Source organism: Idiotropiscis lumnitzeri, chromosome 21 (genome assembly GCF_059441095.1).
Source record: "Idiotropiscis lumnitzeri isolate Australia: NSW breed Sydney's pygmy pipehorse chromosome 21, RoL_Ilum_1.0, whole genome shotgun sequence".
Classification (NCBI taxonomy): domain Eukaryota; kingdom Metazoa; phylum Chordata; class Actinopteri; order Syngnathiformes; family Syngnathidae; genus Idiotropiscis; species Idiotropiscis lumnitzeri.
The window spans coordinates 2,499,903-2,727,099 of NC_142411.1; the positions used below are offsets into that span (position 1 = coordinate 2,499,903).

The 227,197-nt window shown below is 44.7% G+C and overlaps 10 protein-coding genes, 2 long non-coding RNA genes and 1 other non-coding gene across 23 annotated transcripts; 9 read left to right on the forward strand and 4 right to left on the reverse strand.

Annotated features, from left to right (window-relative positions):
• Positions 1 to 4,635: 4,635 nt before the first annotated feature.
• On the forward strand, positions 4,636 to 69,719 carry LOC148316432 (glutamate receptor ionotropic, kainate 2-like). 3 transcript variants are annotated; one of them, XM_088285599.1, is made up of 16 exons: positions 4,636 to 4,695; positions 33,300 to 33,467; positions 33,819 to 34,082; positions 36,834 to 37,015; positions 38,271 to 38,324; positions 40,334 to 40,507; positions 52,299 to 52,442; positions 53,064 to 53,171; positions 53,657 to 53,770; positions 53,857 to 54,063; positions 54,485 to 54,708; positions 59,582 to 59,700; positions 60,461 to 60,678; positions 61,772 to 61,997; positions 66,119 to 66,369; positions 68,641 to 69,719. In XM_088285599.1, exons 1-16 carry the CDS (start codon positions 4,638 to 4,640, stop codon positions 68,803 to 68,805), a joined length of 2,676 nt encoding a protein of 891 aa, XP_088141725.1. In that variant the 5' UTR covers positions 4,636 to 4,637; the 3' UTR covers positions 68,806 to 69,719. The 3 variants fall into 3 exon arrangements, with proteins under 3 accessions (XP_088141725.1, XP_088141723.1, XP_088141724.1); XM_088285597.1 differs by lacking the exon at positions 4,636 to 4,695 and adding an exon at positions 14,174 to 14,826; XM_088285598.1 differs by lacking the exon at positions 4,636 to 4,695 and adding an exon at positions 14,174 to 14,826 and having other exon boundaries at positions 33,819 to 34,076.
• A 232-nt stretch (positions 69,720 to 69,951) lies between these two features.
• Positions 69,952 to 73,952, forward strand: LOC148316433 (uncharacterized). 2 transcript variants are annotated; one of them, XR_015840250.1, is made up of 4 exons: positions 69,952 to 70,816; positions 71,002 to 71,055; positions 73,624 to 73,680; positions 73,885 to 73,952. It is a non-coding gene; the product is annotated as an uncharacterized LOC148316433 (long non-coding RNA). The 2 variants fall into 2 exon arrangements; XR_015840249.1 differs by lacking the exon at positions 69,952 to 70,816 and having other exon boundaries at positions 70,831 to 71,055.
• lin28b (lin-28 homolog B (C. elegans)) lies at positions 72,865 to 90,622 on the reverse strand. Of its 2 annotated transcripts, none has more exons than XM_088286969.1 (4): positions 90,520 to 90,622; positions 85,022 to 85,188; positions 78,652 to 78,839; positions 72,865 to 77,100 (listed from the first exon to the last, which is right to left on the reverse strand). In XM_088286969.1, the coding sequence occupies exons 1-4, from the start codon at positions 90,611 to 90,613 to the stop codon at positions 76,794 to 76,796; spliced, it is 756 nt and encodes a 251-aa protein (XP_088143095.1). In that variant the 5' UTR covers positions 90,614 to 90,622; the 3' UTR covers positions 72,865 to 76,793. The 2 variants fall into 2 exon arrangements, with proteins under 2 accessions (XP_088143095.1, XP_088143096.1); XM_088286970.1 differs by lacking the exon at positions 90,520 to 90,622 and adding an exon at positions 85,618 to 85,858.
• Positions 75,142 to 77,242, forward strand: LOC148316435 (uncharacterized). Its single transcript, XR_015840251.1, has 2 exons — positions 75,142 to 75,188; positions 76,748 to 77,242. It is a non-coding gene; the product is annotated as an uncharacterized LOC148316435 (long non-coding RNA).
• Positions 90,623 to 91,908: 1,286 nt separating the features above from the next.
• On the reverse strand, positions 91,909 to 116,004 carry prep (prolyl endopeptidase). Of its 4 annotated transcripts, XM_088286964.1 has the most exons (16): positions 115,846 to 116,004; positions 103,849 to 103,990; positions 99,740 to 99,804; positions 97,106 to 97,180; positions 96,747 to 96,880; positions 96,510 to 96,640; positions 96,218 to 96,427; positions 95,877 to 95,998; positions 95,676 to 95,781; positions 95,239 to 95,430; positions 94,957 to 95,154; positions 94,523 to 94,626; positions 94,224 to 94,455; positions 94,020 to 94,151; positions 93,789 to 93,945; positions 91,909 to 92,609 (listed from the first exon to the last, which is right to left on the reverse strand). In XM_088286964.1, the coding sequence occupies exons 5-16, from the start codon at positions 96,800 to 96,802 to the stop codon at positions 92,315 to 92,317; spliced, it is 1,935 nt and encodes a 644-aa protein (XP_088143090.1). In that variant the 5' UTR covers positions 96,803 to 96,880; positions 97,106 to 97,180; positions 99,740 to 99,804; positions 103,849 to 103,990; positions 115,846 to 116,004; the 3' UTR covers positions 91,909 to 92,314. The 4 variants fall into 4 exon arrangements, with proteins under 4 accessions (XP_088143090.1, XP_088143091.1, XP_088143089.1 ...); XM_088286965.1 differs by lacking the exons at positions 99,740 to 99,804; positions 103,849 to 103,990; positions 115,846 to 116,004 and adding an exon at positions 98,103 to 98,309; XM_088286963.1 differs by lacking the exons at positions 99,740 to 99,804; positions 103,849 to 103,990; positions 115,846 to 116,004 and adding an exon at positions 97,407 to 97,673.
• prdm1c (PR domain containing 1c, with ZNF domain) lies at positions 103,831 to 113,563 on the forward strand. Of its 3 annotated transcripts, none has more exons than XM_088286962.1 (7): positions 103,831 to 103,902; positions 107,384 to 107,641; positions 108,929 to 109,048; positions 109,970 to 110,222; positions 111,419 to 112,386; positions 112,466 to 112,594; positions 112,665 to 113,563. In XM_088286962.1, the coding sequence occupies exons 2-7, from the start codon at positions 107,411 to 107,413 to the stop codon at positions 113,235 to 113,237; spliced, it is 2,274 nt and encodes a 757-aa protein (XP_088143088.1). In that variant the 5' UTR covers positions 103,831 to 103,902; positions 107,384 to 107,410; the 3' UTR covers positions 113,238 to 113,563. The 3 variants fall into 3 exon arrangements, with proteins under 3 accessions (XP_088143088.1, XP_088143087.1, XP_088143086.1); XM_088286961.1 differs by lacking the exon at positions 103,831 to 103,902 and adding an exon at positions 105,578 to 105,739; XM_088286960.1 differs by lacking the exon at positions 103,831 to 103,902 and adding an exon at positions 105,764 to 106,940.
• xkr5a (XK related 5a) lies at positions 114,260 to 119,981 on the forward strand. The gene is made up of 7 exons (XM_088286968.1): positions 114,260 to 114,886; positions 115,823 to 116,006; positions 116,333 to 116,517; positions 116,583 to 116,795; positions 117,073 to 117,242; positions 117,332 to 117,443; positions 117,715 to 119,981. The coding sequence occupies exons 1-7, from the start codon at positions 114,754 to 114,756 to the stop codon at positions 118,653 to 118,655; spliced, it is 1,938 nt and encodes a 645-aa protein (XP_088143094.1). The 5' UTR covers positions 114,260 to 114,753; the 3' UTR covers positions 118,656 to 119,981.
• Positions 119,982 to 120,480: 499 nt separating this feature from the next.
• trnai-aau (transfer RNA isoleucine (anticodon AAU)) lies at positions 120,481 to 120,554 on the forward strand. The gene has a single exon. It is a non-coding gene; the product is annotated as a tRNA-Ile (tRNA).
• Positions 120,555 to 121,382: 828 nt separating this feature from the next.
• On the forward strand, positions 121,383 to 125,539 carry tram2 (translocation associated membrane protein 2). Its single transcript, XM_088286667.1, has 11 exons — positions 121,383 to 121,621; positions 122,592 to 122,655; positions 122,760 to 122,869; positions 123,350 to 123,466; positions 123,543 to 123,601; positions 124,200 to 124,284; positions 124,393 to 124,463; positions 124,574 to 124,678; positions 124,750 to 124,893; positions 125,027 to 125,184; positions 125,300 to 125,539. Exons 1-11 carry the CDS (start codon positions 121,502 to 121,504, stop codon positions 125,374 to 125,376), a joined length of 1,110 nt encoding a protein of 369 aa, XP_088142793.1. The 5' UTR covers positions 121,383 to 121,501; the 3' UTR covers positions 125,377 to 125,539.
• Positions 125,540 to 125,722: 183 nt separating this feature from the next.
• Positions 125,723 to 130,727, reverse strand: efhc1 (EF-hand domain (C-terminal) containing 1). The gene is made up of 9 exons (XM_088286666.1): positions 130,301 to 130,727; positions 129,509 to 129,787; positions 129,028 to 129,315; positions 128,805 to 128,954; positions 128,307 to 128,499; positions 127,937 to 128,163; positions 127,011 to 127,386; positions 126,762 to 126,908; positions 125,723 to 126,684 (listed from the first exon to the last, which is right to left on the reverse strand). The coding sequence occupies exons 1-9, from the start codon at positions 130,364 to 130,366 to the stop codon at positions 126,671 to 126,673; spliced, it is 1,740 nt and encodes a 579-aa protein (XP_088142792.1). The 5' UTR covers positions 130,367 to 130,727; the 3' UTR covers positions 125,723 to 126,670.
• Positions 130,728 to 131,019: 292 nt separating this feature from the next.
• On the reverse strand, positions 131,020 to 166,645 carry eva1aa (eva-1 homolog A, regulator of programmed cell death a). Its single transcript, XM_088286918.1, has 8 exons — positions 166,281 to 166,645; positions 156,102 to 156,322; positions 155,204 to 155,327; positions 153,853 to 154,005; positions 150,349 to 150,492; positions 135,536 to 135,670; positions 133,476 to 133,649; positions 131,020 to 133,228 (listed from the first exon to the last, which is right to left on the reverse strand). The coding sequence occupies exons 1-8, from the start codon at positions 166,387 to 166,389 to the stop codon at positions 132,846 to 132,848; spliced, it is 1,443 nt and encodes a 480-aa protein (XP_088143044.1). The 5' UTR covers positions 166,390 to 166,645; the 3' UTR covers positions 131,020 to 132,845.
• Positions 166,646 to 167,251: 606 nt separating this feature from the next.
• On the forward strand, positions 167,252 to 169,005 carry mrpl19 (mitochondrial ribosomal protein L19). Its single transcript, XM_088286512.1, has 6 exons — positions 167,252 to 167,419; positions 167,591 to 167,714; positions 167,829 to 167,947; positions 168,022 to 168,156; positions 168,224 to 168,405; positions 168,581 to 169,005. Exons 1-6 carry the CDS (start codon positions 167,341 to 167,343, stop codon positions 168,812 to 168,814), a joined length of 873 nt encoding a protein of 290 aa, XP_088142638.1. The 5' UTR covers positions 167,252 to 167,340; the 3' UTR covers positions 168,815 to 169,005.
• A 45,549-nt stretch (positions 169,006 to 214,554) lies between these two features.
• mycn (MYCN proto-oncogene, bHLH transcription factor) lies at positions 214,555 to 221,074 on the forward strand. Of its 2 annotated transcripts, none has more exons than XM_088286758.1 (4): positions 214,555 to 214,681; positions 215,571 to 215,772; positions 216,081 to 216,786; positions 218,085 to 221,074. In XM_088286758.1, the coding sequence occupies exons 3-4, from the start codon at positions 216,102 to 216,104 to the stop codon at positions 218,777 to 218,779; spliced, it is 1,380 nt and encodes a 459-aa protein (XP_088142884.1). In that variant the 5' UTR covers positions 214,555 to 214,681; positions 215,571 to 215,772; positions 216,081 to 216,101; the 3' UTR covers positions 218,780 to 221,074. The 2 variants fall into 2 exon arrangements, with proteins under 2 accessions (XP_088142884.1, XP_088142883.1); XM_088286757.1 differs by having other exon boundaries at positions 214,557 to 214,681; positions 218,082 to 221,074.
• The last annotated feature ends 6,123 nt before the right edge of the window (positions 221,075 to 227,197 follow it).

Here is a 227,197-nt window from a genome sequence, read left to right on the forward strand (position 1 = left end):
AAAAGCGAGACAGAGAAAGACGCGTTGAAATGCCAAATCTGCCGCCTAAGTGCTCTTTGTCCCCCCCACCCGCCCCCCTCGTTCATTTCTTGTGATAATTAAGCTCTCGCTGCATTTTCATATACTTCTACTTTACATAATTAGCCTCGGGCCAAATTTCTGGCGTATACGGTCGGCACACAGCTGGAGCCTCAAGACAAAACGTGCTCTCCAAGGGAAGAAAATGGAGAAAATAGCGTTGGGCTAAAATCAAAAATCGGACTTTGCCGAAACATTATGGATTTAAAAGCATCGGATATAAAAATGTTTTACTCCAGTATAATGTTACCGATTACACATTTGTTTGTTTTGTTTTTTTAAAACACCAAATTAGCTATTGTTAACTGTTGATGACTTTTATTGGAATCTGCTCAAGGGAGAACAGAATAATCACAACAGCCCAATAATCATCGGAAATAAAATGTAATATCAGTAAGTGAGTGGGGAGCGACACTTTCTGCGAGTGATTCGCTAATGTTATTGCTTCCTTTACGACTCCCAATACGGGCCGCTCGCTTCATCGCCGAGCGGAGAGAGTATTGGAAGGTCACTCGTGTGTTCACTTTCAATGTGTTTGTTTGTTTTTTTTTTTGCGCTGCGCCGCGCGCCGTATTATCAACGTCCTTCCGTCTCAGAAATGTCAGACTCGCGTGATTTATTTTTATTTATTTATTTATTTTTTAAATGTTGCATTACCACAAGGTTGAGATTAATGTATTTGCATAAAGATTGCTGTGAATGTGCTATAAGGGTTATTATCGGTAATGAAAATTAAAACAAAAAAATGCTCTTATGAATAAATAAATAAATAAATAAATAGATAAATAAATTAATAAAAAAGTACAAGAATAAATAAATAAATAAATAGATAAATAAATTAATAAAAAAGTAAAAGAATAAATAAATAGATAAATAAATTAATAACTATTTAAAAGAATAAATAAAAATAAATAAATAAATAAAATAATAAATAAATAAATATATAAAATAAAAGAATAAATAAATAAATAAATAACCCGCGGCTTGCTTCCGACACCCTGTTCCGATGAACTGTAAACATTTCTTTGACTCTATTCGAAGCATTTAAGGATATGTTGAAGGTGAAGTAGGATAGACGTAAGACGGCTTTCTAAGTCGCTTTTTAAGTTAAGGAGAATGAGTCAAAGATAAGCGGAAGCCGTTTAATTTCCAGGCGTGATATAGGTGACAATAGAAAAAAGATAAGATGTACTTTGGTTCGACAGGGAAGCAGAAATTTATGGAAAGCAGGATAGATACTTAGCAATAATCGGACTTGATGGCCAATTAGGATGCGACCTGCTGCTTTTGTTGTCGTCGCAAATTAAAGAGTTGTGTTTCCATAACATGACTCAGAAATATTTCTAGATAATAAAGGTATGCTAACTGTTAGCCTAACTTCTATTTAGCCTTCTCTTTTTTTTTTTTTTATATATATATTTTATCTGGCAGTCTGTATGCCGTGTGGCTCTTTGCTGCCCTCACAGGTCAGTCTTGGTACTGCACCAGACATCTGTGCGTTGTGTTATGTTCTATAAGAGCAATAAGCACACACTTGCCGATTTTTTTACTCAATCAAAAATAAGAGGAGGAATATGATGTGCGGTCGCTTGCAAGGAACCTGAAAGCGCGTGTCAGTGTCTTGTCGACATGCGAGTCTGAGCATAGGTCAACAGAATGACAACCGTCAGCCCCTTCAACACGCCACAAGGGGACGGAGACAAGAAAGAAAAAAATCATGTTGCTCGCTGATGATAAATGAGTCTATACAGGTCTGTCACTTGTACTTTGGCGTCCAGTCAAAGGGACAATTTAGTGTAAAATATTACGCCAGCCGTTCCAGATGACAAAAGTTTAATGCTGATGTATGAAGAGACGAGAGGGAGCGAACAATTCTTATCCGAGGGCAATTAATTCATGTGCGATGTACTGTACGCTCGAGTACTGTACAGGGTAGACATTTTTAAAGTAACACTTGATGAGGAGGAAATTCCTGCATGTATATATATATATATATATATATATATATATATATATATTAGGAGTGTAAAAAATTAGAAAAAAAAATGTAGTTAAAAAAATGTAAGCACTTGACAGCACTAATATATATATATATATATATATGTATATAGTGTAAAAAAAAATCATATCCTCTCGAACCGAGTCATATCCAATCGTTCCACTTTCCGATCGAACCGCCTTTGAATCGGCTCTCGTAGCGAAAACTGCATTAAGTCATCCACGCGTTTACCTAATCCTACAAAACAACATCAACAAAAAAAAAAAATTCCATGTTCACATCAAAGGTATGAAAAAAAAAAAAACCCTGAGTTTGTTTTCATGCACTTTTGCCTGTCGATTGTTGCCTTCGCCATCGGACAGGAAAAACTTCCAGTGACTCACGATGACCTCCGCTTCAACCTCTCCCCCCCTCCTCCAACTCATCTACACGTTTCCCAGCAAGCGAGCGTTATCGAACGGAACACAAACGGCGCGGCGCCTCGCACGGAATAAAAGTGCGAGGAAAGAAAACTTTGTCTCCTCGCTGCTCAGGGAAGAGCTGGCGGGCTTGCACCGGGCGTCTCTGCCCTCGTCCGCTTTATGTCGGTGTCATCGCCTCGGTATGGAGGAGGCTGTTGCAAAGTCCATCTTTGGGGGGGATAGAACAGAACGATGGCGAATAAGTGAAGCGGCTTTATATGAATTCTTTTCCACTAAAGCAGCTTGAGTGCATTATGGCGTTCCACTCTCATCCATTAATCTCCCAATATTCCGCAGCCGTGACGGCCTATTTATAGGCCGGGGGGATGATTAAGTGGAGACGCACAAGTGCCACAAAGGGACCCGAGCTCATTTTCTTCGTCTTCTTTCTGTACCTTGCGTACATTTTGCCATTTTTTCTCGCTGCTATGCAAATGCTAATTGTTATCGACGTAAGTTTGAAGGGCACCTATTAGCGGACAAAGAAGAAGAAAATACGAGCCACGCTCCTACTTAAGGCTTGTCCTGCAAGTTGTCCTTGAGTGGATGTGGAGCAGTGCGGAGAAGAAAAAAAAAAAAGGGGGGGGGGGACTAAGCTCATTTCCATGCGTGCGCTGATGATTAATAGGAAAGGAGAGCAGTCCAATAAATGAAGCCTCAGATATTTCTGGGTTGTTTTAAAGGACGCTTCGGTGGCTCCATTTTCCTCGAGGACTTGGAATGCAGGATGCCGGGGAAACTAATTAAGAAGACAATAAATGTGCTTGGACGACCGGTTGTGTCGGAAAGTGTTTATGCGGCTGATTCTTTATCTCTAATGAAAGCAGGCAATAGTTTCTTCAGGTTCGAATAAGGTTTTTTTTTTTTTTTTGTGGAATCTGTTCTTTGGAGTATTCAGTAGTGCCGCGCTGATCAATCGGCAGCTTTCCGCAAAAAAACGACCAAGATCGTCATATGTCGATCAATGCCTTTCATTGGCGATCCCGGAAAAAAAAAAACCCAAAAAAAACCGATCATGTTCAGCTTGAACTTTGCAACCCAACCGCTGCTTGTGCGCGGTGTAGCGTCGATTCCCGCTCGCCTGCACGTTGCAGATTAAACCAACAAATGAATCGTAATGTATGTTTAAAATAATGTCTTTTTTTAATGTAATAAAAAGAAGGAATTTTAATTAGAATTAGGCAAATAATCCGATTCATCAATCGATCCTGAATAATGAACCGATTAATCGATTATTGAAATTTTGTGAGCAGCTGTAAAGTTGAAAAATGTGCAGCTAATATCCGTGAACAATGTTGCAATCGGCCCACGTCACTTATAATTATTGTAATCGGCAGCATAAAACATTAATCGTAATTTCGATATATTGCGGATTAATATAAATAAATAAAATGCAACATTTTCTTCGATTATGGTCGATGGGGCACTATTAACATAAGTCAATAAACAAAACTATCTTATGAATGTTCATGCCTACATTTTGTATAAATTAATGAAAAATTACCAAATTTTCTGCTAATTTCCATTCATCGTAATCATTATTATTCTGCTCTTCTTTTTTTTTTTTTTTTTATAATTTATTACCATTATTTTGCACGTCTAATCATTTCAAATAAATCGTAATGAATATTGCCTCCCCAACGTATCACATTGAAGCGTTTGATTGCTACTGAAGCGCGCGTACCTGCTCGCCCTCGCCGTCTGTTGCTCATCCCCGCTCGTATAAGTAAGGAAACGTACGGCGGAGGAGCTTAAAGAGCAGAACCCCCGAGATTTTTCCACCGAACCATTTAAAGCCAGTGAGAACAATGGAAGACTCTTTTTCACACTGATAAGTCATATTAGTCAGAGCGCCTTTCTTTCGGCGGGCCTCTCCTGCTGCCCGAAATATAATAACCGCCGTCGCAATAGCTGACCTCTTCCATGGGAACACGCCAGCTGTAATCTGTCCAACGAGAATGTCCGGATCCACCGCTGCGCTGGGCCCCCCCCACCTGCCCTGAAAAAACATTTTCGCAACAACGGTTCTTTGAGTTGCAGCAGTGAGGTGCAAGCTGAACACAAACCTTGAGTAACCCCTCTTTGCTCTATTTTTAGGAATGCTGGAACACGCGGGAAGCCATTGGGGATGGAAGACTGCGAATATCTCCAACACAGGTCAGACATTTTGTTTTTTACACCGAGGACGTCATGTTTTTCCGTCGCGTCAGGGAGGCTGTGAAATTTGTGGACTTTTATCGTGCGTTACCAGATTGATTAGAAACGTTTTGGCCTAAAAAAAATTAAAATAAATAAATATAAATAAATAAATATATAAATAAAACGAATCATGAATTAATATGAAAGCTGTTTATTTATTTATTTTTAATCTTCTTTAATTAGAGTTATTAACTTACTAAACACTTTGACTAACAGTCTCTTAATTAAAACTCATTCACTGCCATTGACGGATAAAGACGTCAAAAATGACATTAATTTGAGCTGGGTTGGCGGTTGAATGAGTTCATCGCAACAACTTGACGCAATTCTACCAATCAAGTATGGCGCGAAATCACATAAATCACGTTCCTACAAAGGTTTCAAACTCAAGGCCCGGGGGCCAGATCCGGCCTGCTACATCGTTTATATGTGGCCCGCGAAAGCGAATCATGTGTGTCAACTTCCAAGATCTTTGCGAAAATCTAAACCCAAACTTCAAATTGTCATGTGGGATAAACGATAACGTTGAGATGTTTCCAATTTTTTTTTTTTGTTACCCTTTCAGAGTAACTTGAACAATAATTGATCAAACGCATATCTTTTATTTCCGAGTTCCGAACTAATAATTTAATAATTTGCCGTGTATATGGAACATGGTAAAACATTTTCCGTACTGTTTATTTTCAACCACCGCGATCTGGAACGGAACATACGTCCCGGCGATAATTGCGAGTTCACTGAAAAACCCTCTGATGGTCAATTTAGTGATTGGGTTGCTTGCACGGACAGATCCATCCATCAGGGTCGCATCTGTTTGTAAATTCTGTTGTGCTCCTCGCAATCCTTTTAGCTCGAGTGTGATGGGCCCCCGTGTTTTGTTTTCGTCCCCCTGCCTCGCCCCCCCCCCGTCTCAATCAGCACTGTTGTCAATAATCGAGCGCTCACCAGGACTTTGGTCTGTCGACAGTCTCGGCCACGCTGTCACATTTTGCGTTTGCCTAACGGAAAAGGCAAATGTAGCAATTAAGTCCATCAGCACGTTAGCCGCCAAGCCGATGTTTACTGCCTGTTGTCCTGCTTCAAGGTGATTCTTATTTACTTTGGCCTTCACTCGGCGGCACACAAAACGAGCGGCGGGGAAAATACCTGGATTGCGGCCACCTCCTCCAGCTTGCAAACTCCCCAAAATTGCAAAAAAAAAATAAAAAATGGTCCTATCCATTGTGTACTTGGATGCAAAATTGCCAATTGTGTTTTACGTTGAAGTGAAGTCGCTCGTTTTTTAAGGACAGTTGATCGAGCGTGACGATCCACCGTGCCGCGAGCGTGCACGTCGTCGATATGTTTATAAACGCGTCCATCTGCGTCCACGCGGCGCATGTGCTTTTGGATTTATGCACATGGTTTGCGTTTTTTTGGATGCATTCATATTCAAAGCCATCTCTTTGGCATATCTTGATGCTTTCCCGTGCAGATGAACGTGTGATTCGTCTTGCAGAGAGTCGAGCAAGGTGCCTACTGATTACTTGATTTTAAAAGTAAGTTAGATTGAAATTTACGTCCAGTTGGAAATCACCGTTTTTGCCACGTTGGACAGTTAGTTATGCTAAAGATTTTTCTTTAAAAATAAAAAAAACTATTCACCCCTTTTGACTTAATGGATTTGTTTTTAAATAAAAAAAAAAAAACATTCTGGATTTCACAGAGCATAAATGGTCTACTTGTTTTTATATTATAAAGAGGACTTTCTCGACTTTATTTAATATTTTTAATATATTATAATACTTTAATGGTAAAACTTAACATATAAAATGTACATTGTTTTTAAATATAACCAAAAATAAATAAATACACGGACCTCCTGCATGAGCTTTTTATTAATTAATTAATTTTTTTTTCTATTTTGAAGCTAGATAACACTTTGTTGACAGTACGAAGTGTGGTTGAAAATGTAAAAAAACCAAAAAAAAAATCTAATTACTTTTTTGTTCTTTAATGTAATAGTGTGTTTTACCTCCTTCATTTCACTTTTTGAAAAAAAGTTTGGGATATTTCATTGTGCGTGTAAAAAAAATCTTTGTGGCCTCAATGCATCCCGACCTTTGACCTTAATGAGGACGGGCGCTCTTGAAAATTGATGTATGGTTAGTTAATACCTAATCAAGCCTTTGCTGTGTTTCAAGCGGCGCACTCCTTTTTTTTTTTTTTTTGCTCCAAGACACAATCGGCAGTCAATTAACATAATCCTCTCTGATAAATTGATCTCTTTAAGTTTCCATTTCAGGACCAAAATATATTAGCGACTGGATAAATGTGCCCGTATTCTTTACACTTTACGTCCGGCTCAATTTCAGACTTTCTCTGTCGCTATCGCCCTCGCTCTCTCCTTATACACACACACACACACACACACGTTTCCTCATTATTCACGCCGAGACTTGCCTTGTAAGGACATCCTTATCCTGCACACCAGGCTGTGCCGGCTGCTCTGCAAAAGCCCAACAGCGGCCATCCTCCACCGAATCAAGCTGTTTTTTTTTTTCTGCTGAGTGTCTGCGATTGCGTGTTTGTGTGCATGTTTACCCAAGATCAGAAAACGGCAAAGCTGAGAAAAGATGAGTTGACAAGAACACGAGCAAATATTAATATTCAGACTCCTTTGCACAAATTCAGCCATCAAATTGAATTGTGTTTTGTTCTGCAATATTTTCGGATACATTTTGCAACAATAATCCCGTCTGAATATTTGCCTCAATAGTGCCACAGTTATGAAGTCGTCATTTTAGAATTTTATTTTATTTATTTTTTTGATCGGTTGCTTTTTATGTTGCGCTGTCGGCTCCATTTCCGTTTATGAACGCGCGTTTGCTATCAATAAATGAAACGATATGAATATTATTGCTTTCGAAATGCCGAAGTAATTGCAAATATTGACCGGGATACTTCTCAGCGGGACAGACGCACCGACTTGCCGACGCCGGGCGGCGATAAAGATGCCTGTCAACGTGCCACGGATGCTCCACGCTTGTTAGGAATAAATGACTTGCATTTAACAGATGTCGAGATGCGTTCGAATAAAACAGGCCGTGGTTTGACCTGTATCGACGCCACATAACAGTCTGAATTGAGTGGTGGGCGGTCAAGGCCATCAAGGCCTTCTCTGCTGGCCTCACATAATCAAGAAATTAGGATCATATTCTTCACATTGATGTCATATTATATCGTGGTGTTGTATTTTTAGGTGAGAGTTTTTAATCCAATCAGAATTCAGCTAGCTCGTGTTGCTAGGCAGATTTCACAATTTTCATTTATTCAAGTAGGACGTGTGAAATTAATTCCGGCATATTTAACACATTCCAATAATTACTGGACTGTCCTATGCGACGATATATATTTTTTTAATATTAGTTGATTTTCACACTGCTCTCCCGCGCCCCGCTAAGCGCAGTGTGAAAAAGGATTACTTTCTCCATAATCCATTCGCCCGGACGTACGTACAATCTACAGAGTTGCAAGTGGCGGTCGCTTCCAAAAATGATGATGCGACTCTGTTTGCAAGTTTGCCTCACTGCTCCAGGGTGGTGTGGTGTTGTTGGGTTGCACTGAGCAGTGAAGAAGGGGGGGGGCGGTTGGGTCGCCTGATGTGTTCCAGGCATTTGTCAGCACTAAAAGGAAGTGACAGTTTGCGGAGAGGTCCTAATAACTGTCTCACTTGACTAATTGTGGTTTCTGAGGAACGCGTTCCCGCAGAGGTCCTTGAGATTTTCTCTTTCGCCGGCAACAGGAACTTTTCGAATCTTACAGTCAAAAGTGAAAGCGTTACAATTTGATTTAAGGAACACTCACTGCGATATTGCTGCGGGCTGACACATTCTTGATCCTTCACGCTGTGGTTGCTGGCTGGATGAAATATTAATATTGTTTATTAATATTATTATAATTAATATATATAAATACACATTATAATAATATATTATTATAATATATTATATTTTTATTTTTTAATTAAAAAAAAATGTTTTTTTAAAGAGCTGTACTGCGCACATTTATCGATAATTGGGCTGAATTCATTTTTTTTAAAGTTTATCCTGAATTATTATCCTGCGGTGTCTTCACTCTGCAGCTCGATTCCTGATTTCTTTGCCCATATGTGACATGTATCTTCTATTTTTTTTCATACAGCGTGAACAAAACATTTTTTTTAATTCAACTTTATTTTAAGAGCACTTAGAATCATAAATCATAAACTTGACCTTTGTGGTGATCGTGGTAACTCAGACTTGCCAACGTTGTACGAAGGATGACATTGCTAACTCCACTGTATAAAAACAAAACAAAACAAAAAAAACAGTGTGTATTCAACAGGCTAACGGCATCTTTGTGCCAAGCTCCCATTGCGCTTGTCAGCAAGCGAAAGCCGTCTTTAACCGCCGCCATGCCGACATAACAGGCGGGTGAGGAGGACGACTTGTTAGCGTTGGCGGACCTTGTCGCGTTCCAAAGCAATTGTGACGTCGTGAATAATGCAGCGGCCGTTAGCGCGCGGCAATTCAAGTGAACGAAAGTCCTCTCTGTCGGGGCTTACCATTCAAAGCGCATCAGCTTCTCGTTTCCATGGCACCCTCCTCTGTGTGTGTGTGTGTGTGCGCGCTGTTTCCACCAGCGTGCCTGGGCAAGCGAGCGAGGGAGGATGGAGGGATGACGAAAAAGGAGGGGGGGGTGTAAAGAGTGAGAGACGCTCACACGTAAGGCTTTTAGCGGCGGTTATCTCGCCTTTTGCATTCCGCAGCGTGACAATGCTTTTTAGAGACGCCAAGTCGTATAGGCGAGCGGCGGCGTATCCAACTCGTGTCGTGTGGATGAACGCCACTCATTTGCATTCTCCTTCAAAAGTGACGCGGTTTGATCAGGGATGCGAATGGGATCGAGACTCTCCAATGGCGCGGGGGGAGGTAGGGGGGGTTACACACGCGCTTCCCCGCCAGTCACGGAGAGCTCCAATCAATGGAACTAAGTCAATCAACATCCGCCCCCCCGCGTGAGCCGACGCGCTGTAAACAACTGGTAGCACATCAAGCCCTTTTTTTGGTTCCTCAGTTCGCGTTCGGCTTCCAACGGCGGCGTTATTAACACATTCACTGCCATTGACGGGTATAGACGTCAAAAAATACATTCATTTTACCTGTGTTGGCAGTGAAAACGTTAATAGTGCCACATACCAGCCGGAAATCATCATGCCGTTTCCAGTCCCGCGACTGACAAAGAAAAAAAAAAAAAAAATAGCAGCTGGTTGGGGAGCTCGCTGGCCTGAATTCAAACAAACATGCTGATTCAGCTGTTATGCTGCACGCCCATGGAATGGGATTCTTTCAAATTGTTTTCCTCGTATGTCATCCATTCCGTTGCCGCTAAATCTCGTCATCTCGGGCACAATCTGGTGTGTCGCACAAAGTATACATTGGTGATGATTTGAATTTCACCTTGACAGGCTAGAATGAGTAAAAAAAAAAAAAGAAAATGGCAAGATGGTTATTCTTTACGTTTGCTCGGCGACTTGTTGGAGCACACGAATTTGCGACAAATGAAATCATTCCGTCGGCAATTTCGATACACGTCTGAAAATGTTCTCTTCGGTTTTGAGTGCGGTTTAAAAAAAATAAATAAATAAAAGCGAGCGCCTTTGTGTTTTGCGCCTTTGTCGTCTGTCATGAAAAGTCGCGGGTCGTTTGATACGTCACCGCTTTTGATGCCTGCACGAAATGTAATCATGTTGAAATCGGTCCCCGTGGAGTTAATTAGCACAATTTGGCTCGAATTGTACGTCTACATTTGCATGGCTTCATATAGAAAAAAAATAATAAATTGATTCCGCCGTGCCGCTTAGACGGAGTGAGAGTTGTCCGATATAGCTGGCAAAGACTCCTCCGCTGAGCACCGCTCCAAACGTTGAGCGTCGCCACCCGAGCGCACGACACTTTGGCTCTCATGGCTCATCCTCACGCCGGCGCCAGCTGAGCCGAAAAGATGCGAGCCGCCGTTCCGGATGCGAGGCGCTTTATGTGAAATATGGCCGCAAAAGTTTCACGGCCACGCTGGCGTCGAGCTTCCCATTTGGGAGAAGTGGATCCAGAGCGGTGCCAGCCGACTCCGGGAGATGCAAAGCCGGTGGAATCTGCGTCTTCATAAAGCATCTCGGGTGCCATCTGTTTACGCGAAGCCTGGTGTTGAGATTCACGCGAGGATAATCAAGAATTTGGTCCGGCGCTGGTCGCAATATTAGGTACCCCTGGCACAATCTGATGAGATCCGGAGTTTTTGATTTAAACAAAAAAAAAAAAAATTTTTTTTTGGGGAAATTTCTTTTTAAATCACGGATGCAAGAATTTTTTTTTTTCTCTCTGATTCTCGGATTCTGGAGCTGCCCTTATTTTTTTTCCTCTTTATTTTTGCAACAGGTGGATTTTTTTTTTTTTTTTTTTTTCTGAAACATCATCGCTATAAATTACAAAATCGGTATTGTGCAAGCTTTTAGAGGTAAAAAAAAAAAATAATAATAAATATATATATATATATATATATTTTTTTTTTCGCTAGAAAAAATAAATTATAAACATTTTTTAAACTCGCACCAAAGGGAACCATAAAGCTCTCTCTGATTTAAAATTGATTCTTGACCGGTAATAATCACACTTTGAAAATGTTTTGAATGACAAAAATGTAATTATTCACAATTACATAATTAACTCTTTAAATTCAGCAATTTATAGGATTTTCAACGTGTCTCAACGAGCTTGACTGTGAAATTCCGGTTTGTAAACCACCGTAGCGACTCGCAGATCCCTGTAGATGGCAGCGTTGAATCGCTTCAGCACAGTTTTCGAGTAGAAGATAAAGATTAGGCGGCGAATTTTGACTTGCCACGTCCATTATGCCGAGGCTCCTCACACTTAAACAGATTGTTGAAAATTCGAAATTTTGTCCCGATCAGGAGAGGGATGCAAATTTTCGACACTTTTTGCACAGAAACCGGTGCTGTTCTACTGCTAGAAACATTTATTTATTTATTTATTTATTTTTTTAAATAGGTTTGGTTCGTAAATAGTCACAGAACACAACAAACAAAACAAAATTTCATGACTTGAGGCTGCTGTGGCTTTAAGAAGACAAATTCTTCTGCCATGAGCGTTCCTTTCATGCTTTGAGAGGCTCCGCCGGCTTGTGCCTAAATCCTCAACTTCTCCGTAATTATGCAAATGGCCCAGATGGCGACACGATGGCTTCCATTCTCTTTTGATTTTCCGACGCTGCAGATGGCCGCCGCGCAGACCCACGCAAAGTGACACTCGCTCAAAGTCAATGTTCACGGCGCATTTGTGATCCCGTTGCGAGGGAATCTCATTTCCGTATGCGCCACCAGCATTACTACGACTGCTAAAAATGCTTTATTTTATTTTTTTTTTTGCAGCTTTTCGAGGGAAAAATAGGAGTGGGCGTCAGCATGATGTACTTATTGACACTTTTAGTCATCTCAGTGTGCTCAGGATGAGAGATGAGCATTTTTTTCTCCTTTAAGTTAGCAAATTCTTACTGTAAAAAAAAAAAAGAATAAAAATCGCGCCCAGACACTCGGACGCAGACTCTCCATAGTTCCAGTCAATGGCAAACCCGCAAGCCCCGCCTCTTAAAGGCACATATTTGTTTATTTGTTATTTCAAATGTTGCGTCTCAAACTGGTTGCCCTTTGCGTTAATCACCACCCCGAAAAAGTTTCCAGCATCGGTCTCAAACCTGCGGCCCTGGGGGCAATTTGCGGCCTGCTTGTTGATATTTTGCGGCCCCCGACTTGACATTTCTTTTTATTTTTTATTTATGGGCGAGCATATTTAATTTTTTATATGTCTGTTTTATTTATTTAATTTCACATTTAATTTCTATTTAGTTAATATTGAATAAATTTAATTGATATATTTAATGTAATTATTTGTTATATTGCACTGGAGAGCTACAACGACAATAAAGGGAATTCTGATTCTGATTCTGATGACAGCTTTTGGAGAAAGGTAATTTTGCGTGTTTCCAATTGAGACCTAAAGGAGTTGCTTTTTCTTGGGTTGAAATGCAACCCCGCTCTTTTCTGCTGCATATATACTTGGTGGAGGTCCATCGACCCAGTGGGAGATGTTCGTTGGGGGCGGATGCTGATAAGGTGCGGCTAGTGTTCAATCAATAACATGTAGGCCCATGCTAGAAGTTCAGATCGGCATCTTGGTGCGACATATCCGCTCTTTGAAGTCGTTAATCAGAGCGATAAGCCGGCTCACCGCCTCAGTGAATGCCGCCATTGTTTCCTGCCACGTAAACAATCGGAATAAACTCAAGTCGCTTTCTGCAAGGCTTCCATTTGCATCGGTCAAATCGAATTTTCCCTAGAAATGCATATTTCTAACTTTGCAAAGTGTCCTGCAAAAAGAAAAGAATGTTTTAAGAAGGAATGACAAACGCTAAAAGCGACAAAAAGGCGTTTAAAGAAATCGTTACCCATAAAAGTTCCGAAATACCAGGAAAAAAATCTAAAACAGGAAAAAGTATTGAAAAAAAAACCCGCCGTCGATCGACTTTGTAGAACTCAACTGAAGTTTTAAGTTAATTGTAATGTCACCATTCACCACTAGAGGGCAGACATGTTTGTATTACACTTACGCTTACACTGGGTCCGATACTGCAACTCTTTATTTTTTTGTTGCATTTATGGAATGATTGGCAAGAAAAACATAGCACCTTGTTCATATTAAAGAATTCAGTCAGTTGATTTTTTTATTTTTTTATTTTTGTTAAGGTTGAAAAGGAGTTTCTTGTTAAGCAGTTTTGTGCCACCCTTGAATGTCATTTTAACACCGACATACCTAAAAAAAAAATATTAAAATAAAAGACGCTGTAGTTATTTTGTTCACTTCAATTAATTTTGGCACCAACACTGTAAAATAAATTAGCCAAAGGGAAATATTAAGAGCACATAATTTGCATGAATTCACATTCATTTTTAAATTTTTTTTTTCATCCGTTCGGTTGGCTGCACCAATAACACTGATGACAAATTGTGCCACCCCCCCCCCCAAAAAAAATTTAATTTGTCCGTTTTTGCACAGAAACCGTTGAAAGCGATTTTGCGTGACTTCAAAGTTAGCGAACTCCAAGTTGCATGTTTCGGGAAAGTTGAACATGCAAAGCCAAGCTGAGTGACGATTGGGAATCTGGCAACTTTGTAGCCGACAATCCACGTCGTCGTCATTAAAACGCTTGCTCGAGATGAACATTTTGAATTTCTCATCCATCTGCTGCTCTCATCTTCATCACCACGTGCTCTCTCGCTCTCTCGCTCTCTCGCTCGCTCTCTCTCCACTAACCTTGGCGCCACGTCACAGGCTGTGCAGCAGTGCAGTAGAACGAGAGTGCATGCGAGCCACAGTGCCTCACAGGAGGAGAGAGGGGGGGGGCTGCACATCGCTGCCGTGTCCTCTGCTTGGCGCTCGTCATCCCCGCTCCCGCATCCTCACCTCTCCGAGCCCATGCTCGGGCTCCTTCTCCCCCGCCGCCGGCGCTACTAACAGCAAACGCGCACCTCTCCTCGCCCCCACTCGGAGCCCCCCCGCACCACCACCCCCTTCGACATGGATGCCCCGTCGTCCCTCGAGCCCAAGGATTGCCGCGCGTTGGTGCAGTGAGCAAGACGAGGACCATGCCGGGACTGCTAATGGATTTTGGGAGAGCGCGAGTGACCATGCCGTGATCTTCACGCGGCCATCTAGAAAATAAAGAAAGAAGCAGCAGCGACGTGCATCGGGAAAGGGAAAGGGGGCTCGGACCCACGCGCCGGCGGGATTTAAAAACCCACGGTGCATTTGTTTTCTTTTTTTTTTTTTCTTTTTTTTTTTTCTTTTTTTTTTCTCCCCCCCCCAGCAAACAACATGAAGATTACCTCCCATCCGCTGATGATAAGCAGTGTCGTTTTCAGGTCCAAGCTCAGCCTCATTCCGCTTCTGCTGCTCTTTCTCGGTCACTCTCGCGGGATGCCGCACGTCCTTCGATTCGGTAAGATTGCACTTATTTACACTTGGCTTTTGTAAACAATGTGTGTGCGTGTGCGGTGGGCCACATTGAAATGACATTGAGGGGGGCGCAACGGATTTGTTGACTCTTATTCCCATCCCACCCAGAGTTGGCAAAGCCCTGTTGCTGCTGCTGCTTTACTTTCTAGTGCAATGCTACAATGTGTGCGTGTGTGTGTGTCTGTATGTACATATATATACACACGTGTGTGTGTGTGTGTATATATATATATATATATATATATATATATATATAAAAATATATATTAAAATATATTTAAAAATATATATTAAAATATATTTAAAAATATATATTAAAATATATTTAAAAAAAAATATATTAAAATATATTTAAAAATATATATTAAAATATATTTAAAAATATATACATATATATATATATATATATATATATATATATATATATATATATGTATATATATATATATATATATGTATATTTCCCCCTAGCAAACTTTTTTTAACGGACCCCATGGTTGGTGAGCAGTGCAAGGTGTACCCAAAGTCATCTGTAGAAAGCAGATGAATGGACTTCTTTACAAATGAAAGTCACTGGCCTGCTCTTTAAAATATTAAGTCAAAGCCAAACCGGAGCCAAGAATGACATCACGGTGAAATTTTGTCAAACTCTAATTGGACATTTTCTCACAATGAGATGCCAACGCATCCTCTGCAGTGAATGTTTGCGTGGGAACAAGGAGCCCAGGTGCGCATCTACGCAATCAATTGGCTTGGCACATGCTGAAACGAATCCCCCCCCCCCCCGAGCCCCTCCCAACTCTACTACTTAATGTTATTGGCATCGACATGCCTTTGGAGCTAATTGGCTTAATTGGAAGGTGTTGTAAAAGTGCCACACTCAAAAGTAATCACATGGTGCATCCCGTTCTATAATTAATGCCGACCAGCAGTTGTGTTGTTTGGTCTCACAGCATCTTCACTGCGTCTGCTTCTTGGTGGCACACGCCGTTGCGTGGACAGAGCGCTTTTCAAGAGTGACAGGGGGTGACAGTCGGTGTCGGCGAGTGTTGACAGCACGTCCTTGCAATCCCCCTTCACCCCGAGGGCCCTATTTGAAAGTCAGGCGGCGACGTCTGCACGAGCCGCCGCTATGACAACGAGCTGGCTTGGTCTCCCTGGCGCACCCTCGGCCTGATGAGTCGAGGTCGGGATGTCTCCTGAGCCCGAATTTCCTTCAGCTACGTGACAAAGTTTCCTTCAACTTTTGCACGTTTCCAAAAAAAAAGACGATTCGGTACACGTGATACGATACGATTCAGAGGCAGTTCGATTTTCAAGTGGAAGCATCTGGTTCGGTTCAAAGGGATTTCGAGTTGATTTTTCTCTTTACATATATGAACTCATCAGTACTCTCAATGCGGCATTTCCTTGAACACAATTTGCTCCACCTATTTTAAAGTGGAACACATCAATTAGCGGTGTCAAAATCGACTCGATTAATCGACAACTAATCGTCATTGAAATTAATCGACAATTATTTTAACAATCGAGTCATCTTTTAGAGATTTTTTACATTTTTTTTAACTTGGAATTATCCAAATTGTCTGATTTTAGCCTCGTCATGGTAAATATTTGAAAAGATTTCTCTATTGTGTTAATTAAAAGTGCCTTAAAATGATTGATGAGTACAACATCGATCGTTCTCGTGTCGTATTGCTTGATTGTTTCTGTTTTGTTTTGTTTTTAAATCACTAAAAAATACCAAATAAACAACAATAATTTCAAGAATGATATACTTTGACACAATCTGAAATTTTATCAGAATATTTGATCAATCGGCAAAATAATCACTCGATGAATCGATTAAATAAAAAATGTATTTGCTCATATTTATGTACATATGCACACTAAATTAATATAAACATGTCTACGGCATACAGGACGTGTGTATACAACATTTGAAGCATTAAATGTATCAAAATTGATCGTTCTCCGATAGTGTCAATCAAAACAGAGCCTCATTCAATTTTTTTTTTAGCCGTTCTCGCACTGATGTGGAATTATTGGAGCGTGCAGGTGTGCCTAATGTTGTGGCCCATGTGTGTAATTACAGTAGATAAGATCTCCTCTGGCTTTTGTTGCCCTGTGCATTTTGATTCGAAGCGTGTGGCCCGTGTGCAGGCTGCATCAGACAGGCATCAGAGTCAATATTCACGGCAGATAAGAGGTGATTCGTGTCACCGCCGACATTTTGCTGCAGGATAAATCTGATAATCGTTTTCCTCCTCGGCCCTCTTCTGGTGCCAGACCGTAAAAACCTGCTAAAAAATGTCAGGCTGACGCTTGTGAGACACTTTTTTTTTTTTTCAGAACCCTGGACAGAGACTTTGCTTTTTTGGCAGTAAGCTGCCGTAGAACGTTCGTATTTGCTGTCTTGCGCATCGCCATTCAAATGTTGCACTTTTCACTTTTCAATGTTTTCAGGGCACTTGTTGAAATTGTTTCAAATCGCAGGAGATTTATGTGACGCCTAAAATAAAACGCTACAGGCGGATTAGCGAATAGCATCTGAGTGTGAATGTGCTAACGTTTCAGCATGAGATATTTGAACACCAGCGGTGCAGCAGCAAATGTAGCGGGACAAAATAAGAATACTCAGGCATATATTCTTTATCCTCTGTGGTAAAAAAATTGTTAATATTGAAACGTGGCCTTTGTCGGGTATTTTAATGGCTTCATGTGAAGGTAATTTACGTTGCTGTCTCTAATTTGCCATTTTTAGTTTGTTTAATTGTCACCAAGTGTCAAACATGTTGGAAAACATGAAGTCAAAAATCTTTATCAACGAGCGACAAGAATCCTCCTGTAATTTTGTCCTTCTCGTTTGACATTCTTCTCAACGTCGAGGCTGCTTCTTATTTTTTTGGATGAAGTGTCACCAAAAAAAGTCTGAAGCAGATTTCGTGTCGATCCTCGTTGACGGATATGAAATTAGCTGAGACAGACTCCGGCTCGCTGCGACCTTGAACGGAATAAGCAGTTTAGAAAAGGAGTCATCAAGTCCTGATACGGATCTGAGGATATCCAATTACACGCATGTTCCCCTCGCTTACACTGCCGCGACTCATGTCTGAACAACATAGTGGATTTCAAAAAAATTGAAATTCAAGATGATAGTTTTCCCACAACCACTAATTAATTTTCCAAAGGGCTCACGTGAGCACCGATCACTTTTGTCAAGGGGCTCACCTTGCTGAACTTTATTGAAATTTCTCATCACTACATGAATAAATTCATAAAATATTTACTGTGAATATAAAATAAAGCTGTCCGATATGAATCGATTGCGTTCAACCGCATTAGTTTATTATTCATCCTTCAAATATTCACAGTCACATCAACTGCTTATTGTTTCTTGGTGTTTATTATACTGCCCCCTGGTGGCCACGACTCAACAACCCACAGAGGAGCAGCACAATGTTCATCGAATTGAACCAAAATACTCTTTAATTCTCTACATTTTAATTGCTTATTCCATTTCTCTCCCTTTTTTTCTGAAATAAAGGAAAAATATGCATTTTTCCACGTGATTTTCATTTCATAAGAACCGACATGGAGGCTGAACACAGCATGATGCTCTTTGCATACGGTACCGTCTTCCCTCCGGACAAAAATAGACGACAGCTATGGGGGGGGGGGGGGGGTCATCGCATACGGAAAACGCCTCTTGAGCCTCATTGGTCCTGTTCCAGTGCATGTCCTGTCCTGCGGGATGCGCTGAGTCAGCAGATAATCCCAGCTGCTCCTGCAGAAAGGCGTCCCAAACGAGGAGGTCAGCTCCCGTGGGCCTGTCTGTTTCCTTCCGGTGCCCGCTTGTGTTCTGCCAAGAATGGTATTGTTCTCCTGTCAGACGCGGGCGTGTTGCAACACGAAACAGAACAGTGGCCTTTTGTCTTGCTTCGTGTAGCGGCCGCCTCACCTTGTCGCGCCCCAAAAAAAAAAAAAAAAAATGTTTGACGGGCTTTTATAGTCATCAGCTGAAGATACATGCATTTTTATAGGAAGCGCTGCCGCTTTTTACACGGCGTAATAAAACACTCTTGCGCCTTTATATCCTGCTCACTCGTGCCTACGGAGGGCTCTAAACGGGATGGTGTCGTCATGGATACGGCAAAGGACGTCGCGCAGCCGCTCAAGTCAATATTTAGCCACTTCCTCTCCGCCCGAAGAGGAAGAAACTGGAAAACGTTCGGACATGGCTGAAATAATGGAAATTAGGAAGCGCCGTCGCAAGCGTTGGTTTATTTTTGGGGCCGGTAGGAGTGAAATGAGGCGGAATGCGGCAAGGGGGTGGCGTCACGCGATAGCTGACTGGTAGGCCCAAAAAAAAAACAAAAAAAGAGCTCATTTATTCATTCACATAAGCAAACGAGTCCCAGTGGAAGATGTGATCTCATTTCACTTTAGGGTCACGCCGACTTGTTAGTCATAAAATGCCTCGGGATGATGAGAAAAAGACGGAAAGTCAACACCGAGATGAGATGTTTCCGTTTATTCCGATGGCCAAAAGAGGTCGACTGATAGCATCATCCTCAAACAGCGTTCCAAGCGTCATTTCCTTGCTCATTCCGTGCCCATGTTTGTTTTCCGGCTGCCACCTTGTGTGGGAATTGCTGGATTAAAACCAAAAAAAATAAAAAAATGGGAAATGAAATCAAATGCGGCCTTTCTACTTTTCCTCTTTGAAATATTGTGAAATTTTCCCACATTTTTTTTTAATATCGTTTTACTCACACAGACTCTAAACCAAGTGTGGGCAAACTACAGCCCGGGGGCCACATGCGGCCCGTTAAACGTTTTGATCGGGCCCGCCGAACTTGAAAAAAATGTTTTATTTTCTCAATACTTTGGTTTTTCAAATAATTCTATATTATTGTAATGCTTTTGTTCACTTTTATTTCAAATGTAATATTTATTTTTCTCCGTTGAGATGAGGTTACCTAAACCTGCTCTGTCAAATTTTAGAACCCAATCCAAAGGTTTGCCCACCACATTTAAGCTTATCAAAATCCACTTTAGTGTGATGCACTAGCATCCGACGCTAGCTTAGCAACCAATAGAAGCTAATGTTAGCATCCGGGGAAACCAAACGTGAGGTCCGGAGGCCCAATGTGTGCTGCTCCAATTGTGTCACCGTTAACTAATGACATAATAGCGGCTGCTTGCACTCCGCCGGCGATTTTATACAATGTCCATTTTTATTTTTAGCTTCTTGATGATGATATGTGAGGTGCAGTGAGGTGCGGGATCTCGTCGCAAGCTAGCTTGTAGGCTTGCAATGTTCAATCTGGCAACTTTTGATGAAATGAGTCGGATAAAAAAAAAAACAATTCTATTCCTTTAGCTAAAAACACCTCTGTTAGCGTGTCGTATTCTTTTCATCCTTTCTTGCCGTGACAGTCGTGTTGAAAATGTTAAATATGCAAATGTGTGCCCCCCCCCCTCTATCGTCTAAATATGGTATTGTGATTAATATTGCAGTTGCGGAATTAAGCCGATTAATTCTCCCGTTTGGAACCACCCGAGGAGGCTGACATTTCACGCAGCAGCGCCCCCTGCTGGCGACTGAAATAGTCGTCAAAGTGCTCATTGGCTCACACGGCGAATGGCTCACCTGATTTTTTTTTTTAGTCACATGACGTTGGCCATGTAGGCCCTTTGATGTTTCATTTTATTCCACCAGAGCGGGAAAAACAAAAGATAAAAATAAAATCGCTCTGTTTTTATTTCTGTCAGTTCTTGCGTAAATGTTCTGACCCACGTGGCGGTATTGCGAGTCCTGTCGGGCTGAGTCGGTGCCGTGTCGTGGGAAAAAAAGGGGGGCTCTCGTGGCCTCTGCGTGAAATGGAGGGTGTTCCGAGGACACGCAAAGGGAAAAAGAAGCAAATGCGAGAGGAGTAGTTGGAGTTAATTAACTCAGCTTTTTTTTTTTTTTCCGTGCCAGGCTGAATTATCACCATGGCGGAGTTTAGTTTAGGATTGCAAGAATTAGAGATAACACCCGGCGCCCCGGCCCGGTCCCACTGCCAGCACATTCGGCGCAAATACATTTAAAGAGGCACAAAGCTGCTTAGAATATTCATGTGTCACTTGGCCCGGCGTATGAAACCATCTCCTCTCTGCTGGCAAATGATTTCCACGGTTTAAAAATATCAACTGTGGGTTTCAAGAACAAAGAGGAGATTGCGCTGACATTAGCATGCAGCGGCGCACATGGACCTGAAGCGGCGGATATTATCTGGATGGATTTCTAAAAATGTGTTTACCGTCTTTGAAGGTCTTGCCTCAAACGCCGCATTGATGACAGACATCACCAAGGACATTTTTAGACGCTCACCGTTGGCGTCGACGCTCACATTTAACGGTCTAATCCAATCAAACCGAACACCCCCCCCCCCGAAAGACGTTGGTTTTTCCTAACCTTTCACTCGAGGTGGTCGCGACTCAAGCGCTTCCCCCTCGAGGGGGGTGAGGGGTTATGTATGCGGTTGTTCTGAGGGAGCGCCCCTCGAGAGGCGCTTGCATTTCTTGCTTCAGCGCTGAGTGAAGGTCAAAGCTGAGATCACTCACATGGAGGGAAACGCCGGACACGTGGATCCGTCTGGCTCGGTCGGGGAAGATGAGCGCGAGGAGGGGAAATTTGATGTCACGCTGGGCTGAAAGAGAAAAAGGGAAGCCGGCGTGTTCTGTGGATGCAGAGAAAAAAAAAAAAAAAAAAGAAAGTGGGAGGGAAGGTTGGTTTGATGTGGTGCAGTGATGCAACCAAAATGCGTAATAAGGATCTGTCTTAAAAAAAATATATATTGTGAAAGAAAGCAAATTGTTTGCTGAACCCTCTCACAGGGTAGCTGCGAATTTTGAGCGGATCAGGTTACTTTGACCCAAAGTTGGGTTAATTATTTTGACTCAGCAGATTGGGGATGAATAACCAAACATTGGCTCAATCCATTTTGAACCCAGCGCTGGGTTAGCTATTTAACCCAATTTGGGTCGTTTTAACCCCTTGTTGGATCTCAACATGCTGGGTCAAATCTTCAACTCAATACACTTGGTAGAAATAACCAAAAATTGGCACGGTCCATTTTGGACCCAATGCTGGGTTAGCTATTTCACCGAATATGGGTTAGCAAATTCATCCAAATGAGTAGTTGTTACCGCTTGTTGGCTCGAAATCTTGCCCCGACGTGCCTTCTCAAATCCGCGGGTATAAATAACCAAGCATTGGCCCGGTCCATTTTGAACCCAGCGCTGGGTTAGCTGTTTCACCCAATATAAGTCGTTCATCAAGTTGGCTCAAATCCTCAACCCAATAAATAGCCAAACTTTGTCTCGGTTTATTTTGGCTTAGCTATTTCGGCCAATATGGGTTACTTTTAACCCAACGCCGTACATTGTTCTTCACCCAACATTTTTGACTGAACTCCCAATCGTCGCACTTTTGGGGTCTTCCACTTCCGAGGGTCCGCTGTAAGTAAAAGAAATAACCCTCTAAATCCCACATTTATATTTTATCATCCTCCCACATGCTTCTCTATATTGAATCATGGCACATTTGGCCGTCTCCACTTCCACTCGACTGTGAGACATTAGGAATCGGAAGAAGGGAAAAAAAAAAAAAATCAATGTTTGTATTGCTAAGAGGAATTAATGGGAAAAAAAAAAACTGGCAGCCGCGGCGAGTTAACGGCGCCAAATCCCGGATGGCGCCGCTTGTGCTCATCTATCACAGGTTACCATCTGTGAGAACGCGGTGAGGAAGGCGCAAGCGTAGGAGATTGGATTAAAAACGCAGCGCATGTTGTCGCTTGCCACCAGCAGCAGCAACTTTGGTTTTCGTTCTTCAGAAGACCCCCCCAAACACATTTAGAGTCGGTAATTTATTTTTGGTCTCCACCTAGATAAAGTAGCTGTAACGTACTTTAGCTAACTTAGCTCGCTCCATTTCTTTGCTGTCATCTAAATGTGCGCTAGCTTGTCGCTTAGCTCGCTACATTTTCCAAGTAGCTAGCTATCATAACGCCGTCAACGCTAACGCACAATTGTGCCACGTACATCATCGCAAGCCGCAAATCAATATTTAGTTCTTCACACGACAGAAATATAAACCTTGCGCCGATTATATTGACAAGGCAGCTCTGAAAAACTTTCATGATATATTGGAAGGCGCGCAGCCAAGAGAAACATGATGAAATGAAGAGAATAGACGGTTGGGCATAAATGAATCCGATTTCATGGAACAAATATTGGAATTTCCTCCGCAGAATTTTGTAAATGTAGGTCAGTGTTTCTGATAGCGTTTAAGCTAGCAGAAAAAAAACAAAAACGCCACCGCTTGACTGTGATTTACGGAGAGGACACAAGGGAGCCGTACTTTCTGCGAGGTGATTAAACTTAGACGATGCCCGCTTGAAGAACGGGAAACAAACACGGCTTGTCAATGGTTCATTGTGATCGGCGCCACTACCGATCGCTTGGCTTCGAGGTCGCCCCCCCCCCCCCCCCCCAAGTTTCACCTTCGTCTTTTGCCAGACAGAGTGAGACAGACGAGCCAACTTGACGGCGCTACCTGTTTGAATAGTGAACCAAGGACGCGGGAGCGAGCGAGCATTCAGGCACATTCGCTTACGTCATCTTCATTCAATCAATATCGTCGCCTTTTGTCCACCGTTCACGATCCAATGTCAAGTAGGATTTCCACTTTTACGGCCTGTTCCTTGACGGGACGTTTCAATGTGCCGAATACGGACTCCATTAACTCATTCCCTGCCATTGACGGATATATTCGCCAAAAAACACATTCGTTTGAGCTAGGCTGGCCGTGAAGTTTTAATTGGTAGGAATTTTGGCTTTTTGTGTGGCTTGTTGATTGGCGGTTGCCGAGGAACCGTTGAACGTGATGTTAGTGATGGGGGCTACGTAAATTCGCATTGTGGCAAATCCACTGGGCGCACTCGCGAAAACAGGAGTTCAGAACATTCAGGGGGGAGATTTTCGTAAGAAGGTGAAGTGAAGACCTGCAATGTAAAAAAAAAACTGGCAAAATAAATAAATAAATAAATTTAATAAATAATAATAATAAAATATATATATATATATTAAAATATATATTAAAAAATATATATATAAATATATTTTTTTCATTTTTTTTTAACTCAATATGCTAATTCGGTCGCCCCATCAGCGCGCATGCAGTCTTCTGTCAGACACGCTCTTGATTTGATTTACCCATCTTGCGTGATCTGTTTTGGAATTCCGAGAAAACATAAAGCGTTTAATCTGCCAAGCGGCTGCACCGTCTACTCGTTCCCCCCCCCCCCCCTTTTTTTTTTTTTTTTATATTTCATTTTAAGACAAAAAGCTGAACATTTCCCACTCAGCGGGGTGATAACCAATGTGAGACACATGAGCTTAGAAAATCTTTAATTTTCCAGCAGTTTCACAGTTTTCCTCTATCTTCCTTCTCCTTTGGGACGCGTTAGCCTCTGGCTCCCCCCCCCCCCATTAAATCGGTGCCTGTGACTCTTTCATTTGTGTTGGCCCTCGCTGCTGCGGATTGCCGCAATCGTCCTTTTGTTGTTTGCGAAGAATGAGAAATGGACACACCTTTGCAGCAAAGCGCCGCTTATCGACTTGCACCTGTAGTTGTGTTTGTCAGGTGCGTGCGTGCGTGCGTGCATGAGTGCGTGCGTGCGTGCGTGCGTGCGTGCGGCCCGCTTGGTGGCCTGATAACCGCAGCACGGAGGAACTCACAATTTCCTGCCCTCAGGCTGCAAGTTGTGTGTGAGCGCACGTGTGCTCGCCTCTAATGGGCCGTCCAAGCAGTCTTTTAATTGAGTGTCTTTTAATCTGCCTTCCTTGACCCCTTTGTGTCCATATTACTCTTTTTTTTTTTTTTTTTTTCCCATTTTTCTTCCTGCCCCCCAACCCCAACCCTCTCGTTCCAATGGACCGTTCGATATTTATTTTTTTGAAGGTAGTGGTGATTTCCTCTGACAGCTTTCTCCGTTTTTGGCCATCACCCGTTGACACGGTGTGAAGGCGAGCCTCTTCAGACGGCGTAAATGAATGCCTGAATCAAAACATTTTGGACAGCGCTGTTGAAAGTCTCGCAGTTATTTATTTATTTTTTTCGGGAGGAGATGTGATGTTGAATGTTGAAAAATTCTCCTTGAAGACAGCTGGACTCCAATTAGCGTACAGTATAAATTATAACATTGAACAGTTCATTCTCGAAATTCGCGGTTTGCGAGTTAAAACGTCCGGTTTTTGCCCCATCAAGAACATTGAATAGCAAAACTGAGAATCACATATTTTTTTCCCGATTGAACCACTGAGACGGTCCCAAAAAGCTTGACTTTGCTGGATTTATGTCTCCTATGTGGCAAGCGCTGTGGTAATTACGCTGCTCCAGCTAGCTAGCTAGCTAGCTAGCTACCAACGGCTACTTGTGCAGCCAGCTAAACACGTCACCGGAGTTTCTCTTAGGTGAGTGATCATCAGCGACACTTCTGAAATATATCGTCACGAAGGGATGACGAGGAAAGACGGAGGACTGATGCTAATTGCTAAGCTAACAGATGATTTTCACCGGCATGAAGTGCTTCAGGTTAAAAAAATTGCTCCTTAAAATTAAAAAAAAAAAAAAAAAAGTCATTAATTTGTAAAAGTGCTGCGGTTTTCTCCAAAGTCTCCAACTTCTTAGCCAATACCGTCGTGCCTTGAGATACAAGTACCTTGACGTAAGAGTTTTCCAGCTGCCTCTTGTTGCTGAGGTGTTTTTCTGCAGCGCCATTGTTTTTGTTGTTGTTTTTTTTTTTCGCAGTTGTCCTTCACGTCCTTTGTCAGTGTGCCGTCTTTGTCTCGCCCGCTTGGCTGGTCCCTCGCTTCTTTGTAGTCGCCGCCATTACCTTGTGTCCCAGCGTGTGTACTTGCTGCCACCGTATCATACGGCGAGCTGCTTCCAACACGTCGCTTTCCTTGTTTTGCTCCAATATGAACCCTGACCACGTCGTGCCAAACGCTCGATACTGCCAATCGGGGCTGTTCCTTGTAAAGTGGCGGCATAAGTATTTGCGTCTATATTTTCATAACAAGGTCATTTAAGCGCATGGACGAACACCCCCCCCCCCCGTAAAACCGACATTATTTCCCGCTTCTCTTTTGCCCAAACCAGCTGTGGGCATTAAAGAGCTTCCTACTGAATTAATTTGTGACCTCTTGGCTCTGCTGGTAGATAACATCTGCCTCTCGACAAGAAAGAAGGTGTAATTTTACAGCCATTTTGTAGTTTTTACAATGCAGTGGAGAGCGCAACATGGACGGTTTGATTAGCAGGGGAACACTGAGAATTAGAATAAAAGAAAAAGTGCAACGGATGATAAAGAGAGTCACTTAATTGCAACATGAATGGATTTTCAATTTTTTTTATTTTTTACCTCTCGGCTACATCGTCGACTGAGGTTAAAATGATATAGATGACGAACGTGAAATATTCAAATGTGTTAATTAAATGCAAAAATATGCGGTGTTTAAAATTCATATTAAATGATATTGATTATTTTCCTAAAATTGAAAAAAAAAAGATGTGGCTAAAATGGATTTCATTGAAATATTTCCATAAATATTCGTGATTAATTCATATATTTTTCTTTTTTTCCTTTGTGAACGAATAAAACATGAAGTCAAATGAGGAGCAGATGAATCCCAAAAAATAAATGAATGAAAATTGAACAGAATGGTCAAATGTAATGCAAATAAAATGAACAAAAACAAGTCAATGTCCATTATTAAAATGTTTTTATAATGAGATGAAAAAATATTTCTCTTTAAATCCAGTCCAAATTACGAAAACCGAATAACAATGTGTCAATTGAACTGGCCAATTACAATTCTTTCAAAAAATGTTGATCTTTGACCATTTGACGACAAAAACTCCCAAACTTTAATATGGGCGTAAACATCAAGATAAAAATAAATAAATAGATTTTTAAAAAAAGTCTGAAACTTTTCCCCGCTTAACAAAAGAATTTCATCCCCTTTCTGCATAACACGGCAAAATCCCGCCGCCTAAATTCCGGTTTGTTCTCAAACGTGGGTCTTAACCGCAAGTCAACCGCGCCATCTGTACGTGCGATGTTGATCCAGGCTTTGTTTACATCCCCGTAAATACTTCCTCGCGCCACTTTGGCGTCGTCAGTGACCGTAAAAACAACAACAACCAAAAAAACTAAATAAAAAACAACGTTGCCAAGGATGGACTGACTCGCCGCTCTCTCGGCATGCACTGCCTCATTAGCATATCGCTCTTGATTAAAAGCGAGTTTAACGCGAGGCGTGCTGCGAGGTCGCCATCTGTCACCTGCGGAGGCCGTCAGGAAACAGACTCTCGGCGGCGGCCATTTGAGAAGACGCTTAAGTGTGAACATTATGCTCACGAGACTTTCCATTCCGCTCCCGGCTGGCGTCTCCAGAGCCTGCAATTCGATATTTTGTCCATTTCCAACAAGATATATACTTGAACTTTCCAACCCGCCGGCTGCCGTATTGCCAATTCTCGTTTTTATACATCGAATGTTCCACTCCACAAAAGCCGCTCACCTCCCCCTGGTCCTTCTCCTTTCTCGTGCCGACTTTTCCAAAAAGATCCACTCGCCTGCTCCATATTCAATCCTCCCCACTCTTAATTTCTTCTCGCATGGGCGATGGTGTCCTGCCCGTGATTTGGGATTGATTTCAACTTGGTTTTCATATTCTGCGCTTGGACCGAGACAAAATTGGCTAAAAGGAATCTTGCAGGCTGTTCCGTTATTTTTCATTGGCATGAAAGCCACGAAATTAATGACGACCCGACGTGGAGGTAGTATTTGGTTTGGGTTCATGTTCCTATTTCGTCCAAATTGGGATCGCGATAATTGTGACGAGGGAATTGGGTCAAGCCACAACTTTTATAGTGTTTTCAGTTCATTTTGAAAGTCAGGACAGAAGACAGACTAAAATGGATACGCGCCGATACCGAGGACCGATACTTGATAATGCTGTTACTGGATCTTGTAATTTTGATGAAAAGCACGAACCTTTTTTAAATATGGCATATTTTACTTCAATGTCTTAAAATAATTGTGGCAAGTCATATTATGACAAAAAAAAAATTATAATAATAATTTGCTAAATTCAACTACATTCTTTGTGGAAAAAAAACCATTTAATTCTACCCCTGAAATGACCTGATGACTAAATCTATTCATTGTTGGTCTCATTTTCGCATCCAACTTTGTGTTCTTCAAAGCTGGCCTGAAGCGCAAAACATTTCAATTATGTGGTGTCTCGATCGGAACACTAGGGGGCGCTATGTAAAAAGCTCACAACTTTGCATTTCTTTCACTTAAAAAAAAACAGAAATAATGACTGCGACTGTGTGATCGCAAAAGCACGCGAATAGAAATGCCAACACCCCCCTTGCGATCCGTTTTACAATACTTCACTACACACCTTCCTTTGCAAAGTGTGCCTAAACGCTCCCCACTGAGCCGCCGAGTGACTGCCAATGCAAACACGAATGGCAGCCGCACTGAAGCGCCAGCCGGGGTCAAACGGGTGAAAAATAACAACGTCGAAACAAACAAAACGCAGTGAAACTGACAGCGAGGCACGGAGTTTACCTGCCACAACGCGGAGAAAAAAAAAAAAGTTTCTGTCTGCAAAATGTCAATTTAAAGGCCACGCAGATCACAGTCTGGCCTCGTAATAATTAACGAAAGCTGTGATGAAAATATCACACGGTAAAATACAAAACTTGAGCAGAATGTGAGCGCCTCATTATCTCATAGTTTGGACCAAAGTGCCGAGTCACGGCACTCACAAAACGTAACGCTTGCCGGACGAGTGAATGGAATATACTGAATGGAAACGAAAATGTTAACAAAATGAAAAAAAAAAAAAAATCACATTTATTTATATATATATATATATATATATATATATTTTTTTTTTTTTATCAGTTTTATTTTAAATGTTTTTTATTACACAATACTTAGTGACCTGTTTTTTTTTTTTTTTTTTTTATAATTTTGCACTCAACAAATACTCTAAATATTATTATTAAAAAAAAATAAAACTAAAACTAATACTAAGGCTGAAAAATATACTAGGACATTTTTACAAAAATGTTTTTTTAATAAACAAAAAAACTTCCATGACTTCTTCTCTGCAATTATTTGTCATGAAGGGGTATTGGGTGTTTTAGTATCGGAGCATTTTTAAGTACCAATACAGACATAAAATATCTGTGCTCGTGCGTTTTTTTTTTTTTCTGGCCTCAAGAGCAGGTGTGTGTGTATCCGTGTGCATGTGTGTGCGTCCTCTTCATCGTCGCTGTTTTATTATTCAGCGACATTCGCAATGTGAGTGCAGACAAGAGCTTGCACGCGGACACAAAAGTCATTTGAGAGTCTGGCACGCGGGGGCCCGTAGAAGTGTACTCACAATTTGGCACAATTAGCACCAAAAGGGCTCCCTCCTTGACAAATTAGCACACAAAATGTCAGCTGGTAGTTTAGCGCAGCCACAGCGAGGCCTTGCAAATTAGCACGTATTTAGCGGAGTTAGCTGGCACATTATCGAGAGTGGCGAGAACGCGCGCAAATGAGCACATCTGTTGCCGGCGCTCCCCGTGAATACATGTTATACGATCACTGGTGCCTCTTGTTGGAACCGGGTCAGCTTGGCAGCGCATTTCTAATTGAAGTGTGCACACAGTCCTAATAGGAAATTGATGAGATGGGCCGTTTGGCGAAAAAAAAAAAAAGAGTGAGAAGTCAGGCAGCCTTGCGTAAAAGTATGTGAAAGTGATATATAAAAACAATTTAAAAAAAAATAAATATATATATATGTGTATAAAAATATAAAAATCCAGATTTATTTTGCTTATTTTCTGAACTATAGAGCGCCCCTAGTGGTGAAAGAAATCCACAGAAAAGCCGCGACGTGGTATTAGCCGCATGGTTCAAAATCTAGGAAAAAAGTAGCGGCTTATAGTCCAGAAAATCCGGTACAGGAAAATTCTGTTAAAATTATCTTAAAAAAACAAAATCGTGAAGATTAAATGATAATTGCTCTGACTTTAAAACAGGGCCGCGTAGATTTATTTTTTTCCCCAGATATTTTATTTTATTTATTTTTTTTTGCCGTTGGTTTTGTCGCAGAGTTTATATTTCCCTCATGAACCTTCTCACCCGATCAGGAATATTCGTTAGCACCCCAGTGACGAATGTTTGCCAATCTATTTTCCATATCGGGGAATTGCACGTTGTTCGGCGCGCCACAGGTGTGGCCTTGCAACTTTTGTTCCCCTTTTCCCCAAGCCTGACTTGTTTTGTGGCTGACAGCTCGGTTTAGGCTCAACGGTGCCACTGCGTGATTGTGTGTGCTCGCCTGCGTCACTTCAAGTGTGTGAGTCAGCTGGAGGCTTAGCGGCCCCGAGTGTCAGGGGACAGTTGAGCTCGGTGTCAAAATGCTCGGGACTGACAGGAGGGATTGTGTGCTCGCTCTCGCTCTCGCTCTCTCTCAAAAGCGTTCTGCTCACTTCTCATAATGCGGGCCGGAACCGTGCTGGGGAGCTCCATTATTTGCGTACCACTATATTGTTGGTCAGGGATTTTATATATATTTTTTTTTTTTACAGCATATGGTGGCACCTTGACAAGTTGACTTCTTCCATATTTTAGTCAAATAGAGCTGTAATATCAAATATAAATGAAAAAAAAAAAAAAAAAAAGTCAGTCTTCTCCATCATCAATAATTGACGACTGTCGCGCAGAGGCCCCGCCTCTTAAAGGGACACTACACAAGCATATATTTCCATACGGTGTTTATTTCATCTTCACTGTCTTTGGCCAAAAATGGTCGCGACCTCAAACGCGTTTTGATTAATTGCACGATCTTCTGCCGTATTTTCTTCATAAAATCGAAAGCGGTTTCGAACTATTCCGCAAAATATGGCCGCCATGAGAGGAGACGCCAGCCGTTGCTGACGTCTTTTTGGACACGTGCGGAAAATTGCACCCCATTTTGTTCCATTTCCACAATTTCAGCAATTCGACAAAATTGAAACAGAATATTTTTTTAGGTCCAACACACAAGCAAAACTTTCTCTGTTAATTATTTTTTTTGGGGAAAATCCAAATCCAAACAAGTCAGAAATTCAGACCAGATTAAGATTGTTGCATTGAAATACATTTTTTTTTTTTTTTGCCCTACCCCCTGCATCCGCTCACCTGGGCCACTTATACCCTAACGACGCTTTTGCTCGCCGGTTGCCATGGCAGCGCGGGCCCCGCCGCCATCCTGCAGCTACACCGCCGGTCATTAGTCACACAGCCAGGCGGAGACAGGCCATCCGCACTATCTTAACGTCCTTCCTCTACCAATCAGCCGCTCGCGCTCGCAAAGCGCCGCTGCCTCTCAGCCGTGGCGTGGATGCGCCAGTCACCATGGCAACATATCTGACTCAATCTCCGTCAGCATCCTTGAGTAAAGAAAGCTAATTGTACTTTCATGCATTGTGGACCGGCTAACCTTCCCCTTCGCTGGCCACGCGTCAAGTCCACTTCCAGTTGGGAAGTAATGAATGCGACATGGTTTTTTTTCCCGATTGTGCGTTCACGATTATTATATTATTAACAGCCAATTTTGTCCGCCGCGCACCGAGGCGCTCGCTTTGCCGTGCGCATATTAAAGGGAGTAACGCACACATATGAAAACACCCTCCCACGCAGCACTTTCATTTGCACTCGCCTCTCACTCCTTTGCGCTTACACACACACACACACACACACACACACACACTTGCTCTGGAGAGCTCAGACACAAACATAGTGAGACACTGAAATCGGCAGGCCTATTTTCTCGCAAAGGGTGATTATCTCGCGTGTAACTTACGCCGAGCTTTCATTTGGAGCATAATTCACACTCGTAACTCACACGCACACACACGCACACACACACACATGCCACTCTCCGCTGTTATTCACACACCTGAAGGCCATAACAACGTTGTGAAATGGACAGAATGGGACAGAGGCATTTTTTTTTTTTTTGCTTCAATTATGTGCACTTGAGAGCAAAAAAAAAAATAAATAAAAAATACAGCTCCACTCGCATAAATGAAAAGAATTCTGCATCTGTTTGTTCGAAAGGTGCCACGCGACGTGTCGCAGTCCTTTCCCAATTGAATTAGCGCGTTATTATCTGATCATTTCACCAAGTAATTTAATTTTCGACTCTCGGGCATGCCTTAAATGAATTTTCCCCATGCTGGTGTAATCTTAAACGATTTTGCATTCGGCGGTTCCACGCTCAGGAGTGTCTTTTTCCTAAATAGCAGCGGTTCAATCTTCTAAACAAAATTGCTATGGCGAATTAGAGCCTTAATTATGTTGTTATGGACTCATTTGCTTGGTTTGTGTTTGTGCGACTGTGTTGCTGCCAGGTCTCCCTGTCCTTTCTTGTCGATGGTCGAGCTTGGAGTTTTCGATCAGAAAATAGTCGTGCCCGATGAATTCTGCCTAGCAACATGTACCGTGTTCAGGATTTATGACGAGACCAGAATTTTTTTTCCCCCTTAAATATTGTGATTGAATAGACACTTATTTTTTAAGGTCCTCTTTTTTTTTTTTTTTTTTCCTTTTTAATTTTTTAATTTTCTTTTATTTTTTTTTGCGAAAGCAAGCATTTCCTTCGTTTGTTTAAGATTGCCAACGACACTGAGGGGACTGTTTGGCGCTTTAATGGCTTTGCGTCAGCTCCAAATAATAAACATGTCCAAAGGGAGCTGTTTTAAAATTAACGACGCCTCCGTGGTGATAATTTAGTCGAAAACAGTGCGGATTGGTGGTTGTTTATTCTTGCCGGGCGGTTAAGGGGAGTTCGCCCACCGCTGAACTCAACCTTTCGTCCGCACGCCATTAATGATAGCGAAGATCGCCGCTGGTAACCAAATGCGCTTATGTTGCCCGTCAAAGTATCACTCGGCACCTTCACGCGCCGTTGGTGGTATCCGTCACAATTTGTCCGCGTAGGAAATAAAAATGCAAATTGAATTCCTCGGCTCCGAGGTCGCCACACCTTCGCTATAAAACTTTTCGTAATCGTGTTGGAACGTTTGAAGTAACGTGTTGACTTTTAATCGACACGTCGGAGAACGGTAAACCGAATAAACGCAATGAGCTAGGCTCCGCCTCTTAAAGGCACTCAGGAACAACCATACAGAATATTCTATGCGGTCAATGCTTGCATTTTTTTTTTTAATGTAATCCATACATCAATTATCTATGCAACATCAAAAGCAATTAAAAAAGAAAAATTCTCCATCTTTCAAAATTGTTTATCTGTCTGGTTTCTGCGTTTTTCTGCCCGTAGGGGGAATATTTGAATCCATCGAGAGCGGCCCCTCGGGAGCAGAAGAACTCGCCTTCAAATTTGCCTTGAACACAATCAACAGGAACCGCACGTTGCTCCCCAACACCACGCTGACGTACGACATCCAGAGAATAAACATCTTTGACAGCTTCGAGGCCTCCCGCAAAGGTGAGCGGCCAGCGCGGTTGAGACCTTGAGAATTTTCAAAGAGTTCTTAGCTTTGTTTTGAAATGCAATTTTTTTGGGGGGCGGGGGAAATGTTTCATTTTAGTTTAGTTTTATTAGTTTTAGTCTTAGTTTTTGTGTATTTCTTGTGTGCACGAGTTTAAAAAAATAAATAAAAAATCACAGTATGTTAGAAAATTCAACCAAAAAATAATTTTAATAATAACCATCCATAAATCAAATACTTTGAATTACAGCAAGCGTAGTATATAAAATGTCATTTCCATTTCAAACATTTTCTTTGAATGTGCTGGCGTTGAACGTGCCACTTTTATGCCTGTCGTCCTCCCCCAGCATGTGACCAGTTGTCCCTCGGAGTGGCCGCCATATTTGGGCCGTCGCACAGCTCGTCGGCCAACGCGGTCCAGTCCATCTGCAATGCTCTCGGGGTGCCCCACGTCCAGACAAAGTGGAAGCATCAAGTGTCGGACAACCGGGATTCCTACTACGTCAGCCTCTACCCGGACTTCTCGTCCCTCAGCCGAGCCATTCTGGACCTGGTCCACTTCTTCAAGTGGAGAACCGTCACCGTGGTCTACGACGACAGCACAGGTACAGGTAACAGCTGCTGCTCCGTTTCTTCCTCCCGCCCAAAAACCATTTCCGCAAAGTCACCGGCGGCGGCGGTTGTTGATGATGCTTAAAAGTCGTACTCTTTTCGCCGTTAGCCGCGTGCGGCGCCGGACGGAAACGACAAAAGAGACACTCAAGATTTGGGCGAGTGCTTTGCAACCTGTCAAGCTAATTCGAAAATCAATAGCTGACTGTTCTCGCTCGGGCCTCCAGGTGCGGCTCATGTCAGTCTTCCTGCAAAGACGGCAGCGGCTTCAAAAAAAAAAAAAAGGGACCACATTACCCAGAATGACCCAGTGTCTCTTCAGATGAATGCAACGGCGCACTGTGCTGTGTGCGCTCTGACAGCCGCCATTAATAACACACAGACACTTGATCTCTAAGGGGGGGGCTGGGGGGGGGGGGGGGGGCAATGAGCCATTTTGTCTCTCCGTACGCTTTGTGAAGGGCCTCATAATGTGCCTTTCAAGAGACCAGTAGTATTTTAGCGGCGTGATATCTTTATGAGCTAAAAGGTAATTGCCCCGCCGAACGTAACGACATTCAAATAGTGCACAATTTACGAGCTTTTGGGGGGAGATGGCAGCTTAATGCAAGGAAAATTCAATAAGTTATGAGGGGCTTTGAAATACTGACGAGTGACAATGCAAAAAAAAAAAAATGCTTCTCGGAGAATCAAGATTTTGGTTGAATTCATTTTATGAGCGCTTCCTCACTTCCGCCGTGGATGTTTTTGATGAACATTTCCCGCAAAAATATTCTAATTATATTTTTAATTTTCATCTTGATGGAGGCATTCAATTTTGTCAACTTGCCATTCCAGTTCCCTTCGCATATTTGTCACGGCGCTTCTTATTGGATTACACGCGATCACTCGTCGTGATTGTATGCGACCTCGCAGCGTGCGAACCCACCGCACGTTAACCTCAAATGATCTCCCCTCCGTCTATATCGTCCCCTTGACCTCCCCGCCCGTGATCTCAGCGCGTCGTCCAGCAAATCGCCGCCGTGCACAATCCCACTCGGAGACTCCGGCAGGGGCGGGCCTGCGTTGAACACACCTGCCGCCCTGAAAAGTGTGACAGCTGAGTTGCCTCACAATCCACGCCCCCCCCCCCCCCCCCCGCCTCCTCCACCCGTTGCTGCCACCAGCACCTCCACCTGGCCCCAGGCTCACAAATCACACAGCTTCATGCTCCAGGGCCCTTAGCTACTGATTTGGAGCCTATCTGACGGCTGGCGGGAAAGACTATCGGAGGGGATAAAATATTCACACACAGCCGTTAGAAGATCCAGGGGGAATGTCTGAAGGCATTAGCGAGAACCCACAAATATCTACACTGACAGTGTTTCGCAAACGTTCAGCTCCCTTGACAGACTTTTTTTTATTTATTTTTTTTTATTTAAAGCTCAACACCTCCCAGAGTGACAGTATGAACAATACAGCAGGCTTTTGGTTGTATAGATTCTCAACCATTCCGGTCAAGATAATCCACTAAAGTTGAATGCGAGGCAATTGGTCTGCATCTTGAGTGATGACAATTTAAAAAAAATATATATATATATATTTTTTTTTTTCACGTAGCGATGCATCTTGGGTGATGACAATTTATTTATTTATTTATTTCATAATTTTTTTTATGTCACGAGGCAATTAGTCTGCATCTTGAGTGATGACATTTTTTTTTTTAATGTAGCGATACAATTGGTCTGCATCTTGGGTAATTTAAAAATAAAACATTAATTAATTAATTATTATTATTATTTTTTTATGTATCTGGTGGGGAGTATCCCATGAGCCGAACAGTAGAACCTCCGAAATCTGTTTTCTCACGCCACTTGATTTCCAATTTTTTTTAATTTTTTTTTTGTCATATGAAGACATTTGCATTTCAGATCAAAAGACGTCAAAAGTTCAGCTTCCACCGAAAGGTGCTCTGTCCTGATTTCATGTTTCCTCCTTTTTACGTCTTCTGCAAAAATGGAGACTTACAGTAACATACGGGCATCTCTCAGAATTCCCCTCGGAAAGCTTTTGGGCGTTTCGCTATCCTTTCTCACCACGGTTTTATTTTTCACAACAAGACATCCATGTTCCTATTTCACACCCCATCCAGAGATCCAGTCTCACTCCCGGGGACCCCATTAAAGTGCTCACACAGCAGTTCATTTCAACATAAGAAATAGGCTCAGCAATCTTAAAGTGGTTCCATAAAAAAAGAAAAAAGAAAATCCTATCTCTCTCCACTTCTCAAAATACTCTCGGCCCTCCATCCATTTTTATAACCATGACAAGTAATCATCTCTCCCATCAATCCGACCGCTTTCATCACTGAACTCTGGAGTTCTTCTCACCGGGGGGAAACTCATTGTGATCTCATCTCGGAGAGCTTTCGACCCGAGCGTGTGGTCCAGACTGGGAAAGGTGACGACGACAAAGGTGCCAGATCCGACGAACAGAACCTGACTAATCCAATTGAACACTTTCTGTCGTTCTTCCGAATAGTTCTGCAGAATTCTGACTGCGTGGAATTGTTTGGATGGGTCCATATTGGTGTCTTTGCTCTCCAAGTATGAGTAGGCGGATCAATAGCGTGTGGATTAGGAAACGCGGAGAACCTCTCGGTTTTTACTGCATCTTCGCTTCCGCTTAAAAATGGCGGCCTATCAAAGAGCGCGCAGCACAATGCCGTCTTTTAAACGCCCCGGCGTTGTTGCGTCTCCTTTTGTCTCCAGGACTCATTCGACTGCAGGAGCTGATCAAGGCGCCGTCACGATACAACATCCGTTTGAAGATCCGACAGCTGCCCACGGAGACCAAGGACGCCAAGCCGCTTCTCAAAGAGATGAAGAAAGCGAAAGAATTCCACGTCATCTTCGATTGCGGACACGAGATGGCTGCCTGGATATTAAAACAGGTACGGGCGCTTCATTAAGATTCACCAGACATCGGGAAGAAGCCGCCATTTATTTATTTATTTTTTTTTCTCAAATGAATCCAATTTACATCATGTCTCCAAATAGAACGTGACTGTTTTCTTTCAACGTGAGTGTGGATGATTTTTAATGCTCTTTGGAGGGCTTCCAAAATTGTCGTTGACATTTTATGACATTATTGCAAATACAGAAGATAGCGACCGATATCGCCGATGACCAATCGGAAACAAATCGTAACCCGTTGGAAAAGGATGGTCGCCAAAAATAATTTTTGGAACGCGACACGAATTCCGCCACCATTTTTTGTGTTACCTATAAAAAGCGACGCGAATGATTCCCCCGCGCATCTGTAATCGCTTTCCAAAATACGAGATGTTCGCGGCGAACCCACCCGTCTTCATGGCACAACAGAGAGTTTTTAATTAGAAGACCTCACATGCGTGCTAAATGTATTTAATAGGGCCGCATTCTTTATGAGAACCGCGGGGCTTCTTCATGAATGGACGTCGTCCCGCCAGCATATTGTCGGCTGAATTGCCTTTACAGCTGCGTCTCGGCGGGAAACAACAAGAATGATTATTTATCGAAGAATTAAAGCAGCGGTTTAGAACGTTTTTGCTCCGGGGCTCGCCCAACAGTTGAGTATTCTAATATTTCCTCGGTAAACAACCCCCTTTGACGGGAGGAATCCTATTTCTGTGGACAAGTTGACAGAGGTTGAAGCCAATTAATGAAGTATTAGCCGACATTTTCTGATATTTTTTTTTTTATGACAAGTCACGAAAACGAAGGATTACAAAGCAGTTTTTTTTAACATAAAAATCGAAAATGTACGTTAAGATTTTTCCCTTGAGGGACTGAAATGCAACACGACAACCCGCCCCCATTCTTATTTCTGACATTGTCGCCAAAGAATTTAATTGATGAAATATGGAAAAAGTCAGACAATAATTTTGAGCTCGCTGAAAAATGTCAGTTTGAAAAATTATATTAATATTAAAGATCATTTGCATTCTCTCATTTGAATTTGTTTTTCATTCCGTCACTTTGAATGTCATTTATTTAGTGAGTAAACCCCCCCAAAAAAACATTTGGAGAAACAGAGGCAGCTGCGACGTGTTGTAAAAGTCGGATTGTAAAAGTTCAAGATGCATCGCGGTTGTTTTTTTTGGGTTGAGGTGTAATTGTGCTTGCACTGTCGGAATACGTTCATTATTTTTTTTTTCTGACCTGTAGGCTCTGGCCATGGGGATGATGACAGAGTACTATCACTATATTTTTACCACCCTGGTGAGTCAACTGCCTTTTTTATTTTTTTTTTAATATATCGCCGTGATTAAATGATGTTTTGTTGTTGTTATTTTTGCACTGCTCCATTAGTTGAATTGCTTGTCCAATTTCCATCTGTTTACCTGCTGTGCCTTTGGTCTCTGAGAATAACTCATCCGAGCGCCAGTTCAAAAACAACTCCCCATTATTTAAACGATCACCTGACTTTGTTGTGATTGACAAGGTTGAACTTTCCCCAACGCAGGCAGCTCACTATAAATACACCCCCTTTGAATTTTCAGCACCTTCAACTTCAATTGATTTTTCTCAATCCCTGGCCTCAACCTTTTGCACCCAAATTCGCCATCCGCAATCTCCAGAGGCGGAAACAAAAAAGCGCTTTGGAAATATTTTCGGGGCGCTTCTGACAGCGTTGTTGTTTGATCAATTGTCTCCAAAGACGAGCGGCGGATGAAACGAGGCACATCTCGGCTGAACTCGGGCGATGAGAAGAGGTCTTGGAGCCGGGCTAATAGCCCTGACGAGATGGTACTGTCGGCGATTAGGTCCTTTATGGCCCTAATAAACATGTGACACTCTGTTACCTGAGCGCTAAACGACTGAGGTTGAACAAGAGCGACCTGGAAATGACATGTGACGGAGCGCGACGGTCCTCGTGAGAAGCGGATTAGTGATTGGAACGCGACAATATATGGCCAAAAGTTTTGGAACGCGTTATTCAGTTAATTAATCCTTTACATCATTCAAAGTACTAAAAAAAAAAAATTTTTGGGGTTGGCCTCACTTCTTGTTCGCGGGCAATCTCATTTGTGTGAAGCATCACAGCGAATTGCTGCTTCACCTTGTTTGCTTCATTCACGCGAAACTGCCCCTTTTTTTTTTTTTTTTTTTTTTTTTTTATCCGGAAAAGTGAACACTTTTTGGTCATGTCACGTTATAGTGTTCACTTTATTTGATAATCTACTGGAATTGCCTTTGTAAAGCAAACAAATGTCTTGAGAGCAATCTTGGCTCGCTCCACTGCTGGATTTATCCAGAAGACAAAGAAGATGATGAAGCCATTGACAACAGATGCCGTTTATTTATAGCAACTGAGATAATTCCAATCCAGTCATACTTTGCACATCGCAAGAACACGACTTGCTTGTTCTGATGTGACATGACCAGAAAATCCTCACGGCCAAACAAACTGGCGTCTTGCCAGGAAGCGCTGCTCAAGCTTAGGCAAGTTTGGGGAGGGAAAAAAAAAAAAAAAAAGCTAGCCTGCACTGCAGTCCACAAAAGAAGATCCATTAAAGCGCTGCTTGTTTTTACTTCCATGGACCTTGCAACAGCGGAGAAATAATCGTTTTAATATGTTTGTTTTATTATCCCGAGATGATAATTTATTGCAAATTATTTTACGAGACTTCGAGCTATGACTCGTGGAACCCCAGAGGCCCGGCGACCTTATTTTGGGAACCGATGCATTAACGCATCCATGGCGTGGACCTCCGAAACGCAAATCTGGACGGACTCGCCAATCGTTTATAAATGGCTCAAGCGTCCCAATACTTTTGTAAGTTATGTGTACAGTACGCAGACTTGGACTGCATGCTGCTTGTCAGGCGACTTTATCGTCAACCGCGGCGTCAGACTGAAATTGGTCGGCCGCCAAAGTGCTGTAGCGCGCTGCTTTCAGGTTCAGGCAGCAAACTGTGACACTGGCGCTTCATTTCCGGACGCTCCGTCAACAGTGCTGTGTCGGCTCCGAGTGCCAGAATGCAGGACAATTGGCTTGTCCTTCTACGTGTGTGTGTGTGATAAATGGCAACGCACCAAACGCCTACCTGTAACCTTGAAAGTACGGTGGAGGGATGGGATGGGGGGGGGGTAAGCGACTGCCTCAGCGAGAGGGAACATAATAACGGAAAAAACCTTCAACTCAACTTTCATGCTCTTTACTTTTGCCGTTATCGTAGAAGTGCTCAAATTTGCACCAACTCATGATGAAAGTTTTGCCCTTCCAGGACCTTTTTGCCCTGGACATGGAGCCGTACCGTTTCAGCGGAGTGAACATGACCGGCTTTCGCATCCTCAACACTGAAAACTCTCAGGTGTCGTCCATTATCGAAAAGTGGTCCATGGAACGGCTGCAAGCTCCGCCCAAACCGGACTCGGGCCTCCTGGACGGATTCATGACGGTAAGCCGAAAACCATTCCGGTGCTTTTATTGCTGGCCTGCTGAGCTCGGACATTTCAGAATTTTCTGTGTGCCCGTAAAACAATTTTGCTGTGATTCTCAACTGAGCACCAGATTGTGTTGGCCGCTTTGCTGCCTTGAACTATTTTTTTTTTGCCCATCTTCATCAAGTTTGATGTTATGATGTGTGGTTTATGGTGTTTACGCCGCCTGATAATAGCGTGACGGTTCTCTGCAGGGAGCTTTGTGTCGGTGCTCACGGCTTTTAAATGCGCAGTAATGAGCTGGTGTGAACGGTAATAAGCATTTATTTGCCCTCCTGCTTCTCTCATCTCTCCTCTGGGAGCGTGGCCAAAATATGACAATCTGTCAACGTTCATGCGGGGACCGAGAGAGCGTTGGACGGGAAGGCTTTAGCGGCCTATTGGATGTCAATTACGGCTTTTTTTTGTGTTTGTTTTTTTTGGGGGGATGCTATCCAAGAGTGCGTGGGATAAGGTGGTTTGAAAGTGAAAAAGAGGATTGGGAGCTCATCGGGAACAATCAAGGTCCCTCGCTTGGTGTTTGTTGTTGCAAACGGTCGATTTCCTCCGCCGGCCTTCAAAGCGCGCGCATCTTTCAACGGGTCTGGCCTTCATCTTGGCATTTTTAAGATCCGCTATCACAGATAGTGGAAATTACATTGAAGACGGATCCAAAGGTCAAAGCGCTGATTTCACAACATTTGTCGCCCCTCAAAGGCCAACCGGAATTGAACTCATCTCGCCCTTCACGGGACCTGCGTTAATTGTGAAGACAATATTATTTCGATGATGGTCCAAGTGCAACCATAAAAAGTGCAGTTGTGGGACTAATGAAGGTTATAGAAATAATATAAACATTTTGTGTGTATAAATCAGGTGTGCTGGGCAAACTAGGGCCCGGGGGCCACATCCGGCCCGTTTAATGTTTTAATCTGGCCCGCCAAACTTGAATAAACCTTGTTCATATTTTATTTTCTAAATATATATATGTAAGACATATATTGTTGTAATGCTTTAGGAAAAAAATATATTTAATTTGAAATGAAAATGAACAAAAGCATTTACAACAAAATACATCCCGAGTATTTAGAAAATAAAATATTAACAAGGTTTATTCTGTCAATTTTTTTCAAGTTCGGCGGGCCGGATTAAAACATTTAACGGGCCGCGGGTTGCCCCCGGGCCGCAGTTTGCCTACAGTGCTTTAGACGCTCGCTCAACTAAAGTCTCGGCAGATTTCTGGCAATTTGAGTGCACGTTTTTCCTCGCACGTCCAAGCCCCAAAACAAAAAAAGATCGCAACGACAGCTCTGCGGTCATTTTATGTCACATTTGCGAGTACTTGATTGTTGCCGTGGCGACAAAGAGTTCAAGTTCCATCCCCGTGTTTCCGCGATTTCGTGGGAAGGAAAAATCACCCGTGACACACCCCCAACACCGCAAATTTTTGTATCGACTCGTGAAATAATGCTCCAACTCGTCCCGATTGTCGCTACGTGCGCTTTAGGCATCAATTTAATTTCTGGTGTCATTTCTAAATCGACTCCCACTCGCGCTTTTTTTTTTTCACAATGTTAATCAAGTGTTCATGCGAGTTTTGTGCAGCGGGATGCATATGCATGGACGGGAATCCGCCATGAATATTTCATAATTGGCCATGAAATAAATGACTCCACTATAAGTGGAGAATGTTGAAGCGATGAATTAGCATTTGCTTGAATGGTTTGTCAGCTTCTCTGCCACATATTGGCATATCACTGAAGACTGTGGGCTCAGCGGGACTCTTTTTAAATAATCACAGGTCCGGAGGCTCACGATAGACCATTTCATTGGCGCCGACTATTTATAAATCCTGCCGCTCATGTATTTTATTCTTTAGAGTGTTCCACCCTCGGTAATAAGTGACTACGGAGATAAGTGCGTGAATATAAAAAGCTACTTTTAATGGTGTGATAAACGCAGAGGCTGGCTGCCGTTGGGAGGCGGCGGCAGGGGCGACATGTAATAATCATGTTTTTTTAAATTTTCGGAGTTTAAGAAGATTTGTATAATTTATGACTTGTATCCTGTGGCGCTCTGAGCCAGCATGGAGGGTATTGTTCAATTAAAAGCCAGGAGATGCTGCGGCGGCCGCAGCGTCACCTTTCACCCTTGTCGCTCCTGGTCCCCCCCCCCGCGCCCCCCCCATGCAGCCTTTTATTTCCTCTCCCACATGCTTTGTTCTTATTCTCTGCTAGGTGGAGGGAGAAAGAGAGAAAAAAAAAAAAAAAAAGCCTCGCCAGGCTGTTGGAGCAGGCAACAGTTGTATAGCACTGGTTGCCCCGGCAACCAGTGTCCAGGTCACCTTGTGATTTTTCAAGGATTGATTGATTGAGAGGGGGGGCGGTTGTTAATGGGGGGCAACGGAGCTGCAAGCAATGAATGGCACGGGTGGTGTTTTTTTTTTTTCTCCTCTCCCACCACAAATGCAGAGAGGTGAATAATCTCGGTGACACTCTGCGCCTTGGGTGAGGCCGAGTGTTGTCTCGGGGAAGGGCGCATAATGAGAAGCCCTTCTTCGCCCCTGCGGCCATGAACGAGCTGCGATGCTGCAGCGAAACTGTTTGGACTTCAGATGCTGATTAGTCTGCTTCATTTGTGTGGTTTTTTTTTTCATTTATTTATTTATTTATTTATTTTTAAAGCCTATCCCGTGGGAGTAGCCAATCAAATGTGAATTAAACACCATTAAACTGCGGACGGACGTATGGATGCATCTATTCCGATAATTATTTTCTCGCCTGCCTATAATTGTTGCCTTTAGCAAATAAGATTGGTCTTCTTTTTGGTGCTTTGGATCCCGCTAAATCCCCGTTCACTGAGCTTAGAACGCACTTGGATTTAATTGAAGGAGAGCGGGAAAAAAAAGAAAAAAAAAGATTCCCAGATGTGCGCCTCGCCAAGGATTAAAGCCCAACCATTTTCTTCATCTGCATCATTGCACTTCTGTCGGTTCCATTGAGCGATAATTACCCATCGGGCTCAGTGTTCTCCGGTGTCATCGGCACAATAGGAAATTCTGGTGTAATAGCTCGTTATAATGACTGGCTCATTAATTGAGATCAGTTATTTGAATAATAAATATGACATGATGGGGCTTTCGCCGATGGGACGCTGTGAAACGAGAATGCCGGGAGACGGATCGCGCCGATGCTTAGCGCACTTGCGAAATTAATGAGGTAACGGCATAGAAAAAAATGTATGTGCCGCCTTTACAAAATCATAAGGGTCACTTTTGAGCAAATGATTTCAACAATGTTTTACATTATTGTAATTTGCCGTGGTTGCTGGTTGGAGTCGTTTCGCAGATATCGGTATCAAGCTGATACCGGCTAGATTTGAAGGTATCGTGTTGGATGCCGATACCAGCCACTGATACTTGGACTGATATCAAGTAAATCCTCCCCGGCAGTCGGTGGCGCTCTACTGCGGCACTTCAGTGCATCATCATCTGCATCAGAAAGAAATATTTTTGCGTGAAATAAAATGTTAGTGTGTCAGGACGGAGTGAACATGCCGACCGGATTTTCCAGATGATAAGGCGCTCATTTTTTCCTAGATTTTGAACCATGCGGCTAATACAACTGTGTGGCTGATATTTCTTTCACCACTAGGGGCGCTCTATAGTTCAGAAAATACGCTAAATAAATCACAATTATTTTTTTCTCTTGGGTCTGTTCTGTTTTAATGAGCAAAGATGTTGCTGTGCAATATTTATTTGTAATTTTTTTTAATTTATTTATTTTGGGGGGGGGGGGGGCTTCTGCGGCTTATCTGCGGGTGTGCTTTATAGTCCAGAAATCATGGTGATCTCATTTAATTTCAAGTTCATGTACAGTAGGAAGGAGCTCAAAGTGTCTCAAATAGCGACTGGACCTGCTCAACGTGGTTGTTTGAATTCTGCCTACAAGGACGTCACGCAGTTTACAGCCAAGAGGATTTCCACGAACACAATCCCATGTAGTCATGCATCTGCCTCCCTCGGCCGTTGCGCCTCCATAGGAAACAAATTGCTTCCTGCTTCCGAGGGATGCTCAGGAAATGATGCATGCACTCGCGATGTCCCATCGCAGCACATCTGCAACATACGTTCATTCCCCCGCCCGCTTCCCATTGGACGCTCACTCCTTTCATGCCTGAGATGCATGCAGATTGATGTGCAATTGGCGCGAGATGATTTTTTTTTTTGATTTTGTTTTATTTTCGGTCTGCTGGAATATGGAGCTTTTTTTTTGCGTAATGTGAGTGGACGCGGTTGACGTAATGACCATTCTCCACTCCCCAATCCTGATCATTTCGACTCCACCCTCCTGGTCCGACGACATATTCTGCAAATTTTCCTGAAATGAATCAATGCCCAAATAGGATTTCCTGGATATTAGATTCAGCACTTGGGTTGCGGATTTATTTTATTTGTTCAAAGCTTTGCAGCCTAAATGAAGTTTTACACAGCACTGGGTGCGTCCACACCTAATATAATTCCGCAGCCATTAAGGAGCACGGCTTGACTGACAGCTCAGCGCTGTTATCAGTCTGCGAAGAAGCTTATCAAATATTGCACCCTGGCAGCACACGTTGCATGGCCAGCCTTATTCTGCAAAAAAAAAAAAAACATCCCGGTGAATAATTATTTACCGTTCAGAATCCCGTTTATAAAGTGTCGTCAAGGCCAACTTTTTTTTTGCATTTTAAGCAATACAGCAGACTATGTTGCTTTCATTTGGTGAGGTTAAGGTCGGTTCAGAACTGAGTTCCCAGTGGGCCAAGGAGAGAGAGAGGCTTTTTAAAGACGACGACTGTGGAGAGCAGACACTCGGTGCCCTGTGCCGGCCACCACCAGCTGGGCTTGGCGCAGCATCAACATCATTAGCGCCAAAAGCTCCCTTGGCCAATAAAAGCCTTTTTGTGGGGGAGAAGAGGCAGGAAGGCGCCGTCGAAGGAAGATCGCCTTGTGTCCTGGTGTCTTGTATAATAGTCATCGGAATATGTGACAAAATCGGAATGAAGTGGACGCACGAGCTTGCGATGCGGTACGAGCTTGTCTGACTTTGCCATCGAACACTTAATGAACACGTTCATTTTAGTCAACATTCCCATTCTGTTGTATTACAAATACAAATATCCAATTTCACGTCATTGGTTGGAAAATAGTTTTCCTACCAAGAATTTATCTATGCTCGCGATGTATCGTGACAGACAGAACAATTAAATGCTCTTCCACCAGGTGGCAGTAACTCCAATTAAATTGCTCTACACCCACTTGTTGCTGGGCAATCCGTCCCAGGGGTGGAATGCTCCGACCCTCCGGCTTGATGGCTATTTAATTAAAAGAAGAAAAGAAAAAAAAAAACGGCTTGATTAACAAGAATAAGGCCGGAACGGTACAGAGATCGCGGCCAAAAAAAAGGTGCCCAGCTCTGCCATTCAGCTTACAAAGACTCGATTCTGTGCTGTCACGAACAAAGCAAATATGCTTTTTGTGTGGGGCGTCTCCGGAACGATTTTGTTTCCCTCTTAATCTGCTGAGAAAACTGTCAGGTTGACAATTCTGTGCTTTAAAACGGTTTAAAAATTGACGTTGGCCAACGACAATTCGGAAGCTCCACCCGACGCGTCTCCCAAGTCGTTCGCCGCCGGTTCACATGTTAAAATGTAGTCTTCATGCAGGCCACTTAAGCGGTAATGTTGCCCGACTATAATGGCCGTCGTTACGTTGGTGATGTTCTGCAGTGCTGCTGTGATATACGAGGACCGCCATCATGAGTGGGGGGGGGGGGGGTCACGGTCACACTAGCGCTCAGGAATATTGCCTGGCCTTGGGGGAGGAGAGGGAGGAGGGAGGTGGGGGTGGGGGGGGCGCAGTGGGACGGTGACAAGCCATCATCCACCGGCGGAGACGGCCCTCCCACCCACCGACTCCCAAAGACGAGCGCGCACGTCATGCTGTGCGGAATATGGAGCAATATCACGGAAAAAACATAAAAACACAACGCCGCACCAAGATAACGAGGGAAAGAAAAGAATTGCCGTGAGTCGCAATGCCTCAGACGTCGGACAAAAACCTCCGAGAGGTCCTTCTGTCTCACTACAGTCGAGAGGAATAAAATCTTTGCATCCTTCGCTGTTTTATGAACAGCAAATTTGAATCGTATTTTTGACGAAAATGTCACATCAAGAGTTCTTTGGTAAACATCGGACCCAAATCCCCAATTTGGCTCGTTTTCAAGGGTCGCCTCAAGCCTCGGTCGCCGACCGGCGAAGACGGCCCGGAGGCAAGCTGACAGAAAAAGGGTCCCGGTGTTAAAGCGTGTTTCGATAAGTCGTCGCAGGCGGTGGCATGCTGCTAATTGGCGAAAAGCGGCAAGCCAGCTGTCACTTGAAGGATCGGCTTGGATAACGCCACACCGCCGCCTCTAATGACAAAATCACATTCGAAAGTTGCCGGATGTTTTCGAAAACTTGCAGTTTAACTTTTTTTATTTTTTTTTATTTTGATTTTTTTTGGGGTGAGGGTGCACTTGCAGATTCCTTTTCTGAACATGTGTTTGTTTTCGCTGGCAGGCAAAGAGAAAAGCCACATAGGTTACAGAGAAGGCAAAACTATGTGAAATCAATTTCTTGTAAAAAAAAAAAAAAAATGTATGTAAAGTCCAAATGTCAGGAGAGGCAACTTGTGTATGTCCGTCTTGCTTGTCCTATTTTATTCACTCTCTCCCCACATGAGCCTCTCTGCCGACCAAGAACTCTTTCGACACTTTCAAGTGTGCTTACATCTCCAGTGCAACCGCGAATGTGCTCTCACATAAATTTGGAACCATCACTAGATCTATTACCCACGGCTCCTCCGTGGCAAAAGTTTTATTTTTCCTGTCACCAAAAAAAAAAACACCAACACGCATAAATGAATAAAAGGACGAATGTGCTGCTTTGAATGCAGAATCGCAACATGAAGAAAATGTCAGCGCTGATCATGGCAACGCCCCTCACTTTGATAATGTAATGAAAGCGCGAGCGAGAAGGATGGATGGCGAGAATGTTAACGGGGGGGAAAAATAAAAGAGGTTAAAAGAAGATATTGAAAGAAGAAGAAGAGAAGGCGAGACGGAAGCGCATGATGCGGCATTACTCACCCAAATCATCTGACAAGTGCCCGCTTAGAAACCTGAAAGCGCCACAATATGCTTTATAAATCACTTCTCTTTCTCACTTTTCATCTTTTTTCGTGGCATTCTCTCCCCGCTTTGCACGGCTTGCAATGCAGCAACTCACTTTTATGGGCAAATGGGAGTCACACGGTACGACGCGCAACGGCTGAATGGCTACATCGATAATGGAAGCGAGGCCAAAAAACGGCAAACAATGAAGACGGCGGTTGTTCGGAATCATGTTTAACACAACTGCAAACGGGGGAATGTTCTTTTCAATCGTAGCCTAGCTTAGCTTTTTAACATGACAGTCTATGGGGAGAAAAAAAAAAAGGATTCGTGCTGGGTGTTGGAAATAATATGAACACAACTCCTGCGTTAGCTTTGAACAGAACAGTTAATAAAAAAAAAAAAAAAATTTAGGTCATCAAAGCTGAGATTAGTTTTAGTCCGTTTTTTTTCATTTTCAAAATGGACAGGTCATTCTTAAATGATGGGAGGGGAAAAGGAAAGAAATAAAATTTCAAAAGTGTAAAATGAGAGCGCGTTCCTATTTTTTTACCTCCTTCACTACCAGCTGAGTAAAAAAGAAAAAAACGTCTTTATCCGTCAATGGCGGTAAACGAGTTAATTAAATTATTTCAAATGTATTTCATCGTCCTGGATAATCTATTTATATAATATATTAAATAATATAATGTACATTATGCATAAAATTTGTCAAATATTTTTTATTATTTAACATGAATTGCTAAGTTTAAAAAAAAAAACGATTTTCTCAAGTTGCAATTAGAATCCATGGCAATTAAAAGAAGTGCAGAACAATTATTATTGTAGTTTAAATTTGACAAAAAAAATAACCACATCAATAATAATGCAAGTAAAAATGTAAAACAGTTTGCGCATTTCAATCTCTTCTTAATTCATTTGTTCGATTTGTTAAGTAGCCGCTTTAGCACATGTGCAGGAGTCTGATTAGCTCCTCTGCAGGAATCGCTATTCTTGCCAAATTGTAATTGTGTGCAGACATCTCCCAGCATGTAAACAACACGTTCGCCAGTCCAACGCTTGCTGAACACTTTCTTGCATTAATCACTGCACTTTTTTTTTTTTTGCGCGCTGAGAAAAAAACAAAACAAAAACAAAACTCATCTTGACAAACGCCGCTTGTAAGTCATGCGTTTGAGAAAGCGACAGCGGCGTTTGTGAATTAAATGCCTGCATCCAGCGCTTAGTGGAGCGACGCACATGCATATGAACTTGGTAAGGAAATGAATAATTAGCCCACTCGTCTAGTAAATCATCAAGTCCCACGGGGGCCGTCTGTGGAGCGGCGCCGAGAAAAGAGCCAGCTTCCCTTCTCGGTGGCTGGCTGTGACGCTGATGCTTGCCGTGTGTGTGTGTGTTTCTGCACGTGTGTGTTGTTGCTATGTGCCTGGCAGCTGCAGAGCACTGATGCATGGTGAATAACAGGTCAGGCTTAATCTCGTTACGGCTAATCAGATGTATATGATATGTAGAAATCACCGCAGCTGCATTCGCCGTCCGTCATTGGGCCGCTGGTGCGGTTGTGTTTGTTTGTGTGTCCGTGGCGGTGAAATGAGAAGGAGGGATGCCATTTTTCGGAGTGGTACATTATCAGAGGAATTATGCACAGGTGGATGGATGGCGTGAATACTGATAGAGCAGGAAGGAATATATTTGTATAAATGTTCACGCTGTGGCGTTTTCGCCGCTCCTGTTCCAAATGAGGAAGCCGGATGCAACTTGGGTAAATGAGGCGTGTCTCCCGAGAGTTGTCGCTGAGTGGATGTGTGCCCATGTGGCATTCACACTTCGGACGGGGCGATGATTTGTTTTCTTTCTCACGTGTGTCCGCCACATACTTAACTCATTCACAACCAGCCCAGTAAAAAAAAAAAAAATGGATTTTGACGTATTTATCCGTCGATGGTATTGAATGAGTTTTAAGTACTGGAAAACTACAGTGCTATGTCTTACTGATGTGCTTGTTTGTAAAAAAAATAAATAAAATGCTTTAAATCGCCCGAACTCAATAAAATCATTGCGGATTCATAAAACTCGACAACTGGAATAAAATTTTAACCGTCTAGTCGATGCAGCGACGTAGATCAACGGAATTGAACACCATTGCTCACGTCACAGATTTTCCGGTCTGCTTGTTGCTAGGCAGAATTCCGTTTGTGCTGCCATAGTTTAAAAAAAACAAAAAAACATGCCCTTCATATCAGGGTTAGAATATTTTTTCTCATTTAGATAATTTTTTTTTCAGTAGCTTTTATTTCAATTTAGGGCTTAGAGTTTAATTTGTATTAGTTTTAGTATTTGTTTTTTTGGGGGGGTATACAGACACCCCTCAACTTTCCGTTTTGATACATTTCATGAAGTTTCTATTATGTAAGTAATATGCAGTATGTAGTATTTTTATATCAAATTAATATTCAAATTATTCGACAAAAGAAGAAACACAAAAATAGTTGAAATTTTTTGACGCGTGTTTGCCGATCGTCTGATTTCGTATGTCCTGCCATCTCGTTTGAAAGCGTTCCCCTGAGCGCCTGAGTGTCCCCTGTTGGTTGGAGATTGGTTTCACTTAAAGCACTTAAAACAGCCCTCAGCAGCCGCGCTTGGCGCCGAAACAAATATCCAGATCACACTCGGATTGTTTTGAAATGGAAGGCAATCTGCCGCAGATGTAAGGCATCATTTTTGCGTTTGCTTCCTTGATCTGGCCCTCTTTGACTTGATGCCACCGGCCTTCTTGTTTCCCCTCGCAAGCCAATCCATTGAGGAATTGCTCCTCTCGAAAGACCATGAAGTGTAGCGGGTGGCAAATAGAAGGACAAATGTATTCTCCTAAAATATGCCGAGATCCCGCAATCGGCACACAGCGGCGAGCGCGGAGGATTTAAATAATTAACAATGGAGTAAGAGACGCCGGGGAGCAGTAAGACTGATGAACACATTGCTGCCTTTTGTCCCTCTGAGGCATTTACTTTAATGAGCCACATCTTTCAGCACTTGTGTGGCTTAGGCGCCATGCCGTCAATCAAATCGGGCCTTTATAGAAACACGAGGTTGGACGGAAGACTTGTAAATGGGAAATTTGTACACACAACTTTTTTTACAGCTTTAAAAAAAATATATATATATTTAAAAAAATATATATTTTATATATATATTTTTTTATATATATAGTAAGAAATATATATTTTTATATATATAATTTTTTACATATTTATATATGTTAAAAAATATGTATTTTTTATATTTTTTAATATATATAATAAGGATTTTTGTATATATTAAAATATATATATATATTAATATATATATATATATATATATTAAAATGCTTTTAATTGACGATCATCGTATCTCTGTTATTCATTTTTTTCCCACTCTATATATCGTCTTTTTCATAGCGCTCTTGCATTGTGCCTGGCGTACTTAATCAAGTGTCCTGAAAGTGCTGCAATTACATCATTTGTACCATGCTACTTTGGAATAGATCGGCCGTCTCGTAATTGATGTGTTGAATCAATACGTGCAATTATATTGAGCGCCGAGTTAGAAGCCCTGTTGCACGCCTTTGTTAGGAAAGCCAATAACTGAATGGCTGGGCATGTGTGAAAGTATGTATTTATTGAAATATTAGGGGAGGGCAAAAGATTTCATTTTTTTGGATTTGTTTAGCTTTTTGTGGATCGCTACGGTCGTGCTTTTCAGTGTATCTTCCCTCTTTGTAATTTATGCTGCCGCAACATGGAGGCTGCCACCCCGAGTCCTCCCGTCTGGACCGGTTGCCTGCCTTGCATTGCCATCTCGCTGGGGGACGGGAACACCCATCAGGAGTCATTAGTTTCCACGGCGACAGGCCAGAGACTCTCCCTGCTGCAGCTTTCGAATGATCAGACACTGAGATGACTTTTCTTTTTTTTTTTTTAATAACAATTCCTTCACTGGCTTCTCTTGATCCTACAAAGTTGCACTGATGTTTTCACATCAGAATCCCATTTTTCTTTTTCAATAGCCAGGCACTAAACCAATATGTCTTTTATTATAAGTACACCAAAAAAAATTAACTTGATAATTGCTTTTGTTCTTTTTCCTGGTCGAATTTGTGGGACACGGTAATTTTTGCCCCAAAGCCGACTCGTTTTAAAATAAGCACACACCCCTCGGGTTAAAGGATCTTGCTGCCTCGCACAGCGGAGAAAGGACAGGTCCAGCCGGCAGCAACATAGTCATACCAACACAATAAAAAATGGGATGCATGTTTACATTTCTGCATCCTAGCTTGACATCACAATGCAGTAAAAAAAAAAAAAAAAAAAATGCTAATTTTTGGCTTCTATATCCGTCAATGGCAGTGAATGACTTAATGATCTTAATGCCAAAAAGGCCGAATCTAACAGATTTCTTTTGAAGTGGGTCAGGACTTCTTGACAAATGTGAACATTCGATTCTCTCAAACTTCACAAGCTATTTTGGCCACAGCGCCATCTGCTGGATGTGCCCCGCTGGGCGCCTTCTGATGATTCTCCCTCCATCTCGCCGGCAGACGGACGCGGCCCTGATGTACGACGCGGTGCACGTGGTGGCGGTGGCGGTCCAGCAGTCTCAGCAGATCACCGTCAGTTCCCTGCAGTGTAATCGCCACAAGCCGTGGCGCTTCGGGGGACGCTTCATCGGCCTCATCAAAGAGGTACCGCAGCGCCTCGTCCACCTTTGACCTGCTCGCCGCTGAGCCGTGTTACTTTGATGAGCGCGGGCCGCTGTGTGGAATCGCTGATTTTCGACCCTCATTTTCTGGCTAAAACAACCCGCGAATACATCTTTAACATCTCCATTATACCCGTTCTTTCTTTTGGCGCGTCCACGTCGATATCAAAGCGTCTTGATTCCGGTGCGGGTCAGCAGATTGCTTGCTTTGTTCTTGTCGCTCTTTGATTCTGGGGGACGTTATCATTGCAGGTAATTTTCATGATCATCATGTGCCGTTAGTAATCCCGCCAGGCAACCCCCCCCCCCCAATCCTCTCATCCTGCTCCTAAGGCTCTATTGCCTCAAAGCCGAAGTTCCAGCACGCACGCATGATGAACTCGTCACTGTTTTCTCCCCTTTTAGCAGCTCGGTCGTCTAGCGCTAAATTACTGCGGCAGACAGCGAGAGGAGCGCGCTCGGCGCAGTGCATGATTCGGAAATAAAATGAGGTGGTTAGAGGTTAGATTGATATTGTGGAGAAAGACGGCGGTTCAGCTTGATGGAGCGGCGGCGCTCCGAGAGCTGAGGAGTTTCATTCTCATTATCAACATTATGTTTATAGGCGCACTGGGATGGCCTGACCGGACGCGTTCTCTTCAACAAGACCAACGGACTGAGGACGGATTTCGACTTGGATGTCATCAGCTTGAAGGAGGAAGGCTTGGAAAAGGTGCGCGAAAGCCGTTTAACTGAATGCTGCGTCGATTTTGAACGGGCGGAAAATGATCAAAGTTGTCCAAAGGTATGTCAGAAAAGTTCCAGGACTGGTGTTACACAACATGCTACCTACATGCCTAACCAAAAACTACCGTTAAGTACCTGGTGGGAAGAGGTTCTAACTTCCAAGCACACCATATCCGGACCCATTTGGCAAATTTCAACCAATGGTGGTCACTCATTGGTCGACCGGATTCAATATTGCTGCCATATTGTCACTTTTTTAGAAATGAGGGTAATAGATGTGTAATAAATGTGTCATAACTCTGGTCATTTTTTTTATTGCTTATTTGTGGAATGTGTGTTTGTGGTGATGCTCAAGCAACATACTATTGTGCAAACATTTTTTTTTTTTTTTTTTTTACCATTTCCTACCGAATTCTTGTGAGAGGACAGTGAGCGGATGAGACAAAGTGTGATGCTGAGCTGTCTCCACAGATCGGCACGTGGGATCCTCCGAGCGGTCTGAATATGTCTGAGACTCACAAAAGCAAGACGTCCAACATCACCGACTCGCTGGCTAACAAATCTCTGCGCGTATCCACCATACTGGTAGCCAAAGTCGGCTATAAATAACAATGAGAGCCATACAAAATTTTCACAAGCTGACCTTTTGTTCACATTGCCGCCCTGCACAGGAGGAGCCATACGTCATGTTTAAAAAGTCGGACAAACCTCTGTACGGGAACGACCGCTTCGAGGGTTACTGCATCGACCTCCTGAGGGAGCTTTCCGGAATTTTGGGCTTCCAGTACGAAGTCCGGCTGGTTGAAGACGGCAAGTACGGCGCCCTGGATGAGAGCACGGGCCAGTGGAACGGCATGGTGCGCGAGCTCATGGACCATGTGAGTGTTTTTTTTTTAATTATTTAATTTTTTATTATTATATATTTTAAACTCACGCTAACTCCTCAATCAGGACTGTTTTATCTTTTTTTTTTTTTTTTTTAATAAATCCCTCTGCACCGAGGAAGAAGCTCTCCTTCCTGCCGGCTAAGTCTAATCCCGAAATGTTGCCTTTCTGACTCACCTGCGACACCATTTAGGAAAGTTCAAACATAAAGCGAAAGATGTCATTTCCATTAAAAATAAATCGAAGCGTCGCTAATCTCACTGAACTCAGGACCCTGATTATTTTCTCTCTTCCGCCCGTACATGTTGACCCCGGCGGCTGTCGACAGAAATCAAATGCTAATTTGATTTGTCTACTCTGCTGTTTTTTTTTTTTTCCGTCTCATCCACTTTGCTCTTTATGGTGTCGCCGCAGAAAGTCGACTTGGCGGTCGCTCCTCTGGCCATCACCTACGTGCGAGAGAAGGTCATCGACTTCTCCAAGCCCTTCATGACGCTGGGGATAAGTATCCTGTACCGCAAGCCCAACGGCACCAACCCGGGGGTCTTCTCCTTCCTAAACCCGCTCTCACCCGATATCTGGATGTATATTCTGCTGGCTTGCTTGGGTGTCAGTTGTGTGCTGTTTGTCATAGCCAGGTAACATGACACGTTTCCCTCCCTCTCGCCTCACTCCCCTTCCTCCATCCGGGATTGTTTTGGTTTTTTTCAGCAATCACATCAGTTCCTCAATCGAGGAAGAATTAATGGCAAAATAAATAACATTGATTTCAACACTAGGCCCAAAAGTTGACGAAATTTGAAACCGGCTAAAAGCAGGTCAAAGTTGCGGCGCAGGATTTAATTCAGGCAGACCGAGCTTTGCAGATGTGCGGTGCATATCGTCGTATTTCGTTTATAAACGTGATAGCAACGTGGGACATTCCCGGGAAGGAGGGGAGCCGCTTCAATTGGCCTGGAGTGGGCTGTGTTCTCGCCCACAACGGCGCAAACGCCCTCTTCTTGCCGCGCTTGTCAAGAAAGCGACACGCATGCGCACAGTTAGACTTGCGTCGGGTACGTTAATCGAGCCCCACCACTTAATTCTTCTGTGACGTTTACGTGCCACCAGATGGCGCCGTTATTGCTCTGGCCAAAAACAGCAACTAAGTGAGTTTCTGCAAATGAATGATCATTGCTCCCATTAAAAATCAGATGGCGTAGTCATCAATCATAAATTCAAAGAATCTGAAATTGTATCTGCTGCTGTTCCACTCCAGTCCAGCAGGTGGTGGTGATGTTCACTTTGGAACGAAACAACATTTTCTGGATGCTTCCTTCTTTCTACCAATCGAATGGCAGACGCAACAAATAAGTCCAAACACGTCAGAACTGGCGGCGTAAGCGCAATTTTAATGGCGAGCCGGCGACGCTTTGAAGGTGAAAATCAAGACGAATAACGGATGACTCTGATCCCGTTGCCGTAAAATGGGTGAAAATAAAGCAAAGTACCTCATCAGCGCTTGGAGAGGCGCAAAATAAATTGCTGACATTGACGAGAAAAACAAAGTTGCCCTTGCGAAATCCCTCCCGCCGCTCCCCACCCCCTAATGCATGACCTTTACCGAGAAATGCGGAGGGGGGGGGGGGTTTAAACGCACATTTTGCCAAATGTTACCGGCAAAATGATCACACGAGAGGAAAAGCAGCAACTGTCACCTAGGTTAGTTCAGAATATGCAAATGAGTGTTTGGCAAAGCGTGGCTGGCCGGGTAAGTGACGAGCATGCGATTCTGTTGCTTATTCATCTCCTGAGATTGCTTTGATCTAATTGTGTATGCATCGTGATTTTAATTGCAAAATTTGTTTGTTCACGAGTTGGAGTTTGAAAATGCTCGCAAAATGGAAGGTAAAGTCGTGTGTTTTTGTTTTTTTTTTTTTTTTTTTTATTTTATTTGTATCCCAACCCAAACAAAGAAAGACTCTTTTCTTTAATCCTTTGCCAGGCAAGAGCATCGGAGGTTTAGTGAGAAAAAAAAAATAAATAGCGATGCAACGAGAATAAAGGTGTGATTTGGGAGGAACAACAGAATGCTACGAGGGGGGGAAAAAAGTCTGAATTTTATTTAAAAAAAAAAAAAGACGTAACTACTTGGGGGGGAAATAACAAGAATAGAATGTTTAGAATATAAAAAGGTTTGAGGATGCGCTTTGACTTTTTTTTTCTCTAATAATGCAACTTTATATTCGTATCTTTACGAAGGCTTATTATTATTCTTGTCCTCAAGTTATGACTCTTTTTTTTTTCTTGCGCTATCAGGACTTTATTCTTGTAGCGTTGCACAATTTTCTTCAAATTCCGACTTTTCTTTATTCTTCCAACATGACAACCTTTTTCTTGCATCTCGTAACTTTCGGATCTTGAATCAGGTAACCTTGTGACAATTTTCTTTGTGATGTCGTTTTTCTTACAACGCCATTCTGGTCATTTTCTGATAATTATTTTTGTAATTTTCCAAATTTTATTCCAACAATTTCGTGTACCTGATGACTTCATTTTTTGGAACATTTTGACTTTACTGCTGCTCTACGTGATTTTTTTCATATCATTCCGGTAACCTAACAAAACATTTTCCTAGACTTTAATCGAGAGAACCTTTTTTTTTTTTCTTTGTAACCTTTCACCTTCATTCATTTCATCTTGAGACTTTGCGACTTTATTCTCCCAACATTGCCTTTTGCGCGCTGCCCCGGTCTTCCTTCGTTCTTTACAAATAAACAGTTTGGAGTTCACGGAATTGTGGTCTTGCACAATAAAACACAAAACACTTGAGTCTCCTGCTGGGGATTCACATCTTTGAAGCGCTTCCCACACACACACACACTTTTTTTTTTTCCCTCCCCCTTTCCTTGCCTGAATGCGTTATCCCATCTGAAGTGCGAGACAAACACACTTCTCCCAACGGATCCTTCCGAAGCTGCCTGTGCTTGAGCGTATTTCTCTCTTTATTAACGGCAACAAATGATATTTTCCTCACATCACGAGTCCCTTTCAAGGTAGAAAATGTCATCCCGCCCAGGAGAGCCGATGATTTAAATGGCATCTTTAGTTGCAACTAGTGCAGCTTTCAAGTCGACTGAGTGGCGATTTAACACCCTGAACATTAAGTCCTCGCTTGGCCCGAGCGCCAGTCAACAGATCTATAAAGCCGGGCCGAGTAATTGAATCCAGGGGACAGTCCAAAAGTAGTGCTTTTGCGCAATTGTGGAGGGGAATCCGTTTAGCATTCTGCTCGCAATTTTCGGTGCGTGGAGGTGACCTCATGTCGGCGTGTTACTCATGCGCTTCTTCCGAGCCAAACGGCGCGGCGCACGCAGCCGGCAGGAATACAGACTGGCTTCGGGGCAAAGGTCATCCAGAGGAACCCGACACTCGCCGGGATAAACATACCGACGCCGAGCGAGCGGGACAAACCCAATCCAATCAAGCGCGTGTTGCGCAGATTTACACCCGCCGTCTTGTAAACTGCTCAAAGCGCAGCCGCTCGCGTTCGCGTGGTCACCGACACAACGCCGCCGGCGGCAGATCTGCATTAGAATAACATCCATGTGCAGATGCAGGATATAAACACAAGAAAGGGTTGAGTTTGCATTTAATTTAGCTGATCCTAGCGGGAGGACGCAGGTGCAAAACGTACGCACACAACGGACGTTATATGACCACGAGGCCATTTTGCAGTTTCACTTAACTGCGCCTCCAAGGAGACAGAGCTCATTGACATTCGAGCAAATCAGCGGCTGTGATGGCGCTGACAGGAAGAATGATGGCGCGGTGCGGGTGGCCATTTCCGAAAAGATGGTTTTCAAGGGGAACGCCGAGAAAATTGTGGAACTGAAGAGTAATCTTGACAAGGCGGAACCATTCTGAAGATGGCCGACTGACTCGTCAGCCAATGATGCTTTTTTACTCCATTCCTGTAGGTGGCAGTAGTGAGTGACAACTGCCACATATATATATATATATATATATATATTAGGGCTCTGGAGATTATTCTAAATAAATTAACTCAGTTAAATATTTTAACTGAGTTAATGCAGTTTGATTTACTTAAAAAAAAATATTTTTCAGTTTTCAATTTTGCTAAATGCCCGTAAAGATGTCTGCATTTATATCATATTCAAGAATCAAAGAAAGCTATTAGAACAGTTTTTGAATTAACTGTAGTTCATGTTTTGTGATTTTTCATGAATTAAAAAAAAAGTCATTTTTCAGGTAAATATCTGATAGAAGCTTCACAAAAAAAATAATGGTTGAAAAATGTAATTAATCGCAATTAATTTTATGGGATTTATTACTTAAAAAATGTAATCACCTGCCAATACTAATATATATATATATATAAATAAATAAATAAATATAAATAAAAATAAATAAATATAAATATATATATACATTTTGCTATCTGAGTGGCGCGCTCCACTTTGTTTGCGCAACACCTGAAGGGCTCCTCAACCTTGCATAAGCCACGTGTCAAGCACTTGAGCACAAACTCTATCAGCTCCTTGATGATTAACCCTCACCCATTCACCTCACACTAACGCCACGCCACTTTCACTGAAGCTAATTAATAGGAGATGTCCACGGCTGACCCCAAGACACCGACACTCAGCCCAAGCCTGAGCTCAAATTTGCTGCGCTCGCTTGCGCGTGCGTGCGTGCGTGTGAGTAATCGCCGGCGGACGTGCTGTGGAGAAAACAGCTCCTGAGTCAGGGAATCCAAATGAGCTCGTAAGATCATCACGCACGGGGACATTATCACCAGTGACGGTGTTATTCCACATTATTGATCCGTTCACACAATAAAGTGAAGGCATTTGAGAATGCCAATAAGTTGATCTCGGTGAAAGCCCCAATGATTCGGTCTCGGCGCGAGTTTGGAGCCTCAGGCCGCAGCGCTGCCTGCGTCACACACACACACACACACACACAGGAGAAAAAGCGTCTGCGTCTTTTCTAACAGGGATTAATTTTTCGAAAGTCCTAACCTAATATTCGGGATGAAGATGTATTTTTACAAGAACAAGAAAAAAAAAATGTCTTCGTATTCTGAGAGTCGAGCGCAATTTTACAAGAAAAGTCTTAATGGCGCAAGAATGAAATATTTGTCCACATCAACGTGATCTGCGTTTTTGTTTTTTTTTTCCCAACTTCAAGGTGTCACTTAACTATATTCTTAACTATGTTTATCCGATGTCTTTCTTTTACGCGCTTGTAACGTCGACTTCTATTCTTTTCCCCTCATAAAGTCACACTGCCCTCGTTAAGTTTTGACTTTACTCTCATAACGTTTGGACTTTTTTTCTCATAAAAAAATGATGACTTAATCCTCATAAAATTCAGACCAAGTGAGACTTTACTCTCCTATTATTTTGATTTATTTCCTGTGATGACAATCTAGCTGTGAACCTGTTGTGCCTTTTTTTTTTTTTAACTCAACTGACACGCTTTTTCTGTCCTCTTCCCTTTTTGCAGGTTTAGCCCGTACGAGTGGTACAACCCGCACCCGTGCAACCCCGACTCGGATGTCGTGGAAAACAATTTTACGCTGCTCAATAGTTTCTGGTTTGGAGTCGGGGCTCTCATGCAGCAAGGTAGTTGCCTCAGCCTGTGGAGCTCTCGATATCCCACTGTCTCTCAGGGTTGGGCTTATTTGTATTTATTTCTTTATTTTTTTTGCATCCGAGCCGGCGGCGACAGAGAAATAGACATCTGGCGTTCTCTCCCTCTCCCCTTCCCCTTCTGAAAAAAAAAACAAAACAATTCCACGATCGCCGGTGTCGTCTCTCTGTCGCTGCTCGGCCCATCAGCACCTAGAGACCAGTGGGGTGTGGAGTCAGGACGTGAGGTTACCTTGGGTACATGACTCTCTGGCCCAAACAGCCCGTCACTTCTCCACACTCGGCTGCTGAACGCACTCGACGCATCAAAACAAGCTGTCTGCGGGACACCCCCCCACCTCACCTCTCCTCCTCCCTCTTTGCATTATTCAAAGTGCTCACTTGTGTCAGCTAGTGGGGGGGGGGGTAAAAGTGTATTTGAAATCCAACAATTATCTTTTCGGAGCGCTTTTTATTTGATTTATTTATTATTTTTTGGGGGGTGATTTCATCTCGAAGCGAGCGGCGCATCCGCTACGGCTGAATAGAAAGAAGGGAGCGAAAAAAAAAAAAAACTCAAGAGAGTTCTTGACTGTTTGACTGTTTTTTTTTGTTTTTTTTCCGAGCAAAGCGGCATTATCTTGTTGTGTGCTGTTACGTGGTGCAAATCGAGCAGGAAGAGTGAATGCCAGATGAGTGGCTGCGGGGATGCATATATTTGGCAGCTTAACTCCCGCCGCCTCCCTCACCTCAGGCTCCGAGCTCATGCCCAAGGCGCTGTCGACGCGAATCGTGGGAGGCATCTGGTGGTTCTTCACCCTCATCATCATTTCCTCCTACACGGCCAACCTGGCCGCCTTCCTCACCGTGGAGAGGATGGAGTCGCCCATTGACTCGGCCGATGACCTCGCCAAGCAAACCAAGATCCTCTACGGCGTGGTCGAGGATGGCGCCACCATGACCTTTTTCAAGGTAGGGCGGGAAAAAAAAAACAATCCTCTTCTGTTCCAGCTAACCATCAAAAATAACTCCTGCAACAATTTTCCCCAAGGTTATTATGGTTAACGGAAACCGAAATTAAAAGACGTAAAAGCAGGATTTCTTAAAAAAAAAAAAAAAGAAAAACTAAATTATTGTGAAAATGTCCTGACTAAACTAAAATTAATTAATTAAATTAAAAAAATTAAATAAACTAATTAAAAAATTTAACTAAAAAAAGCATTTATGAAGAAAAACAATTCCAAACTCCAACTAACTAAATTTAAAAAAAAAGAGAAAAAAAAAGAATTATTATAAAAAAATCCCGCTGGTGTGCACGAGAATTTCAATGGAACATTGTATACCCAGAGTTTTAAATTTTGTTTTTAAGACCTGGTAGATTTTTTTTTTTTCAAAGATTTATCCACCACAAAAAAAAAAAATATTTCGCATTGTTCATTTTTCAATTCAATTCAATTTTAGCGAACAAGCAGCAGTTTAGCAGAGAAAGAAAAAAAAACAAAAAAGAGGCTGCAATCTGCTTAATGTTACTTCCAGTTAAAGTTTACCATCAAAAACCAAAGACAATTGCACGTGTATTTTAAAAAAAAAAAAATCAAAAATTCACGCTTAATGCAAACACAGAATGGGGAATGTCACGGACAAACTAAAGAAGAGCTAAATGCTAAATTTGTTGTAACGCTTTAAAGAATTGCTATTTGAACAACACACACACGCATATATTATTTATACTCTTAAATTTTTTTTTAAAAAAGTAACTCTTGCGTGGGTTTTTTTTTTTTTTTAGAAAATAAATAATAATAATAAAAAAGAATTTAAAAAAAGTAACTCGAGTGTGTTTTTTTTTTTAACGTTATTTCCTTTAAATCCACTCCTGAGAAGAGGCACTCTGTCATGGCTCTCTTTCAAGCTAGACGAGGAAACCGAAATAATGTATGCAATTATGTCATAATCATTGATGACGTTGGAGTAAAAAAAAAAACAATAAAATAAATTCCTTAAAGTAACGGTAACAGCAGCATTTTCATTGACTCCCTCGTTCGCCCGTCCAATCCGTCCCACGCAGAAGACGAAGATCTCCACCTACGACAAGATGTGGGAGTTCATGAACAGCAGGAGGCAGTCGGTGATGGTGAAAAACGTGGAGGAGGGCATCCAGCGCGCCCTCACCTCCGAGTACGCCTTCCTCATGGAGTCCACCACCATCGAGTTTGTCACCCAGCGCAACTGCAACCTCACGCAGATCGGCGGCCTCATCGACTCCAAAGCCTACGGCGTGGGAACGCCGATGGGTAAGTGGCGTCCAGCGTCGGTGAAAACGCGGAATTGATTTGTGATTCCTCGCATTTGGCCAAATGACAAAATGGCTGCTATTGATTCCTCCCCCAAATTTCTGCTGTCGATAAAACATGATATTCGCAAACGGCTGCGATGACACGACTGCTCCAGGCAGCTTCATTTTGCTCAATACAACTCGGGCGGGAAATTTCCAAACAATCGGGGAGCAATTCGGCAACCATCGATTTCCTTCGGCGGCTTAAACTGGCAAATCCTGATTTGCCACTCCCCAGCCACTTGATCCTTTGGTCACCTCACCTCATCGGAGAAAAAAAAATTAATTTTTGTTCAGGTTCGGCGGACCGGATAAAAACTTTTAACGGGCCGCATGTGGCCCCCGGGCCGCAGTTTGCCCACAGGATTTTCTGACATTTTTAAGCATATTGCTCCTTGAAATGTTTTATCAAATAATTGTGGAAAATTTTAAATTCTGTCACCTTCTACAAAATGGTGAGTTAAAAAAAAATCCGACTTTTTGGAACGGCAGCCTTATGCAGACGCCGTTCCATATTTATCCTCGTAATGGTGTGAGTCATCTCATGTCACAAAAAGCGACGACTGTGAGGGGAAGAATTGTGGAAAGAGGCTCCAAAGTGAATTTACCGCAGACACCCCCCCCACCTCCGCGTCTTCGCTTGGCGCCGCGTAAATTGTAGCCGAGCGTTAAAGCGCCTCCACAAAACACTTTGGCGGCAAACAATCAGACGACAATCCGACCGCTCGCGCGTCCTGTTTTTTTAATCTACCTTTGCGCCTGTCAAAAAAGATGAGACACTCTCAAAGAATGCAACTTTTTTTTTTTTTTTTTTTAATGCGACGCTCATCATTCACGCTGGCGAGTGTCATGTTGCGTCGCGTTGCGCTCTATGCAAAGCAGCCGGCGGGTGGCTAAATGTATCCCGAGGGCGCCGGAGGGGAAAGCTGCTGATGATTTCTGTCCCGCTTGCCGTAAAGGTTAAAGTGGTCGCCACGAGGCCAACGGGAGCACTGCGACCGAAGCGTCACGGACGGCGTGGCGGGGGGGGGGGGGGCTAATGGCCGCATCCATCACGGGCGATATGAAGGCCATCAAAATACGGATGATTAATTCTGGCCATCCACATCTGGAGCCGCCTCGTGCTGATGAGCGCGACGCGGTTATAGATCTGCAGAGATGCGGCGATGGCCGCGGCGGCTGTAACAAAAGCCGAAGCGGCGTGCTGATGTATGGTCCCGCTGCGGCGCCGACTTTTACACCGACGTCCTTGAGATGGACATCAGACCTTCCCGGTTTGCTTTTCATCGTCGCCGAGCGAACTGGCTCTATTTCAAATCCTTCATTTCCCTGATAAGCGCTCCGCTGATAAATGCGTCAAAAGGACTGATTAGGACGTCTGCCGCTGCTGCAGGAGGAGTTATTACTTGCCTCTAATTCATTTGGCTCTCACGTTGACGGTGTTCATGACTCACTGTTTCACAATAAAGCTGATTAGCATCCCTCAGATGTTTCCTCTGTGATAGAAAATGTCTCTTTTAATCATTAAATGCAGCGCCTCTCCAAAAGAATAGGATTTTTATTTTTTTTTTTATCCCCTCCCGACTTTGGACGTCCTTGTCTGATCCAAGTCGTTTTTTTTTTAGTTTGTTCCTTCGGATGTGAATCGAGTTGATTCGACGCAACAAACGGATCTTTTTGCTTCCTTCTAATTGTGCCGTATGTTTATGTGTTAGCTTTATCGCTATGATGCTACGTTCAGAGCGGTCACGAAATCGTGCTTTTGGTCACCGTGCAACCCCATCCAGATCAGCAAAAAAAAAAAAAAAGACGGATTCTTTGAGCGTTTCCATTTTTTGGTCGCCCCCCCCCCCCGGACCTCCACTTCGCTCTGCACTTAGCCATTTACTTGTCGCGCCATCCAAAGCGACTGTCCTCTGTTTGTTGCTTCAAAACACAATTCATCAGCAACCTCCGGAGCCCAAAATTCTAAACAATTTGCCAATCGTTAACTCCGACCATTCCGAGGCGGAAAATGTTCTCCCAAAAGTGCGTACAGTATCAGCAATTTGTGTTGCGCCGTTTTATTCTTCCTGTTTACGTTCTTTTGATCAATAAGAGAGGTGAAACATCTCAGGCAGCGTACGGTGACGCATTGTGACTCACTTGTATTTTTTTTTTTTGTGTGAAAAGAAACCTAACCCTGAGGGGGAACAGACCAAGTGTGGGAAAAAAAAAAAACTATCAATGGATTGGGCCTGAAGAAAGTGACCAATAGGCGTGACAACGCTTTTAATCTTTAAGTGCTTGTCGACCCCCCCCCAAATCCCCTTTTCCCGAAAGCTGCGCTATCGACTCAACAGCGCAAGCATAGCAGCCGCTCGGCTGCGTGGGAGTGATGGATGCCGCCCGCTTTTCAACATCTGTAAGGTAGTTATGAATGCACGCGGCGTCAAGCGTCGCACTTTTCCATTTGCCGCCGCTGCGGCTCTCTATCCTTGTCTCGGAGGACTCATCCTATTAGCATTTATCCAAGGCCTCCTTTGTTAGGCCATCATTTATCATTTGAAATATGATGGAGGGCTTTGCGGCGGGGGCTTGGGGGGGGGGGGTGGGGGGGCAATCACGATCCTGTGATACTTGAACGATCTCCCACTTTCAAATGAAGCATCTGCTTGAACACGCGAGAATGCAAATGCGGGTCATCTCGGCACAGAGATGCACTTAAGCACGCCGGTGCTCACCGACGCTCAATCAATATTATGGAATGGGTTTTTTGGGGTTTTTTTGGGGGGGGGGGGTTCCGTGCTCCCCAAAAGATCATTTTCATGACGTGCAAAACAAAAGCAAACATGTGAAAAAGTCCATGAGTGTCCAACTAGTCGTGGACTCTGGTGTAGGCTTCTAAAAAAAAAAAAAATGTCTGCGTAATTGTGCGGCTCTGCCCTTTGTGTGTCCAAATAAATGGAGTCTGCGAGATGAAAGGATGATGGATGATAACAGAAGATGATGGATGACACTGAGAATAAACGGCAAAATAAAAAAAATAAAAAAAACCTGATCCTGCACTTGTGAGTCCACAACAGATGGGAGACGATTAAACACGACGACGATGCTTTGCAAAAGCGTCAAACTTTAATTTATGATATACATTAACGCCGCATGATTGATTTACTTTTTTAATTGTCGTTCAGGTACACCCCCCCACCCCCCCTCTTCTACGATCCACGCTCGTGATTTTTTTTAAAAATGCATCTAAATGGAAATGAGTTCAAAAGGCTGCCTTTTTTGTTGGATGCGTTTTCTAAACTGATTATATGAATTTCATTTTTTTTTTTTTAAATCAGAAATAGAAATGAGATGTAACGCGTTTTTCTCACGGTTTATAAATGAATGAAAGGAAATTAATCTCTCTCTGATGCGCGCGTGTGTGTGTGGCACCATTTCGTGGAAACGGCGGGAACGAGACCTCGCTCTGCTCCTCTGCGACGATAACTCCTCCTTTGATCACCCCCGTCGCTCCGACGGTGTGGCTAATACTGCCGACACGCGTGCGCCAATAATGAAAGCTCATTTCAAATGGACACGTCTAATCCCGCCGCCGTGTCATATCCACCCAGCTGGGCCGCTGTGTAGCGCGTGTGCAAACAGCGGCGCGTTGCATGCTTGTGTCGCCCGCTACTTTGTTTGCCAACTTCCTGCGCGTTAATGGAAATGAAGAGCGTGAATGGAGTCACTCTGTGAAGATCAGGATTAGCGGCGACGAAAAGGCGGACCCCTCGCGGGCGGCCATATGTGACGGTTAGGTTGTGGTCGGGACATAAATGGGCTCGCCGACCCGCAAAAAAATGTTTGAAAAATACCATCGTGTTTGCGTTCACGAAATGCATCTATTCGTGTCAGTTTAGCCTGGGTTGTTAGTGGAAAGCCCTGCAGAGTTTTTGTGTACATCAACTATTAAATAAGACTTTTATTTTTAAATGACATATTTGTTTTGTGATTTTTATATTTTCCAGTTTATTTTTTTTATTTATAATTTTTTTTTTTTTTTTTGACGTTAGCCAATTAGCTAGAATGAGAGTTTGCGCTCTCCCCCCGCAGGCTCTCCATACCGAGACAAGATCACCATCGCCATCCTGCAGCTGCAGGAGGAGGGCAAGCTGCACATGATGAAAGAGAAATGGTGGCGGGGCAACGGCTGTCCCGAGGAGGAGAGCAAAGAGGCCAGCGCTTTGGGCGTGCAGAACATCGGCGGAATCTTCATCGTGCTGGCTGCCGGACTGGTGCTGTCCGTCTTTGTGGCCGTCGGGGAGGTCCTCTACAAGTCCAAGCAGAACGCCCAACTGGAGAAGGTAGCACTCTCACGTCAAGCTCATTTGAAAACAAAATTGGGAGATATATTTGTTTGTATTTCGGTTAGTTCTTAAGAAGTGCCGTGAACAACTCGAGTTGAAGTCTTTCATATTAATTCTTGTTTTATGTTAGTGTCAGCCTCCCCTGTCGGACTAAAACATTTCTGTGTAATAAATCTGAATCCGATTTTGGTAAAAAAAATAATCTGGATTAAATCGCGATTGCAACATTGAGTGAAAAAACAAATATATATTTTTTTTAATCGTTCATCCCTTTTATATGTATATATATATTTATTTATTTTTTTTATACTGCCCCCTAGTGGCCCAAGCGTTTCCCATAGCCCAACATTAAAAGACATGGTACACAGTCCAGTCATTATCCAACGGGACAAATCGGCACTTTGCGTTTAACCTTGTTTATGCTGCGCCGAGTGCCGGCTGTTGTCGTTTACAAACGTAACATTTTAATTTGGCACTGCAGCGCTGACATTGGTGTGACTTTTCCCGTTCCAATGAGGTCACGCGTGTTTTCTCTGCATTGTGTCGACAACATGCAAAGCAGTGTTACTTCCACAACGGCCTGGATGCTTTTTGTTGTGTTTGGTTTTTGTTTTTTTTTCTCCCACCTGCCATCTCACTGCTGATTAGTTTGTGTTTTTGTTGCCGGCCTGCGTACGTTCTGAGCACATCTCAGCGATCATTAATCAAGATACTCGAATCATTTCAAATGCCACAACATCCACGCTGCAGAGGTGGTTGTTCATTTACTTGCCCCCCCCACATGCTCTATTCGCTCTACCTGTCACATGAAACCAATGGCTTTTGCCTCTTTTTTTTTTTTTCTTAATCCGCCTCCTCTTTCCTCTTAGCCTGCGCACACTTCCGCTTGCTTTTCTTCTTCTATAATCACCCTGTTCAGAGAAGGCACAAGATGTCATTCATGCAGCAGTCAAATTGTGTGTATAAGTGAAAGAAAATTACCTGTTGTCCAAGCCGCCTACATGTCACACTCCTACACTCAAATTGGATTCGGCTCGGCATCGTCTGAAAGTGATTTTCAAGGCATTTGGCAATGTTGGCCGAGCCGCCAGAATAGCGTTTATAGCGAGGATTTCACGTCATGTGCCTCGTTTGTTTTTAACGTATTGAAAGCTCACAGATGATTGTTTTGTGTGGCAGCAAAATCCTCCTGTTGCTCGACACAATTTCAAACGATTCAATTTTGACTCCTCATCGAAGCAAGAATGACTGGCAAATAGTAATAATAATAAGAATAATGACATCATTTTAGAAAGCAACTTCTAACAGCGAGTATCGATAGCAGGTATCGGTATCGGGCCAATACCTACCACTGATACTTAAGGCAAAAAAAAAAAAAACTTAGAGTAGTCCTCCTCGGCAGTAGTTGGCGCTATACTGCAGCAGTTTGACACATCTGCGAGTCATCATCAAGGTTACAAAGAAAGGTATGTTCACAGTTTTTTGTCTTTGTGTTAAATTAAATATTAAGTATTAGCGGTATTAGAACTCAGTATCATAAAATAGTCATATCAAACATTCCCCCGCCCCGTAATTTTCACAAATGATCAATTAAGCTTGCATATGTGTTCGGAACACTAATAATTTCTAACTCCTCATGCACTTCAAACGAACTGTCAACGGTTCAGTGTTGTCATGCAACTTAAATTGAAATTAATCTTTCGTTTCTATATTTCTATATTTACTTATCAACGACTCTACAATAAACATTTCATAAAATATGCCAGACTAGAAGCCTATTTTTCATCTGCAGTCCCTAAACAGATGGTAAATATCACCCTAAAAGTCTCAAATACTTCATACATTTACTAAAAGTGCAACATTAATATTCTAAAACTACATGATTACATAATGATGTTGACATAATAACAAGATGGCCGACAGCGTCCAGAAGGAAACTCGGCTGATTTGTTGGTTGGAGTTGGTCTTGGGCGATGTCTGCCATCTAGTGGCCAACACTGTTATGACAACGTAAAACTGCTCATCCACAGTTTTTAAAAATGAATCTAGAGCCACTTCAAGTGTAGATGTGATCTGAAAAAAATGTTTTAAGCTCATCGCTGTGCCGTCCACGATTCAGAGGCAAGTTTCTATCTTCTTTTAGTTTTAAATCTCATTTAGGGTCTCGGGTGCAGGTGTGCCTAATGTCGCGTCCCGCGAGTGTAATCATCAGCGTTGTGAGCAGTGCGGCATAAACGCTCCTGCGCTTCCCGTCTCCGCTCTGTGCAGAGATCCTTCTGCAGCGCCATGATGGACGAGCTGCGGGTGTCTCTGAAGTGCCAGCGTCGTCTCAAGCAGAAGCCGCAGCCGCCCGTCATCGTTAAGACGGAGGAAGTCATCAACATGCACACTTTCAACGACAGGAGACTCCCGGGAAAGGAAACCATGGCGTGAAAAGACACATAAAAAAAACAAATACTAAAAAATGAACTCCCCTCAGTTTGGGCGAACGCAATGGGTGGAGCTGGGTGACATCATGGCTGACTTCAGCTTTTTTTTTTTTTTCCGGGGACCCCGTTGATTTGTAGAGAGATGTTTCCTGTGGAAATCAAGCTAGCTGAGTGAGCAGTGTCACCTCAAGGTGATGGTCACTTGGTGAAGGCAGCTGGGCATGAAGAGGACTGAGAGTGGACTAACACACACACACACACATAGTGACACAGGATGTAGTTTTTCTGTTCAAGTCCGACCTCTGTGTGAACCCTCCTCCCCCCTTAGTTTCTTTAGGATTATATGGGGAATTTAAAAAAAAAAAAAAAAGAACAAATGACATCAAGAAGAAGATGATGAGTAGACATCACCAAACACTTTTCCTATGAACTGGTGTGTATATTTCGGAATCATCTTTGCCGACTCATCGTACCGTCTTTTTCCTCGTGCCAAAGCTTTTGGTTCAAAAGCCTCAATGTAAAACGCTTCTAATGGTTCTCTAAGTTGTTGGATTTCTACAAAAAAAAAAAATTGTTTTTGTACAAGATCAAGACATTTTATAGGACTTTGTATCATGGTAGCCCCTCCCGAGGACACAACATGTAGCGGACGCAAACGAGGCCCCCCCCTCACGCCCCGGGGAGCTTCCACACGCTGCTCTGTAGGATTCCATCCCGCTCACTTACGCCACATTTCCCGCTTTCAGTCTTTTCATTCTTTGTGCGTTTGCGTGTCTGGAGAAAATATGGCTATGTAATAAAGCTATGCTTGAAGTCACAAAGGAACTTGTTTTGAAAACAGACGCCGTACTGGGGATTATTTCGCGATATTGGATACTAGTGGAGGATGCCAATACTAGCAACTGATACTACTGCAAAAAAAAAAATATATATATATATATATATATATATGTATGTATATATATATATATACATATATATATACATATATATATATATATATATATATATATACATATACATATACATATACATATACATATATATATATATATATATATATATATATATATATATATATGACCTGAAGCTTACGGTTATCCGAGCCGCCGCTGCTGATGATGAATCTTTTATCTTGTGTCTTCTTTCTTTTACTTCTACTCTTCTTTGTAGTTTTTTTTTTTTTTTTGGTCAGTCTGGCTGCTATGCAGCACTATGTTGCCTCTCACAGGTCAGTCTTGGTACTGCATTTACATCTGTTTGAACTAAATAATGAAATAAATATAAGTGCATGTATAAATACAGCCATTTAAAAAAAAATACTTGCTGGAATTTAGTGCATCATTAAAATTAGTCACAGTTTCAATTGTGTGAACATTCAAGAAGTAACCAGAAAAGGGGAAAGCATAAAAGCGCTTCTTTTTTTTTTTTTTTTTGCTGATCCTTCTGCCCAACACTGTGCACTTAATCAGCTCCAAGAATGTGCAACACGCGTACACGCGCGCGCGCACGTCTTGGCTGTACATGAAGCGATTTGTGTACCCGTGTGCGGGGGTCGAACACAATGCTGAAAGGGTGTTTTCCCAGGGTTGCTTGTTATGTTCCATGCAGCTAATGGTGCAAGTTGACGTGATTGAACACGTGTTAAAGGGCTCACAACAAAAGTCTGGGCTGTAGAAAAAAGGGGAAAAAAAAGACTGCTTGCAGTCGGAAAGTCAATATTACAGTAAATGTTTGGATTAAAAACACTCAGTATATTTTTGAGACGCACTTCTGCATTCAAACTAGTGTCGTCATCCATCTTTGGAGGTTCATAGCCAGACAACGTCGCACCTCACTGGTCGTAGTTTTTCAAAAACAACTCATGTCGCTGCAGACTTGGCGAACCGGACCCATGTGCCACACATATGTAACGGAGAAAAATATATACGTTGTTAATTTATGGCGGAAGTGACGCAGCAGCACGCAGTGTTGCACCTGGTGGCGACAATTAGAGCTACGAGGAATGCAGAGCGGTGAGTCGCATCTCGTAGTCCGACAAATGCACATTATATTATGATTTTGTTCTTTTCTGCTGCTGTGGTGCGCTCAAGTAGTTCCGTTGATTGTCATGAGCCCACATCGTTTCCTGTACTGTTGTAAGAGTCATGTTTTGTCGACTTCTGTTAAATAGATTTGTAAATCCTCGTGTGTTGTGCAGACTATCACGAGCTGGTTGCGACTTCACTCTCGCTCTTGCCACATTGTCTTGCAGGTAATGTGATTCTCTTTTTTGTTTTATTGCATCTTGTTTTTAATGTCGTGTTTTTCCATTTATTTGAATGTACTTGCGCGAGTTCGCAGTTATGTGCTGCCGCCATGTGCGATATGACGTAGTCACGTTCCGCTACCTGTGATGCATTCAGGGGCACTCTGTGAATTTAAAGAAAGTTTAGTAAGGCGTTTAAAAAGTCAACATATAGTAAAGCGTTTAAAAAAAGACCACGTATCGTAAGGTGTTTTAAAAAAGAGTAAAAGTAAAGTAAGAGTTTAGTAAGGCGTTTAAAAAGTCAACATATAGTAAAGCTTTTAAAAAAGAGTAAAAGTAAAGTAAGAGTTTAGTAAGGCGTTTAAAAAAAGACCAACTATAGTAAGATGTTTTAAAAAAAGAGTAAAAGTAAAGTAAAAGTTTAGTAAGGGGTTTAAAAAGTCCCCCCCAAAAATCAATCCTATAGATTATGCTGCTATTTTGTTCTCGTAGACTACACACCACCTTGCGCTACATTTAATCAAAAAAATATATATTTCCTCTCCATTTACTATTCTAAAACGAACCATCGTTTCTTTTTCCTTTCCTCCTTTCTTGCACGCTGCTGAGTGACGTGCTTGCTGGCTGCTGTCAAACAGCACTCCCACTTTTCCTCCAGCAGATTCACCTCTGAGTCCTCCTGGTTGCCTGTCGCAGCTCCATCAGGCCTCTTTTTTTCCCCCTTCCCTTTCATCCGAGTCATTTTCTCCCTCCTTTTACTAGCCAGCCAAATGGACAAGAAGGGACGTCACGTTTGATGTGCTCATACAAGAACTCCCGAGATGCACCGCCATTAAATGGGGCTGTTTTTGTCTTACTCGGGAGCGCACTTGATCACAGCGAAATGACTCATAATGACCTCTGCGTTTTAGCCAGGGAAAGAATAGGCGCCCGCCGCCCCCCACACCGCAAAAAAAAAAAAACAACAACTTGCCTGCCTGTCATTACTCGTAGTCCATTTTAATGAGGGATGAATAATTCAGGTGCAACAGCGGATGGAATCGTCCTGCAAGCACGGTGGCGCTTTGATGGAAAGACTGCCATCTGCATGTTTACGAGTTCGTCGGTGCACCGCTGCGTGTCGCGCAAACGCACCTCGTCTAGGAGTTGCTTTGTGTTCCCTGACGCCTCCGCAGAGTAGGTGAAAGCATACAGCCTTCAGGCGGCACAACAAAGGTCAACGTGCAGTTTAGGAATGAAGAATAGGACAGGATGGGAAGCGGGAGATGAAGCAAGCACACACACACGTGATTGCGTCTAAGACTCCGTCTGACCTTGACAAATGTCTTACTTGGGGCGGGGGGGTTGCGATAGACAGGTAATAAAGGGAACTGTAAACACAAAAGATGGTTTACTTGGAGCCTTGAAGAAGGGAAAGTGATTATAAAAGCTTGCCGTAGGGAACGTGAGAGTAAAAAGCGAAAGTTGGCCACTTTTCATCCTTCACCAACGTGAGGGATGACGGAAAGTGGCTCAAGGCTGCTCTCTAGTGGCCGCGCTGAGGAAATGAACACTTGCCGAAAAGAACAGTCAAAATGAGTGAAAGGAAGTTACAAATTGATGTTTATGGAGCAAACTAAAGCCAACTTTAATTATAAACTTTGCCAATTGATATCACATGAGCTTTTGTTTTTATAATATTTCAATAAGTAGATTTTTATTGACCAGTCGTTACTGGTCCTAAGAAGGCTATTTTACTTTATCATAAATTAATGTGTTTTACTTCTAGAACAGCAAAAAAAAATTAACTCTTTGGTAGTAGGAAATTATACACACTTTAATGCCAAAATAAGTTTATTTTCCAATCAAGTAAAACATTTCAGACATTTAAAAATCCAATAAAAGATTTACAGAAATAATAATAAAAAAAAGGCAGTACACTTATAGATTAAGGGTTGAAATTATAAGTGATCTGCGCACTCCATCAGTGCTTAACGTCTTCCAAAGACAGAAGAGCGCACATGACTCTCACTGGCAACAATGTCACATTTAAAATTAAAAATGAAAAAAAAATAAAAAACAATGAGGTCATTTGTCTGTATCAGGTGTCCTGCCCAAGTTGGAATTTGTTAACGACAGCTTTCAGGATTATTTCATGTACAAGGCCATAACAATGAGAAATAAACTGCACACGGTAAAGCCAAAGTTGAGGTATGTGAAAGTAAATAAAACAGAAACAAGTCAATCAGGTTTGGTAATGTTAACTTAACACGAGCCTTGAAAATAAAAAAATAAAAAATGACAAACTCCACAAATCAGCCCATGTGCATTGGCATTAGAAAAAAAAATATTAACTTGGCATAGTATTTTTTTTTTCGGCAGTCGTGCTAAACTCAGTTAACCAATAACAGTTTTTTTTTTTTAATCTAGTTGTTGAGTTGTGATGTTCTGTTGCGCTCAACAAAGCAGTACATTCATGGAGTGATTCATTTCAACGCTGTTGGTCAAAGAGCTTCAAGATGAACATGATCAATCAGGAGTTACAGTGATTGGAAAAGCAACAAAAACAATACTTTTTGTTGTTTTTTTTGTCAGGGTACACTCACACCAGGTCATCTGTTCCGGCGAAAGTCTCGCTGATCAGCACATGGGGTGAGTTTTGTTTCTTTCGATATTTTCGTACTCTGGCGCAATTTGAAAATGGGCGTTTGCACCGTTGTGGGAGTGAACACAGCCGACCCAATTGAATGGAGCTGCTGCCTTCATTCCTTTGTCATGTTACGCAATTTTAATTATTCACTTGCGTTAAAAATAAATTGTATTTTTCTTTTTACAATGCAACTTTTCTCTCTTCAGTGTGGCCTGATGTTCAAGTTGTGACGTGCGCCTGAGCGGAGATGAGCAAGGCAGGACAGATGCCCCAGTGTGAGTGCACTTGCAACCAAAACCTTCACAAATTTAGTTTCATCACGTAGCTTTACTTGAGGGGGAGGGTCCACATTGGTATAAAAATGGAGCACCACAAAAAAGGGCGCAACATCTGATTATCCTCGGCTGTTAATTAAAAAAAAAAAAAAAAAGCGTACAGACGGCGGCGCAACTATTTGGTCAAAGACAAACGGAACAAAGACGGGCACTCCTAGTTGGGATAAAACTGCGTCATTGCGAAATGCGGCGAGACCAACACCTTTCGCGAAAGGCTTCAACACTGCGCCGAAGTTAGCGAGTGTTTTACAAACCAAAGGTGGAGGTAGACGTGGGAGGTCAGGAGTTGAATTTAAAAAAAAAAAGTTGAACATATGAGGTAGTTATCATGCTGTAAACTAATCCAGACAAAAGAAAAAAAAAAGAGAAAGGAAGACCTTGGAATCTGCGGCAGTAACCGGCAGGTCAGAAAAAAAAAAGTGGACAAAAGCAACAGAAAGACAAGAGGTAGATTGTGATTATCAGAACACGGACCGGTTCCATACGTCTCTCCGATTTTGTTGAGTGGATGATTCCCAAAAGAATACAATTTTCATCTTTTGGGTGAATTCCCTGAGAACATTTCATCATCCTGAGAGAGGAACACTGTGGTTAAAAAAAATAAAAAATAAAATACAAAAACTCAAATCAAGGTACATTGTACAAATAAAAGATATGGACTGCGGCCACGTGTGAGCACGGGCTGTTCTTCGCGTGGTTTGCTCATTCATTGGTACTCTGCATTGATGTCGGGAGATTTGTACATTCTAAAATAAAATCGGACATTCAAAAAAAGGTTAGGGAGCCCTTTGACAAATCCTAACTTCTTTGGGATCGAAATAGTGCGTTTCCTCAAATAGTGCCGTTTATGGTTAGATTGGAAAACACTCAGGAACATTTTGTTTTCATGTTGCTAGCCCAAAAAAAGTCTGGCGTGACATTATTATTATTTTTTTTTTTTTTTAATAGAGCTAACTGACTTTGCTCCTTTCCCAAGGTGCAAACATGAGCCTGGTCCCAAATTATTCTTGCAATATTATGACTTGTGGACACTAGGGGGCGTTGCTGCATGACATGTTTGAAGTCAGCTGGAGTCATCACAAACGCAAAATTCATTTTTTTTAAACAAAACTTCTGCTTTAATTAAAGGTTGGATGTCGCCCCAAGAGATGGAGAAAATGAAGCATCTATTTGAGGTAAGGCGTTCATTAATTGAGGGAAGCGTCGACGTGCCGCTATTTGAGGAAACACACGATACAAATTTTTTAAAAGTTCGGTTTGGATTTTCGTTTTTTAATTTAAAAAAAAAAAAAAAACAAGCACTATCTGGCAAATTATTTGATTTGTCCAAAGATGAGGATTGGCTCAGTTCACATTCAATATGGTCAGAGGAGAGCTGCGAGGTCACAAGCCAGGCGCGGCGAGACAAGGTGGACCGCTTGTGATCTTCGTTTTGGAAAGAGCAAAAAAGGGACCAAGCTGATACGGCAACAATCCAGTCCCTCGTCTTTAGTAAACACGCTGCGGAATTTTTTGTACATTTTTAAATTAAAAAAAAAAAAATGCAGCCGTCGCTCGATTAAAATAACCAAAATCGACTCGCTTGATTGGTCGAGCGATGACAAAGAATTGAAGAATTGTCACGTCTCACATAAACATCGCATCATATACAACACAAGCGCTAACACCTAACTTCGATCTAACTCCTTAAAAAATCTGCATCACTGAATAGAATCTCATTTATATATATAATCCGGATTTAACATATATATTAATGATTTTCAAGCCGCCTTAACGGAACGGGTCTCTACTGATTAATCACGTTTGGAGTCTAAGCTAGTTGAGTATTATGACGTCCAGTCGAAGGCCTCTCCAACTATGAGAATAATAATGAAGGGTTAATAGTGTTGATCTTTGCAAGCATGCAAATGTGATAGCCGACTATTTTTCCCCCCTTGCTTCGTTCACAACACACGATTAAGTACGTGTGCACGATCAAATGAATAAAGTCAGGCATGATAAATGTGAATTATTTGCGCATCTGCAGGGGTCAACTGCACTTTAAGGTTGTAATATCATCATTGGCCACTAGATGGTGTCTTGGTTGCGCTTACAACGGGGTCTTCTCCTGCCCTTTACTACCTCTTTTTTTTTGCACAATATGATTGTTTGTGGAATAGGAGTTAAGCAGCCCGTTTTTATCCATGTCAGCTGGCGGCCATGTTGTCACTTTCTGTCAACTGAAAATGAAATCACAGTTGCTCAGGTAACGACCAATCACGACTCGCGTATTCTGATGTTGAGCCACGATTGGTCCTGAACTAAGCAACTGTGCTGTCATTTTCAGTCGACGAACGTGACAAAATGGCTGCCCCTTGAGATGAATCAAAACGGGTGGATTTTGCTCAACTCATATTAATCAGAATGCAGAGTTGCAACTAGAAGGGCTGCATAAAACATGTTGAAGATGTGTTAAAAATTAATAATTGGGCATAATTACAAAGCTAAAAAAAAAAAACGGAATGAATAAGGAGGAAAAGCAAATCAAACCACGATCCAAGCATGTTTGCCTCCTGAGCTGTACTGATTGAACATAAGATCATCATCATCATCATCAGTGGCGCCGTCTCACATCTGCAAGTTGGGCCCCCGCGTCCGTAAGCTTTGGATGGTTGCCGTAGCTGCATGGTTGGACATGAACATAAAACACAGGTAAAAAAAAAAGTTCAAGAAATGACCTCCCATTTTGTCACAGGTGCGAGGTAGATGAAGCAAGGGGAGCGTCGAGGACGAGAGTCTTTCTAGGATTTTCTCCACCTCCGGGGACCGCGGTGAGTTGGAGGATCTTCGGGGGACGAGGACGAGCCCCCGCGGGGAGAGGCGCCGTAGCGCTCCTCATCCTCTGGGGGGCCGAGGTAGGCCGACGACCTCGGGCTGGAGGCCGAGGTAGACGCGTGTTGGTCCTGAGAGCCTGCGGGGGGCGCCGGCGCCTTGTGGGGGCATTGGGCCACCATGTGCGTGATGCTCTGGCAGTAGTGGCATTTCTTTGGCTGGGGGGGCAGGCTACACTCCTTAGCGTGGTGGTCCAAACCGCCACAGTTGTAACAGCTGCAGGGGCACAAAAGGCTGAAATGAATGCGTGTGAGAAAATGATTGTTTTCATTTTTTAATTTTTTTTTTACCCCATTACTGTTAGGCAGCAATATGTTTGTTTTGTGACTGTGTTTTGTAATAAAGATGATAAACTGGAGCTTCACATTTCTTGTTTGGTTAGTGTGCCTTGGCGCAAAAAACATCTGCAATAACTACAATTCACCACTAGATGGCAGCTTGACAACAGGATTGTGAAATACACCAACAAGCACTACGGATTATATACATGCGCGTGTGGAAGTATACATTCATAAACACGCATGCGTGTGTGCGTATGTATACACACACACACGCACGCACACATGCGTGTTTATGTACGTATGCAACTACTCTATCTGCATTGAACGATGAAACGACATGAGGAGGATTTCTTCATGACAAAGCAGGCCAAAGCTGCCTTAAATACAATTTCAGGCATCATTAACATTGGAGGGTGGAAGGAAAGGGAAGGCGACGCGATTCGATGCATTGCAGTGCAGCACAATCAATGACTTTCATCTCCATATGGATCTTTTTGACATTTCCTCTGGAGAGATTTTTTTTTTTTTTCCGTGTGGGTGTTCCTTTTGGTCCTGATGGAGACATGGTATGGAAACATATGTATCGAGAAAACATATCTGCACACCTTTGTAATGGGATTTTCACATGTACACCTTTTATAAAAACCTTTCCTAGGGGGGAAATTTAAAAACAAAAATAAATATGAGCTGTTCTAGCACGTTTTTCCTGACATTTCTCGGGCATTTAACATTTTGTGCCAACAAGAACGCCATTTGGAACTGTTCACAATCCCCCCCCCACTTTGGCTAAGGCCACGCCACTATTTTTTTTATTTAAACTTGTTCAACCTAAAACACAAATCATCTAGCATCTGTCGCCAATTAAATGATCGAATTCATGTGAATGAATAAAAAAACGCCAGCAGGAGGCCAAAACGCTGATCGACGACAAGGGCGAGGGCACCAAATTGTCCTCGGTCACTTGACCACTGCCACCGGATCAGTTATCTCCAAATGGGCTGAATTATTCAGCCGTGTAAAATGAACTTCCACTTCCTACCAGCTATTCGACAATGCTCGTGCACAGAGCGGCTGCGACGGACATTAATCATCCTCGTATTCAAGTGGATTTCTCACGCCGAGGACCAAAAGGAACCCAACTTGGTTCTCTGGAGGAAACCCGTATTGCGATTCAAGTCATTGATTGTGCTGTAGCGCGTTGCGATGCCTCCGTGCGCTCTCCAATGTTAATAACGCTGCAAAATTGATCTTAAAGAAACGTGCGCGCCAGGGAGGGCAACATGCTCCGTTCGTCACAATAACCATGGCAACAGTCATGTACTGCATATGGAGCCTATAGACTCTTGGTGCCGCACAACATCCATCCAACCTACACATGCACCGCGTTTACGGATAAAATGACAAAATCTTGCAGATGCGATCATGATTTCGATGTCGTGACCGCACCTCACATTCACACGTGCACACACTTGCGTTGATGACTGACCGGTCTCCCTTTGGTTTGCGCTTCTGGAGCGGGACCTTCCCTTTGGGCCTCCTCTCGCTACCGGCGCAGGGTCCCCCACCCGGCCCGGTCACCCGCAGGGACTCGAGGCCCTTGCAGGACTTTTTGTAGGTGAACTCCACCGGCACGCCCTCCTTTAAGCTTCGGAAGCCCTCCATCACCAGCTTGCTCTGAGAGACAAGACAAAAAAATAAAATAAAAGACGTCAGTGTGTGTGTTGGGGGGGGGGGAGAATTAAAAATATTTTGCACATTTCAAAGACAAGACAACTCAATGTGCTTCACACAAGCAAACATGCTGAAGACATTTAAGGGCAAAGCAACGAGAACAAAAGTAGCTTATTAAAATTGACGACATATCCAAACTAAAGCTCTAAAGTTAAAAGAAGAAACAAAAAGAAGCTTTCCTTATTTTGAGTAAGCCCCAATTTGTTTTTTGCTTTTGTGTTTGTTTTAGTCTGAACTCCAACAAAAATAAAGACGAGGCTACTTGATGATATACGTTTGGTATCAACTGTCACGGCCTTATCTGACACGAGCTGGCAGTATTATGTTTATCTGCTTTTTGCAGAGACACGACTTCCTATTCCGTCCCCCCCTTCGGGAGGAGGAGGAGGAAGCTGCAGCCATTTAATAAACGTTCTCCCGTGTGTTATACGCACCATCCATTCTATCCGCGCGACCGCCGCCGATTGATTTGAGTCGCCGCTGAACCTTCCGCACAATCATTCGAGTCTTCCTGATGGCACACAACAGGCAGCAGATAAAAGGGGGGGCGCCCGCCTCCGTGACCTTGGCGGCCGCGGCGCGGCGTCGTAGGTAAACGCTCGCCCACGCCGCCACGCCTCTCTGTAGGCGCCTGCTGCTGCCGCGCGTGTGTGTAGGAGACGCGCGGAAAGGCAGCAGGTCAAATGTAAAAAGAGAAAATATGCTCAGCAGTGTTCCTCCACTATGGCCGTTACCATGACAACCGTATGCTATACATGAAGTGAAGGGTGCTCTATAGATGCTTTGTGTAAATTCACCTGACAACAATCATTTATGTTCGAAGCTCGTTTAGCCGCTTTGACATATTTCGAGGATAATTATTTTAAAGTCATCTAATTTCTTTAGGCTCCTTTGCAAACATTTTTGGGGTAATCTAGTTGTCAATCCGTTGAAACATTTCTTAAACGCATCAGACCGAACGGAATTGATCAAACATGCGTACTGTTGAGTATTCGCTGAATTATAAATATAATGAATGATGATTTGGTCACAAAGCATTACTTTCGGAGGTCAAAGGTCAAAGCCACTCAGCCCAACCCATGCACAACGCCAGCAGCTTCTTGCAAATGAAAAAAACTTTTTTAAAAAAGACAGCCAACATTCGGTCGTTGTCCAATAAATGTACAGCTGTGCATTGGCGCGTGTGTGGGAAGGAGCGCGCGGCGATCGATACGGGCTGGAAATAGCTCTCCTTTTCACCAGCCGGGCCCTCGCCAATCAATACAGGAAGCGGGAAGGTGAGGGGAAGAGGAGACGACCGCCACGACCGCCACCGCCACTCCTCTCCTTCCACGGAGGACACCGCCGGCACCGGCACCGGCACCGGCTCTGCTAATTCCGGGATGCTCGGAATGGCCGCTAGCAGCGCTGCGAGGCTGACAGTGAGCGGCTTTCCGCAACACGCACGCACATTTGTAAAAGCCACCCACAAAGGCGCCCTTAAGAAGCCTCAGCATATTGTCATGAGTGTCCGTGACCTTTGAACCCGGGCCCACCTCCCCCCACGTCGGACACTTCAAAGCCTTCAATGTTCCACTGCTTCTAGTGAACGACATCCAGCAACGGCTGCGGAGGAGAGTTTTCATAGTCCATTAATCCGTCAATGATTTTGTCGATTCGTCGACAGATCCGATTTTATTTCGTTTGATATTCAAAAAGAGGGGGGTCAATTTGCCATTGACGGTGCAGGAAGTGCACAAACAAATTAATTCTGATTCAGTTCCTGGTGTGGTCTGCAACAGCAAAAATGTTGATCCTGGTTTCTCAAAGTGAAAGCAGATGCTCGAAGATGGAAAAAATACGAAATAAGCAGTCGGCTTTTGTGGAGTACAATAAAAAAAATTTGTTTTAAAAATCAGAGAACATTTATTGATGAGAGGTTCAAATTTGAAAGGTAAACCCGCAAATTCACTCTGCATTGAAATGCATGTTAAAAAATAGTTATTCATTTTCTCAAAAGATTATGGCACCGTTTACAGACATTATTTTTTTTATTACAATAAATAATAAATAGCAACAACAACAAACTTTGTTGATGTTTCGGCTTTTTTATTCATTTGACTATTTAAAGCACTGTTCATTTCAGACCTTTACATTTTAGATTTTTTTTAAAAATATCTTAAGGGATACTTTTTATTTACTGCACTGCTTAGCAAAAAAAAAAAAAAAACGGCCATATTTTTTTTTCCTTATCATCCATTTTCTGAATTGCATCTAAATTCAAAGAAATGTCAAATAGCATTCAAAGCACTTCACATATATTAATTTAAAATCACTTTGCAATATATGAATAATGATTCATTTAAATGTCTTAATATTTTCGTATATTACTCCATCTTTCGATGACTCGATTTCTGAAGATATTTAGTTATTCAGATGGCGAAACATTTTTTTTTCTTTTGCAACGCTGCAGATACGCTCGTGTTTCACTGCGGCTGATTCTGTCCAAAAGCTTCAAAACTGACAATTTCCCAGCAACACGAGCACGCATAAACCGCCCACAGAGCAACAAAAAAATAATATCCCCGCCTCAACGCTCACTACAGTTGCATGACAAAAATAAAAACGCGGTCTGTTTTCTACAAATTTTCATGCACCTAAAAACACATTTCTGTTTTCTTCAAATGGAAGTCACGTGACGGCGCCTCTCTTTCTTTTGGGGCCATTTTTTCCCGGTGCGAAGAGGGGACAGCGTGGGTTTGGGTGAGATAGCTGAGAGACAAAGCCTGATGCTGGTGATCTGGAGGCGGAAAGGGGGCGGGGCCTGCATGCCAAACGGTGACATGGACCAGAGGTTAATCTCACTAGGGGCCCCACTTTAACCTCACGGCACAAAACACAAGTCTCGGGCGCTCTCGGTGGCGTGCGCACACGCAAAAAAACACGAGACGGCTTCCAACACTTCCCGTGCGTCCTGGTTGCAAGCGCGCACACACACTCGCTGTAAATTGAACACACACTCTCTGGTCTTCATGACGAGCGGCCCGCACACTGTTCAACATTTCAAACTGATTACCGACAAAGGGCAAACAAAAGCTCCAAACCACATAGCCCTTCAGCCCAACCTACCCGCCTGCCTTTTTGTCTTTAAAGAAATTCCTTTTTGCCACCCCCTCCCCTAAAGAATTCCCAAGGAGAGCGCACACCCCTTCATGTCCCAGCGGGAGCTCAAACACACACACACACACACCTAAAAGGAAGTGATCAGATATAAGAGCCACTGATGAAGAGACCTCCCGCTCCCTGACACACACACACACACACACACACACACACCCCCCACACACACGCACCCCCACATACGTGCAAACACACTCATCTTTTCTTCCCCCCCCTCCTTCCTGCCTCGGCAGCTGTTTTTTTTTCCCCAAGACAATTACTAATCATCACATGTGTAGCTGCTGCGAACGTAGGAAAATTGTTCTAAATGAAAAAAAACACAGCTTCATGCATCACATTCCATCAAAAAGGCGCAATTCTCATCTTTAGCAAAGCTCGGGTTAAATGTACCTAATAAAGTGGCCGGCAAGTGTGCCACGGTGGTTTTAATCGGTAAATCTTTTGAGTTGGTTGCCGTTCGTATGGTGTCGGGGTTACGCAATCAATTCGATCGATGGGATCAATACCCAATTTGCTCGACTATGTGAAAGAGGAGGCGGGGTTAATGGGTGGTATTTTGGTGCAGACTGGATTTTTAGTGTGGGTTTGCTAAAGAAAATATGAAAAAAAAAAAAGATTTTATAAATAAACAAAACAACATTAGATAAATAAAAAAATAATAATACTTCTGTGTGCTATTGTAGTTTATGAAATGAACGCTACAAACGTCAAAAAAAAAAGAAAAAGATGCAGCTCTCATATTGAATTTTGTTAGACTGGAGTGAGAAATCTGCGGCCCGCGGGCCTTTTAGGGCCAACAACCAATTTGAATGAAAGCACCCACAAATGGCCATAAAACACAACAATTAGCACTTAATCTTTGCCCATAAATCAAGTCTGGCCCTTTGAGAACTTGGGAAAAACAAAAGTGATTGTGCAAGTGAACTTAATGTGGTCGAAATTTTTGTTTGTGTATTTACAATCCATAAAACGACAGCTTTTCCCGCTGACACCATGCAAACTGGAAAAAAAAAAAAAAAAGGATGCATTGATTGTGAATGCGTATAAATCACACTCAAGGGGTCTATGAAAATAACACGATGGAAACGGAAAGGAATTTTTCCAACACAAGCAAATCAGGCAGATAAGATATCCGAATGCAAATGACATGCTCCTCTCACTGGAGCCAACTTTCTATTTTTAGACACACAGTCCATTAGGAGGACCACGGCATGAAAAGTGATGCAGCGCCGCACGAATGTGAACGCACCAACTTTTACGCCGACGTGCAGGACAGTTGCTGCTCTTTACAAAGCGGCCATTACAAAAGTGCCGATGTGATTTGGCGCCCGATGAATGCAACCGATTTGACTCCAAGTGTCGTGGGACGATGATGTGATCTCGCGCCCATAAAACTGGCACAAAAACAAGTCGACCAAATTAAAACGAAATGGCCAAACTGCCTGGAAGCGTCCTTTTTGCCTCGCTTTTCTAATTTGCGCTTTCAAAACGAGGCCGTAAAAGGGGCAATTGAACAGAGGGAATAGGTTGTGACGAGATGTACGAGCAGAAGGACAAAACCGAGGCGAAAAGTGCGCACGGCGCGACATGTTGCCGACTCATCACGTTCGCACGCCTTTTGGAGAAATCGAGCGCTTTCAAAATCAAATATTTGCAGCAGTTTGCTACAACATAATTAGGGAAATTATAAATAATGATACCAGATTAACATTACAAAGTCACAAAACTGGGAGAACAAAAAAAGGAATGCTACAAGTGGGAATAAAAATAACGATTTGAGGTGCAACAATGACTATTTTTGATAGTCGATTAATCGTTTGGATACCTTTGTCATTTAAAAATGATCCCAATCTTCGGAATTCCAGCTATGAGTCATTAAATAATCGACAAAAATTAATTAAGTACAGGAAACATTCTCAGATTGTCAAGTGGATTGATTACTTTTTTTTTTTCAAAATATGACATTTGCCCTCTGGAAAACAATCATCAACATTTTGCACATTGTCTGACAGATTTAACAGATCAAACAGGTAAGCGAATTTTCATTTGTGCATTTTCTGTTTTTGAAAAAAGGGAGGGAAATTAATAGAATTTTTTCGTTGTTTTTATATGACTCATCAATAAATTGATTTGTTAATTGCAGCCCTTGATGATACTACAAGGAAACACTAACTGGCCGCTTTGTACTTTCTTTTCTCAGATCAAATTAATTTTTAACATCAACTTGCAAGCTTTTCCTAATCACGGATTTACTCCACCCAAAATTCCTTCATTAATACAAAAAAAAGTGTTCATGCGACTCATATGGTTCATGCACATTTTTCAAGCAGCTTCATTTTTCTTTTTAAACACCATAAAGCAACGTTATATGACATGTTTTCACCAATACTCAAAAGGATTTTTTTCAATCAAACGGCAGAAAATGGCAATGGATATATGCGACTAATTTATCTTTGTAAACAGCAAAGAGGAGAAGGAATTAAACTAAACGAAATTAATTTGATGGACAATTTTATACCCATATGTTGCATTCCATGAGTCCATCTTACATGCAAAGCGCTGCGTCTCGTGACTCATCAACTAAAAAAAACACTCATTTCAGTGGACGGGACTATTCTTTTCCAACCTTTAAAATTCCGGCATTGAAATTCAAGCATTTCCAAGAATTACAAGCACCCGTGGGAACCCTGCAGGGCCAAGTGGGAGACACTTCTCCTCCCTCTGCAGGCAGGAGGGAGGCGAAGGAGGAGGAAACTATACTTGCAGCATGTGGCCAGGAGAGGAAATAAGGCGTGTTTTGTCTCCTCTTTTTTTTCCCCTCTGCAGGCCTGTGGACAACGCGTGATCACATCACACGTTTTCCTGATGCAAACCATCTGAGCTTTTAGGAAATGCTTTTATGATCTCCACAACGCCAGTGTGTGTGATGAGTGTGTATGTGTGTGTGTGTGTGTGTTATCACTTACTTGGTGCACGAAAACATCCAGAGGGGGGTCGACGGGGGTTCCCTCACTGCTGGTCATGGAGATAAATCCAAAGCCCATGCGGACGTTGAACCATTTGCAGAAGCCCGATCCTGAGCGGACGTACGTTCGAGTCCGGTCCTCCTGCTCAGTGGACCTGGCGGGTCCTCCTGGAAACAAAAAGCAGAGAGAAAGTGAGTCATTTAAATTAACTGGAGGTGAGGAGGTCGAGTGAGGTTCACGGCCGGTCGTAATTCCCTAAACTCGAGCTTTTATCCTCCATAAAACAGCATGTGAAGTAACACTTTGGAGCAAACAGCCCTGTTAAAAGTTACTCGCTTGTTTTGCACGCGTTGTTAGGACTCCTTGCGGGGAGTTCCGGACGGTGCTGGTCCGAAAGGCAGGTGTATTTTACACATGGTGGACGTGCTTTAACCGGACCACCAACGCACACTTTCGCGCGCTCGTTCAAACGCGAACGCGCACGTACAAAAACAACACAAACGGGCGAGCGGGCACTTTGGCACATTTTTTACGTACTTCGTTGAAGTTAATCGTTTAAAAAAAAAAGAAAAGAAAAATAAGTGTAGTGGGGGAACCTTCGGCCATGTTTCGCCGCGGACCCTCAGCGGCCAAGTTGCGGTCGAGAAGGTTGTTAAGCCAGCGAGCGCAGCTGCGGCGGTCACCATGAAGCCGACGTCGTCATGCCCGCGACCGGGGCTCGCACGGTGTGGCCTGCGTGACTCGGACGGGTGTCGGTGTCATGTCGCCCCTCTGGCTTCCCTTCGAGCCCCCCACTTTCCTCCTTAGCAAGCTGCAGCACCTCCGCTCTGTGCTAGCGTCGCCCCCCCACATCCACATCCCACTCTCACTCGCTCGCCTTAGCTCTCTCCGTAAGCCCCGCCCCCTCCTCCGAGCTCCCGCGCTCTGATTGGCTGTCGACCTGGCTGTGGCTGTTGTCGTCGTAGGAACACGTGACCTTGCCAATTACTGTTTTTTGTTTGTTTTGTTTTTGTTTTGTTTTTCATCTGCACTGTACAACTCTTTCCTTTTGCCGCACGGTGCAGGAATCAAACTGGCAACCTTCTTTTAAGTTGATTTTTTTTTTGCAGGTTGCGTGTTTGTTTATTAGTGCTGGTGCACGTGACTGAATTTTAAATGATCCATGTGCTGGATTTAGCCACAATAAATGTTTACAAAAATACTATGAGATTTATTAACTCTTCATGGCTTCAGTATTTTTTTGACATCTTAAATATCTGCATGAAAATAAATTTTTAAAGCTGCCACGATAAATTGATTATTGGACAACTAATTGATTATCAAATTAATCGATAATTATTTTTGAAGACTCAAAAAGGTTGAACATCTTCACGCCATGAAAATGTCTAATCTGTTTAGCAACTGAAAAACTTGTCAGAATTAAGAGCAGCAATAAGTAGATGCATATTAAACGTGATTACTGAGGTCAAGCCATAATGAGTCCACATGCTTTTTAATGTGGCTTGAGTTAAGTGCTGAGTTGAAGGCAGCTAAGTGTTCCAACGATTCAACCATCAGCCTTTTTGCACTTGTACCGTTGTCTTCGCATAAACATCATTATCCAAAAGTAGAAAAAAAAATAAAGATTAATAAATGAAGCTATGGGCTCTTCACCTTGTCATTCACTGGCTAATTCCAAATAGAAAATGCTTTCAAATAGAAAAACTGAAATGAACTTACACGTTAGTCAAAGTAATTTGGAACGTGATGCGAATAGTTTTTTTGTGACGTTTGTAAAGGATTTTCTGATAATTAATTGCGTGAAATTTTTTTAAATTAATCTCCAGAGTTAACTTAATTTTGACAGCCCTAATATATAAATATAGAGATTGAGAGAGAGAGAGAGAGAGAGAAAACTAGAAGGATGTCATCCTGCTATATAGGCAAAGAGAATAATGAAAACTTTTGCTTATTTTTCTTTCAATTTCTTCCCTAAATATGTGGTCTGTTTTCCTGTGTTTGCCGTGTTGTTTTTGCACTCGCTCAGCACGCTCAAGTCACCTCCTTGTATCGTTTTTAGCGGGCACTGCAGCGGAGAGCTGAACTCACAACTCTGGAATGTGACTGGAAAACCCAGAAAAACAAAACGCGGTGAAAACTGTGACGTTCTTCGTCGCCTGTCATTTTCAAATCAATCCTGGGATGTGAGGGGGGGGGCGTTGTTTCGGTATTCACAAAGGCCAAACTGCCGCCACTTCACAATAACTGTTTACTGTATTGGGAGAATTGAATTAAGAGTTACGTCGAGCAACGAAAAGTATTGGCTGCCATCTAAAATCGAGTGTGTGTGTTCCCAAGATGTGCAAGGAGGAATGAGGAGGAGGAGGGGGGGCACGCTGCAAGGAATGGCGAGTGAAACAACAAGAAGCCCATCTCCACCCACCCTAGACCTCAAAGCCCACCCTCCGGAATTCACAAGTTCAACCCCCATCAGCCAACGACCCACCCACAAGCAGTCAGGCCCCAGACCCGGCCCGCCAAGGCCCAACCCGGGCCGCATCCCCCCCACCTCCCCACCCGCGCGCATGCACACGCACGACAGTTTTGGAGGATGCCAGACGATTACCGTGTGGGTCACTGGGCTGGATGCCAGTGTCACATGGGATCACGTCCTGGACGGCAAGGCATCATGATTGAGCGTCGCCTTGGGTGGGCCCGGTCAACAAACGCATAGCAGGGGGACGCCCAAACAAAGCGTGGCGGCAATCTTTAATTAGCAAAGTCATGTATGATGTGATGTTGCTGACACAACCGATCAACTTTAGGAGCGCTTTTCTCACTTTGTGTTCTATTGCTTTTCGTTTGTGCTTTTGTCACACTTCATGATACTATTATGCCAAATATAGTTGAACCAAATTGTACAGCTCTACTTCTAAAATACTGAGGCTTTTTTTTTTTTTTAATGTCATGTAATGTTCATCAAACGGAACAATATTGATGAGCTTTATTTTGGTGCTTGAACAAAATTGCTTTTTGACAGCAATGTAGAACGAGATGCTTCTCAAGTCAATCAGTTTTTTTTTAATGATGATGTCAGACTTAATTTGGATTTGGTTGCTCCATATTTTATTTTTTTTTATTTGATTTATTAAACTTACACTTCAATTAATTATAAAAATAAAAGGCTGAATGTCATTCATTTGTTTGCTTTTCCACAAACATTGTTAACAAAGCTCTTGCTCAGACTTATTGTCAGCCGAAACTGTCAATCATTTTTCTTTTAACTTAAATGCGTTCACATTGAGAGAAATACAGTTTTCTATTTCGTTTTTTTAAATTTCATGATTATGCAAGTTTAAAGCCATTAAAACGGCGGTATCTCAATATATCACGATAAGGATAAACTGTTTGAAAAAAGTAAACAACACAAACAAAAAATCAACGTGTTTTTTTTCAGTAATTTAGGTTGGAACAACTTTAAAATATAAATATTAACATGTATGGCAACAATACTAGTGAGCACACAAAAAAATAAGAAAGTAGCAAATTGCTTGAATATTTTTAAGATGTGGGACAACGCAAGGGAAAATTTATTCTGTAAACTCTTATTGCTTTGCAGAAAATGCGGGAAGGCCAATTTTGACATTAACAAAACAGAAATTATTGTTGTTGAATTGCCCAATTGTGTATTTCGCCAAATTCGTTGCCATGATTTTTTTTACAGAGGAAGAAATGTATAGGACAAATTTAATTCTATTCAATTAAAAGAATTCTTACATTATTGTTTTGTAACTACATATAAATAGTTACATTCAAAGGAGGATGAATTTGATTGATGTTAATTTATGGTAGTGAGAAAATCTATCCATCCTAACTCAGTTAACCATTATTATTACTTTATTATTACACTCCACCAAGTTATACAGCACCACAAGGGTCAAGCACGGGTCAACACTCAAAACGGTGCTCGCCACATAGTTTAATGTCTTAATTGCTCATTAAGTGCTTTTGGGGGGGGATTACTTGTAACATGATCCAGACATAAAACGAACCTGGTGGTCACAAATTAAGAATGATCCCCGAGACAAGCCACCTCCAGCAAGCTTAATTAGTTGTTCCTAATTCCTAGAAAATAAAAAGCCAACAACGTGATGTCACCTCATACAAAGTGCTCATATATGTTTTGTTTTAGTGAGAAAAATCGAGTGAGTATTTTGGGGGGGGGCACACGTGGAGATTCCTGAGCTGCTTGACTACTATTCCAACTTTGGACTCCCTCACCCCAGTTGACCCGACCCAACCCCCACATGCACGCAGGCGAGCCTGGGTAGGCTCCCAGAGGAAATGTGTCTTTTCGACCCTCACTTGCTGTCAATGCAGTTCAAAGGGGTTCATTGAGTTCGGCTCCCGCTTTTCATTTTTTAAGTGAGCAAGGCGGGGGGTGGGGGGGTGTTGTTGTCGCTTATTTCATGCATTCCAGCCACCAATCCCTTACCTTTCTTACATCCATAACATGAGATGTCTAAACAGTTCAGGGGGGAAAGCAGGTATCTCGCTCATGCAAATCTTTCTAATCTTACTTGACCCTTTTCCCAGGCAGAAATAAATTACGTTCTTAATTATTGAATTTTTTTTAACCATACAGCCTCAATAATTGTTTTATTTTTGATGAGCAGCAACTTTCGGTTTGACTTTTTTTTATTCTCACAAAGACTTTTATTGCAATTAGAAAGCATTTTCACAAGTCAGCTTGTCAGATTTCGTTGATGACAAATTTGAAGGAACGAAATATTTGCATACGTCTTTGAAAGCACGCATGCGCCTTGCTTGGATGCTTATTTGACCACGTGTTCATCTCTAAAACCTTGTTGCACAGTCACAAGTTTTCATATACTTTAAAAGGACCGATTAAAATCACATTTAATTTTTTTTCGCTGGGATTTTAATGATCTTTGTAAAACATAAAAACAGTCCACTCGGGGAGTTTTTTTTTTTTTTAACTTTTTACTTTTATTTATGTGGGCCAAGACCACCTCAAACATAAATAAAAGCTTTCTCAAAGTGTGAATTAGTAATGACAAAAAAATTAACAGGATTCCGAGGCGAACGCAATTTCGATGACGTCATAGGATGTCGAGGGGCGTTTTAGAACAAAGCGGCGAGAAGGAAAAAAAATGCTCACATTGGTACAGAAAATAACCACTTCCGGCAGACCAAATCCACTTTTCGTTTACATTTTGGACTTTCAAGGTTAGCACGTTGTCTTTTTTTTACCGTTTCATTCAAAACTCGAGACTTTCTTTCACTCCTCAAATAATTAAAAAAAATATTTGGAAGGAAAAGGAGCCCCTCAAATCTAAATGATCGATTATGGTCTTTCCGGTGTTGGATTGCATCCTACAAATCACCTTTAAAAACAAACACGTAAAGTTGAGCACTATCTTGACGAGTCTGCGGTGCTTTGCTGAAGCACATATTTGTGACGTTTGCGCATAATTGAGGATATAAAAGTGACTTACCTGCAGGAGAAGGCGCCGACATCATCTCTGCAGCTTTTTGCCAAGCGAATAAAAGTGCACAAATTCGCTTGGACGTCCCAACCGCGTTTTGCATTGTGCTGGTCGTCTGCAATTAAACACATTTTCCATGCATGAACATTTAATCGTCACATTGGAACGTAAGATGAGCAGCGGCTTGCCACAACAGCGTCATTTGTTCATATTTTATTTTTGAAAGGGCGGGTTTGTCTTGAGTAAAAACGTCTCAATTTTTTTTAATCGCACATCTTTAAATTTGACAAAGTGTACTAAGGGGTAGTACTTAAAAGGAGATAACAAGGTGTAAAATAACTCCATATTGTCCAAAAAGCCCCTCACAGCACGCTCCTTTGCGCCTCCCTTTGGTAACACGTTCAAGTAAATATATATTTATTCAAACAAATTGAACTCAGTATGTGTATTTCTGGCTAGGTTGTCATGCATTTTAATTCCCCAGCCAAACTTTTTTTTTTACACATTTTGTGCATTGAGGCGGAATTACAAACTCAATAGCGCCCCCATCGGTCGCATACGGCTTGGTCACTTTAAAGTTGCAGATGAGGCAAAATAAAACAGAATTTAGGAAAGCGTATTGCTGCCACCTCACGATGAAGTTATTACTGTACATGCAAGTTGTCAAGTTTTAACATGAGTTTGTGGAAACGTGATGAACATCATGGAAAACAACAGAACGTATCATGATTATAACGTGATACTAAACTTTGCTTAGGATTAGTCTCGTCAATAAATATGAAGATTCTATGCAGTTGCATGGAGACCAAGTAAATGACATGATTCAAGTCCACATATTGTCCTGTCAAGAAGCTTCAATCCATGAATTCGATTCTTTGCTCTCAGGCGCCATCTCAAGGCCAATTTATGAAATGCATTAATATTACGATCAGTTTTTTTTGCTTGTTGCCATTTGTGACAGCAAAGTAATGGAGTTTTTTTTTTGTTTTTGTTTTTCCAAGAGGCCAGTTCGCGTGACGCTCAGGCACAGAATTTGGATGGATGGAAGGAGAGGACGAGAAATTAAAGTAAAGCACAAGTAGCACACCATTTCCAGAACTTACCGTATGTAATTGCTCTACAATTAAGTATAAAATGCGTCAAACTGTCAACAAAATTTTCTGTAATTCATTCTTCTGTCTAAGCAGAGAAATATTTACTTACGGCAATTAGTACGACTCGCTTCAACAAAACATTCAATTAATTTTGCTTTAGTGTTTTTGTGAAATTAATGTTTTAAGTGCTTGTTTTTTTTAAACAGCCTGTTCACAGTGATTAATTTCTATCAATGCAAAGAACTTTTTTTTTTTTTTTTTTACATGTTAACCTTTGGAGAAGAACCACAACAGCAGATGCAACCCTGCTTAAAAAAAGATGTTTATTTTGTTTGGCTCCCTTTCAAATGGTAACAATCAGCCTATGTCAAGAGGTAGAAATTAGTGAATTGGTGGGAAATATCACAGACTCGCGCACACACACTCGCGCACACACACACACACACACCATCATCATGATCATTTGAACAGTGCAGCCTCGTGAGAAACGTGCAAGCTGAGATATCAGTAATAAATAATATGTAGGCGGAGCATCCGCCACGTGAAGGGTTATCACTTGAGCCTCATGACAGCAGCTGATTGGCCGATCACAGTAACCCCGCCCCCGCTTATGGCGTTTGCGCATTAGCTTGTGGTCTTTCGGGAAGTGCAGATGGGAGTTCTTGGAGGAGGGGGCACATGCGCACGTACACATCGACAGGAGATGCCCGTTATTTGACCCAAGAGATTTTGAGACAGCGAGCGATGAAGGCGTAGGTGTCGGCCACCTCCTGGATGACCTTGCTGGTGGGCTTGCCGGCGCCGTGGCCCGACTTTGTGTCCACGAGGATGAAGAGGGGGTTGGACTGCTTGCCGCTGCGGCCCACCGTGTGCTGCAGGGTGGCGATGTATTTGAGCGAGTGGAGAGGCACCACCCGGTCGTCGTGATCGCCCGTCAGCAGGAGGACGGCGGGGTACTGGACCCCGTTGTCCTCTGGGACTCGGATGTTGTGGAGAGGGGAGTATCTGGCGGGCGGGTGGGAGCGGGTAAGACACATATTCCAAGAGGTGTGGAAAAAGTGTGGGGGAAACACATCGTTAGTTGCCTCTTCTCTCTTCACGTACGTCAAGTAAGTAGGTAATATCGGTGGTGCATGAAAGGCAAACTGGAAAAGACGGTGAGCCAGGGGAGACGATCACAAAATAATCTCAGGTAAAACTCAACTCCTCCACTGTGATCTCACAGACCTTCAGCACATGTTCGTTTTAAGGAATTAATTGCAATTTGATCCCACAAAGTTCGGTCCAGCCCTTTGCAATCTGAACTTGTCAAATGTGGTTTGCAAGGAAAGATGAAACTCACAAAACTAAAATGAAAAATTTGATCTTAATCAGCACTAATGCAATAATACAGACAAATATATAAATTAGATAAATAAATAAGAGAGTGCAATGGAATTTAGTACTGAATGGGGTATATAAAAACACATCACGATGCTGTTCTGCAAGGTAAGGGTGTTCTCGTGTGTGTGTGAGAGTTCAGAATGGAGATGGCTCTCGGAAGAAACTGTTTCTCAGTCTATTGGTCCTCGATTTGATGCATCTGTAGCGCCTGCCAGAGGGCTTGCACTGGAGAGGGGAGCCCTCTAATCTCGTTGCACACTTGAGTACAATGACAATAAAGGAATTTCTAATTCTAATTCTATATTCAGTTATTTAAATATGTGTTCCCAACGGGTTGACGATGTCGCAGTAATAACATTTTTTCAAGAGGAAAACAATGATATGATATATGAAGGAATGTGATCATAAAAAAACAGAACAGTCTTCTGGGCTTGACTTGCTTGGGTCGGAAGACATATTTGAGTAACGGAAGGATGGTTGTTTGTCTTGGCTGGAGCTGGTGCAAGGTGCAAGGTGCACCAGCTCCAGCACGCCGCGCCCTCGTGAGGAGAAGCGGATCGGACAATGCATGGATGTCTCCAAGCAAAATTAAGTGCACTGCTCGGCTACAGCCAGCGTAAGCACTGTCGAATCACTCGACTAAATTTGCGTTGTGAACTAAAGCCACGAGCACCTCTGAAATGTGTGGTTAATATTTTAACACCATGTTGTCCATTAAGGAGAATACGTTCACGCTAAATGACGAAGTAACCATGGAAACTAAAGCTGAAAACCATGAAGGCCACAACGCATTTCACTCACTTGATGAGCCACTCAAACTGGTCTTTCTCCTCAGAGCAGCCAAAGTCGGTGGTCCAGGCGTGGCCGATGGTGAACTTGTGGAACTTGAGCATGTCCATGACGCCCACCTGAGCGACCGCGCAGCCGAACAACTCGGGCCGCTGGTTCACGCACGCCGCTGCATGGAAGGATTTAAAAAAATAAATCAATAAACAATCACGGAGGGACGCACCATGTCCGGGTGACGCGTACCTACGAGCAGGCCGCCGTTTGAGCCTCCGTTAATGGTGAGCTTGGACGGAGAGGTGTAGCCCTCTTTGACCAGGTACTCGGCCGCACATTGAAAGTCTGTGAAGCAGTTCTGCTTGTTGGCCAGCATGCCGGCTAAAACAGGGAGAAGCATCGCGCGTAAGTAGAAACACTCATTTCTGTGAATCGTAACATAACTCTCGTCACCTTTGTGCCAGGTCTCGCCGTACTCGCCTCCTCCCCGGATGTTGGCGACGGCCAGGACTCCGCCCAGGTGCCGCACAAAGATCAGCCGTGAGACGCTGTAGCTGGGCGTGATGGAGATGTTGAAGCCGCCGTAGCCGTAGAGGAAGCCCGGGTGGGAGCCGTCAAGCTTGATGCCCTTCTTGTGAACGATGAACATGGGGATTTGAGTGCCGTCCTTGGTAGTGTAGAAGATCTGGACGAGAAGCGGCGGACGGTGGTGAGATGGGAAAAGATGAAGCGACAGGTTTGATTCTTGTTACCTGGGTGGTCTGGTAGTCAGACGGGTCAAAGCCTTTGACTGTGACCTCTCTGAAGATGTGCGGCTGCAGAGGCTCCTTGGTCAAGTCGCAATGATAAATGATGGCTGGATAAAAAAAATAAATAAAGACAAAAAACTTTTTGTATTGGCAGCAAAAATTCTGCTACTGGACTAAATTCTAGGGAAAAAAAATCCCAGTTGCATTTTTTTTTAAAGGCTCTCCAAATGATCTAGGATCTTGATTTTTGTCAATCATTTGGAATTTGACAACTCTCATGTATGTTTTGCCATATTTATGTTCAGTTGATGATCTTTCAAAGGAATCGAGACATTTCACTACTCAGCAGTTACCAGAAGAGGGCACACAGCATTTCAGATGTAAACTAGCTGCAAATGTTCCCATTGAATCAAAGTCACACAATCACTGAATTTTACCTGGCGAGAGGAAGGAGGTAAAATAGTAAAAGATTTCCGAGTCGCGCTTCCTTCCTGTGAATCCAACCACAGAGCCGACATCCAGAGGAAAAGTCCTGAGCTCCTCCCCGGAACTGAGACGATACATTTTCAAGACATTCTTCACGTCGTGGAGGAAGCACACAAACAGGTAGCTGGAGTACGTGCAGGTGGCGAATACTGCCAACGGAAGACAGCACAATATGTCAAGTGGACAAAATAAACGGATCCTGAAGATAAAAGCGCACGGCGGCCGCTGCCCACCGATAACGTCCTTGTCATGTTGAGGGATGAGCTCCGCCCAGTCGCTCTTCGACGGCGAGGCGAAGTCGATGTTGATGAGGCGGTAACGCGGCGCATCCAGGTTAGTCTTGAACGTGAACACCGTGCCCTCGTTGGTGACGTACTCGTACTCGGCGTCAAAGTTGTCAATGAGCTTCACCCATGGCAAAAGTCCTGGATTTGCAGAGAGGAACGAAAGCAAACTTGAACACATTGCCTCATTATAATAGTCAAATTACAAAAGGCTAAGTGCATAGATAATGAATTCATTCACGACTAGGCGAGTGTAAAAAAAAAATTTGTGGATCTTTGACGTCTTTAATGGCAGTAACTGAGTTAAGAGGGTCCTCGCTTCTTCACAGCCCCGACATAACACATTTTACAAAAAAGCGCAAGCCAAAATCCAACGCCAAACATGCCTGTAATCCCCTGAGGTGTCTTCTTGAGGTCACAATACCACAACCTGTTGACAGGATCGCAGCCTTCCCTGATGGACAGCAGCACATAACGGCCATCATCTGAAACCTACACAGTGACAACATTTGTCACCGCTCAGTGAGGAGAAATAACAAAGCAAAAAGCACAGAATCGGCCTCATTTGGGGGCAGGCGAGAAATGACCTCGGCTCCACTCATCCACTTGGGATGATCGGGAAACTCGGCACACAGCACGTCCTCAGACTGCGGGGTGTCCAAAACGTGGAAGTATAGCTTCTGGTCCAAGTTAGTTGAGGTCTCAGTTCCTAGAAGAGAAGATATTTATTGTCAATAGTGTGAAAAAGTACAAAGTTGGTATGCGAAGGAGGCCTATTAAAAAGTATTGACGATTCATACATGTAAGTAAAATGTATTACCTAACATTTTGAAAGCATCTTGTAAAACTAGTCCATAATCGCACATTTACTTCCGTTGAATCCACAATAGAAGAAAAAAAGGAAAGATTGTTCTCATCTTGAGCTCACCGTCGCTCTTGCCCTCTTGCTCGGGGTACGAGTTGTAAAAAAGGCCTTTCCCGTCATGAGTCCACGACATGCAGCTAAACTTGACCCGCTCCAGACGGTCCTCCAGTTGCACGGCACCTTCCACCCGCAGGAAGTGCATCTCCACCCAGTCCGAGCCGCTGGCGCTTGTGCCGTACGCCAAGTACTCGCCATCTTCTGAGAATGCGTAGCCTTAAAGAGGAGGCAAATTGTTCATGTTTGGGAATTTTTCTCTTAAGAATTTAATGTCACGGAATCAGGTCTCGGTCATTACCTTGTAAGGCAACTGTCCCGTCGTCAGAAAATGTGTTGGGATCCAAGAAGACAACTGGTTCTGCATCCAGGCTCTCCTGCACATACATCACACTCTGGTTCTGGAGGCCAGTGTTGTAGAAATGAAAGTACCTGGACATGACGACGGATGGACATCAGAGCAAGATAACCATTGACTTATTTATCATAAACCAAGCAAGAATTAGCGATGATTGGCTTCAGTTGTTGCCAGCCTTACCGGTTTCCCCTTTTGAAGGGACAGCTATACTTGGGATAGTCGTACAGCTCAGTCATGCGCTCCTTGAACAGATCTCGCACCTCACAGCGCTCCAAAAATGGCAACGTGAGCTGATTCTGAGCACTGACAAACGCCTATAAAATCAAATAGGTTAAGCTTTTAATTTTTTTTTTTTAAACATTTCTAGTCAATTGGAAGAGTCAAGCAGGCGTAATAGTCTGACATTAGATCATTCCATCAATTTTTAAGCAACATTTGTGATTTTTTATAAACATTTGAAAGCGAGATAATGGTCAGCAGCGACAGGTTTGCTTTTGAAACAATCTTCAAGAGGTTCGGATTCAAAGATGCTTTAGTACCTGCGTCTTTTCACTGTCGGGGTCCTCCAGCCAGCTGTATGGATCTTGGATTTTGTAGCCATGATAATCATCCACCTATGACACATAAAACACCTCTTGTCAGACTTTACGTGATCCAAGCAAGGAACGGTCCGTGACTCGTCCAGAAATAAGGAGTGCGGCTAGGGAGTGGCTAACCCTGCTAAGCTAACTAGCATGCTAACAAAAGAAGCCGTTCTCTTCAACGAATTTAAGAGCACAATGGCGGCAAACCCGGTTCATTAGCACGCTAAGGCTAATCAGGCTAACACACTGTACTTACGACTGCATCGTCACGGAAAGCGGCGGGGTACTGAAAAGCCATTCTGGACGCCGGTTTTCGGGAATTGCGTAAGAAAAAAAATTGCCCCAGTGACCGAAGTGGATATTTACGTATGGCTTTCTGGAAGACTGAGAACATTTATTTCAGATAAACACGCAAAGGAAAACTTGGCACCGGAGAAGCCTTGCTAACACACGGCCGCCAACGAGCGCTGTCAAGAGGTGACGTTGCGTCTGCTTGGGCGTGAGCGCCCCCTGTCATCGGGAAAAAAGATTGCCACAGTAACAATGCAGTCGACAGAAATTCTGGAGCAATTTTCATGCGAATTTGGAACACGAGTTCACCACATTGTGAAGCCAACAACATGACTATATTTGGGATGCTCAATACCACTTTTTTTTTTTTTTTTTTAAACCAATACCAATGTGAGAATTCACTCTTGCAACTAATGGTATCGGATAACTAGTACTTACGATACATAAAATTTCAATGACCACAATAACAGATTATTCTGGAAAACAAAAGCGTTTCTGCCTGTCTGACACACATGATGATTCACCAAAGTCCGTAGAGTACGAAGAGTGCAGTTTTAAATGTTGACCTTTCCACCCCTAGCTAAAGACTATGTGCGTCCACCGGGAATCTCCATCATCAACTCTTATCTATGTGACAGAGAAGGAGAGACCCCAACCTTACCCTCCTCTTTCTTTCTTTCTGCTCGTCTCAGGCCCGCCTCCCCCAGCACTTCCGTCCCTTCCTTCCTCTTCCAACTTGATCAATCAATCTTGATTTGGCTCTAATTATCACTGGCGCCCATTCTTGCACAAGACCGATAGCATGCAGATAAGGCAAAATGAAGCCACACATAACTGGAGGCCTTGAGGAAACGGGTCGAGCCCTGGGCGCTAAAAGAAAAGTGAGTGATTCTTAGAAATGGGCTTTTAAGGCGGCGTGTCGTCGTCGGCCACATGAAAGCGGCGGTTACAACACTGCCGCTCGTTGGCTTTCTTCCCAGCTATGTCGATAGGACCCTGCAAACAGGTTTTAATGACGTGGCGCTCTCTCGGCAGTAAAAATGGAGCGCATTGTTTGGATACCACGGCTGATCAGACGGTCAGATGTCCTCTGGCACATTCCGCACAGTTCTTACTTTCAGATTTATCATCACACGCGTCATAATTCACAAGAAACGGTTCGTCCGCGTTGTCTGGAATTACACAAAGCGAAAGTGAGGCTGAGAGTAAGATGGGCGGGAGCGTAAGGAAGGTTTCTGTCCTGTTTTACGGGAGATGAAATGAAAACTTGGAGATGTAACGTTGACATATTCATGGAACAAAAGATGGTCCTGGCCTCCACCCAATTCTTTTCTTCTTCCCCTACTTCAAATCAGGAATACCCCACAATGCAAAGAGGATGTTTTCCTGTTCGCCTCTGTCGGATATGGGTCACGGAAAGTATTGTTCTCAAACCGGCGTGGGAGACAAACACTGACACTTTGAATGAATGCGTTTGCATTCAACAAAAACATGTGACCTCTTATTCTTATTCCGTGAGTAAGTGGGGGAGTATTTTGACATGAGCTGGGAGCGTATGAATTAAAGCTCCTCCTTCCTCGTTTTTTATCCGGCGTCCACCCCCATCACAGGAGGAAGCACCTGTCTCGGTGGTAGCGGATGAAGAAGGACGACCACCTGTTGTGTTTGTGTGTGAGGGTCATCACAAGGTTACGACTTAAGAGTTAGAATTTAGCGCATGCTCAAAACAGAAAGTAACAAACATTCAATTACGACTAAATTGTTCACACAACATATGGAAAGTCACACATTCCTCCCAGAGACTGTTTATGTGCCTCGGTAGGTGCTGCTGTTTTGGTTAGCAACACGGACTCAGCAGTTACACCCGCTGTCCTTATGATCGAACTCTAATTTTAATGACAAAAATGTACGACAGAAAAATAATTTGAGTGATCTAACAGATGCAACAACGAGGAACAAATAGATCAACTTGTCGTTCCCGTTTGCACGGCCACTTGTTGCTAGGCAGAATTTATAGAGCCAAGGAAGCGGACACAACAAAAACACACACTAGGAACAGGAAGCCGGAAAAAGAAATTGGTTTTCAAAGAAAACAGCACGATCTAGAGAATAAAATGAGATTGAATCAGTGCTCTGTATTAAATATAAAATGCAATTGGCCTACTGGAGAGCAGGCTGCTGGATCTTAATTTGTATTCATCTCAGCAGCGAAGGCGAGGCTTGCATAATTCACATTTTTTCGTTCCATAGCTAAATTGGGTAATTGTGAAAGCAAACAAGGAACCATCAGCAGCATACCTTCTCTTATGATTACGTCATCTCCAACTCATGTTGCACAAGCACTCCGATTGCAGGATGTTTTTCTACATGGGAAAAGAAAATACAATCAAAACATATTTGTCAATAACACCAGAAAACGTTATTGCAACGATGTAAACACAAATGACACGACCTCAGCTAAAAACCTATTTTAAGTTGCCCCTTCATCCTAATAATAACGGTTGTCCGAGGGGGGGGGGATGCCAAGGCGACACAACAATGCTCACGGATGCTTTTAAGTGCGCAGATCACAGAGGACGGCTTCCTGCCTGTTTGTCTCGTCGGGCTGTTATTAGCCACCGAGGGCCAGAGCGACAGTCTCCGCTCGGTCCTGTCCTGTCCTGTCTGTGCGTGGCGTGGTCGATGGTCAGGACGACCCGTCCCGTCAAGATGTCAACAGGAAGTGGGAAATTACAAATTGCACAAATTGGGCGTCTGGATGTATGACGAATGTGAAAAAATATTTCATCGTAAAAAAAGGTTAAGTCCGAGTGTGGATATGTGAGGTCCACCGGGATGGCACAACTGCATGGAGTCATCTCGGTTCGAATTATTTATTTATTTTTGCTACTCGTTGCTGTCTTTGACTTTGCTCTTAATTTGCTGCGTAGGGCAGCAAAGCCTCTAGGTGGCAGTTGCCAAGGAAACCGAATAAAAGCCAATTGTTAATTGAGGCTTTGGGGTAAAGCTTCACATTCTCGCTTTGCAAACTTGTGATGTGACCAGTAAGAATGGGCTCCTAACATGAGCAGTCACACCTAAATAATATGTGACCTGCAAATATTTGTAAATAAAATTAAAACAGATGTAAACACATTTCACAGACAATTATTGTCATACGGGGTGCACGAGATCATTGTTTTTAGAAATGATTTTAGTAAAAGGCCTTCCACTGTGTGTGTGTGTCGCTCATGAAAAGTGATGAAATCTCCTCGGCTGAGGTAACGCGACTGGATCACTTCAATCATACGTCAGACAAAAAAACATTACGAGAGCGACAAGAAGAACCTGCCAATTATTCAGAGTGGAAGGGAAGTTTGTCATTGTTTGCGCTGATCATGTTGAAAGGAAGTCCGAGACAGTCAAAGGCGGCCCGCTGAAAGATGTCAGGATAAAGGGACAGTTGGCACGAACAAAACGCTGTGACGTACAGGTGTGGGCCACATGCATGGTTGATATTTACACTTGCATTAAAAAGACGTCACGGTCGGAAAAGAAAAAAAAAAAAAAAAAAAGAAGCTTGGCAATCGCATTCTGAGTGATTTGTATCTCGTCCTCTGGCAGCGTGTTTTCCGACTCGTCAAACCAGACGGGCTGCTGCCCACGCAGGGCCGTCATTGCGGCCATTCGTCTGTCCTAATTTGTGTTGAAATGTACAGCGAGAGGTCAAAGGTGGCAGCCGTCACATTTAGTTTCTGATCACAACGTCATCGTTTTGTTCGTTAGGTAAAAGCCGTCGTGTATGAATCGCACAAACAAGACAATCTGTGGTTGACTTGTGGTTTTGCCTTTTTATGCCATCAGTCATAACGGGCTCCCCGGAGCCCAAAACACTCGCGGTGGAGGTACGTCGCCGTCATTTCTATTGCCACAAACCAGGAAGTCGACTGCTAACTGACGAACATGCGCACCAAAATTTGATGCATTGTTTTTTTCCACGTTTGCTGACTGACACTTTAACATTAACGAGAAGCGAGCAATGCAACTTAACAACAACATTCGTGGCACAACAATATTTGGTCACACCCCTAAAATAATAGCCTAAATCCTTCTTGAGGTTTTTCACAAAATCTGAAAAACCTGAAACTAATTCTGATTAGATTAAGTTTATAAAAAAAAAGAAAAAAATCCTTTCAGGGATTGGAATGAATGATCTGTCTAACTAAGGATGCAGCTGATTTAAGCTTCTTTTTTTTTTTTTGTTAAAATAAGACTTGGGCCATTATTTGAAGAAGCTAACAATTTGTGAGTGTGCTTTTTCGAAGTGAACACTACATGCGACCGAGGAGAGAGAGTAAAACGATACGCTTCGTACAAGCAGACAATCAGGGTAAAAAAATAAAAAAAATTCTAACATTGATAATTATTCAATCACCAAAGAGGTCAATATTGTTAGCTTATCTGACTTCAGTTTCTGCATCCAGAAGCGTACCAGAGTCTGACCAGACCAGAATGAGGTACTTTACGCCGATAAATGGCCATCAAATGTTCGTAACGTAAGTCATCAGGAATTCACGGAAATAAATTGGAGTGGGGGGGTCCCGTGGGGGTGGGGCCATTTTCAGCATTGATTTGTTCCATGGAATTGTTGCCAGCAGTCTTATTGTTTACTATATTCCAATAAATGTTGAAAGCATTTTAATAATTGCCTGTAACCCAGGTCAATATTTTTTTTGGAACGCGACAAGGAGCAAAACACGGCGCCAAAGGGGATATTCAGGCTGGTGTAATGCAAGTTAAGAGGACAAAAGAACACCCTTGATGTGCTTCAATTTGTCCATCATCCCTTTTCTTGCCATCTTTGAACCTCACTTTGTTTCGGGTAAGAAAAGAAAAAAAAAAAGGTGGACCGGGGCAGTGAAGCCGAGTGAGTGTAAAGCTTTGCGTGCAGACGGATATTACCCTTTTAAAAGCAAAACAAATATGTGTGGCAAGGTGCGCCCTGTAATTTCGCTGTTGACATGTGCACTTACGGTGGGGCTCCAGGACCCTGTTAATGACTAGGGCAGGTAAGACATGGAGACAGGTGGAGGGCAGTGCCGTCTGACGGCTCCCCAGAGAAGAAGGAGAGAGTGCGTGTGTGCCGCGCGATTGTGTAAAAGTGTCACAGACAGACACCGTGGCACCTGGTGATGTCATCCATGTTGTCACCGGGCGCCTTCAAAGTTCCCCCGTTTACAACACACGCCATTCCTGAAGCTGTAAAGACCTTGAATCACGCTGCATTGTTCTCCTCGGGTGCTCTTGCTCAACAACAAATGACAGTGCAGCACGCGGCCTCGTCTGCAGGAAGGAGCCTTGTGGCAAGCTATCATCCACGGGAGAAAATTACACATCCGACCCGTCCGCATTGTTTGACCGGATCTTGCCGAAGTTAAAAAAATAAAATAAAATAAAACAAACATAATATGCATTTGATACGCCAGGATAATGATTTGTGAGTTAGAACTTTAAGTGTGAATGTGAGTGTTAATGGTTGCCGGTCTGTATGAAATCTGCCCTAAAGACCAGGGAGCTGTCTATAAGGGGAAAATAAAAAATTCAAGCGGAGAGAAGAGGCAAAATCGATCAGAGCTCTTGCACAAACGTTAGGCATAGTCGATGCAACAATTAGGAATGGCCTGAAAAATAAACAAACTACTGGTGTTGTACCGAGTAACAAAAGTCGAACGCGTAGATTCGTAATATTACGAGCGTTGGAGAAAAAAAAAAACGACAGTAAATTCAGAGAAAATAGCATCATTTTATGAGAAGAAATTTGGATTGTTGTGAACATGTATTTTTTATTTATTTATTCATTCATTTATTTAATCAATTATTTATTTATTTACTTTTCTTAAAGTGCATTACTTCTCATAAAAAATGCTCTCTCTGAGAACAGACCACAGACTGCTCGTCGTCAATGTGACAAAGTAGCTTTGATCTAAGAATGAAATTAGTCGCAGCTGAGCAGAAAAAATTAAACATTCGACAAAGTTGTTTAAAAATATATATAAATAAATAAAAAACACAAAGAAGCTTTGAGGCCATTAAAAAAGGGAAGAAAAGACACGCAAAAGAAAAGGGCCTTCCGAGACATTGGGGAATATCGAGGTGTCCAGAATTTGTTGGCAAGATGACAAACTAAAACTAAAGGGAAGCTCAAAAGTAAATGACAGCAAATGATAAATGTGAGTGAACGCAGCCGAAGCAGACTAACATAAAATAAAGAAAGTTGAAAGTATTTCCGCTTGCATTGTCACTTTTGCAATGTGACTGCCTTGTTTTTAATTTTTTTTTCTCTGTGGGTGGTGTGGAGAAGATTTAAGGCAACGTGTGTACATGTAGCGCAGCGACATTCCGCTCAGCCTCGAAAGTATGATAATAACCTGTCAACAGGAGATCATCCGCCGGTGGAGGAAAGACAGTTGGTGGACGTCGAGGTGGGTGGTGCCGTTGGACCTTTGGGTGCCTTGAACGGGAACAAAACGTCCGACCGCCGCGGTCACGTTGATAAAGCTTGTACGGCATCTTAAGGGAATAATAATAATAAGCACAAAATTGACAAGTAAAATCAACGCTTTGAAAAAAATTCTGAAGGCAGTTTAATATTTAAAAAAAAGCCAAGTCTACGTTTTGACCCTGTTAAGTGGCACACAAAATTGTTTTTATATGACGAATTCGAATGACATTCCTGTGAACTCGCCGCATGTATGTCAAGTCGCGATAAAACCACTTATCGTCGTGCCAGCCAACTCTCAAAGCTAGCACGCAGGTACTATGAACACACAAATCCATATGTGGACGGCTCACACAATGCAAGCGAGTATTAAAAAAGGTAAGCAGACAAGCCTGGGATAGGGAAGCCTCGGAGAGGAAGAGGAGGGGAGATAAATAGAAGGTGATGAAGGAGATGACCCAAGGCAAGGAGAAAGACGCAGAAGCGGATTCTAAATTACACGGTGGCTCATGTCAGCAGTTGTAATTAGTAGCTTAGTCAGGAGTGGCGAGCAGGACAGGATGTGTCAGAAAAGAAACCAACGGAGAAAAAAAAACAAGACAATAGCAGACAAGACACAATAAACTCCGAGAACAGCCTGCGAGGCGAAGCGACGACGACGGCGAATGGAAAGACAAGGCAGGTTGTTTGCAGCGTGTCGCGTGTCAAGCACGAGAATGATGTGTGCGGAAATCCAGGCGCTTCTTGAATGGGCTGGCGCGGCGCCAAGGTAAATGTTGCTTTTGGAAGGCAGGACGAGAGTGAAAGCTCCGACCGCACGTCAACGCGAAGTACAACACGCATATTGTTGCAACCCCGCAAACTTGTACTCTTAAAACATCCCTCATGAAAAAAAAAAAAAAAAACAGATTCAGGAATTGGGTGACTTTAAATGGTGTCAAACTCTGGTCCTCAAGGGCCCGTTTTCCTGCATGCGTTCGATGTTTCCCTCCTCCAACACAGCTGATTCAAATGTTCAGGATCGTTATCAGGCTCCAGCTGAGCGTTCTGATGAGCTGATCTTTTCAATCAGGTGACTTGGAGGGGGGAAACATCTAAAACATGCAGGATAGTGATCCTCGAGAACCGGAATTTGGCGCCTGCGCCTTATCACAAAGCTTCACTTTGGGACGATATCACATCCAATGACACCGAGAAAGAATCATGAGAATCGTTTTGAGTGTTCGAAAGTGGAAACCAAGCGCTGATGTCGAATCGCAGAGAGGAAGTGTTCTGCCATCCCCCCCCCGCTAGGCCCGCCATGCCATGTCATGCCGTGCCTGCCATGCCTGCCGGCTCGGCGCTTTCGCCTTCTCAAATGATGTCATCCCCTATTAGCAGTCTTCACGTCGCCAACACAAAAGCGCGCATGGTTGTCTCGCACTCTGAGACGGATGGAAGTCGATGTTCGGAAGAATGAAGACATATTTGTCTGATCCGGACATAGCTGGGTGACAGCAACCCCCCCACCTTTAGAGAAAGCCTCACGCCTTGGGGCAAGAGAGTGACACACACACACACACACACACACACTCCAAGGAGGAGCCATGGGGTAAAGGGGGAGGAGGTTGCACCGTTGAAGTGAGTCTAAGCGTACTCGGTCACAAACAGGTAGATTGAGGCTGCATGAGACAGAGAGAGGGAGAGCGAGCGAGCGAGCGAGAGAGAGAGAGAGAGAGAGAGAGAGGTTTAGACAGGGACGGGAACCACTGGTTGCTCTCACACACACTCAAGCTCACGACACAGCCTCACTTATGTGCGGCTCCTCTCAAGGCTTGACAGTAAGTGCGTTCCATCCTTTTCCAACTAATGCCAATTTTTCCAACGCACTCAGCCCTGATTTCCTTTTCACGCTTTCGCATCAGGCCGAGCCGCGCATATCGAGACAAAGGGCGTCTTCATGACGTGACACGCCAGGTCACAGCTGTGTGCCTTTGACTCATGTCTTGATTTTCACAATCGGCTTTCTGCAGTGTCACCACTGGCATCCGCGCTTTCGGAGTGAGCTGTCAGCCTTGTGACACTCATTCCGAGGCGCGCGCATTTTCATGGCAAAACAGGGCGGAAAGTGAACGTTAATGTTAATGTGCCGGTGGTGTCCTTTATCATTTAACAAATATGGTCTCGGACGAGTTAAACCCAAAATTATTCAGGACCTGGGAAATTTGTGACTTACAAGGAATATTCTGCTGTTAATGTCCTAAATTAACACATTTGAAATTACAATCATTAATTGCATACAATCCAGTTTGAAGTCTATCGCTCATTAGATTGAACGGTAGAATTCATGAGAATGTTGCTGCGAATGTTTGTGAAAATTGCCGGGATATGAATAAGTCTTCTATTCTATAACAGAGACTCTCCACGTTTCGCTTTTTAGCCCGGGTATATAATGTATGCAACCTTGCTTCCAAATGTCATTCGACACGGTCCCCCACCTCCCTCCAATTTATAATTCCGACGAACCGGCCCAGGGTTTTTTTCAACAAAAGTGTGCTGGGTCACATTTAACTGCTCGCTATCTTATCACCATCTGAGTGGCAACCTGAGCAGCCTGAGGAGGAAGCAGTTCTTGGAGCGCATACCCCAGCATTGTTTTTTTAATCAAAGCTTCTTCTGTCTTCACTGTTTCATCCCATCAGTCGTGGCTTTGGGTGGGGAGCTTTGTGGGCGACATATCTGTCTACAATCTTCATGTGAACGGCAGGGAGAGACAGTACACAAGCGAGGAAGAGAGCACAGAGCCTCATTTGGTGGAGAGGAAGTCTGCTGGATTGAGTGAGAACGCTGGCTGGCTTCCTTGTGAAAGTGGACTTGCTGCTTTGGGGGGGGGGGATGACGCGCACAGGAACCTCCCTTACAGCTCCGGGGTTTGTGACTGGGATTTTCACAGGATGTATGGGACAGTGGGGGCAGAGGGGCAGCCAGCATGAGCGCTCCGCTTTGAAGTTTGTTTGTCCGGTAGTCGCCGAGGCTGGGAAAGTAAGTCGCGGCTGCCTCCTCACTGTAATTTTAGCTCCAGAACATCTTGTAAAAATGCCTCCTGTTGTCTCACTCTCTGTGGTGGCAGTACGTCGAGATTTGAGCGTTAAAATAATAACTTGATATCACGTCGGCTTGATATAAGGACAATAGTATTTTTATTTTTACCCGAGCAGCCTCGGCTCATCTTCTTTAGTGGACATTGGTGGGCCTCATTTATCTGAAGAACAGATGTTGGTCTACATCGGCTTGTTTTGATTTTGTCCTTTTTTCCGAGACGCCAGCCTAACTTTTGGGATATTATAAAAGCGCTTTTGTATCGTCCTCATTTTTGGTGTTCCATTTTGTCGGAAATTGTACCTCAGCAAAATATCCCGTACTTGACGTCTCCATTGTAGCCCACTCTTGGGAAATAACCTCGTTAAAATGTCGACTCCCTCCAGGCCTCGTCCTCTGAGTGCAGCACAGTCATGTTAACCTCAGAAGGGTCACCGCACAGGACGGAGGTCCCGGCGGCCGCAATGGCGGCGTCTGCGGACTCAGACATGACGTCGTGGAGCGAGGCCGACTTTGAGGACAAATGCACGTACATCGTAAAGGACCACCCTTTGGAGGAAGCGTCGACAAACTGCAGCAAGACACGAGCCGAGAGGTCCTTGCCCAGGAACTTGGCCCTGAAACGCCGCCCGGACTCGGCGCAGGTAAGGTCATCGTATCTCGACATGTTTTGCGCTACCTTGCGTCACCCCTGCATCCACTCATCCATCACCGGGCGGGAAACACTTGACAAGTCGCTGTCTAATTTCAGTCTTTGCTACATCGAGGCAAAGCCTGAGAGAATTCCCGAGCCCCTCGGCACATAGCCCGAGGTCTGTGTGATTAGTAGCTACCTCGGATTCTCAGCCCTTTTGTTCTAGCGCTCAATTACACCGTAAAGCAAAGCCGAGGCACCGAGAAGCCACCTTCTGGGTCAGCCACATTACGCCGTTTTATTTGCAAGCATGCTGTAAAGTGGTTTATGTTTAACCCCCGTTGCAGGAGATGAGAGATAGTAAGGCAGACAGTAAAAGATTAACCCCGTGGATGATGAATGGAGAGGGGGCGTGCTTTTGATCAGAGGAAGCAGTCAAGATGCTAAAATAGCACGTTGACACACGAGTAAAGTCTGTCTGGGGTCTGGCTCACACCAAAGAGCGACCCGACACAAGAGAACCGCCATGGAGCTGCCTTACAGGGGTTTGAACGCCTGGCTCAACTATAGTCGAGGGGGGGATGCCCGTGATACTTTATCCTCTCATCCGCACCCCGCAGGCTCGAGAGCGGTGCGTTTCACACCTGCATGTGACAGAACATGAGTAGGAGTGAAATTGTAATGCCTGGAAAGACAACTTTGGCCGATTGGCTTTTGAAATATTTAGCATGAGTACGGGGGGGGGGGGTATGCTATTCTGGAAGGTTCCTTATTTCTGTTTTTGTTTGTCTTCATGTTCTGCTTTTGAGAAAGTCAGACAAAATTTTAGTGCGTCATTCATGAAAACATCGCTAGGCCAGGGGTGGGCAAATTTTTGGATTAGCGGGCCACAACAGGTTCTAAAATTTGACAGAGGGGCCAGACCAGGAGCAGATTTTGGAGAAAAAAATAAATTTCATTTTATATGAAAGTGAATAAAAGCATGACAAAAATATAGATGTCTTTGGAAAACCACAGTATTTAGAAAATAAAACATTAACAAGGTTTATTCATTTCATTTTTTTCAAGTTGGGCGAGCCGGATTAAAACGATTAACGGGCCGCATGTGGCCCCCGGGCCGTAGGTTGCCCACGCCTGCACTGCACTGCGCTTCTCTGAGTGCATGTTACACCAGATTCTAAGCAGCGTTACCTGTTGCAACCTTGTCTTGATGTCACATGACAGCCGAATGGGCGTATGACCTAGGCCTTCAATTTGTAAACGACACGATCGTTGGGTGTTTTTCTGTTTTGGACAGGTGCTCGGAGTGACCAGCAAGGAGTTGATACCGAAGGGGACACGCTTCGGGCCTCTCGTCGGCGAAAGATACACCAATGAAACGTTGCTGAAGGATGCTAATAGAAAGTACTTTTGGAGGGTAAGCCAGCGAGCGCACATTTTGTTTTTGAAAACCATTCACATCCTCTCACTCCGTCTGAGACGTCGATGCGGCCGTGCTGCGGGACTGGTTAGCCGTCGTGGTTTTTTTTTTTTTTTTGCCTCCTGTGAAGTTTGACATGGCTGCGGTGTCGATACACTCAGAGCGTGGCTGTAGACGTTCGCAAGCGTACAGCTGTTGGGTTTCAGTGACGCAGCGCTTCGCCCCTCTGCGCGCTCGTCTCTGCCAGTAAACACGGCGTCGAAAATGTCCGCGCTTTTCCAGCGTAGCGAACGCTCGCACACTGACGCAGCGAAAAGGAAGTGGCTTTTTGAGCCTGAGAACCGTCACCTTCCAAATAAGCAGCATATGGACAACTTTCAGCACACGCTCTCACGATTCAACACATCTGCAGAAGTTGCGAATGAAACCTGAAGCGTCTATTCAAGTGCTTTGTCAACCTTTATTTTATATTATTATTATTATTTTATTTTTAAAATGATTTTTTTATTATTTATAGTCATAGGAATAATATATAAATATAAATAATAATATAATAAAAAATAAACAATTTTTCCTGTCTAACGTACTTGATTTAATAGAGTAAAAATGGTTACATTTAGTCTGAAGAAGAATTTAAAGCAAATCATCATTTTCTTGAAGTAGGTTTTTTTATGAGGAATGAAGCGCAAAGATGACTGTGACTTTCCGAAAGCCAATAAAATTGATGATTCATCCGTGATGAAAGAAATGTACTCATGAAATAAACTTCCTCTGTTAGACACGCGGCGCCTATCTCGGAGAGATTCTATCGCATTTACCATAAAAGCATCTGGCGGCCCGTGACGTCATAGTTTCGGGTTGAGACGGCGTCATAAAACTGATTAGTCATCAGCACGTGATTTGCGTGCCCCGCTGCAGGTCTTCTCCCATGGGACCTTAGACCACATCCTGGATGGTTTGAATGAAGACAAGAGCAACTGGATGCGATACGTCAACCCGGCCTGCGGCATCGACGAGCAGAACTTGATCGCATGCCAGAGTGGTCTCGACATTTACTTCTACACCATTAGGCCGCTTCTTCCCGGCCAGGAGCTGCTGGTGTGGTACTGCTCGGAACTCGCCCGGCGTTGTAACTACCCACCCCTGGGGCAACTTGCGATGGACTGTGCTGGTAAGTTTTTTTTCCGGGGATAAGATTTTTTTTTTTCATGTAAAATGACTAAATAATTATTGTTGTCCACTCATATCGGCATTCGGACCAAATTTGAGCAATTTTCCTCCCTTTGGAATGCTCGGATGTCTCTAAAATATGTCTGGTCAGGAGCAACAATGCTAAATGTTAAACCAGAAGGTCGCGCTGTTTCTTGATACTCGCCATCACGCCCACGGGCGTTTTGTTAGCCCGGGACACAAAAGAGAGGAGACCCCCTGAATGGAGGGCCCGGTCTCAGGTGGAGCCACAGTCGTGGTAGGTAAGACGAGAGCAATTTCTGGTCTTGTGTCAGCTTCTCCCCGAACGCCGCAACGAAACACAGCTGTCAGCTCGACGCCACACAAAGCATGCGCCTCACCATTCACCAACACAAAAGAGCGCACGTGACACACTGTGTGCACGGACGACCGTAAGCTCGCCTGAGCTGCTGACAGCATTCTGGCACGACTCGTTTTATTTATTTGGCTCTTAAGGAGGAGGAGAAGTAGGAAGCGCTCCAGTGACTACTTGAACTTCCTGACAGGGCGACCCGCTGACAGACTGATGTCTCTCTGAGTGTCGGCTGTTTGTTTGGCCAGGGTTGGAGGCGGGGAGGGGGTCGCACAAGGGGTAATAGTAGATAAGGGTTGCACCGTGGTTTTGTTTTGTTTTGTTTTTTACGGACTGAAATGTGTCAAAGAATAAAGAGGAGAAATGTGCAGGCATGATGTGGAGTGGGTAGCATTGCAGTAAAACTTTTGACCTCCTTGTAATTGTACTTGTGAATTTATTTTCAAAACTTTTCCTCATAATTTTACATTTTATTTGCTCAGTTAGTATGACCATTTTCTTTGACTATTATGAATTTTATTCCCATAACTTTACAACTTTTCTCATAATTTGTGTGGCCCTAACTTATTCAAATAAAATGCGTAGGAAATTGCCTAATTTTACAGTAAATAAATGAACAAATCACATCTTCGCTTTGTATATTGAGACCCACTAGCACCACCTACAGGACTGGAGTAAAAACAATATAACGCAAAATGTTTCATTTTTTCTCGATTAGTCCATTTCAATACACGTTAAGGATTGTTCTGTAAATTTTAGGAAAATAACAAATGAACTGAAATTTCGTGCTTCTACAAATGCGCTTGCTGTATGTTTGTCAACAGGACATCGTCAATCACAAAAGAAGACGACGGAGAAACGCGGACACAGCGTGACTGAGATCCTCCGAGAAGAGCCCCACAAGCCCCTCGCTAGCCTTCACCGACAAATGGACGGTTCTTTAGCTCAGGGTAACCTCTCCGTTTTCCCCATTGTCTACCCAATTCAGTCCCATTCCGAACCGGTCCACCGATACGCAGCTCTGCCCCCTCTCCCGTCTTGTAGTCCTCCGGCAGCCAAAAAGACAGCTTTAAGTAGCCACATTCCTTCAAGTTTGCACTTCAGCTTCCAGCACAGCCCAAGCCACGTCCTAAACAAACCTTACCCAGAACCCTCGGTACCCGATCGAGTGTATCCTGTCTTGAGGCACGCCCCTTATCTCCTACCCCACTACTCACCTTGCCCTGACAGCGTTCTACCTCACCCCTACTTGTCCTACGCAGATCGACTCAAACCTTACCTGACACTCTCCGCTCATGTCGTGCCTTTTGATGGCTATGCAAACCTCCTTCATCCGGAACACAAGAACGTAACACTTGCACTATCAAACACCAAAGATGACCTCAATCCTTCTCCGACTGGCGAGACCAAAGACGAAAAGAAGCTCATATCCCAAAGAGCAAACTACCTCAAGAGTCCTTGTGGGCACCCGGGAGATGGAGACGTCCCTTTACCGTCCACATCCGCTGCCACATCCGTGATCAGCGCCCCATGCGGAGCGCAGCCCTCACTGGCACCCGGAGGGCGGTCTCCGCCACTCGGTACGGCGGCGTCACCGGACCGTGACCCCTCAAAACCTACGACGGCAATGCAAAGCAACACGGCGGATGCGGGGGAACTCGGGAAGTCCAAACGAGAAGAACACATGATCGGCTACAAGACCCTGTCGTACCCGCTTACCAGACAGAACGGGAAGATCCGGTATGAGTGCAACATTTGCAGGAAAGTCTTTGGCCAGTTGTCAAACCTCAAGGTAGGATTACTTTGTAGGGCAAATTAGAAAATGCTGCACTTATTTGGAGGGTGTTAACATGAACGAGCCGTGCCCTCAGGTCCACCTGCGAGTCCACAGCGGCGAGCGTCCCTTCAGATGTCAAACCTGCAACAAGAACTTTACTCAACTGGCCCACCTGCAGAAACACTATCTGGTTCACACGGGAGAGAAGCCCCACGAGTGCAAGGTAAGTTTTTCAAGTGGCCCTCACTTTGCGATACAAATCGGCCCGGATACGACCTTGTTTTTTGACGCAGGTATGCCACAAGCGATTCAGCAGCACCAGTAATTTAAAAACCCACCAGAGGTTGCACTCGGGTGAGAGGCCCTACCAGTGCAAACTGTGCCCAGCCCGGTTCACTCAGTTCATCCACCTCAAGCTCCACAAACGCCTCCACACCGGAGAACGTCCGCACCACTGTCCCTGCTGCCCATGTGCCTACTTCCACCAGTGCAGCCTTCAAGTGCACCTCCAGAGCTTCTGCCCTCTCTCGCCCTCGTCTCCGCGCAAGCACTCCCCCGAGGAGCTCCACAGAGTCAACTCGGAGATCGAGAGGTTCGACGTGAGCGAAGCGGCCGAGCAGCTCGAGGCCATGGCGGCGGAGGCCAAGATGGACAAGAGGGATGTGCTTGCCCTCATTCGGCGGTTGGACACTTGCGCCTCCAAGCAACAGGACGACGCCGTGGCGGCCTTCGAACTCTTCGAATCGGCGAAGAAGGGTTCGCAACGCCACCTCGGACCTCCTCTACCTCTGCATCCAAGCCGCATCAAGCGGGAGTCAGGCTGCATGCCAGAGCCTGAAGACGGCCTTGCTAATCCAGCCATATAATCCTAACAGGTCAACTCAGCAGCTGTCTGGCACTGGAGGTAAAGCCGCATCTATAAACGACTGTTGCATGCGAAGTAGCAAGACTCCACCAGCACAGCGTAACACTTTGTCGCTTTAATGTATATAAAGTTGCTAATTTATTAAGTCGTTCATGTTGATTTCTACAAACAGGGTTTCGTGACATCGCAATATTGTCATGTCGTCCAAAACACATCATAATGCATAAAACATTTTTTTATTCCTACCAGTAAGAGTGAGAATGGAAGTGTGTTTATATGTCTTCTTCTTACCGATACAAATAAAGCAGAGGTATGACTTTGTGAGGAGGAAGCGTCCATTGTTTGTGTAGTGGTGCCCTTTTGTGAGCGAGCGAGCGATGCTGACGTGTGTGCTTGAGGACGTCGATAAACTTCCTGTTATGGGCTCAGGGATGTATTTACAGCACGTGTCAAGCTGTTACCTCGCTAACTCGCTTTCGACATAATTGTGACGCTAGTTTCGGGGCATCTACGGTATCACCTCACAGCGGCTTGCCGCATGGGCATATCAATGCTGAAATGTTGATTAAAGCACATAAAAGCTGCGCTTTTATTTTAGACTGTTGTCAAATTTTAGTTTTACCGCATTTTTTTTTACATGAACAATGTGCCTGCTCATCACAATGTGACATTTATTACACAGTTAAAAAACATATCATGATGTAACAACTTTAAAATAGAAATAACCGACATTCATGGCAAAAATGTTAGTTAGCATACCAAAGCAAGCAATTTGTTGGCGTCCAATTTTTTTACTTATGGCTTTGAGTTGGCGTACAATACAAAAGACAATTAGTTCTGTCAGCTTTCTTTGTGGTAAAATGCGGCAAAGCAAATTTTCACAACAGCAAAACTTCAAATATTTTGCAGACTGGCGAAATGGGTAAAACATTCAAAAAGAAACACATTGTATTTGTTTGCTTTACAACACTGGTATTTACTATGCGCGTACCCTTTTCTTTACAGTTATTCTTACATTCTAAATTGGTAATATAGTAGGAAAAATAGAATTAGAGAAGCTGTTACAGCAAGGGTGGAACGTGGGAAGGTTTCAGATGCTATATTCACCATCCTGTTGCCTGTTTAGTGAATTGGAGGTGCTCCTCCATCCTAACATTGGATAGCCTGCTTGGACAATGGGTCACCTGACACCCTTAGAAGTTGTAATTTGAGGCTCACTCAGTAATGAGGCGCAAAGAATAAAAGTTACAGAGTTAAAAATAAATTGTACAAATTCATGAAAATACTCAAACATGCACAGGACGGCGTTCATAATATGTCGTTTTGAGAGGGTGAGAAAGCGGAGCGGCGATCAAGAGAGGCCGAGCGTGGCCCTTTAAAAGGGCGCAGTGACGTCATCTATTTTTTGACAGCAGCCAAGCAAGCAGCGGGAGAAGAAAGGAACGCACGCACGGAGCGCGGCGAAGGATGCGCACGATCATGTCGCCGCTTCGGAGCCTCTCCCGCCGCCCGGCGCCATGATCAGCACCTCCGAGGCGGTGGGCCGCAGGAGGCCGTCGGCGGCCCGGCGGAGCGAGCGCTGGATCGCCTGGTGCCAGGCGGCGCTGCTCGGCGTGTCGGCGCTGGTCATCGCGGCCGAGAAGAGCGCTCGTAAGTGCGGCGGGGATCCAAATCGATTCGCGAGCACGCTCGGGCTGCAAGGAGCCCGACCACACAGCGGACTCGATTCAATGGAGGTTAAATGTTGATGACGTATTTAAGGTTGACGTTCAGCAGCAATGAATGAAGGCACGGTGCTGCTCGAGTGGCGCTGATTCAAACACTATTGGGACGAGGATGCTAACGGGATGCAGGTTTCTATTCTAGGACTGGACGTGCTGACCTTTCGGGGTGCTCAGCTCCCAGTTAGAATGTCAAACATGGTGCTTTGGTATCGATACTGCAGTTGGTTTTAATACCATAATATATTGTAATTAAAAAACAAAACAATTGCCTACAACACTATAAAATTGTATTCAATTAGATACACGCAGCTTATGCTGTCACTGCACTTGTGCTTGTTCCAAAAACAAGCATGATATAGGGTGATACAAGACTAAATTGGCCATAGGAGTGAATTAGGGAGCGAATTGTTGTTTGTTTACAAAGTGTGTCCAAAAACAATGAAGGTCTGGTGTCATAAAAAAGGTATAGTTCATTTTAAGTCCAAACTTTCTTTTCAAATGTCTAACAAGCTTTCCCAGCATTCTTTGCAACCTTTATGCACTACTGGAAGAATTCTTCCAGCATCCGCTTGCCATGTTGTTGTCCTTGACAAGCAGAGTGCTGTCAAATAATTGTAACTGAGTTAATTTTTACAATAAAGAATTGCTTAATTAGAGGACAGCTTACCTATCTGTGCTCTGCAGTTCTGTTTAATATGTTGAGTTGACAAGAGTGCTAGAAAATCCTGAAAATTATTTTGGGCTAATTTGAAACAGTTGTTGGGTGCTAGAAAATGTCCAATTGTCTAACGCCCTGTATAAGGTCTTAAAAAGTATTGTATCTCGGATTAGTTTTATGTTTAATGTGAATATTTTTTTCCAGTGATCTACTGTATTGGGTTTTACCTTTGGAATGATGAGACGCGATGGGCCGGTTTCACGCTCGGGCTCTTCCTGCCGGGCACTGCGGTCCAGCTGCTGAGCGTCAAGTGGTACTACGACGATGGCGACGATAGGCGGTGGTACCTCTCCACCATCCACATTCTTCACTTGGGTATCTTCAAACGGTAAGACGCGTCCGTCTTCCCCCCTTGAAACAAACCGTCAAAATATAAAATAAAAATAATATATAATAGCAAAAAAGTCATAATAATAATAATACAAAAAAATATTCTTAAGTCGCACAATGCAAGACGTCAAAATATTTTATATTGCAAAAGAGATTAGCCTTGACATGGAAGTTAAGATAAGTAAGCATAAGAATAAATATAATCACACTCTCATGGTATATATAATAATCATTTATAATTGTGTCCACTGGACTGGAATGGGAAGAGTCCATATCGAAAGCTAGTGATCTCTCAATCGTGTCTCTGTCTCCCTCTGCTGGTAGGCTTTGGAACTGCATGAGGTACGTGTCACGCATGCACGGCTCAGTGGCAGAGCTCGGCGCCGTCGTCATGCTGCAAGCGGACGTCGCTGCCCTTTGGCTGCTGGAGGCGCTGGTGGTCACCCTGCCCCAGAGCCTACTGCAAGCGTACATCGTCGTGTCCACCGACGTGGGCATCATGTCCCCAGGTGAGCACGCCTCACAAGCTCCGATCGCCGCCATATGTTCATTACACCATTTCCGTTTCCCTTAGTGGCCTACAGCTGCGGGCTTTGCGTGTTGTCCGTTTCCTGGGCTCTGGTGCTGTACAGCCGCGCCTGCTGTCTCATCCGGCCGGGCCACCTCGCCATGCCACCGGCGGCGCTGCTCTGCCAGCTGGTGTGGAGGGCGGGCATGCTGGGTGCCAGGGTGACTTGCCTCATGTTCTTCGCCAGGGTGTTCAACTGGTGGGTCTGCGGAGTGGCAGGTACGTGCACAGGCCTCAGTGAAATCAAAGAAGGAACGTTGTTTTCTGAAGTGTTGACCCGCTCATATGGGGAAACAAGGTCATGATGAAAATAAAAATGCTTCTGCAGTGCAACGGTGAGTCGATTAATCGACCATCACGCCTCACAGTCTATTCGATACAGCTTTTGCGTTGGACCATTGAAGTGTGCCGATGTGGGAGTCGTGGGCTGGCTTTTGCAACATTCATCCGTGCCAAGCGTACACACATCGTCGTCTATTTTCACGTCGACCTGCAGGTTTTCACTGGCTGACTGCCTCCTTCTGGCTGGTATCGCAGCAACCAGACATCTGCACCGGGCCCTGGTGTTGGCGTGCCTTCAACGGCCTCCTGGGGCTAGTCCACGTCTTCCTCTTTCTCAACGTCAAAGATGGACCGTCGCGCTTCCGCATGGCCAGCTTTTACACGGTAAGAAGCGGTCAAGTGACCTTTGAATACGCAAGTTCTTTAAAGTCAGAACGATGCGCTGGAAGTGTTTCTTCTTCTTCGTCTTTCAGTTCATGCTCATCGAGAACACCACTTTGTTGCTGGCTGCCTCCGACTTACTTAGCGAAGCATCGTGGGACAACATGACCCTCCCTATCACTGTCTTATCTAGCTTTATCCTCGGTGAGAATTGTGTTTTGTAAATTACGACTCGATTTTTTATTTCACATTCCGAGAGTAAAAATAAACTACCAGAGGTTTGACGCCTCTGAAACTATTTAAAAAGATGATTTGGGTTCAGAACCAGGACAGGCAGTTTCTGGACTTGAGTAGTTTCTTACAAACTAGTCGACTAGCCTGGCATATGACAATATTCAACAGAATTAAAATGGAATGAAGCAAAATACAAAATGTTTTTTTTCTACTGATGATCTTCTGTCTCCATGGTTACCAGGCGCTACCTCCCTGGTTGTCTACTACCGGTTCTTGCATCCCAAGTCAACAGAGATCGCTCAAGGTCTCCACCACAACCACATGGGAAGCACGTGCATCGAACGAGGCGAGTCCGCCTTCTCGCTCGGGGACAAAAGTCTTCCGGTTGGCGGCGAACAAAACCACGGCAGCTTCTCGCTCTCCGGAGTGGCTGGCTCACTGCTGGAGCATCCGAGCACGTGCGGCGGGAGGCCAAACAGCTCCTGTCCTTGCTACCACCATCACTGGCTTCTCATCCGGCTCGCCCTCAAAACGGGCGACTTGGGAAAGATCAACCGAGCGTACGGGGCAGGTGGAGCGGCAGCCATATTGGACTTGGAGGAGTACAACCAGGAGTTTAAGAGTAACGAAGGCATCACCAGCTCGGCGGAGGGCAACTGCGAGGGGGTCTCCACGTCCGAGTCTCAGGGGCAAGGCTTGGCACCCCTGTCGGATTGTAAAGACGAGTTCCAGACTGTGAGCGAACCCACTTCCTTCGAACAAGCGGAGGACGACAGTCTGGAGATGGAGAGTCCGCTGGAGTCGCCCGAATCGGATTTCAAGCGCAGCTCGCCAGAGGGCAAATCTGTATTTGGAGACAGTCCTGAGCCGTACTTCTGTCCCACGGAGTCCAGTTCAACCTTGTACTTCAGTGCTGATCCCCAATCTCCCAGCAGCGCCAGCAACCCCCGTTTGGACCGGGACACTGGGTCTTCGGAACACGGCGCGCGTCTCAATTCCATTCCAAGCGATCCGGCTCTTCATAGGGACGTCCGAGGTTTAATCAGCCGGGTCGGGCCGCGCTACACATCCACCCCGAAACTGGACTCGGGAGTGCTGGACTCTCCCTCCAGTGTCCCCCACCTCACCGGTCCCAGAAGGCAGCTCATAATGTCCCGAAGAGACGACGATGAACATTTCTGACTGATTCAGGGATAGGGCGAAGTGAATCCATCGTTCCATTTTTAGCTTCTCTGTTTTAAAGCAAAAGGACATATCTAAAATTGAGCAATGTGAGACAAGCATACAACACTGTATAACGTGGTACTCTATTATATCGACAAAAAAATTAGCAATATATCGCACAAGTGCTGAATTTAAAGGCAGAGCCATTTGATGCTCGTTTAATGCTATCAGTAATAATAAGCTAATTGGCTTTGTATTGACGCACACTCAACAAACCACTAAGTTGAAATCATTTATGACCTACCGTATTCCCTCAAATAGTGACCTCCCTTTTATTAGACGCCCTGCCCCAATTAATCCACTTAAACCACAGGTGTCAAACTCCAGTCCTCGAGGGCTGCTATCCTGCATGTTTTACATGTTTCCCTCCTCCAACACACCTGATTCAAACGATCATCTCATCAGCAAGCCTGATGACGATCCGGATTATTTTAATGAGGCGTGCTGGAGGGGGGGGACATCTAAAATATGCAGAGGGCCCCCTTCGCACGGCATTGTAGGGCAGAAAGGACATCAGCAAAACTGAATCGATTGGTTAAATGCAAAGAATTTTGAAGTGTGGGGAAGGGGAACGATCTACTTGTGGAAAAATATTTTAAATGCACCCCTCGAATACGAATGACCCTGGCACTATATGAGTACTGTAACTGTTGACTGTTCTATTATTTCCAATTTCACATCCTTTAGGAAAATCAACGAGATATACTAACCAACATTAATTTATATGCAGCTGCTTTCTGGTCTTAGATGACGTGTAGCCTTTACGTTACAAAGTCAAACTTTGTAACATGAGTGATAAATCAAGTGCTTAAATTGTTAATAGGCTACATACACCTTGAAATAATTCCAATCTCAGCACAATCCGCCACTTCATTGGCTTTCTTAAAGCACAACCTGCTCCATATCCGTTGTTTAAAAAAAAAACTCAGCCTCAATATACTCGATGTATTTGTTGGCATATATTATAAACATATCAATTTGCTGTGCTTTTGAGCTGGATTGATGTGTCGGCCTGGACATTGAGGCACTGACATTAGAAACTTGCTGTGACCTTCTTTAGTGTGTTCTCAATTGGATTGCTATTTCAAAGGATTTTTTTCCAATTTTTTTACTTTGCTGTGAGTAGGAGCAAATCCACAATCAAGCAAACATTTGCATTTCCTTTGCACTCAAGCCCTGTATATTTGAACTGTGAATTGAAAAGCCGCTTGTGGCTTTAAATGAGCAATAAAATGCAGACATGTTGGGGTGAGCGAAATAAAAGTGTTCTGCTGTAAACTGGGAGACATTTTCCTTATGCGTGATCTATTACATAGTTTTTATCTTGTCTTTTGTTGTGCTTCTGGATTTGATTCTAGATAGGACTTCTCATTTTAGTACATTTAGTGTAGTGATTAAAACAAAGGACAAATACACTACATAGTGTACATTTGGCCACCTTTTTAAAGTTTGTTTCTGTCAGGTTTGCCTTGGAGAGTTTGTTTTCCACTTATTTATTTCAACAATATGATTTATCATTATTAAGAAGAGCACAATTTCACAATAAAAAATGCTCACAGCGCAAAAAAATATTTTTGTGGCAAAGATTGCCACCTAGCGGCGAAAACGCGCAATTGCGGTTTTAAGGTAGAATGCAAAACTGATTCTCATTCAAAATATTTTCGGACGACATTAAAAGTCAAGTCGACCGCGCAAACGGTAGAAAACTTCTAAAACCTTCCCGGGCTGCAGAACTTACGTGAGTACTCCTATTTAGAGCATTCATATTCCAGACCGACACCATGGCCGGTTAGCTCAGTTGGTTAGAGCGTGGTGCTAATAACGCCAAGGTCGCGGGTTCGATCCCCGTACGGGCCAACAAACTTTTCTTCCTTGGAAATAAACAAGTTTTTCTTCCTTGGAAAAAAACTAACAAATGGGAAAATAAAGATTTAGGAGCATTTCTCAGAAATGAGTCAAACTGTTTGCTTAAAACAAAAATCAATTTGGACACAAATAATTAGACCTAACAATACAGAAATATGCACATGTAATAGGGACGTACCGATCACATATTTTTGCACTTGAGTCCACGTGCAAGTCACTTGATTTTAAGTACGCCAATACTGAGTCCTGATCCAATTCCTCAGCAATGCAAAGACAAGGAAAATAAAGACCACATCGAAATTATCGAAATTATCTTCATGTTTAACTCCGAAATCCATATTTAAAAACCTGATCTTTTTCAGCCGATAACAATCACCTGAAAAACGATTTCCAATCATGACAATCGGATCCAAGCAACCTTAATCAGTACGTGATATTTTTCAAGTCACAGTAAGATAACGACTAACAACTCAGCCCAACTAAATAGGCTGCAAAATTAAATGTGATTCATTACACTTGTTGTGCTTCTACATATATAACAATGCAGTAGATTAATTTAACAATGCCAATTACGTGGTTGGTTAACCTTATGTTAGTTGCTAAAACTCAATGAATACATTTATTATTCAAATCATCTTGTAAAACAAAGTTTAAGTTCAAGAGGGTGTAATAAAATAATAATGTACTTTTTAAACTTTTTTTTTTTAAAGAAATGTCTTTGCTCGCGTTTTTCCCCGACAATCATGGAACTAAAAGTGATGCCAAAACCTGATTTCACCTGGCTCATGTAAATGGCCTCAAGTGAGGTATTTCTGTCACTCGCCCTTTATGAAGTCGCGCATGCGCACCACAGTGGGAAAAGTTTCACTCAACTTCGCAGTCAAGAGAACGGGGAGAAAAGATTTTCGAGAATTGTAGAATAGTTGCAGAGAAGTGCCATGGCGTTTCGCCGAAGAAACAAAAGTTACCCGTTCTTCAGTCAGGAGTTTCTCATCCAGAATCACGCCGACATCGTCTTCAGCTTGGTGATTTTTATTTTGATTGGACTGATGTTTGAGGTGAGATGGACTTCAAGATTCTTTCGTCTCCAACGACACAGCTGATTTCTGGTGGCATGTAAATAATGGTGAAACTCGATGAGGATGAGTATTTTTCCTGAGGGAAATGTTCTCAAACCGGAGTAGGACTTTCTGCAAACCTGACGTCTACTTGTTACGAGTTTTTTGCGACTTACACTTCTTTGCAGTCGACAAAACAATAGCAACGAAAACGGGAGGAAATGACTGTTTGGTAGTCGTTATCGGCTACTTTGACACAAGTTTATCCGCCTAAACACACTTTGACCCCAAGCCTTTCAACTTTCTGCGTGTCTGCAACATTTTTAACAACAGTAATAACGTCACTTTTTTTTAAAGGAAGCCGGACGACCAAGGAAACAGCGCGGCGGTCGCCTTCAAATTAAAAGCACGACGCTCGTTTATGCCTTCGAAGTGTGCACACATCGCGAGGTTTCGCTTTTATTTGTGAAAGAGATGTGAAAAGAAGCGGAAGTGTTTTATCGCTACTGGCTTGACCATATTTGATACTCACTGCCACGTTTCAAATTCAATCCCCCCGAATTTCTACCACAGGGAAAGGCATCATTCTGAAACAAAATTACCCCTCGCAAAGCACGCGTACAACCCCCAAACACGATTATTTAGCTCGACTTTTACTTCGGTGATGCGCCATACACATTAAAATGAGTACTTACAGTTCATTAACGAAGTGGGTTTGGGGTTCCCTCATTCTCATTGTAAAAATTGATGTGTCACCTGAGAAGACCCTTTGGGTCACCTATATTTTAGGTGTCTGAACTATTGCCCGCAAAAAGACCCATTCATATTCACCGAATTTTACAGTCATTATTCATTTATTTGACTAAAATTATGTTGTGTTCCAATGTAACCCGTTTGCTGTGCCGGCTTGGCTAATGTGGTGATCTCGTGGGTCTCCATTCATTAATGACCATTTAAATGTCCCTTTCAGGCAACAGCAAAGACAGCCATATTGTTTATCCAGCCCCAGTACAATGTCACCACACTGACCCCAGGTATGGTATCCTTACATGACAGAATTATGAGACGTAATGATGTAAAGTACTATAGGTAAAAAGGTTTTACGCCTATGTGCTGTGCGTACCTCTGTGTCCTTTAGATGGAGAAGTGACGTTGTATCATTACGGATGGAAGGACTGCGCGACCATCCTCTTCTACTTCTTTATCACCATCATCCTCCATGCAGTGGTGCAGGAGTATCTGCTGGACGTGAGTACCATCGACGCTGGGGCTCGGGGCTTTAGAGGTGGTCAGTGTCTCTTGAAAGCAAGCGTTAGAAACCAGCAAAGACATAAAAAAGACGTCATGTTATATTCTTCAAAGAATTAGTTTTCTTGCTTTAAGATTGATTCAAGATTGGTTAAACATGACTGCTGACAATACACTAAACAGGAACTTTGTACAATTTTAATTATAAGCACATGCCAGATGGCACTCAAAATCAATAGGGTCTAAATTTGTAATTTGTATTAAGCAAAACCATAGCTGTCTGACAGTACATCATCATCATCATCCCCATCTCGTGCAGCAGTTTTGAAAGCAGGCCAATGATGGGGTCATTTTAGTACAGTGACCACAATCCAGAGCATATCTTGACTGCCGCTTCGGATTCAAATAGCGGCTTTGCTTTAAGACGCATATTTGTGGCGTCATCATTTAAAATCCGTCGCGTGCCGTTCTCACCCCCAGAAAATCAACAGGCGCCTCCATCTTTCCAAGAGCAAGAACACCAAGTTCAACGAGTCAGGTCAACTGTGTGTGTTTCATTTAGTCTCCAGTGTGTGGAGTTTCTACATCCTCATTACGGTGAGCGACGCGCTCTTTGTGCGTTTCTATTTTCTCTGGAAGGAATTAAGTATGAAGGTTGTTTCTGATATCACAGGAAGGATATCTTTTGCATCCCAGCAGACTTTGGGAAAACTATCCACATTCACACCTCAGGTATGATTGACACGTCTTCTATTTGTCACTTGTTTAAAAAAAAAAAAAAAAAGTGATGTAACACGACAGGGCTGTGCAAGTCTTTTTAGCGGCAGGCGGAAAGGCTCCATCGTGACTCAAACGGAAAAACTGAAACTAAATTACACAGTACCGTACTTGTGTGTCAGTTTATTATTTAGCAAGCCACTTCCTGTTTACATAATATGACGAGTGTCCCTTTTTTTATTCTGAGGCAATGGTGGGGGGTCAAAGTGTATCACCCCCCCCCCCCAATTTTTTAAAAAATGTGTATATCGGCGAGCCACATCCTTGTCGAAAGACATCGTAGATGGGAACAAAATATTTTTATTCAGGGTTGGGGGATGGTTCTATGATCCCTTTAGTAAACATTCGATTGTGACTCATACAGCAAAATGCGGAACATTAATTTCACTAAGTGGTGTCAATCGGCACATTTCAATGACGACTTGATCACAACTGGTAAATTTAACTAACGTGAAGAGAATTAGAATGACAAATGTTTACCTCTCAGATTACTGTAAAAAAAAAACAAAGCTTAAAAATCTCTGGCGTTTTTTCTTATCTGTATGTGATTCAGGTTCCAAGTGAAGTTTTTCTACCTCACTCAGCTGGCCTACTGGCTACACGCTTTGCCTGAACTCTACTTCCAGAAAGTGCGCAAGGTCAGTAAGGAGGAAAACGGTTTTGGCGTCTGTACTTAGAAATAAAAAAATTGCAGGAATTTTCAAAGGCGGAAAGATAAATGCAAGTGCGTGCTGGTCATTTACCAGGAGGAGATCCCTCGTCAGCTGCAGTACATCAGCTTGTATCTGCTGCACATCTTGGCTGCGTACGTGCTAAAGTAAGCAGACTGTTGCCCTGTAAATTCCAAAAGTGTTCACACAGCAAAACAACAAGACACCTTTTTAAAAAAAGAGGGGGAAAAAAAAACCTGTTTGTGGACCTGTTTAGTTTGAACCGCGTGGGTCTGGTGCTGCTCTTCCTCCAGTATGTGTCGGAGCTGGGCTTCCACATCGCCAGACTCTTCTACTTCACAGACGAGAACCACCAGAAAATGCAAGTTGTCCCGATTTTCTTCAAACCAAAGCATTAACGCTAAAATGAGCACTTTTTGTCCTCCCGTTTAGGTTTGACATGTGGGCGGCCAGCTTTGTCATTACTCGCATGACGACGCTCACGCTCACGTTTCTTGCCGTCGGCTTCGGTTTGGCCCGCTGCGAGAATCAGGTGCTGGACTGGGAGGCGGGCAATTTTAACACTGTCCTCATAAGGTGAGGATTAATGTACTCACAAGATGTTCCGGACTCCACTAGTTTTGTTGCTGTGTTTAGTTTTGAGCAAGTTTTGTTTTCCATGAATGCTAGTAATCTTTTTTTTTTTTTGGGTGGGGGCGTGGCTTTTCAGGATGATTGTTCTTCTACTGGTGTGTTTGACACAATCTTGGCTCCTCTGGAAGTTCATCCGCTTCCAGCTGAGGCGCTGGAGGGAATTCCGACATGAGCAAGCCGTCCGCAAGAAGGCCGCCACCAAACAAGCTCTTCGGCCAATGAAGCGGGACTCTCGTGAGTACACAAGAGGAAGCTGTTATTATACTGTCAGAATCTACTATCGATCCATGCATAGGCGCAATGCATGTGATGTACTTTCTCGTAACCATCTCAACTTCTCTCCATCTAGTTGGGCATTATGAAAACGGAGGCCTAAAAGCCGAGAATGGAACTTCTCCTCGGCTCAAAAAACTCAAATCCCCCTAAGGAGGCAATCGGAGCAGTGGCCTGGTCCAAGCTGACTTCCCCGAACACGAACACGATGGGGCGAGCTGGTGTATCCTGGTCGAGTTCCATCCCGACACGCTCCGGGGACTCTGAGACTCCAAATTAAGGCTTGAATGCTGGAAAATGAAATCCAAGAAAATTCCTTGAGCCCAAGAGACATTTACTCTCCTCGTATTTTTTACTTGTTCTTTTTTTTTAATACATCAACCTGACCTGCTTTGCCATATTAATGAGCACCGTGGAGTGCAAAATGCCAGAAGTGTCCAAACACAGTACGTAGCACATTTTACTGTGTAGCAAATTTTGATTGTAATCCTCGTTACCAAGTACTGTATTGCTCGTCTTGATTGCCGTTGAGCCAGCTTTGCTTCTTTTCCAGTCGGGCCCATTGGGAGTCGCAAAAATGTTACTGATGATAAACCTAATGATCCAAGCTGACTGTATGCCAATCTTAATGTTGGCTCATACCCGTCGAAGTAAGATAAGGGGAGGGCCTTTAGTCGACTCGTTGAAAAGTGCCCGAATTTCCTCCCGAGTAAATCATGTCGTATTCGTCACTTCCAAGATGCACATCTTAAATGTACTTTACCGCATCGCCATTCCATGAAATGTCCTTATGTTCAATGATGAATTAATGCAATTTTCTGAGTAAAAAAAAAAAAAAAGGTAAGATTCATTTTCATTTTCTGTCCTTGTAAATTGTTTGGTTTAACTTTTTTATATGACCACAAAGCCAGCCCATTTTCGATGCATTTTTATGTTGCATGCCAAAAAAAATAGCGATATCATCTCTATACAAACAGTTCATGTACAAGACTTGCAACATTTCATCTCTGGCAGCGTTAAGTTATTTTGGTTGATCAAAACCTGACCATACATTTTGGCAAGGCCCTTATAAAAAAATGGCACAAGACCTTTAAAACTTAGGCACTAAGCAAACATGACATAAAAGAGGCTCTTCTATGCCTGTGACGTCAAGCGGTGGTCAATGTCGGAGATACTCTGAAGAACACTGAAAACCATTCGGGGGGGTAAAAAAAAAAGCCATAATGGTCCAAGAATAATGTCAAAACTTATGACAAGTGAAGTCATGATGTTAGGATAAAAGTATTTTAAAATGTAAGATAACTTCTTTGAGTCTCTGGTTCTCAGTGTGGCCGTGATACTCCTTTCAATAGAAATCAGTAAAATACTTATCGAAAAACACGTGTTTTGTTTTGAAGCACCCCACAGGCTCTTGAGTCCTGGACCGAAGCACAAAGGTGATGAGACATCACGAGGGTGGCTCTGCAAAACAAGTCCCGTAGTTCAACTCAACGTCAGAGTTTCACAGGATTTCGATTTCTTTTATGATTCAAATTTACCAATTTGTTCTGCTGCCCGATTGGTTTCGGACCCGAGCTTCTGGCGTATCGTTTCGAGAGTCTCCAAGGGAATCTGGCCGGGGTTGTTCTCCATGTATTTGAGGACGTAGAGGTCGGCGTCTGTCAGGGTGAAGCGGTGGCCAAAAACTACAACAATAAAAAAAAAAAACACACATGCGTAGGTTTCATTGGTCGAGAATCCCTGAGTGCAAGTTTTTGGATTTTCTCAAACAAAACCAAAAAGCTCACCGTCCAGAATGGATCCAATGGAGAAATCTGATGGTGAGTAGAAGTCAGGATTGTCCACAGAAGTGTCTGGTTTGGGAACACGTGTCCTTTTCAGGAACCCTCCGCCCCTGAAGCCGGAGTTGTTTTTGGGATTCTCGTAAATACTGATGGTGTCGTTGGACAGGTAATAGGAAAGAATGAAAAGTCGATCGGCGTCTTTGAGTCTCTGCGACTCGGATGCGTCCTTGGGCGTCACCAGTCGGGCGCTGTAGCGCAACACTTTGTGCTCATTCTCCAGCATCTTCACCACGTTCTTTCTGGGAGGGGCGGGGATTAGCGATAAACAACTCTGCAGGGAATCTTCCAGCGATCCAAAGCCATTGTAGGGAGGAATCTCCTGCAAACGTGGCAGGAAAAAAAAAAAAAACGTGGATCAGGAGATATGCTTTGTGTACAACATCGAGAGACAAAGCGTATAAAACACAGGAATCCCCGCTTATTAGCTGGATGGAATCTTTGAATTCACTTTTATTCATAAGTCAAGGTTTCAAGCGACAGCTAATATTAACCATCAAAAGTATTCCTCTTTTCTTTTCTGAGGGCACTTCTAAGCAGGGGGAGGATATGATCGGCTGCTTGCAGAGTTGGGTAAACAAGCCGTTTAAAAAAAAAATAAAAATTGCCTAGAATTCTTTTTTCCCGTTTTCTCAGTGAGCAGAGAGCGGAGGAGTGAGCAGTTACACACAGATGATTTCTTTATGAACCAAATCTGCATTTTGTTTAAAAAGAAAATAGCTCGTGTTCAATGGGGGGAAATGCAGTATTTATGTAACTATATCCCCTCCAAAAAACTAAAAAATAAATTGGGCTGTAATTTCCTCACATTTTTTCCATACTTCCGCTCGGGCCCTGTTCCCTCGCAAATAGAGGCGGACTGTGAAGCTCACCTTTTTCATGCCCTCAAACTTGCCCATCTGCCGGGGTACTTCTATGCTTTTGATGTTGATCTCGGGGTGGTGTGCGTGGTAGTAGTCTTTGGTGAACTCATCGCAGTCGTACAGTAGGAAACGGCGTCCCAGGATCGTCACCACTTCGCCCACTTGGAAGTCTTTCGGGGAGAAGAACTCTTCCACTTCTTCAACCGAATCCTCCATAACACAGCTCGGGAACTGCTCTGGAAAGACAAACGATCCGAAGCTCAAATGAAGCGAGCACATGAACATATGTTTTTTTTTTTCATTAGGGAACAGCTCCAGAATGTTTGGATCTAAATTGAACCCATCTGGTGGACATGTGAATGTGGCGACTTCATCTTACCGTGACCAGGCTTCATTTTCTTGGGTATCCTCAGCCGCTGCATGAGCACCGGGAAAGGAAAGCGTCCGCTGTTGGGCTTGTGGTCCTCCCTGATCTCCACCGTGTCGTTCACCAGGAAGTAGTGGATGGTAACGGGTAAGGTCTCGCCGAGCTCAGACTTTGAATCATCCCACAGGGCAAAGAAACGCAGAACCTGACCCGGGAAATGGTGAAATTCTTAGAGTGAAGCCCGGTTTATCACCAAGGATACATCCTGTGACATTGCCAAGTCTGTTTGTGAGTGTGAGCGGTGGTCAACAGCAGCAGATCGTATTTGATATAAAGAGTGTTTAATACATTTAAATGTTTTCAAGAAGAAGTAGTAAGTGTTTTGAAAAAGTATATAAATAAATAAATAAAACAGTACTGTCACTAATATATTTTCGCCTATCACGGTTGGGTCTGGATTGTATGCCAATAATGTGTGCACGAGTTCTTACTTTGAATTTTCAACTTTACCTTGCGATCCATGTGGAGAAACTGGTACCTGCTGTCGAATTCTGAGCGTGTCGTCGAGGTCGGCGGCGGTTTTTGCCGCCCCTGTAGGTAAGTATCCACTGGCATTTCCTCAGACGCATTAAGAATGATGCCCTGACGCTGCATAAAGTCCTGCAAATTGAGTAGACGGGAGGTCACGCTTGCATTTCTATATGCGTCCGATGCCGATAAAAGCGTGTACTACCTTGGTAAAAGCATCACACTGCGCAATGTGGTACTTGACACCGTACACTTCCAGGTCAATGCCGAGGTTGAGGTCTTTCCAGTGGTAATACTTCCCAGGTTCCTTCTTAGGCAGACATTGGCGTTTGATCCGCTGACCTTGTAGTATCCCGGAATTGGGCACCCAGGGCTCCGAGACGCTCATGCTGTCGTCTTCAAGGTAGTAGTAAATAACCACGTGACGGACGCATCTCTTCTCATCGCGACTGTTGATGATATCCTCCTCAAAGTACGCTTTGAAGCAAAGCACCTGCAAATGGAGACAATTTTTTTTTTAACCAGGAAATATCCCATAGAGTAAAAAACGTTTAAAAGCAACACAAATAAAGATATTGAAAACAGAATTTTACAAACACATTACGAAAAACAAGTGCATGCTGTTGAATGTTTGAAAAACTCAGTTTGGATTTCAAAGTAAAAAAAAGTAATCCTATCGACCATACCTTTTTGTCAAGCGTGACATAAGCTGGGATGAAGGGCTGAGGATCCGGGTGGGCGGGTGCAGCAGCTGAGTGGTAGGACAGATTAACCAGGTCTTTTATGTACTTGGTGTCAAAGGAGCCGTAAGTCAAGTCCGGCATGTCACCGGCCATGCCAGTGAGCTCCTCATGCATCATCTGCTCCGTTAATAGAGGCTCCAGTCCGATGCCCAACCTGGGCGGACGGGCCAATGCCAGGCCCTTGTTATAAGACAAAGTCTGAGGGCGGTGAAAGGCTGTTTTCTGGGGAGGTAAAAAAACAAAACATCCATGAGACATGCTAAGTTAGATAACACCAGAGTGCACCTTCACAGTGAAGTTTGGTCCTCCACTTTTTGTCAATCTCGTGTTGTGGATGGATAGAGTATCTTGCCTAGGGGACATGCACAAAGTTCAGCTACATGAACCACTACACACCAATGGCACTCAGTGGGGAAAAAAGTGGAAGTATGATTGAGGAACTCAGCTGATTGCACATTCATTCACTTTCCTAAGCATTCTATTTGCAATGCATGCGTATCTTGTTCGTGCATGTTATATATTTTAACACAGCGTGCATTCGTAGTGCAAAATTGCCAGGGAACGATGACAAAACCAAAGACATTGCAATTAAGAAAATGATTTCCAATTAAGCAACCTCGGAAATTAATGGCATGCTGTTCGACTGGAGCAGTACAAGCACAGACGTAATATCTCCAAACCGGTCACACTAGTATGAAATGTTACAAAAGCAGTGAGTAGAAAAGTTGTGCTTACCGTTACATCCTGGAAAGAAAACCCCGGCAAGAACGGCAAGCCGTTGTTGTCCAACTTGCGCGACATTGTTGCTGCTTCGACTGGCCGAGCGATACAGTAGTCGGGTTTACATTTAAAGAGTCAAATTTGTTATTTTTACAGTTTGTCGCAACGAGAACGACATAAAACGGCGTGACGCTGCTTTTATTTTGGTTCGTTTCCGGGATGTGACTTCTGTGTATACTGGAACGACAGTGCTTGCGGCCGCGAAATTCTCCGTTAAAACTTTTTAATCCATCCTGGCCGCGTGTCCCAACCCCGAAAACAAAGATGATGTCATTGTCAGACCTGGATGAGAAACTGAGCTTCGGGGCGACGCCTCAGGCGTTTAAAGACGTTTAATTCAAACATGCTAATGCTACTACAGAAAGTTGACGTTAGCCACACAGGCAAGCTAACCGTCACGGTTTGCGTGACGTCACTAAACGACGCGGTAGCTCGCGAATACGAATAAAAACAGCATTTTTTCCCGCAATGTTTTAATAAGCAAGTATAATAAGTGTCAATTTCTAACGGGTGTATTATTTTGTATTGAAAACCCATCTTCGTGGACGCGCCACTGCCGTATCCATGGAAACGGCAACAACAACAAAAATACAAATTAAAATATCAAAAATAATAATAAAAACTATCAATGCATACATTATTAAATATGAATAAAAACACACTGATAACTGAAATGGAAAAAGTGCTTTTATTTGAAGGAGTTTGTGTCTTCTTTTTGCAGGGTGCGGGGCCCAAGATTGACCACCAGGGGGCGAGCAAGGCTCAAAGGAGCTGGCTGGGACAACAATTTTGATTTGTAGGAATATCCATCCACAAGTGAGTTCTTCTCTCCTAAAAATTGTTTAACACTGCATTCAGGGTAGGTCAATACAGTTGTTTTTCTTCCTGACGTTTTCTTTCCTGAACATCCCAACCTTCTCCTGAGTTAAAATCTACTTGGCGCCTTTCTTCCAATGTCAAAATCTTCCTCTGTCCGCCCCCTCAAACCTGCATCAAATCCATCTTTTCCACTTTTCTTCCCTTTGTCACACGCTTCCTTTGCTTGGACCTACTTTTCTGCCTTCTTTTTTTAATCCAGGCGTTCTTATCTTTCTTCTTAACACCATACCCGCCTTTTCTTCTTTCCGCTCTGAAGTCAGTTTTCCCTGTGCCTCCTCCATGATTAATTAAAGACTCTAAATTGTCAGGCGTTGTGAATGTTTCCTTTTTTGTCCAAATGTGCCTTGCGTGCGATTGTCCGGATATCTACCCTGCCTCTCGCTCAAAATCAGGTAGGATAGGCTCCAGAACACCTGCAATGATAAGTGCCACAAAGAATGGATGGATAGATATTTTTTAACAGTTTATTCCAAACACAGGCCTCATCTCTTGCTCTTGCGGTTTTTCTTTCATCTATCGCCGTGTTCGTATTAAACTGGAAACAACCAAAAAACAAATTCTAAAAAAAATGATACAGCTTAGACAGGCTGTCCCAATGTGGGTGACCCAAATATGTCCTGTGTGCTATCCGATACTCACCTCTCAAGTTTAAAAAAAAAAAAAATGAAAGAAAAATATTATTGTTATACTTGAAACCAGAGAAGCACAAACAGAACTGGATTGTGAATAGCTTATACTAAAATGGGCGATTTGAAATCTTCTCTCACAGCGACGATTCCTGTGCAACGCGTGTTTCACGTTAGCAAACGCAAACAACCAAAATGAAACACACTCAATGATTTGGTTTTCCGAGTCGTCAGACCTGTGAGAGACCTCGTAGCTTGAAAAGGCACTGCACTGTTGAGTTTCACATCCTGTATCAAAAATAAGGTTCAATCACTAAAAACCTCTTTGAGGCTCTCTGGAGGATATTTTTCTCTCTTTAAATGCCGACGTACATGATAAAAAAAAAAGGGTCTCACCCCTCCCTTCCCCTCTTAGAAGGCAAAACCAAACACAGACACTGTAGGATTGTATCCCTGAGGCGCCGGACAACCTTTGCCAAGTATAAAAATATCTCATAATAAACCATACGTGAGAACAAAAATACGCAAAAAAAAAAATCAATAAACTATTAAATATTATAAAATAGATTTCAGAAGGGTTAGGGGAGCGAAAAGGAAATATCTCTTGGTTTTGTAAAAGGCAGCATCCTCTGTGTGAGGTGAGAAGAAAAAAAAAAAGATTGTCCTGTACACTTGTTGGGCTTGAATGCTGGCGAAAGATCCAAGTGTTGCAGCTGCCTAAAATCTCCGCAGGCCTCTACGGGTCCAAGGAAGCGAAAAACCGAAGCGTCCCACTTCAAAAAAAGGCCTCCTGAGGTCACGGGTGAGGCCGTTTAGCCTTTCACCCGCTCGCTAACGGCTGAGAGGCAGGGGGGCGACTTCCGATCCCCAAAGGAGAAGGCGAACGACTTCGGAGGGAATTCCCTCTTCCCAAGTCTGCCGTACCCCCCTCGTCGGTTGCCAGGTGCGAGCCATCCCAAGTCTTTTTCAAGTAAGCGTTGCGTCCAAAACGGCGGTCAGTAATACCGATTGAGACTCCTCGTCCCGGGCACGTCGGGCTGCCCGTTCATCCAGATCTCCCGGATGATGCGCTCCCTCTCCTCCAGCCGCTGCGCTCGCTCCAGCTCCTCGGCCGACGTGAACACGTTCATGTTCAACGTGCGCTCGAAGCGCCGGTGCCGTCGCGCCGACAGGTCCGAGTTGGCGTCCCAGTCCGAGTCGGAGTCGCTGGAGTCCGACGACGAGTCGGCGGGGCGCGCTCGTTTCTTGGCGGCGGCGGGCTGCCGGCGAGGCTGGCAGTCGGTGCGGCAGGAGATCTGGACCACCAGCGCCAATAGAGTGAGGAAGAGGCCCAGACAAACGCCACAGACAAAGAAGAGAGCCGCCCTCTCTGGGTGGTCTGGTGTGGAGCGGAAAGATAATGACCACAAAAAGTGAATGATAGTTGACAGTTCGCACGATAATTGCGCCCGCTTTGTTTCACAACAAATATTTGACTCTGGTTGACTTCAAGTCTCTGGTCTGAGCTTGGTAGTGTAATTGCTTCTTTTAAACTTTGAAACATTTTTTTTTTACTTCAACATTTCCATTTTTCTTTGCTCAATCATCAGCGGCCGCTACGCACGATTATTTGAACGTGTTCCTACTTGAGACGTATGTGAAGGCCGCCAGCGCGTTGCTAATGAGGGCCATGCCGGAGCTGGAAGTGGAGTTGATGATGGGATTCATCTCCGGGGGCCTCAGCGGGGTCTCGGCTCCCCCTCTGCCGACCTCTGGATACCTCTCCTGGTTGGCGCTGGTCTCTCTGATTCGCTTCCGGTCTGGAATTTCAGGAAACGACACAAAAGCATGAGTCGGAGAACAGAAAGGTTCTAAAATCCGGTCCTGAGTGATGAATAAGTTTCAGTCATCGCGTTTTTGTTTTTTGTTTTTTTTACCACATGTGCCGTCAGAACCCGATGCCACCAATTTGGGTCATTTACAGTAAAGCATGCGAGGTGCTTCTGAGCAACTGAGTCATCCCACATGCGTCCATGTGGGCGTTTTAATCGTTTTGGTCTGAGACGACGCATCAAACACATGTTCAGTCTTGCGATGGACTCGATAATACGGCACCGCCGCAGCAGAACGCAACCCGACTCAGGCCAGTAAGAACGAGATATAAGACTTTGACACGTTCTCTTACTCGGCAAATCGGCGCATCAGAAGCATAACAGCAGAGCGCCGTGAAAAGTGGAAAGTCTGGCATCGTCACATAAGTTGCTTAGTCTGGACAAACGAGCAGCGTCCGGCGAAATAAGACGTAAAATGAGATCCAAAATAAACAAAATTCTTTGCAGCGCTAGCATAATCGTCGTCACTCGCGATGATGTTTTAGTCGTTGCGCTTGAGCGTTATTTAGTGAAATGTCACACACAAGCGACGTAATTAGACAGATTTTAATTAAGGTGTGTCAGACTTCTTATCTGATAAACATCGTTGAGACTGCAATTGCCGGCTAAAAGCGTAATTGTTTCCACCTGGACCGACGGCTGTGGCGTCCATGTTGGCTAACGTTAGCAAGAATTCAACAATCGCACACATTAAGCCAGCCAAAAAAAAAATAATAAACAACCATTTGAACAGGTAAAAATTATTCATTATGGATCATTATCATCTCATTTAGTTGGTAACACTGGAAAGAACTATTTGAAAATGAATTTCAAGAAAGTGGAGGGAAATTTAAAGTATTCAATCAAGCTAGCGTGCATGTTTTGGCCACGCCTCACGCAAAAAAGCCAGAGCTGAGATTGAGTGGTTAGCTTACTTGCTAAGTAAAACTTAGCATAATGGTACATTAAAAAAATTGATAAATGCTTGTGAGGTATGTTGTCTGACAACTAGCAAACATTAGCACGTGCGCTAAGCTTGCTCCCACTACATATATATCTCATTTCATCTTTTTTTTTTTTAATGTGGTCCAACAAATGCAAATAAGCTTTATCTTGGTCATCAAGCATGTTTTGAGATATCTTGTTTACACAAAGCTATGCTAGCCACGTGCTAGCGAGGGGTTGTCATTAATCGCAAAACAAACAGGAAGCTTATTCCGAAAGCTCTCTTCTCCTTCAAAGACAAAACATTTCATCACCACACAAAAGAGAAGACAAATGATGTGATTAGGGAACGCAGGCTTTCATGTCAACGTGTCGCGTTCCACCCTCGTCTCTTTACAGTATTCGCCCCGTATCACTCTATCAAAGACGGAAACCCGTTTTTCCAGATGAGCTGGAAAGTTGGAAAAGAGCTCCCAAGGAGGTCAAGGCCTTTTTCAAGCATGAGACGCCGTGACCGCTGATGCCGAGATCTCCTTGTTCTTTCTCATTTCTTCATCTACTTTCTTCATCGGCAGCAATTTGTCTTCTTGTGTCACAAATACCGCTTTGTTAGCAGGCCATTCTCTTTGTATTCCCCTTGCCATGACTCCGCCCACTCGCCAAGAGTTTAGATGACTGATTTAGACTGTGGTCGCACACATATAAGTGCATCCATTGTCTTGGCATATTTTTAAGCCACATGATTATAAACTCATACATATGGAAACAGTTGGACCTCTGTCACTTTAAGTGTACATTTAAGACCTCGATATTGTTCCACATGAAGCCTGGGGTGCTCCAAGGCTCTGAACCAAGTACCCATGTGTTGGAGTGTGCGTACTTTTACTCACCTGGAACAGTGCTGGGACGTTTGACTGAAGTCCCAACAGGAGGGCTGTCTCCCACTATGTTGGGGTCATGGGCGCTGGATGGTGGGGGGTACGATGTTGGTCGGGAGCTTTGTTCCTGGACTAGCTTCTTTGGGACTTCAGAGGAATGGATGCCCATGCAGGAAAAGACAAGAAGAGGACATAGGAGAATTATTAGAATGATCGGTAAGATTGCTAATTCACTAACGCTGTAGATCAGGGGTAGGCAAACTTTTGGATTGGCGGGCCACAATGGCTTCTCAAATTTGACAGTGGGGGCAGACCAGGAGCAGATGGATGGAGTGTTTTGAAAAACCACAATATTTAGAAAATACAACTAACAAGGTTTATTCATTTCATTTTTTTCAAGTTTAGCGGGCCAGATTAAAACGTTTAATGGGCCACATGTGGCCCCCGGGCCGTAGTTTGCCCACGCCTGCTGTAGATGATCAAAACATCGACAAAATGTGTTCTATTTATAGTTTGTGTTATGATTCACACAACTTCTTCGACCTTGCACTCGTTTCCCCGAATGGTACGGCCCCCACCCCCTTAAACCTCACACCTCACAGTGTCCTGTGAGTGAGTCAGGGAGTCTGTTAAGCCCACCCCCCCCCCCGGCGAAAATGTCGTGAGCTATACATTCCTGCGTCTCTCATGCGGATTTGGCGGGCTGAGCCTCAGTCCAGTCGGGTCTTGTGTGTTTTGTGCCGCCTTGTCAGATCGGCGGTGAGTTACAACCCTGCCGAGTGTCTGCGTCACTCGGGACCAACGGTCAATGAAGACAAATCAGCTGTTTCCTGACGTTAATTTTTCCAAGAGTTAAGAATGTGTGCGATAGCAATATCAAAACAACCAGAAGGAGCACGTACGTCATTGTCAAAAACTGCGTGCAATGTCAGAGAAAAGGGTGGGGGGGGAGTCCCCGAGGACTCGGCTTGTGAGACTTGAAATCCAGCTGGGGACTGAATTCGGAACATTCGGCCACGAGATGAGCTGCGAAGTGAAATGTTGACTTTCCTTGAGTAAAACCAACAAACTGCAAAGCAACTATTGCGCAATAACACATAATAGCAGTGGCAGACTTTTTACGCTTCATTTTTCCACGAGGAAAAGGCAAACATCTGTTTTCAGCTATTTCCATTCGAATACCTTTCTGCTCTCGACTCGCCACACAATATGTCACCTCAACTGGTTGGAAAACCCAAGAACCTGATCTCTTCGTCCATTCCGAAATTGGGGTTGCACCCGACTAAATCAACAAGCTGCTTGTGAGAGGAGGTGAGAAAAGCAACTTTCCTCATCAGTCTGGCACGCTAATCACGACTCCCAAAGCGACCGCGCTGCAACCGTCGCCCGCGTTACATCTTAATTGCAGCCTTCTGATTGGCTCTAATTTGCTACATGTGTGGCCCTGGGGTCACAGCTATGAGACACCACCATGTGACACAACCACACCCACAAACACACACACACCTGCACACCGACAAATGTCCCAATATGTCATCAAAACAAGAGCACACACACACACATCAGCTACATACATAAACGAAACTCAACTTTATTTATAGAGCACTTTAAAATTAAACCATGGCTACATCAAGGTAAAAATCAGGCATATGAAAACAAATATGGTTCAAATAATAAATAATATATAAAAAAAAAAATTCCTGGTGCACACCTGATGATCTCAGTGGCTGGCAATCACCAGTGTCGAGTGTTTTGAATGGCCGCTGGGCGCGAAGATACCAGGCGGGAAAAGAGCGATCGCAACAATGGAGCCGTGTTGACACTGGCAGGGCTCAGCTTTGTTTTCTCTTTGGCGCTTTTTTCCCTGCGTCAAAGTGTGTGTGTCTGTGTGTGTGTGTATTTGCGGTCCATGTGCTGACCAATGCAGTTGGGACAAAGCCCTTGTAAGCCAAAGGGGATAGAGTGAAATATTAAACCACGCTAAATCCAAAATGAGATCAGATGAAATTAAAACAAACTTTAGCCCAGATGAGAACACGAAGCGGGTGCTGATATTTTGGGTCGTATTGATGTCCACACATCATCTGGATTTCTAAATTCCTGGTGCGTGTAGTCCGTTTGAAGTCGTCATTCCAACGAGATTTCGGATCATAGTGGGAGTCGTGTCGGCCGCCTTCTTCATTTTTATTGCTACGCCGCAATAAATTCAAGTGAACTCATTCACTACCATTGACGGCTAAAGACGTCAAAGATCCATTTTTTTTTTTTTTAACTCGGCTAGTAGTGAATGAGATAATTCCTCCGCTGCCATCCCAGGTGAAATGAAAGTCCGCGTTGGCGTTTATATCCGTCAATGGCAGTGAACGCGTTAACAGCGAGCAGCTGAAAGGGGGGTTTTTGGATTACACACGATGGCATGTATTTCATATGTCAACAAGACGAGGAATTGTTTGGTGGTGGATAGCATCGCAAAATGACCTCAGCCAGGCGGAGGCATAAACATCGCATTGTCAACGGCTGGCTTTTGACATCACAAAAAGCAAATAGACTGAAAGTATGCGTGACAGGGGGGGGCATGATGAACACACTCGTTACATTCTTGGATTGCCACCACAAAAGACACTGTTGTGTTCGCTCTGCAGAGGACAAACTTATGATTTTTTTTTTTCATTTTTTCAACGTATAGCCGTAGTGGTTTTCAACAGCCACATCAATTCAAAACCATTTTCACAGTTCGCAGCTCGGAATGTTTGCATTTTATTCGCCGCGTCTTCACGACAGCCGTACATCTCAAACTAAAGTAGTCGCATTTTCACGTCGCCATGGAAACGTTGCTTTGTCCATCTCAGACAATCGACAAAGTTTAAATCGGGACATCTCGTAACATTCGCGGGACAGCGAATGCAAATGTACAGTACGAGGAAATTCAATCTCGCCAAAGCCGCAAGCCGCAATTAGAATGTTCCACTGTCGAGAGCGGGGCGCTTAACTCGCCCGGAAGCCTCGGCAGGAAATGATCGGAGGCAGTTGGCAGGAAGCTTGCGATGCTAGGAAGTTATTGACAAGGATTATTTGTAAATGCATGAAGAAGAATTACCCCCCCCCAAAAAAAAAAAATCATATAAATGAATAAAAGGATGAGACCAAGTGGTTTTTCGCAAGAAATAAAAAAAAAACGAAGCACGACAGCAAAAATCCGACAAGCTCAGCTGTTTTCTTTCCCAGCGCTCCCTGAACACCACTCGTGCGAACGCGCACACACAGTTCGCGTCATGAACAGGCATGCAGACAGAAATAGTCGCACTTCTGACCGCGTGCGCTCACAATGAGTGACGAGACCACTCAGCTGCGGCGCAAAGACACACGGCCTCAGATATCGTGAAATCGGATTTCACTCCGCATCAGCGCCGATGTTCAATAAGTCAGATCTGTTTTGCGGTCGGAACATTGTTGCCCCTCCCACTCAGGTTGGACCCTCGGTTTGGATTCGCATAGAACCAGGTTTTCCCATATTTGGGTGGTGTTGCCAAAATGTGGGTATGGACCAGTTTTTCCGATTGTCGGCGTGAAATTTTACTGACCATCAAGAAGGCGCACAATTTCTTGGCAAACGCCTTTTTCATTTGCATTTTGACGAACCCCTGAAGCAGGTGTGGGCGAACTATGGCCCGGGGGCCACACACGGCCCATTTTACGTTTTAATCTGGCCCGTTGAACTTAAAAAAATAAATAGATGAATAAACCTTGCTAATGTTTTATTTTCTAAATACTCTGGTTTTTCAAAGACAGATATTTTGTTGTAATGCTTTTGTTCACTTTAATTTCAAATTAAATGTTTTTGTTTTTTTCTCCAATGAGGTGAGGTGACCAAAAGACTCCATCCATCTGCTCCTGGTCCGGCCCCAAATTTTAGAACCCGTTGTGGCCCGCCAATCAAAAAGTTTGCCCACCTCTGCCCTAAAGTGAGTGGGTACAATAAGATGAGATCGTCATTGTTATTTTACATACGGGTGAGATTTTTCCCAACATGAAATACTTTTGTAAGTTTGCGACCCTTTGAGGAACCAGATGTCTAATATGGGTCTTGAACCCCGATGTCGAGATTTACGAGCGGCCTTGCAAAAGTTCTGACTGTTCTTTCGAGGGGGTTAGGGGGATAAAGGTCGCGAGAAATAGCGGTCCCCCTAAACCACATCTGGACCGGTGTCACATCTGTTTTTTTGTGCCCGTTTTCAGGTGAAGATTTACAACGTCGCCACGCATCGCTGCGTTTGAGTTGGGATGTCAAAGTCGTGTCAAGAAATCTGCAACAGAGACTTTGAATGCCTTTGACAAAAGTTTGACAAAAATTGGCCAAGGACAGATAAAGACGGTAAAGTACGGGAAGCAAATATACAAAGTCATGGAAACGTACGTTAGCGGTAACAGGATAAGATTCGCTGACTTTTCAAACAAATGGTGTTAAGACTGATTACATTTTCAAGTCTTGAGCTCATTTTTTGATACGGTTAACTTGGCGACCGGCAGTAAGAAAGAAAGCCGATTTCCACGTTCTTATTCATTCCACGTGGGAGAGACGAAACGACCGCCCGAGTCCGTCCAGCCTGGCAGCTCCGGGATCCAACGCTCCCACTGGGTCAACACGGATGAGACCGAACGCTGATTCATCAAACTTTCCCGCCTGCCTAAACTCACGCCTTCATATCAGACTCATGAGGTCATGGATCGGATGCCGCTGAGGCCATCGAATGGCGCTACCTTGTGAAAACAGACCTTTGCTGTCGCTGGCAGGGTAGAACGTGGGCAACTTGGGGGCAGTTGCAGGGTACAAAAAAATAAAAAACAAAATAGCAAAACCGGCATGAAAGAATGAGCAGTCACGGTGTTGCCATTCGTTTCATAGGATCGTACATTATCTAAATGAGATGCAATCTTTTACTTAGCATGTTCAAGAGAAAAAAGCTGAAGCCCTAGAATTGAACTCTGTGGGACACCACCCAATTTTAAAGCTAAGCCGGGACCAGCGTCTCAGCGAGTGCTTCGTCTCGGTCAGGTTGACCAAAGCCAATCACACGCCACGTTCAAGCCTCCCTCCATATCAAATTGGCCTTGTCGTAAACACCGCAGATGACTGGAATAGATTCACCATTGTTCCTAAATAGAGAGAATCGAAACACTTCAGCATGTGTATCACATTTTTCATTTTGTTCAACGTTGGCCTTCGTTATCGTTTTTGGTGGAAGCCAAACCCTTGTCTGCACCCTGTCATTGTTGGGTAATTCGACGAGCTTCTCGGCAGTCCTGCACGTTTGTAACGCATGCTTTCGTTCTCACAACATGTTGACAGCGCAGGGGAGGACCCGTGGTTGGGAAATGTTGGGAGGTCTGGGTCGCTCTGTCATCACCCTTATCACCACGATGATACGTGTCACTTATACGTGTACTTATGTAAAACTGAAAATTCGGTACCTCCATCAGCATGTGGTCCGCAGACCTGAGGCAGCGGGCAGGTGCGTGGGGGGAGGGGGGGAGGAGAGGTACGCTGGGGCGAGGCCATTTAAAGCTTTTTAGACGAACAGAAGTATCCGTCTTGCGAGCTGCAGTTAAAAGACGAGCAGCAGTGTTTTGGAGCAACTGGAGACGCTTGAAGGAGGACTGGCTGACTCCAAAGTAAAGCGCATTACAGTAATCTAGCCGAGATGGAACAAAGGCAACCTTTTATTTGACTTTTGACAGTATGCTGCTGGGCGCTATTGTTATAAGCAACTCCGGAAGTAGCTATTTAAAGGCGGCTACAAAGTCCAGCTGTTAGCATAGGCGAGAGAATGACGAACAAATGAGAGGGACAAACGGACTATTGTGCGCAAACACAACATACTGTAAATAGCCGAGTGCTGTTTTCCATTGGAGAAGTGCCTCCCGCGGGCCCGACACTTTGGCACGATCGGCGCTGATTGCGGCTAGTCCACTTTATGTCCCGCCTCCTCCTCCTTCTTCTGACCCTGTCCACTTAGCCACGGTCTTAAAACAGCTTGAGCTCCAACAGATGCTGATCGGTGCCCCGAAGGGTCAAGAGCAAAGCGACAAGGCGTGAGCGAGGCAGACACAAGCGTGACTGATGCGCAGGCTGCTACAGACGGCGCTGTAAAAGCCTGGAAGATAAATATCCCCGAGACTTCCTCCTCTAAGTCCACTTTGGACTTTAACGCTGTCTTTACGATGCGACATCCACAGGAAAAAAATGGGAGATGAAACCATTTTTAGCACAACCAGTTATTCTTCACACGCCTCATGAACAGTTTTCAGCTGAGCAAAAATTCTTATAATAATAATAATTTAAAAATAAATAAATAAATAAATAAAGAAAGAAAGAAAGAAAGAGATGACGTCAGGGGAAGTAGACGAACAGTTTCGTCATGGAAAAATAAAAATGCAAACTTCTTCTCCGCTGACCAGAGTGGAGAGCGCTAACGTGCATGTGCTCGGTGTGCCGAGCTGTCGTGAGCCCAAATGGCGCTCCTCTGGGATTTATTTGTTTATCGACTACAGATCTGCTTCCAAATTTAATGGCTTCTTTCTTGGCTTCACTCTCGGCAAAGTTCTGTCTGCTAGTTTGGGCAAAATCCTGCTCACAGACAAATAAAAAAAAAAAAAAAAGTTCAGTGAGGCAGATAAATACAGTCCGCTCTTTCTTTCAAATAGTTCTCACAGGGTCAAGAACATTCTGAAGTAAAGACGGCACAAGACCACCCCATTGATGAATAGGGGCGTGAACCTTTATGGGCCGACACTCGGCGAATACGTTTTATGAGGTGAACGAAAGACAAACGACACTCACGTGGTTGCAGTCTCGCAGAATCTGAAAACCACTTCCAGCTTTTGTACTTTTTACCAGGGAACAAATCATTTTGGGTCTACCGTCATTCAGTCCAGACTCCAGGACTCTTGTCGGTGCATTTGTGCCGGAAGTCAAATCCACGCGGAAATGGCTCGGATTCTCGATGCATGTGCGAAAGCCTCAAGGGTTGCATGCGTGAGCATGGTCCAAATAATCATTGTTGATATCTTTATCCTTTGGCGCAGGCTGAGAGCATGGCTCCGGGGGAGCACGGAGCCCCCCCCCCCTCCCCCTACCAACAAATTGGCAGTCTGGATTTGCTTTAGTTGGTGGATGTTTGAATAGAATTTGATTGAAAACAAACACACCGCCAGAGAAAGCGGTCGGCAGTTGAGGTTGAGGGATGGAAAAAGAACAAAAAAAACTCCCGCGCAACAACGCACGACTACAAACGAAAAACTCCAAATCAAATCAAACCAAGGAGGTCTAAAAAACTGAACGTGACCATGCAACTTGTGCTCGGCTGCTTTTCTGTCTTGTCGAAGCAAAAAAAACAACCGCAGGGGCCCCACCGGGCTCGTCGAGGCTCCTTGCATGTTTTTAGTGGCCGAAAGCCAAGATCCAAATAGAAAGCAAACTCGCTCGAGAGTACGGACACAACAGACACCCGCACGATTGTATCTGAAGGCCTCAGAAGAATAGTGCAAAATCTGCCTGGCAACACGAGCTAGATGAATTCTGATTGGATAAAAACTCTCACTAAAAATACAAGACTAGGATATAAAATGACATCAATTTGAAGAATATGATCATGATTTCTAGATTTTGTTAGGCCAGCAGAGAAGGCCTTGATGGCCTTGACCGCCCACCACTGCTGCAATGACAAAACACATCACGTAAACAGAAGAGACGCAATCGAGCATTTTTTCTGCTAGGGAGTCAAATCAGGACCAGGCTCAACACTTGCCAAGTCGACATGCCGGCTAAAAAAAAGTTCCACATCCCAGTGTTCAGCACTATTGAAGTTTGAGCTCAACATCCTGTTGCGCATCAATCCTTGATTACTCCACTGCGCCGGCGTCACATGACAGCACGCGCCGAAGCATCACCAATGACGAGCTGAGAGTACGGGCAGCATGGCAACCTTCAACGCGCACCTCATGAGGCGCAAAAAGCTCTTGGGTATCAGGTTGCAGGCAGGAAACAGATGGCCTGCTGGGCCAAAAAAAAAAAAATGAAAGAAGAAAAAAAAAAAAAAAGGCAAATGCCGTAGAAGGCAAGCGAGAGTGACTCCGTTCATCCTTCATCTTTTCATCGTCAGCTGGAAGGGAAAGAAAGAGCGAGGCAGCCGTGGCGTGAGGGGACCAGATCAGAGGCTTCGGGCCAAAGATCACAGTGGCGGAGTTCCCCGGGAGATTTTAAACCCAACGCGTCTCGAGGGACTTAAAAGCCAGCAGCCTACGAAAGGCTACTGAGCGGTGTCAAGTTGTGTGACCGGACATTTTGTCATATTCCAAGTCTCGATCCCATGGAAAAATCGCAAATTTTGACTCGACTTAAAAAGTTTTTTCAAAAAAACGCAAGTTACGGTTTTGAGTTTTCTCATTCAAATTGCCGCCTTTTAAACCTTCAATGAATTTTTACAGGACGATTTCTGATGAACGCCGACTGCTTTGTTGATCTAACTCCCTTCATCTCACGGCCAGTGTATCTCCTTTGCCTTTGTAAAAAAAAAAAAAAAATTATATAGCGCAACTATCAATTACATGGATGATGAAATTTACGTCGACGTTCGAGCGTAACCGCGACTGTGCACGTGTCTTTCACATACTTCATGCGTGCGCCCTTCTTACGTTTCCTTACCCACTTGGCAGTTTTTCGGGGGCTGGAAGTACATCTGCTTTGGCCATCAGCTGGATGATGACGGAATGAGTACGAAAAATGTGAGGGGAATGCGAGCAAGGGGTGCTTATATATATATATATATATATATATATATATATATATATATGCTTCTGCAGGCGAGGTCACCAGCACAGCAGAGAGAGAGAGAGAGAGAAGTGTGCTGCAGCGAGCCAAAATAAACCAGCTTTTAATTTATCGACCTTGAAAGTTGTTAAAAAGGCAGATGCCGATTATCGGCAAAATGCCAAATATGGGCCTAGATAATCGGCCCGACCCAAAATTGGTCTATCACTACTAAATAAAACACAACATAAACAACTATGACCTCATATGAAGGTGGTTGGATGAAAAACCCTAATATACATACAAAAATAGGCTTCAGTTGAAATACACCCACTCGAATATAGCCGTGCTCACTTGGTGTTTTTTGTTTTTATGACTCGGTCGTCAGCGTTATCTAAAGGCCAGCTGCAGATTTACCTGCTATTGTCGTAGCCCTCGATCACATCTGCGTATGTGTATGGACAGCACAGACGCGGATAAAAAACAAAAAAGAAAAACTCCCAGACTAATTCATAAATGACTAACAAGGCGTCCCTTGTGGTTTGGGAGGAACAAGAACTTGCAAGAGTGTTCGCCAACGGGAGGGAAACCTGGCTCATGGTGAGAGGAAGGCGAAGAGGCGTCACTAAAAGAGAACCACGTGTTGACAACAGGATTTGCGTTTCCCGTCCAGGCTATGACACCCCGTTTGGGTCTTCACGGATCCCACCCACACAGATGTGCACGAATGCCAAATTCAGGATTAATATCAAAATGACGTGAAAAACAGGAATAATTACAGGCCCCTTGGGGATTTACTGCTCCATCAAGCTTCTTCCAAATCATCCTGATCTCACTCCTTTGCCGAAGGAGGCGAGACGTCAAAGGGTGACGATTCCAGCCCCACGTGTGTTTGTGTTGACTTTGCGCTGATCTCATCCACTCCCACCGACGTTTACCTCATCCGTCCGTCCGCAAGAGAAAGCGCCACTTTCCCGTCAAGAGCCTAATCCGGCGAGTCAAACCTGGCAAATCGCCCGCCCCGCTCATGTTACCTCATGTTTCAACGGAATCCAACAACGCACACAATTAGCACGTGCAGCCCGATTAAGTTGTCCTCGCGCCTCTCGAAAGCAAGCGCAGACACATCCCCTCGGGTGATGCCGTGCGACGAGTCATTTAGCGAGCGAGGATGCTCCGAGGGCAGCGACATAAAAGCGGAACGTGTTCAGACGCACGTCAAGGTGACACTTACGCGCTCATTGTTGGACGGGAAACACCTCCGAGCTTCCAGGCCGGAACTTTCTGGAAAAGTCAAACTCCTCCCGCTTGGAAAACAAGCGCTCACGTGAGTTAGTCCAGCGTGGGTCAGAGCGGAATCAAAGCAGAGCCCAAAAAAGGAAAACGGAGTGAGGCAGCGAGCGAACGAGGGAGGGGAAAAAAAAAAAGAATAGCCCCGTTTTAAGCTCTTTTCTGGTGACTCCTGACTCCTTCTTGAAGTCCTTCTCATCCAATGTGGAGGGGGACGAAGCCGTCCAATTTCTCTCTTTTCTTTTTTTTGACTGTTGCCTTCCTTCCCGTTTCGAGTTAAACCCGGCTTTAGACAACAGGAATGTGACAGCGCGAGAGAAGAGAGAGGGAGGGAGGGAATGTGAGTGAGAGAGCAAGAGAGAGGGAAAGGCAGCAGACACAAGCTGGACATGTAGTAGTGTTCACCTCCACAGCACTCGACTGTGTTAGCAGTCAAAGGGAGGGGGGAGGGGGAGGGGACATGAGGGGAGGGGGGCTCTGTGTGTGTGTGTGTGTGTGTGTGTGAGAGAGAGAGAGAGAGTGAGCGTGAGAGAGAGAGAGAGAGGTGAGAGAGAGTGAGAGAGCGAGAGAGAGTGAGAGAGAGACAGAGAGAGTGTGTGAGAGAGAGAGAGAGAGAGTGAGAGAGCGAGAGAGAGTGAGAGAGCGAGAGAGAGAGAGAGAGAGTGAGAGAGCGAGAGAGAGAGAGAGAGAGAGAGAGGGAGAGAGAGGCGGCAGTGTGCAGCAACAGGAAATGACCTGAGGATTTCATTCAGATGAAATTGGGAAGCTGGTGTGCAACCGACTCAACCAGCCTCCATGTACAGTGTTGTGAAATGTACAGCCGAGGTCCATTTTGCCGGCCACACCCCAGACAGATTACCGCTAGATTTGTTCAAACGAGAAAATTCACTCCAATAAGACCTGGCGGAAAATGTGAGGTATGGTAGGTTACAAGATCTCAAGAGGAAAGTCATCATGTTATGAGTCAAAGAAGTCCCGGAATAAATAAAAAAAGTCAAGTGATTGGCCAACTCATCCAGGAGGTCACTTAAAAAAAAAAAAAAAAAAAAACTAATTCTAAGCCATCCAGGCCTCAGTTGCGGTCATTGGGACACGGGATTAACTCGATCGTATTTGAAAACAGCTCGACTTCTGATTCGAATGTGTTTAAAAATGACAAATAAGCAAAACATGTTTAAGACATTTTGCGGTGCTGCGGAACCACTTAGAAACATTCAACATTTATTTCATTTGCGGAGACATTTCGATATATGCCCCGCGGCTTCCTCACATAAACGCACGCACACAAACACACACTAATGCTTCCTTCGGACTTTTTGCCCCCCCCCTCCTCCATCTTCATCGACCACATGAAGAAAACTGAAACCAGCCACAAGCTGAAAAGAATTAGACTGCCCTCCCCACCCCCTTCCTCAAAATTCCACATGCGCCCACCAATTACCGCCACCTTCCTCTAGAACACGCTTCATGTAAAACAAGAACAACCCCCCCCAAAAAAAAAAAAGCGACGGTGTGCACCGAGCGACGCCGAGGCAACCGAGTGCGTCTTTGCGAAAGTTGCACTTTCCGACCCTCATTTAGTTCCGAGCGGTGGCAGGACAAAAATGCTGCGGTGATTACATAAACAGACAAAGTGTGAGTAGAAGGATGGAGCAAGCCAAAAAAAATAAAAATAAATAAATAATAAAAAAAAAGGGGGCGGGGTGGCGAAAGCCAGCAGGGGTGCAAAAAAACAGGAGGGAATTTAACACCTCTCGTTTCTGCCAAACCACTTTTCTCCGAACGCGTTTTAATCGAACCAAAGTGAAAAACGTTCCCCGGAGGCTCGTGATCTCGATCAAAACGCGGACGCTCAAAAGCTCGAGCGCGATTACGAGCCCACTTTGGGGCGCGCCGCTCGATCGGCCGGCGACGGGATAACCGGATGACAACGCCGAACGGCTGGCTTGACCGAACCTGCCGGCAAAGCACAAGCCCCGCGGGCCCCCTGGCATCAGCAAATCGCCATGGCAACGCCTTCGGCGCCAGCTGCTCCTCGCCTCGCCTCGCTCAGGAGAGCGAACCCGTAGGGGCGCCAGGTACTTTTCAGATGCTTAATTTTTAACTTCGGCTCAGCTTTATTGGCGTGCGTGCAAGTGGCGCACACAGAACGCCTTGTAGGGGGGTTGGCAGGCATCACAACACATGCCATTAATGCAACACACACACACACACACGCACGCAGGTCATGCGAGGTCACGTGCTTTCTCGCAGCGGTGCTCCCGAGCGTGCCAGCTGCGGTTGTTTTGCGCCGAGTCAGGTTTGTGTTAAACGTTCATTCCTTTCTGCTTGCAGCAAATCAAACACACCGAGACAAAGACGGACTTTTTCGACCCAAAAAAAAAAAAAGACTCGGTTATGATTACAGTAATCCAGTTTGGGGGATTTGATCACTGGAAGCCGATGGATGTTTTAGGATCGCTTTCCGTTCGTAGTAGATCGTTCTGAATAATAAAAAAAAAAATTATATTTAACAAAACATAACAGTCAGAACGGAAAACTAAATATTGTTTCTCTTCTTTGACCGCAATTGGGAACTGTCTAAAAAAACCGTTGTGAGGTCATTGTGAGGCGTATTTCGCGGTGCTAACTTGTTTAAAAGTGTCAGACCTGAAACCAGTTTAGTCTTGGTACCGGCACCTGAGTCCTCACAAGCCTGCATGGGTGGCATGATGTCACATACTAAAAACCACGTTGATGTCAGATGTTTCGGGGGTGGGGGTGGGGGGCTGATGTTTGGGGCTACAGAGCAGCGAGTAGTGACCGCAGGTTCCACGCAAGCGGGCCAGTCTAAACACCCTTTGGCTTCTTCTTCCGACAGTGTGTGGTCGGGAGCAGGAGGGGGGGTGTGCGGTTGCAGTAGTCACAAGATGACCTTGTGCGATGACTTGGTTCTTTCATCTCTTGAAAGTCAAAAGGTTTTGGATGGAGTGTTTTGGTCACCTCGCCTCATCGGAGAAAAAAAAATACATTTAATCCGAAATGAAAGTGAACAAAAGCATTACAACAAAATATATGTCTTTGAAAAACATGAAGGTTTATTCATTTCATTTTTTTCAAGTTCGGCAGGCCCGATTAAAACTTTTGCCGGGCCGCATGTGGCCCCCGGGCCATAGTTTGCCCACACCCGATCTAGTCTCTTACCCAGACCAGGACAAAGTACCCGTTCCAGTACGAGCACTACAAATACCTGAGCCATGTGTTTTTTTCCCGGCAGCTGAACGGCGCAATTAATCATTTTCCTCCTCAACAATTAACGCCGTTCACGAGGCTTTTTCTGACGTTTCCGACCCCCAAACAGTCTGCTGCGTGAGGTTCAAAGGAGGCGGCACGCGAGGCTTGCCGAGGCCAACGCTCCAAATGGGAAGTCGCAGAGTAGAGGGGGGGTGTTTGGAAAAGAGGGTCTCCTTATCTTGATTTAGGTTTTAAAATGCCTCGGGGGAGGAAGGGCACGTAAACGGAACGTATTGGAGTGAAGTTGATCTCCGGGACTCACTTCGGAACTAGAACATGGATTAGCGTCTTTTACGCCAGCAAAGATAAACAAATCAAAAAGTCGCATACCTTCAATACGCATTATCATAAAACAAAATTTGCTCAGTTCATTCATTCTGGCATGTTACAAAAGAGTGCGAAATAGCACTTAGGTCATGGAAGGACAGTAAAAATTTAAGTGGGCTAATGCCTGGAAAACAGCAAAGAGTCGCTAGAAGAGACAAAAGCATTGCACTGGACACTTACGCACATTCTTCCACTCACAGTTTGGAGACATAAATGGGGTTCGCCTGCCAATGGGGGAGGACCCCCCCCGCCTCCCTTGCACCCCATCACCACAAACACACTAATTATCATTCCGCCTGAACCTCGGGGGCAAACAGTAACTTCACGTCGACAGCGGCTTCAGCGATGCACTCAAGTTCAAACTTCCCCCAATCGCCCAACTTCGAGGTCTTTCTGTTGAACATTTACCATTTCACTTCCTTCCCTTCTCCCTCGCAAACACCCGCTAAATTATCGAGCTGTTTGGTGAGTTTGTGGCGGGTTATCAGGGGCAGATAAGCGAGGTCAGACAGCGATTGAAGACAAAACCACTCCATAAACAACAGCTGAACAGTCTGCCTGTTCTTGTCCGCATCCGCCGGTTGTTCCCGAGATAAAAATTGGACAGCCACTCGGAGAACTATTTGACAATGGACGCTCAAAAGGAGATATGACGTGAAGCCGGTCTAGACTGAGTTGTCCGCGCTGAAGTGGATTTGAGAGGTTCCAGGCCACGAAAGCTGATTGATCAGTCCCGGATGTTGAGGCATCTGGATAATGTGTGCGTGTGTGTGTGTGTGTGTGTGTGCCCGAGAATGGTTAAAGAATTACAGCCTTGACCTGCCAGGATTAGTCCGAGGGTGTGTTACTGATAAAACTAAAGAATAAGAGCATCATTCACACTCACGTCTTAATTATCATTCCACAGAAGAGCATGTGAGGCCATTTTCAAGACCCACTTAGTCCAACAATGAGATTCCTTTCCATTTTTTTTGAAAGCCACAACGACACAATCCCGCCACAAATCAGGAGTAGTAATTGTGTAATAATAAGTTCTTCCCATTGGTCAAGTAAAATAAATAAAATGTCAAGCTTATCATTGGGTAAACAGTGCCCCCTTGTGGCCAAAAAAAGGAAGTTCACGACTTACCACAGGTGTAGATGACACTGAGGTACTTCCTGGTGCCAGAGTAGCAGGGATCCCCAAATTCCCTGGATGAGGCTCGAAGGGCGCAGCTCTTCTTGGCCTGACAGCGGGAGGTCACGACCTGCAGGGCAATGGACGACTGGCAATCTGTCAGAAGACAAATCGATGGACCCATTTATTAGGGATGGGCATGTCTCAGTGAAAGTGACGCATACCGGACACAACTATTGTCAAGAGGTCAACGCATCTTTCAATATGCAGTTTCTCGGCTTCACAACAAAATCTAGTTTTTGTCTGACGGATACCCGATCCATGTTTGCATACGGATGCATCCCGAAGCTCTTCCGACCCCGACTGACTTTTGCTCTCATCCATTTAAAAACATCCCATGTGCAGGAAATGTGAATAACGACTGCAGACTTTTATGCAGCAACTTTTCCTAAAACGTCAACCTTAGCACTTCGGTGGGGGCAAACGGACATTCCCCAGCAGGAAGTCACAATCTGGAATTCCTGACCAGGACACGGCGAGGTCAAAGCCGGCTGGAAACCAGCGTGGAACTTGAAAACTGCCAAGACGATTCAGAGACTGGACAATTCCCTCGTGTGTGTGCGTTCGCTGATCAAGAAGGGTCAGGATTGTTTACAACTTCCTTTTCATCGAATGTAAAAGACTCGTGTGAAATATGAACAAACTATATTTTGTAAGCAGTTTCAACGAGACTTCCCTCGGGTCCAACTTTCTCTGGCTCTCGTTACGGCTTCACCACAAACAGTTGAGCATAGAAGGGCTTTATTTTCCACGGCATGAATAACCTATGTTAACTTTGACCTTTACCCTCAACCACCTTCATGGCCACCCTATGGGCCGCACACTGCCAACAAGGACGGACGGGCCTGTGGCTCACAAGAGAAGCTTCAGAGTCAAGAGGAAAAACCGGAAGACTTTTTGTCACTCATGAGTGACTGATGACAGTGCGCGGGGTTTTATAACGCAAACCCAGAACAGGAAGGTCAAGCCTTTATTTTGCTTACTTAAATTAAGCACATAAAGGTTTCAGAAAATACACATTTCCCAGAATATTCTGGCTGCTCCATTTTGCTTAGCAGGACCTGGATATAGCAGTGAAAGGAAATGCCACACTTTTCACTTTTTTGAGATGGAACCCACGGGCAGCAGATACAACGAAAACAGCAGGGGCCCCAAAATTGAACCCTGTGGAACGCCATACGACAGGGAGGCAGAGTGGAACTCAGAGCAACCAAGGCTATCACAAAAAGCCTGCCAGGTAGGATTACATCTACCACCTTACCTGTTATTTATTTCCAGAGGGGAAAATAAGCATCCATCAGTTTGAGAGGTTTGTCAAATGGATGGCGCACCCAGCTATTCGTTTAGAGTGGAGGCCACGACTTGCAGAAATATGGTATATATATTTTATTTGGATAAATATTAAAAAAAAAAAACAAGACAACAAAGAACTGATCTGCGCCGAGCACATCAAAGCGAGGCAACAATTACTGTGTAGTGAAAGTAACTATCAGCGTCATCATTTTTGCGCTCCATCAAAAGATGCCGAAGGTCCATTAAGGCTTAGCTCGAAACGCATGAAAGCATGGCGGCCCTGAGAAAGAAAAAGCGCTATCAGACACGGCAAAAAGGGGGGAGTCATTTAGATGTCAAGAGTTTTGTGTGATGATAATGAGTCAGATGAGAGATTTGCTTCTGCTTTGAGGCTCCTCCATCACAGTTAAGACCTGTCCAGCCCCCCCCCCCCAAAAAAAAAAAACAAGGAGGAAAAAACATCAAAAAAGTTCAATAATTGGGCCCATGTCCTTTGTACAGACCCAAGAAAAAATAAATAAATAAAAAAAAGATCAAGATTTATTCTGCATATTTTCTGAACTCTAGAGCGCCCCTAGTGGTGAATGAAAAATCCACAAAAAAGCCGCATGGTTCAAAAACTAGAAAAAAATGAGCGGCTTATTGACACCCCACACACTTCATCTCCTCCGAAAGGCCACAAAGAAAAAGAAGAAGAAAAATCGCTTCTGTTATTTTTGAAAACTAATTAGCAGTGTGCCTCGGCGCTGTCACTCACGACACTCGCTCACTTCCTGCACCTCCGCGTGACACGGGAGCCACATTAAAGACACGGGGAATCCCGCTCGACAGTCTGGAACAGCCCGAACGTGAATGTTTGCGAGCATGCCGTTTGTACGTGCATTGTAAGCGCGCGCACACTCACGCACGCACACACACACACACACACGCACACACACAGCTAATGCCATTTGGCAGTTAACAATGCTGCTCGCGGCCTCTAATCTGGCCTTTGTAGCACTGTAACAGTAGAGTTCATCTGCCAACGCGACTGCCACAGCTACGCTACTGTATTTAATGGCAAGCTTGAAACCAGATATTAGACACACACACGCACACGCGCACGCGCACACGCACACAGCAAACCACCTGCTGCTCTACTGAAGCGGAGGCCGCTCCATAAGCACAGGATGCGCTTTACTCACACTGCTCGCGTTAGCCTTTTGAACCCGGTGCGGCATAAAGGCCACACACGCACACACACACGCACACACACGCCACCGAGAAGCATGGCGACATTGTATTGTGCACTCACACGAGCGTTATAAACAACAATAAGAACGGGAATTCGAGTTCGGATTCTGTGTAGACGCGCGCACGTACGCACGCGGAAACATTCTTAGTGGCAACTCAATCCGTGTCGCCTTTTCTACGGCACATCTCTGAGCAACGGATGACATCCGATCTACATTCCAACCCAGTTCCGCCCCGACAATGTGTGCGTCTGTGTGCGTGGGGTTTTATATATCTCAGGAAGCATTTAGAGCACGGCGAGGAAATAATGATAAATCCGTCGCAGTCAACAAATCACCGGAGGAAGAAGCTGTACATCTCCCAAAATGCACAACGGGGTCAATTGATGCAATATCAAAAAAAAAAAACTTAAAGCGGAATTAAGACCTGGCAGCGTTTGTGAAGGTCTTTGTGCTCACGATGCGTTCAAGTCCTGACTTGTGCGAGTCATCAATAAAAACAGCAAGACACGCAGTGACGCCTGGTATGTTTTGCTTCCAGAAAAAAAAAAAAGCAACACACACTTCTTCCCTCAATCAGAATTTAAATATCATGCAAACACTTGATTTGCATTGACCACTTTTGGGTCTTAATGGGAAAAAAAAATCCTCCACTGAAGCTTGACTGACCTTAAAATGGACGCAATTTGTACAATTTGTTTTTAGTTCAAACTTTCTGGAACGATTTAATTTTCCTTTTCGTGTCCCAAAAAGATCCACACGGCTGTCCTGGCTGCTCAGTACAAATGTGAAGAGACTCGCCTCCCAGGCTGTCACGGCTCTGTCCCTCACTGCGTCATGTGACCTTGATCCAAGTTAATGACGTTATCCTTTTCATGGACTTCACAACATTTCTTTTCCCTTAGAAACGTAACGGCGCACGGTTGCTTACCCACTAACGGGGTTCTCCTGTGGTGCGGAGGGCACTCGAGGGTGCCCTGTTGGGTGCGACCAAACATGGCGGAGTAGACGGCGATCTGCATCCCGCGTTTGCAGCTCAGCCTCATCCTGTCCTCCTCGCACACCACTTTGCTCTTATATTCATCTGGGTGGGATAAAAAAAAAAAAAAAGCACGATCAAACACACACACACACACACACATATAAAAATGTTTTAGGGACACAAATGTTATTACACTGTTATTACACTTTTCGTAATGCTATATACGCAATTGTGTTTGATTTGCTCCGGGCTGTATTCACTGTAGTCAGGTATGAAAATAGGGTATAAAATGTCCAAATGTTCCGCTCTCAATAAGGTCGCCTGAAGGCATCATGGAGCGTAAACACGCACAGGTAGAGTTGCTCGGTGGACAAGTAGAGCCACGCAGCGGCATTCCTCGCACACATCCAGTCATGGTGACCTGTGACCAGCAGAGCAGCTCCACTGGTCGGCAAATGAAAACAGCCCACATTGAGGTGGGGCGGGCGGCAGGAATGCGGAGCACATCAGGAGGCGAGAAGCGAGCCCCCCGAGTGGCTTGTTGTGTCTTTTAGTGATGGATGGACTCTTTCCCCTTCACTTCCTCTTTCGATCCTCCGTATGCTTTTTCTTTCAGAGGCAGTGACACCTTCTTGGGGCTCCCCCCCCCCGCTCCGAACAAGTCATTGGTTAAGTGGCAGCGAACAAAGAGCTGTTGATTGGAGGAAGGAAAAAGTCGGGAGAGCAGACGGATCAGTGGATTAAATCCGCCACTTGTGCTCACGCCACCGCGGAGCCCGCAATGAAGACAAGAGTCTGCTTGGGATTACGCCTTCCTGGCGGCTCACGGAGAGAGCGCAGGGTAAAAAGGCAGAAGGTGTGTGTGTTTTTTTTTTCTCTTTGAGACAACACGTCCATCCATTTTCAATTCCGGGTGACGACAGGCGGCGGAGTCGATTCCAGATGACTCACACCCAAGACTGCTTGCCTGTCAAGCAATGTTCATTGATATGACGACTCAAATGAGGCTTTTTGTATTTTCTTATTTTATTTTGATGCATTATATATTCATCTGTATTTTTTATTGCCAAAAATATCTGCATCGGCCTCAAATAAATAAATAAATAAATAATGTGGCTGTATATGCTGAATTTTATTTGATTCTTTTACAGGTTCATACTGTGCCCCCCCCCTCTTAAAGGAGCAAAGTTGGAGCCTTTTTCACCCTTCTCCCTTTCTTGTGTTTTCACTTGCAATCTAAGAAACTTCCCGTTCCGTGTCGAAAGTACCCGGAGCAAATGCAAAGCAGCGAGGAACTTACTGGGTCTGCACTTGTACCAGACGGTGAGGTATTTGCTGCTGCCAGGACACTGGTCCATCCCAAACACGCGGCTGTTGACAAGAACCTGACAGCTCCTTCTGTCTTGGCACTCGTCCAGCATTTTCTAAACAGGGGCGGGGGGGTGGCGGTGGGCGAGAAACCAAAAACACGCTCTCAGTAGGTTTAACAATGAGGAGCAGGCAAACCTAAAACCACTTCAAACAGGATTCTAAAAAGCATCAGGACACGGTGGGGTCGGGTCGGGGGGGGTTAAGAATCCGGAAGGCTCCACTCTAGTCATTCATCTCTTTCCATCTCAGTTTTCAACCTCTTTTAGCCCAACATGTGAGGCTTCTCCGGGCACAAAAATATTCCCAAGCACATTCTTGCCTACGGACAATTTCGAGTCTCACTTTTGCAGGGCCCGGGTTATTATGAAACAACACGCTGGCGTCCGACACGACAATGTCCTAAAAATACACCGCAGCGCCGAATGAATGGCGGAGAGGCGTGTTGTGTTTGTATTGCGAGGCACTGCTTCCTAATTTGAGAGTGGATGCGGAGGCAAAGAGCGCATGAAATGGCTTTGTGTCACGAGAAAACAGAGAAGCCTGCTTCCTCTTCAGGAAGTTTAATTTACCGGAAAACACCCTCACAATGCATGACGTAATCAGCGGGCCTGCAAATATGAATTAACCCTTGACCGCAGGGCAATTTCTTTGGAGATAAGCATGGACGATCGAGCAAATGAGGCTAATCAGGAACATTTATGTTCATTTATCGTCGTTTCCTGTCAATAATATGCTTTTTTTTTTCTTTTTTTAATAAAGAACCAAAATCCAAGGTGAATATTTTTGCATGATCTTGCGTCTTATACTCGGCAAATTATGGTAATTACCTGTAGCGCAGTGGACACGGCGCAGTGCTCGTCCCCCCGAGCGTCATAATAACCAAGGAGGGCCTGGTAGCTCTGAGGGCACTGACGTAGGTCGGCGGGGCCTTTCCTCCCGTAAAAAGCGGATTGGACGGTGATGGTGGTGCGTGACGGGCAGCGGACGGACAGGAGTTCTCCGTCACACGCTTGCTCCGTGTAGTTCTTCAGCACTTTGGACAAGTAGCCTGTGAACACAAGGAAACATGACATTAGCTAGATGCTAGCTTTTTCTCATCCTTATGTTAATTGTCTACTGCTCCCACGGTGAATCTTTTACAATATAGTTTTCTTTTGTGTATAAATATGAAAGTTCTTTTGACTATATCAGTTTCATTTGTGTTAGTTAAAGGCAACAACACTAAAAAGCATTTGGCTAGAGTTGAGCTTTGCTAGCAAGCTAGCAGTAGCCCTCTGTTAGCAAACAAATATTCAGTAAATAATCAAAGCCACTTGTTAAACTTTTGACTTTTGGAACAAACATTCTGTGTGTGACAAGTTTGTAATTATTAAAAAAAAAACAAAAAAAAAACACACAAGATAAACTGCGCTAAGCTAAAGTTTAGCCTTGGTATAGCATCAGCTCTCTGGTGGGACTAAAAAAAAAAAAAGCAGCACTTTTTAAAAAAAAAATCTATATATATATATATATAATTAATTTACATAAATCAATAGAATGTATTAAATTCTGTATTTCGAACTGCAAAATCACGTGATTCAGCAAATTAAGAGCATGCTATCTTTGCTCTGCTCCTCCATTAACAGTCATCAAGAACCGCCAGTCAGACTGTCACTCGCAAAACGAGAACCAAACCTACCGCAGCGCGACCATTAACATTCCAGCCGGTGACGAGAAAACGCAAATGAAAGAAAGGGATGGTATCCTTTTATTTTTGCGACAATTTAGTTCCTGTTCAAACGAATTGTCAGTCACTGGTAAAATCATCAGCACGTTTCAGGAATTGACAATGAAAAAAAATACATATTCTGCAAACACGTTTCCAAAGAGGCGACAGGCACGCACACACAAACACGCACGCATCGCGTGTGTGATTCAATGACATCTCTTTGGTGAGCTTTTTGCTTGTGATTACATTGAAACGAGCTTTCCGAGCACACGCGCTCGCTTGCTTACGCGCAAAACACGCATTGTCCCGCTTATCACCATGGCCGCACTGGCGAGGAGGAAGGGCTCGAAAGGTCACGTCTAAAAATGGATGCGTATTAAAGCACCGGGGTTGAGTCGCACATTTCCACCTGTGGCAGACTTGTGAAAATAGAAATGCGCTTGGGTGCAACTTTTGAGAGAGGAGAGATATTTGTCATCCTCGATATGTTGGGTAATTACGTCGTTTGCTCAAATATTCTTTGAGATGCGCGTTTGATACAGTCATCATTTGCGTGTCAAATCATGGACGGGAAATTCTATGAAAGATTTTATGAAAAAAAATAAAGCCAAATAAGTATTTTTAATAAGAAAAAATTGCATTCTTTAATATTGCAGTTTGTAAAAATATACATTAAAAGGAATTGAAGAAACCATTTGCCACATTTTTTTGTTTCAGTTAAATGGACATTTTTCTGCTCCTGGCCACTAGGGGGCAGTAGAACACAGCCATAGAGAGACACTCGAAGAAGAGTTTCACAAGTCGTAAGAGTCATTTCGAGGAAAAGATAAAAAATAAATGTGTGAGTATTATTTTGTCTGTCTAAACGTGCTTCAGCACCGTTTGTGTTCTCCACTTTTTATTTGGGACATAAAACCGCAACCCGTCTTTAGTGTTTTCAATTGTTTGTTAGCATTCAGCGAAACAGATCGTTTAGTTTGTCAGTAACTAGGAGTGGCAATAAACAGCTTGAAGCTTCTTCTTTTGAATAAATCATCCTTTACCTCAAGTCGGGTCACTCATTTACCTTTTTTTTTTTTTTTTTGCATTTGATGAATTTTTTAATTCATGTTCACAGGTTTTCAAATGTGTACTGCAGAAAACATCCACAAAAACATGTTTTTTTGGAAACGAGCTGCTTGCTCATAAAGGGTGCGTGTGTGTGTGTGTGTGGTGTTCGGAATCCAATTATCATTAGTGCTGGTTCTGGGCCGTGCGCCAGAGCCCAGAGGAACCGACCACGAGTTTTCTGCGCCCTCCAGTTCGCCGAGCCCTGGCGACCGCCGTGAAACCATGGGAACGAACGGGCCAGCGTATTTATGATCCGACTGGAGATGATTGGAAGTGTGTGGTGTGGGCGTGGCCACCGCTGACACATTCCTCCACCCCAAGAAGGCAAGCATATGATCTCACAGCAAATGTGATTCGTCCATTCTCGGCAACTCCTCAACGTGGTTCCCTTCGCGCTACCTGCTGACTGACGCTTCCCTTTCAGGCACCAGCGAGCCAATGACAGCTGTCCCTCAAAGGCAAAAAATACTTGAACAATCCTTCCAAGAACACCCAGAAGTCTCTCCTCCCCCTTTTTCCTTTTCACGGCGAGCCTTCCTTAACTAGCGCACTGGCCTTTGGCTTAACAAAAGCGCCGCTCTATTGTGTCCGCCGGTTTGTGGAGTTGCCCATTAGAAAGACCGTCAGGATGGCCGGGACTCCAAAAGCTGCGTCGGCTTTTATTTGGCGCCAGACGAGTAAAAAGGAGCAAGGCAGTGGTCATGTGAAACAATTCACTGTCATATTTAACTCCAAGCGGTAAGCTCTCGGCCGGCGCGTCATGTGATGACCCTAAAATCTTGACCCTGCCATAGAAGGAGGGAGGGAGGCCCTCGTATGATGGAGATTAGCGTGTTGTGTCAACATGACACAAAAAAAAAAAAAAAAAAAGGATATCCTCGCCTCGCTAATTTTGCACCCTTTCGCTCAGTGAATGAAGGGGTTGAGCTGGAAGCCTCAGCTTTTCTTTGTTTGTTCGAGCAAGGCAGTTAATGGTTAACCGTTGAGAGCATTGTTGGAATATAATTGCAACTTTGACGATTAGCATATCGGGCGTGAGTGAGGAACACGAGTCAACTATGTGCACAACGACAGCAACAAGTCCCGCATGTGCAATTTTGTGATTGACGACTCTTCAAACTTAAGGTGTGCAGTTAAAAGAAATAAATAAATAAAAAATGTCACCTCTCAATTAAGAGTCGACGGAAAGGAGGTAAAAATTATAGAGCAAAACAAACATTGTGAAGCTGTCACACTGAATATGTCTGACAGGTGGCAGGAGGCGGTGATTCAACTCAGTGCAGCTGGAGAATGTTCACCTCAAGGCTTTTTCATGTTTTTTGTTTTTTTTTCAAAAATCTCGTTTGCTTTTATTGGCTGGTTCTGAGGAATGATTGAACTATAAATGACGGCATATAAAACCTATTTCGCATACTATGATCTTTAGCGACGATATATATATATATATATATATATTAAAAAAATAAATAAATCGCAATCGCAATATTGAGTGGAAAAAAAAAAATCGTGCACGATGTATGAATGGGAGTCCGTCTTTAAATAAATCAATTACTCGTAATCATGATATATTCGTAACAAGACCTCAAATCGCCAAAACAAAGTTCACGAAAGCCACAAAGATCAAAAGGCCCGTATCGCGTTTCATCTGGCTACTTTTTTAAGCATTTACAGCTCGGTGGCTTTATTGGTGTTATTTTAAGCAAATTATAGCTGTCAAAACCATCAAATGTTCAAGAAAAGCAGAGCTGCAGGCCCGCCGCTGCCGAAGGAATTCGCTTCAAGTGGTGATTACTGAGGAGGCAACATGAGAGAGCGAGCGCGCTGGCGATGAAGAGGAGGGCGGGGATGAAGAGGTGAGAGCGGGAGAGGAATATAAAAAGCAGAGGGAGGGGGGGGGGGGATTTTGGGGGTCCGTCATCCACCGATTTGTTGTCTGAAATGAGCTTCGAAAGGTCGGAGTCGAGCGATAAACACATTCTGTGGTCCGAGCGAGGCGGGCCGCAGTTTCACCGATGTGGCAGCCGAGGTCCAAAAGGCCAAAGCGGGGCGGCTTTAGCTCCGGTACTAATTAGTTGTGCCCGCAGACCGCCGAGGCTGCACAAGGCCCCCGCCGGGAGCACAGCCGTGACGTGACGATAAAACAACTCCAACCCCGTCTGGTTTGAAATCCTCCGTGGCCAGACCCTCTCGGCTTCCTTTTTAAAAACGTGAACGAGGCGCGGCGATAAGGTGCACTGACATGCGAAGGGTAACACCGCTCGCATATTTTTCACGTCTCACTCGCAATTGTTTTTACTTGAACATTTAAAAAAAAAATAAAATAAATAAAAACATTCTTAAAATTCATGCCATTCCATCGCTTTGCTGATTATATTTCGGATTAGCCTGCTTTTCTTCTCCCTTTTACAGCAGGCAGCGTCAAAAAAAAAAAAAAAAAAAGGCAGAGGCAGTTCAATTTGACATCCAGTCAGGCTTGGATTACTTTTTAAACTACTTAAGGAGAATAAATGGGTAGCTCACGGCAAGTTCTTTCAAGTGCTGCGCTGAGTCTTGCGTGAAAAGCGCCTCAGATTGTGAACACACACACACACACACGGAAGCATGCATTTTCTTGCGATTTCGGAGGGAGGAGGGGTCGGGGGGGGGCTGACAGCAGTACTGGGTGGCAAATGAAGTGACTGCAGGAATGAGATCTCATTCGCATTCAATTGTGCGTACACACATTCAGTAGCTGCACTTAAGTGTGTGTGTGTGTGTGTGTGTGTGTGTCAGCTGAGGTGGCTTACAACTGAATTTCACCTCAGCAATGGTCTCGCTCTTGCACTTTGGTTCAAAAACCAACTAAGGATCGTAGAACCTGTGCCCCCGCTTTGCAATCACGCCAACTTCTCCGCCGCGAATGGCGGCGCAACGTGCTCACTTCCAATTCCCGTGACGGCCACAAAAGGAAGCAAATGTAAAAGAACAAAAGGATTCATTCACTCACCACAATTGTGTGATTGCAAAACCGCAGACGAAGGATGACGCTGTTCCAACACGTTCTGTTTTTTTTTTGTTTTTGAGTTCCTAAACAACCTTGGCTGTTATTAATATCCACTGATCATGGCCTCCGTAATTCCAATGGCATCATCAAATCAACTACGAGCATGATCTCGGCAGCTAAACCAAGTTTATCTGCGGAAAACGAAACAAAGCAGCGCACTGAATAATCACAACAGATGAAGTGCCAGACACATGTCAGGCAGAGGGCACCACTTTTTTTTTTATTCCTTTCAGCGCCATCAATGCAGCTTGTGTTGGGACAATAAAGGCCACCCAAGTGACGTTAGCGACAAGACCGAGGTCGCCGTAAAAAGAGAAGCGCTTCTGTTGTCCGAGCGCATCCTCTGGGGTGATACGGGGCTACGGAACATCTGCCGGGCAAAGGGATCGCCTCACAGTTGGATAGAGGACACTTCTTCCCCCGTTGGGGTGGGGGGGTGTCCGAAAACCAAACTCAGGTCACATGCGTGGCCTCCCGCGACCTCCTTTAGCGCGTGGCTCTTTTTATGACCCCTCAGGGTCAAAGGACGCGCTGCAAGAGGACACTTTTACTTTGTGCGTGTCCGTTGCGAGGGTCCTTATCACTGTGGAAACGGGGGTGAAAGTGCGACGTTGGGGGTAGGGGGGGTCTGCACGATCACATGGCGCAGGTCTTACGAAACGCAGAAATGGAGCTCGAGCGCGAGAAAACGGTTTGTCATTTTAATGGCCGCTTTTATGACCCGCGAGAGCCGCGTGGACGCAACACGACCTCAAAGGCGGCAGACACCGGACAGACGCATCTGTGTGTCTTTATTGTCACCGAGTGAACAACAGATGGATCCTTCATCAGGCAAAAAAAAAGTTGATGCTTGAGGCTGGTAAGAATGATTTGAGTTTGGAATCATGTGCCGTTAGAAGACATAAAAAAAAATTGAACCGCACGCACCTCTCAAAAAAAAATAGGAATAAATGAGTGCCTCATTTTAAAGTTAAAAAATGCACCGTGAAGAAAAGCGAGGTCGTTCTTGAAGTTAAAAAAAAAAAAAAGGTGCAAGTGGGTGGTTGCTGAAAGGACAAGCTTGGAAGGGGAATTAACAAGCTTAACATGAGAGCTGCTCTGTGAAAACAAGCAATGGAACAAGCCCGGAGTGGGCGAGGGAGAGAAAAGCCATCTGCAAGCACGCCCAGTGGGACTTGGCCAACAGATGGACGGAAGCGCCAGACTAATTGTCAAAGACTACCTGCTGGCCGTCTTTCAACGATCCGCTCTCCGTTTGTTTTGGGACTCACAATTTTTTTTGCCCGACTTATCGTGATAATCCTTCTCTCCACCCGAATTGGGCGAGTCTTTCCGATCGACTTCCTATCATCGATCTGCAAGAACCAGAAATCAGACCCCGCCCCCTCGCCATAGAAGAAGAAGCCTGCAAACAGGGTCCAGCTTTGGCCGCTTCTTACCTGAGCTGGTCTGAGGGGGCCAGAAAGCAACAGATTAGCATTGCTGAGGCGAGCGGGGCTGTTGTGGCGTGTTGTAATGCAGACTGCCAAGGCGACACAGTTGGGGGGCTGTACAAAGCCTTCTTGTTCATACCCCACCCCCCCTTTCCTGCAGCCCACCACACTAGCTTTTCATCAAACTGCAGAAACCACTAATATTCCTTCAGTCTGCAAAACTCACGGGGTTGAGAAAATCATAAGGAAGCAAGCTCGAGGGGGGGGGGGCATCAAAGCATGCGAAGATTCTCCAGGAAAAGTGTGCCCGTCCGACAACGTGAGGACATAATTCAACGGCGCACTTGAGAGGGGACGACGTGGCGAGATAATTGCCGGTGCGCACGCCCACCGGGCTCGTTCTCAACACACGTGCAAGCCTCTCCAATTAAGCGACGCCATTTGGACATGCAAACGTTCCTAATTTTTTGCATTTATGAGGACAACTTGGAGTGTCACTCAAGAATCTTTCTCACAGGTTCACGAGTTTGTCTCATATGTTGATCGCCAATTAATAAAAAAAAAATGTGACGTAAATCAGAGCCGATCACGCACAAGCCAAGTAGATTCAGAATCGGAAATGACATTTGACGATTCGAGGCTACACGTGCACGCTAAAGTTAGAGGTACCATTTTGCTCTAGAGTAGGGGTGTCAAACTCAAATACATAGTGGGCCGAAAAGTAAAACTTGAACAAAGTCGTGGGCCAGCATTTAATTTTTTAAAAACAATATAAATGCAGATTTTTTTTTATATTGATTTTTTTTTATTATAAGTGGTTTTATTAATGCAATTTTTTTAATTACTGTTATCATTTTGAATGTTACTATTACCATCTAGAATCTAAAATTTAACAATCGTCATTTGGTACAGCCTCGCAGGCCAAATATAATTCCACGGCGGGCCAAATTTGGCCCACGGGCCACAGTTTGACACCTATGCTCCTTGCATCCCAGTTAGGGCTGGGCTAAAAAAATAAAATAAAAAAAAATCTCTCCAAAATGCAAACTGTTTTCAACTCATGTTGAACATCACCCCAGCAACAAAATAGATTTCATGAGCATGACCTCAGGCCGAGAGCTTTTTTTTCTCATCCCACACGTACGGCGCCGCCGCCGCCGCAACGAGCGACTTTGATTGGCGCACATTCATGTGGCCTGTGTGTCCAGACTTGACTCGGTTGACGCAAAGCTTTGAGGCACGTTCGCGCTCAACATATTTCCACATGAATCACGTCAACGCGTTGCCTCTCCGCTCTGGAATGTCCAATTCGATTCTTTCAAAGTGTTTTGAAGGCACCTGTGAGACGCGTATAAACGTCACAGACCATCGCGCTGCGTGGAAGGAAAATATCGCTTCCGGTTGCCTTCGCCTCTCAATTGAAAAGCACTTTTGTCCCGCGCACAGGTGCAACGTCTGCTTTATGTATTTGTGTATCTTCAGGGAGGAACTCTTTCAACGCATATCCACAAATATGCACGCAACTGATTCAAAAATCGGGCTTAGCAAATACAAGGCGGCGTTTCTTTTGTGTCGCTTCTGCTCCGATAAGACAAAAACAACAATGCCATATCACGTCGGGACGTTACGACGGTGCGAGGAGGGCGGCATCGCCTCTGTGTCGTTTTATGTCAAGCCCTCGCTGTCCGCCGAGCTGTCTGCCTGCCGTGAGCTAGACAAAACACGTCAGAGGCACTATTTGCTTAGATGGAGCTCACTTGGCCCACACACACACACACACGCACATACACACACACGCACACACACACAGCGTTTGGGCTGAGCCCCAGGGAGGCAAAGCAGTTCGGAAAAAGGAAGGGGAGCTGATGTGTGTGTGTGTGTGTGTGTGTGAGAGTCGTAACGGTGTAATAAGACATTGCGCAACACGTCCCGGCCAAAGCCGCAATTTCAACTCATTAACTCCGGACTATCACCGAGGTTTGAAATAATCACGTCTGAGCCGGCCTGTTGGTAAACCGACCCCAAGTGGAAATCTCTAATCAGCTGTTGTAAAACACCCCCCCCCCCCTCCCCCTCCTTTATTACTCAATTTAACTTCCACTTGTATCAGACGATCGCCTTAGCGGCGGCAAAACCCGGCAAGCCCGCAAGCTCGTTAACAGCTTTTCGTCACAACCTTGAAATTAAAGCACATGCGACCGTACAGGACGACGTACGTGCGCTATACTTTTCCGATCATTAGAGACCAATAAACACCGACGCAAAGCCGCCGTCGTGTTTTATGACACGGAAAATAAAAGCTGCAGGTCTGCAATTGCCGTTAATCCAACACGGGGCCTCATTAGTTAAATTTGCCTGGTCTCGTTCATACGCCAGACTTTCTCCAGAGACATAAAAGCCCGCCGATTCCGTCACGCCTTTGCGCATAAACTGTAGCTCGGAGGTAATTGGCAGCTTTCGTGCGCTTATATGAAATGGTTTTGTTTACTTTGACAGCATCCAAAGAAAGGCAAAGAATATTCATACACACACGACTCCACGTTGTCTGCTTTCTTGCCTGAGCGGTAAATTTAGAAAAGGTCAGGAGCTTATCGACATAAAAAGTTCCAAACACGGGAAAACGTGGAGGGTCAATCACAAAAGTAGGACCTTGATTAGCACGTGTAGCATTAGCGTGTTATTACATCTGGTAAATACACAACAATTCAAATCATTTAGGCAGCTGTTTACGCACTTTTAAGAATCAACGACTTGCTAAGAATCAAGCGGAGGATTCAGCCTTTACCAAATTAAGGATCAGGAGCCAAAACTCGTCCAAGGTCAGCGTCAACGGTTCGAGTAAAATCTTGCAAGAATCAGAATATTCTTAAAAAGGCAAGTCACAGGTACGATCTCAGTCCCACTGAGATTTCACTTACTGAAGACTAAATGAAAGCAGCATTGACGGCAAAGGATGTTCAACAGCGTGTGAAAAATAATGTTAATATTTGCAGTGATGTCATGGCGTCAATACACTTTTGACGTACATTAAAATGGCTGCAATCACCGATTTAGCGCAACATACATCCTGTTCTTTAGAGCTTGCCCTCAGTTGTTCAATAGTTGATTTAGGGTAAAAAGGCACCACACTAATGAGTTGTTTTTTTTTTAATTCAAGTGTTCAATGAACCTAATGTATGTCTTGAAGATGTGAGAGGAAGCAAATCAGAAGTTTACTCTTCAACCCAATCCTCACTGACTTACTTCAAAGCCATTATGGTGGTGCACAAACAACTTTTGCACCGAATTTTATGCCACTGTAACAGCAACACAAAATACATTTGTCACGTGGGTTTTGCACGGAAAAGATTTCAGATTAAAATATTTGTGTAACGCGTCAAGGAACACTGTGTGTGTGTGTGTGGGGGGGGTGCGTTGCTTCATTCCTTTTGCCAGACAAGGACCACGATAGCTGCACAAATATTTATCCACGTGTTCAATATATATTAGACAACAAACAAGTGCGCGCATGCTGCAGCCCGAAAAACCCCCGAATCGATTTAAAGTTCACTTTTGATGGTGACGCGCGTGTAAAATGATGCGCGATCGCTATTTCATGTTGGAACTGTTGCGCGGCATAAAAACAAGTGCGTGCACATGGCGCCTCGTCGTTGCCTCCGAAACGCAAATCGATGGCGTATTTTTGACGCGATCGCAATCACAAACAACCAACCTGAAAAGTCCGAGGAGCCCTTGGAGCGATCGCAGACGACGGCCAGGCAAGTTATTCCCAACAGGAGCGCAGAAGTGACGGCTGACAGAGTCCCATCGAGGTGGAACATCCTTGAAGCCTCAAAGGTGCATTTGAGATCCCGCTTGGCACCAGAAAGTCCACATCGGAACAAGAAGCAGCAGCAGCAGCAGCAGCACGAGTGGTGCACATGAGACGTTCAACGTCCCGTCAAGTACGCTCGTCACACCGGGATGGAGGCTCTTCTTCGACGTCTTCCTCCTCCAGGCTGCAGCTGCACACTTTTCTTTTTTTTCTTTTTCTTTTTCTGCCTTCTTTGAACTCGGCGTGGTGGTGGAGGCAGCCCACCTGGAGGACTGTCGCCCCCCTCTGCAGCCTTCCTGACACCTGCAGACCCAATTAAACAGAATATCAGATTTCTTCTAATGCTAAGGCTTTGATATTTTTTAAGTGTAAAAAGTTGCCCCACAATATACGTCAACTGATTTTTCATTGTGAAGCTATAATGTTGTTGTAATAACGTAACATCTCGGTTATAACTTTAGGAAGAATTTGTCTTTCTTCGATTTTTTAATTAAACATATCTCACAACAAACCCTAAAAAAGTCACACAAAGGACTGAAGTGGTAATCTTGTAAACTTTAACGACCAATTAATGGACTGAATCGTGTGACAGCTGAACCCGTTCAGTCGAAGATTGTAGTTAAAATAAAACAAAATAATAAAAAAGACGTCATACATACATGTAGTTTGACTCTTGATTGAACTACTGAAATAAATAAAGTTGTCCAACAATGTTTTATATTTAACAATGGAATACAAAATTATGGATAGTATGTCAATACATAATGGTAAATTAGACATTAATAACGACAAAGTCGATTAGCATTTTTTTCTAGATTAATTACTACACCTGGACGAATCCATTTTAACAACGATGCCGCCATCTTGTGGTCATTCCACTGTATTGCCGTTCAAACGTCATTATACTTATGGCCAAGTGAGGCTTCCGTACAAAGCATGTGACAACAAAAGCTCAAAGATGGCAGCCTCCGCTAAAGCGCTCGCGAAATGTCTATTTTCCTCAAGGTTGTTAAGAAACTTACAATTTAGGAATGACCGTAAGTGACCTCTTTTTGCCAGCAGGACTGTACGCATTATTGCTAAACATTAACATTTGTGTGTCCGCCCGAGCTAAATTGAAGCTAAAGTTGCTACTTGGTGGACTTGTCATCAACGCCACCGATTTAACATTATGTTGTTAAATAATAAAAATGACGTTTTGTTTTCAGGGTTCTTGTCCACGTCCGCGTGTCGTCCGGCTGCGGGAAGCGACGCAGGCCGACCAACGAAATTCACGCCTCCGCCCAAGCCTGTCATAGTTGACAAAACACAGAATGTGGCAGCTCTGCGGAAGTATGCTCAAAATTGAATTTCATTTCATTGATTTTCATTATAATTCCTCAAGGGGGACTTCAAATTTAATTCACAATATCACCCTGCACCCCCTTAACGTGTTTTGCATGTTAGGTTCCTGAGCCCGGAGTTCATCCCACCACGCCAGAGGACAAACCGGTTGAAGTTTTACATGGAGAGGAAAGACATGATCCGCAGGAGGGCTGTGATCGACCTGCCGGAATTCTACGTGGGTAAGTCCCTGGCATCAGCAGCCATTCCACACATTAACGCCACTACTACACTCACTTGCGTTGTTATTTTACAGGCAGCATACTTGCTGTGACCATGGCTGACCCCAATGCCAGTGGCAAATCAAACCGATTTGTTGGCATATGCATCCAGAAAGGTGGGAAGGGTCTCGGAGCAACGTTTGTCCTGAGGAACATCATCAATAGTCAAGGTGACTTCAACTATCTGCCATTTTGCTTCAAAATACAAACAAGTGATATTAACCGCTCGGTTTCCAGGTGTGGAGCTCTGCTACGAGTTGTACAACCCGCGCATTCAGCAGATCCAAGTGCTGAAGCTGGAGAAGCGGCTGGATGACAACCTGATGTACCTGAGAGACGCCCTGCCCGAGTACAGCACCGTGGATCCCGAAATGAAGCCCGCGCCCATTTCCCCCACGGGAGAGGTGCCAGTGAACACGGTGAGCGACACGTTGTCATTGTTTATCTGTGAACATCATTACTAACAGGGAACTAAAGTGAAATTTTAAAAATCTGAGACGTGTCATCAATGAGGCACCTTTTTTAAGTCTGGACGATGAAGTCCATTTGACGATGAAGTCCATTTGACATTCCGCCTCTCTTTCCGTCCTCCAGCTTAAAGTGAGAATGCGTCCGAAGCCGTGGTCCAAACGCTGGGAGCGGCCCAAGTTCAACATCCAGGGCATCCGCTTCGACTTGTGCTTGTCGGCGGCCAAGATGGAGCACGCTCAGAAGTGGGCGATGCCTTGGCAGGAGTACGACATGCTGCGGGAGTACGACACCTCCGAGATTGAGGAGCAGATCTACAGCGAGATCCGGCAGGAGGCGAGCAAGTTGAAAAGCGCCTGACGACTCGGACTGCCCCGTAGACTCAACGCGCTGGACTGAGATTTTTTTTTTCTTTAAATCTGTTTATGAGGGATTATTTGTCTGTCAAAAATGTTGAACTCCACATTTCATGCTTTTGAAATGGGCTGCCTATTGAACAAGCATTTTTACACACAATGCAGATATTGTAGAATAAAGCCCAGCAAGACTTCCACGCGTCTGTTGCTTTTCCACATCTTGCCACTAGGCGGCAGTGTTTCCTTGCACATACTCATGAAACTGTCAGCTGTTTTATAACTGAGCCTCTGTATTTGCAGGGAGACCCTTGCCAGATTTTTGCTGTTGAATCCACAAAAGTGAGCTTAGTGCTTTCATAGCGCCAAACCCTAAAAGAACCCTTTGAGTACAAGTTAGAGATTTAAAGTATTTCACTCCGTGTAAACCAGTTAAAACGGAGGAGGAAAGAAATGCATGGTGGTATTGAGAGCAAATGGAGCAAGGGCACCCAGTAATGTTTTACTGTTGTGGATGGAAAGTTGCGGTGTTGGGAAGGTATGTCAGCACGTCACTCGTCTAGCATTAAAAAACACTCAAGACTCCTCATGTTATGTCTGCGCTTGGTGATTGTGTGTATATAAACACTCAACGAGGCCCTGCACTCTCACTTCTCCATGTTCCGGGATGACTCCAAGAAAATGGCCTTCAATACGGGAGGAGCAGACGTTTACCCGGCTCATTACGGACCACACAGATAGGAAACGGATGAAGAGGGTGATCATCTGTTGTGACGGTTAACGTCTGAAAACCACTTTCAGCATCATTGTACACACAGCGGCGTGTTTGGCCCCAAACGGTGCACCTGTCTAACTCCACTCCCGATAGAAAACAACAACAACAAAAAAAAACATCAACTTTCTGGACCTGCAGCTAAAAAGCCAGCTGCTTATGTGTACAGTAAATCACCCAGCATGTTGTCATTCCGCCACCTTCGCTCTTGCCCCGCCCCCCTCACCCCCCCCCTCTCCCCCGCATCTGTTCACGTGCAGAGGCGGGGAAGCGGGATGTTTATTCCTGCCGCATGCTGCCAAGTCCTTATAAGCAGACCGCGGCTGGTAAACCAGTTTAAAGCGCACAGTTACCGCTTGAAGGAACGTTCGTGTGCGCGCATGTGGAAGACGGCGAGAGAGAGAGAGAGAGAGAGAGAGAGAGAGAGAGAGAGAGAGAGAGAGAGAGAGAGAGAGAGAGAGAGATCTCAACTGTATGTGCCTCTCGTGCCCTCAGGTTGACTTCTGTGCACCTGGAGAGGAGTTAAAGCCCCCCGGGTTGGGAATGGAGATCAAACACACATACATACATGTAACCCCCCCCCACACACACACACACTATCATATCAGACAGCTCAAACAGCGCCAACTGTAAACATCTGGGACAGGCCCGTCTTGTTAGGAAACCAGATACGCTCCATTCACGCTCGCTGTGAGATCGGTGGGCGGGGCGTGCAGGTTTTGTTGACAAGCGTCTAAATCGCATTTTTTCCCCCCCAAAGTGTAATGACATGATGATAACGTGATGTAGGTCAGTGCAGGAATGTTGAGGGAGAAACTCGTAAATGCAAATTCGACATTTTATTGCAGTTGCGCTCTGCGAGCCGAACAGAGCCAATCAAGGCCAATGTTGGTATTATAATCAACAAATACTGAAACACAAATAAAATATCGTTAATGAAATTAAAAAAAATAGAAATTCATTTTACATTTGTAAAACTAATAGCAAAAATGTTCTTTATTGTATTATTTTGGGGTTACTAAACGGCTGTAGGCCTACAGAAGAAAGGTCAAGCAGCCGTTTTGGAATTGTTTTTTTACTTTTTTCGCATTATTTTTAATCTTGCACTCGACCAATACTCCATATATAAAAAAAAAAAACAAATACTAAAACGAAACATACTCAAAATAAAAACAAAAAAATAACATTAAATTAATTTTAAAAAAGTCTAAATGAAATAAAAACTATGATGAAGAATCAAACAAAAAAAAACCTCCGCCCATAATGCCTTATCACTTAAGTAGTCACATTCACCACTAGAGGGCAGACATCACCAATTAACACTTCCACCTGTTCATTTCCAATCGAGAAGAAGTATCTATTCTACTGTCAGCCATGTTGCATTTTGTGTCGATTTAGAGTCTCAAATTAATGGAGAATCTTTCGACACAGAAAACGGTGAATATTCAGCGGAACTAACCAACATGTTACGTTGCGGTTTCCTGTTAACGTGCAACTTGCCACAATGCATCCCGGCCAAAATGTACATGAACAACAGCAACGTTTTTCTCAAGAACCCTTGACAGTTTGTTGAAAAGAGCATAAAGTTGCCCATCCCGTCACCGTCCATGTAGATGAGCCTCTGTGCGCGTGCGTGCACGTGCACGTGCGCGCGCTCACACCAGGCCACCCGTAGTCGCGGCTAAATTACACACTTGAGTTTCACCATATGCTTCATGCCAAATGACACGGCCGCCTGCGCCTCTCCGGCCGTTCCCAGCAGCCCCCCCCCCCCCGACGGGCTCCTGCCGCCATCACTCTCTCATTTTTGTGACGCACTCGCTCACAATCTGACAGATGCGGCAGCTGTTGGCGTACGTCGCCGAGCCGGCGGCGGATGCGTGCAGCTGAACAGGCGCCCATCGCAAGCCATTTTTATTAATGGGGTCTTGTGTGGTAGGGGGCGGGGCTGGCAGGGCTCCGCGGGGTCAGGGGTTCACGTGCAGCCTTCATGTGTCACGGAGACGGGTTGTCAATCAAACGTCACGTTTGCCAGCGACGTTTCCGTTCACGGGCAGCGTGGGGAAGTTGCCGTCAACGCCTCGCAAATGAACCGAGCGCGCTTTGATTGACACATGAAACAGGAAACCCTGGTCGGCTCAAATTCCTCGCACTCATGTCGTGGCACAACTGATAGTTCATCTCGACATGACGTAACTTGAATTTCTCACACTTGACAAAGCACCAACGGACGACATGTTTGAAGGGCGTCTCATGCCTTTGTCAGGAGCGAGCACGAGAAGTTTCATTATGCGTGCGCGCAACATTGAATTGTGCGTTAATTTTCTGCCGCTAATTATTTTTGACATCTATTTTCACATCATTCGGCAAATTCAAAACAGCCAGATGGGGAACAATTTGCAACTTTTCAAAAAGTCCCCATTGACCACAAAATCACCATTAAAATGTCCCATTTGAGGAAACCAATTGACATCATCGTCCCTATTTGAACATTTTAAAAATGTCCATGCTCCCAAAAAAAAAATAATAATTCCGACATCATTTAATATCATTCCTATTTTTTCATCCATCATATCCACATTCACGCGGAATTTCTCCAGAATTTTCTCCCGAGCTTGTTTCAATTATGAAGCTATGATAGAGACGGAAAATATCAAAATACTTTTTGAATTTATCGTGGTGCCGTTTTAAAACAATGTTATATTCATTCAACTACAGAACATTTCAGTTCCTCAAATAAATTTTTTTTTAGCACACTATCCTGTGTGACTGAAACTCAAACAGCACTGGCGGCATTTTGAGTGTTAAAAAAAAAAAAAAAAACGGAGGATTGTCCCGCTTTGGGCCGTGTTCCACAGCGTGCCAGAGTGGCCCTCGGTCATATGACTTTCGAAACACTGTGACTGGACTCGAGGCCAAAGTCATTCTTAAAGTCTTTGTGCGGCGATTAATCCTCTTGAATGTTATTTATACATAAAGTGTCCCCCGTGCAAACAAAGGCCGCATTCTGTCTCATGCAAGAATTGGGAGGGGGGGCGGAAATTAACTAAGCCAGAACATTTATTTTTTGACGCAGGATTTTATGCCTGAGGCAGCAAGTATTGCAGTCGTAGGAGAAAATGAGTCAGTGGTGTGGGGGTGTGTGTGTGTGTGTTTGACAACTTATTGACATGGTGCCACTTTGCCAAATCTCCGTGCCCAGCCCGAACAGAATTCCTGCTCAAGTGGCAGCTGTCTGAATGTGTCGCCCAATTCCATTTCCCTCCTTTTTCGGTGCGTCTGCGCGTCGCTCCAGATAACAGCGGCAAGGTTGTTCGACGCATTCTTCGCATTTCCAGCGTGTTCCCGGGTCACAGCTTGTGTTTTCACGCTCGGGGACGGGTCCGAACACGGCACACGGGGTTGCCGTGATGGCCGCTTGTTTCTGTTTGGTCACGATGACCTTGTCAGGGAGCAGGCGTGAGCTCCGAAACGATTCCGGCGGCTTTGATCCCAGCGTGATATAATAAGGTGCGGCCTCTGAGGGGCGCCCTAATCTTAGCGTCCTCCACTCACCCCCCCCCTTCTCCTCCTCCCTCCCTCGCACAGCTGGTCCTCCTCTCTCCCCAGTTGTAATTGCAACTCTGTCCTGGGAAATGGAAGGAGGAAATCCCAGAGCTTTCGCCTTGCACCGATGACAATAATAAAAAAAAAAAAAAAAAAGGGAGCGAGGTGAGGAAAAGAGGAAGAAAGCGTTGCAGCTGAGATGAAAGAGGGAGGGCGGTGGATGTGGAAGTGAAAGGGAGGGAGGGAGGATGCTGGTAGTAAACGCTCCACTTTATTAACCTCATTTATCTGCGAGGGAAAACAGCGGCCTCAAACTGTGAACACAAGGCTGGACTTTGCTAATGACGGTACACACACGCGCTCGCACGTAGACGCAGCATCTCCGTCACACCACGGAGACTTGGATTCAGTTCCTGCACACCTTTGTGGGTTCAGGCCAAACGAATAAAAACATTGAAGTGACACGACTTGCCGATTTTTCAAGCGACGAACAAATGCATTTTGGCAGACAACGGAGAAGCCGGAACGGATTCAAGGCATTGCCATTCATATCAATGAGGAAAGATGATTTGGGAAACGAACTCTGAGATGCAATCGCGGTCACGGAATAAATGGAAGTTGTTTGTCAGAAATAAATACGGATTAGTTGTAAATTGACCGACCTTTGGCAACGACGATGTAGTTGCAAGTAGCCGAAAGAAGAACCACACACACACACACACACACACCCCCACACACACATACACAACGCGCACACACGCCATCCACACTTCACCGCCTCTTCTCATTCACGCGTCATATCAAAACGCTTTCACTCGGCAAATTGCTGCAATCTTTTGCCTCCCTGCCAAACCGCAGAAGTTTTGAAAGCATTCTTGCCGTGAAGCCTCCCGAGCAGGTTAGCTACATGAGAAACTGAGAGGGCACTCAGTCTGGCGGAATCTTGTCGCAGTGGGAGGCAACCGGATCAGATAGTAAACCCGTTCGAACTCTGTGCTGCAATGGCCCCCGGGTCAAGAAGGTCACCAAACACCGAAGTGAATCATCTCAAGTCTTCTGACACAACATAGTTAGCGCTGTTTGCCGAGGTTAACCTTGTCGAGAGTGGCCAAAGATATGCTGTGCCTGTTTAAGAACAGGATATATATACAGACAAACATATATATATATATATATACTGAAAAATGTCATTTATGGAAATTAATCATGGATTTTTTGGGCGATTAATTGTATTAATTAATTAAATTAATTATTAATTAATAATTAATTAATTGATTTATTAATTCATTTTATTAGTTAAAAAATAATTACTCGACAGCACTATGTATATATATATATATATATATATATATATATATATGAAATAAATAATGGTTTTACCTCATTTGCGTTCAATTGTCCAGTCAAGCTCAGCATCCCCACTCTTGACGCTCATCCATTATCCAGCGTGGACCATGAATGACCTGAGGAGACAAAAAGAATGCACTTTCAGGACACTCGCAGAAGACGAATGAGCAACGATGCACTCTGAACTATTGACAAATGGCGTGAAACACACACCGGACACACACTTAGAACGCACTTTCAAAGATGGATGAAGCGACGAGGGCCGCGGCGATGCCTGAGCTGAACCGTCGGTGACAAATGATCGGAATTGACGACGGCCGCATCGCGACAGCCGAGCAAGCGTGGTTGCTTTCTTTTTTTTGGGGGGGATGGACAAAAGTTAAGTGACCAGTTCTTCACTGTCTTTCTCATGATGATCGGCAGTGTTGGAAAGTAACAAATTACGAGTACGTCATCGCAGGCCTTATGTCCATTCTTCAGGTTTCCGTCTGTGAAAAATAATTTTTCTGACGTTTGACGTCTTTGTGTTTCAACTGTAATTAAATCTAAACGCACATCAGCATTGTGGGCTCAAATAGAAAATAAGAAATATGCATCGAGTCGGTCGTGTCACACTTGCACCTTTTGCCATCTGGAAACTTCAATCTAATTAAAAAAAAAAAAAAAAGGAGTGAGTCTGCCAAATGAAAATGCGACGAGCCAGAGGTGAGTCGACATCCTTTGAATCGGGTCGACGGATGACGTCTCACTTCTTTTCAAGAGCTGTGACCGACCAATCATGGCGGCTCTGTCGACGTGTCAATACGCAACTCGTGTTGTTATCTTCAACACAATGCGGCCGCACCATTAAACTTTTGACCCCGTTGTGCGGGATTCTTTTGGAAACAGAACTTTTGTGTTCGATTACAGTCGACGAGGCGGTCGACTTCGAGGTGGCTGATACCAAGTTTGTAAACTGAGCCCAAACGGAGTATCTTCACGTGTTTTGGCTTTGTTGTATTTTTTTTTGGAGGGGCAAGGGCTTCAACTTTACACTCTTCTCATACTCGGCCAGCATTCCACAAATGTTCCGCCTTTCACGCCGGAAGATTTGCGGGCCGGCTTCAACCTCCGTTTTCTATCCGGACCTTCGAGAAGCAAGCCGACAAGACCAAATTACAAACAAATTCTACCAGAAAATACTGTTGTCCATTTTCTGGCGCATTTTTGTTTTGTGTCATTAAAATGATTACACTGAAATGCACACCATGAGGAAGTTTATCTCTCTAAAAAAAAAAAAATGTTGGCTGATAACCAGCTGCAGATGTTGGTCCGAGAACACCGGCCCTCATTAACTTCAATGGACTTCCTAATGCGACAGCTACCATATTTCATTGAGCGCGCACTCGAGGCCCCGGCGGACCCGACGGGTGCTTCCCGCTCCTTGTGAACGGAGAGCCCTGATGACAGCGAGGTGCGAAGACACCAGCGGAGTGTGAGGCGCGACGCGAGGAGAGACGGTCCAAAGCGGACACGCGCCCTCGCACAGGGAGGAAATCAATTTTTGAAGTTTTTTTTTTTTTTTTTTTTTTTACGAGGCAGCGATGATAGCTTGTGAGAAGTCGCTAGCAGATGATAACAGTCTGCACTCTTCTGCGAAGACTTCCAAAAATAGATTTGCGTCCTTCTCATGGATTTTTTTTTTTATTATTATTATCATCAATTAATCTTTCAACATTTGTGAGTTCAGATCACTTATAGGATTCATTTTTTTTTAGTTAAATATTTACATTACAAAAAAAAATATAGCTTTTAATGTGAACGGAATGAGACCTGCAGAGCAAAAAAAAATTTTAAAAATTGGGTCAATTAGTGCAATCCAGAGCCCAAACCAAACACGGTGAAGCAGCATTTCACTGTTACGCTGCAGGTGAATTGAAAATGCTTTTAGTTGCACATTAGGCGTACAAACATTTTTAAAAAAGAAATATTTAATAGCAACACAGTAGATCAGCGGGTGGCACACTCTAGCAGTTCAAGGATCGAATCTGCGCACCCTCTAATGAGGAACGGTCACCTGGGAGGAAATATTTGACTAAAGGTACACCACGGATCGGTTGCCAAATATTTCCATCCAGCCTGGCTTTCGTTCAATATGAGCTGAAATACATGACAGTTTCCCACGCTACTATGGAGAAAATCCGTAAGAAAATGGATAGCTTTTGCACAGATGGCCCCCCCAATTGGAGTACAGTAAACCCCCCCCCTCTCTCCATTGCAAGGTTTACATTCCAGACCACCCCCGCACCGAGTGAAATCCGCAATTTGTATAGCATTCACGACAATCAATTTTTATGGTTATTTAAACACACGTTTTAAAACAATACAAACTGAAAGAGTGGATAAAGACAAAAATATTTGATATATTTTCAAAAAACGGTGAATTAGGATTCAGAGGGAACCAGGGCGAGAACCCCTCCCATTGATTGAATAATTGATTGGTTAAGAGGCGTGTCCGAGGATTGAGTAAAGGCAGCCCAAATCAATAATTACAGAAAAGAGGCGTTAAACACCAGGAGGAAAAAAAAAACGAGATAAAAGTCGGAGAGTTCACAGGGGGAAATATACGATCCCGGCCGGCGTCATTGTTCCTGTACACGTGAGGGTGCGCAGTTTAGGCCGACGAGGGAAATGGGGTACAGATGTATCAAACGCGTCAGGCTTGAACTTCAAGAGATACATTACGATGCGCTCCCCTGCTGCACGGCATTCCCCCGACATCAAAACCTCCTCCCTGGACTGGACAAACTGGTGAGGAGGGCCAGCTCTGTCCTGGGCTGCTCCCTGGACTCTGTGGACTCAGTGGGGGGCAGAAGGATGACGGCAAAACTGTCATCAATGCTGGACAAACCAGCCCACCCATTCAATGACACTCTGAGAACACTCTACAGCTCCTTCAGTGACAGACTTTTACACCCTCGCTGTACCAAAGAGAGATTTCGCCGCTCCTTCCTGCCGACTGCTGTCAGGCTTTTTAACAAGAACATTGGGTCAGGCCTACAAACAGGAGGGCATTAGTGCAATTGTGCAGTCCTAGAATGCAATATACACTACTACTTTACTTTCAGCCAAGGGTGTACTTAAACATCGACCAATGATGTATTTTGTTTACCATTACAGTATTCTTATTACAATACTTCTATCACTGTAGTATTTCTACCACTGCAGGATGTTCACTATTACAGTACTTTTATCATTACAGTACTTTTATAATTACGGTATTTCCTATCATTGCGGTACTTTTACTATTACAATACTTCATCATTGCAGTATTTTTCCATCGTTGCAGTACTTCTACCATTATAGTACTTTTATCATTGCAGTATATTTTATCATTGCAGTACTTTTACCATTACAGTATTTTTATCATTGCAGTATTTTCTATCATTGCAGTACTTTCCTGTCATTTCAGTACTCTCACCATTACAGTACTTTTATCAGTGTAATATCTTTATCATTGCAGTATTTTCAATCATTCAGTAGTTTTTATCATTACAGTGTTTCCCCCTCTGTATAATGGACAGGCATTAGGAGTGTTTCCTTACACTTAGATACGTTTATACTGTGTATATTTGCATGCTTTTTATGAATGTCTGCTGCTAATGTTATACATTAACGGCTACATTACGCCGCCGACTCTGTGTGATCTATATCTTTGCTGCTGTAACACTTCAAATTTCCCCATTGTGGGACTAATAAAGGACATCTTTATCTTTATCTTTATCTTTCTCACCCTCCCTCCTCAGCGATCGCCCACCCAGCCCCGTCGCCACGTCCTTCCCCGACGGCCGCGCTAATATCCGCGAGCCTGCCTGCCGTTTGTTCTTTCTCAATGCCTTCATTTGACTCACTTTTACGAGCACAGCAGGCCTCACCGGCACGCCGCCGCCGCCGCCTCCTTTGAACCGCGCTCACTCGAAACCCCGTTCGCGTCGGCGACGTCCAGCCCTAATGACATGCCCCCCCCCCCCGCGTGACGGTATATCACGGCTGTTCACACTTCCCCTGCCCGGCGTGCTCACATAAATACAAATCATTAGAAGCGAATAATACGGCGGGAAGAACTGCTGAGGGATCAGAGAAGGGTGCGAGAATTCCGTGCTCTCAGGATCTCTGGGCGGAACCTTTTATGTGACAGGCCTGCCGGAGGCAAAGCCGCGCAGGAACAGGGGTATCAGTAGAGGCCTGGAAGTGGAACGAGGCCGTGACCCTCCCCTGCTCGTTTTCGACACTTTACTAAGGAGAGGGGCGAAGGGGTTCCCTCAGGAGCGGAGAGCTGAGACGTCGGAACATTCCCGGTGCTTTCCCGGTGCCTATAGAGGAAGGGGGGGGGGGGGGGGGGCCCTCTGGATTTGTCAGTTGTGGCTGCAGCTGTCTCCGGCAAAAAATGGACCACGGTGGACTTGACACTTGATCTCTCTTCTCCCGCTCCATCCTTTTATCTCTCTGTGCTCCGACTCGGTGTATTTCTTGCCTCATCATTCTTTTCGCTGTCTCACACTTTATGACGGCCCCCCCCCCCCCCATCGCCCCGAGCTTCCACAACTATGTCCGATCTAACGAACACTTCTCACACTAGGCTTTCGGTTTCATGTCGGAAGGAATGCCAGAGAGCAGGCGTGGGCAAACTGCGGCCCGGGGGCCACATGCGGCCTGTAAAACGTTTTAATCCGGCCCGCCGAACTTTAAGTTAAAGTTACCTGCTTAGCGTTTGTGTAAATAAAGATTCAATGACTTTTTGCTGATGTGCAATATTTTTTTTTTACAACTTCATGCTATAAAACAGTAATAATTGCCTTTGTAAAATGTTTAAAATAAGTGTCTGCTAGCTAGCTAGCTAGCATGTGGCTAGAGCGCTAGCCAATTACGTTGCGATCAAACCGAACGCGAAATGACATTTAGTCATTTTTAAAGACTAGACTTGAACCCAAATCATGGAAAAGTTGTGGCAAGCTTTGGCAGCCCACATGAAAAATTTCCGGAGCAGGCCAGATGTGGCTCATCGGCCTACGGACGCTTCCGTTACAAACCGAACAAGGAACATTGTCGGATCACGGTGAGACGTTCCCCTCTCCTGCGACCAATTGATGAGACCCCCGCGGTTCTTCAATCGCCGCGTTTCCCCCTCATCTTCCTCCACGTCGGACTCAGGCCCGAACAAAGCGCCAAAGGTGAGCGAAAGGTTGGTGTCATGCTGTGGGAAAGCGCTTTAACTTAATGGACATATCCGTGCATGTGCTGGTGGAAACCGACCCAGTGCCCCCCCCCCCCCCTCGTCCCCGTGTAATTGGCCTATTTTGTCCGTGGCAGCACATCTGGCTCCCAGAGCTGTCCAGTCCGCCCGACGGTCTCTATAAAGTACGACTCCATCCATAAAATCTCCATTAGTGTGAGGCTGCGTGGAGGTCACGGCGAGGAGAAGCGGGGGTAAGCGCTGCACTGTAATGCCTTCACACGTGGGGTCAGAGGTCAGCGCTGTTGACATTCCTCCCATGACTGTCTGATATCAGCGTGATTGATCTACTGCGGCCAGGTTGTGGGAGGTACGCCTCCCCTCGCTCACATCCGCAAACTTAAACATTTACCTTTTGCTCATGCCTCTTTAAATCTGTCTGCGGCGCATCGCTTTCTTCCTCGCTCACCTCCGCGTCTGCTGGATCTCCGAGCGGGGCTCGGGTGTCACGCGGGGATTGACCTCGGACGTGCGTAGCGCCGAGTGTTTATCTGTTTTTGCTCTTAGCTTAAAGGCAGATAAAAGAAAAGTTGTGATGGATGGTCCGCAGGTTCTCGGTTAGCGCTCCAACGTGAAACGACGGGAGAAGGCCGCGAGGTATTACCTCGACAAATTCCACACCTTCCCATTGATGTCGGCCTTGGAAGGGAGTTGACGCTTTCTACCTGCACATGTTAATGAGAGCTATGCACCTTTTTTTTTTTTTTTTTAAAAACAAGAGTCTCTCTCTCTCTCTCTCTCTCTCTCTCTCTCTCTCTCTCTCTCTCTCTCTCTCTCTCTCTCTCTCTCTCTCTCTCTCTCTCTCTCTCTCTCTCTCTCTCTCTCTCTCTCTCTCTCTCTCTCTCTCCTCTCTCTCTCTCTCTCTCTCTCTCTCTCTCTCTCTCTCTCTCTCTCCCTCCCTCTCTCTCTCCCTCCCTCCCTCCCTCCCTCCCTCCCTCTCTGATTTTCAGTTAGAAACGCTATTGTGTAAGCTTCACTAAATGTCTGCTAACCGACAGGAAGACGTGATGTAACGCGCACGCCAAACTTCAAGTGGAGACGAAAAGTTTTAAGGATTTCTAAAATCGGCTCTTGACAGGTACCCGTCACACAGTGAGGGCTTGGACCTCCTGTACCTTGCACCTCCTGCTTGGTTGCCGTTTTGCTCTTTAAACGTCGAGCTGCAATTACGAGCGCCATTAGGAGTTGCGATTTGGGTAATGAGACAATTAAACGAGGTACACCCAACTTTCCCGTAGGCCACTTAGTCATTACAGCCCACTCACGGGCAACGCTTATCTCCCGCTATCAAATCTACCGAGGCCGTATGAGACCATGATTGACTAAATCACATTTAATTGAAGATTTTTTTTTTCTTCCTCATTTAGCCAGAGCTCCGTACTGATAATCTCCCGGTGTGTTTGTGGAAACAAACAAACAAACAAAGTTGGAAACAGACGGTCAGCGGTTGATTAGGGTTCAGTCGCCAGGGCAACGGGACCCTGGCCTGTTGGTTTTCCCCATGGGAGGTGAAGTCTGGTGAGTATTTAAGGGTGTATGTGGAGAAGGAGTTGGAGGGGGGGGGAGGTTCTAGAAAGACATCCAGGCTGTTTGAAGAGAGGCGAGATTAAGCCTGGAAGTGTGACCATGCTGTGCTGGGTGCCCACATTTTTTCAAACCCTTTTTTTTAAAAGCTCGATTGTCATCAAGACAACAGTAAAAGCACTCTTCCCTGTCTGAGTGCCAGGATGTGTTTATTAAATCATAAAGCAAGTCATCGTGAAGGGGAAGGGCTGTAGATCGTGACGTAATGTAAGGACCGTCTTAATACGGGAGCAAAATGCCATAACACTTTTTTATTTTTTTTTTAAAGCAGCGGTGAGTGGGAGAGGAAGCCGCCAGATGGAAAAAAACTTGCGGACGCTGAGAGATTTTAGGAGGCTGGGATATATATGGCCTGAGACAATGGGACAGACTGGGACACGGAGAGAGAGTCGTGCAGTCGGGAGGAAGTCCCCCAATAAAAGTTTTCCTGTCTCATTTAGCGGCGCGGGTCTCCGAGGCCCGCTTGACACCAATTAAACTTGCGCCAACGTACCAACACCCTTGACACCTCCGCCGGGCGCAGACAAGACAAATGTAACGTATGGTCACAATGTTGGACGGACGCGAGGACACCCGCGCGCGCAACCTCAACCTCGAGAGATACGCTGACATCGAGCCGTCGTACATCAATGTCAAACTGGAAGCGTGACCCTGAAGAGAACTTGAAAATCTTGATAAACCGGCGACATTGACAGACATTAACATGTAACAGCCATCTTGACATTGCCTTGTTCTTATTTTATTGCTTCTCACTTACGTCTGGCAGAACATGATCTCTTTCAATGCCAAAAAAAAAAAAAAAAATTGATGGCCAGCCAATTTCAAGGCTCACAGAATATTGTGCTTCAAACTTTATTTTATTCCTAAAAGTGACTCGTAACGCATCTAAAATGTCTTCAAAGCACCAGGAACTATTGCGACACTTGCAGTTTCCTGCAAAGTACGTAGAGTCCCAAACATTTGCATACATGTGCCCTCACATACACGAGCAGCTGTGTTGTGTCAGCGCGGCTTTGTCTAACCGTAACACAAACTGTAATCACTGTTACACAATTAAAAAAAAAAAAAAAACACGTGAAGCTCCTCCTAGTAGGAACACCTGTCCTGCAGGCAAACTGAAGAAATACGAATACAATCCCATCGCGTCCAGATTGTCCTTCCTTTCTAGAATAAAATCTTATCAGATATCATTCCAGAGCAAAAAATACCGGCAAGCATGCCAACTCCTCACCGGAAAGCAGATTTAATTCAGAAGCGCCATGGCAACCAACCTGTTCACATGACGTCACGTTGGGGGAAAAAAAAAAAAAAAAAAAAATCCGGATGAGGATTCAGGAAGTGAGGACAAGTCCAAACTCATCTCGAGAGCGCTTAACGGACATTATTACATGCCGGCTGCATTTTAAGCTTTGCGGTTAGAAAAAAAAAAAAAAACAGTATATGAATGCTCTTTCATTTCTTTTATTCGTTGGACTCCCCCCCACTCCACTTCTCTCCTCTCCCAAGTCCCCTCTCACTTTTTTTTGTCTTCTCTTTTCAATCCAACCTCTCTCTTGTTCGATCCCTGACTCAACTTTCACATTCCTGGAGCATTCCTGCAGGATTAGCCTTTAGCATTCTCAGGGTTCGCTAAAGCCCCGCCCCCCACCCCCACCCCCACAAGCCCACCATCAACCCATCACCCCACCGCCCTCCTACCGTGACAGTGGCAGGCACTAACGGATGGCACTCGCGAGGGTGCGTTTTTACCGTCTCGCCCGAGAGCCATCTGGCAAAACAAACAGCGGGCGTGGAAAATTAGGAACAATTTTCTCTCTTCAAAAGCCAAACAGGCATAAAACGGCTTGAAAATATCATACATCTGTTTACCTTTAAGAGGCGGGGCCTGGTGGGGGTGCCATTCGACATGTGAGTGTTGGGGCGTGAGCTGTGGTCGACAGCAGGAATTGTAAAACCCCATAAAAAATATAAATCAAATAAAATAAAATAAAATAAAAATTCTTACTTCATTTTAAATTATATTTAGCGTGTCGCATAATTTGTAAAAGCTAACGCTCCGACTCAACGCGGCGATTTGACCATTGCAATGATTCCCTCGCCATATTACAAATCAGCACCATCACCAGATGTTTGAAGTTGATTTTTTGGGGGAAGAAACAATGCCACACATTGTCACTTAAAGTTAAAGTTGCTGTATATTAAATTGTTAAAACAACACACAATTCACTTGAGACACAAACTGACATCTGGCTTTTGTCTGCTACGCGAATACAATCAGCCTCCATTCCGGTGTCCGATGATGTGCGGTAGTCACGGCTGTTTATCGGCTCCGACTCAGATCAGCGCTAATGTAAACATGACACCCGGGTGTACACGCTAATTGTCGTAGACCCCCCCCACCCGCACCCGCACTTTTTTCCGTCTGTTGCTGTGACACATCTCGTCATAAACGCTCAACTTACACCTGTCAGAAATATCAGAGAGCCAAATTTATAGCGTCCAGTCAAAAAGCTACACGTGGATTAGCACAAACTAGCATATGCTGGGCAGATCCACTAAGAATTTTGCTTGATTTTTTTTTCTTATTGTATTACAATTTTGTAAGAAAACAGAAATGGTCTCATTTGGTTCAAATTAAAATGAGTAATGACATTGTTCTCTACTTTCCATAAGGAACAGCTCGTTGTCCAAAGAAACGCTAAAATTATGCCCACTTTTTTCAATCGTGCCATTTTAAAATAGTAATACTATTATTCAATAACAATAAAAATATATAAATAAGTATTAATACACTTGAAATATTTGAGTATTTTTTTAAGCTAACCTAGCTAGCTAGCTGGATAGCTATGAACACAGCAATCAACACTAAGCTAGTAGGGGCAAAGACGTTAGCATACAGTTGAGCCGTACAATTACACCAATCACAGGCGAAAATGTTTTTTTGTTGCCCAAATGATCTGTAATGATATCACATTCTTTAGCATGGACAAATGTTTTGAATGTTTTATTGGCTAGCTAGCTAGCGCGACAGCGGCATACCACTAAAATGTGTTTTGAACTAAGTGTATAACCACAAGAATGCCGGATTTTAAAAGTACATAACATAAGAGGCATCGTGCGGTTCATAATGAATATTTGCGCAGGCTTTAGTACCCGCGCAGAACATGGTTGCCTGCGTTCCTTTTTTTTTTTCCCGATGCGGGCTTTTAAGTTAAAAGCGAAGCATTATGAGGTAATCATGGCCGCTTTCCTGTTTGCTGTTGGCTTTCTATAAGGAGGGCTTTGTGTCGAGTCAGTGTTACAAGCCAAACTAGTAGCACTGGCTCACCACATGTGGAAACACTCACAAGACAAAAAAAAAAAAAAAAAAAAATTGGCAGCGACAGGCGGGGTGAGCGAGGTGGGGGGGGGGGTGTGGTCGAGACGGACCGTGTGCTGCTTTTTGATGGTGAGGATCACCTTACTTGAGCCAAAATAAAAGTGCAAGCGGAGCCAAAGGCGCACCTCCAAAAAAACCTCTCAGCTGTTTCCCCCTTCGTTCGCGCCAGCATGACTCATATCCATCGCACCTTCTCTCTCATCTAGTTTTTTCTTTTTTTACTACTGTGGCTGGAAAATAAACTTCCCATTCGTCGGGGTATCTTTTCATTTATACATTTTGCCCCCCCCCTCCTTATCCACGGCTTGATCTAAATCCTTCTCCTCCGACTCATGTTGCAGCTCTTCCTGCGAACGTACAGTGCACTCCTGTGTTCCTCCACATCAAACTGATTGCTTTCTGTCAAGCCAGGGGCCTCGAAGCGGGGGCCGGCTCGCACACATCTAAACATCTGTCCGTCCCATTACGGCGGCCCAAGAACCCAAATTCTTTTTTACGCTGGAGAGCGCGTCCATGACGGCATTCTCGGGAAAGTCGCCGCCGCCGTTTTGCTCGGGGACCAAGCGGGCCCCGGGTCTTTTGAAGATATGGGAGAGCAGCGCGAGGATGGGATCCGTCGGCTGGAATGCGAGTCAGGAAAGCAAAAATGGGTCGGACTGTACGAGCGGGATGGATGAGGCGCAATGAGGCGCGCAGGAAACGCGCACAGCGAGTGATGCCGACGGTGGGAAGAAAGACGCAAACGTAATTTGGAGTGAAAGCTTATATTGCGTATTTCATGTGCAAGATGACTCAATGTGCTTCACATAGCTCAAAAAAATAAATTTAAAAAAAAAATCATTTTGCGTGCAGCATAACAGCTAAATGCCTATTCACCAAGTTTGTTTCAAACTCACTTTTGACCTCCTAACTGAATTCATAAGTTGATTAAAAATCATTTTTAAATCGATTTGACATCTGTCTGGGAGCCAGTGTAAATAAAAAATGCAGATTTTTTTTTTTGCGTGACAATTTGTAAGCACCTCATGTACACACTCCGCCCTTCCGAGATGCCGCGCTATTTACATTCCGTGTTCTTGAAAGTCGTCAACGAAACGGCTAATAAGCAACATCATGTGCAGGAATACATTTTCGTGAGCGCAACGATGATGATGATGCAAGGAATTCAACGCCTGATGATGAAGCGCGAGTTTCATTTCACGATTTAGCGGGAATTATTTAGCGGTCGAGCAGAAGCCTGAAGCTTTTTCGGGATGGTTCTAATAATAAATGATATATTGTTGGAAGAAAAAAAAGTTTACACACTTTCCCTTCAAGCGTCGCCGTCCGAGGACAAAGCACGAGTGACTTTTCCAGGGCGGAGCCGGATTTTGACGACTGAAACAGGACGAACAAAACGATGGAAGCTAATCGGGACGAGGCTCACGAAAGACGACCGCATTTCCTCAAGCGTAAATTTGAGCGCAAATTCATGTTGGTCTCTACGAGCCGTGTGATTGGCCGGATGAGCTGCGTAGAAAATGAGATGCTCGGATTGGATGGACGACTAAGAATAGCACGTCATACAATGCGACAATCGTTCAGGGAACTCAACGACACCAACATAAGACAAGTCCGCGCGCGTTCTTGTTCGCATAATTACATATTTGACGCAGACAGATAAATATAGATTTCGCACACACACAAAAGACAGGCGACTAAAACGCGCTTGTCTCATGTAAGTGAGCTGTCTTGAGTTTCAACAATGTGTGCAGTGTGAGCCGCCTGCCTTTTTCTTCGCCTGGTAGAGTTACCCAATACCCCCCCCCACCCTTTGACACGCATTCTGCATGGATGACGGCAAGCTCTTCTCATGACGCCGCCGGAGCCACCCAGTTTAGTTCCGCTCCGGTTCTGTACGAAGCACAGTTCGCGGGGTCAGCGGCCAGTTCTGGGGGGAGAGGGGGGGGGGTCTGTCCTCGTCCAGCATCGGAGGTTGGGTGGGGGAGGGGGGGAGCAGTTCATATAGAATTGTGTGTGTGTGTGTTTGCACTGCCCATGGCGATGGCCACACCTCCACTGACCCCCCCCCCCCCCCCACTCCCTCTAGAAAGCGCAAATTTTTATTTTCCATTCTTAGAATGTCAGGTGTGAATTCAAAGAATGATTCTCAAGCGATCCGGCGAAATGTGCGGCGTGTGATTTTTGAAAGCCAGCCCAAAAGGAAATCTCACAACTTTGCCCCAAATCGCAGGCTTCGGCCCAACATTGGGTCGGCGACACTCCGATTCCCAGAGAAAATCAGCGGCGGCGTTACGAGCGTGATGGTTATGGTGCGGTTGAGGTCTGGCACGCCGCTACTGTGTGCCTCACTTTTATGATGTTCTCACATCTAGAAAGTTAGTTATTATCTGCGCGTATTGCCAAGGCTGTTAAATCAAAGCTTGTTTTTAGCTTTCGTGAGGGTTGGGAAGGAAGAATTAAAGAATTGCCGTATTAAAGCATCAAGCAGATATGGAAGACCGTTGCATTTCCTTTATCATGAAAAGTCCCCCTCAAATTAAGTTTCTTTAATTCAGAACCGATGACATTTCATTTTAGCGTGACATTCATTTAGATTGAGGGGGGAAAAAAATTATTTGAGCATAAACACACAAGGAGAGTGTATTCACCTCTTTTTTCTTTTTTTTTTTTTTTTTGGCGAGTGCATGGCAGCATTCATGTGAATGCATGCTTGTGCTGTCAGGAACAGGATGAGTCGACGTAAATTGGGGTTTGGCGCGGCGTACATAAAAAAAAAAAACTGGCACGGGGTGATGTTGTGACGCCGCATGTTGTAGAAAAAACATACACTGCAGATGTCAAACGAGAGAAGGAAGGGCCGGTGGCGTGCAGCAGAAAGCGAGAGAGGCACAAAAGATGCTTTCACTCATTCCGGCTCGTTTTGCAGTTTAGCCGACATCAAGGCCAAAAACGGCATTAAGCGTCGCATTTGTGCATTGAAAGTTTCTTTCTTTAAAGTCTCTTAATTGTTTCAAATCCAAGTTGAAATGATTTTATCCGTTATGGTTCAGTCAGATCAACTTAATTAGCATTTTTGAAAATAATTGGCGCTTTCTTTCGAAACTTTCCAGATGTGCAAATATACCACAATCGTCATCATTTTAAAATATGCTCAGGGCAGGGGCGGCTCTATTCTAGTGGGATACTGGGCTGCGGGCACCCCAAAATCACCCCCCCCAAAAATTAATTATTTAAAAAAAAAAGACAAATAAAAAAATTAATAAAATTTAAAAAAAAAATCCTAAACAACCTGTCTTTCGTGTGTTTAATAAAGTCGACAAATGTCAAAGGTCAAAGTGACCATCGCATCCTTTGACGGACCTTGGAGGTAAATGTTAGGACCGACTTTCATTCCGCCTTGGATGACATCAAATTGGTGTCTCCCAAATTGTCATTCGAAAAAGTTTCAATGAAGTGGCCAAAAATCAGAGCAAAGCGGCGTAAAACGGAAATAGAGCCGCGATAATAGAAACTGACAGGCCGCAGACAAATGGTTTGGCCCGTGGAGCCGTAATGGATGGAGGGAGACTTTGCGGCCCCTTTCCTACACATCCTGAACACGACGACCTCATTGGGCCGTCCGTCCGCTTCCTTCCAGGGTGAGGGTCCAGGCCTTGGCCTTTCACCAGGTGGCTCCTGTCCGGCCGCATCCAGCCTGTCGGGATGCCCGCGGGCAAAAAAAAAAAAAACGGCGGCTCGGTGAAGCCGAATGGACTCGGATTTTTGCGGTCTCACATATCCAGCAGGCAGTGTGACCGCCCGAAGCCCCCGCCCGCCCGCCCGCCACGCGTGTGTTTGTGTGTTTAGTTACGCAACAGGGACGCGACAGTGTTGTTTCACCTCCTCGAGTTTGTACACAAACTCATTAGGCCGCGCGCTTGAAGCGGCCGATAAAGCACGGCGGATGTCCAAACGCTGGCTGGGAGGGTGGGGGGAGCCAACCCCTCCCTAAGTCCCCCCCTCCCTGGCGCAGACACCTTTGTAACAATCGGAGGGGCTCCGGCCCAGTTTCCTGTTGGACTTTTTTTATTGGCCGCGCGGTCATCGCCGCAGCAGGAAGCGGCCGAGCGCCGCATGACGGACAAATGGGCGAGGGAGATTAAAAAGCGTGAGGGGAGAATGTGCGGATACACTCCCTGATCTATTTCAGGCTTTCAAAATACACACACACGCACACGCACGAGGATGCGTCGCTCTGTGGCCTTCAGCACCACTGAGCCCGAGTTTTACTCTCACTGAGGATGTGTTGGGAATTTTTACAAGTCAAACTATTGGAAAGTGTCAAAAAACGAGTTGTAATATATTTGAGACAGATTGGTGAAGGAGTGCTTATGTCTAGTGATAGACCGATATGTTTTTTTTTTTTGGGAGCCGATACCGATTATTAGTTGTCATGGAGGCCAATAACCGATATTTGAAGTCGATATTCATTTGTTGAAAAAACAAACAGGCAAGCTGACTGCGGATTGGCCGCTACCCTCTGCACAAGGAACCAATCAGCCGGAGCTGTGGGCGGGCCAATCTGCTTCTGCATGCAGGGTCACCAGCACACCGAAAAGAGTGCTGCAGCCAGCCAAAATAAACCAGCTATTAATTTATCTGCCTTGAAAGTTAAAAAAAAAAAAAATTGGTAAAATGCCAAATATCGGCCCCGATAATCGGCCCGGCATCACTTTCGGTTCCAGCCTTCCTATGAGCAGTTCAAGCACACGCTGGTCATTTCGTAAGATTCCACAAATATTTCCAAGAGCAGATTTTTCCAGCACACTCAAACTCCGTCCATGTTGCCGTTTTTGCTCGCGGGATGACGTCAGTCATATCCGATTACCGCGTTTTGCACGATATGCGTTAAATATTATCATCAGCTCTCAGCGTGACACATTGCACTTTTAGTTACGTCCTTTGTAGGACAAAGTAAAAAGGACAAGAAAACAAAGTGACAATAAAATCCGTTTGAGCGCTTTGGTCACAAGACGTTACGGTAAGTTTTTTTTTTCCCTCCCCCGCCGTAATTGAATTGTGTAAAACAAAAGATAATTCAAACGGAAACAAGGATTCATTAAAAACGGCCTCTCCGTGTTATTAACGTCCCGAAAGAAAGAATCTTTTTTTTTCTTTTTCTCCTCCTCCCCATTCACGGCTCATTAAAGCGTTCTGGTTCTCTCTGACAAACCGTAAACATTTCCCCTTCCGCTCACTTGACTCCACTTTACCGTCGATTATCATCCCCGTCTCTTATTAGGAAGAACAAGCCCACCAGGGAGGTGCTATAATCGACTGTACATTGAGTTCAACGTCTTTAATTCCCCACAAGAGTTCATCTCCCGCTCGACGGTGTGTGCGTGGGCTATTTCATTACATCATGACCTTCTTTCAAAGCCTCATTAGCCCGCTCGTTATCTCATTAGCCAATTGCGAGGACCTCGTTAGCACCTGTAAAAAATAAAAATAAAAAAATCCAAAACGCTGTTAGGGATTGATCCCGTTCCAGCGACTGGATTTGGGTTGTCGGGAAAGATGATTTGATCGCCGCGTCGAGCATGACGCCGTTCTGTGCATCATCTTCCCGAGTTAGGCGCAGCTGTGACGCCGAAAAGCGAGCCGAGTCACCCGGCCCCGTGCAGCTGTTTCGAGTGGAGGTTACTCGCAAACACGCGCACGCCAAGATATTTACAATACCAGGAAAAGAGATTTTCCTTTTTGCCAGGAAAGAAAAATAATACTAATACGACAATTTGTGCGTTTCCTCCGAAGCGGGAGAAGGACTCGTTATTTGTGTTAAGCGGTTGTGCATTTCTGTCGCCTGAGGACATGCGATCAGGAGGGGGTGAGGAAGGGGGGGGGGGCTGTCCTTTTAGGATAATTTGGTCCCATTTAGCTGGTGGTCATGCTGAAGTTGTGTATCGCCCAGAGGGACATGCCGTTTCTTCTTTTTCTTTCGTTCTTTCTTAGGGGACACAGAGGAAACACTGGTAGCACTTAAGTAAAGCCAAATAAACAATTTGGGTCCAAATGACTCACAGGTGCGAGCAAGCAGGACCGCCATCTGCGGCGCGGCCCTCGGTGGCACCCCTTGGAGCGCCGCGGCGGTGGCACGGTCTGCGGCGACACAACCGTTATGTAATCATTTCAGCTGTCGGTTCGGCTGAAAACAAACCGCAGAGGGTGGATTTTGACTTTATGGCCGCGCTGCGCCGAAAGATTTTTTTTTTTTTTTATGGGTATCGCTGGATGAGTGGGCATGGCATTCGCGGGGATAGACGCACTCAAAATCCTCGGATTGCTTTGCTCTTTTTTTTTTTCTTTCTTTCTTTTTTTGCTTGAAATAATCATGACTTAAGTGTAACTCTGCCGCTGTATTTGCATATATCAGAAAAAACAAACGATCAGAGGACAGTCAGTTATTATACAGCCATCGGATTTTCTGCCAGTAATTCATAAATTCATGACCGTCAATAAGGATTCAAAAAAAGAATTTATTTTATTCATTGTATTCATAGATTTTTAATTAATCGACTGATTAATCGATTATCGTAATTTTATTCTGCCTAATATTGGAATTTGCCTAAAAATTAAAATTAAAATTAAAATACAAATACAAATAAAAATGAAAAATATCAGTCAGCCCCTAATTGCTCCATTTTTTTTCCGCAATAAAAAAAATTCATTAATTAAATAAATCAATCAAGTGAGTCAAAAAAACAAAATTGGGCCACCCGGCGCTGTACAACAAGTCTGATCTTCAAATAGTCCCTCGCAAATAAACGAGCTAAACTAAAATATATTCCTTACTAGTTAGCAAAATAAAATGCCTACTCCAAATCCAATCATCAATTCCTTTTTTAGGAGACCTGACGGCCAAAATAATGTTTGCGAGCGTCACAAAGTGCAAACACAAGCCTTCCTTTCAATGACGCTCACGGCAGTCAAAGCCTTAACTTGATTAGTCGGATAAACATCAGCTCAAAAGCATTTACGTGCTATGGTATCACGGCAGTGACCTCACTGATAATGCACACACACACACACACGCACACACACTTTGCAAGCACTAAAACCAAGCTGAACATGGGCAGCTGCCAAGGCCAATCAAAGGCCTCTGTGCATCCCGGGAGCAGCTGTCTCGTCCAATCACAGCAGCACGTGTGTCATCCGTCTTTCAGTTGGAAATGAAGCTCAGAAAGGTTCTGTGTTGGACCCAACAGCACCACGCTTGTTGCCGTGCCGCTTCAGCAACACAACACCACGGATTCATTCAATGTGGGAGACTCGTTACGATTGGGAAGAGAGAAATGTTGGGCCGCTAGCTTCGAAAACGCGTTATTTGGTTGTCGCAAAAAGGCAGGGCCTCTTTTGGTTAGGGCAAAGTACAAAATGAGAAATTTTGTAAAAAAATTTTTTTTTTTTTTTTTTTTAAAGCTTAAGGCTCAAATTTCTGCAATTTTTCTTGGCTCATGACGCAAAGTTTCTGGATTTTTTTTAATTTAGCATTTTTGGCTACCGATATTGGAATTTGTCTCGGTTTGAAATGTGTGTTCCACCATTTTTCTTGAACCATGGCTGTAATTTTATTTATTTTTTTTGTCGGGACACTTCTTGAGCATTGACTGCAAATTTCTGCAAATTTCTGACAAGTTTTGGATCTTGAACATTGTTTTTGATCACCTGCTTTACATTCCCCCAAGTTGCATCTTCGCCCCTAAATTTCTGCATCTTTATTTTGACTATTACCCACTAAATATCTCGACTAATGTCCACACATTTATGTATTTTTCCTGGCCCGTGGGCCATAAATTGAGGAGTTTTGTTGGACTGCGGCCCAAAAGTTCCCTTGACCTATGGCTCGGCATTGAGAGTATTTCTTGGCCCAGTTTCCAGATTTTTCTTGGCCCGTAGTCCTGCGTTTATGGATCTTGCTTGGCCTCAAGTCTCAAGTCAAATTCGAGACCATCTCCAAAATGCAATGGATTGTCTCTTGCCGGATGAACAACGCTGGTGTGTGCTCCTCTAACTTGCAAACGCAGTCGCATCCAAAAACATTTGCATCAAAAGGCTCAGGCAGACTCAGGTGACCTCTTCCCGGGTCAGTACCAAGGTCCAAGGTCATGTTTGGATGATGCCAGGGAAGAATTTTAGTCAATGCTTGTTTACCCCTCCTCGCCTTCAACACACACACACACACACAAGTCAGTGTAGATGACGGAAGGCCAGGCAACTGAGGTGTGAGTGTTCTCCAGCGGAGGCCGCCTCGGAGAAAAGCCCAGTGTGCTTCACAAAAGTGCGTCTGTGGTGAGGTCAGCTGGTGACAGCTGAACGCTCCCAATCGCTACACCTCGGCCAGCCGCTGCTTCGCATACTCGCTGAAAAGGCTGATTCATGCCTCCGTCCTGGCAGCAAAGCGATTCACAGCTTGAACGCGCGCACACACACACGGACCCCAAGAGGAGGCCAAAACCACGTAACACAATCACCTTTTCTTCTTTGCCGGGCGGCAGGAAAAACAGCGGAGCGACACGGCGGCTTCTCTGCCATGTGGAAAGACTCACGGGAGATTAGCGGCGTGTAACCCGCGCCGGGGACGAACAAGGGCCCAGCTGTTGAACAGGAAGTCACCTCCCCCAGGCCCAGCGCCTCCAGCAGTCCTTCGAAGCAGACTCTGATGTAACAAAGTCCAAAAAGCGCCTTGTGTGCTTGGACTGTTTGTTTAGATGAGGGATGCCAGAATACAAGTCGCGTTTTAAGATTGATGACACAAGAGGGCAGACCTCCCCCAAGGCTCGGACTTTTGTCACCGCACAATTCAGTAACAACAAATTAGCGCCTTAGCTAAACTTCTTATTCGTTCAGTATTAATCAATGCGAACTAGCGATAAACCGATTATCGGCCGGGCCGACGGCATTTTGCCGATTATCGGCATCTGCCTTTTTTTTTAAGGCCGATAAATTAAAAGCTGGTTTATTTTGGCTCACTGCGGCACTCTTTTCTCTCTCTCTCCCTGCTGTGCTGGTGACCCTGCCTGCAGAAGCAGATTGGCCCGCCCACAGCACCATCTGATTGGCTCCTTATAGCAGCCAATAAGCAGTAACTTGCCGGTTTGCTTTTTCACCTCGAGTCACACGAAATTTTTATGTCAATCTACTACAACACACAACTAATAAAAAAAAAAACAAATATTTGTCGTCGTAAACTTTAAAGAGAAATAATCAGATTTCCTATTTTGATCATTTCCAACGGGAACAAAATTCAAGCAGGCAGCATCTCGGGATGGATTTTGTTTGACCTCAACATTTCAAGTCAGAAGGGGTCGATGACGTTTACTGTCCGGATCGCGCTTTGATGCCGCTTCACATGTCCCGCCTACACAACAAGCAACTGGCGAAATGTGGTGGGAGCAAAGTCTCAGGAAGCAAAAAAAAAAAGCGCAAAATGGAAGGACGAGCACGCGTGGACGCCATCGTAAGCGCGATTAGCATTGCAGATTCTGCCGATAGCGTCGTCAATGGGCCTCATGCATGCGGGGTTTGAATCCCCGCTTTGTGCGCGGCGGTCTTCCAGTACCGCGCTGGTTGTGGGAGTGGAGTCGGGATCGGTCGGAATTCGCTGTGGATACGCGTGGGATTCAAGGCTTTCCTCTTATCACAGCCAAATGTCAAAGTGAGGATGTAGCCGAGCGGAAACAGAAGAAAGCATAGCGGGAATACTTCTCAGGCCGTGTCAGCGGCATACTTCGCATTCAGCCGGGGCGAGCGTGAGGCGCTCCGCTTTGAAGCCTTCAGCTGATTCCGTTCATTCAATTCAATTTGTTTCATAAGCTCAATCGTTGGACAAAAATAATCGAAGAGAATCAAAACCATTCTCCCGCCATCCGATTAACGACTCGGTTACGCCGGCTGCGTTTGAAGTGCGGCGAGAGTGGCCGTCGCCTCCGGCCTCGTGACGGATGACCCCGCGTGCGTGTCCTTCAGAGGCAGGACCGATCGATGCGTACGAGCTCAACCGCAGCCCCCCCCCCTTCTGCTGCATCATCAAACAAGCTTGGCGTGCGTGTGTGCAGAGCCGTGAACTTCTACCTGCAGCTGTTGTCGTTCGCCAATCATTACGATGGGGGGGGGCGTCGGCGCCGATTAGCATTAAACATGCCTATTGATTAGCAGCATTTGTGTTGCGTATTCCCAAATCAACGCGAGCCGAGGGAGGGGGGGGTTGAAACACATGGCACGTTGATCCGGAGTCAACATTTAGAACATCCAAAAAAGGGATGGATTTAAAACAAGGTCAAAATTCAGGGAAACTCAGCAACAAGATGTGTTAAAGCAGGTGTGGGCAAACTACGGCCCGGGGGCCACATGCGGCCCGTTAAACGTTTTAACTTGAAAAAAATTAAATGAATCAACCTTGTTCATGTTTTTTTTTTAGTACTGTAGTTTTTAAAAGATATTTATTTTTATTTATTTTTTCAAATAAAATATTTTTTTTCTCCGATGAGGTGAGGTCACCAAAACATTCCATCCATCTGCTCGTGCGACGTGGATTGATATTGAACATAGCGCACAAACAACAAACGCAGTTCACTGAACGCTGACATATTTATTGTCACTGACGAGTTCAGGCCTTTTCGCACTGCGCTTAGTTTTCTTGGACCACAGCGCACCTGCGGAAGCTTCGGAGGTTTTCCCAGCTGGTTGCTTTTTTCTTTATTGCTGTCGGCACTTTGAAATCACTCGGCTAGCCCCTTCTCGTATTGGATGCGCCTATCTGACGTCATGGCAACATTGCTCTCGAACTGATTTTTTTTTAATTATTATTTTTCGAAATAAAATCGCATTTTTGTACCACTGTAATTTATGGTCTATTACCGATAAATTACTACAAAATTCATGAGAGCTTTTTATTGGGTTCGTGGACTCTCTTCTGTCGTGCATTTCCAACTCACGCTGAGTACAATTTTAGCTTTTACAAAAGGGCCTTTATTTAATCTCTTTGCGAAGCCGCGCATCTCTTTCCACCTCAAAATAGAAACATTTAGAGAGCGCCTAAATGAGACGCCGACTGCTCGATCTCAGCAATTGTGTGTTTTTCTTCTGCTTTGTTTTGTCTTCCACATAATGCAGCAGCCTCAAGTATATATAGCACCGACTTCTTTTTTTTTTTTCTTCTTGCAATCCATCAAATGAGAGTCGCGGGGAAGATGTGAACATTTATGCGTAGTATTTTTCTAACTTTGAAAACGAGCGTTCCGCACCGCTAGAAATGTCATCCCCACCTTTAAGGATGGCTTCTTCTCGACTATTTTTCACATCCGTTGACCTCAACTATGCGAGCCCGAAACGTGGTCGGCGTACTGTATGTACTTCGTATGCAGGGGGCGGGGGGATTACATTTTTTTTTTTTGCGTCCCACGGCAATCCGTCAAGACACGCTGACGCGCTCAGACAGGGGCGCCGTTCTCCTGCGATGTTTCTCGACCTTCATGACTCACAGAGAAACTGGCGCTGCTTGAAACGAGCGCAGCGGCTCGGCGTTTCCTTGCGGCCGGGGCTGAGGGGGATAATAAGAGAGTCGGGAGGAATCGGGGGGCCGGCCTTTCTATTCCTAACCTCCAGCGCTATTATCAGCCTTGTGTTTAAGGCAGATTACACGCTACAATTAAACGGAGGTATCAGCGGGCTTCTTCATGGCTTTGGGGAGGTTTCGAGAAAAGGCCTCGTTGGCATTGTGGGACCGTTGAGTCATATTGCGGTCGCAACTCAAATAGCTCGGCAGTTGAACAAGTCACAAGTCGAACAACCGGCCGGGAAAAATAAATAAATATTTGAGTCCATCCATTCATCCCTTTTCGAATGTTTTTGTCCAATGTGTTGGAGGTTAGCGTGCAGCCAGGGGCGGAGCTACGTGGTGGGCAACGGTGGCCACGCCTCCCACATGGAGGGAAGGATTTGGTGCATATCATTAGTTCCGCCTTACACGCAGTTGCATGACACAGTGAGGCACTTGGATGTTCTGCCATCATACTTTGAGCTTGAGCAGCGAGCGTTAGAAATATTGATGCGAATGAAAAAAAAAAAAAAAAGCATGACAACAATATCGAAGTAAATTGAAAAAAAAAACCACAGTATTGAGAAGATAAAACACGAACAAGGTTTATTCATTTCATTTTTTTTTTTTTTTAAGTTCAGCGGGCCGGATTAAAACGTTAAACGGGCCGCATGGGGCCCCCGGGCCGCAGTTTGCCCACACCTACTCGAATGAATTGGATTGAAAACGGCGCACGTGCTCTACGTACTTTAATGTCCTCGCCGGCGTCCTCATTTTCGCGCCTCGGCAAAGCAGTCACGGTTCACGTGTGTCGCACGACAGCGAGCGTCGACGTCGCACTCAATAGCAAATGAATAAATGAATAAAACGGCGTGGAAATGAAGACGCAAACAGACAAGTGAATGCATAATCGTGAAAGACCTTCTGTGCACTCCATAACATGCGTGTGTGCGTGTGTGTGTGTGTGTGTGTGTGTGCGTGTGTGTCCCACTGACAAGAGGCCAATAGGGAAATCAGTGGAGACGCTTTAAATGGCTTAATGCAGTCAAATTGTTTTCAGATTGACCATTGATGGACAGTTTCCTTTCAAGCATTTAACTACCTCCACACACACACACACGAAACAAGCAGCGGTCAGTTGCTGCGAGTCTGGACATCGTTACAACGCTCTTTACTCGACCTCCGCCCTCTGACCCGTGATCCTGTCATGCTGCGGCATCGTGTGGCACCAAGGTGGCCAGGATGGGGGACTAATCTGTGGCAGGAAGTCACGCACCGGAAAAGAAAGAGAGGCCTTGGAGGAGGCTGATTGATATGAACCCAAATAAAGCAATCCAGATCAAAGGGCGAGATAAGCTCCGGCGTGGCGGCGGCCTGGGAAAAAAAAAAAAAGCGGCATGGCGATGAGGTGCGAGCGATATCCGCAAACGGCAGCCGGTCGGCGCTTTGCACCTGATTGCTTGCAGGAGGGGACACACGTGAGAGGGGAGGCGGAAGGGAGGCGAGGTGAGGAAGATCTCGGGGAGCTCAGGACAAGAGAAGAAGAAGATGATGTAAACAGCGAGGGGGGGGCGAGCATGTTCCGGAGAACAGCAAACAATTAGGAGGCCAGAGCGTAGACCGGTGCGCTCGTGGTGAGCACGGTTGCCTCACAGTTCTGATGTCGGGTTCGAGCTCATCAGTGAGCCGAATGAGGCCGAGCGCCGGAGCGGGTGGATGGAAAATGCAGACAAGGCGATGCAAAAGTGCGCCGGCAGCATATTTAAAGAATGGCAAAGGCACCGGGGACGATAAGGGGAAAGGAGGAAGGGGACGGATAACGGAAGGAAAGGTGAAGTGAGGCAGCAAAGTATCGGTACCGATACAGTACTCGTAAAAATGCACCGATACCGCACACCGATACCAACAGACGGATACTGTATACGATGAACTCACAACGCCGCCTACCGGCCGTCGGGAGTCGGGACGACCGGCGGCCATCTCGCTAAGTGTGTTTAACTTGATTTAAAGACATTTCATCGCCGCAAGACACAATGGCAAAAAGTATCCATACTTGGTATCGGCTCATCCTCAAATCCAAGTACTTCAGCATTTGTAGTCGCGCTCAAAACCGGTGGTGCATCCCTGCTGAAGATAATAGAGGATGAAGTAGCGGCGAGAGAAAGTGAGAGAACGGGGGGGGGGGCGATTTGAGGCAAGGCGAGAAAACGAGTACAAGAGGGGAAAGATGAGAAGAAGCAAGAGCGGGGAGGACGAGGGAGGGCTTGGGGGAGTAAGACAAGTGAGGGAGAAAAAGACGAGCGTCGAGATGAAAGGAGTTGAAGGGGAGGCGAGGATAAGAGAAGATGCGGTAGGGCCAGTAAAAAAAAAAAAAAAAAAAAGGAGCGCTGCGGCAAACGGGGAAAGGGAAAAGGAGGCGACTGGGGTGCAGTTGAGGTGAGGAGTGAGGAAGTCGAAGTGCAGCCAGGCAAGGAGGAGAGATGGTGAGGGGCAAGTCAACGAGAGCATCTTGGGGTGTTTTAAAAAAAAAAAAGAAAAAAAAAGAGGGGGCGGAGTTTAAAAGAGGGTGCATTCATGCAAACACAGATGTTAAAGGGATATGACAGGTGACCTTTGACCTTAAAAACAACGTTTCCCATCCAAACAAGTCACGTGATCTCGGCGGCGGCTCCTCCCCCCGGGTCTGCAAATGCAATCCGAAGGCGAGCGCGCGCGTAAATCACTAATCTACGTATGATTTGCATGCCGGCCTCTTCGTGAAATCCGCACGAGGGCAGCGGAAGGTGAGCGGCGTGATTTAGTCGTTGTGCACCGCGCGCACCATTGATGTACGGGCCCGTTCCGTCACGTTGTTTACGGCGACCAAAAAGTGGGCTTTTATCTTTTCACGGGGCCGTTCGGTCATCGACCGTGGGAATCCTCGACCGCTGCGAGGGTCGAGGCGACCGACACGTGTCCTTTACCGAACACATGGACCGCATCAACACAGAAAGGTCAATCTAAAGATGATTCTCAATCTAAATGCAATGTACCGATTGTCATCGCTCGAAGTCCGACTTATCTACATGGTGAGCTGAATGGGAACACACAAAAAAAAAAAAAAAAAAAAAAATTATTGGCCAGAGTACGAAACGGGATCCTGCAGGTTAAAGTTATTTTAAATTGAATTTAAATTTAAAATTATTTAGTGCTCAATGTTTACGTGGCGTAAAGATTATCACATTATTTATGCACCAAATTTGTGAGGCCTTCATCAATCCCAAGTCTAAAATGTTCTTGGATTTTTATTTATTTTTTTTTTTTTAAAGGTCCGTTACGTACCGAACTCATATTTTTTTTCCCACTCGAAATGTTTTCAGTAAATATCTCCTTGCACACAGAAAGCTTTCCAGGAATGACAACGTGCCGCACATATTTTTTTTTCTCATCATCACACACACACACACACACACACGCACACACATACGCTGCAACATCTGCGTATGATGAAGTGGTCTGTCCTCTTGTTAAAAAAAAAAAAAAAGAACGATGAGGCCTTCAAGACATTCCTCTATTTTACGGCTCAGTGAGAGAGTGACGGCTGAGGGTAATGGGGAGGCCAACAGCTCGAGTGTCGGTTTGAGCACCCCCCCCCCCCCCCCCCCCCGGTGATCTCTATCGCAGCTTAGGCCAAAACAAACAAACAAGAACACAAACAATGCGGTGCTAATTGACATTCCTGCTGAGGTGGAATGCAAACCCGCCGGTGGATCGTCAAGGTGCTCCTGTCGAATCCCGAACGGGATCGTCCGAAACGTCGCGTCGATGTTTTTTTTCCCCCCATTTATTGATTTATTTTGAATGTGGTAACTTGCGACAGAATGCACAATATCGCCACCTACAGAACGGAAGTGGAACACATGAAAGAAGTCAAGCAGATCTGTTCCGGATTTATCGCCCCTTCGAGGAGGCGGCGGTGGTCTTCTGAGAGACATTCTCGGAATCTTCGTCAAAGCTTAATGGCGTCCGCTGCATCTCTTGCATGTTGCGTCGAGTTAAGTCCTCAGCGCAATACGAAAAGAAGACAAACAAGAAGACGCGTAACCTGCTGAATAAGACGAGGATTTTATTTTTATTTTTTATTTTTTTGTCTTATCCATGGTCAATCTGAATTGAGTTGTGACAAGCGCACACGATACAATTCAGGATGATCGAGGTGTGAAGTGAACCAAAAGTCACAGATACGACGAGGACGTGACAATTGTCGTCACGTAGTCGCGGTCAGGTGGAAACCACGTATGTCCAAATATGGACACTTGAGAATTGTTTTTTTTTTTCCCACAAATCAATATGAAAGGATTCTCCTGACTTGAGCGAATTTAGGAACTTGAGAGCAAACTTGGTCTGAGAAGTGTGATAAAACTCCGCCTCTTCCCGAATTTGGCGGGAAGCGTGCTGCATTCTGTAGCCTCAACATTGAAAGTCTGGATGCGTTTTAGACAACAACGGGTGAAAATAGGTCAGGGCTAAGATAAGTTGGCGTGAAATTCATTCCCGCCGCTCATCATTTTTTTTTACGCATGGCTCTCGGACCTTTGAAAAATTGCGAACAAAGATAATATGACCACTGTCCTTTGCTTTTGTCACAAATTTAAAGTTTTTCTTCTGGTCAGGAGGTTGGCGTGAGCGTCGACTTTTGTTGACGTTTATTTATTTTTTTAAGCAAATTTAATGAGTGATCGAACAGGATTTGAAGGTGCTGCTCGATCGTTAAATAAATTAAAATAAAATAAAAATGTGGTATTTGGGAACTCGAACGATTCCATAATAATGACATGTATGGGACGATAGCCAAGGCATCAATATGCAAATATTTTGGAACGCACCGGCTTTTAAGTCACTGAGTTGTGGTGAGGAAAGAAAAAAAACCTCAAGACTGACGGATGTACAGATTTGCTGAAGGACAGACTGACAGCTCTCAGCCATGCCACATTCCTCCCGAGTTGAGTCACGACCGCACCACTTTCTCAGCGGACTCGCCGTGAGTGGGTAATCTTGAGTGTCACACACCCTCTACAATCCCGGGCCAAGCTATCCAAACAGCGCCGGCAAGCAGGGAGGCGGGGGGTGGGGGGGAGGAAATTGAATTTCCCCACCCCCTTCCTACTCAAAGACAGGCCTTCCAAATCCCCATCAACAGGAGCTTAGAGCGCCTGCAGTCCATCAAGTTTCATCCGCCACGGTGGTCCGACCAATCAGGTTCTGTCAGAAACGTGCAACGCTAGCATTCGCGAGCAAAACCCGTTCAAACCCACACAATAATGCGCACAATCAAACAAGCTCACACACGGCCTGATCCGTCCTCTTCGGGTCCGCCCTTTGCATCAACAATCAACAATCAGAGGCATTGTGGAGCCTGTGATCCTGTGACCTCTGAACCCTGGCGTTAACCCCGGAGCGGCTAGCGCTGAGAGGTGAACCAGGCGGCTCATTGAAAGGCGGTGAGGTTCCCGTGAGAATGCGGAGCAGATTCCGACCACGGGTTGTAAAATATGTTCAACAACATCGCCGTCGGAAATAAAATCAGAAATCTCTCGAGTACGTTCAGAACAATTATCGCCAACTGATGCCGGGTCAAATCTAAGACCCCCATGATGGTTTCTCGTCTTGAAATGTTCAGCACTTCTGCTGCAACAAACCCGGATGAAGTCTCAGAATTTATGGCCTCTCTTTGTTCACTAACTCATTCACTACCAGCCAATTAAACATTTTTTTTATCTTTGACGTGTTTATCCGTCAATGGTAATAAACAAGTTAATAATGACCGATCGCCAAAAGGCCAGCCTAGGAAGTCATAAGTGAAATCCAAGATCTCGGCAACGGGTTCCAGGTGGACTCCTACTGCATTTACATATACTCAAGACTTCTGACCTCGACACCTCCAGTCTGTGGTCTCCCCACTGGATATGGATTCAGAAATTTACTGATCATAAGGTCCGATTGAGCACATTGATTCAGTGTACAATTTAGACATTCCAAGTCTAAAAGGTAATAAAGAGTCAAAACAAATGTAACCCGAGTGTAGTATTCACCCAAAAACTCTGTGTGCCAGAATGATCCCCCCCCACACCCTTGTTCAAGACCATGTTGACAGTCTAACACACAACAGCTGCTCCCACAAGTACCAGAACCCCCCCCCCAGCTGCAACACCTCTCTCTGGGCATCCAAGGCCGTGACCTCAAATGAGCTAAGGGTCTTTGCATTTTAGGGTCCAAAATACTCCCGTCAATAAATGGAAATGGGGTCATTTCGGGCAAAGCCGGAACACAAACAAGAACATGGGTTTGGAAAGAGTAGATTCAAGATTTGACTCAACATATGACGGTATGAAGACATTGGGGGGTTTTGAATTCAAACTAAGCAAGAGAGAATTGCGTTTTTTGCTAACACATGGCCATACGTGGCGGCCATCTTGGCAGGGGCAACAGTCTCAGGACCGGTCATGAACATGAGCTCAGCAACGCCATTGGCCACGAAAACAGTACCAACCAATTTTGTACCTTATTGTGTGTTTTTCGGCAACGTAAAAAGAACTTCAACTGAACGGACAATCGACCTGAATGGATGCCCCCGCCCCCCCTCACTCATATTAGCCCATTAAATCGTTCTGCTGTATTTGCATGAAATCACCCCATGAATGAAAATGGGGCGGGTCATGACTTTCCAAGATGAAAAAAATTCAGAATGCACAGCCGAAAGCAGGACAATGTTTTTAACTCTTCACTCGTTCTACTTTGAATGTCAACTTCGAAGGCTATTGCGCATCTCGTAAAAACCGTCCAACTGTGTCAATGTGCCAGTGCGCACAGATCGAAAGAAACCAGAAGCCGGACAACCAGACCTCCTTTTTTTGATCATGTGATACGCAGTCATGTGAAACGACCACAGACGCGAGCTAAAAGCGCTCTATATGTCCTGTGTGCTGGAGCAAGCGCAAAACAATGTCTCCTTTAGATAAGGATCTGATCACTCTGCGTGTGTGTGTGTGTGTGTGTGTGTGTGTGTGTGTGTGTCGAATGCTCGCTATAATCACCAGTATTCATGCAGCACTCGGCTCGCGGCGTTTCGACAGCTGTCGCCCCCTTGCACTCGCTGACCTCCACCAACAGGTCCTGAGGCCCACTGTGCTTATGGCGGCCATTGAGTTTACGAGCACGGTAAAAGGGGCCTACAAGAATACTGGAAGGAGCCGCCTGGTAAACGTACTCAAGTATCCATCGTCACCAGAGACACTTTTGTGAGGTGTGCTGTTATTCGGGGGATCTTTTTAGCTGGCGGTTTTTTTCAACGTTCTCATTTCGATACAATGCAGTGTTTTGTTTTTTTATTCCCGGACTGGAACCGATTAATGACATCTCTATTCATTTCAATGGGGACAATTGATTAGGTTTATGAATCCAGTTAAGAATTTATTTACGGAGGAAATTAAACTGGACTGATCGACCAGCAGTCGCCGAGCACAAGTTAGTAATTTACGTGAGCTATCTAGACACAGAGTCCAGAATCCAAATTGCATTTGACCTTCGGGTTGCCAAAGACTTTGAGCAAGAGGCGAACAACTCTTTACCACTGAGATCTCAGACCGCCGTCTCCAACGTCCAGAGCTTTAATGACGATAATATAAATGATAAGTTCAACGGGAGATCGATTTAACGGACCCGGAACCAACTGACACGGGATTCGACCGTGTCCAGTTGACTCCGTTGAGGTTCCGTTGTACGAGCATCAAAATTTTTCGAGATTATTTCATGTCATCGTCTGACCTCCAAAATGTGGTTTCATATAGCAAAAGTGAAATAACCGCGTCGTCATTTATGGTCACGGTAACACTTCCGAGTGTAGAAAGACCTTGAAACCAGCACACGGACCCGCTTGGGCCCCCTTCCGGAACTAATCACATATGTACAGAGCGATATCCACGCCCGGCGGCCTTCGCATCTCCTCGTGTCACGTCTGCCAACGGTTCTGATTGGAATCACGCGCAAGTGTGAATTCAACAGTGGAACTTTGGCGAGAAGAAATTGAATTAATGTTTCATTCCGACGAGAGACAAAAAAAACCACCTCAGGAAAGGGGGGCACAGACGCTCTTCTGTTCCTCTCTCCCGCCGAAGCGTCGCATTACCGCGCAGACACACTTCTGTTTCGTCAACACAAGACGGATGTCCACTTCACAAATGTGAGGAGGATATAAGCGAGGGGATTCCCAAATTCCCAGAGGCCTTTTGGTGACTTTGGCTGGACCTCTGTTGCGTAAACACAACAGGCAGCACTTCCTGGTTTGAGGTGGAGGGGGGAGGGGGCGAGGGGGGGAGCACACAAGTGACGCTTTATCTCATTCCAGAGACAAAACACGGATCACGGCCGAGGAGGAGGATACTGGAAACGCCGAGAGAGGGTGGGGGGCGGCAAAGGAAGAACCCTTTCCCTCTCAGCTGCGCCTCCACTTCCTGTGTGGGGAGGAAGTCCCTCGTTGGACGTGCGGTGATCTCATCCGTGGGTTGCGTGGCGCATCCGTCCTCGCGAGCTGGGCCGGCGCTTTGGACAGACAGCCAAAGTAAGAGGAAACTGCGGGGTAACGCACACACACGCCTGCCCTGATTATCACCGTGACACACACACACACGCACGCACGCACGCACGCAGCCGGTTGGACAGGAAACAGCGCTGCTTGGAACAAACAAGCAGTTCCTGTGTGCGTTGGGGGGCCCAAGCGAAATCCAATGTCCTGTCCAATGCATCATTATCGCCATCATTCCTCTCATTTGCTAAAATTCACAAGGCCTTTATTTATACTTGGAATTCCCCCCCCCCACCAGTCACCGACGACCCGCACGTCCCTCGAATCGGACATCCGCTTTTCCCTTAACAGTTAGCCGCTAATTGAAACGCATTAGGCTCCTTAAAAGTCTCGCCATTACCGCCCCCCCCCCCCCCCTCTCTCTCGCCACGTTGACAGACGAGCGAATATTTGACTTTTCCCTCCCTAATTGACCGGCGGAATGCCCAAAGGCGGCGAGGCGACGCGGCTCGGTTCATTTACAGTTCTATTACGCTGAGGGACGGCAGGAACAGAACAATCATGATGTTCCCCCGGTTCACGGGGCGGTCAATACCGGACCGCGTCGGCTCGCCGGCGACCGCCATCCACTCGGGCGCAGTTGTCGAGGAATGTCTCGGCTTAACGGAAGTCGAGCGAATTAAAACAGCGGAAACTGCGAAATACAACAACGTTTTTGGGCGATCTGACGAGTCCCCCCCGTGATTCCGGACCGGACATTCAAACGGGCTGTACTTATTTATAAAATTCAATCAAAGAGTTCGGCCAGATCAAACGATGACGTTGTCGTGGGATGATGCCGATACTTGGAAGGATTGTTTGCAAAGCGCTGTGTCATGTTGGCTGAGTTCAAAGCCACCTTCCATGTGTCGTCGATACGGCGGCGGCATTTCTTTTGGGTCGCGCACACGACACAAAGCCCGTGAAGCAAATCTCCAACACAAACTGACACACAAGGGCACACTGAGTCACTTCTCAAACAAATGATAACGCGTCAACTGTTTGTCTCTCTTTGGAAGCGCTTTTCTTATCGGAACGCCGCCGCAGCGGACGGGACGGGGCAGCCTGTGGAAGCTCAACTCTGGGTCAACTTTGAAGCGGGCCGCGTGAGTGCGGCGGTGGCTCTCCAAAGGCAGAGAGGGTCAACGGGACGGTTAAACAGGAAGTGCCGGCGCTTTGATTGACAAGCTGTTTAGACGCAAAGAGATGGATGGTCGGAGAACGCCGACTCGCCAGAAGTGGCCCGATGAGTCCCAAATTGGATTGAAAGCAAAACGAAAACGCGATGTGCTGGCGGCCCTGCCTGCACAAGCCGATTGGCGCGCCGTGCTCTTTTTGTTCGACTTTTAAAACTCATTTGTCTATTTTCTAAGATCCAAAAAAAGCTTTAACATGTTGGAAATCACTAAAGTCGCAGAGGTCAACCCGGAATGGATCGTGTTCCCATGTCGGGATTCGGAGCTTCAGCCTGGGTGGCTTGGATTCCCCATGGCAGGAATGAAGCTGCGGCTTGTTTGCGGCTAATCACGATGATAATTGCGATTACGGGCCCATCGCCCCCCCCTTTGCAGTGTCACGCCGCAACGGAGTGACCTGAATCTGACAGGAAGTCTCGTTTGCCATCGGCGATCGCTCTTCCTGGTCAGATGCGCCCTCAAGCCAGAACGCTCCCTCCTCCTTTTCGTCCGCTCGGACACAATTGGTCCTGTGAGGCTCGACTTCCGTATTCCCGGCGAGTCGTCATAAAAGGGGGGGTTTACTAGAAACACTTTTATTTACCCTGCCTTGCTTCCTTCTTTAAAGACTGGCAGTGGAGTTAAGCCACGCCCCCCCCAACCCCCAGCCCCCCTCCCAACGCGTGCTACCGTGTGGCCAGCAGGCGTGCAGATGTTTCGGGCCGGCCCCCTTTCACCCACATGTTTATCAGATCCCAGCGCAGTTTAAGAAACGACATTATGAGCGCCGAGCAGATAACAAGGCCTTTGATTCGCCGCCTTATCCCGTCCACTGTTAAATTTAGCGCCGTGATTACTGAGCGCGATTGTGGGGGGCCTCGTGCAAATCACGGGACACACACAGAGAGGATGTGAGGCCGTAAACAAGAATGTCATGGACTATGTGAGCTATTCATCGATATATAGGACGACACCCCTCTCATTAGCGTCTGAGTGTCATGTGTGTCATGATGCGTGGTCCTTTTTTTAAAAACATATCATTTACGACGCGTCGAGCCACGCGGCTATTCATTTTCTAGACGACCCGTCCGCAATTGGGCCGATGGTGAGCCCACCCCGGTCGAATTTAAGCAAGCGGTGATGAACGCACACGAGACATAGTGTATAGATGAGTAATAACACTCACTTTAAACCAGAGGAAATTGTGGAAAAAATAAATATCTTTTTAATTTTAATCCAGATTAGGTTGTGGAATTTTCCCGACTGGATTTTCACCGGCATGAATCAAACAGATTTGACATTTATTCTGCGCCAGTCTTCATTCTCGTTTCAAAATTCAGCTAAAAAAAATATGGCACAAATTGTTTTTTTTTAAATTGGATGTAACAAGGTTCTATTAGATAAAATAAAATATTTGTTCTTCCCGCAAATAAGAGAAAATATATGTGTGTTCCTATTCAGTTTGTTTGCGTCGCGTCGGTTGACAATGCCCATCGACGCTAATTTCATCATTAGCCTCCCGATGGCATTTTGAATTGTGTGTTAGCATGAAGCTAACAAACGAAAGGAAATGGTTCGAGATTTCATGCAAGCTCATTTTAACAATGGTGTCTTCTTGTAAAAAGCACAAATAAAAACGCTTCCGTCAAACGCCACATGCTTGCGCAGACACTCTGGCGTGGGGGGGGTGGGGGGTCAAGGGAGAAAGCCCCTCAAGGAAACATTGGCATGACCTCACACCAGTGGAATGTCAGATGGGACGTAATTGATTGAAGGACCACATGATAGAGTTTTTAAGAGGACAGGCGGGAGGAAGAACACTTTTTTTTTTTTTCTCCGGGGTTTGACCTTGCGGACGCCGGAAAGGTCAAATGGCTGCAGGCTACAGGAATCCATTCACAGAAGAGCAGAGCGTCAATTGACAACTAAAGCATGATCAATGATGACAAGACGGAGTGGTCTGCCGGGACCAGGGAGGGACATTTGGTCCCCGGTTGAACCCGTTTCTCGCCGTCGTACGTTGCAGACGACCAGCGAGAATTTGCATCTCAAGAAGACGAAGCGACAAAGACAGGTAAAGCGCGCGTGACGAAGCACACGCATGCCCGCACACATCGGCAGGAGCAGATGGAGCAGCATGCCACGTCTGGCACGTGACCTTGCCGGTGGTCACGCTGCCCCCCGTGCCCCCCGACGTCGCCGTGGTGGCAGCCGTCAACGTCATTAAATCGCGTAGCGGAGCGGCACGGGTTGCCATCGTGTGTCACATACGAACCCGACCATCGGCTTGGGCCTTGCAGGAGGTCGAACGCGTCCTCGGCTTTCCATCTGACCTTCGCTGTCATCTGATGATGTTTGGGCTACTCGGCACCTCTCGTTTTGGCTTACGAACGATGTTGGAGAGAAGAGAGAACAAAAACTAGAAAGAAATGAAGGCCGGGGTGGGGCGGGGGGGGTGTGATTTTAGGGAGCATCGCTATGACAACTCCCCCCGACTCTCCACATCAAGACATCAAAGATGCCTGCCAAAACGGTTCAGACCCATTTTGACGGGGTTCGGATCACCGGAATGGAGACAATTATTTGAATTTTATCGATTGGTTTTGTATCCACGACTCCTCCTGACGCCACAGGCGAGGACATTTCGCTCATGTCAGAGAGCGTCAATCAAACACCACAAACGGGCCGAGCCACAAGAGGAAAGAATCACTCGTCACGGAGACAAACGGCTCCCCCCCCCGCTGTCAGGACAGCCATTTTCCCTGACCGCTGACTTCCTGTCCTGTTCCGGCTTGTGCAAATCACCAGCGATATCATCACAAGAGCGCCAACAACACCGCTTCCTGTCAACACAAACATTTGACTCCAAATTTATGGCTCTGGTTTCCTCCTTCTCACCTCTCAAGTAAATAACGTCGCCGCCAACCGGCCTCTCGGTACTCGTAAGTCAAGCTAATCTGACTGGAACGAACGGACAAGACGGCGCATGTTGGCAGGAAACCTTAACGTTGTCCAAACCGCACGCTGATGATGTCAGGTGTGATATATCGACCCGGTCGTCTGGGAACCCAACCCTGGAGGTGGAATGCATTTAGCCGCATGCATACATGCACGCACAAACACACACTCGGAAGGCCTCCCCTGCCAGAGGTGTTGAAATGCTTGTAAGTCTCGAAATGCCAGTTGAGACGTTGAGCTCCCCTTTCACGCACACACACACACACACAAGAGAGCTGACGAATGGAAGCGTTGAAACATATTAACCATCTCCCTTTGTGAGCAGACAAACATTTCGTCTGGCTAATGACCCCGAAGGACCAAAACAAATGCCGGGAGATAAAGATGGGAAGGGAAAGCAGAGCCCAAGTGACCTACAGGAGGTTTCAGGGTTCACCGGTACCAAAGACTTACTTGGTTCTTTGGGTTTACCAGAATTAGAAGGTCCGGAAAAATCACAACAAATTCATTTTGATGTTGCAGAATGGCAATTCATGGAAACAATTACGTTTCCAAACTGTAGGGGGAGCTCTTTAAGAACTCAATGCCCTTTAATGTCACACTAAAGATAGATCGATTTTTTTTTTTCTTTACAAAATACATATTTTTCTAAACACGGCTCCGCTAATGTCGTCCCCCAAATGTTTGGAATCAGAGGAACCCACCATTTGCGGTGAACAGGGACTGGACCGGACCGCAAAGTCACTAAAGCCCATTCAAATGCATTACGAGGACGAGAAAAAAATTATATCACCCAAAAAAAAAAAAAAACACTCATATAACCCCAATATATAACAAAAAAAAAAAAAAATGGATTGGCTCCGCCCCAAAACATTCCATCAATAGGTGGATCTGCGTCAGCAGAACCGCAAGTATGCGGTGCGCCACTAAAAATGATTTTGACAGTTATAAACTTCAAAGCACCGATAAGGTTCATTGAAAACCATTTTAGAAAGTCAATTTGGGAAAATGTTTTTATAGTTTGAAATCTATTACATTTCTTATTTAATATCGACATTTACTACATTTAGGGATGAAAAGATGGAGCAAATCATTTGACAGATCAAGTTTGATTTGTTGAGTAATTTTCTTCAATCTATAGTTCATAATTTTTTCGTCCGCATATAGATCCTGGCTATCAAGCACTTGTTATTTTTTTATTCCAAAAATTATTGGGTGATTTGGCGTTGATGCACAACTCCTTGCCTGCTTTTTTTTTTTTTTTTTTATGATCGAGCGATAAAGCCAAAGTGTTTGTTTAGCTTTCTCTTCGCCGTACATCACAACAAACAAAAGCTATATTGCGTAATAACGTCTCTCTCCACACACCCGCATCGAACTCTCCCTAAAGGTGGCTTTCACACAGTCGATATCGCCATTTTGTGTTATCTGCGTTTTAATCAAAGCAGCTGCTCAAACATGACGGCGTAAGCGGAATGGGAAAGGAAATGATGCTTTTCTCGGAACACGTATAATCTTTTTTTAGTAAGCTACTTTTTAGTTTAGTTTTTTTTTTTTACTTTGCTTTTACAAATCTTCAACTTTTTTTGTCCGCAAATCCTTTTAAATGTTGTACTATTAATTATGTGAAGCACATTGAATTACCTTGTGTATGAATTGCGATATATAACTAAATAAAGCCGCCTCGATCAATGCTGCACCAATTTCATTTTTTTCACGCAAAAGCAGATGGGCCGAATTAAAGAACAGAATGGATCGTATGTGGCCCGAGGGCCATATTTTTCCTACTATCAAATGCAAACGATCATCGAATCACGTCTTTGAGCACATTTAACAATCTGTAAGCGTACTGTTTGTACGACTGCCCCCCCCCCCGATCAACATCAGCCAAAACGTGTTTCCGTTGTGTGATTCACGAGTCCACAAAGTCTCCGCTTTCTACAAACAGCAACAACAAGCCAGTAAAGCTGTCAAAGTAAACGTGAATTTACGTGTGCCACTTTAAACACACCGACGACAATAAACGTTTTTTCTCACAAGCTGACTTTTTTTGGGGGGGGGCGAACAATGTAGCGTTTGCGTGCAACAATGGCGCACGACATCGCACCGAGTGGATCCTGTTGCTGGCGCTCTTGTTGTTAATCCATCAACGATATTGATTTCCCGTTGATCGTCAGGCTTTCTAATGACGTTCACCTTTGGGCGACTCGATCCATAACTGGTAATGCGATCCATGAAAGAGGCGATGCGTGATCGCAGAGCGTTTCACGCTGAGATCTGGAACGGATCAATTCAATGAATAAACAAAAACGGGAACGCCCAATATTGACGCGTAAAAATAGAATTTATGCAGTGAACCGTGAATGCTTGAAGAGAAAACAAATCTTTTCACAGATTAAAAAAAACCTTTCTTGTTTTGTTACAAATTACACGACGCTAGTGATTTACATGTTATAGCTTTTTTTTAGATCAGAAAAATTTTAATAAAAAATAAAAATAAAAAAATAATCATTTTAAAAGTCAGACAAAAAAGTGCAGAGAGCTCCCAGGCTCTCTCTTTTCGTTGTGAGTTTATTAATTAATTTATTCAAATTTCAATCTGCTTCTGCAGGCAGGGCTACGAGCACAGCAGAGAGAGAGAGAGAGAGAAGAGTGCTGCAGCAAGCCAACATAGACCAGATTTTTATTTATCGGCCTTGAAAGTTAAAAAAAGGCTGGTGCCGATAATCGGCAAAAAGGTAAATATCGGCCGATAATCGTTTTATCGCTGATATATATAACATTGTATAAATTAATTGGGTAGATTTATTGATCATAACTTTGTGTACCTCAACACTTTGATTGTTCGATTGTACGCGGAGAGGCTAGTAACAGTCGTCCTTGCTGTCCCTAATCAAGTGGCCACAAAAGGAGGAAGGTTTTTCGAGGTAGAAGCTTCTTGTTTCCGAAAAGGTTTGCTCACCGTACAATCTATGATCCCTAAAGGTGCCACGGTGCACAAATCTATCACACCTCACTTGCCGCTCAAACACAACAATTGGTCTTATCTGTACTTTCATTTCCGCAAAACGATGAGAGACGTAAAAACGTGCTTATCGCCGCTCATCTTGAAGAAATTTCCCACACAGATTGGAATGCCTGGGTTATATTGGAACGCGTCGGGTTATTTGACGCGACCGGCACGGTTCTCCACGTGCGGCAGCGGCTTGGCCGCGAGTCATCACATGACAGCAGAATCAAAGATGAACCTGGTTTGAAGTCGACTTCGCTGGAAGTCACAACTCGGTTTCTTGAAGGCAACAAAAAGACGGCCGGGATAGCTGCGGGCAATCCTCCAAGCGTTCTGACACGAGGCCGCGTGACTCATCTGATGTGCCGGTTTCATTGAACCGGTAGACCTGGAGATGAACAAGGTTTGCGGGCATGATCGAACACGACGGATTCCACTTTCGCTTCACGTAACAAAAAAAATACATAAATACATTTTTTAAAAATTTAAAAATCGAAACATTTCCTTGACAAAAGCACAGGCAGTCGGGGGTAAACTTTAACACGAGTAAACGTGTTCTAATATTTTTCCTGGCGGTTTATATAATGACAAAAACATTTATCTGGCATCGCTCACAAGGGGAACTACCTTCTTTATAAATTCCTCAGTGCTTTGTTGGAACTCGCTTCTGCCCCCCCCCCCCCCCCATTCTTCTTCCCCTTTCAGGCCCTCTCTAACGTTCTGATGAAGTCATATTATAGCCTTATCAGAAAATAAATCATCAACGGTAAAAGATGAAGAAATGTGCCCCTCCAGGTGAGAATTTCACACTCGAGGTGAATTTGGTCGTGACTCGTGGCGAGGACGCTTAAAAAAAAATGCATGTTTGCATTGTGCACATTGTAAAAAAAAAACTTGACGTGCGTTATTAAGGCAAATCAAGCGTTTTCACAAACGACTTAATGGTCTAAACTCCATTTCAAAGGAATTCATACATTTGCAGAAGGACCAAGAAATTGAATCTAATCGGCTTCTTCAAAGTATTATTAGTGACATGTTGTGCCCTCAACGCGTCCGCTGTGTTCCCGTTTCAAAATGACTTCAGCAGACGTCATTAGTCGACGGGGCCGTCCTTTTTGATTGGCCTCCTTGGCAGAGGTAACAAAGCGTCCTTTTAGCTGGAGCGCAAAGCCTTAATGTGACGATGACGCAGATGCCCCCCCCCCCCCTCCTGAAAAAGCAAAAACAGCGACTCGCCTTTTGATGATTATAAACTCATTATATCGCATTGATTTGTCACCCCAAAAAAAGTTTCGATCGACGGATAAGCTGATTGTGGTTCTCGCGCGTGACTCGTCACTTGTTGCTAGGCAGACTTTATAAGGTGAATCCTTCAGAAATGAATCACTGCTGAGTTTTAAACAGAAAATAAATGCGTCGTTTTAAGTCGAGATGGATTCATTAAAATTTTCATTGTTACATAAACGGGAATCACGATTGCAAAATCGGAAGAGGTCAAAGGTCAACCAGCCAATTAAGCAGCACGATGCAACTTTCCTTTCACACTTGACAGTGAATGGCCCTGAGAAAAAAAAAAATGGTCTTGTGTGTTTTAGTTTCACATCGGAAGCTCCTGCAGCTTCCGGAATGAGCCGAACAGTAGTTTGAGAAAGTTGGACAAGAAGAGCCCATGGGGAGTTTTTCCACTCCCTCAACCGTCTCCCCCCAGTCCCAGGAAACTCCCTGCGAGTTCGACGACAGCTGCACATTCTCACTTTTCACTGGCTGTTACAACTCGTGCCCAAAACAAACAAAAAAAATTTTTTTTTTTTTTTTTTTTGCGGCTTGTTGCTGATATTTCAGTGAGTAATAATCCCGCTCGAGTCGTCTTGTATTTTTTGACCGGGAAACCGGAAGGAGGTCACTTCGCCTCATTCTCCATACAGCCGGCTAAAAATTGAAGCCATCGTGTAAGCGTTGCCGTCAATATTCCATGCGTGCGCCCGTGCACGTCATTAAACATGTGGCCTTTCTTCAAAGTTGCCGTGAGAAAAAATGCGGGCGAGTGAGAATGACTCCAGGCTACAACCACCGCGCTGGCGCTTACGTAACACGACGGCCGTGCCACTGCTTGCTGCACACCTTTCGGGGAAGTCTTTGCCAACATTTATTGAATCGGGAGTCGAGTACTTGACGTAGTCAAGTACCTTGAAACTGATACTGAAACGACATTTGCACAATCTGCATCGGTTGACCTTCAAAATGAGGATACAAATAAATGATAAAAAGCTACACGTTCGAGTTGCTATTTTGGATTCATAATTTTCAGTTTGGCAAATTCATAAATATCTCAGAAAGAACATTGATTTTGTCGCTCGCTCATTTGCGCGAATGCAAAAATCATCTTGGCACGTCCCGTCTGGTTTGTTGCAACAACAGAATAAGTGGAACATTTCAACAAGTGAAATTATTCAAAAGTATCTCCATCCTTGACAACAAGTGATGTCCGGAGGCTTTGATGGCGATGACTAAAGGATGAAAGGATGAAAGAGCTCATGTGGCATACATACGCTTGCTGCGGCTTTCCAAGAAATCACTTCCAAAAAAGAGCGAGGCAAGGACAACTGGGATTATTGCAGCCAACCTAAGGAAGCTTGCAGACGCATCTGGATCTGGTATGTGTGGACTTTTTTTGTTTTTTTCTTTAATTATTTATTAATTTATTGAATCGTTTTATGTGCTATGCTGAATTTTGGGCAAAGTTTAGTATAGCATGTAATATACTAGTTAGTTTTTCTTTGATGCAACGTTATCAACCTAACTTGAAGCTCCTGTCAATAGTTCAAGTGTGCAATTGACTCCAACTCCTACGTTTTATTTTTATATTAAGATCTGTGTGATATGCCGCAGCACAGTAGGAATCACAGCCTTCAACAACAAAGAAGGTGTGTCACTTCATCACCAGTTCTGCCTCCTTTTATTTAAAGAACAAATAAATAAATTACATCTGGATTGCTCATTTTGCCACACTCGGAGGAGGCTGCCATGCCAAAAGTGGCCGTCAGAGGGCGCAGTGAGCCTTGCGTAACCGCAAGCAGACTAACTGCTGAGCCTCAGACAAAAGAGACCAAACGCGGCTGTTTGGAGCGCAGAAATGAGAGGGAAACGTTACTGTAATCCATTTTGGGCAAATAGGATGTACATATGAGGATAAGATTTGTTTTTTAATCGGTCATGGAATTGCAATAAAAATAAATGGCAGCTTTTTTGTTTGGGGAGAGGCGAGGAACAGAAAAATCGAATAAAACAAAATAAAATTAAATCCTATCAAATGAAACAAATGTTGATTTTTTTTTTAAAATATTATGTTTGCAATATATATATCATAATAAATAGACTACATTTCGTTCAGGGCTTTGTTTGTCCCACGGTCTCGTTTTGAATGTTTATCTCCATTCACCTTGAGAGAAAGAGCGACTGACTATCCACAAGCATAACACCTCCCCACCCCCTCCCTCCACTGTGCACCCACTATCACCCCCCCCTCAACTCGACCTCCTCCAGGCACGGGGAGTGGGCGGAGCCAGCCCGCCTTTGCCTGCCTGCCTTGTGAGAGTAAAACAGTGCAGCCAGCCACGGTGCGTGTCAGAGGACTGTCTGTGCTCCCCACGTCGATGACTGCTCCACATCTGGTGTCTGTGCCGCTGCTGATTGCCACTGGAGAGACCAACTGGTCCACGCGTGAACAACCACAAGTCACGATAAGGTAAGTGTCCACCGAACCAGCCCCCCCCAAAAAAGCCCTGTGTTCGAATGCGTGTGCTGTCATTTGCAAACGTGCACATTTTACGCACCGGTGGCACATTTTACGCACTGAGTGGGAGGGTGTGCGTTTAAAAAAGAAAAAAGGAAAAGTCACACGGGACCGCAGTGAGCGTGGAATGCAGTCTGCGTGTCTGTGTGTGGGCTTTGACTAACGCGCGCGTGTGTGTGTGTGTGTGTGTGTCCAGGTATACGAAGGATCTTGGTGACTATTTCTGAATTAATTCATTTTGTTCTTGTCGCTCCGCGTAGGTTTCTGAAGCGTGGGAAAGGATGCCGGCGGTCGTAAGCAAAAACTCAGACATGGAGTTCGACTCTTTACAACCATGCTTCTATCCGGATGAGGACGACTTCTACTTCTGTGGTCCCGACTCGGCGCCACCGGGGGAGGACATCTGGAAGAAATTCGAGTTGCTGCCCACTCCGCCCCTTTCCCCGAGTCGCGCCGCACTACCTGGGGAGCCGGCGGCGGCAGCCCCCCCGGAGGCGGACCTGCTGGGCTTCGGCTTGGGGGACCCACTGGACTGGGCTTCGGAGCTGCTCCTCCTGCCCGAAGACGACATCTGGGGGGCGTCCGACGATATGGATCTGTTCGGTTCCGCTTTGGATACAAACCCAAACAGCATCATCCTGCAGGACTGTATGTGGAGTGGATTCTCGGCCAGGGAGAAACTGGAGAGGGTGGTCACGGAAAAACTCGGCAAGGCTATTACGAGTGCTACGGTGGTCGCGGCGGCGGCTCCGACTGCCTCGGTTGCCTCCACCGGGAGGCGGGATGTGTGCGTAAAAGCGGCCGAGGTGGTGAGCCGCAGCGCGGCGTCGGAGTGCGTGGACCCCGCGGTGGTGTTCCCCTTCCCCGTGAACAAGAAGAGCGGCTGCGGCTGCGGCGGCGGTGCCGGAGACTCGAGCGTCAGCGTGAGCGCGCCCACGACGCACGGGAGCGCCCACAGCGACTCCGGTAAGAATGAGAGCATGTCAACAAATGTCTTTGTCTGCAGCTAGTTGACCGCCAAACGCAACAATAACAAAAGCGCACCGGAATGACTTGTTCATATGACTGGCCCGCAATCGGATTACACACGCACGCAAACACGCACGCGCACACACTGCTGAAGTGACACAGTGAACTGTGTTGATGTAATCAGACGCTTCTCCTTCCGACAGATGGCGGCAAAAAAAAAAGGGGGAATTGTGCAAGCGCAATTGGCCAAGGAAATAACCCCCCCCCTCAAAAATAGACTTTATACAACGAGAATGGAGTCGAAGAATATAAATAAAAAAGGGGGATCACGTTTAAGATTGTCGATCATATTTGTCCAGCTCATCACTCATTGAGGAGACATCATGTACCCCAAACATGCGATGATGTCATCAATGGGCTACAACAAACCCCCCAAAAAATGTTGACAGTGCACTATTATGGCGCGACGACATAAAATGGGAAGTGGGGAGCGTTTCTCTATTTACAAATCGTCTAAACAAACACGAAAGAGGAGCACAAAGAGCCCCCCCCAACTTGGCACGCCGCGTACGCTCAAGGCAGCCTCGCCAAAACGCCTCCTCCGCCACACACAAGGCAGAGGAGGGCCCGCTCTCTTTTTTTTTGTGTGTGTGTTTTTAAGGGGGCCGACAGCTTTGAAGGAGCGCTCCATCCCGACAGCTGTCTGCCTGGCGCCCCTCCAAGCTTGGGGTGGGGCGGGGTTAAAAGCGCGGTGATCCGATTGCTGCCGCACGCACGCCGTGTCTGTAAGACTCACGCGTAGCCAAGAAGATACAAAACAAGTCTGAAGCGTATTGGTGCAGCGCCGCCTGCTGGATCTGCTCTGTCACTGCAGCGGCTGGCCCCCCGCTGCAAGTAGACTGTAACATTATCGAGATCAAATTTGACAGGATTCTTCTTGCGCCGTTAGGCAGAGCGGCTTATCTAAAATAAGCGTCCGTCTTCATCAAAGGTCAAAGTCGGCGCCCGAGACGGACCGCGGGCGACTTCCGCCTCGTCCCACCCAGACGAAGCCGATTAGAATTTGCGAAGGCAGAAAGCCAACGCGCCCGCTCAGCAGTGAGACTCGACGTGTCGACGCCTGTGCGGCAGATTAGCCGAGCGGTGACTGACACTAAGCATTAAGTCGCTTCTGCAAACAGCGTTGAGCAACGCTCGCTTTATCGGTCTTGTAGAAGACGCGAGCGAACGCACCCGTGCATACCTGTCACCAACTCGTCAACAGATGAACTCATTTTGTTTTTCTTTCCCAGAAGAAGAAGAGGATGAGGAAGAGGATGATGATGATGATGACGAGGAGGAGGAGGAGGATGACGAGGATGAGGATGAGGAGGAAGAGGAGGAGATTGACGTGGTGACGGTAGAGAAGAGGCGTTCCACAATCAACAAAGTGACCTCCAGGAGTCAAGACCCGAGAGGCGCGGCGGCCGGCCCGGCGGGTCGCTTCGTCAGCCGCGCCCCCCAAGAGCTCATCCTGAAGAGGAGCTCGGTGCACCAGCAGCAACACAACTACGCCGCGCCCTCGCCATACACGTCGGACGACGACCCGGCGCCGCCTCCCAAGAAACAGAGGACATCCGACGGCGCCAGACCCCCGACCCGAAGCGCCTCCTCGTCCTGCGCGCCCGTCCCGCGCAGCAAGCGCAGCTTCAGCGGCGACAGCAGCCCGCGGGGCGGCTCCGACTCGGAGGACAGCGAGCGCCGGCGCAACCACAACATCCTGGAGCGCCAGCGCCGCAACGACCTGCGCTCCAGCTTCCTGACGCTGCGCGACCACGTGCCCGAGCTGGCGTACAACGAGAAGGCGGCCAAGGTGCTGATCCTGAAGAAGGCCACCGAGTACGTCAGCTCCCTGGGCAGGGAGGAACGGCGGCTCCAGCTGGAGAAGGACAGGCTGCAGGCCCGCCGGCAGCAGCTGATGCGCCGGCTGGAGCTGGCGAGGACTCGCTGAAGCGCATCCGCGCCGTCGACGCCCAGAACACTCACACACGTTCCCGGGATGCCGCCGCAAACCGCCTCAGCCACCCAACCTCGATGGGAAAACTTTGAGTTGGCCTTCACACTTAAGCACAGACACGCAGGCCCGCATGTTCACAAACATCTCGGAGGGGGCGGATGCTTATTGGAGGGATGTCGGGACTTTCACTGCCGCCACTTTTATTGCACATTTGTTGACGTTAAGAATGTTTAGGGTTTACTTTTTCAATCCAGTCACATTGAGGAACGATAAAGAATGAGGAAATAGAGGCTTTTTTTTTTTTATATCAACTTTTTGGTATTTCTATTGTATGCATTGTGTTTTTTTTTTTTTTTGTACTCACTGTGACACCAGCCTGGAATCAAGAGGATTCCTACCGGGACCGGTGTTGGAGGGCACTTTGTTCGGAGCGCTCGGCTTAACGAAGAAGTCGTGCACAACTCTAACTTTTGCCTTCGCCACTGCAAAAGCGGACAAATTTATACGAAATGGAAAGCAAAGACTCGATGGACACAAGCGATGATGCCACTACAGGTTTTTTTTCTCACTCCTCCATCACACTGGTGCTCCAACCACGTCAATGGATGTATACCTGTGCACCTTTCTAGCCGACACTTTTGTATATACAGTGGATAGAAAGTCTACACACCCCTGTTCGATTGCTCCGTTTTTTTGCAATGTAACAACAAAAATATCTTTTTTATAATTCTTTTTACACTATTCATGTGAGCTACTGTATAACCTGTTCAACTCGATTAAAAAGAATAGAGAGGGAAAGTTCATGGATGCGTGTTTGCATAAGTGTGCACACCTTCTTAGAAATGACAACGTGGTCGTGTTCAGAATTTTATCAAATTTAAACCGGGAGTTTAAGTGCCTCTCATGAACCCCAAATAAAGTTCAGCTGTTCTAATCCGGACATTTTTCGTGGCCGCATCTGATAGCAAAAAGGTTCACAGAAGGTGTGAAAAGGGTTTAAACGAAATTCCAAGGCATTAAATATACCACGGAACAAAGTGATATGACCAAGAACCGAATGTTTGATCAAAATAGAAGAAAAGTGGACAGGCAGGCTGCTTAAAAGCAAACATTCATGTTGAAAAAAAGGAAATTATGGCAATGCAGGAAATTCTGGCAAGTATTGGCTGTTGAGTAAATGACAACAATCTCCTGTCTTCAAAAACACCCAAGCGTGGCAACACTTGGAGGGAATTGTGGTTGGAAGACCCCATGGTTCAATTTAAGGGTCACACTTTCTAAAAAAGGTATGTGGGGGTCTTAGTCATTGTGGAGATGAAGAGGAGGACCTCAGGTTTTGAAATGGCCCAGCCTGAGTCCAGATGTGAATCAAGAGGAACAGTTGGGGTGATCTGAAGTGTTCTGTGCACAGGTGAAACAGATTGGTGCAAATGTTGCCACCCCATGACACCCCCCCCCACCCTAAAAAAAAGCAATGATGTATTAGGGTGAGGGTGTGCAGATTTTTGCAACAAGGTGTTTTTTTTAACATTTTACTTGAATTTTGTTTTTTCAAGTAGAGATGTCCGGGTTGTAGGCCAGACTAATGACGGGAAAAGTTTTTTTTTGGTCACAAAAATGTTTTGCATTTGAACAGGGGTGGACGGTCTTTTTTTTTATTTTTATTTTTTTTTATATCCACCGTCACAACAGTGTACAGACAAAATACACTCAGATCTGCCTTTTTTGTAATACGTTTTGTCCTCTTTTTTTTTTTTTATATAAATCTATACATGTCAGGAAGCTGCCAATAATAACTAGACTGGAACTTTATATACCTTTAAAAAAAAGTACTGTAAGGCCTCAATTTTTGAGCGTCATGAACTTTGTAGTATAACGATATATTGCTTTTTTTTTCCCCCTTTCCCTCTTTTTTTTTCTCTTTGTATTGTATCATTTTACTAATTTTACAAACCTTTTACGCTTTTTAGTGTGAACCTGATACATACTAAATTTGATACTTATATTTTCGTATGAAAATGAGTTCTCGGTAGATATCACTTATCTTACTTCATCTTCTATCTCAAACTTTTGTACAGCAAATGTGTTCTATCCTCATGTACTTTTTTATCCTCTCCCCCACTCTCTCTCTCTCTTTTGTTTATATTTGTAACTATCGGGTGCATAGAACTGGGTATATGGATATGAGATGCCCCCCCCTTCTGATTTTTAAAATGTACATTTATTAGTGCTGCAACTCATAGCACTTTGAAATACCTCATTTTGACAAATAAATAGACATTAAACCGGCATCTTGGTTGTTGTGATTCTTTAAGTTCCCGCCCCTTCTTTTATTTAGTTTCCAATTTCCTTATTTGTTTTCTTGCTCAACCTGACAAAGAAATAAAGAGTTGTGGATCCTCTTCCCCTCGTTGCCTCTCTCACAACCACCCACACACGCACTTCAAGTGCGCTGAAACACACACACGCGGGCGCGCACGCACGCACACCCACTCGCTACTACATTGTTCCGGCCGTCGCCATGGAAACTAGAGCAGCTGCTCAGTGGCAGACACACAGAGTGAGTCTTTTATTTTGTCCGTGTATTTCTGCGTGTGTGCATGAATGCAAATGTGTGTGTGTGTGTGTGTGCGTGTGTGTAGCTATTGTACGAAGCCACCTCCGCCCCCCCCACTCCTGCCGCCACCTTCTGTTCTGTGTGTGGCCACCGGGTGCCCGATACCCTCGACCTTGCTCGCCGGCGGCCACAATGGCAGGACAAGCCTGGATACTGTTTACCAACATGGGCCACATGGCTGCGCCCCCCCGCCCCGTCTCGTTCTCCATCGCCGGGCTTGAGCCCAACTATGTGCCACTCAGGGGCCGGGTCGGGCGTTCTCTGGAGATGGCTGAAAGAGAAATCTGTCGCCACGGTCCGAGTCGCCATTCAGCGGGACGCAAGGGGGGACCAGCAAAGGCGAGGGGGGGGGGATTAAAAGCCATAAAAACACACATCGCCGATGACTTTGATGAATTCTTTTGAGCGTAGAAAGAAATTGACTTTCTTTTTCGTGACTCGACCCCCGAGTCCAACATCAGCCACAGGCGCCAAGGCATCCCGAGCTATGCTCGCTACGTAACGACGCAACATGAAGACGGACGACTTTGTTTTGGACTGGAGACAGCTCGGGATCGAGTCGCTCGGCGGGGGAGCGCAACTGGTGGATTACGTAACGGGGGTCTGGTGTGTCTGCATGTGTGCCGATGCTACAGGAGTCGGGTGTCTTTGCAAAGTGTGCGCTCCTCCTCTCACGGGAGCCCTCCCGAGCCCCCCCCCCCCCTCCTTCTCGCCATCTGCCTGATGGCTTATCCTGCTAGGTTACCGGATGAAAACAAATTCACGGACAATAACAGAAAAGGGCGAATAAAAACGGCGCGCATCTCGATTAATTGTGGCAGTTAATAATCGTTTCCGGTGAGGGGCGAGGATGATGGGATGGCGGGGGGATTCTTTTATTATCGAGCCTCGGGGCTCAAAATTTGTTTTCTTTGGCAATCAATGGCTTCATTTAAGGAGCAACTTTGGAATTATACGAGGCAAATTTTAAATATTTGAATTGTGACGCAAGGCTTTTTTGAAAGGCAAAATAAATATGACGACAAACATTTTCTTTTCTATATTATTGACAGTTTTTTATTTCTTAAAATAAAAGTATATAGCAGCAGACTGTATTTTTAAATTTTTTTTATTTATTTAAATTTATTTTTTGGCAAGATTTTTAGTTGGCAAATTTCAAGCAGTCTAAATGGAGTTCTAGGCCACTCCTCTCATCGGACGCGCTCAATTTTGATGAGGTTGCAAAATGTTCGACCTGCCACACCTCCACCAGCGGCTTTCCTCTTACAACCTCACAAAACACCTCTGGCAAGCCTTCATAGCCACCAATTGACGACTTTTCACTCTTTTCAGTCGCTCGCATATCGGCGGCCATCACACAAATAGCCATCGTCCCCCCCCCCCCAAAAAAAAGGCGCACGATGTTCCGTCTGAAACGAGGCTCATTTCACAGAATTAAACAAACATATGGCAATGGCTTTTCCCTGATTAATTCCCATTATCCTGCCTGGACTGGGTGACAGTCCAGACACACACGCACACACACACACACACACCCGTGCACACTTCTTAATGGGCTTACAAATCTCTCGACTGGCATACATTAAAGCGGTACAGGAGATAAGGCGGCGTGTTTTTGTTTTGTTTCCTCACTTCCGATGACGACACTCGGGACAAAAACCTCCATTGTGCCGTCGGATACGCGATCTGCATTCGACATGTTAACCTCCCCATATGGTGCAAACAATGGCTGCTGTATGTGGGTACACAACTGTGTGTGTGTGTGTGCAATGTGCCCAACCTCTGCACAAAGGCATGCCCGTCACCCATTGCCAAGAGCCTTGTGTGCGTGTGTGCGTGTGTGTGTTCACCATCTGTTGAGCGGTCCAGTGTGTCCGCAGGTGCTCCGAGGCTCTGCGTGTGTGAGGGGCATTTTTAGGGAGGGTCGAAGACATGGATGTGTGTGGCCAGGGCATGAGGGTCATTTTGTTCCGCGGAGTCCAGCGCCAACGTAACGTGGCGTCGGTGACAAAGAGGCGCAAGCTTACCGTAATTGCAGAGCACATATAGTGGACGGGGAAGAGAGAAAAGGAGGAGGCCTGAGTGTTTGATCAAAGTTGACTAAGTCGGAGGACATTTGCATACAGATGGTACTGTAGCACGGCCCACCCCAACCCCGGCATACCTTTCCCCTCGCCTTATTTGTCTTTCTCGCTCTCGCTCTCCCTTACACACAAATGTAATAGGGCTGCATTGAAGAAATCCATGAATAGCCTTTCAAGAGTGTGCTCCGACCAAGAAAACGGTCTTGGATGCACAACACAGCGCCTGGAAAGAGAAAGAGCGGCCGGAGGGAGCGTGGGGCAGGAAGGGGAAAAAGACGGAGAGCAATATAAAAAAAAAAAAATGGTGATGATTAGGACAGGATTAGCCAAGGGAGAGAGGAGCGACAATGGGAAGAAAGAGGCGGAAAAAGCCACTGCGAAGTGCTAATTGTTCAAACAAATTCAGCCAGCGCGGTTTACCTTGGCATATCTATGCTAATGAGAAAGCATTCAGCAGCCGTCCTGAGTTGCTTTTGGATCGTCAATGACATTGTCGCCTTTCCAAGTAAGCTATACGTCGCTTTGAAGCTATTGTTCGGACGCAAACGGGCCGCCGAGCCAAACGTCCCGACGACGCGTCTGTCAGCACATGAAGCTCAAACGCCAGACTCCGTCCGACAACAGGCGAGCCGGAACTCGCATTTCAAGGATGAGAAAAGAATATTGCCTCAATAAACGTTAAAAAAAATTCCATTTAAACCAGACGGGGTCAATCAGTGGAGCGCAGAGTTCAAAGCAAACACGGTGAAGCAGCATCTAGCTGTTATGCTGCGCGGAAATGGAATAAGATTCCAACACAACTGAAGTAAAAACTGCCTTTTTTTCCCGTTTTGATAAAAGCGTCGCCTCAATCGCCGTCGCGCACGACTTCACGTTCCGAAACGAGCTGCCGTTTCATAAAAAGCGAAAAACAGTTTGGGCCGAAAGAGCTTCGCAGAGAAGTGAGAAGACAGACATGGTGATAAACCACAACAAAGTGCCGATCACCGCGGCGAAATGTCAAAGGGAGGATGGAAAAGATTTTTTGCTCTGGGAAAACCACAAAGTGGAGGTTTGATCAAAATACAGGGGGGTGGAGCTACGAGAATAGCGTTTAAATATAGACGTGCAGCTCGAGGCTTGCTGAGACCGGATGGATCCGTGGACCTCATTGTGAACGGCGGGTGCATCTTTGGAAACTTTTTGTGTTCTCACGGGATATTAGCAGGCAATGACAAAAAAGGAAAAAAAGGCTTCTTAATAAAAACGACATTTTTGCCGTATTTCGGAGTTAGTGACACCGCACACAAGCAGGAACAAAATTTAACATAACATAAGCGAAGCCTGTTGCAGCTTTTTGGAATGTGATGCACTATATGAGTAAAAAGAGACTTGGGCGCATAAAAATGTACACGCGATGCCAAAATTAACCACTTTAAATGTTTGCATTTTTGTGGCTAAGCACAATATTTCAAGCGAAACGTTTGCCATGATTGTCGGCGACGTGTGTGCTCGCTATTGTTTTTCAAGCGCATCGCAGTGGACGGTTAAAAAAAAAAAAAAAAAAAAAAAACTGCCGCAACTCTTTTTGGAGGGAAAAAAAATAAAATAAATAAAAAATAAAAAAGTAAAAAAATAAAAAAGAGAAAAAAATAAACGATATACAAGCCGCACCAGACCAAATTTTTTTTTGGTTTACTGCGTGTACAGAACAATTTTGTTCTGTGAATGCACATAAAGGTACACAAACAGATGGTTAAAAAAGTGCCTTTTAACCTCGCAACAACTAATTAAAACAGAACTGACAAGAGAAAAATAAATAAATAAATACAATTACATTTATTGAGCGTATTTTCTGAACTATAGAGCGCCCCTAGTGGTGAAAGAAACCCCCCCCCCCCCCAAAAGAAATGCACCCTTGTATTAGCCGCATGGTTATAAATCAAAACATTTGAAATTCCAACAGAGTGACAAAAATAGGCTTGCTTATAGTATTCGAACAAATCGGCGCCACATTAGTTCCAGTCTCGTGTTACAGGCCGCCACGATCAACACTACAGCACAAAACGCTCGGGTGGCCTCCAAGAGAGAGGAAAAAAAACTGTTTTCTCGTAAATATTATGAATCATGCCTCCAGACAGCCTCATTAAGAAAGTGGTGATATCGACAGCGACGCGCCGCCGTCGATGAGTTCATAGGAGCGCTCGTCTTGTAAAGATTATCTGAAAGTGTGGCAGTTTGTTAGTTGGCCGCCACGGCGTGTGTTTATTTGGAGTAATCACGGCCTGCTTCTGTGTATGCGTGCACATGTATCAAGGTTGATTCATGAGCGCCGTTCCAGAGGAAACGTGGAACAAATGCTTTTCTGCTCCCAAAAAACTCAAAGCAAACGAGAGTAAACTAAAGTTTCCTTCGGCGCGGCGAGATGGATGGCTGCCTTGAAATCTGAAACAAACGTGGAAGAAGGCTCGCCATCATCTACAAGTTTTTATTTTATTTTATTTTATTTTACATTTTATTTTTTTATTTTATTTATTTCATTTTCATTTAATTTTATTTAATTTTATTTAAATTTATTTTATATTTTATTTTATTTTATTATTTTTTTTAAGCTATTATGAGTCAGCCTTCAAGATTAGAAAGCGGAAAAATGTGTTGGAGCATGTGTATTGTTTGTGGATCTGATTGTTCCTGACAATCTTTCATGCCCCCCCCCCCCCCATGTGATGCACCAGCGCTTTAACGCTCATTTAGTTCCGCTTGTGAGTTTGATCACTCGGACAGGCCTGACCGCTGACCTGACCCTCGGCGAGATAGGATCAGATTAAAACTAAACCCCCAAAAACACATCTCCGAGTGATATTTGACATACCCGAGACGCGAGGATGAAGAAACCTGGAGAGCTCAACGCAATCCTATTTGGGATGGTAGCTGACCTTTTTGACCTTTGGTCCAATTGTCGCCATTATAAATGTTGAAGTCGCGTTTTGAACACTCCCAGAGAGATGGCCGCCAATTTGCCGAGGTTTGGTCCGGAGCAGGAAGTATGGCGGCAAATGGGACAACCTGGGCTTTTTTAAAATTTATTTATTTATTTTTTTTTTTTTAATTTTCCCAATTTGGAAAGTCGTTGTCCTCTTTAAGAGAGGATGACGCTATTGCGTAACACACTTTTAAAAGAATAACAGTTCATGGAAACACTGCCCAAATTACATCATCAACAAGCACCACTTATGGTCTTAATGGTCCGTGAAGTGTGCGGATGCGGGCTCATCATTCGATGGCAGAAAGACGGCAAATTGCCAAAAAAAAAAAAAAAAAAAAAAGCCCAAAGAGGAATACGTGAAAACTCAAGAGGGGGTAAAAGAGCGTATGAAGAAAGGTCCGCGACCTCGCTTGCCGACAGTTATCTGTCAGTTTGATGGCGGGTTGAGGACGGGCCGGGGAGGCAGAATCCTCAGCGGGCGCCCCGGCTGACACATGTGGGACAGAGCGCAGTGGAAATCGGGTTAATGAATCGTAGGGCGAGGCGAGCGGCGGGGTTGCTCGCCTTTCAATAACCCCGCCGTCACTATCAGTTGGAGCGGCGCTCATCTGCACGCGGGACAGGACAGGCGGGTCACTAGGTAGCAAGTGTGGACCCTCAAATAAAAAAAAAAAAAAAAAAAAATTCGAGTTGGACAAAGCGAGTGTTCTGATGTTATGCTTGTGTGTCTTTTACAAGTTAATTAA

Excerpts from the sequence above, each read along its gene's own strand:
- LOC148316432 (XM_088285597.1), top strand. The coding sequence starts at position 14,703 with ATGAAGATTACCTCCCATCCGCTGATGATAAGCAGTGTCGTTTTCAGG. Across the intron at positions 37,016-38,270 it reads CTGCCTGGATATTAAAACAG|GCTCTGGCCATGGGGATGAT; the intron begins GTACGGGCGCTT and ends TCTGACCTGTAG. Across the intron at positions 60,679-61,771 it reads CCACCATGACCTTTTTCAAG|AAGACGAAGATCTCCACCTA; the intron begins GTAGGGCGGGAA and ends CGTCCCACGCAG.
- lin28b (XM_088286969.1), bottom strand. The coding sequence starts at position 90,613 with ATGCAAAACGCGGTTGGGACGTCCAAGCGAATTTGTGCACTTTTATTC. Across the intron at positions 78,840-85,021 it reads TGGATGTTTTCGTGCACCAA|AGCAAGCTGGTGATGGAGGG; the intron begins GTAAGTGATAAC and ends CTTGTCTCTCAG. Across the intron at positions 77,101-78,651 it reads CGCAAACCAAAGGGAGACCG|CTGTTACAACTGTGGCGGTT; the intron begins GTCAGTCATCAA and ends GTGCCCCTGCAG.
- prep (XM_088286963.1), bottom strand. The coding sequence starts at position 97,544 with ATGTTCTCAGTCTTCCAGAAAGCCATACGTAAATATCCACTTCGGTCA. Across the intron at positions 96,881-97,105 it reads CCGACAGTGAAAAGACGCAG|GCGTTTGTCAGTGCTCAGAA; the intron begins GTACTAAAGCAT and ends TTGATTTTATAG. Across the intron at positions 92,610-93,788 it reads CAGTTTGAGTGGCTCATCAA|ATACTCCCCTCTCCACAACA; the intron begins GTGAGTGAAATG and ends CCCGCCCGCCAG.
- prdm1c (XM_088286960.1), top strand. The coding sequence starts at position 106,794 with ATGACGCGCACAGGAACCTCCCTTACAGCTCCGGGGTTTGTGACTGGG. Across the intron at positions 109,049-109,969 it reads ATAGAAAGTACTTTTGGAGG|GTCTTCTCCCATGGGACCTT; the intron begins GTAAGCCAGCGA and ends GCCCCGCTGCAG. Across the intron at positions 112,387-112,465 it reads GCCAGTTGTCAAACCTCAAG|GTCCACCTGCGAGTCCACAG; the intron begins GTAGGATTACTT and ends CCGTGCCCTCAG.
- xkr5a (XM_088286968.1), top strand. The coding sequence starts at position 114,754 with ATGATCAGCACCTCCGAGGCGGTGGGCCGCAGGAGGCCGTCGGCGGCC. Across the intron at positions 114,887-115,822 it reads CGCGGCCGAGAAGAGCGCTC|TGATCTACTGTATTGGGTTT; the intron begins GTAAGTGCGGCG and ends ATTTTTTTCCAG. Across the intron at positions 117,243-117,331 it reads GCATGGCCAGCTTTTACACG|TTCATGCTCATCGAGAACAC; the intron begins GTAAGAAGCGGT and ends TTCGTCTTTCAG.
- tram2 (XM_088286667.1), top strand. The coding sequence starts at position 121,502 with ATGGCGTTTCGCCGAAGAAACAAAAGTTACCCGTTCTTCAGTCAGGAG. Across the intron at positions 122,656-122,759 it reads TGTCACCACACTGACCCCAG|ATGGAGAAGTGACGTTGTAT; the intron begins GTATGGTATCCT and ends TGTGTCCTTTAG. Across the intron at positions 123,602-124,199 it reads TATCCACATTCACACCTCAG|GTTCCAAGTGAAGTTTTTCT; the intron begins GTATGATTGACA and ends TATGTGATTCAG.
- efhc1 (XM_088286666.1), bottom strand. The coding sequence starts at position 130,366 with ATGTCGCGCAAGTTGGACAACAACGGCTTGCCGTTCTTGCCGGGGTTT. Across the intron at positions 128,955-129,027 it reads AGTGTGATGCTTTTACCAAG|GACTTTATGCAGCGTCAGGG; the intron begins GTAGTACACGCT and ends CTCAATTTGCAG. Across the intron at positions 126,909-127,010 it reads CATTGGATCCATTCTGGACG|TTTTTGGCCACCGCTTCACC; the intron begins GTGAGCTTTTTG and ends TTATTGTTGTAG.
- eva1aa (XM_088286918.1), bottom strand. The coding sequence starts at position 166,389 with ATGTTCCACCTCGATGGGACTCTGTCAGCCGTCACTTCTGCGCTCCTG. Across the intron at positions 155,328-156,101 it reads CCGTGTCCACTGCGCTACAG|AAAATGCTGGACGAGTGCCA; the intron begins GTAATTACCATA and ends GCCCCTGTTTAG. Across the intron at positions 133,650-135,535 it reads ACGTCCCAGCACTGTTCCAG|ACCGGAAGCGAATCAGAGAG; the intron begins GTGAGTAAAAGT and ends CTGAAATTCCAG.
- mrpl19 (XM_088286512.1), top strand. The coding sequence starts at position 167,341 with ATGGCAGCCTCCGCTAAAGCGCTCGCGAAATGTCTATTTTCCTCAAGG. Across the intron at positions 167,948-168,021 it reads CCTGCCGGAATTCTACGTGG|GCAGCATACTTGCTGTGACC; the intron begins GTAAGTCCCTGG and ends GTTATTTTACAG. Across the intron at positions 168,157-168,223 it reads GAACATCATCAATAGTCAAG|GTGTGGAGCTCTGCTACGAG; the intron begins GTGACTTCAACT and ends CTCGGTTTCCAG.
- mycn (XM_088286757.1), top strand. The coding sequence starts at position 216,102 with ATGCCGGCGGTCGTAAGCAAAAACTCAGACATGGAGTTCGACTCTTTA. Across the intron at positions 216,787-218,081 it reads GAGCGCCCACAGCGACTCCG|AAGAAGAAGAGGATGAGGAA; the intron begins GTAAGAATGAGA and ends TTTCTTTCCCAG.